The 243,793-nt window shown below is 33.1% G+C and overlaps 11 protein-coding genes and 1 long non-coding RNA gene across 21 annotated transcripts; 4 read left to right on the top strand and 8 right to left on the bottom strand.

Moving 5' to 3' along the window:
• Positions 1-250: 250 nt before the first annotated feature.
• On the bottom strand, positions 251-35,910 carry LOC140434237 (alanine aminotransferase 1). Its single transcript, XM_072522339.1, has 6 exons — positions 35,277-35,910; positions 6,126-6,435; positions 5,305-5,495; positions 5,034-5,240; positions 2,068-2,352; positions 251-1,678 (listed from the first exon to the last, which is right to left on the bottom strand). Exons 1-6 carry the CDS (start codon positions 35,529-35,531, stop codon positions 1,349-1,351), a joined length of 1,578 nt encoding a protein of 525 aa, XP_072378440.1. The 5' UTR covers positions 35,532-35,910; the 3' UTR covers positions 251-1,348.
• LOC140433209 (uncharacterized) lies at positions 23,572-24,618 on the top strand. The gene is made up of 3 exons (XM_072521248.1): positions 23,572-23,929; positions 24,030-24,276; positions 24,336-24,618. The coding sequence occupies exons 2-3, from the start codon at positions 24,045-24,047 to the stop codon at positions 24,551-24,553; spliced, it is 450 nt and encodes a 149-aa protein (XP_072377349.1). The 5' UTR covers positions 23,572-23,929; positions 24,030-24,044; the 3' UTR covers positions 24,554-24,618.
• Positions 35,911-36,816: 906 nt separating the features above from the next.
• On the top strand, positions 36,817-40,954 carry Apt1 (Acyl-protein thioesterase 1). Its single transcript, XM_072522340.1, has 5 exons — positions 36,817-37,006; positions 37,061-37,092; positions 37,329-37,489; positions 37,802-38,028; positions 38,143-40,954. The coding sequence occupies exons 1-5, from the start codon at positions 36,959-36,961 to the stop codon at positions 38,329-38,331; spliced, it is 657 nt and encodes a 218-aa protein (XP_072378441.1). The 5' UTR covers positions 36,817-36,958; the 3' UTR covers positions 38,332-40,954.
• Positions 40,955-49,344: 8,390 nt separating this feature from the next.
• Positions 49,345-56,660, bottom strand: Pop1 (POP1 ribonuclease P/MRP subunit). Its single transcript, XM_072522338.1, has 5 exons — positions 55,522-56,660; positions 54,797-55,106; positions 53,974-54,344; positions 52,860-53,123; positions 49,345-49,644 (listed from the first exon to the last, which is right to left on the bottom strand). Exons 1-5 carry the CDS (start codon positions 56,536-56,538, stop codon positions 49,360-49,362), a joined length of 2,247 nt encoding a protein of 748 aa, XP_072378439.1. The 5' UTR covers positions 56,539-56,660; the 3' UTR covers positions 49,345-49,359.
• Positions 56,661-61,285: 4,625 nt separating this feature from the next.
• Sting (transmembrane protein sting) lies at positions 61,286-116,279 on the bottom strand. Its single transcript, XM_072522337.1, has 8 exons — positions 116,137-116,279; positions 93,862-93,973; positions 88,414-88,458; positions 88,010-88,299; positions 68,089-68,364; positions 64,519-64,687; positions 64,239-64,349; positions 61,286-61,544 (listed from the first exon to the last, which is right to left on the bottom strand). The coding sequence occupies exons 1-8, from the start codon at positions 116,161-116,163 to the stop codon at positions 61,456-61,458; spliced, it is 1,119 nt and encodes a 372-aa protein (XP_072378438.1). The 5' UTR covers positions 116,164-116,279; the 3' UTR covers positions 61,286-61,455.
• Positions 71,103-118,226, top strand: LOC140434235 (uncharacterized). 10 transcript variants are annotated; one of them, XR_011950030.1, is made up of 6 exons: positions 76,337-76,351; positions 78,181-78,359; positions 105,394-105,576; positions 105,785-105,938; positions 116,160-117,059; positions 117,606-118,226. It is a non-coding gene; the product is annotated as an uncharacterized lncRNA (long non-coding RNA). The 10 variants fall into 10 exon arrangements; XR_011950032.1 differs by lacking the exons at positions 76,337-76,351; positions 78,181-78,359 and adding an exon at positions 71,103-71,139; XR_011950029.1 differs by lacking the exon at positions 78,181-78,359 and having other exon boundaries at positions 76,259-76,351; positions 105,394-105,603.
• Positions 83,165-85,859, bottom strand: LOC140433055 (uncharacterized). Its single transcript, XM_072521120.1, has 3 exons — positions 85,288-85,859; positions 84,870-85,233; positions 83,165-83,192 (listed from the first exon to the last, which is right to left on the bottom strand). Exons 1-3 carry the CDS (start codon positions 85,670-85,672, stop codon positions 83,165-83,167), a joined length of 777 nt encoding a protein of 258 aa, XP_072377221.1. The 5' UTR covers positions 85,673-85,859.
• Positions 118,227-119,164: 938 nt separating the features above from the next.
• On the top strand, positions 119,165-167,013 carry LOC140434233 (uncharacterized). Its single transcript, XM_072522335.1, has 10 exons — positions 119,165-119,415; positions 129,695-130,090; positions 131,331-131,914; positions 133,347-133,555; positions 139,773-140,003; positions 153,106-153,256; positions 158,600-158,848; positions 158,990-159,315; positions 159,371-159,652; positions 162,032-167,013. The coding sequence occupies exons 2-10, from the start codon at positions 129,784-129,786 to the stop codon at positions 162,090-162,092; spliced, it is 2,400 nt and encodes a 799-aa protein (XP_072378436.1). The 5' UTR covers positions 119,165-119,415; positions 129,695-129,783; the 3' UTR covers positions 162,093-167,013.
• A 17,778-nt stretch (positions 167,014-184,791) lies between these two features.
• LOC140434232 (transcription factor A, mitochondrial-like) lies at positions 184,792-189,395 on the bottom strand. The gene is made up of 4 exons (XM_072522334.1): positions 189,201-189,395; positions 188,686-189,067; positions 186,307-186,594; positions 184,792-185,606 (listed from the first exon to the last, which is right to left on the bottom strand). Exons 1-4 carry the CDS (start codon positions 189,266-189,268, stop codon positions 185,568-185,570), a joined length of 777 nt encoding a protein of 258 aa, XP_072378435.1. The 5' UTR covers positions 189,269-189,395; the 3' UTR covers positions 184,792-185,567.
• Positions 189,396-200,919: 11,524 nt separating this feature from the next.
• Positions 200,920-202,037, bottom strand: LOC140433208 (enhancer of split mgamma protein-like). Its single transcript, XM_072521247.1, has one exon. It carries the CDS (start codon positions 201,729-201,731, stop codon positions 201,162-201,164), a length of 570 nt encoding a protein of 189 aa, XP_072377348.1. The 5' UTR covers positions 201,732-202,037; the 3' UTR covers positions 200,920-201,161.
• A 14,108-nt stretch (positions 202,038-216,145) lies between these two features.
• Positions 216,146-238,305, bottom strand: LOC140433621 (uncharacterized). Its single transcript, XM_072521603.1, has 3 exons — positions 238,282-238,305; positions 235,562-236,056; positions 216,146-217,432 (listed from the first exon to the last, which is right to left on the bottom strand). The coding sequence occupies exons 1-3, from the start codon at positions 238,303-238,305 to the stop codon at positions 217,361-217,363; spliced, it is 591 nt and encodes a 196-aa protein (XP_072377704.1). The 3' UTR covers positions 216,146-217,360.
• LOC140433207 (enhancer of split mbeta protein-like) lies at positions 221,639-222,813 on the bottom strand. The gene has a single exon (XM_072521246.1). It carries the CDS (start codon positions 222,629-222,631, stop codon positions 222,002-222,004), a length of 630 nt encoding a protein of 209 aa, XP_072377347.1. The 5' UTR covers positions 222,632-222,813; the 3' UTR covers positions 221,639-222,001.
• Positions 238,306-243,793: the final 5,488 nt, after the last annotated feature.

The raw sequence follows: 243,793 nt of genomic DNA, 5'->3' as shown, positions 1-243,793 counted from the left end.
CACTGAGCACCAGGTAGCTCGATCACGATCGTCGTTATCATATTTGTATTCAGCGACCTCGAAAACCTACCGAGTAACAAAATTAAACTTATTTCTGTCGATATTTTGCACATTTTTCATTTTCTATGCACTTTGGAAATGCATTTTTCTTATGTACAAAGATAGACTTACAGCAAAGGTAGTCCACCAGTCCGGTGAACAATCGAGGCAATCAAAGTAAAAAATGATAATCTAAAAATGAACTTATTGGCACTTGGCCCTATATTGGTGCCCAGTCTTCAGTTGTAGCTTATTATATATTATAAAACACCATATCCCGTATAGATATAGTCGAGTATTTCCAGAGTAGATTTCCAATGACTTCACAATGGAAAATTCTTGCCTTAGCAATTGTGTTAAGAAATATTATAGAAAAAAATGGACTGGAACCTCCGAAAAAAGGATAACTTGTAGTAAATTATGTTATGTCTATATGGGATTGAGCGAAAATTTATTGTAATGACAATTACATTTTTAACTAAACAAAATTTGACGTTTCAATTTCCACTCCGGAAACCGTTTTCAAAAAAGATTATTTTAAAAATTCTAGGAAATGAATAACCAAAAAGTTATTATTTATAGGTTATGTTTTTAAAAATTGATAGTTGACTTTTTGGCCTTGATTTATAGGCAACAGCAGGCTTATGGTTGAAAAATCTAAGGGTGGTGTTTATTTTACCCTCGGAATATCAAATGCTGACTGCTAGGTGTGTTCTTTTGTGTTATATGTTTGTATAATGTGTGTTAACGTAGATTATATGTTTGTGTATTGTATGTTGCATACCTATTGGTGAATTGTAGACTATTAGTCCGCTATTTTGTCGGTATATTTTAGTTTTTGACTTCTTTTCGTATTGGCAACCAAAGCTTGCTACATTCTGCTGATGGGTTTGCTAGACACTTTTCTTTATTGAATAGGATGAGTGCTGCTTCTTTGACTTTACTCTTTTTCATTATGTTTCTTTCATAAATTGTGGCTCAATCCCAAATAAACATAACATTTAACTTAGAGATGCCACAAGAAAGCAGTTTCAGAACTTTTTTGTGTCGTTTATAGTAGAACAGAAGAAAATAGTGATGCTTTAAATCAACTAGAATCTATTTCGGTCATGGGGAATCTATGTAGCAAGCGTCATTTGTAGCGAAATAGTTAAAAAAAAAAATAAAATATTTGCCAATTACATTTTCCACATAACAATAAAATATATTCTCTAAAATCTGATGGATCTGAATCTAACCAGCGCCAAATGCTACAATTACGGTAGTATAATTGATCACAGTCAATACCACGTAAAAAAACGCCTCCATCTTAACTATACTTTTTCAAGAATTGAGTGTGGAATTCGGCGAATTTGTCCAACATGGCCTTTAGCTTTTCGGGTTGGGGTAAAATGGTAGTTCTGAAGTGGTGGGTGCCAGGCTGCTGGCCGAATCCGGATCCTGGAACGATGCAAATACCTGTGGATTCCAATAAATCGAAGGCGTAGAAAGCATCGGGGGCTTGACCTTTCTTCTTAGCTGCTTCGATGGCTTTGGGTGGGAGTTTAAATTGGGGGAAAGCGTACATGGCCCCTTGGACTGGGTTGCAGCTGAAGCCTTCCATGGAATTGAATGTATCAGCTACCATTTTGGCTCTTAACTACAAGATAAATACCATATTTAACAAGTCACTAATAATAAAGGAAAAATAAGTAATATAGTGTATATTCTAAATAATACAAGTTGGTTCGTTCCTTGGACCAAAAGATAGAAAAACACCACAAACTGAGTTACTTCTTCTATAAGTACGAAGTAGTTGCCAGTGACATCACTTACAATTAAAAAAATGAGAGGGATCTATAACTATTGTTGAAATGAATAAGGTATTTGTTGCTTAATAGGATGTAATGTAATTGTCTGCAAAGATCTAAAAATAACATTCAGTGTTGTCATCTGTGTACGAATTTGATGTTGTGATACATTACAAGAAACTGTACAATTTTTTTTTATTTATTTCTTGCTTTAGCTTTAAGACTAAAAAATTCTTACCTTAAGAGATTCCAAAACTGAAGCCTTATCCTTTTCGAATTGTTCGTAACTGGGTTCTCCTGGTTTGGGAGGGTTCATAATAACATCTAAGGTCGATTGACCGAAAGTAGTTGAACACAACATAGCGCTAATTGCTTTAAAATATTGGGCTTTAACTGCTGGATCCATATTGACGACTTCCGCATAACCTCCCCTAAGACCACATTCGCCCATGTAACCCTTGGAACAAGACATGAAGCTGGCAAGCTCCATGCTTCTGTAAGGTTCTCCCATTTCATACATAACCTAGAAATATTTTCCTAGATTAGAAGATTTCCTAGCTATCTTTGCTTAATGTTTTTGTGTCTATAGTTATATATATTAGCAGTAGTTTATTATTTACGTATTAGGAAAAAAAGTCAAGACAAAAATTTTCAAAAAACTACTGTTATCTATATAAGAGGTAAATGCAACAACACTATATCCGTATCTCCGCTTTCAGCACTTCAATATAGCGCTTCAGTAGCTGTTTTACTAAGATATATAGCCAACATACTAGAGAAAATCATTCACTAAATATAGCAACTAATGCCAAGTCCAATATAGTGGCAAGAAACTCGGAAATGTTTTATTTGTTTATGGAACTAAGTAAGTCCCTTTTTGTCCTGGGGTTGAGAAATCGGTCTCGAAGGTAGATGAACCAATACCTTGGTCAACGGCATAAAGATGTAGAAGGCAAGGGGAAACCACCACTACATTAAAGATCCCCATGGATACCCTAGTACAATCATCATGGTTTTAGAAACTAATAACGGCGTTACTGATCATGGCCCTCGGAAGCCAAGATCCGACAGGGGAGAAGAAGACAAGGACTCTCAGGTCGTTAATCAGCGAATTATTTGTCAAAAGAACGTAGATGATAAAATAAGACTGTCCAACACTAGAATAGGAACCTGGAATGTTCAGAGCATGTTTCAGTCTGGTAAAATGCACAATGTTATTCAAGAAATGAACAGGTTGAATATCGATGTACTGGGTATCAGTGAAGCCACGTAGCCCAACTCAGGTTGTTTTTCAACAGATGAAGCCACAAAATATTATTCCGGTAGCGAGAATAGCCAACACAGACACGGCGTGGCAGTAATAGTTAATAAAAAATCTAATAGAGCGGTGAATTGCTATTTCCCTATCTCAGAAATGGTAATGGTACTGAAGTTGGTGACATCTCATGCCAAACTGAATTTGATACAAGTTTATGCTCCTACGGCGAATGCCGACGGAGAAGAAGTGGAATTATTTTACCGAGATATCGAAGAGGCACTGAGAATAACGAAAACAAGAGAAATCACGATAGTCCTAGGTCAGGGGTCACCAAATTTCGGACCGTGGTCCGCATCCGGACCGTGAGCTTGTTTTTTGCGGAGCGCCGTTAAATTCAAAATATAGTAATAAAATTATAGTGTAAAATTATAATCAAATTATCATCAAAGTGTGTTGTGTTGTAGTTTAAATCCAAATCATCACAGTAAAATACAAAGCGTCATGAAGATAGTGAACTTTATACGTGTAAAATCAGCTTTGAGGCATCGTCAATTCAAAACATCCCTAGAAGACGCCCCTACGGATCCTGGATATCCTGGATCAGACGTGGCCTCAGATCACAATCCACTTGTCGCCAAGATTACACTCATCCTTAAGAATATTAAAAGACATTAAAGAATCCCTACACTAGACACAAGAAAACTTAAAGAACCTAAAGTAAAAGAATGCCTCCAACATGAACTGTTTGTAAACTGCAGCAAATTGAACACAAACACCAATGATATTGATAAGTACTGGGATCGACTAAAACATTGTCTATTGGAACCCTGTAAAGAAATAATAAAGACTTCCGCAAGGAGAAAAGAAGAATAGATGAATGACTCAACTCGACTCAACTCGACTGATACTCAATATGATAAGTGAACAACGAAGACAATTTAAAAACTAGAACAACAATAAATACAGAGAGATAAACCACGAGATCAGGAAGATGACAAAGCAGGAAAAAGAAAAATATTTTGAAGAGAAATGCAAAGAGATCGAAGACTTTCAAAATAAATATGATCTGTTTAACCTACACAAGAAAGTTAAAGAACATTAGATATTCGGACGACACTGTGATCTTAGCCGAAAACATTGAAGATCTTCAGACACTGGTGACCAGAATAGCGGAGTATGGAAGATTACGGTCTAAAAATGAACGTCAAGAAGACGAAATTTATGAGAATATCGAAAACTCAAAGAAATAACGAGAATCTTCTAATAAACGGAGTCGAACAAGTGGACAAATATGCATATCTGGGACCAATGATTAACTCCGCAAATGATTACATTCAGGAGATCAAAATCAGAATAGAAAAGGCTAAAGAAAATTTCAACAAAATGAAAAGAATGCTATGTACAAGCGATTTAAAATTGGAACTAAGAGTTAGGTTGGCGAGGTGTTATGTTTTTTCGACTTTGTTTTATGGAATGGAATCTTGGACCTTAATTGCGACATCAATGAAAAAACCCTTATCATTCGAGCTGTGGGTGTATAGAAGAATTCCGAAAATATCGTGGACAGAACACGTCAGAAACAAAGAGGTTCTAAGAAGGATGAATTAAGAAATAGAAATTTTAAATACAATTAAAAAAAGAAAATTGGAATATCTCGGACATATTACACGTGGAGAGAAATACACCTTGCTTCAACTGATTATGCAGGGAAAGAGAAGCATAGGGAGCCGTACATCAAATGAACTTTTCAGAGCAGCCGTCTCAAAAGTCCGAATAGCTATGATGATTACCGATCTCCGCCGCGGAGATGGCACTTGAAGAAGAGGGAAAAAATTATGTTACCTTCATTAATTGTGTTTAGTTATTTAATCTGTGTTTAATCTTGTGTTTAGTTATTAAATTCTTTCCATTCAAATAAAATTGTGGCCAATAATAACTATTCTTACCTTTTTGAAAGAATGAAATTTTGAGTTGGGGTCGTATATATTATGCTGATATACTTCATCGGCCAAAATGAACAGCTTTTCTTTCTGTGCGAACTTTACAATTTCTTCGATATTTTCTTTGGTCAAAACTTGTCCGGTGGGATTTCCTGGATTGATAACCACAATAGCTCTTGGAGTGCATTGCTTTTTAGCTTCGTTTATCGACCTCTAAAATGAAAAATAGAAAAAGCTGTGTAAGAAGCTTTTTAATTTACTTTGTTAGTTGACTCACCTCTAGTTCTTGTAAAGAAAGTCCCCAGTTCTTAGATTCGTCTAGATAATACCCGACTTGATCAATATCAAATTCAGATAAAGTTGCGGAATATAATGGGTACTGCGGAATGGGAATCATTACACCGGGTTTCTTTCCATTTGTACGGCATATGAAGAGTTTGAGAACGTTTTTGATAGCGTCACTGGCACCTAAACAAAACATTTTTTTACAAGAATGTTGCAAGTCAAAATATCATAAAGACAATCGTATTGAGAAATAAATGTTAAAAAAATATTCACAAAGAAGCCTAAGAGTTGCTGTCCCATTTCAAAAAGATTTAAAAATTAATTTTGGAAAAATCCAGTAGTTGATATATTTGGTCCGCAATAAGCCTCTAAACGACGTAGCAATCGAGTACATCTTGTCCAATAGTTAGACCATGAACTTAAAATATACGATATTTAATTCTTTTCTAATATGTCGATATATCTAAACACAAAAAACGGGCTCCCAATGTTGACTTACGGTGTAGAAACTTACTTAACAATCTTTGGAACAACGCAGTGATTTTAGCGAGCGAATGCAGCTCCTACACGTGTTAAGAATACGTGGAACATTCTTTAATTATATCCCCATATACGCACACGCCCCTACCGAGAATGTTCATCATGTTCTTCTTGTCCTCCGTTCTAAGAATTAGATATTTGTTGCATGTTCCGACATATTTGTCCGTTTTTTTGAATACTGAGTTATTCACTTGTTGATCAAATATCAAACTCAAATATCAATTATTTATAACGTCAATCGTACACGTTAATCTTATAATAAAAGAAACTTACCCCCACTAATCACAATATTCTGCCAATCGCTTGGAATACCATCCCTGTTCTCGATATACTGAGCTACGTGTCTTCTGATAATTTCAATACCAGGCGAATCAGTATAAGATCCTAGTGAGCTACCCCGGCAACCCTTTAATATAGTTCTTGCGCGTTCTTTAGCATCTTCTGGAAATTGAGGGTCGTCTAGAAGTTTCGGATAAGCTACCAAAGCCAGCACTTGACGGATGAAGGTGATTGGAACTTGGCCCATAGCATGGCAATCACCAATGTTGGCTTTTATAACTTCCTTGAATGGTTTGCTTGCACCCTGGAAGAAGAGTATGTGTGAATTAAAATGTCAGAAGAAAAACGAATGTATAGTAAAACAGACTAGAAGGTACAATACGAAAACGAAGATGCAAAGTACGAAAAAAGGTGTCATATATTAAATCTTGTTTAAGTTTCGCATATACTTGATACGTAAAAGGTTTTATCATATAGCAATATTCCCTACTTTTCTCGAAAGAAACTACATAGTATTCGTTTTTCTATTTTCTATATTTACTATTCGTATTTTTTAATTTTAAGCTTTTTTAGCTATATACTTTTAATATATTCGTATTTGTACTAACCATAATTATCTAAATATGTTGCAGATTAATTTTTTGCCTAACGTTAATAATTAAATACTCCGCGATGTGTGCTGCGTGTGTGTAATTAAGTGTGCTCCGCGGAACCCGAAAGTGTGCTCCGCGGAGTCCCAATGCTCCGCAAACCATCCGGTAGGGCTCCGCCGGTAGCCATAATAAAATACATATATATATATATATATATATATATATATATATATATATATATATATATATATATATGTTAGTTTTGATATTTCCGCGGGAGCTGTATGTTACATCAATGGTATTCCGGGTTTGACTCCGCGTTAAATGTTGTTGGTTTTGATAAAAACCATTTTGACGACGTTTCGGCAAGATCTCACTTGCCATTTTCAAGTCTCTCTGGATGGTCTGCTTCTTGTCGATGTTCGAGTGGAAGTGACGCTACGGGTGTTAGGCAGCTGGCTTTTGTAGTTACTGCGTGTTGCGCGCGCTCTTGTAATTGGTCCGGTGCGCAGGTCAGTGGGCGGGGTCTTGGTCGATTCCGTTCTTGCGTTATTCTTCGGGATAATTGTTTTCCATGTTTTTGGCAATCTTTGGGCATCGTCTCGAGAATTTAAATTATTTTCTTGTTTTTCTATTTCTATTGCTTCTCTGATAATTCGTTTTCTCTTGTTTTCGACATTCGCTAACATTACCGTATGTTTGAGGTCAATTTTGTGTCCTGTAGCTAAAGAATGCTGGGCTAGGGATGACGTCGTTTCTTTTCGTTCGATGGCATTGCGATGTTCTTCTTGTCTTACTTGGATCCTTCTATTTGTCTGTCCAATATAGGCTCTATCGCATTCTCCACAGGGAATTTTGTATACTCCTTGGTTTTCTAGGGGAATCTTTGTCTTGGCAGATGGTAATATATTTGCGATTTTTCTGTCGGTGTTGAAGACAGAAAAACAACATTTATTTGGTGTCTTTTGCAATATTTACAATTTCCTCTCTTACCTGGCTGGGGCTCTGGTGCAACGTCGACCTCAATGCCTGAGAGTCTCAAGGCCGAAGCACGCACAGCTTTTGTCAAATGCGTGTCAACTGCTCTCTGTCGTATACTCTCCTGTACGAATTCCATACCTAGGTTTTTTTGGAATAATCTTCGCGTTTTGGAAAATTCTCCATCTGGGTTGCTGCCTTTGTAAATTACAAATGCATTAATTGATGCGAGATTAAGGAGATTATAAACTACTACCATTGGCCAACGTTTCGTATGTCTGGAAACATTATATTATGATGTGATCATTCTGTCAACAACATCTACTCCACTCTTTGTGGAATTATAAACAGTAATTATATCTGGTTTTTTCTGATCACCAGTATCTTCATCAATCCGATCATCTCTGTGCACAGTGGAAACAGCAATCACATTTTTTCCTTTCTTCGGTATATATGATACGGCAGTGTTTTTATCGGTGAACTGACGTATTTTCTCGGAACAACCGAATAATCCAGTTCACAAAAATGCACAGGGTTACCAAGTGAAACAAGATTGCAAGAAAAATACAACTAAGAAGCAGTGCAAATATTGTTACACATTTGATCGGGTGGGGTCGGTCAGGACAAACGGCCATGCAGCAGCTATTTAGAAATTTCAAAAACAGTTTTGTATAAAAAAAAAACGAATGGTATTTAGTTTCTAGGAAGGTACTGAAAAGGTAGAAATTTAAAAAAATAAAATGAGAGAATTATCCAAAATTTTTATTTTGTCCTAGACTCACAGACCACACCCGATGAACGGAGGGTTAATAAGTTTCGCTGTAAGGACATTTTAACTGTAAATTATTCATTCCTCCACGTTCAATTTCTTCTCGTCGCCGATCTTCTTTTCCGATGTACGAAACTTATTTTACTTATTAATATTCAAAGAAAAGCAATAAACACGATAGAAAAAATGTAAAACCTAACAGAGTAACGAACCAGTCATTTTTAATTTAAGTTATTATGTAAATAACATTACGTTGAGTAGAATTAAAATAATTTTGACAATATGTAATTATATGGGTGTTGTTACATAACAGCACTAATTACCAAAGCAATCACGTATATTTAAAACACTTATCGAAATAATACAAATAGGGTGTGATAAGATAAACTGGTCCGTGTGTAGTTATTATCGGTTGTTTACTAGAATTCAAGTACAAAGGTATATTATTTATATATATATATATATATATATATATATATATATATATATATATATATATATATATATATATATATATATATATATTAATACGTGGAATAGCCGAGCATATAATATGATGTTATACTAATAATAATTGGTCTCAGTGTTTTTAGGGTTTATTTTATAATGAAAATTACGATGATGTGATAAAGCTGTATAATCGTGTTTCTTTTACAAAAGCTAAAAGTTAACTCACTAAATATAATTCGAATACTGTCTTTTTGTGTTCTATTCACATCTGTAAAACTAAAATGTATACAAAACAGTCAGCAGACCACTCAGGTCACTGGTCCATCTTGCAGACTCTCGAAATGCCACATGTTGGGGTTCGCTCGCCCTCGCGCTCCAGGGGCCAGCCTCAGGGGTTGGTTTGTTACAATATATATATATATATATATATATATATATATATATATATATATATATATATATATATATATATATATATATATATACATATATATATATATATATATATATATATATATATATATATATATATATATATATAAACGTTAAAATAATACGAAGTAAAAAAAATCATCAAAGCAGCTTAAAAATACTCATATTTTAAACTCATAAGATGGCTACACACGTAATTGTATATTTATTAAGTTTTGCGCATAGACATCGAAGAATTTTGACGGCAATAGGCTCGCTTTGGCTGCTTTTTGTCTTGTCCTCCAAACTAAATGTGATATATTTACATTATACATATATACATATATATATATATATATATATATATATATATATATATATATATATATATATATATATATATATATATATAGATATATATATATTTGAAGGTATAATACTCTGTTAACAACTGCATTCTTATCGGTGTTCTTATCAATTAATATATATTTACTTACCAAGATAACACACAGTGCACCTTGCTTCGCTCAATCATGATACTTTGATTAAGTAATTCATCAAAGACATGAACGATTTTTAAATCTTTCTGTCTTTTTTCAAAACTTTTTCACATTGAAAATTTAACGAAAAATCTGAACATGATGTCATTTATACAAATGTCTATGATAGCCAAGAAATATATTTTTGTGAACAAAAGCATTGTTTTATTGATTATATACCCACACATTTTGTCTTATTTAATACTGTATTATAAGCTGATAACATTGTATTATAACTCAACTGATCCAAAACCACAACCAGTCGCTTTTTGGGCGAACACCGTTTTTTATTTAGGTTGTAAACTGGTTGTAAACCGATTGCAGATGAAACTAGTTTTTAACTGTTGTTTTAAATCAGCTGCGTCGTGGGCGTTGGATCTTAGTGCAACAACAAAAATACGTGAACTACTATCTTTAGAGAAAATCGACAATTTGTTCTTAATTTATTGTATTTTAAGAAGGAAAAAGAAAACGATTGATCTTTTTTACCGTTATCAAAAGTTGTTATTTTACCTTATTTCACTCTCTTATTCTTTAGTTTGTTTAAGGTATTTTTTGTTTATAACTTTTAATTTTAATTTTTCCTTTGTTTAGATACACTCGGAAAGCGGATGATCATTCATTTTCTATTTTAATAACGGAAAAGATAAGTGTTTAATCTACAACATATTATTACATTATCAAGTGGATGTTTCCATAGCGACAACAACACTATAGGCTGTAGTATTCCACCAAAAAATAATCATTAAGTAATACAAACATGCCAACAAAACGGTGCCAAAATTTATTGGACAGGTGTCACTGAATAACTTAAATTTCTTTTACGGATCTGGACAAGTACTCTTACTTACTAATATTATAAATATCCTCCTCCTAGAAAAGACATAAGGAATGGGTAGTAACCTGAGACAAAAATAACAGAAAAAGAATAATGCCAGTGAACTTCGCAAATGAATGATAAACTGTTAAAGTTGGTTTGCTGTTGAATGCTCCTCAAATAGGTCTGGGTGTGAAAGAAAAGTTTTCTATAAACGATTAGGATACATCTTCTTCAGGTGCCCTGTCCGCTGTGAACGTTGGCGATTAACATGGCAATTGTGATCTTGTTTACGGCACTTCTAAATAGTTCAACCGATGTGACCCGTTAGAAGACATTTATTAGTTTATGAGAAATCCGTCAAGAAGTAAATTGATTTTGCTTGGTTTTTTTTTAAATCATAAAGGGAAAAATTCATTGTTTATTATTAAATCTTGCAAGGAGACATATCCAAATATAAGAAATCTGTTTTCGAAGAGAATATAATTGTTCTGCTCTTCCCTCTTTATCATTGTGAGCTGAATCCTATCGAGGTTATATGGGCTCAAATAAAACATCAAGTAGCGAGGAAAAACTTAACTTTTGTAATACCACAAGAAATGCTCTGATGTATATGTGATGTATGATTATAAAAATTACAATAAAGTCGTGATTTTTAATATTCTGTATTACCACGTCTATTTTGAATTACATTCTTCCATGAGCTGCTCACGATTTATTGGAGCAGGTATTCTGTTTTTGAGTCTTCGTTTCAGTTGGTCCTAAACATGCTAAATCGAGTTCAAATCTTTCTCAAGTCTTTGCGCCGGCCAATTCATTTTTGGCACACCGACGGTTTCCAGGTATTGCGTTACTATCCTGGCTACGTGTGGCTGCGCGTTGTCTTGCATGAAAATAAAGTTTTCGCCCACAAACCCAACAAAAGGCATTGCATGCTCGTCTAGAATTTCGGTAATGTATCGGTAAACATTCAACGCTCCTCTATTAATAAACACGAGATCAGTACGGCCTTAGAATGAAATGCCTGCCAAAACATTACAGAGTCTCCTCCAAAAGCAACACTTGCTCGTCAAGCACAAGCAGCCTATCGTTCCCTACGTCTTCTGTACGTTTTGATACAACCCTCTGAGCTATAAAGAACCATCCTGGACTCATCACTAAACAAAACATTTTTCCAATCTTCTATAGCCCTGTTGCTGGTCAGCGAGCCCTTAGACCAAATTCCCTCAACATTCTTCTCATTGTAGAAGTGCTTAACGCCCACCCGTGAACATTTTGGAAACGGTTTTGGATTGCTCTAGCCGTTAAAAACCGTTTTAGCAAAGAAGTGCGTTGTCTTCTATGGTCTTCTCAGGCCGTCGTGATTCTTCTTGCGCCTGATACTGGTCGTCGTTCGTAAGATCTAGTCTCTAAGAATCGTTGGTATGTTTTTTGGACCATACAACGACTGAATCAAAGTTGTCTGGCCATTTCTCTTTGACTCATTCTATTATTAATCAAAGTAACAATTTGAACAGATCTAGCAAATATCTCAGTCATAGTTTTAAATTTAAAAATTCCATAAGTTCACTCTTTGAACAACTGTAGACCAATGAAAGATTTTTGAAAAGCAAAGCTCTTGCTGAAATTTGTAAATCTTTTACACATTTCGTAAAACTCAAAAAGACAAAAAAAGATAGTCGTTTTCATTTAAGGCTACCAAAATAGGTGGTACTTTCTGCAGCATTACACATTCGCTGGCTTTCCGTGTTTGAGTTTGTATCTTTCCGACTGTCTGAAGACGTAGGGCATACAGAAATAACGTTATAATACTATATTGATAACAATTTATACACGGAATGATGAACCATAGACATATGAAAGGCCGAAAATGAGATAGTTTAAAATCATTTGACATTATTTCAAAGATTAATAAATTGTGGATAAAGGATAAAAATCCAGATATCGAAAAAAATCAAAAATTATTAAAAGGCAATATTCCAGAAAAGGAAATTAAGCCGCATGTTTTTAAAACACTGTAGCCTTGCGAATTTTGATGAATATCTAAAATATGAATAATATTTAATGAATGTTACGTGCCACGTATAACATTCATCAAATTTTCGTAAATTTTAAGCTATTTATATCAAACGAGTATAATAACAATGAAACCTTGACCAAAATATTGTTAAATTAGTTAATAAAGCGCAAATTCTCATTTAAATATTTGCGCACTATCAATAATATTATAACTTGATAACAAGGACGGGTTCTCCTTTTTAGTTGGATTATACTGTACAATAAAATCAAACCACAGAAGAATCATGCTCCTAAATGCAGCGTATAAAACAGTCTCCACTATGCTATACCACCGTATGCAAAACAAATAATAAAAACATACCAAGCTGGTTTTACTTTAAATAACACTATCTCAATTACAATACACTGAATATAAAGACAACATTGCAAGTAACATAAATTCAGTGTTTTTCGCACCTGTGACAGAAACTGAAATTATGGATATAACTAAAAATTTAAAAAACAAAATGAGTTGTGGAATTGATGAAATACCCACTAAAATCCTTAAACTTTGTATAAAGGAGATAGTGAATCCTCTCACTACAATCATAAATAATTCACTAAAATCTGGTGTATTTCCTGAATGCCTGAAAACTGCAATAGTAACACCTATTTACAAAAAGGGTGATCCTAAATTAATTAATAACTATAGACCGATTAGCCTTCTATGTTCCTTTTCAAAAATCTTAGAAATGACTATGTATAGGCAGATAACATAATTTTTAACAAAATGTCATATTATTAGTGCAAATCAGCATGGTTATCAACAGGGAAAATCAACTCAGACTGCGATTTTTCAATTTGTCTGGGATATTTTGAAATGTACTGAGATTGGTCATATGGCTTTGGGTCTCTTTTTGGACCTATCAAAGGCATATGACTGTTTAGTGCATGACCTATTATTTGATAAATTGGAGAAATATGGTATACGTGGACCAGCATTGAACTGGTTTAAGTTATACTTGGCAAATAGGAGACATTTAGTAAAAATACATAAAAACACTGAAATAGGCATCTCATCTGAAAGCACTATCAATATTGGAGTACCACAAGGAAGTGTGATTGGTCCTTTACTGTTTGTGATCTATATCAATGATCTTCATGGTCTAGTGGCTAATACTACTTCCAGCATAACAAATTATGCAGATGATACAAACATTTTAGTCAGTGGTAAAGACATGTCTGTTCTAAGCGTTAATGCTAGTTTAGAGTTCCAGAAAGCTAAAGACTGGTTTTCTATGAATAGGTTGGTTTTAAATCAAAATAAAACAGATCTTCTTTTGTTTAAGACAAATTATGCACATTCAGATATGCCAAACAGTATTATTGTAAATAATGACACTTTAAATATTAGCAGCAGTACCAAATTTTTAGGATTATATATTGACAGTTTTTTATGTTGGGATAAACATGTTGACCAGTTATGTATGTCTTTGAGTAAAGTGATTTACAGCTTTAGAGTTCTAAAAAAATACATGAATAGTAACTCATTAAAAACAGTGTATCATGCTAATTTTGAAGCAAAATTTAGATATGGTCTAATAAATTTTGGCCACAGTAGGGACATAAATAATGTATTTCTGGTTCAGAAAAAAATAATCAGAGTTATGTTTGACTTAAAAAGTAGGGAATCATGTAGAGGGCATTTTAGGAGTAATAATATTTTAACAGTTTACGCTGTATTTATTCAAGAATGCTTACTGTTTCTATATAAGAATAAAATACTCTTTAGGAACTTTGAGCCCAATAGTATAGTACATACCAGGTTATATAATTATAAAATTCCAATACACAGGTTAAGTATAACAGAAAAAAACGCTCTTTATTGCTGCATCAAATTGTTTAATAAACTGCCTGAACCTATTAAAAGGGAGGAAAGATTAAGTTTGTATAAACATCAAATATTTAAATTACTGGTAGCTCTTGAGCCATATTCTGTGGAGTTCTATTTGTATATGTAACGGTTAGGAATAAGTAAATAATATTTTCGTTTATGACACTGTTTTTTTTAAATAATTTTATGTTCACGGAATGTATATTATTTTCTAAAAATAAAGATATTGTTATTATTGGTTTCAGATTTGGTAAACCGACAATTCATGAGATTGTAACCATGAGATAAATTTTAGAAAAAATAATAGAATATGGCATGGATACTCAACACAAATTTATTACAACAACAACACATATTATATTACGTAGTAGGATTTTTGTTATCTCTACAGATCTATATAGATCTATACATATATCTCTATAGAACTCTATACAGATATATCTCTGTATATAGAAGAGAAATAAACAGAGCAATGAAAGACATAGGAGTACCAAATCAGTTGGTAAGTTTAAGAAAACTAACCCTTGAAAAACAACTTTAATGTAGAGTACAACTACCGAGGAAACTATCTGAATCTTTTTAAAAAATAACAGGCTGCGCCATGGAGACCCTCTCCTGCATTCTGTTCAATTTGGCTCTGGAAAAAGCAGTTCACCAAATCGTTCACAGTCCGGGGCTCAAATAAAAAATAATGCAGACAACGCATGTCCCTAAAGTTTTCGAACTATTGTAAATTAAGTTTTTTTTATTTAAGTAATAAAAAAACAACTCAATTTTTACCAGTTTCTCTCCTACAAAGTGATGTAGTGCCAATAAGTGCCCCTTTTAAATTTAATGTCTGTTTTGTCCTTTTAATTGTGTTGTGTTTGTCCCTAAGTGTCCTTAATTGTTTTAGTTTTAATAATTTTAACATATCTGACATCACAATTTTCTGCCAAAACAGAAATCAAATTCACTATCAAAAAAAAAAAATTGATAATTTCAAGTTAAAGAAATTGCACACCCACAAAATTGTACATCTAATTTCATTCATTGTCATACAACTGTCCTTTTATTGTAAAAAAATTTCAATAAATTAAAACACATTTCTAAAATATATCTCTTGAATAAATATAATTAACTTTTAATAATTTAAATAATATAAAACATCACCTTCATTTAACAAACAAACACATAATACCTTATTCCTATTTCATTTGTTAACTTCTCTCCCCTCAAGAAACTTCCCCGCTAATTATCAAACAGTTACAATAAAAACCGAAATCACTCACCCATCATCCATCAATACAGGATATTTTGAACTATGTTTCCCGAATCATTCACTAATAATTCTTGTACCGGCATCATTTAATTTACTTTGTACCGTTTGACCTGAAGATGCTTTGCAAAGTGTAGAAAGCGAAACCGGTCGTTTTGGTAGTAAAATTAAATTGATTGTAAGTCTTATTTTATTTCTTTTACCTATTTGAAATGGACTCACAAAAGCAACACATTCATGATTTAAGTTTATTTTATTAACTTAATAGAGGAAATTAAGTCTAGATATTTAAGGTTTATAATGTGTTTTTATAGAACAGAAAGAGGTCCGTGATCTTCGATGACACGTAAATTTGGTCTAGCATGTGCAATAAGCCTTTGGACTGTTTTCACCCCTCTACGAGGGGGGTTTTAGGGTACAGTCCGGGAGTAAAAGTGATAAACTTTTTTGCATCTTTTTTGACGTCCTAAAATTGACATTCTCGGCAAAATTTAGCTTGTTCGTATAATTTTTAGAGGTTCAGTGGCATTTTCATCTCTGACGACTGGAGCATTATCGATGAAAGGGATTCCTTCTTTACTTTCAAACTGTGCCCACGTTGTCTGGTGTGAAATTTCCATATTCTTACTTTAAAATTCGGAAGGTGATAATTAAGTAACCACGGAGTCGACGAGCTTCAAAAGTTGGTAAGTTGGAAAGTCGTTGTTCGGACTCGGGTCCCATATATCTGACTATATATTCTCTATTTATCTGATTATTTATCTCGTTGTTAAATAATCGTCTAAACTCTCCGTCTTGGATTTTTTTGGTCCAAGAATTCTTCTGAGGATCTTCCTTTCTATTAATCTTAGCTTCTTTTCATCTGTAATAGTCAGGCATATTGTTTCTGCTGCGTAGGTTAGAATTGTACTATATGTGGTTCATTTTGGGCCAAGATATTTGAATACTTGAGCGACTTTGGGGTTCTTTACCTAACGGGACAAAGCAGACACTTGCAGGTTAGAAAGAAAGAGACAAAGAGATAGAGGGTGGAGGCGTGGAGGGAAAGAAAGGTCTCCAATTTTATCTATGATTGTAATCTGTCGAAACGGTTCTATATTTCACTTTATTTATTTTCTCTTATTTTTATAATTTCGAGACACATCTTATGTCAATAATGCTTATGTATGGGGTTATTGCGCCATAATTTGCGATTGCAGGACATTTGAATTCACTGAACCGAAATGTCCATATAGTTTTTGCAATTTCCGGTATAATCGCGTCAGTGTATTTACCACAAGATATACAAATTGCAAAACATTCGTTACTTTAGCTTTTAACACATCTTTCAACCGCGAATATCTGCTTCTTTTTCATTTCAACGAACACTCACATATTTTCCTACTTCTCGCCATTTTCTCATAAATTACTCTAACAAGACCCTCAGACGCCAGGGGAGGCGTTCTTTCCACACTTGCACTTCGTGTTCATCATCCCTTACATTTCCATAAACTACTTCTACGGCCCCAGCTCCACATACCTAGTCATCCAACTATCCGCTATCTTTGATATGTAAATTCCATAAGTCATTTACTCACGTATATTCAATTATTTATCTGCGGTCCTTTCTAACGATATCTTTATGACCCCTCTAGAAATATGACATATACATGATTTATATACATAGAACTAGACCTAGAAATATTCTATGGATATTTCCATTTAGTCTTTCTTTTGGTATTATGAGCATCCTATTCCTTTTTTTTGTAGAATTCAAATATTTCAGAAATATTTCAAAAATAGTGGCGCCCATTTTTTGTGTGAACAATTGTTCGGTTCCTTTTCTTTTTTGTTTTTTGATTGTATTTATATTTCGCGTGTTCTTTACCTCTTTAAACAACCCAGCCCTTATCTACAACGCCTGAGCAATGGCGCCTCCGAGATGTACCAGTATTCTGAGCCTACTTCCTGATAGTTCGGTTCTCTGTTAGGTTACATGATCTGATTAAACTTCGCACGTAATTAACGAACGACTGAGATTTCTCAAAATTCATAAAAAATACATATATTTGACATATTATCATCTGGAATATTCTGATGGTCAATTTAACAGAATGTTACAAGGAACAAAACAATTTTCACATAACAACTGTAGCAAATTGTTAACACTCAACATTAATATGTAAGTATGAATCGATTAGTATCAATAAAATAACGTTTCACGGAACAATCGATAATAATTAAAGGACTGATAAAGTTATTAAGTGGGTCATTTGGAGGTTAACGTGAAAACGTCTGTTTATTCAGTACACAGCATTCAAAATGCATTTAGCAAATCAAATTTTAATGCAGACATAAAATGGCTCTATACTACAATGTACTTGAATTATTGTTATCATGTTTAAATAGAGATTGTCGCATAAATTTTTTGTTTATTAAACCATTTTAGCAATTTAGGTCTGATGGGGACTTTTTTATATACAGAAAAGACAACGAAATACACTATGGCAGATTATGTATCAAAAATTGTTAAAGTAATATGCTATTTCGTTCTAGAAGTTATGTTACTGTTTATGCCAAAAAACCACCACGTTTAAATTTATTTACTTTCTTTTTATTTTCATAATTTTGTGAGATACTCCTTAGTCACTATTTCTCTAGATTAGATCCAGAAACACTTCGGATGCACTTCTCTAGATTATAGATATACTAAATTATTATACAAAATATACCTGCAGGCAACAACCACTGTCAGATTACATACTAACAGTAATCGCATAAAAATAGAACGGGGGGTTAGACAAGGAGACCCAATGTCACCTAAACTTTTTAATACGGTGCTAGAACATGCTTTTAAGAATTTGGATTGGATGACAAAGGGAATAAAAATAGATGGAGAATATCTAAACAACTCACGTTTCGCCGATGATATACTTATAATAGCTGAAGATCTAGGTATGGCAAGAGAGATGGTACAGGAACTCGTTGTGGCTACAGAAAATGTAGGTTTAAACGTAAATATCTCGAAAACAAAAATTATGACCAATTTGGTACCCAACCAGAACATCAGTATTAGTGGGAAAGAAATAGAACTCGTAGATAGATATAAATACCTGGGACATGAAATTATGATTGGCAGGGATAACCAGACTCATGAACTGAAGAGAAGAATCGGCCTTGGGTGGGCAGCATTTGGAAAACTGAGAGAAACTTTTAAAAGTGAGCTGCCCACATGCCTAAAGAGAAAGGTATTTGATCAGTGCGTCCTCCCAGTCTTGACGTACGGAGCAGAAACACTTACCTTAACAAAAGCAGCAGCTACCAAACCGAGAGTCACGCAGAGAAGAATGGAGCGGTCCATGTTAGGAATAACTCTGCGAGACAGAATAACCAACGAAGACATCAGGAGAAGAACCGGAGTGACTGACATCACCGAGAAGATAGCCAGACTAAAATGGAGATGGGCAGGACACATAGCCAGAATGACAGATGGGCGATGGACAAAAAGGTTATCGGAATGGAGGCCAAGGGAAGACAAGAGAAGCGTCGGTCGACCACCTACAAGATGGACTGACGATTTAAGAAGACTCAATAAAAACTGGATAAGAGCGGCGCAAGATGGACGGGGTTGGAAACATGAGGCAGAGGCCTATGTTCAGCAGTGGACTCTTGAGGCTGGATGATGATGACTATTTCTCTATAGTATTTACGTACTATTAAGTACCCATATATTATTTTTATAAGCATTTAGTATGACTAAAGTGCTTTAGTACATGACATAACTTTAGTAGTAAAAAAACTTCGCTAGCTCTAGATATTTCTTTCTAAATTTAATTAATTTCTTAAACATGCTTTAATTCTCGTAAAAGATTACGGCTACCTCTCGACTATCCAGTTCAAAATCCAGTCTTTTCTGGAATCATCATCATCATCGTCATTATCATCAACCTGTATGCGTCCACTGCTGGACATAGGTCTCCCTCAGCTCTTTCCATCTGTGTGATAATTAATTCCAAAATACGTTTTGTCCATCGGTTGTCTGATAATCTGGTGACGTGTCCTGCCCAATTCCATTTTAACGACGCGTCTGTTGTTTTCGTTCTACGACGTATTTCTTCGTTTGGGATTCGGTCTCTCGGAGAGACACCCAACATCTGGCACTCCATAGCCCTCTGGTTACGCGAATCTTATTCACTACCTTTTTTGTGAGTATTAATGTTTCCGCTCCGTAAGTGGGTAAAGGTAACACACATTGGTCAAAGGTTTTCCTTTTGAGGCATATGGGTAGGTCCGATTTAAGTACATAGTTTAATTTACCAAACGCTGTGCAGGCTAATCCTTTGCGACGTGGGGGCTCACATGTCTGGTAATCTCAGCCCAACCGAATTCCATGTCCTAGGTACTTATACGATGTAGTCAGCACAATATCCCTTCCATCAACAGCAATATTTGGATTTGCACCAGATTAGTCATTATTTGCGTCTTGTTCGTATTAATCTTCAGTCCGACCTCCAAGGAAGCATGATATAATTTTTCATACATTCTTATTGCATCATCCATACGATCGGCTATAAGGACAATGTCGTCTGCAAATCTCAAATGACTGAGCTTCTCTCAGACTTCTCTCATTTCTTTGATTTTGGGCAGGGGCTGATCTTGCCTTTCGTCGGTGCTCTCATACATTTGGCGAGAAAAGGATTCGACAACCTCAAGGATTTTGGTTCTATCAGTAGTAATGTTTCCATCTTTGTTTTTTATTTTGTACATATTTTTTTTGTATGTTTTCTTGAATTATGTTAGTTATTTCTCTTGTATTTTTTTTCTTACGTCTTTGAGGATTGACCGGTGGATATCTTTATTTAATTTATTGTTGTGTAGTTAGATCCGTTTTTTTCGTCAGCTGTCTTCTTTTACCTATTAGCTCTTTGGTATTTTGGCTTGGTTTTTCTTTATTGATCAGAACGGTCGGGCAGCACTATCTTTCCGTTTCTTTGAGAGCCTTCGTTATGCCATAATTTGCTTGATCTACATCTTCTATTTCATCTTGCAAGTCTTGTATATGTCTGGTTAGTGTATCTTTATACAGGTCGTTGTTTTCTTGGGGAATCCATTTCTTTTTTCTTCTTTTTAGGATCAATATTCATTTCTGGAATACAATCTCCAAAACCGATAGTTCAAACTAGTTAGTTTTTTGCCAAAATAAATATACCCAAATTTTCAAATGTAGTCAGTTTCCTGCAGCAGCTGAAGAAGATGTAACATCAATTCTGTTCGTCGAGAGACCCTCTTTAATAGGGTAAAATATATAATACAATTATTTTGCATTTCTCATTTCTTTAGGGTCCTAATTTCGACCGACGCGCTACAAAGTTTGGCCATCAATATTATTCCCAATTTCAACCAGTGCTGTGCAATTAATTCTTCAAGGAAAAGTAGAAGGAAAACGATGACCAGGAAGGTGAAGAATTTCCTGGATGAAAAATCTACGTACGTAGTTTAACACAACAACCACAAATCTTTTCAGAGCAGCAGTTTGTAAAATACAGATTGACATGATGGTCGCCAACATCCGAAACGGATAGGCACTACAAGAAGAAGAAACTGGGCAAACCTTCGCAACAACTTTTTAAATTCCGGCCGGTGTTCCACGAATTTTAATCTGCCGAAATCGCCATATTTATGTGGCCTTTGAGCATTAAACTTTTTAACGCTAATTCTTGATGTCATAAGGAGAATCAGACACCCCTGCGCTAAATTTCTAGCTACGAATATGTCTTTATTAAATAAAAGACTTTACATTATTAGCGGATTTCGTTAAGGCATTTAATAATACAATAAATCAAATTAATACAGACTAATATATCATCGCCATTTACCATTTTTTTAAGGATTCTTTATAATTCATTATACAAGTAAATAATTTTTTAGGGTTTCTTTATTTGAAAGATGTCTCTGGCTATAACCAGGTTACCTTGAGCTCTAAATATTTATATTGTTATCGCTAACCCAAAGTTAAAACATTTTTTATTTTCTCGGAATCAATAATTCTAATGTTTACGTAGAAACATTATACTGTTTGATTATTAAACCAAATATTATCTGTTACATAACAATTTATATGATTACTAAAAATATAATATCTAGAGATGGACTAATCGGTAATTCATCCGTAACTGTAGCATAAAATTTCCGAGTTGTCGCTGTTACGTACGAGGATCACAAAGATATTCCGAGTCTTCTTTCATTGCTTAACTTGTAATTCTGCCTTAGTAGTTATGTGGAGAAAATTCAATAAAAGTGTCTTGATATGTTCCTGACCAGATAAATAAAATTAATTCTGATCACACAGAGATGTATAATAAAATTTAAAAAGTATCTGCTGGACCTTACAGAAATTTAAAAGTTCTATAAAATTTAGATGTCCGGTAATTCTAAATTTAAAAGGATCATTTTTCAAATATACTGCTGGAGGATACCATTGATTATGTAACACTCGGTGTTTAAGTTCACTTAACGAGAAGCAGTTGCTAATAAGCCTACAGTAATCCCTCTTCAACCGCGGGGGTTGCGTTTCGAACAGAAAGGCGCGGTTGGTGAAACCGTGGTTGGCGAGGAATCCACGATCCAAAGAAAAATATGAAATATAACCTCAATTAGGATACGTATGTTAGTACATATATATGTAGATATACGATAAAACAATAAAATAAGCAGGTAGATAGTCACATATAATAAATGTATACCTGTGTTCATATTAAAAGTATAAAATGCTTTAAAAACTACATTTTTTAAAATATGATAAGATGGTTGGCTGCTCCATTTTCTTCCTAATTTCCTTTTGCGCTTATTTGTACACGGTGCCAATAAGCCTTTTAAACCATTCTTGAATTTCGACTACTTACCATAGAAGGATCCACGTCAAAAACGATATCTTGAAGTTTTTGAGCAGACGATAATATCATGTTTATGTTACTTAAAGTGAGAGACGTGATTGCCGTCTCGACTGTTACTTCTTGGTAGTTATCGTCTTCATCGCTTTCTTTATTATTTTCCAGTATTTCGAGGAGCTTCTGTTCTGTAAGTTCACGGTCATTGGTGGCTAGAACTTCTTTATGAATTACCTGACAGCAGATTTCTAAAACCTTCCCCATGTATTTTGTGCATCACTTGTATAATATCATTGACTTCCTCTGTTTTATGGGGCACTGCTGAGGTTACCATAACAACTTTTGGCCATAGCTTTTCCAACACACGTTTATAGTTGATGGACGTATTTCATCAGTGGCTTCTTTGATCAAAATCTACAAGGAATCTAAGTTCCTGTAGTTTGGCTGTATACCATATATAACAAAAATTTTTATTAAAAATCCTTTATAAAAGGTATATAATGTAAAAGACCCAATCGGGCTATATCACAAAACGTTTTCGGAATCCATGTTCCATCATCAGTGCACTAGGTGGGTATACATGTATTGAGCCACTAAATATGTGGGTAAAAACCTGTTAAAATTTGTTTTATAAATTTGGTTTACATTATGTTGTGATAAATTCTAAGATGTTAAAGTTACCAGTGGATTTGGTAACATGGTGACGTATGACTCCACGTGAAGTTGCTGGTCCTGAGACGATGTCATCATTGTACTTATGTTAAGAGCATGCGCTGACAAATTTTCAACTTTTGTCTGGAGTTCACGGGCTGTGTCAAGTTAACCTTATTTTGTGGAAATTCAAAACAATGTTGTGGTTATTATCACAGTATAGACAACAACCAGTATTCCCACTCCGCTTTGGCGCGAAAGTTCGCGCAATTTTACTCGCGCAGACAGCGACGCCATTTTCTCTGGACTCCGAAAAATTTGACGGCTCTCATTGGTCATTGGCCATTGTCATTTGTCATAAATAAATAATATAGAGGCCATTGTATTTGTTTACTTTTTGTGTATTTATAGATACAAATAAACTTTATACATTTTTTATTTCGCAATTACGTTGTATAAGTACGTCGATATGTACAAAAATAAAAACAAAAAGCCTTGCCACACTTGTGCAGCTACAAAGTGTTGTAATAATTCTAGAAAAAGTAATGTTTTCGTTTCCAAAAGATGTTAATAGGTGAGTGTTAAATTAGGATTAAAATTGTGTATTACAGATGCTAAGATGTTATATTATTTATTAACGTTTCATCGTGTATTAAAAAAATGTTTGTATTTAGGCAAAAATTTGGTTAATGGCATGTGGACGAGAAGATTTATTGAATAAGGCAGAAAGTTTACATAGAAGTCATCGTCTTTATGGTACTCATTTCGACAATAAGATGTTTCTGAATGATATGAGAAATCGATTACAACCTTCTGCAGTTCTCACAAACTTTCCTTTAACAGAGGGCTCATCAACTTTTGATCATACTTATTCTGCAGTAGTCCAAAACATATGTCTTCCAAGATGTCCTATTAATGAAGGTAAATAAAATAAATAATTAAGATGTAACACATATGTAAGCTTTCTCTTTTTCTTTTAGAAGTAGTGAAAAGTTCAGCTATGGATATAGAGAAAAATGTTAGTATTAAACATAAACCATCCACTATAACTGTACTTCAGGATATTACTATTACTCCTGGTAAAAACAACATATTCCATGGAGAACCTGAACATGTAACTACACGTCCAGTAACACCAAGTTCAACTCAAGTGTCACAACAATTATCAATAAATACTCCCCGAAAAAATGTATTATGAAGTACAGTTATACAATTAAGGAAGAAAAACCATTATTTAAAAAATAAACTGCAGAAGTTACAGTCTACAGAAAAGAAGTATAATGACAATTGAAAAATTGAAATTTTATAACCTATTTGTGTGGATATTTAATAAAAAAATGTTTAAGAATTCCATAGTTGTGAAATATGTGGCATATACTCAAAAAGTGTAACCAATTTGTGAGATACTATTGTATATTAATATTTAACGGATATGAAAATAGAACTGGTGAGACATATGGTAATCTAAAAATGCCTACTGGTGATTTTATTAACTTTATTAGTATACTTGACTGTCTCTTTTACAAGAATTTTGACATATTAGCTGTACAGCCGAATATTATTAAAACATATGTTTCTCTATTTAGTACAATAAATTTTAGCCACCCTTGTGAACAATTTCCACTAAAATATTGTAGAACTTTATTTAGCTGTGTACGTTTGTACTATTCATTAAAATTCATGAAGAGAAATTTGAAACTGAAAAACATGAAAATATAACCAAAAGAAAAAATAATAAATTGATTATTTGGAAACATCAATCAAGCATTATTTACTTACTTGTTTATAACAATATAAAAAGTCAAAATACTCTTTTTTTATTACAGTGATCAGATAATATCGATTAATAATTAATATACCTATTTAGGGGTTTTCTTCACATTATCTTATGTTTTTAGTGAGATGTAACTAAAATATCTGATCATATTCCATAAAAATGTATTGAGTATTACTTCTAATTAATTATATTGACATTAATCAAGATCAAGTAAACAACAATGTAAAATATCATTCAAAATCACATTTGAACAAAAGCAATTGTTTATAGAATAATCCATACTCCTAAATTCCTTTAGCTAATTTCTTTTCATATTCCTTTGGCATATTAATTGCAAAGCCGAATATTATTAAAATAAAATATTGTATAACTTTATTTAGCTGTGTATGTTTATAATATTCATTACAATTCATGAAGAGAAATTTCAAGACTGAAAAACATGAAAATATAACCAAAAGAAAAAATAATAAATTGATTATTTGGAAACATCAATAAAACATTATTTACTTGTTTATAACAATATAATAAGTCAAAATACTCTTTTTTATTACAATGAACAGATAATATCAATCAATAATTAATATACCCATTTAGCGGTTTTCTTCACATTATCTTATGTTTTTAGTGAGATATAACTAAAATATCTGATCATATTCCATAAAAATGTATTAGAGCGTCTCTTCTAATTAATTAATAATTAATTATATTGACATTAATCAAGATCAAGTAAACAAAAATGTAAAATATCATTCAAAATCACATTTGAACAAAAGCAATTAATTATAGAATAATCCATACTCCTAAATTGCTTTAGCTAATTTCTTTTCATATTCCTTCCCGTTCACTTCTTCAGAATTTACATTTCCATATATCTCATCGCAGAACTAATTATGGTTCAAATATAGGTATGATCTGACTTCTCATACATGCAAACCAGTGCTCATAAGATATAATTTGTTTAACTTCTGAAATTTTAAACTACAAAATGATACTTTGTAAACTTAATGTGTACTTGTTTTATACATTTATATTTGATTTTTATCTGTAATTGTATTTATCTACAATGTATTTTTGTCTAATTTTGACAGTGGGTCTGTCACCTTTGTTATTATTAAATAAACAAATAAATGTAATATCTAATGCAACATGTAATAATAAATGAAGTTCATTTAAAAATTTATTTTTTATTTCCACAAATACATTCTTACCATTAACAGGATGACGCTACTTTTAGCACTTTGTACGATTCCGTTAGACGTCTAATGTACATCAACAAGGATTGTAAGAAAAAACTCAAAGAAAAATTGTGCTATGAAGTACAGTTATAAAATTATGGAAGGAAAACCATTATTTAAATAAAAAATTCAGAAAACATTCTGTACATTCTACAGAAAAGAAATGTGTCGATAATGTGACAATTGAAGACTACATGGCACTTACATCTAAATTTTGTCCTTCGTTAAATTTAGCTAATTTCATAAATGTTCAAATTTTACAGTCTAGAAAAAAGGCAAGAGGTAGAAGATTCAGTAATCAGTTTAAACAGGATGTCTCTTAATGTACTTCAAGGGGCCAAAAGTTTTACAAAAATGTTTTGTGTAGCAAATTTTGTTTACCCAGCCCTAATATATTATTTAAAAATAATATACCAGACAGCTACTCAAAAAGTGTAACTAATTTGTCGGCTAAAACTGTATATCAATATGTTAATGTATATAAAAATAGAACCGGTGACACATTTGGTAATCTAAAAATCCCTACTGGTGATTCTGCTGACTTTATAAGTAGGTATACTTGACATTCTCTTTCAAAAGAATTTTGACATATTAGCTGTAAAGCCGAATATTATTAAAACATGTTTCTCGACTTAGTACCATAACTTTTAGTCACCTTTTAAACAAAGTCCACTCAAATATTGTACAACTTTATTTAGCCGTGTACGTTTGTACTATTTATTAAAATTCAATAACAGAAATTTCCCTACTCAAAAATATGAAAACAAAACTAAAAGAAAAAATAATAAAATGATTATTTGGAAACATCAATAACACATTATTTAATCGTTTATATCGAAATAACAAGTCAAAATAGTCTATTACAATGAACAGGTAAGATCAATCACTAATCAATATACATATTTAGGAGTTTTGTTCACATCCTCTTGTGTTTTTCTTTTTAGTGAGATATAATTAAAATATATTAACTGATTTCAAACTCTGTATTTGAATTTTGAAATGAAACTTTGCATTTTATTCTACTTTATAACTATACAGCTTTAAAACTAGCATATTTATTAAAAACTGTTGCATAACTCTCCATTTGACTTTTTTTTTTGATAGTGTATAAGACAGTTCTGTAACAAATAGTTGTGAAACTTTAGAAAACAAAATCATGAATACAACGCAGAGAAAGAAACAATTTTAGGTTTTTTTTTTTTAATTTCTCGAAGAATGAAAGAGTAGCAAGAAGAGTTTTGAAATTGGTTGAAATTAAAATCAATTTTGTTAAATAAATCAAAGTCGGCTCTGTCGCGTCCATATGTGCAGGGCCAGTCCACGGTTTTCGTCCAGAAAATATGGCGTCAAGGTCACCGAATTTTGTCTAAAAAGATCAAAGGTACCGCGGTAGAGTGAGAATACTGGTTGTTGTCTATACTGTGTTATTATTTTACTACTGAACATTAATTTCCACCAGGTAACCCTTTTGATATTCCATGTACCTTGAAATTCAATTCAGAATATTTCAAACAGTCGCGTTTTAAAATTCTATACGTGTACTATATATAGCTTAATATAAACGTAGATGATTTAATAAATCGATACAGAACTAAGGAGTGTTCAGTGTTTGTTAGTAAACTTGTGGATTTTACAAATATTGATCATCCATTTTCTCGTTTACTTCTTATATGTGTTTTGAAATCAAATACTTGTATATATCTAAATATCTTTTGTTCTTTCATTTTTCGGTGCAGATTTGTAGATTAAATTAACTCATAAATTAATAGTTCTGGTCACCGTTTTCATATTTAATTTTAAAATATTGATTTTTAAACAAAATATCTCCTTTTCATATTAATTATAAATAAAATTAGAAATTATATTCATAAATCGCCGCAATCCTACAGTTACGATGCCGTTATTCAAGTATCTCAAACTATTTAGAAATTTCCTGTTTGGTTTTTTACCGTAGCTGTTATTATATAGGGTACCACCGAAAATAGTGCTTTACTTAAACGTTAAAAAAAGTCTTATAACATTTTTTTCTAAATTCAACGGTTTGACCAAAAAACGAAAATACAATTTGGTATGCAAAAAGAAAATCTAAAGGTAGACAGTCAGAACTTTAGTAAACAGATAGGTTGGAACAATCGTATTTAGTATTACCGTGGAAATGTTTTCGATTCGTGAGTATCACGATATTTTGATAATTCAGCTGTCCAAATTTATGTGCATCTGTATCCCGAAAGGCGAACTCCTAATGCTCGAACTTTTGTGAATGTTTCTCAAAGATTATTAGAAACGCGTTGTGTAGTGCCGAAAAAAAGTAGCGGAAGAACAAGAAGTATCCGTCGATTAAATGTAAAAGACGACATTTTAGATGCTGTGAAGAAAAATCCAAATGTAAGCACATGAGAGGTAGCTTAAATGGTTGGCATGTCGAAAAACGTTGGTCATAGAACATTTCGGGAACAACTTCTACATCCATACCACTATCAGAGAGTACAAGATTTACACCAAGGTGATCTTCCTCGAAGATTAAGATTTTGTAGGTGGTTTCAAAATAAACTCGTCAGAGAACCTGAATTTTCATCTTAAGTGTTATGTGCGGATATAATTTTCATAATTGCCACATATGGGGTGACAGAACCCTTATTTAATACATAAGACAAATTTTAACGAAAATTTAGCTTTAATTTATGGGATGGAATAGTTAACAGTCGTTTTTAACAATTTCCAGCAAAATGTTTTGCCGGTACTTCTTGAAGAAGTGCCTTTGCAAACACGCCGTGAAATGTGGTTTCTTCACGACGGAGCCCCAGCACATTTGACCAGAGCTGTTAAAAATCTTCTTGATACCACTTATCCTCGTCGTTGGATTGGTAAGAATGGACCCATTCTGTGGCCACCACGAAGTCCTGAATGTAATGTACTGGATTTTTATTTTTGGGGACATCTGAAATCCTTAGTTTTTGATAACCGAGATGAAATCGAAACAGAAGCTGAATTAGGGGAACGAATTTTTGAATGCTGCAAAAACTATCCGACATAATTTAGTTAACTATGACATTACTAACAATTGGATTCGTCGTATCAATGCATGTGTTCGCGCAGCTGGAGGTCACTTTGAACATTTATTATAATAATTGTCAAGTAAGTACAACTACCTAATTTCTCGGTACTCAACACCTTTAAAGATTAATAAACACGTAATACTAGTTCAGTTAAAAGATAAAGTGTTTTTTATTGTAAATAATTGACATTTTAACAATTCGTTTAAAATTATACCATATTTCAATACATTTCAGAAAAACATTAGAAATAATCTTTCTTAATTTCATTAGTTACTTTTTAAAAGTACTTGCTTATCTAAGTAAAAATAATAATTTATTTAAAGCTTCGAACTTTAATCCAAAACCTTAATTCAGATAATAGCAAATGCCACATTATTAACAAAAGAAATAATTATTTTGCATGTATAAATAATATTAAATAAACAAAGGGTGGATTATGTTAAATGCCCAAGTCACAAACGAGTTCTTATTCAGAAAAGTGATTTTTCTGCATACGACGTTGCCAGATCATTTAATTTTCTGAAAATAGAAATTCGGGTATATGGAAAACAATGTAATTTTTTTGAAACGGTTAACTTTAAAATGTTATAGGACTTCAAGAATTGTTCTAAATTGTGTATTATATCCATACTTTCAATGAACGCATTATTTTCGGGGACACCCTGTATAGAGCAGTTCGCACTATATGAAGTTTAAAGAAGAGCAGAGACATAATAGAGCCCTGCGAGGTACCAAATATTGCACTAATGTAGTACTTAACCAAACTAAAATGATGTTTCCAATATAGATTATGGATATATTTTTGTTTTCTAGAAATGTCGTCTTTAACAACAAGTCGATCAACATATAATTTTTACAAAGTTGTCATTACTATAAAACTAGTGTTACAATAGATGATGACGCATCGTATGGCTCAGAACTGTAAACATATTTATTACTAATATCGTTTCTGTTCTAGTTATTTCGGCGCTCAGTTGAAAAACCAGTTTCAGCCGTCGACCGGTCTTCCCCAATGTTCGAGTCAATTCATGTCTGCTCTAGGGGATTCCGAAACTAACGGAGTTTTATATTTAAAGAAGGAATTCTGTTGTAAAGGAACAGTTAGTTTTTGAAGATCGCGCCGCGTTTTGAATTGTAACGCACGTATTATAAATGTAGATAAATTATATAATTAAGTGTAAAATAAATTAGTAGTAATAAAGACTTTAATAAATTTGTGAGTGTTATAAGTATAGAACCTTTAATAAATAAATAAAAACAATAAATTAGAATTATTAAAAACATAACACTAGATAAGTTATTTAACTGAAACCCAACCAAACCCCAAGAAATAGATGACACTATTAAGAGAAAATGTCACTGGGCAATTTCCTTTACATCACTAATACATAGCGACAATTTTGGAGAACACCCACAGGTAAAGAGCTTAACGGGGTCACTTCACATCATCTCCACGTAAGATAACGGAAAAGAAGGTAGTAATCATCGGCCTCTAGCGAACGCTGAAGATGATTTTTCGATGAAAATTAGGGTCAGTTTACAACTGCACCAAAACCCATTCAGCGAACATACTATGTAGTTGTCCGTGGTCGTTTATCCACAACTTCTGTATAAAATAAATTTTGTAGGGGTGCAGCGTGGGTGCAGCCATAAGTCACGACGCAAAATTTGCTAAGTTGTGGTGTTATCGACAGTGTTTTCAGCAGATCTTACATTTTGTCGGCGTACTGTTGTTGATCAACATTATCCATCACACTGCAAAAAGTCTTCTCAATAGGAGAGGTAGAGCGCAAAATGGGCGAAGCGAACGGAACGTTGCTCGAACACAACGTCAATTTTGATAAAAGAATTTTATCATTTTCACATGTGGTTGGAAGCTATAGTGATCTATAGTGATTTGGCAAAACATACTGAATAAATGACCATGAGCCAAAACAATATGATCGCTACCAAAAAATTCTACTTTTTGTGTGTAAAACTTGTAATTTTGTTTATATTAAGAAGAGTATTGGTTTTATGAATATTCTTTCTGTTACCTGTATCGCTACTCATCAACTAGTTTGTCACATACAACAACTATGGCTAGCCTATTGTCCAATACACTCGAATTGCAGCAATTCTTTCGCATTCTTCTATTCCGAAATATGTCGACTGCGATGGAAATTCCACGTGAGATTCAGTTTTGCGCAGCCACGAATATTGTTTTCGTTCAGGTCCTCTCATTTTCATCATCATTCTGGCTTTACAACCCTGTGTGGGTCCTAGCCTCCTCAAGAATTTCTCCCCAGTCGTCCCTATCCATCGCCTTCCCCCGCCAAGTACGTCTTCCCATATTTCCCACGTTTTCATCGATGTTATCAAGGAACCTTGTTCTGGGTGTTCCTCTTCTTCTCTGACCAATGGGTCTATCAAGGAGCGTTTTTCTAGCTGCGCATTTTGTTCCATCCGCATTAATAAATTTTTTGTTTCAAACTATTTACTCATTTTCGCGGTTTTTTTATACATAAAGTTAATTTTTTGCACAATTTTTACACTTTTTAATAACCCTCTCTACTTTTTAGTTTTTCTCTAACGTTTCCTTATCATTTTACACTTGTATTAAACTTTTTACTTATTTTCGCATGTTTTTTACATATTTTCCTGGGTTTGTGTAAAATTTCTCTACTTTGTAATCATTCTCACCACTTTTTACCCTTTTTGCTCAAAGATTCTTTACTTTTTTTATACTTGTTTACACATATCTAAACTTATTGGAAACTATAACTATCTACTATAAAATAGCAATGACTGTGACAGAGATGTAACAGTGACACTATAGTAGTCATCTTACTCGAATGGCGACGCACCTCTAATAACTGGTTTGATTCAGTATTATGACTATTGTCAAAATAAATCTATTGATATGTATACGTGCTAATATATTTCTTTTAAATGTAATTGAGGTTATTTAAAATTTGTTTATTAATAATATTTAGATGTCAGTTTAAAGTCCAAAGAACAACTAACTTATTAGTTAAAAGGAATTAATGTTTGTAATTATTTTTATATACTGAGCTGATATTAAGTAACATTTATTTGAGATAACAGCACCAAATAATCTAGGAATCGAGTTAGAACAGAAAAAACGAAATAAAAAAAATAATAACAATGGGTACCAAAGCCTATTTCTCTATGACTGATATACCTATTCTGCTTCAAAATCGTACAATGGAAATCAAAGTTTAAGATGTAAGATCTACAAATCATTATTAGAGCAATAATATGTTGTGAAAGCAAGACAGCGATAGACGAAAACGCAAAAATTTAGTAGTTTTCCAAAGAAAGTAGACTAAATGATGGCAGATTACCAAGCTAGATAGTAAATAAATGCAATGTAGAAAAAAGATATATAGATACCAAAAAACAGAAAGCAGAAATTACAAAGTGCCAATTTTGGCTATGAGCTATGTTGACCTTTGAGCATGGTATCACACATTCTCATTAACCTGGCTCTCAGGGCACAGTCACCTTCTCTCTTACCCATGTAGATAATTCTAATCTGGCACGTCCAAGTCACGGAGATGAACATCTATCACTTCAGAAGGCTGGAGTGACAGAAGTCATGGAGATAGTTCAGATTGGGACTCAGTTTAGAGGGTTATAACACAGAACTCTGCACAGGGATATGACTAAAGACCACAACGGCAGGGACAGCATAGAAGATGCAAGGTTTGACGTCAATGGCTACAGTGGCAGCCCGGCATTTAGGCTTAATAAACAATCACATCAGCAGTGGCTGCAAACAGCAGCAGTGCTTCATGTCGGGGGTACAACTGAATAATTCCGTAATGGAAATGAAACTCTATATAGCTACAGGCTTCATACTTGTGGGCAAACTAGTAAGATTAACTCAAGAAACTGGATCTGTGGTAAACAAAAACAGGGTAATTGAAAATTCAGTGAGGAATGAAATACTTGAGGTGGCTGTTTTGGGCCACATTTCAATGGACCCTACCTTCAGTACAAGAAAATTGTCAGATGTTTCAGATGTCTAATGACTGACAGCTTGAAGAATATTAAAACATGACAAATTTCACACTCATAAAAGTAGTTTAAATTTCACTCTCACAAACTACATCACTGAATAATTATTGACAATCCTAATTATGTTTTTAATATTTGTTTTTCTGACAAGTGCTTCTTTTACCTAAATGGTAAAGTTAATGTCAAAACTGCTGTTATTGGTTGACCAACAATCTGAAAATATTTCATAAGATAAATATACAGACTCAAAGTTTGGGCAGGAATTTTAAGGGCCATTCTTTTTACCTGAAACTTTGAATGGCGAAATGTTGCTGCATTTGTTGAAAAATGCCATTAATCTAGATTTAAAAGTCATAATTGAGCAAAACAACTATCATCCTATAGAAAAATTAATTTTGTAACAAGATGGGGCTCTGTGAGACAATTTTTAAATGAGACAGTTCAAGAATCGATCAAAAGGAGGGAAACTATTGAATCGCCTGCACTTTCAACAGATTTGTCCCTATTGGACTTTCACTGTGGGCCATTTAAAGACAAAAATGTATGCAACACATTTATTTCGGATCTTTACAAGACTTGCTGCAATGCATTGTATACGAGTATAACAATATTACTCCCGAAATGCTCCACAATGTTAGAGAACATTTGTATTGCTGCATGCAGATTGGTGGGGATCATTTCGATCATCAAAAAAATGAATGGGCTACAGACACAGGGCGATAAAAAAACATACATCCACATAATAAATAAAATAAACTGAATGAAGTATGTAGGTACATTTTATAATCTAAATATTTACTTAACTAAATTTTTCAAAAACTGGTGTCATTTAAAATGTTATATCAAAATACTCCATTCTATTTATGAGACAGGAGGACCACCTCCACTTTGGGAGTAGAAATTTGAGAATGATTTATTTGAAAAATATATCCCCTTTAAAATAAAAAATGTTTTTTGCATCAATAAGAACAAAACCTGGATGAAAAGTGTTCTGTGGCCCTCCCTGTATATAAATATTTACTTGTGTGAGTGTACAGACTTGTTCCCATTAAATAAGTAAAAAAAGGTTTGTTATTTACAAAAAAGCAGTTGTTATATTTAAACATTTTAATTATACAATACAAACTACAAATTAGCTATTATCCTTGATTGAATAACCCAAATCAATCAACGCTATTATGCTTAGTCTTATCTCATTATGCTTATCATTAATGTGTGCCTCGTAATAGGCACTTATTACTATCTCTTACTACTTATATATTGTGGTCAATTTGTAGATAGAAAGTCACAAGATTTGTTTTTTTTTTAGATTAACATACATCGCTCTGAATGCTAAAAAAATTGATGATTACATTTTTCAGTGTTATCCTACAATAATTACTTATTATTAAGTAATTGTTCTTTTGATATAATATATGTGCAAAGGTTAAAACCCTTAAAAAATTTTCATATTAGCTAATATGGTATCAATCAAATCCAATCAAATCGGTGTAAAATTCTGGCAAACTTTCAAGAATAAAAAGTCACGTACATTCTCTGTATCGTAACAGGTATTAAAATATACAATCGAATTAGATTATAGATTTTAAACATCAATCTCCATCTATTATTTTAGTAATTACTTAGAAATGATACAAAGTTATGGAATGTAAACAACTGTTCTAAAAAAAAACTGAACTCTCGAACTATGACATTTATGAATGCACAAGGTGTCAGTTAAAAAAGGCACTTGTTACTAGAGGATACAACTTTTTTTGACGTATGTTACAATCACATTGGGGAAATTTATGCCTACTATTCTAAAAACGTGTATACTATACATACACTCACCTTTTCTAATTCTTTTTCGATTTCGCCGGCTCTAGTGACTAACGGCCCTCTGACCGCATATTCCATTACCTTGATACAAGGATTTAAATTTTCGATAGTTAACGTTGGTTTATGTGTCGCCATTCTTCTAATATTCTGTTTTATTAACACTGATCGCGACCCGACACAAACAGCTGACTTCTGGCTTCGGAGTGACGCAGTGGACTGAAATTTCCCATAATTATGAAGGGGAGATAATAGTCGTGAAGTCGACATTATTATCGTGATGTCACTATATCAATACAGATAATCAGTGTGGTTATAGTTAATTAGAAAGAAGTATATAAATTCTTTTGGCTTGCGTTATAGCGGAGCAATGTTTTAACAACACACGATCCTACCTCTACACGTCTTCAACCACAACTGACTCTACTTCTACAAATGCCAAGAAATCAACTAGAATTTCTAAGACAAAATTAAATAATAATTCCTGTTGATAACAAGTGGCGATTTTTTGAGTTTATCACGTCAAAAGTTATCGCGATCTTTTTTTCTTATCGTGGGATAGTTGTTTACTGCACGAGGCGCTCGGTCTATCGATTTTTTGGGACAAATATGTTATTTTGTTATGCACAGAATATTACTTTATAGATTTTGACGAGAAATGCATTATTTAATTTGTTGGAAAGCAGTCAAAATCCTATAAATAGGTCAAAAAAGTGGGCAACTCGGTAAAGCTTGGTAAAGGTTATCAGGTGGTCAACTCAAACGCAGACATCAATAATCTATCTTGCTTGGTTGCCTTCTTTTTATTTTTAGTTCCATAAACCACCAATTCCATACCGGTTTACTGCATCAACCAACTATGTATAAGTTATGCATTCATATAAAACTTAAATAATTTATAGCTGGACCACTGTAATTTAGTTCAGTTTATATTATTTGGAACTATATCCAAAGAATATAGACGCTTATTCGTCTATATTCTTTGCTATATCTGACTATATATATACTGAAATTTAGGTGTTGGATATGACTAATACTCCGATTTCGTACAGATACTATTTTTTGCACTTTCATTTTTACAATATTTTGTACACCAAAAATTTTAGTACCGTTAAAATTTATTTCAGTGATTATATCATAACAAACTGCTACGATAGTTCGCAACAAATATTTACCGTGTATTTACTTTGTCATTTATCATTTTACTGTATAGAAAAGTTAAAGTTATAAAAATTGTGCCAAATTAGGTATAATTAACTCTAGAAATGTCGAACTATATTTTTTTGTATCTTATAAGATTAAATTTATTTTAATTCTTTAAGGTCAAAGGTCAAATATAAGCTTTCACAGTTTAAAATTTTACCACAAATATAAAAAATAGTTGTTAAATAGAAATATATATGTGTGTAAAAATGTTAATTTTTATTATTTTTAATGAAAATATTATTGTTGAATTTATATGGATAGGCAAAATTTGATACAAGCATATTAAACTGGTGGTCTAAATTAGGAACAAGATTTTTGTTCATCTAGAATCAGTATTGACATAAATTCGGTCCATCAGTTGTCACTCTGACACCTCAACAGCTTTAAAAACCCAATTTTTCGCAAATTTTTTGATAAGAGATTTGCTCTTATTAATACTATTATTTTAAATGTACTGATAACTAGAGGTCAGTTGTATTAGAACATTAAACATGGCAGCCCCAGTAGTCATTGCTGCAACCGCGAAACACACTGGAACAGTAAGCATATATTTTCTTAATATTAAATTTATAATTAATTAATATTGTTTTTAGTTAATTTTCTTACATGGACTAGGAGATACTGGGTAAGTTAATTTAATTTAGATTTGTACATTTATTCCATACTAAAGTTAGTGTAATTTGTTAGCGACAAAAAGAATGTAATTTTATTAAATTACATATAATTTAATCCTGACCTTTGTTCATATTTATTGACGCAACAATAAAATACTATAATTCTTAAAACAAGAATATAATGCGTTATACTTATTACATTGACTAAAAAAATACAAAATATTTTTAATGTACATATATTTTTCAGCCAAGGATGGGCAAGTGCTATGGCTGCAGTGAGACCTCCTCATGTAAAAGTAATTTGTCCTACAGCCCCTGCAATACAAGTAACTTTGAATGCAGGTTTCCGCATGCCAAGTTGGTTTGATCTAAAATCACTAGATGAATCGGGACCTGAAGATGAACCAGGTATAAAAATTATCCCTAAACTAAGATTAGAAATTTCTGCATACTTTTTTTTAGATAGTTTATACAGTTGTTAATTTTTCTTTAATTAAAATGTTGTAAAGTTTTTATCACTTAAGTAATATAAAGTTTTTATTAAGCTATATAGATTTTTATATAATATATTCTATAAGCTTAACAGGTTATTAGAACAGTTAATAGTCATTTATTGTGTAGAAGTTTGTATATGGGAACATACATAACATACAACAATCAACATAACATAGCTCCTGTTGTTTCTGTTCAATATTTATCTACCAAAAATTTTGTTTACAGGTATTAAAGCTGCAGCAAAACAAATCCATTCTCTAATTGAAACTGAAGTGAATGCAGGAATCAGTGTAGACAGGATTGTTTTGGGGGGATTTTCTCAAGGAGGAGCTCTTGCCTTGTACTCTGCTCTTACATATCCCAAAAAAATTGCTGGGGTTGCAGCTCTCTCATGTTGGTTGCCTTTAAATAAATCTTTCCCAGCAGCTAAGAAAACAGAAGATACTTTACCAGTAAGTATCGCTAGTTTTCTAAATTTTCATTTTTCTAAATGAGATTAATTTATGTATCATAAATATTATATTTTATGTAATATACTATACAATTCAAATAATTATTTTTTGCAGATTCTGCAGTGCCACGGGGACTGCGACCCAGTAGTCCCTTACAAGTGGGGCCAAATGACCGCATCTGTATTAAAGAACATGCTTAAAGACGTCGAATTCAAATCATACAGGGGCTTGTCACATTCTTCATCTGATGAAGAACTAAACGACATTAAGCAATTTATAACCAAAAACCTACCTAGTCAATAGACGATCCCTTGTAAAACTGTTTGTGTTCCTTACATACTTCTTATTCAATTCCCAATAAGGAAGGTTCGAAAATATATTGGTAAATAGGGTGAATTCAATTTAAAAAATCGGGTCAATGTATGTTATACACGTAGTGATAAAAAGTATCTGTTAAATATGATAAGATATGATTAAACCCAACTGTACAAAATTATTTATTACCTGTTTAATTCATACAAAAACATGTCTATTGATAAGAAAACCATAAATTATTGGGTTAATTTTAGACAAAGTCACATAATCACTTGGTGTGAAGTCCAGATTATCTCGTGTACATTTCAATAATTTTAAACATCATTGGCACATGTATATTTGTTGGAATAGAGTGTTAAACACTTTTTCCTGTGGATTTTCAGGTACTATGCCTTAATTTAACAAAACCATGGTGAATGTTTGTTGCAGAAAATACCATAGTTAATTAAAAGCTTTCAGATAGTAGTTCTGGTCTTAATTCCTTTTCTCTTTAGTGAGTTTGTAACTTCTAATGCAAATTCTCTACTTATTCAGGGAGTACAGTTGATTAATCTCTGGCATGCACTGACATTACCAACACAAACTTTGAGCCTCTTGGCATAAAATATTTCTTCTATATAGAAGACCTTCAAGCTGACTAAAATGATATTGTGTGATGAATATTTTAGAATGCCTTGTAATGGTAAATATTTTTAAATTGAATTCACCAGTTTGACGATATGTAATGCTAAAGAGACCATTACAATTGTGCACATTATTTTTGACTAAAATTAGATAGTACAATGCTTTTAGAAATTGATGATCCATACATAATAATGAAAAAATATCCCAATTTGCTTATTACTGTAAGCATTGAACTGAAACACTTAAATGATTTTAAAATGTCAGTTGTGTATATGGTAAAGTTCGCCTTCAGTTGCCATCCTTTAATGCTATTCCAGTTGCAAGTCTTAAAATCAACATCTTTCACTTAAATTTTAAAATTGAGCACACAAAATCGAATAATTAATCATTAGCTTTCAAAAATATATTTTCGAATTCTGAAACATGTTCTAAAATTAACTTAAATATAGCTCAAATCCCTCCAAGTAGTTAAGCTATCCTCGTGATAATCAATATATTGTAGGTGTAAGATTTCCTTTTAGTGGCAATTTAGTACAATTTTTATAGAAAAATTGACATCTCAAAATAACTTATATCTTAGTTATGTTTGTCTACTATGTTACATGATCATCTCGAAGTATTAGTGATATTATTAATATTATAACCTCACTTAACCTCTGTTCGTAAATTACATTATGCTGTAAGTATTATTACATACATATTCATGTATGCTTGTAACTGCAACCTATGAGATCTTATAGTTTCAAATTTCTTTTATGACCAATTCTTAATTATCTATTATGTTAGCCCTTCTAGTTCTACTTACTTCAGGTTTAATGTTATTTGATTTGTAATTGGGTAGATCTTATATTTCTTTGTTTTATCCTAAACCGGGAAGCATTTAAACATTCTCATCTCTCTCTTTAAGGTGTTCAATTGGTTATTTATTAGTGATTGAGCACTAAAATTAGAATTATGAAGTATTTCTCTATCTATAGTCCGGTTTTTAACACTTCGCTTTCGCTCATTCGTTAGTTACTCAGTTTTGGTACCACTTATATTCAGTTACTTTAGTCTTAAGCCAATACGAAAAGAAACTATTTAATTCCACAGTGAATGCCAAAAGGCGACAGTGGCACCTGACTCAAGTAGGACAAAACGACTTTTGGCGACAGTAGCACCTGACTCAAGCAAGCAGAAGGCCTTGTTGGCGACAAATTTGGAGACTTTTTGTTTTCTGGCCAGGTTTTGAACCATCGACCACTTAGATCATTCACAGTAAAGTGAAAGCGATTCATCCGATTGGCTATCTGACCGACTAGAGCATTTCTTTGATCTTATTTATTCTTTTACCTTTTTGATTTGAGGCAACTATTAAATACGCATGCGTAAGTAATTGAATACATTCCATTTTTGCGCAGTAAGTGTAGATTTTTCGTCATTTAGTATATAATATGATGCTGTCTCGACCAATCGTTGTTATTTTGCTTGACTAAGGATTTCAGTTGCTCTCTCTGAGAAATCTACGTCTTTATTTCACAATATATGTATCGTCCTTCTGTATCTGTGTATATTGACTGAAAATAAATGCCAAGAAGCAATTAAGGATGATCTGACAGTTCTTTAAAACAAAGTAATACCCCTACCAATTAAAAATGGTAAAACTATTTGGTATGGACAGAGGATAAAAAGCAATATTGAATATTGTTTTAATTTAAGTCCATCAAGGTAATGGCGTCTTAGCAAACTGATATGTCAAAAGTCATTTCAAAGTTATGTACTAAAGAAAATATAATAAATATATTATAAATAGTGTTAACAGTAGAAAAACTATCCATTTAGTGTCAATTTTTTTGGTAAAATTGTGTTTTAAGTTAATTTAAGAACATTTACAAGAAGTTGTATGTTTGTCGAGGAAACATTCCGGAAAAACCCAGAAACCTCATGATACAACCTGCTTTTTAATTTATTCATTTAACAGTATGAATAAAACTGTGAAATAGAAAAATTGTTGTTTTGATTTTTTCCACGTACATTTGTCTGACAATACTTGTGTGAAGATTTGTAGTTCTAGTTCTAGTCACCAGATTTACACATGTGGTAGCAGGTATAGATGTCTGAACATAATAAGTCTGACAAGAAGATAATATGGGTAATGGGCAAAAACAGCACTGGAATGGTATCGGAATCACAATAAGCGAAGCTATAGAAAAAGCGTCGAGAAGCAGAAACTTAAGCCAAAAAACAAAAATAACCATATACAAAACCCTTATACAACCAGTGCAGTGTTAACATATGGGTCGGAGACATGGACCATTTCCAAGGCAGATGAAAATCTCCTGCTTGTATTTGAACGAAGGATCCTGAGAAGAATATTCGGTGGCATCTGTGAAAATGGTGTTTGGAGAAGGAGGTACAACTACGAGATATATCACAGATATAAACATATATTTGGTGGTAAAGACGTAGTATGCTTTATAAAAATAGGAAGACTAAGATGGGCAGGACATCTGGCAAGATCACAGCAGAACAAACCTCTTAGAAAAATCCTAATGTCGCAACCTGTTGGAAGTAGAAGTAGGGGTAGGCCAAAACTCAGATGGAGGGATGGTGTAGATGAGGATGGTAGACAAATAGGCGCAGCAAACTGGCAACAGTTGGCAATGGATAGAACTGACTGGCGTAATAGACTTGGGAAGGTCGAGGCTCTTTTATAGGGCTGTAGCACCAATGATGATGATGATAGAAAAAGCGTCAGTATATGGTTCAAATTACCAGCTCGCAGATTGTACACGTGAAAATTGCATCAGATAGACTACATAATGATTAATCAAAGATTCCGAAATAACATTATTAGTACAAAAACCTTTCTGGGTGCAGATGTTCCCACTGACCACACCTTGCTTGTAGCTAAGCAAGGAGTGGTCGAAATGTGGTTCAAGAATATGAAAATACGGGAACATTATCGACAAAAATACCAATTAAGCATCGTAAAAGTATTATTAACTAAGTTGATGAGTTTGAAAGAGAAGCTATAAGAAGAATAATCCACCAATTCTTTTTTCGAAATGAGATACCCACAATAGATAAAGTTCTGAGGAATGTTAATGAAGATCCGGTTTTGTCCAATTTCAAAAGAACTACGTTTTTTAAATTATTGAAAAAAATAAAAGCGAAACAGCATTTTGATGGACAGGACGAAATTGTCTTGTGGAGATGTGAATTTTTGATCAAAATAAAGTCCTGCAGAAATGAAAAAAATTCAATTAAGTACTGCTTCTAGAAAGGCTGATATCCAAGCGTGGCTGAAATAAAAAATATAGGTTTTGAAGAGTCAATGCTACAAGTGCAACTGTTAGCTATTGTTAAGAAACATAAGGGAAAATATAACAAATACTTACATTATTGATGAGATGGCAAAAAGCCAAAACAAAATAGTTTAAAGGCTACCTCCATATAATTGTGAGCTCAATCCGATTGAACTCATCTGAGCAGAAATGAAAAATTGTGTAGCAGCCAAAAACAATACTTTAAAATTTGTAGACATGAAAAATATTTTTTATGATGCAATTAATTAATATTACGTGTCCAACACGTTGAACAAAAAGTTGAGTCCAAAATGTGGAAGTTGGACAACATAATAGAGACCCATATTAAACCAATAATATTAAATTCAGACGAAGAAAGTAGCACGTAGCTCCTGAGACTCTGAATGATTTAAATGGTATGTATATCTTAGTAATACGTATATCTTAGTTAATGAATATTTTATTTTAGCACATTTTTCTTCAATGTAACATTAGATTTTATGCACAGTTAAACTTTAGCCTCTTGCCTATAGTAATGTTTTTTTCTAAATTTAATATTTTTAGCTTCCAGACTTGCTTAAGGAAGTTTTTAAAAAAATCCTAATCCTAAAATATTCTGTCCTACATAAAGGACAGATGTAGGTTGTTGATCTTTTAAATCAAAAATAATGTCCTTCTTATAGGAGGTTGCCTATATTACGAGATTAGTAAAGGTAAAAAAATGGAAAAAAAATTAAAGAAGTTAATATGTCTATGTAAGTATATGTAAGAAGTATATAATTTTATTTTTGAGACTACAAAAACAAGATTTATTCTTATAGCCAAAAAATGTACATTCTATAAATGTTTGAAATAATAAAAATATAAAATTTATGTAGGTATATTCGTGAAAATCACTAAAACAAAGTCTTGCAGTTGTAAAACATAATGAACATTTTTTGCAAAATATTGTTTTCATGGCGCAGCCATCTTTTCTACATCTGTTTTGTTTAGGGGAATAATCTGGCATGTGTATTACTTTTTGTTGCCTTCGTATAACTGATGGTAAAGGAGTAATAGGCGTTCTTTTGTGTTTATGTTTAGGCATTAATTGAACTATATATTCTTCGTCGCTATCGCAATCGTTGTACATACCATTTTGTTCAATTAGTTTCCCTCATAATTTTATTTTATTGTCTCAATCGCCAAATATTTTTACTGCCTTTAATTCTTTCACGCTGTCTATATTGAAGCTAGAAAAAATGAAGAAGGAACCAGAGATTGTGTTTACGATCAAACGCATAAAATTGCAATATCTGGGACACGTTATGAGAAATCAGCACCGTTACTCCCTGCTGCAGTCTATATTGCAAGGTAAAGTCAAAGGTAAGCGGGGATCCGGTAGAAGGAGAATATCATGGCTGCGGAATTTAAGAACATGGTTTAAGAAAACCTCAACGGAGCTGTTTCGAGCCGCAGCGAGCAAGGTCATGATTGCCAACATCCGAAACGGATAGGAACCAGAAGAAGAATATTGAAGCCAAACGTTGACCACTGCTAAATCTATGAGGTGGCAAATAACCCGTATTGTCCATTTTTTGGTACGACTACGCGACGGACAAACGGCAAGCATACGATCTACTAAATCCACCCCACCCATATTTTTATTATACTCCTTAATTACTTCTGCCCGGCAAACTTGTTCATAGGATTTATTATTTTTTTTTTTTGACCACCGCTTACAATAATCTATATTCCCCGAGAAAAAAATAGTAGACAACATTATTACTGGTTTGTTGTCCATCCACTGTATGATGGCCATTTTGCCATCATCTCTGTTTTTGATTTCATAAGTACCCTTTAAAGATTTTAAAAAAAGTTTTTCTGGTTGCATGAAACAATCTTTAGGGATCCGGTTCTTCATAATGGTTCCAGTTCCATAAAGTCCACGAGACAATAATTCGGTACAAAGCTTTGTGGTAGTAAAATATCGGCCAAAATATATTTTATGCCCTGGTACCAGTGATCTTACTAGATAAAATACAGCTGACTCTCTCAATCCAAAACCGTCACTAGATAATTGTGGAAATGTTGAATACCTTGATATATAATTATATCACATACAATTCCTTGTGGAGTGGCCAGAACAAAAGCTTTTAACCCTACAGGATTTGGTTTATTGGGACAATACTGACGAATTGGACATCTACCGGAGAATGGAATAATCATTTCGTTGATACTTTGATTCAGTGGGTTCACTTGAGCGTGACAACCTTCACATATCCTATCAAATAAAGGCCTTATTTTCCAAATCTTATCGCGTCTTTGTTCCACATTTATATCGGAATCAAAAACTACTTTTAATGAAGTTCTGATGGCATAAAAGCGTTGACGGCTCATTGCTCCTGCAACAATAGGGATTCTCCATTTTTCCGCCCAATACATGTCTATTTGTGGATACTGCAAAGTTGACATTACCATCATAATGCCGATAAAAACTTTGATTTCGCGTAAAGATAACCCCAAAGTTTTTCTTTTATTTAAAATAGCGGTTCTATTAATGGAATTCACAATTTCCAAAAGAATAGTATCATCAATATATTGATAAAAAAATGCATCCCACTCCCAGGAGCCTATATCATTTAGTAAATATGCAGGCTGTAACAATGATGATACCTCCGGAGTAAATGTGCCACAACATTTATCAGTTAAAGCGTCATTTTTATTAAATCTAGATTGCATGCTTGTCGTTTGTCTACCTCTTCCCACGTTCCTTTTTCTTGCAATACGGCCACGGCCTCGCTCATGTCCCCGTCTTAAGGAATGTCTTCCTCGTCCAGAAGAATGAGGCTGAGTTACAAAAGACGTATCCGAAATAGCTGGCAAAGATACACATCTAGAAACATCGCTGGAATCACTTTCTTCTACAATAGGCGAAATAGTTCTAGATATATCTTCAGAATTTGTTCCTGCTTCATCAGAACTGGATGTGTCGTTTTTATTTTCGAAATCTGGATCATTGTCATAGTCATCACTAGTCATCATCCTATGCATCTGGATTATTGAGCAACTCTAATAATTCCTCTTCTGATAATGCTGAAAATAAAAACTGTAACCAACAAATGTCCTATGCGAAGTACATAAAAAAATGTTAACGTAGTAATTTTATCTGTTATTACCGTAATTTGGGGTAACTTGAGACACTTTTTAACTTAAACCTGAAGTTTATTACATACGGAGAAAAAATTAATGTTCAAAAGCTATTTGAAAACAGTCGCGCAGGTAACTATGATATGTTTATAGAATATTTCTGTTTATTTTGTCACAAGTAGTTTTTTCAATTTTTTTTATGTCTGTCTTAAGTTACACACTAGAATGGGGTAACTTGAGACAGTCGTATCAATTCAAAAAGTGACTCAAATTACGCATTGATAGGGTAACTTGGCACACCGAAAATATAATTATAAAGTGTTATGTTAAATTGAGACATTCAGAATATTTTTTTGGGTTAATAAAAAAGACAGAGAGCCCAAAACTTTTATTTAAAAACAATTAATTACAGCAATTTTAGTTCGGGTACTGAAAAAATACCTCGGTTGTTTAGGGCTTTAGGCGGTTTAATACCACCTACAATGTCCTGCCAGCAATAATACAGTTCATCCTTAGGTTTGGGCCATTTCCAGTTTTCCCGTGAAGTCTTTGTCATTGCACTTATTATTGCGCCTTTACCGTCAATATTTTCAATTACCCCAGGATAAAAATTTGAGTCATAACTAACTATGACAAAGCATCCAACTTATTTAGTTATTGGCTGCAGAGGATGTTTATCTTGATGAGAGTAAATATTATCCTGGTCATTAGTCTCTTCAGTAATATTGTCAATCTGTTTTGCTTGAAATGAATCCCAGTCATCATCTGAACTGTCGTCAAATACAACCTCATTGCAACTGTCTTCGTCACTTTCACTAGACATAATTACTTTACTTGTTTTTTGCCTTTTCTTACTAGATGATGGTTTTTCTTTATTTTTTTTTCATTAATTGGCTTCTTTTCTTTTTTTCTAGCTTTTCTTTGTCTTCCAAAATGATTATATCCTCTTCACAGATTCCTCTACCAGTAGGAACATTCAATTTCTTTTTTTTTTGTTTTCTTAAACCATCTGTCTCTTTCCTTCTAAATATTCTTGAAATGTAGTTACCCAGGCAACGGTATTCTCACTTTCTTTGCCATCCTCTACTGCCTGTTTACTGGGAAGCCTCTTCAAGACTTCTCCTCGATTTAGTGGAATTAACCCTGCTCCTTTAAATCCACTTATTACGTTTTGTGAAAGATTTTTCTCTCCCATTGCCTCCAGACATTTTTTTAATAAACGAGGAAATGTATCTTTTGGCACAGTTCCACGATTTTTTGTTTTCCAAGAATCTAAAGTTTTACGCCACTTAATTTTAAGTGGGCGGAAAAATGCGACATCTAACGGCTGAGTAAGTCCAGTGCTATTTGGGGGAAGTAGAATGAAGATTATGTTGTTTTTTTTTACATTCCTCTATTATATATGGGGATATATGGCTCGCCAAATTATCCCGAATCATTACTTTTTTCTCTTCTTTATCTTGTTTCGAGAAATAAGGCAAGGCAATTTTTCGAAACCAATCTTCGAATATCTCCAAAGTGAACCAGCCACTCTTACTTCTATTATAAACCCCCTTAGGGCCATGTTCGGTCCAGGTATTATAAAGATTCTCACCTTTGTATGTTACATATGGAGGGAGAAGTGTCCCGTCTCCGGCAGCGGCAAACATTACAGACGTACTTGACTTAGAAAAATCAATAATCCTTTCAGGATGTCGACACCCTCTTCTAACAACAACTTTTTTACGACCAGGATCGTCTGTCATATTTGTTTCATCATAATTAATGACAGAATGAGAAAGAACTCCCTCCATTGACTGATTTAACTCATCAAAGTAAATATTAACGCGTTATGGTCGACTTTGGCTCGAGATCTCTTTAGGTTTTGGCACATTTTATTACTCAAAGTGTTCTGGTGACGCTTCAAGACATGACAAAATCTCTACCTGGCATGTTGTTTTTAAATCTATGTTCATTTCTTCCAGAACGATTGAGGAATGCTTTGACAATGAGTCTAATATCGTATAGTGTGAGAGGGAAGCCCCAATCCCCAGCTGAACATAGACACATTACTGAAGGATTTTGGTCAACTTCATTTAAATCAAATGGTCTACCAACCTTTCCTGTGTTCTTTCCATTTATTGCTCTATTTATAGAACATCGTGGTATTCCAAACTTTTCTTCGGCTTTCCTCAAAGAAATCCCGGACCTAACAGCTTCCACTGCTTTATGAAGTTGCTCCTCCGAGAAATTTTCTATTCCTATTTCTATTTTCTAGATCCCAAAATTCTTTTTTGCGTTCGAACCATACCTGAGCCTGAAACAATAATGAAAAAAAGGTAAGTAGATAGGTAGGTAGGTTAGAAACTAGTTTTTATAGTATCTAATTTGTGGTTTGGTAACTTGAGACAATTGTCTCAAGTTGACCAACCAAGGTCAGGCTGAGAATTCATATTTTATAGCAGCCATAAACTTGGCAACGCCGCAATGAAATTTACGGCACACCAATATTAATATTAGAGGTTACGTTTTCTACAACAATTGCTTGTTTTCGGATATTAGTCATAGAATTATTATATAAGTTATGTACTACATGAAATTTGGCAATTTTAAAGTTGATGTTTATTAAAAAAATTATCAACTTATCTTAGATAAGACAAAAGAATTTAATTACTAACGGTCAACAACCACACGTTAGCTACCTTTTGCTATCAAAACAACACTAACACTAACAGTATTAACCGGGATGCCAAATCGACGAAAAATAATAGTGTCTACAAATTGTCTCAAGTAATCCCATCGTCTCAAGTTACCCCAAATTACGGTACTCATTATTTATTTTGACGTGACGTCTTAAATTAGGTTGTGGCTCGGAGTCATTCATGAAAAAGTGTAACGCCCGCTCACGTCTGTTACGATGAGTCACCGAACGAGAGAGAGGCCCGCCGGACCGGCGAATGCCTTGCGTCTCTCTCCCACTCAAACATGATCGGTCCGCTGCCCGCGCAGCACTAGAGAATTAGGCGCGTTGAATCGGTGCGTGCTTGTGTCTCTGTCTTTCTCGAGCGTTCTTGGCGTTCAAGACACATTACAGCAGAAACACTTCCTTTCATTTCATATTTCTCCTATCATCGTCCTATCCTCAACAAAATCACTCAAATAGAAATTAGTTAAGTTTAAATGTACAATGTTTTAGTAAACAAAATATATTTCTATAGTTAAAATTTGTGCAATTCTTATTTTCATTCAATTCCTTGTTCCTATTGTGCAATTTAATAATATTCATATCAATAAATATTCTACCGAGAAAAAGACGTTGTCACGTAAAATCTTCGCCCGTAAAACCGACTTTACAGGCAACCGATTGTTTTTTTTTGAAACATTATACTGTTTACATTAATTTGCAATCTTTTAAGAACACAATTTAATTATTTATGATTAAATAAATATTTGAAGATAGTACATACCTTTTTTTGTTTTTACCAAACACGCTCACTACAACTGCTTTGTGCCATTGTCGCAAAACAAATGAAATTATGCACGTGCTGTCGGTTTCAAAATATTCCAGTAGAGTGCCACACCGGGATATAAACTTAATACATTATTTTTAGGAAGCGCTACGAGAATTCAAATGTTATGTTCTACCAATAGTACATTTGCGGTCAGAAGGTTAAAGAAATTCTTAGTTTCAAGTAAATATTTTTAAAAACTATATGATACACCTCAGTACGACCCTGTTTGGCTTTCACGTGCAAGTGTTTACGGTTGGGAATATGTAAAATGAATGAACTTTAGCAAATTCGACTTGCTGGTGATTTGTACAGCGATAAAATTTGTTTAACACAATAGTTCATAAGAGACCGTGAATTGTAGATTTTGAAAAAAAACTCGAAAGAGCTCTACTGTCCAAAATTTCAATTGATTCTTTAAGTACAGGGCATCAAATGAAAAGGAAAAAGGACGGGGAATATAAAAATGTAAACAACATAATATAACTTTATTCACAAATAACATTTAACCGCCCAAGACGGTACTGTCTGGAATGTGTGTTCCTTACTAAAACTCTATCTAGATTTTTGGTCGACAATAACGAGGATAGAGCACCTGCTGCTATGTATCCTATTGCCTTACTTTTACTTGCCAAGAAACTATAACCGCCATGTTTAACAAAGCCCATTACTTCACGTGTACATAATTTTCTAATAATAGTTGGTTCAGGTAGCCACAACTTTCTCATCTTGTTGGTATAGTTTTTAAGCAAGTCTTGATCTATTGGTATGATCTGTAAAAAAGTAGTAGTTGAATAAATTAAATAAAAAATGATACGACAAAAAACTGTATAGCCTGTAACGTTATAATCGTCACATGTTTGTTTTTTTTTTTTTCAAATAATTATTTTATTCCAATTTCTATTGATTTTATTCGTTTGTTAATTTTGTTTTGTTTTACTATTTCTCTTCTAAAAATAGTTGGTGCTCAACTTTCCTATTAACTACATACTCTGTTTATTCATTTTCATCCTTTTAAATTTTCAATTATTTCAGTTCTATTCAGATTTATTCCTTGTATACCTCTCGTATACTCTTTGTATACCCCCGTATACTGACTTTCATCTTGCTCCCGAATGTTTTATGACTTGTCTGTTGCAAAAAAAATGGCACCACCAAGAAGGGGCCGGGTTAAAATGGTTTTAAAGGTTTTGCGACCGACATAAAGAACTCTCATTAAGGACGCCAGAAGCCACAAAAAGTTGTTATTTTATTTATTTAATACACGGGATAACTCCATTAACAGTTTAAATTACAATACAATATTACAGTTAGGATTCAAAACTTGAAATTAGTTATCAATATAAAGTTAATATTAAAAATTAAAAAAAAAATCTTACATACTAAAAAAACAAACAAAATATAACAAGAACAATATTCAACAATCCCAATATAAATATCACAAAGCAAGAGATCTTTTTAACTGAGTTAAAGTTATATTGAAAATATCAAAATCGCGAACATTTAATAGCCTCATGTATCTATCCAATGGGTTGTGAATACCATAGGTTGTTCTGTGGAAAAGAATACTAAAAACATTTTGGTAACGTAGAGCTTGATGGGGAACATTAAAGTTAATCTGGCTGAGAGGTTTGGACTATCAATAAATCCATGTATGATCTTATATATAAATATAGCTCCTGACATATCACGACGGTTCTAGAGTGAGGGTAAAGATAATTGTTGTTCGATACAGGAATACTTTTTAATTATGATTTTCAATAGTAGTGTGGATGTGATAAGCACAATATCTCAAAAATGTATGCTGGACTCTCTATGGTATCAATATTGTTCTGAAAATAAGGTGACCAAATAACTGAACAGTATTCCAAAATAGTTCTAACTAGGCAGCAATACATTAATCTTGTTGAATTAATGGAGAAATACTTGCAATTCCTAGTAACGAAACCAAAAAGTTTAGATGCCTTTATTGAAATAGAGTTTATGTGGTCACAGAAAGTAAGCTTTTCATCACAAATAACACCCAAATCCCGAATAGAAGAAACTTAATTCAGTGGCTGATTATTAATAGTATAGCTTGTTATAATTCTATTGACTTTGCGAGAAAAACTTATAAATAAAAAAACATTTTTTTACATTTAAGTGGTGTTTGCTCTGATTGCACCAATTTTGTAGTCAGTCCAAGTCATCTTGTAGCAAGGTTTGATCTTTTAAGCTATCTATAACTTTCCAAAATTTCAAGTCATTTGCCAACATTAGACATTTGCTATTTAGGAAACAGGAAGCGACGTCGTTAACGAAGATATTAAAAAGAAGTGGAAAAGTATGGCCTCCTTGAGGAACTCCAGATGTTACTGTGATACTGTCAGACAGATGACAACCTATCTTGACTCTATGAATTCTTCCAGATGTACAGTTTTTAATCCATTCAACAAACCAGTCATGAAAGCCTACATTAATTAATTTGCCCAAAAGTATTTGATGATCTACATGATCAAATGCTTTGGAAAAATCTGTGTATTTTGCATCTACCTGTTTACCGTCTTCCATATGAGATAATATATCAGATTGATAGGAAACCAAGTTTGTTGCAGTGGATTTTTTGCTAAGGAAACCATGTTGTGATTGAGATATTAAGCGTTTACATAACCAAGAAAGTTGCTTTGCTATAAGATTGTCAAAGAGCTTAGGGATTGCAGATTGTATACAAATGCTACGATAATTTTCAATATTGTCTTTCTGGCCATTTTTAAATATAGGAACAACATAACTTTCTTTCCATGAAGAAGGAAACACAGAGGTTTCCAGATATCTATTAAACAATATAACAAATGGTATTACAAGGGTACAGACACACTTTTTTAATAAAAAATTAGGCACTCCATCTGGACCAACAGTAAGCTTATTGGGCAGCTCATTTGTGCCATTAAAAATATTAAATTGAATTAAATATTAATTGTTGCTGTTAAGAGGGTTAAGCAGGTAAATAGAGTCAAAAGTGGTGAGAGAAAATTAATTTTAACTAATCTACCACATTCTTCGACTAAATTACAACCCCTTGATATTGAGGTTTATAAGGCATTTTTGACAGCATATAATGCTTCGGTAGATAGCTGGATGCTGCGACACCCAGGTAAATCGTTATCCATATATGAAGTGGCAGAATGCGTTGACATATCTCATGAAAAGGCCCTTAGAAAAAGTAATATAATAAGCGCATTCAAGACATGTGGAATTTATCCATAGGATGCAAGTGTATTTAGCAATATAGATCTCTTGCTTAGTGCTGTTACTGATCGCCAATTTCCAGAAGAAAATAAAAATAATGAGTTAAATTCTTCTAACTCAACACAGCCAAGAAGATAACAACCTGGAACTTCTTTAGCAATTTGTGAACTAAAATACAAATGAACAGATTCAATATATTTTAAAACACTTTAGCTCAGTCATACAACACGCTGCTTAGGACTCAACACCACCAAGCAGCAATAAAACAAAAAATGAATCCTGAAAACTAAAATCAATAAGGATTAATGATTGACCTTAAAGAAAAATGGCATAAATATACGAGACAACTTGCCGAACACAACATCGCCAAATGAAGTTTGTTATGCACAGAAAAGTATCATCCTTACGACATTCAGTTGAAGCAATAGTTTTATGAGGATGCTCTAGATCTAAGGCCACAATCATATGAACAGATGCCACACTGATATATAATTTTTATAGAAAACTTTTTTCAGACAAAGCTACGTTTTATTTAAACGGTGCTATACACTAATACAACTATCGTTTTATGGGGACTAAGAAAAGCTCATGTGTTGGATTTTGTTATTGAAAATAAAATCATTGGATCTTATTTAACGAAACACAAGCTTATTAATTAATTTTATTGTTTGTTAATTAATTGGAGTTTCAACAAAGTGTTAAAACATCAAAGAAACTATGACATAATGATATTTGTAAAAAATGTATGTATTATTATTACCTTTCCCTTTCTCTTCTCTCGTATCCTACGTTTTCTCAATCTCTTTAACAACTGTTTATGGTCTCGTCTGAGACTCTTTCTTTCTTCTGCATAAATATCTTTACATTTTGGTTCTTCTGGTTCTTTGGCTAAGTCTTCTTCGTGTGGTAAACAAATTACGGAAAATGGTCGACAATTGCCTCTTTTCATTGATGTTATTTCCACAGGGACTAAACAATTTTCTTCTAGTTGAATTTTTTCCTTTGATTTTTTTGTTAGTACATCCTGGAAGAAAATAATAAAAATATTAAGTCTAGATAGGACTTTCAAAATGTTATGATATGGTTTAATTAGAAGGATGCAGGAACTCATGGAAAAAATTCAGAAATGATGAATATACAGCAGAAAAGGAAAGAGATCAATAAACAATTATGGAAAGATCAATAAACAAAGAGGAGTGGTCTATTGTCTCAGGACTGGGCGTATTTTATTCAGTATCAATCGAGAAGCCTCGTGTAACTTTTCTTTCTGCATTAAAAAGGCATTTCGTTCTAATAAATGAGAAACAAAAAACAGATTTTATTTATTTCACACTCTTACACATTTTGTTAACTCTAATGGATATAGACGCTCTTTATATAAAGAAATGTCTATATTATAATCAGCCTTGTACAAAGCTGACCACAATGTATTGATAAGATTATTTTACTCTACAATTCCAAATTTTGTCTTTACAATAATATAAACATTTTTATAATTACAGTCAATACTTTTATACCAGTATTCCAGAATTGATCAATTTTATTGAAGCAGCTTCAAATTATTGCTTGACATCTCCATGGAAATTTTATTATTAATCTGTAAAATTTTATTTCTTTTATTTTGATCTGGGTCAAAAACGAGTTTGAATAAGAAAATGGGAGACAGTAAAAAACAACTTGAAAGCGATGTATTAAAATTAGGAACATGGAATATGAAAGGAACTTTAGCCAACTAACCAATACTGGCTTTAAATGAAACGAAAAAAACAGAAAATTTAATAGTACAATTTGGGATAGTACTTTTTTAAAAGTCATGATCAAAGAATAAGTAAAATTATGAGATCTTTAAAGTATATATACACATAATATTGTACCTGAATACTTTTTAAAACTTTTTTGTCCCTAAGTACAAAAAAATCTGTCACAACTTTGCCATTCTGTGACCATTCAGTCAACAATAACTTCCAATTCCAATCGAGCGGACTGGAGATTCCAAATTTGGCAAAATTGGTCCTTTTATTAAGAGGCATTTTAAAGAATTTCTCTTTATATTTGGCAGATATTTCATTTTCTTCCTTCTCGCCTGCTAATGTATCAGGATGTAGATGATGCTGGTAGCCAGACTCGAATAATATTGAATCAGTTTCTCTTAAACCTCCAGCTCTACCTCCCCACATTACGAGTGAAATCCACATTGGTTGAGCCCAGGCTGAAGGTAGAATTATATCCCAACCACTGCCATAGCCTAGAAAAGTTATAATGATAAATTTGTGCAACTAGTTTTAAATTTGCACTTCAACATCAAGCCGATTTAAAAAAATAAAAGTAAAATGGTTTTTTTTATTTCTTTGGGTTTTATTTGCATCAGCGTGAGGATGCAGTGTAAATTGTTGACTATAAAACTAGAAGTACAATCAATATCATTTAAATGCATTGTGCATTTGATCATTACTCTATAACATAGAAATATAATTATTATTTCACAATTTTCAAATTTATACAAAAAAATAAATGCACACCTCTGGTGTGAATTCCAGATAAGATAATTATATTATATACAATACAGAAACACATAATATGTAAGATGTAATATAAATAACTCTCTTGCATTATTAGTATGAAAATCACTACTTGAGGCATAAATATCCATTTCAAGTTTTACATATAATATAAATTATTTGTTTAATTTGTTCTTACCTCTATTTTCTGGACTCTTTTTTCCAGGCCTTTGGATCAATATAATAGGAAAAAGTGCTGGTGGTTCTGGTAATTCGGTGCCAGGCACCAGAAGATTTTGCCTGAGTTCATTTATTATAGCATTGGAAATTTTCATTTTCTCAGCCTCATCTCTTATGTTAGTATCCCAAAGCTGACTTTCTGAAAAATTCCCACACAATGTGACATCTTTTGGACCAGGGCCTGGAACAGGTTCAGACTTGGTTCTCTTTTTAGGAAATGTGTACCTTGGATCAGCTACTATCAGTGGTAGAATAAGATGAGGTGAGACCTAAAGAATTCTTTAATGTATTTTTGTATTTAAATTGTATATTATTTTACTCTAATAGATCTTTTATCACATATCTGTTATTGTCTCACTAATGACATAATAACAGTACACCTATAGATTTTTTTCTAAAATAACTTCATTCAAATCATACATTAGTGCAAAATGCATTTTGTGAATTTTTTTGGAAGAAAAACAAAGTATTTTGTGGCTGATATCAAATTTAATAATCAGTCAGCATACTGCTCACTCAGTCAAGCTATGTTGCTTCACATTAAACACTTATTTGTTTTTCCAAGACCATTAAAACAGTTTTCAAAATAAAGCTAATGTAGACTTCTGTTTATTATACTTATAGTTTTCCATCTGAAAAATGACTTTGAGTTACTGGATTAAAAAACAAATTTAATTTATTTACCTCTGATGGGGACGATGCTGTTTTTAATTGCTCCCAGTATTCAAGAGAGTTACAAAAAGTTTCTGATTTTGTTGTTTGAAAGTAGTCTTTTACCCATTCAGGATTTGAATCATTTTCTTTTGCAATTTTGAAAGCATTATGGAGCACTGCATTAGAAAGTGGTCCAGTCAATCTAAATCTGTTCAGATTCTTATTAGATTTTAATGTTATTCTTTCACTACCATATATTTCACTTCCTGTTGTAGTGATTGCAGTAAGTTGAAAATGTTGAATAAACATATCTTTTAACTCTTGATCAAAGGCTGCATGACACCACAACCAAATTGTCCTTTTATTGTCCTCAATTTTGGGTCTCCAGTTAAAATAAATTAATCCTATTGGCTTGTGATTGTCAGGTCTGAATATAATAGAACTGCCTTCCCTTGAACCACTTAAATATGCTTTGGCTGTTACACTCAATCCACATTTTTCATCAGTAATTGTTTTAAAGATACTTACTAGATCTTCAAATTTACCTGAAATTTCTACACAATTATAATAAGAAATATCTTGAATTAAAAAATGACCTATAGTAGCTCTATAGCAGGCTCGAAAAGCTTTATCGCAAGGACAATTTGGTAATTTATATCCCCATTTTTCTATAATGTGAAATCTTTTAGCGTGCCAAATGTGCGTATTTAGCCAAGCTACTTTTCTTGTTCTTCGCGTGTACTCACTAATGAGTTGGCATGGCCTTCTTCTATATTTTCTAGTAGGGCGTTTAGCCTTAGGTGGCAAACCAGACTTTATCATTTGATTTAAATGAATTTCGCGCAAACGTCTTGGCAGCCTCTTAACATTGTGTGACATTGCTCTTCTCCTCATATGTTGAGGGAGCTTTTGAAATGCTAGCTTTACAGCTGAGGAAGTATTAATATTTTTATTCATAACTTGAATTTCCCTACTTCTGGCTGCTGCGAATTTAGCTGTATTTAATTGATTGGGTAATTGTACATTTTCTGCTTGTGTGTCACCCATTTTTGTTGAATAGATTGTTCAACTTTCACACACAAACTTATTAAGAAATTTGTTGATATTTTTTATGTACTATGGATAACCTAAATTACTATTTGGGGTTATGTTATGGTTAATATTTGGTTATGTTCCTCTCCTCTGCAGAATTCCCAAGGTCTGTCCTTTTTAAAACGATTTTAAGAAGTGGCTGCCTGCAGGCAGATAATTAAATTTACCTTATTTGTATTTAAATAAATATGAAAATATATTATTTGTTTAAATGGGTTGCGCAGGTTAGGTTTGTTTGTTAATAAACATTTCATAAGTTAAACAATATCTATTTTTAACAAAATTTAAAGGTAAACCTTTCGCATTTTTTTTTATTGATTTAAATTATGAGTATTTGCTCATTTAACTGATTTAAGATGAACTGGTGATGTCTATGGATTCATATACGAAACACCTGATTACCTGAATATTTTGTTTCATGGGAGTATGCAACCCAAACGTTAGTCTGTTATGGTGGTTGTCTGAACTTAATTTCAGTGCACATGTTGATTACCTGTAGCGCAAGGCGTTTGTGGCGTATATCAAAAATACACTATTAACAATGCACTCTTGAAGTTTTTGTTTTAGACTACTGTGAAAACAGCAAGGTACAGCTTAGTTTGTGTGACTGAAGTTAAACATACACTCTTGCGATAGGATTGCAGGTAATTTTATATATGTTGCCTTAGTTTATGTCTAGCTGTCAGTATTTTAAAATATTTCCGTAACTAATTCAAGAAATTACATGATTTCTTACTTTTCTTATCCGGGGTCACATTGATACTTTATTTCTTTTTATAGTTTTCTTGATGGACCTTCAAACCGTAAATTAATTTCAGGTTTTCATCATTATCTACATGAAAACCAAAAATGCCGCGAGAGTATAAACGAAAGCTGGGATCAAGAAGCTATAAGAACTTCTCTGACGAGTCTTCAACATGCTCTACTGCAAACAGTAAACAGAAACTTTTCTGTTAAAGCCGCTTCAGAAAGATTTGAAAATCCGTATGGTACTTAATATAATAAATACAAAGGGAAGCATGGGAGTAAACCACGGGGCCAAACTGCGTTGTCGGCGCTGGATGAAAAATTAATAGTGTCCTGCATTGTCAAATGGCAGATTGCGGATTTCCATTATCAACGTTAGATGTATAACTTTTCTCTAAGAGTTATTTGGAAAGAACTGGAAGAATTATTTCTAAATTTAAAAACGGCGTAAGTCCTGGTAACGACTGGGTAACCCTTTTTTTAGAGAAGCATAGTCAGAAATCCTCTGAACAATTTGCAGCTAACATTACTAGAGCTCGGGCAGGTGCCACAAAAGAAACGATATAATGATATTTCAATAATTTAAGAACAACTCTCTCAAATTGCCCTCCATTGCAAGTTTTCAATTACGATGAAACCAACGTTAGTGATGATTCAGGGAAAAGAAGATTGCTATATAGAAGAGGGACCAAATACCCAGAGCAGATCACTAATCATAGTAAAGCCGCCATATCAATAATGATTTGGGGTGCTGCTGATGGCACTACTCCCTCCTTATATAATATATCGCAGCGAACATAGGTCCGATGCGTGGACAATTAAGGGGTCCACAGGGCTCTCCTTGCTGTAGTAGTGGATGTTGCGCAAGAGTAGCTAGATATAACAAAACAAAAAAAATGGGTGGATGGAGGTAACCTGTTTTACAGACTAGTTTAAGACAATATTCCACGCAAGACGGCTGGACGGAATTTGCGTGCCTTCCCAATAATTCAACACACATATGCCAGCCTTTGGATGTATACAGTCTCCTGGTGAAAGGTTTTAATGGAATTTATATTGCGCCACCCAAAGATTATTGACGTATTTAAAGATCAATTTCCGGCGTTATTAAAATGATGCTAGGAACTGATGGATTAGACAATTTCAAAAACTGAGTACAAGCGTGGAGATTGTGAGAGACTGATTTTCTCTGCTTCTCCTGAGACTTTAAGGTGTAAACTTAAAGAGATTAATTTTCTCTGGCTTTTTATTATCACTAATATTTGTAATATTTGTAATTTGATTTTGCAACAAACAAAAAAATATACAAGCAGTAAAAAAGCTTCACAAAAATATGACGCAAGCATTCAAACTAGCAACAAATTCCACCAGAGAAATTCCTATTAGCAAGGATCTAAAGCAAGGCTTCTAAATAGCTCCTACACTCTTCAAAATATATCTGAACAGGGCGCTGTCAGTTTGGAGAAGGAAGTACTGCAATATGGGCATCCCAATCGAAGGCGGAAGATTGTACACGGTACATTTCGCTGATGAACAAGCCATTCTAGTGGAAGATGAGAGTAATATAAGACTATATACTTAGAAAATTCGAAGAGGAGTACGCCAAGTGGGATCTTACAATTAATATACAAAAAACTTAGTTGCAGAGGAAAAATCAGAAAGCCTATCAGAAAGCATGAAGTAAAGAAGAATTACATTCTACGATTGGCCAATCAAGATTAGCCACTAGATAGTCACAGGAACTATTGTGGAGCAATACAATAACAAAATAAAATAAGATTTTATAAAACAATAATAGAAAGTATTGGGATGTACGGCCGAACTCTGGGAAATACGTATGGAAATGAACTCTTTGGAGACGATTTTTCCGGCTCATTAGAGTTAATAGGGCAAGAAACGATATTCGGAGAGAAATGGAAATTGATCTAGATATAATAGATAAAATTGAAGCGAAAAAATTTAAACTATGCCCTCCTGCAGAGAATGACTGAAAATATAAGGCCAAAAAAGATAGAAAAATGGACTTCGCTCACTAGAAGAAAAAGGGGTAGACCCAGCAGTCGTGAAGAGAATATATACAAGATGCAATGACTGCCAGAGATTTATAAACTGAAGATTTCTTCGATAAAAACGTTGTAAAGTAAGATAAGAGAAATGTCTGTAGACATATTCTCTACTGTATATTAAATGTACTTATAATGTGAAACAAATAAAAAATACAATCTTTAAATATTACGTATTAGAAAGAAATTAAGAGATCCTCAAGTTTTGGAACAATTTTGACTTTCGAAGGCTAAACAAATCAGATCAGAGTCCAAAGAATATACAGATCAAAACACTTCCGAGCCATTTGAACTCTTCCATTGATCTTTCTGAGAATCTCAACAACTTAGTAGTTGCTCCCACCAGATGAATACGCAAATAAACAATTCGGGATCGAATTGGAAGTTTTTTCCAACTTGTTAGTAAAAAACACTACATGACTCTCAGAATACACGATTTTTGTACCGCTTGAAAAGACGCTTTTGGTACCTAACCGAACCAATAGCTAAGGCTATTGTCTCAGGATTTTAGGAAAAATATCAGCATCACGATTATTTTTTACTTTACTTAATCTGTAGACCCATTTGTACCTTTCGGTGTTGGGCCGTTGAAAATACAATTCATTAAATTACAATATTTGACAGTCTTCTGAGATGTCCTAGCTCTTAACGAACTTTCTCCATTCCATCCTATTGGATGCCATCTGTGTTGCTTCCTGCCAAGTCTTACCCTTACTCTGCAGTATCTGCGAGATGTCACTGTTCCATTCTTTAATGGGTCTTCCTCTTCTGTTCTTCCCTATTGGTTTGGCGTCCCACACTCTTTTTACTTGTCTATTATTGTTCATCCGGGTTAGATGTCCGAACCGTGCCAATTTTTTCTCCTTGATTGACTCGAGTATCGGTTTGATTTTGAGTCTTTCTCTTATTTCTTCATTTCTGATTTTATCAGTTCTTTTTACTCCTATCGTTCTTCTGAGGTATTTCATCTCTGCTGCCTGAATTCTGCTCTGATGTCTTTTGTTTAATATTCAATTTTCTGCTCCATATGTCACTGTAGGTCTAAATATTGTTTTGTATATTGTCATCTTGGTCTTTGTTGATATTTCTTTGTTATTAAGGAATCCTCTATTTAGTGCTTGGAATAGTTTTCCTGTGTTTTCCATTCTGTTGTTAAGATCGTCCTCGATGTCTCCTTTGTTGTTGATTACTGTTCCTAAGTATTTGTATGAATTTGTCTGTATTATTTTTTGTTGATATATCATTACTTCTATTTGATCTTCCGTCCCTTGTTTCCTTGATATTTTCATTATCTGAGTCTTCTCTTTGTTTACGTTTAGGTTGTATTTGCTTGCTTCTAGGTTCCATTTCTCTAAGTTGTATTTCAGTTTTTCTGCAGTTTCCGCAATTAATACTATGTCGTCTGCAAATATACACATCTCAGCATTTTTCATTTGCATTCTATCATCACGATTATATTATGGCCAAATTAATAGGAAAAGATTTGACTTTCTAAAAGAAAATCTAAATGTAAAGCAGTGTTATGCGATAACAAACTCAATATAACAAAGAGATATATATCATTTTCCAGATAGAAAGACGAAGAAATTTCCAGAAGAATAAGAAATTCAACGGTCTAATGTAAACCTTACGGGCGAAGCTGTTTCCTCAAATCGCATAAAATACTTTGCAAAACTCTCACAACTATATATAGTTAGAGACATATGGAAAAAATATTCTGAGTGATAAAAAATGACCTACATAATAGTTATCCAGATGTTTTGAGTAATCTGCTCTGAATACATTTATGTTAATACAAACATTATTGGTGGTTCTTGGTTTTTATAACAATTATTTAATTGTTTTTATTATAAGAATAAAATAGTATAAGGTTTACAATAATTCTGCAAGCGTAACACAAAATAATGAATTTATTTGTCTTAAAAAATGTACATGTTACATTCCAGATCGATCTTTCAGTTCACAATCTTTAAAACTATGTTAAAATATATAAAATATAAAAAAAAACAACATAGAAAATAAAAAAGACATGCAAGGAGTCTACTCCTGATAACTATTTTAATTAAAGTTCCTTTTTCAATGCCTTGATTCTCTCGTAAATGATTTTTCCCACATCGTAATAGCATGGAACACCATCTTTTTGATAAGAATCTAAAAAAAAAACTGTATATTTCAAAATGCGCAAATTACTTCAAAAACACCCAAATGTCATTTAAAAAATTGAAAAAATTATGTACCTATTTTTTTGACTACAACACCTTACGGTAAAATTGGATCAATATCTTATCAAAATTATAAAAAAAAAACGTTTTTGGAAAACGATTTCCGGACAGGAAAATTAATTTCAATATAAAAAGCATGTAATATTAACTATAACCATTGTAGGTTACTTAAAAAGGCTAAATATTTAGTGTGGAACATGACACCAGAAAATAGTTTCAGAACAATCTCAAACTCACTCTCTATTTATGTATTTACTAGGGATGATGAGGATTATATCAAGGTATCATAGTGAAATGTACTTTCGTCCAGTTTCTTATAGTTTTTTTTAATATTATACTGTTCTTGTCTTTTGTAAACAAATAACACAAAAAAGTCGTTTTATATTATGCTAATTGAATAATTTCATCACAGAATGCATACAAATCCCATTTAACTTCAACAAGAATTCAAATTCAACTCTCCAATTACGTCATGCGCGAACACGACGCATCTGAGCCATGTGAATGTTAACTACAACATCGCTTTTGGAACTCCGTTGACTGACTGTTGTTTCACTTCCTTGAGAACAAAGGACCAGTTGAAAGTAGCAACTTCTTTAGCTGTTCGGCAAAAGTTAGCCACTGAGCATCGTGTTCATATCGTAAAAGCAATGTCTTTTTTTAAACTCCTTAAAAATCCAAAACCCAATACAACTTATTTTTCGTTGGACTGTCAAACTTAGCACTGCCTAGACTGCTTAATCAATCAGCATATTTCAGCCATCAACTATAATAATTTTACAGTTGTTGCTGGACTGGAACTTCTATCGATAAACTAAGATCAACAAATGTGTTTTCTTACGTGTGGACAGAAATTGACTCTCGAAAAGATTCTAATACAATAGCGTCAGCTTTGCAACATGCTCTGAAGAATTTTGATTTTGATGTCAACATAGAAACAGTACGTTTGTTCGTTGATGGTTGCGGCGGACAAAACAAAAATTCGAATATGATGGCAATGTTGGCCTATTGGCTTCTAGAAGAATAGCCGAATCATATTAAACAAATTGAATTAATTTTATACCGATCGTCGGTCATTCCTTTATTCCGCCTAGTCGTATTTTCGGCCTTATAGAAGAAGACATTAAAAAAAATGCCTGTTTACGTGGAAATTAGTGGCTACGATGATTTAATCAGAAAGCATTCCTCTGTTCGGAAAATCGGTATGGATTGGGATGTGTTTGATTGGAGGACACAAACAAAACGAGTTATAAAGCTGCCTAGTTCATGGCACTTTGAATTTAATAAGGTAAAGCGGTTTATTTTTTACAAAACGGGCAACAATGTTCTAGTCCAAGGTGAACCCAATTACCGAGATGACGTTGGAAAAGCTAAAAGCGTTTGTAAGAAAATTTTTTCTCTTTCTTCAATGGCTCCTAAGAAATTACCACTGGGAAAAGAATTAAAGGGGAATAAAGGGACTATTAACAGTCTCCTTTCCAAACATTATGGAAAAAATTGGAGAAACCTTCCTGAACTAAATTTTTACAAAGAACATTTGAAGACAGATTCTACCTCAACAGAAACAACCGTTGATGGTTTGGAAAATTGCCAAAATGCAGAAATTGACTGTTTTTTCGTTTGAGCATGACTGATTGAGACTGATTTTGATTTTTTTTCGTTTAAACATTTTCTTTATATAATTAAAAATTTTGTTTTATTTTCATGAATAAATCCCTCATGTTTTTTATTGAACTAAATACGGTTTGTTATTATTTTATATATTTATTTGCAAAACTGGTTGTTTGTAATAAACATTATTTTTTTTCTAAAAATTTGTAAATATTTTAGACTAGAAACTTCTAATTTCTATTGCTCAAAACTCTAAGCAACATTAATAAAATTCTTTACGTTTTGACCTAAACACTACTCGGCCGTTAGTCGTTTTTTTTTTCGATTTCCCAAAAAATGACTTTCGAGCAAATAGCAAGTTTTGAAAATAATGGCCTCATTTGTGCTACGGGAAGTTCCTATCTTACCATTTATAGTATAATGCTACTGTGTACTGTTTTTAATCAATGGTGATGGTCAATAAAATGTATTTTTATTCAGTTAGGATGTAGATATGACACATTGAAGATTAATGCAAATAAAGCATTATAGAGTTTAGTGAGTTTTGTTGTGTTTACGAAATGCATTTACAATAAGTTTGCAATTCAAGTCAGAAACAGCAGCTTATTGTATTAAACAGCTAAAAAAAGTTAATTACAGTGCAATAAAATATCGAAAACAAAGGCATCTATTAAAATCAAAAAAAGAAAAACTTTTAAACAACAATTTATTTTCAATATAGAATTTGTTATTAGAGTCTACTTTTGTAAACAATTACATAATATCTTTATGTTAAGTTATATAATCTCTAGTGATTAAAGGAACATATTAGATGAGCTTATACAAAAATATATTGTGAATTCTAATGCATGTTTTATGCCTGAAGATATTGGTGTAATTTGGACTTTTTTATTTAGAACATTATACTATATTGAAGTTTAAGCGTATGCTTAACTTTTTAATTGTTAATAACAGCTATGTTACCGGTATAAAAACAAACAAAAAGTGTAAAAGCAAGCACGTGTAAACTTACCTTCATAATATATCAGTTCACAAAATTGGTTAAGTCCTTTTTGTTCTAATACTTGTTTAAGCGTCAAATAGAACTGTAAAATAATGTCCTTCTTATGTTTGTTGTAATATTCTGAAACATCAAGATATATAATGTAAGATATATAATAAAAAACAATAAGAATGACATTTATAAGTTAAGAAGTTGTCCCAAAAAATATATAACGACTATACCACTCTCTAGAGCCAGAGTGATTTTAGTCTCCTATTTTAGAAATCAGTAATATACATAACATATATACCTGAATGTGTTCCTCTGTCGTCAAAAACATCTTTAAAAGTCTTCAAAGGAGTTGCGTATTCTGCTGAGACATAAATGTAATCATTTTTCTTGAGACTAATCTTATAAACGGCGTTTTTATATACTCTGTCTTGAACTCCAGCAACTGTCATCACTTTTTGTTCTAACGACTAAAAATCATGTATATATTGTTATAATTCAAAAATATGCACAATGTTTAAATGACAGAAAAGAAAAAATAAAAAATTTGTTATTTCTACATGTAAAAAAAATTAAAAAAGATCGAGATTGGTTTTTGGGAGCAGATCCAAGGAGGGAGTTTAGCTAGCAAGTTGACAAGAGAGTATTCGGATAAATTTTAGAATTGAAAGAAGTAGGAAGTTAATCGGTCTATTAAAATTTGGGAAGAATATTACAGCGATAATAAAGTTTTGAAACGGAACAGTAAATAATTAAATTTATAAAGTTGTTTGTTTTTATAAGTTCTGTAAAGTAGTATAGGTCATTTAGTAAAGCGTGAAATCAAATCTTAACTGTCTTTTTCCTTTATTCCGATATACTCTATACGAGTACTAGAAACCCATTCGCTCGCTAAGGATTTTTGCTTAGTTGAGGAGATATGTTGCGGAATGCAATTTTTAGATTCCTCATGTCTCTAATAACATCTTTATCAACGTCTGTTTTGCCTTGCAATTCTTAGAAGGCACAGATTAAAGCAATAATCTGAATTTGGTTTCGAAAATTAGTTTACGGATTTTAATATCAGATGTCGCTATTTGCGTCCATACTAAGCCATGTTAGAGTTGCTTCCTAAGACAGAAAAGATTTATTTTCACGATCAGAGCGACTGTGAATAGCCCTTTTGGGGCGAAATACGTATAAGCGGATACAAAAACGCAGTATAGGTGAAATCAAATCTTAACTGTCTTTTTCCTTTTATTCTGATATACTCTGTACGAGTACTAGAAACCAATTCGCTAAGGATTTTTGCTTAGTTGAGGAGATATGTTGTGGAATGCAATTTTTAGATTCCTCGTGTCTCTTAATAACATCTTTATCAACGTCTGTTTTGCCTCGCAATTCTTAGAAGGCACAGATTAAGACAATAATCTGAATTTGGTTTCTAAAATTAGTTTACGGATTTTAATATCAGAGTTGCTTCCTAAGACAGAAAAGATTTATTTTCACGTTCAGAGCGACTGTGAATAGCCGTTCTGAAGAGCCCTTTTAGGGCGAAATACGTATAAGCGGATACACAGACGCACTATACGTGAAATCAAATCGTAACTGTCTTTTTCCTTTTAAAGCGAATAAGTTTGGGCTGCACAGTTTTTAATTGTCAGGATAGAGACGGAGCGATAAAACCTTGATAGAGCAACAACTAATACATCTACAAAGGAAGCTACAGCTACCTAAAAAAGGAACGTCAAAACGTTCAAAACGAAGAAAAAAGGTTAATATACTATTTTTCAAAGTAAAAGCGTTGCACGTCACGATTTATACAAAGTGACTTCACTTATAACTAAAGTTTCCAGAACATCAAGCTTAGAATTCAAATTTCCCTAACACAGCTAATAATACGACACCCATACGGAACTACTCGACCTTTCATAGGCATCAACATGGTATAGTAATCAGAAAAATGTAACCATGATTATATTGAGAATTTTAGAATTATATTGATTAAATAACTAAAAACGTTTGTTATTATTAATATAAATATTATGAAATAACTGTGTAAGTTTAATACTCCAAAAAATAATAATTTTAATTAAATATATTAAACAATCGTACGCCATTGATACGAGAATACTTCAAATTTCAATGACAGTTCAGCGTTTGGCAAAATTGTTTACAGTGTTGCCGCTTTTTTAGAGTAAGAATTTCGTTTATAATTTGATTTCTTACACAATTTAATTCACAATATTATATATTCATAAATTGTTTTTATAAATACATATTAAATTTAGCTTAATATCTTTAAAAACTAATTATTGTTGTGTATTGTGATTGTGCTATGCCAAAAACAACTGAATAGTCTGTAGAAAGCTGATAATAGATTATTTTGAACAAGAAATAATGGCAGGACGTTTTTACTATTAAATGCTCTGAAAGAGGTAAGTTAAAGAATTTAGAATATATAATTTTGTATTAAAATTTTTTCTTATGTATTTTAGTGTGTTGTAGTAGTCTTAAATCTAAATGTATCTACTGTTAATAATATTTCTTAAGTGTTAAAAATAATGAACTTTTAAAATCGCCCCCTAAAAAACGGCATTAAAAAAAAGACAAACTAATACAGAAGAGTTGAATGTCAGTGGTATTCGTGATGTTATTTACGACATGTACAAAACAAATAAGAACTTGACAAATTAGCAAATGTAGACAGAATGATTGTTCATAAGAAATGTTTATTAAATCATAGTGTTTTCGTTGTAGACAAACATGTAACTTTAAAATTATTAAGAGACAACTTAGTTAAGAAGATGTTCAATGGTTCCATTACATCATTATGTTTCAGATGAAAAAAATATTCTCCAAGGTGTAGAATGACGTGCACTCATTTTTAAATGAAAAATTCTATACGAGTAAATAGTATCAAACTAAGGTAAAGGAGTATCGGCATATCTCGCAACATAGATAAAAATCCTTGTTTTGACAGAAGAAGCACAACAGCCACAATCCACACTCCACCTCCCCGAACTAAAAAATAGCCAAGAAGATCGCTAACAATCGTTTTCGAATTCTCCGCGAACTTACCACGCCAGTCGACAAACCTAAATATCACGACAGCTTAAAGGAGTTACTGAAGCCTAAAATAAGGATCTTTCCAGGGAAAATCGCACCAAATACCATCCAAAAAAAGTCAACAGTTCCATTCAGTCTTTACTGCATTAAGAGAAGCATTCTTTGTGCAATCAACGTTCATACGCCTACTGAGGTGGAAAGCGGTTAAGTGAAATGCCAATCCTATAAAGACCTTGAAAGGGCATATGCCAGCTGCACAAAAAATGATATCAACATAATTATTTGGGATATAAACGGCCAGATATGAAAAGAGTCATGCTACCAAGGCTATATTGATAAATTCAGCCTTCACGATTTAACTAATGACAATGGGCTAAGTTTAATAGGGCACCCGAAGAAGGAATAGTAGTGGGAAAATCATGTTTTAATCATAAGAACCCATAAACCAAACTCGATACTTAATATCACCAGTTGGGAGCACCAGAAACCAAATCGATCATATCCTAATTGAAATATTTTACAATTTAATGGTCCACCTCATAGTAGAATGGAAGGTTCCTACTAAAGAATTTCCATAAAATGTATTAAAAAAATACACCGATATATAAAAAAGTAAAAAATAATCCTCGACCTGACTTTTGGTCCCAGGTTCATAAGAATAATAGCCGAGTGCTTTACCATTCAACCAAATATTGTTTTTTTCGAAAATTGCTAGAAGTTTGTATAAATTGTGCAACAATTTGATTATCGGCACCTCTATCCCGGTATAAGGTTACTTAGCTATGTTCTTATCTTGGTGTATTTTTATATTAGCTTTACTTACCCTACTTTCATCCATAGAAGGCGAATATTCGTTTTTCAAACTAACAAAACATTTCATCGATTTCGGTATCAGTACAAATAGTTTATGTACTGCAAACTTTATGCCGTTAATATCTTCGTAGTCTTCCATTATTTCTTTTAAATGTTTGTCTTGTGTACCCGTCTTTGGAAGAACTAAATTTAAATATCCATGGAAAAATGAATAGGCCATTCCTGAGCCGTAATCCAAACCATTATTTTCAGCAATCCATAGAGAGTCATTAAGTGGACATGAATCCTAAAAATAGAACAAAATATTGATTTATTTGGGACACCAACAGCTGCATTATAGACAACACACCTAAAATAAAGCAGAACAATTCTATATTATGTTTCAAAATATGGCATTTAGGGACCCCGAGCTCTAGGCAGCCTGGCTGCCGCAGCTAGCATTGCCAGGTGTCCCGATTTGCGCGGGACTTCCCGATTTTCAGTACAAAAAATAGTGTTAGGTTTCACTCAAGCACTTAGTAAATATTTTACAAATAAGTTAAAAAAAATAACTTGTTCGAAGTAGTAGTGCGTTCACTAAAAGAGTGAGCGGGAGAGAGAACTCAGAGACGTGCGTGATCACTTCGCGATGTGCTTCTTGCTTCTTTCTTCATTTCATTCGTTATTCATCAATCATCCGTTCACATTGTGAGTTTCGTTTGTGTCTTATAAATTTAGGCAAAGATTTGAAGTGTATTTAAGAGCGTAGGCGCAAAATTTCGGGCCAATGCTTTTTAAATGCATTCATTTTTCTCGAATCCTGAGAAAACTAATAAATATTTTTGAAAAATTTGAACGCAGAATGAAAGAATACATTATTACCGAGGGCCGAAAGTCCCTGAAAACTTCTGTAATGTTTATTTTAATAAGTTACAGGGGTGAAAAAAAAAGAGAAAATTTAGTGTGATTTTTAATTTCAAATATTTCATTCAAAAAAACTTTTTGTTTATTTTAAGGGACTTTCGGCCCTCGGTAATAATGTAATCTTTCATTCTGCGTTTAAATTTTTCAAAAATATTTGTTAGTTTTCTCAGGATTCGAAAAAAATGAATGCATTTAAAAAGCATTGGCCCGAAATTTTGCGCCTACGCTCGTAAAGAGGTTCTTTGCAGGTAAGCAATAGTAAACATACAATTATTTAAAACATACAAATGTTTTTTAACTGCTTGTAACGATTTTCGTTTATGAATTTTAGGTTATGTTGTTTTTGTTGTTGGTTTATTGACATAACTGTGGGTGCATGCATGAATTAAATAATGCAATTTTTGTTTTGTAAAGTTTTTAACGATATAAGAGTGTATATAAAATATATAATGAGTGATCTGGAAACTGATACCGAAGTAAAAACCGATGCTTCAACTTAACTCCGAAAAAAAAAAGAAACAAAGAAGAATGTATTCTTTCCTTGATGTTTGGACGAAAAATTACTCATCAAATCCGATTCAAATAGAGTACTTTGTACATTGTGCCAAAAAGAGTTTAGCATATCTCATGGTGGCAAGAATGATATTGAAAACACAAAAAATGTAATGGAACCCCAAAAAAGCATCAAATGAGCACTCAAGAAGAAAAAGTGATAGCCGCTGAAGTCACGAAGACGCACCACTCGGTCAAGCATTGTTTATCATTCAATTCACTAGATTGCGATACACAACTCGACCATACTTTGTATGATGATTCTAAAATAGCTGATAAATTGACGAACATTGGACGAACTAGGGCAAGTACCATTGCACACAACGTTTTAGGTCCAGCATCGACTCAAGAGGCAGTGGAAACTTTACAAAATGATATATTTTATAGTGTAGCTACTGATGCCTCCAATCATGGTGCCACTAAAATGTTTCCACTAATGGTGAGATTTTATAGCCCAACTACAAATTTAAAAATGTGTGTACTTGACTTTTATGAGATGCAAATGAAACTGCATCAGCCATCCATATGAATTTAGTGACACGATTGAAAGAGCGCAATATTGATACCAAACGCCCTACCAGTTACTGTGCAGATAATGCAAATGTAAACTTTGGCTACCACAATTCAGTTTTTCAATTATGGCACCATGATATTGACAACATTTTATCAGTGGGATGTTCTGCACACATATTACACAATAGTGTAAAGCATAGGCTGGTTAACAGTAATTTTGATTTAGAGAATTTCATTCTGAAGTTACATAAACATTTTTCATATTACGCAAAACGAATTGACGCTCTGAAATATTTTGATGTGATCCACGATGCTGACTTTGCTTCTGTCCTGCGGCATGGACGAGATGGTTTTCACTTCTCCCTACCGTGGAACGAGCTAAAAAATTAATTTAAAAAGATTATTTTATATCATTGGGAGAAGACGAATGTCCCACTGCGCTGTGGCAATTTTTTAACACATGACGAAATGGAACCTTGTTTGGCATTTTACCAAAATGCACTGAAAGTCTCAGGATTCAGTAGTATTTTTTAAAAACGAAACATTGCTGTGTTTTGAAGGTCACAAAATAATGATTGAACTAAGTAAACATTTGAAGCAGAGAATTGAAGATGAATTTTCAGCAACTTATTTAAAAAGTCATCAGTTATGACTGTGAGGATTGATGGAAATGACCCTGTCAAAGTAACTTTAGCAACAAAGTGTGCTTTACTAGGAAGAATGGGAGGATGCTTTGAGTCAAATCAAGATTAAAAAAAAAACTGTAGCGCTATCTGATGATGTTTTCACAGCGGCCACAGGGACAATCAAAAGTATGGAATTTATCACAATTTTTAAGTAGTATCTTATTTATATATTGCATGATATTTTTAAGATGTTTCGGATTTTAAAGAAGTGTATTCAGACTATCGAGAGTCACATCTTAATCGATACGAATCGGTATTTTTGTATACATGTAAGTGTACCGATTAATTTAAAACATTCTTAACCAAAAACCAGCAAAACTTTTCATGAAATATTTCAGAGTGGCCGGTTTTTTATTTCACCAATAGTAAATACTTAAATAGGTGTTTTCGGACTATATAATGATCAAGTAAGTAACAAATTAAGAATCATAATGCTTATAAACTTTTTGTTTATTTCTAATTTATAGAGTGGAAATATATAGATGCAATTATACAGGGTGTTTGATATAAAACCTATATAAACAAAAATCTAAAACATACAGCCGACTCTCGTTAATTCGAAACTCGAGGGTCTCTTAAAATATTACGAATTATTGAGTGTTTGAAATTTAAAATGGTTCGAAATTTGTGAGAGAAAATAAATAAAACTTAGAATTAATAAGTGTTGATCAATTATCATTTATTCTGCTATTATGCTATTCTATAACGATGACAAAAGTTTAGAGGTACATTCGTGTACATACATGTATTTATGTCTTCATAATGTGATTTAATCAATCTTTCGAAAGAACTGTATGATACTGATTTGCTTCAAAGCACATTTCTGCTGCTCAAACTGCTCAATAATTTTTTTAAGAGAAAAAGTGCCTGAAATGCATTTTCATCACTTTCGTTTTGTAGACAGAAGGTTTGTAAGGTATCGAATGAGGATCTAGCTTCCTTAACTGACACTTCTGCCAAAGGTTCTAATGTATCGTACTCATCTTCATCGACACTTTTTTCATTCGTATGTGTCGCGAATAAAATTTCGCCATCGGTTAGTGAACCTGAGACAGCAACATCTTCATCCACTTGAACAAAGTCAGAAAAACTCACATCCAATAATTAACATTTACAGTTACTCAATAAGGATAAGTTTTATTCTAAACTAAATTTTGTTAAATTGGCAACATGAATTTTGACGATAAATTGCATCAAAATAGCATGAACAATAGAACACGTTCTAATTTTTCGTCTAGCTCAGATATTGCATGAAAATATCGCGTGTCGTCTTTACATTGCATGAGACTTGCATGGTCTAGATGTAAAGCTGCTGTTAAAGAAATCTTTTATTTTGACAAATGACATTAAAGATTTTTGAATAATATAAATAACCTATAGATGCCTATAAGATCATATTTGTTACTTAAAATAAGATCATTGAAAAGAGTAATATGATCAATTTAATTAGATTGTTATTTAAAGAATTCTATAATTCATAATACTCATCTTACAATGTTGAAGAACCATTAGATATAGCTAGTTCAGCTGGCGCAAATGATGAAGAAATAGGAGTTGTTACTTATAAATATTATCGGTATAACTTAAAACAATAATTAAGATTTACTAATTGAGAATAATAATAATACTAAAAACCATATTCATTAAATAAAACCAAACATACAACAAATTTGATCAAATATCTATATAAATATAAGTGAAGTTACCTCTTTCTCCCGTCTCCGTATAAACACTACTACTCTAATTTGACAGGTTACGTAAGTTCTCCGAAGAACAGAAAAGCAGCAGGTAAAGACGGGATACCAAACGAATTACTGAAATATTGTGGAGCAGCAATCACAGAACAATTAATAACATTAATTAATAAAATTATACAACACAATAAAATACCGGAAGAATGGAGAACGAGGAACTAATATTCAAAAAAGGAGATAAAAAACAGCCAGAAAACTACAGAGGTATAAACCTGTTAAATACTACGCTAAAACTTACAACTAAAATTTTACAAGTGCTAATAAATCAGAGGATAAGTTTAGCAGATGAACATCAGGGTTTTCGTAGTGGAAGATCGTGTACAAATCCAATATTCGTTATAAAGCAAATTACTGAAAAATCACTAGTGTATTTATAATAGACCAGCATTTCTGTGTCTGATTGACCTAAAGAAAGCGTTTGACAGAGTAAGACTCAAAGATGTATGTTCATCTTCTGTATATTAGAGAAGTTCCCCTAAATATTATAAAAACTATCGAAAACATCTACCAAAACAACAAAATGTAAGTCAGAATAGATGGACAACTTACAGAACCTATAGAAATAGGCAGCGGAATAAGACAAAGGGATTCATTGAGCCCCATGTTCTTCAATTTGATCATGGATGAAATCATCAAAAGCGTTAACAAAGGAAGAGAATACAGAATGGGAAACAAAGAAATAAAAATACTCTGTTACGCAGACGACGTAATATTAATAGTCCAAGATGAGGATAGTCAGCAAAGACTGGTCCACAGATTTAACATAAGAGCAAAAGAATTTAATGTGATAATCTCATCTCAGAAAACTAACACAATAGTAGTCAGCAAAGAACCAACCAAATGTAAAATAGAAATTGATGGCATCAGTATTGAACAAGTAATGGAAATAAAATATCTAGGAATTACACTGTCTAGCTATGGAGATCTGGACAAAGAAGTGATAGATCAAGTACAAAAAGCAAATAGGATGCCTTAATAACACTATATGGCGAAACAGGCACATTAACACTGAGATTAAGTCAAGCATTTATCAAGCCAGTGTAAAACCAATAGTGACATATGCCTCAGAAACAAGACTCGACACAGCTACAACGCAAAGGCTACTGGGAAACGGTAGAGATGGGAGTACTGAGAAGAATTACAGGAAATACGCTGAGAGATCGAAAGAGAAGTAAAGACATTAGAAGGAAATTAACGTACAGTGATGGACACAAAATAGAAAAAAAGAATGGAATAACCACATACGCAGAATGGAGGAGACCCGTGTCGTCAAAATAGCAAGAGAAAAGTCACCAATCGGCAGAAGTATCGGACAACCGCGCAAAATATCGAGTGACAACCTTCCATAGAGGTATCAATTCGCCAATGAACAACATTGCATATAAAGAAGAAGAAGAAGGCTGCCTTTATTTTATTAAAGGACGCAAAACTGCGCAAGCGTATATGTCAAAATAAAGGTGCTTTTATTACCGGACGACATAAAACACCTCTTCAATAACTCTATAATATTATGTATCTCTTCTGTTCTGATATTTGGTACTAAAAAGAAATATTTGGACGATAAACGAAAAAAATATTCTGGATGGTAAAAATGATAACTGAATCATATTTGAAAGATACCCGTCAAATATCGTTCTTCTTTGCCCAATAACCGTTCTAAATCATCATTTGATCGCCGACAAAAAAGTGGCTCATCAATATAAAAAACTTTACTCCGTTGCTCCATATAACCGTGTAAATCATAGACGAGCTATTCGATGTGAAGGTAGCATTTTTGGTCTTGTAGCTAGGTAGCATCCGATTCTATTCAAAGCACTCGAAATAGATTTTTTGACAATTGACGTTAGGCCACTTTTATTTCATAAGATTGGTCAGTCAGGTTATACGTCTTCCTCCAGGGTCCCTCTTGCCCTAAATGTTGCCTTATAGAATCAAGTCGGTATTTATTATTACGAATAGTAAGGCCGAAGTAAGCCCGTTTTATGTTTTTTTGTGGTGTTAATAATTTCTTTAAAAAAGAGGTTTAAATCTTTGTATGTAGGTATATTTAAAAACCCTTAAAAGGGCTACATAAAAAAAACAAACGTTTTCGGAATAATAATTTCATCATCAGGTTAAAAGCAGGTTAACATGCCCGAGTCACCAAAATATTGTACATTTTTTGGTAACTTCAATTTTTGTAAAGGGTTTTACTCTAATATTTTGGTGGCTCAGGCATGTTAACCTGCTTTTAACCTGATGATGGAATTATTATTCCGAAAACGTTTGTTTTTTTTAAGGGTTTTTAAATATAGCTACATACAAAGATTTAAACCTCTTTTTGTGATACATGGTATACAGCCAGCTGTAGGAATTTATTTTCCTTGTGGATTTTAATAATTTCTTCGTCTTTTCTTAGTCTCTGAAGAATTGTTATGTTAGTTGTGAGGTGTATATATAAGACCCTTAACATATAAAATGTTTTTATCCATTTTATGGCACTTTCTATAAGATTCCAGCTTTCTACTCCGGAGAGGAGTACACTAAAGACGTAACGTCTAAGAATTTTTATGCGTATATTGCAGAGAATCTTCTTAAGACCGTTAAAATAGGTTATTACTTTTTCAATATGAGTTTTATTTCGTAGCCAGTATTTCCGTGATTCCAGGTATCCTAAATATTGCAGCCCAGGTAGCATAATTTTCTTTTTCTTTCTACAACTTCTCCTTTGGGTATAACGAGTATCTTTGCAGCTGAACATGACTTAATCGGGCTAAACACATTTTACAAACTACCACCTAGACGCCTGTATAAGTGGAAATCACCTAGATACAACAGAGAAGACGTTATTATAAAAAACCAAATAGACTATATACTTGTTAATAAAAGATATCGAAATAGTTTCAACAGTGTTAAAACCTACCCAGGCGCTGATATTCAATCTGACCACAATCCTTTAGTGCTCTTGTATAGAACCAAGATAAAGAAAACACGCGGAAAAACTGTAAAAAAACATGACATCAGCAAAACAATAAATAGAAAATTCAAAGAAATCGATAATGCAAAGAAGAAAAGATAGAATCCCTTGATAAAACGAAAGACGACATTAAAGACAATTTTATGAAGAACGAAGAAGGTAAGAATAAGACATGGATGATGACAGAGATTCTGCAGCTGATGGACGAAAGAAGGGAAACCAAGAACAATAACTCTATGTATAAAACACTACAACGAGATATACAGAGAAAGATCAGAGATCAGAGAAGCCAAACAGAAAGAACTGGAGAAAAAATGTCAAGAAACAATAATCCCCTTAATATCCCCTTTAGTTCCCCTTTAATTTCCATCTAACTGTCCTTAAATTTATTTCAACTCCTAGCGCCAGTAGGAGACCATGTTGCAGTTGAACGGTGAATTCTAAATATTAATCGCAATATAACGATCAATCTTCTCACTCTCCCCTTTCAAATTCAGCAGCCTATGTATATCGATTCCACGTTATTTCCAACATACAAGATACATAAAGGTGACCGCACTATCTCCAATGAAAGCAACACTTTGAGAAACATTGCCAACAATTAATTGCATCTACTTTCAGAATAGTCGGCTTTTTTATTTCACAAAAAATAAATAAAAAAATAAAATAATTTAAATTTCCAAAAAGATAATTTTTTCTATTCGATCAAAATAAAATTAGAATATCGCCCGACAAAAAAAAGATACAAGGTTATGACCCTATAGTAACAGGGGAATCACACAAAGAATATTATTCTCTTGACAAAGTCCTCTAAATTTGTTATTACGTGTGTACTTGTGTATCTGAGTGTTTGTTAGGTGAAGTTATTTATATAGTTGTACGTGATGTTTTCGGACTAATAACGATCATGTAAGTAACACACTCATAATAAAGCACAACAAAGAATCATATATTTACTTATTTATCTAAAAATATATAGAGTGGAAATATATATAGATGTAATTATACGGAGTATTTGTTTTGCAACTAGTTTATTACTATTGTGAGAAAAAAGTTTACGACATTTATAATAATTATATCTTTCCTTGCTTTTTATTATAATAAGTAGTTATTACTCTGATGATTTATTTACTAAAAGCATGAGCTAAAATGTGAAATTTTTCATGGATTTAGTCGAATAAGTACAAAAATGCTCAAATTTTAATGTTTTCTTTAGTGCAAACTATTAAAAATGTCAAAAAAATAATAAGTAATTACTTAAATCATTCACTTTACAATCTATACATTTTTTCCCGCTGAGCTATAGTTTTTCCGTATTTCTCATTCAAAAAACTCATATTTTGACATAAATTTCAAACTGCATCCACCATTACATCTGGTGTCAATGATGTGCGTGTACGTAGTGCATACTTTTTAAACCAATGTTGCCACACTTTTTAAATATATAGTTTATTGCGAAAATACTAATTCTCGAGTTCCTTTATAAAGGAATAATGATAATGAGTATTATTTCAGTTGCCTGTTTCTAAGGGATTCATATAACTGTATTTTATTTTGTTATTAACTCATGTTATTATATATTGATTAGATTTAATTTCTTTAATTTAGGTTTTAATTTGATTATGATACTTAAATGAGTTTTTGTAAAATACTAAAGAGTCCAATTTCCGTATCGACTTTGCGCCATTGCTATAAAACTGGTGAATATTTCGGTTTATGTTGTATTTCATTGGATGCATTGGTTATTCACTTCTTTTTGTAAGCATAGCTTTCTTAACGCGGGCAATGAAACAATTTCCTTAATAAAATAAAATAAAATAATGTGTATAACCCAACTTCGAATTCTATTCCAAATCCGAATCCCATTCCAAATCCGAATCCTATTCCATATCCGAATCCAAATTTGAATCCTATTCCAAATCCGATCGAATCGAAAGGAATTGAATTGAACTGAATTGAATTAAAAACCATCCCTTCGTACGTAGAAGATAAAAAAGCTATGTCTTCCTCGGTCACTCCCAGAGTGCCACATCCCGTTTTTTTAATTTAAATTTTTAGATGTGATTCGATTAGGTTAGATTTTACATATTTTGTTATAAAAAAAATTAGATTCAATATATTTACTCCGTAAAAAACAATAGTAACTCATATAGTATACTCGTATCAAAAGTTTGGTTAATTTAATTTAAAGTAACATTGGCTATTATTCTAACTTCTTTTTTAATTTAAATTTTTAAATGAGATTCGATTAGGTTAGGTTCTATTTTGTTATTAAAAATTTAAATTCAATATATTTACGCAAAAAACTATAGTAACTCGTATGAAGTATACTCTTATTAAAATTTAAATTCAATATATATTTACTCTGCAAAAAAAAACAAATGTATATGTGGCAACATTGAACCTATGCAGAATATTTTGTATTGTGCGCAAACGCGCCTGACTTCCTTTTCCAAATGAGTGAATTTTGGTCATTTTAGAATATTTTATATTTTTGTATAATTTAACAGGGAAAAAATAATTGGTATTTACAATTGGTTTATGAATTTTATATAACTAAAGCTATTTCGTGTTTTGATAACATTTTTATTCTTAATAATAACATTTTTACACTCTTTGTAAGTTTCCGTAATAAAAAACACGAAAATTTTGCCTTTAATTGTATAAAAAAATAAAAAAAAGTAACAGAATGTTCAAAATTTTTAACTGAAAAGCCATACAAAATATATTTTTTGTAGGTTCAGTACAAATTTCAGGTTACCTTGGTATAAACTAGTTGACAGGATGAATATTTATTTTTAATATTGTAGAAGTATTGGAGAAAAAGAGATGAAGGGGTATTGTCCTTAGTATAAGTTGACAGATCTGTGTTACAATATGGAATTTGTATAGTCCAAGGGGAGCATAATCAATATTGGTAGGTATGCATAATACCCGGAAATGTGAAGTTGCTAATTCTTTTGCTAAATGATGGTCAAAGATTAGGATTTTGATTGTAATTAGAATGGTAATGTGTGGAGAAAGCATAGGGGTAGGCCGGGGTATAATTTTACTATGCTCGATATCTGCCTTTAATTGTTAGTTTGTTTAAAAAAATTGAACAACTTTTCACCTGGGCGATCTCTTAAACCTTATTTTGGAGTACCTCATGAAATTGATTATGCAAAAAAAATCTCATGGGAATATTTTTCTGAGCGAACCAGAGCTTTTCGCCTTGTCTAAAAGGTAGTAACGATAGATGGTGAATGTCCATATAACTTACGTTTCTTCGATGATATATTTCCAATTTGACGGAAGATAAATTATGTAAGCACAGTGTTGTAAATTGTATCCTTTCTACAACATAAGAAGCGGGCCAGACGTTGGAACTGGCTAAGTAGTAGGACTTGAATTAAATAATCCTTCGTCGTAACAATTTCTACGTCGAACTGGTAATAATAATGCTTTTTTGTATTTATTGGCACTTTATTTTATGTTGCACTCTAGTTTACACAGATTGTAGTCTACAAAAGTATTTAACTAACACTAACTATTTATTTTTCTGCCATGTATACGAAGATAAGGTTTACGTAGAGCGCGTGTAAAAACTATCCTCCTCGTGGCAATAAAAGTCACTGAATGCCGTGTTGAATCAACCTTTTATAGGAAAAAACAACCGTCAAAATCGGAACAAAACCGGAAAAACAGTCTTCCAACCGACGTAACGAATTTTTAACGAACTTTTCATGTCCCAAACAGTGGGATCTAAAAACCTTTTATACATTACGAAGAAACTGCATATAGTTATAAAAATCAAACTAAAAGATTTATGCTCCTTTACTAGTTTCGATAACGAACAAATATACCTAGTTGACCCAGTTCTAGGTAGACAAAAAACTTGTTTTTTTTTTGTAACGAAATTGAAGCGGACTGGGAATGCGAGAGGCCCTAGAAAGTCTACGCATGCTTTATAGACTTTGAAAAAGCATTTGACAAGGTCAAACATCAAAAATTAATTCAGATATTGAAATATTCTAGTATTGATCACAAATGTTTACGCCTAATTAAAAATTTATACTTACAGCAAAGGGCAACTGTACTAGTAGACAACTAAACCTCACAAGAATACATGATAAAACGGGGAGTACGTCAGGGCTGCATTTTATCACTGACGTTCAATACTTACTCTCGGAAATGATGTTCAGGAAAGCTATTGATGCTCTAAGAGAAGGTATAAGAATCAATGGTGAAATCATAAACAATTTAAGATATGCGGACGATACGGTTTTGATTGCTGATAATGCGGAGGATCTGCAAACATTAATATACCGTGTAGTGGAAGCCTGTGACAGATACGGCGTGAAATTAAACTGTAAGAAGACCAAAATTCTTGTAGTAAGTAAAAACGACGTAATACAGCACCAATTCACAGGTAATAATGAACTCTTGAAAATAATCGACAAAATTACATACCTTGGATGCAGCCTAAATAAGGAATGAGACCACTCACAGAAAATAAGATGTCGTATAGAAAAGGCGAGAGCTGTCTTCAATCGCCTCAGGAAGATTTTATGTAATATTCACCTGAACATTGATATAAGAACACGAGTCTTGAGATGCTATGTATTTTCTACCCTTTTATATGGAGTCGAAGCCTGGACCTTGACGGAGGCAACATCCAAACGATTAGAAGCCTTCGAAATGTGGTGCTACCGCCGCATGCTCAGAATTTCCTATATCCATCATGTTACAAACAACACCGTGATCCAAAGTATGAATAAAGATCAGGAAATTATGCGTCTTATGAAAATCAGAAAGATAACATACTTAGGGCAAGTGATGCGCAATGAGAAGTATCAACTAATTCAACTAATTTTACAAGGGAAAAGATCTCAAGGGCGTAGAAGGACATCGTGGCTGAAGAACATCAGACAGTGGGCAGGAATGACTACCATACATCTCTTTAGAGCAGCTCTCAACAAAGTTGTATGGACCAACGTGATTGCCAACATCCACAGAGGATAGGCACCAAAAGAAGAAGAAGCGAGACGGTTGGTCGTTGTAGTCGTAAAAATAATAGTTTTGTATATTGAAAGGGGAGAATTGGCGCTAAAATGTATCAAAAGTGTGTAAAAAATCAACCTGTTTTCCAGCGGATTCAATCCAACGGAAGGTGGACGAGACTAAAAACTCGTTATATTTGAGTTGAAATATATCGACAAGAGATTATATTTTCGTGTTTTCTTAACAATTGTAACAGATTAATTAGGGATTATTGGGAATATGTTAAGACTAACACACAGATTAGAATTTGCAGAGCTTTCGGATACACTGTATATGAAAAGGAAAGAGATAATCAAGTAAAATGACTAATATTTACACTAGCATTTTACATTTAACTATCGCGTGTGAAGATATTGTGATTAAAAAATTGTGGTTTCTAAGATTATCGTATTGTTTACACATAATTTAGATAAATGAATGACTAATATAACATCTATTTAAAAAAATGTTTAATTAAACAAAGATTATAAATTGAAATAATTTATTTATCTGTAATAATTCAAATTTGCGTTTAATAAATAAATCTTTTTAGTATGAAACAATTTTTGTTTCTATCAATACACAATTATTTATTTATTTACAGTACACAACATTGTACGCCTACGATATTTCTCCATAGTCTACTGTCTCTGCTTCTTTTCTCCAGTCCTAGTCACTTAGTTTCTTTAAGTCATCTTCAACCTTTTCTATCTCTTATCTTGTCTCTTCTTGTCCTCGGTCTTGCTCTCATTCTACTTCCTCTACGCCTCCGACGAAGACCATCTTTGGCATTTAAGGAACAGAATGGAAACAACATATATTTTCGCCTTATTAGGTTTTCTCATCATGTTATTTTGTTCTATTTCTTCAAATATTAAGCGAAGCACAACGTGGTTGTTTAACTAACTTTATTTAACTCAAAAACTCACTCAATTACAAATATCATATCACAATTACTAATTACATTAATCATTTTCGCTTACAAAACAATTCGCACTAATACGTTGTGTCACGATAGCCTTGCTACACCTCTGATATATCTATGACGTTTTGACCTCACGACAGGTCTACACTTCAGAAAAGAAATAATATAATGAGTCATACACCTGATCTCTTAAGTTATCGTATAATTTAGCTGTTTCTATGAGTTTTACCAAGAAGCGTGTCAGTAGCGAATAATTTATTATTTATTTCTGCTTGTCGAATTCTGCGCCCCTGTTGCATCAGTAAATATTCTTTCTTTTTTCCTTTTTGTTATAATCTGACATTCTTCGTCACAACAATTCGTTCTTGTTGTTCTTTGTTTACCTTCCATGCCCAGTAATTGTTCAGCGGCTTCTTTCATGATTTTTTTGCACCCTTCCCACTTTTTATTTATGTTTTTAGTTTGATGTTTGTAATTTCTCTATATTTTATATTTTTGTTTGTATTTTTGAGTGCTTCTACATTGTATGGTTCATGTTTTGAACGTATTTCATTTTTTAAATGTTTAAAATTCTGGCCGTTGCCCTACTTTCGACCCAGTAGTGATCAGAATCCGCATTTGCTCCTCTTTTGGTGCAGACCTTTATTATATTCGATTGATGTCTTGACTCTACAATAGCATGATTTATCCTATTTACTGTAAGTTCGTCTGGTGATTTCCAGGTGCCTTTGTGTATATTTTTTCGAGCGAAGTTAAAATTATATAATTGATTGCAAAAAAAACTGCTATAAAAAAAGTCATTTTTGAAATCAGAGCATTAAAAATATTTAAAATTCGTTATTTCTCAACCACTAAATTTTTTCATTTTGTTGGAATCTTCCTATTCCATACCATGCAAGTTAAACGTTTACTTTGTATTCCATTTCTTCCTTTGACGGAATTTTTAGTTTTTTTATTGACGCTTATAAAATGTTGCAGCAATCTGCTGATTCAGCTGTTGATTAATCTGTTGTCTTTATTTGGCTGCGTAAACACTTTGCGATATAATATCAGGGCATTGATTAATTCCGTTATTAAATAGAATTCTCGGTTATTTGACACTCGAGAGAATTAAATTTTTCTCAGAATTAAACTTTGAATCTTGAAATTAAATTTCGTTTTGTTTACTGCTGTAAATGCAATACGTAGAATCAATTGCGGGGAATATTGTATTTGTAACAATATGTTTCACGTATTGCTTGACTCGATGTAAAATTTCTTCCAAATAAACACATTTTGGCATGTTTGTAAAAGACATTATGTACATACAGACCAAACAAGCTGTTGCTTATACTCATTCTAAAATAATATATGGTTAAATGCTCGAATTTATGAACTTTATTCAAATAAAAGGCAGATATCTAGCAGTTTTCTATTAAATCTTGCCCAACTACTTTCGCACTCAGAGCATCTTCAGGGACATTTCGTCAAAAAGTTGGCTATTCAGCATGACATTTACACAAAAACTAACACTAGACAAAGGACAAACCGTTTAAAATTAGAACAGCAGGAGATACAATGATCCTTCTAGTTTATGTTTTATTTTATGATTATGTGCGTAGTGATTGGTCTCAATAAAACCAGCCAGTTTATACATTATGACTTTCGTTTTTCTAGACTTAATTTTAATATTATCTATACTTTTAGATAACCTGCACATCTGTTCCTCTCCCTATTCAAAAAATACAAGCAAAGGTCAACAAAACTAACTACTTCTACGAATGACACCGATAAACTTATTCCTCGTGAACGTTGTTTTTTTCACTAAAATTTAAAAAATTATGACACAACGTGACAAAAAGATTATTTTATTGCATTAACTGTATAGTTTTTATTGGTGGTATTATAAAACTCTAATCTGACGATTATTTTAAGCGTTTTATCTAAACAATAATTAATCAATAAACACTTCACAAAATAGGGCGATAATGATAAAAAAAAACCAAAATCAAATAAGCGATTTAAGTAATTTGCCATATATTGGCTAAAAAATTTAGTCAGTGTTTACTTAAATATTTTATTTTTTTATAATTCTTGATATTTTTAACACATGACCTATGTACTATTTATTTGACTGATTTCGTTGTATCTCCTGTAAGTTTCTCACGTTAATATTATGTGGCTATACTCAATTTTTTTATCAAATCAGGGACCCGCTTGCCTTCAATTACCAACACATCTGTGAGAACACGTCTTTTAACACTAGAAAGTCGGGTTTAGCATACCTACCTAGAAAGCCCGAAGGGATCATTTTGGCCCCAAGTTCCTAAATCAATAAAAACCAAGTTTAGAATTAACTATTTATTTGGGAATAAACAAAATATAAAAATATACAGTTTTAAGAAATTATATAAACTCTTGACGATAGAATTTGATTTAATTGTTTAGTTTCATTTTAAACATTTGGAACACCATACAGTTTGCAGTTTTTGGCATTTGCCACACATTGCCTTGTTACAGCCGTGGCACTCATTGGAAGTATGATTTCCTTTACAAAACATTTTTAGCTGACATTTTTTTCTTTTTTGGCTAGTAACAGTGCTGGTGGTTGGTAAATCCGGTGGTGCTGGGTATAGTACCAGATTTCGGGAGGTAAGGTATGGAGCCCGTAATTCTTCACATAGCTGAAGAATAAACTTACGACGACTGATTTTACTTCCAGTAACTTCTTTATAAATAATCCATGCATTTATTGCTCCTAAGTCAAGAATGTTATAAAACACGTGCATTGGCCATCGTCTTGAAGCAACTTTTGTAGTATAAAGACGCGCCATTTGGTCCACTAGAATTTCCCCGCATTTTGTTTTATTATAATAACTTACTGTTTGAGGAAGTTTTTTTCCATCGACAGCAACATCCACTGATTGATGTAATGAGCTCAACTAAAGCACATTTTTGTGACTCTTTCCTTGGTATGCAGTAAGTGTTATCTTTTCGTCGCTCTGGAATATATGGGTAACATATAATTCTCCATTTTTACTCTTTACGCTTAGAGGAACTTCCTTTCTGTTGCGATTCAAAGTACCCACAAGACTTGTTGATTTTTTTTGCAATGCCTTGGCCAATTTTAACGATGTAAAGTAGTTATCTGTCGTAACATTTTTGCCCTTTCCCAGTTGATTTTCCATTAACCGCAAAACAACATGTTCACCAACACTTGTATCTTTCTTGCGTAGATGATCAGTGCCAGTATAAGGGTAACCATTTACAATATATTTTGATTCCACGCATGTCAAAAGCCAAAATTTTATGCCAAACTTATCCGGCTTATTTGATATGTACTGTGTGAACGGGCACCTGACTTTAGAAGGCAGTAGTTTTTCGTCCACAGTAAGGTTTATTCCCGGTTTGACCCATGCACCACTATTTTCTATAAATCCATTCCAAACCGCAGAGGCTAGAGCAAATTTGTCGGTTTTCAATCGTTCAGATCTCGTTTGCTTTATGTTAAATCTGAGATATTTTATATTATCCTTGAATCTGTCTCGTGGCATAGTTTGCCTAAAAAACTGAGGACCCCATACTGTTGACCACAAGCTGTTGGTTGGGAAATTTTTGGCGCCGTAGACTCCTCTTGCGTACATAATAGCAAGGACAGCCTCCAGTTTTTCCAAAGTTATAGTCCATGTGTCATTTTTCAAACATTGATGTGCTTCTGCAATAGTGCATTCTTTTATATGACGTAACATGCTGTCGTTGATTATTAGATGCCAAGCACTTACCACACAATTGTTCCTCACGTTCCTTTTTGCATACGACGTAGGACCTGATTCCTCTCGATAAATGTTGTGCTGAGCGCGGCGTCCTGTAATGAGCAAACATTCAATGAATATGAAAATACTAAAAATCATAATCTTACCAGGTACTGATCTAGAATCAATAACTTTCCACGTTGTTCCGTCTTTCGATTGTTCGGTGTCTCTGATTGAAATAGTTTTTCCTTGTTGACCTCTTTTTCTATTGTGACTTGGCTTAGATGCACTTGGATTCACGATAAAATTAGCTGACTCGTGCTGTTGAGTTGTAGAAGCAGTGTTTACATAAATTGGTGAGTCTTGTACAATAAAACTTTCTAACTGCTCTGAAGCATCAGAGTCACTTGAATCATTATTTTGTGGTGGTGCGTATTGTTCATCGTCTGACTCATTATTTTCTGCAAATTCAGATTCACCTCCCGAAACATCTTCTTGTATTTTTCGTATTTCTTCAAGAAGTTCAAGCTCTGATAGTCCACGACGAGACATCTTTACAGTCGTCTTGAATTTTCACAATTGAACGAATGTTTCAATATTCTAGAAACGAGAGTCAGCAGAACCTAATAAACCGCTCAATAAACAAAATACTTTCAAGGAACAAACAGTATGTAACAAAATACCTTCTAGGAATAAACGTACATAAACATAATTTTATCTATCCGACAGAAAGTTAAAAGAAATCATCAATTTCCGAGAAAACGATAATAATTAATACAGGGCCAGTTTGGCCCCTTCAGACTTCTACGGTAGATTTGTTAGAAAATCCATTTAATAAATTTAGTAAACAATATTTTTTTGCGTTAAATAAGACTTTGTATCAAAATATTTAAAGTCATAAAATATGAAATTATTATTGTGTCAAATAAAAGAACTACAATAACTTCAAATCGCAACAGGGGCCAAATCCGACTTTCTAGTGTTAAAAGATTGATTTATTTTCATTGGGGTCTTTTTCGTCAATTTAATTTCTACGTTTTTCTGTAGGAGTGGTTTCCATGCAGTTGGGAATCTTTGAGCACCATCTCTTGTATTTAAGGTTTTTTTTATTTGATTATCTTATTTGATCTGTTATTTGATAGAGTTTTTGGTTAGATAGCATCGTTCTTTCATTTAGGGTCATTTTATATCCTGCATAGAGATGACGTCTTCTCTTTTCTTTCGATGGTATTTCGATGTTATCCTCGTCTACTATGTATTCTCCGACTGGTCTGTCCGATGTACGATTTGTCTCAGTCTTTACAAGGGATTTTCCTTATGTATTATATGATATAGTCCTTGATTTTCCAATGCAATTTTTGTTTTTGCGGATGGTAATATGGTTGAGACTTTCCTGTTGTTTCCTGTTGTTCAGATTCAGTAATTATTGTGTTATCTTGAGCCAGCTGAGCGACAAGGGGGCTTAAAATGACGTATTTTTCGTTGGATAAAGAGTCGTCAACAGCCACTAAGTTTGGGCTCAAGTTTTTCCAAGAAAGTTGAATCAAACGTTGTGAAATGGATGACCAACAATTTGTCAAATTGAAAACGACGTCCTTGAGATTAACTTTCTTCAAAGCTACTACCAGATCCGTTCAAATTTGCTCGTCATCAAGAATGTTGGAAAGTAAAGCTTTTCGATAGCGCAATTTTGTGTTCTGGATGACATTCTGGTCCATTGGTTGAATCGTAGTCCTCGTGTCGGGTGGTAAGAACATGTCAAAAATTTTACCATCTTCACTAAGAAGTTCATCAGCGGGTGGATAACCTGGGAAATTGTCCCGCAGCAACACTACTTCCTGAGGGAGGTTCACACATGCGAGATGACGACGAACATCAGGGACGAATTCAGTTTTGAACCAATCCAAGAAAAATCTCTTGTCACCCATGCACTTTTTTGCCCTCGATACCATACGGGAAGATCAACAGATTTGAACGCACGAGGCTTGTTAACTGTTCCCACAACAAGCAAACGAAGTTTGTGAGTCCCTGAAGCATCTGTACAAGGCATAAAGGTTATTCTTTCAAAAATTTTCCACCAGGAGCGTTCTTTTCTTGAGATGACACCAATGTGTGGTCTGGTAACATGCGCCAGAATAACTCACTTTATCTGCATTGTAAATTTGCTCAGGTATCAAATTGTTTTTAATCACAGGTTCTTCAAATGCTGTTCGGAAGATTTCGATGCCGTCAGCATTACTCGAAAGTTTCTCACCAGTAATTTTGAGATGTCTAACTCCATGACGTCGTTTGAAGTTGTCCAACCAACCCTTACATGCGCTAAAAGTTTGGTAATGTGGTGACATTTCACGATGGAAATGACGGGCTTTTTTACACAACATTCCACCACTCACCGGAACATGCTTACTCCGCTGTTGTAGGAACCACATAAACAACGCACTTTCTACCTTCGGATATTCGGGGGGCTTGATGGTTTTCCTTTTTCCTGGACCGCTTTCCGTTTCGCTGACGAACTTTTCGATCTTATCTTTGTTCTTCTTAATGTCTGTAATGGTACATTTGCCAATACCGAACTGTTTTGAAATGAAACTGTAGCTAGTTCCTTGCTGTATCAACTTGAGAATTTTGGTCTTTTGTTAGATAGTCAGTCACGTGTTTACGTGGAGCCCGTTCGGACAACCGCGTCGTTCGGACGACGTTGGGTTCAGATTAACGCGACCGTAATGTATAATCTATATTCAGAGAAAATGTTTGGTGAAGCCTTCAAAAATTGCAAACATCACTTCTAAATAGAGAACGCCTAAATAACATCCGAAATGCGGATGATACCGATTAGAAGTGAACGGTTAGTATTAAAATCAATCGAAGTAATATTAATGCTGGACTTACCAATTTCAAAATCTTTCCCAGCAGGAACATGTTTATATACATGGACACAAGTCTAAGCAGTGTGATACTTCCAACGCACCATTGTTGTGTTGATATGTAATATACAAGATATATAATACTGAAAACGAATGCCACCCAAACAGGAACTGGAAAATGCAAAACATCTTTAAACAAAGTCCATACGTTGCCATCGTAACGGGATATTAAATGGCGGCTTTCTTCAAACATCAAAATCACTCGGTACATCAGTTGTAAAAATATAGTTAGCAAAACTCCTGTTATATATTGTACTGGAAAAGAGAGTTAAGTTTTATACAAAAAAAAAAAATTTAATGTCGAAAAGTCTTGGAAATTTAAGTCATCTATTCACACGAAGAACAAATAAAAAGTAAACCAAAACTTACATCCAAAAATGAGAAAGTCATTTTCATTTTGCATCATCAAATCAACTGGAACAAAAAAAAATTTTAAAATAAAAAAAAAATTAAGTAGGTAGAAATAATTCACTGCAGTATATTTATGTTCAATTTCAAAAAGCCACACTTAATCAGTATGCACAGGTTTCAACAGACTTTAACCCAACATCAGGTATCTTCATCTGGTTTAAACGATTCAAGGAATATTATCTGCACCAGGCTCCTTTCCAATCTTTTAATGCCACCCTTATTTCTTTCATATAAGGGACTTTCAAAGATATCTATCAGCTTGCTCGCTCTAGCCTGGCTATAAATCCACTCTCTTATTCTGCCGAATACCTCTTTTCATCCTTTTATTTACCACTGTACATTCCTTTTGTGCACACGCTCGTTGTGCCCGTGTTTTACAATAATTTATTTCTTTTCTTATGTAAATTTGTTACCATGTAACTTCTGATACCCACTCCTTTATCTTGCGAGTTTTCAAACCCAAAACACTTTCCCCAATTTGTGATATGCCCGTTTTTTCACCTTAAGTGCCATAAAAAAAATTATAACCAACAATTTGGAGTTACATGAAGGTTACTCCAGACATTGCCCTTCATAACGCTGTGATAGTTTCAAAAATTTACTAATTAATGCTCACAATCATTCATTTTTGTTTCTACAGCTTGGAATAGTGCAACGGACCGATTGGAGAACCAGCCAAAAAAGAGCCGATTCGACTACTCGAAAAATCAGTCTACTTTACTCATGTTTTTGACAATAAATAGCGGTTTTTTTAAATAAATTACTAATAAGTTGATCAATTTAAAAATTATTCTACCTTGATTACATTTAATAAAATTTAGTGAACATCATATCATACACATTTAGTGTTTTTAATACTAAACACTATTGGTATTTTAATACAGGTAAGCAAAACAAATATATACACATAAACTAATCAGCAATAATTTGACCGTACTTATAATAGGAATAGTCCTTTGTCACAAAGAAAAATAAAATATTGCAATATTGTAAATCACTTACAAGAGGATTTAGTGTCTCTGCTTGTAAAATTCGGCTTTTGGATCGAATATAACAAACGAATATAGCAACAAACTGTACTTACAGGTTCACATTGGCACTTGTCTGAGAGGTATACTCTCAGGTAGGGATGCAGTAGTTATTGTGGACTGGCACCAATAAACAATTTGGTTGTTTTGTCAACAGAAACACGCACAGTGACATAAGTAATACAGCGGCATATAACTAGCGGCAGGATGCAAGGTACAAGATACAATATATGAGATACAGGATACGAGATACGATGGCAAACAGAAGTGACATCCAAATCGACAACTTGATCTACTTAACTCGAAGGCTGGTACACAAATAAAGTAATAGTTTTGCGATATTCGCATGAGAGCTTAAATTTTCTTTAAAAAGGGAATTTTTTGGCTCATGCGGGATTAACCCTAATTATACTTTGGAATCGAGGACCGATTCGGGTGAAAGGGACTTCCTCGTTATTTTTTTTATTAAACTTGATTTAGAAGGTTTTAGAAAGCGAGAAATTATATCCGTTCTTAGAAATGAAGGGTTAGTGGATACACAAAACGCACAAGCTATTGACTTTTTTTGAGAAAAGGGAAAGGATTAGGAGAACCATGATTTGCCCTCGATATGCCAATTAGAAAGCGTAGTATAACTCTTCTAAGGCTTTGTTAGCCATGGGCGTGTAGCTAAAACAAATTTCTGAGTGCAAAAATTTGGAATAATTTGCGGGATGATTGAATGCTTCAATATGAAGAGGTATCTAGAGAAGATGCAAGAAGAGGTCAACCAGATAGCTAAAGAAACTGATAAGAAATTAAGAAACACATAAGAAGGAGATACAGAAAGATTTTCAAAAAAAGATTGAAAATGTGGAATGCAAATTCAAGAACGCGGTCAAATTAGATATAGGAAAAGTGAAAGAAAAATTTGAGGAGATAGAAAAATTTCAAAAAGGAGGAGACGATCGAGAAGAAATTGTATACACAGTATGTGAGAACAGGATCCAATTTGGAGGGGACATCAGAAAAAAACACCTCAAGCCATCTCAAAGATTTAGCGGTTTTGTGCAGCAATACGAAATAACCAATAAAACGAGTACGGAAATCCAAAAGGAAGAGAGGAAGAAAAACAAGAGCAATAGAAAAAGCAAATCAAGAAAAATAGATACATGGGATTCATCACAAAATGTGATCCTGGATATTTTCGTGAAACGAAAATTCTTTAAGAAGAAAGAGGTACAACTTGAAACAATAGTAATTAGGAAAATTTGGATTTTCATGAAGAATTGTACTGTGAGATTAACATAATATGTAAGTAATCGGAAAGACAGGAAAGAAAAATAATCTGCGGAGAAGAAATGGAGAAAGAAATATTACCATAGGCGGGGATTTTTTTTATTTTTATAGGTTTTTAATTTTGTTTTGCAAATAAAGTCATATACAACTCTAGGGTAATGAGTAAATTAAATATGTATTTCCAAAATTTGTGCATGGGATAAAATTTTGTTCATCAAATGTCGGGGAGTCATGATTCTCATATGCTGTGGTGTTAGAATGCATTAGAGATAAAAATTTGCAGCACAAACCCAAATGTTCACTGTATAATTAGATAGGTAGTTTACAGTGTAATAATTAGTGAATAGGAGAAAAAAAGGACACTGTACAGTATACCGGATAATAAAACTTTGTCTTTGCGATTTAAAAGTTTTTCTAGGAAGGTTTCGATTTAGTAATCGTATCTTTTGTCTATGCTTGAGTAGGTAGGTAAGACAATTTTAGGTAGGATACAAAAAGTCTGGCAGAACTATTTTGGGAGGAGAAAAGAGAAATGGAGAACAGCTCCCAAATTAATGGACGGAGGCATATATGACATCTATATTCAAGAAAGAAAAAAGAAAACGATGCGAAAACTACAGAGAAATAAGCGTAATATCATCAATGGGAAGATTATATGGGAAGATACTGCGAGAAAAGATAGAGCAAGCGATAAAAGGCAAAATCGAGGAGGATCAGGCTTCACGGTAGGAAGATCATGCATAGACCACATATACACACTGGAACAACTGTTGGAAAAAAAGCAAGGTCAGAACTATGGGAGGCAATATACAAATTAGAAATACGGAAAGAGACGGAACTCATAGAAGCTACAAAAGCTCTGTGTAAAGAAAATAAAGTGTCCATTAAAATGGGAACAAGAAACATAGGAGACTTCACCACAACAAAAGGGCTCCTGCAGGGTTGTTCCACATCTCCAACCCTATTCAAAATATACTTAGAGAAAGCCTTGACTACATGGAAAAGAAAATGCGAAGGCATGGGAGTACCGGTACGGAACGAATACCTATATACGTTAAGCTTTGCAGACGATCAAATAGTGATTGCAAAAGACCAAGAGGACCTCAGCTACATGATGAAGAAACTACAAGAAGAATATACCAAGGCTGGCCTAGATATTAATCTCGCGAAAACAGAGTACCTATCTACAAGTGAAGAAGACATAGAAGATCTACAGATTGATGACAACGTAACAATCAAAGGAAAGGATAAATTCAAATACTTGGGGTTTATAATCACGAAAAAGGCAACAGCAGAGGAAGAAATTACACAAAGATTAGGACAAACAAGAACAGCAATCCGACAACTTAACTCAGTATGGTGGGATAGACACCTAAATATGAAGACAAAAACAGATTTATAAAACATTAGTGCGAAGTATTATGACATATGGGGCTGAAAATTGGATCATAAACAAGAAAAACAGCAGTAAGATAGTAGCAACAGAGATGGAATGCCTGCGAAGATGCTGCAGAGTAACAAGAATGGATAGGAGAAGTAATGACGAAATAAAGCAAAGAACATCAATAGAAATAGACATACTAACATATATAGAACAAAAAAGACTAAAGTGGTATGGACATTTAAGAAGAACTAGCGATATCAGATGGATAAAGAGAATAACCGAATGGAGCCCCATAGGAAGGAGGAAAAGAGGACGACCCCGAAAATCCTGGAGGAACGAAGTAGACGACGCCATGAGTAAGAGAGGCCTAAACGATGGAGAATGGGACAACACAGAGATGGAAACGGTTGAGCGAGGGAAGGCAGTGAATACTGTAGAATCCCTGAATATATATAAAGAGAAAAGACAAAAATAAGGGAACCAGGAAAGGAAGATAATCTTGAATGAATGTTTGAAGAACTCGGTTGCCAAAGTTTAGAATCAGTGAATTATTGTAAGAAGTAAATTTAATTTATTAAAAAAAAGGAGTGAGTGCAAGTGATTGTTCTATGAGAGTTCTGGATAGATTGGTGCTAGCTGAGCCCCGATTTATATTGTGGCTCGAGAATTTTATGATCTTGAAATTGGTCTGAAGGAGACAAACGATTATGAGTGTCGTTCCGATATACTTCGAACAAATTGTGGAAGAGTTTTTTTTTCAGAGGCCAGGAAATGACTGTCTTCATCGGTGACTGTTTTTTTATTTTATATAGGAAGGAACTACTCATATTAAATAACTTTGAGTAGTGGATTTGGTTAAAAAGTCATTTTTCCGTATAGAAGTAGTATATTTTTTAAACAAGGAAGCCATTGCTCCTAGTTTATATAGACAATTAAATTTTATTTTTTTCTTATTATTTAAAGGATAAACAATAATATTGTCAGTAAGTAGTTTTTGATCTGATCAGATAATTAGTAGGAATACATTTTCTTTGTATTTCGCAAAGCATAGAGACAAATGAACTGGTATGGGCATCTGATGAGGACACAATCCAACAGAATTACAAGAAAATTCCACGAAGCAAAGACTATCGTAAATAGAAAAGGAGACAGACCAAGAAAAGAGTGGAAGATTATATGGGTAAATGGAAATTAAAGTAGCTAGCCCAAATCTAATACTCTGATAGGGTAAAAGTAAGGGGAGAAAGAAAGAAGTATTTTTTATTTGCAATTGGTTTTTATCTAAGAATTCTTAAGAAGCCTGAGAGATAAATTTATCAAATTAATTGTTTTTAATTTTTATGTGATAGTAAAATAGATAAAAATCAATTTCAGTTACAGTAATTATATATATATATATATATATATATATATATATATATATATATATATATATATATATATATATATATATATATATATATATATATATATAAATGTGTTTTGTAAACTTCACTATTGAGAAGTTTCATTAATTTTTTAATATACGGCATTCATTACGTGTTTTGTAGTAGACAATAATATAGATACTTTAAAGATAAGACAATATAAATTACTTGACTAAAAAAGTATAACGATTATCTAGGTAAAGTTTGATAATACTCCATGACATCATTGATTGAAATTTTAATATAAATAATAAACAAAAATATTAGCTGTGAGAAAAATATCACTCACCCAAAAACAGTACAAGACAAACTGCAATCGAAATTAGTGTCGTCAGCTCTTCTCGTTCTTTCGGTATTGTCTTTGGGTAAACAAATCCATTTTTGTCGGATCTGACACAAAGCTGAAAAAGATCAAAAGTTGAATAAAATAATAATCTTAGGTTTGGTAGAACGCTTGAGTTATTTCAGAAACGGCTAATACTCAAATTACCGTTTTGAAGTGTAATTTTCCTCGTTACGACAGATTTGCTTGAAAATTTGGATTCATGTTGTTCTTATCCTCTTCTTCACATTTGGACTTGAGAACAAGGTTGCTTTTACTGGGAGGGTGAAAGCTCTTTTGCACTTTAATACTTTTTGAATTATTTGTGATTGAAAATGTCTATTTTTCGAAACAAAAACCAAGTTTTCAGATGTTTTTCACAAATTACTCAAAAAGTTTATCGAAAATCCTTAGCAAAAATAAAGCTTATAAAAAAAACAAAAAAAAAATGGTGTACTTATATAGACCCAAAAGAAGCAGAGTTGTAGCTCATGAAATCTTGTCAACATGTTTTCTTTTAAGAGCCATCGTACTTCTGTATGAAATAGCAGTGTTTTGTGATCACTCTCTAAATCTTTTTTATGTCTGTCTTTTTTATGTAATATTTTAACACACAACTTTAAAACAGCATTCAGTTCATTTGAAAGAGTTTTTGCTGCCAAGGCTTGTCGATGTACAACAAAATGTATTCCAGTCACATCAGCATTTTTCTCTCTTACTAATTGTACAAATCCTAAGCGAGAACCAAGCACTGAAGGCACGCCAACCGTACATACACCGATGAGTTTTTGCCAAGAGAGTTAATGTTTGTCAAAAAAGTCTGACACTGCTTTCATGACATCAACAGCTTTTGTCGTGGTCTCCAGCTCTGTAGAAAAGAGTAGCTTGTCTTTCATTTTCAATATACCGAACATAAACAATTAACTGAGAACATTGTGCTATCTCTGTACTCGTGTCTAGCTGAATAGCAAAAAATTGCTATTGTTTTATTGCATCAACTATCTGGTTTTGTATGTCTTCGGCCATACCATTAATGCGACCTTTCACAGTATTGTCTTCTTCTGCTTATAATGCCGTGCACCTATAGTGCGTTGGCGAATTATCTTAAGGCCAGACGTCTGTCTTTTGAGGTATGCAAAAGATCGCCAGTGTTATTTATGCCTGTCCAGTTCTTTATGTTCCTTAACCACGACATTTGTTTGCGACCTACTCCTCGCTTGCCTTCAATATTTCCCTGGATGATTAGTTGAGGGATTGCGTATTTTTTTTCCTCTCAGAATATGGCCGAGGTATCCAATTTTTCGTACCTTGATCAAATTAGTTCTCTCTCAGTATTTGCCTTTCTTAAGACTTCCTCGTTTCTCTCTTAACTAGGTACTCTTAACGTCCATGTTTCCATGCCGTATAACAATATGGAAATTACATAGCATTTAACCATCCTGTAGCGGCGATAAAAGCTTGTCTTGCCTGTTCGGTACGGCATTTTATTTCTTGTCGAGGATCCCATTGGTCATTCATCATCATTCCCAAGTATTTAAATGTTTTCACTTGATCGATTGGAGCATTATCTAGTTTTTTCTTATTGCCATGCCTTTAGTTTTTCCAGCATTTATCTTCAAGCCATATATTTTCCTACGGTGTTTATTTTATTTAAAATCAACTTCATATCATGTTCGTTGTCTGTTATTATCGCGGTGTCGTCGGCGTAACGAATGTTATTTATCGGGAACCAGTTTACCTTTATTCCACACTCAGAGCCTTCCAGTGCACCTGCAAAAATGTGCTCCACATAGAGATTGAAGAGCATAGGAGACAAAATACATACCTGTTGTACCCCTCTTAAAATTTCAAAATCTTCTGTGTTCGTTGATTTGTTCAGTCTCACTCGTGCTTTTTGATTCCAATAGAGATTCTGGATAACTCTTATATCTTTCTCGTCAATGTTAGCGTTGTGTAGCATTTTTATCATAATCGAGGAATGTTATGACTATCTCCTTTCGTTGATCCATGCAGTTTTGTACAAGCGTATTCAAGCAGAAAGCTGCTTCATGTGTACCCAGTCCGCTCTTGAAACCAAATTGTGTCTCACCGCTTAGATCTTCCAGCTTTCCGAACATTCTTATGTGAAGGATTCGAAGAAGCACCTTAAGCAAATGGTTCATTAAACTTATCAGTCTGTGGTCTTTGCATTTTGTCGCTCTATTTGATTTAGGGGATTTAGGTTGAATAAAGCCAATCCGTTGGAATGTGGCCGGTGTTATATATGGCATTAAAAATTGTTTCCAACATGTCGATGTTATCATCTCCCAACATTTTTATGGCTTCCGTAGTAATTCCATCGGCACCTCGGCGCGAATAATGGGAGGGCCGGATAAATTTTCCGTGGGTAAGTTAGTAGTTGGCAGATTCGGTCTATTATCCGCAAAGAGAGACGAGGCATAGTTTGCCCAGATTTTAGCTAGTTCTTAGGTATGAACGTAGTTTCCTTGATCATTCTTCAGTCGAGTCTCATGGCGTTTCTTGTATATACTCGAAATTTCTTTGACCTTTTTATTTAGTCCAAAGCTGTCTCCCTTTTATTGTAGTAATTCCAATTCTTCACAACGTTCTTTCATCCAGCTTTCTTTTGCCCTTTAATTCTTGCCCTTATCGTACGTTGGATTTCCTTGTATTCCTGTTGATTCTGATGTATTTTGTACTGTCTGCGTTGCTCCATTAGATCAAGTATCTCTTCTGCCATCCACTCGTTTTTGTGATTTCTTTTTATTTTACTTGCGACTACTTCGCCAGCCTCGACTATAGCTATTTCTATTTTCTCACAGGTTTCGTTTATGCAATTTCCTTGTATGTTTCTCAAGTTCTCGTTGATGTGCTTACTGTATGTAGATCTAAGCTCTTCATCTCTCATTAATTCTCTAGTGTTTACGTATTTTTTATTAGATGGCTTTTTAACCTTCGCCAATCGAAGCCTTACATTCGCGATTAGCGGGTTGTGGTCAGACGAAATGTCTACCCGAAAGGGTAAGCGGCCACTCTTTTATATAGTTGTGGAATCTTATGTTTATCGAGATGTATTCAATTTGATTTCGTGTCATATGACCTGGACGATCTCCTGGTGCTCGCCATGTATACAATCTTCTTGGTGGGAATTGATACCACGTATTGGATATGACGAAATTGTGGTCATTACAAAATTCAATTAATAACTCTCCTCGCTCATTTTTGTTACCCAGACCGAAATCACCGACCGCATTACCACATCTACCCCTACCGACTTTGGTATTAAAATCGCCCATTACGATGTTAATATCGTTTTTCTTTGTGACCTTTAATGCTTCCTTTATGTCTTTATAGAAGTAGTATTGTCAGAAAGAGGTATTTGAGATAACTTTTGCTTACTCTGCGTTCCAAGAATAATATCAGCTGTCTTTAAAAAACACAGTTTAACAAGCGTCTCCAATAATATGGCTCTTCTTTTCTTTATCAATCAGAAGTGATATATCAAGCTCATATCAAGCTTCAAGTACTTTTTCAGATGACTAAGCCGTAGAATCAGTACTATCCAACTTCATGCATTTTAAATTTTCAGATTTTGTAGCCAAAAATTCCTTTGGTTTGTCCTTAAAAGAGTTATGTTTGGATGACAAATGTCTTTCAAGACGATTAGGTCTCATTGCATCATTGCTTAATACTTCACAGCAAATTACACACCGAGGATGTTTGACATTATCTTTACGCATACAAATAAACCCATATTTGATATAATCATCATTATACTTGCGTTTCTTTGCTGAGCTCATCTTAACTACAATAACTTCTCTCACTCAAATCAACGAAATCAATGATAGTCAACTACGATAATTAAAATTTCACAACAGGTACGATTTTCTAATGCAAAAAATACGTGCAGGCTAGGCAGAGGTATCTCAAACACTGAGTCACGTCTCACGTCACAATTCACAATTGATCAGCTGCGGTTAGCTGGCCTGCGTCTGATGGGGGGAGGGAAGGAGGGAGGCAGTTCTTGGAAACGCTCGGTTGTCAAATGCGCACTATTGCCACATTGAGCGGCTCACATTCCATTCCAAGTTTTTCTTAAAACTACTTCGAAAGTCTGATGATACGATCAAGCAACTATCAGTCGGCGTACTAGTCTAAAATATTGAAATAACACAGTGGCGCCTGATCTTGGAACTACTGAGTGGATCGCTCGTCATAGTCTTAGGATGATGTAACATAATTTAAGTTTCTTGTGGATGTTGAAACTGTCGTATTTTTTGGAGGTCTTCTATCTCTGTACATAAATTTTTGAGCCAAGATTCTGTGGCTTGTTTAATTTTTCTGTTTACGAGTTTGTTGATTTCACGGTATCTGTTAATATTTCTATTTTTATGTTCCGTCGAACTTCCATCAGATCTAGGATTTCTTGTGTCATCCACTCATTTTTTGCCAGTATTGTAGGTGTTTTCAAAAACTCTTTTTTCCCTCTAAAATCGAGTTTTGTATGTCGTACCAACATACGGGCCGAGATATATCTTACTAGGCTTAATTGGCTTTGTTATTTTCTTTAATTTAATTTGTATTTTGAAGCAGAGTAAATTATGATTAGAGTTTATATCAGCACCGGAGTAAGTTTTTACATCTTTAATATTGTTTACCACAACTGCAGAGAACTAACAGGCAGGTCTTTCACGTAGATATTTCGCATTCAACAATTATTTAGTTTAAAGCCCAACTGCTCTTTGATACATGAAGGAGCCATTTTAATAACTGTAACTAGGAGATCTAAACTTTAACTAAAAATGAAATTTTACAAAATTCTAAAAAGTAGATATATGGCATTGACAGCCATTATGTCGCAAAAAATCTGTCAATGTCATGTAAAATATCTAATCATGTATAATTTTTTAAAATTTTATTTTTAGTTAACAAATCCCAAGTTATCAAAATGGCTCCTCCATTAAAATGTATTAAAAAGGAATTGGACGAACAAAAACCAATACCCGTTTCAACTATAGCAATGATACTGGGAGTTACAGTTGGATTGGCCTGTCTGATGGTTCTCTACTGTTCCGGTAGAAGATAACTTAACATTTCTGAGTTACTGGTATAAATTATTAAATTAATGTTAAATAAAAAACTTCTTCGATGAAAAAGAAAGTCGAGTCGAGTACATTCATTTGTTCCTGATGGCTTACCAATCGGCTAAGCTTGTTTGATGTTGGATCTCTTCGCTCCTTGCGTGACCATGGTAGGGATACCTTGAAACGACGCCAGCGTGCGTAGCGGCGAAATATGACAAAATTGGAGTCTTTTTACGCATAAATTTTATCAAAAATGTGTGCAAATACATATTGCGTATTTAATTGTGCTAATAATAGCAAAAATAGTAAGTGTAGTTTTTATAGGTTCCCAAAGATTACATCTAAATTAGAGAAAAGAAAAAGATGGATCCGTGCTATTAATATGAAAAAGTAAATATCACATAACATCATTTTTATGCAATTAAAATAGGAAATATTTAAATAATTTACCTTAAATGATATTTTATAAGGCTTGAAGCTAACTGCAGAGTGCCTGATGACTTTAGCTTTTATATCATAACTTTTACTATTGCTGTTTTTAATTATATGCTCTTTCACGTGAAAAACTTGATTTGTCAGTAATAGATTTTTCCCTTTCTTTTCCGTTTGGGGTTAAAAAGATATATTATGATGAATTTTAAAAAACCCAGTTTTTAATACTACATTTATTTTGTACATAAACTGAAAAAATATAATTAATTAAAAAGTTAATTATTAATAATTGTCATTTTCGCCTGTATTTAACAATGTCAAACATATGTCATATGTTTAACCTGAAAATTGGTAGGTTCAAAACTGTCAGATGAAGGCGGTAAGTGTCGCGTCAGTCACGCACGGAGCGAATAAGGTCCGTCTGTGGTGTGATCTTGTGTGATAGAGAGATACAATGGATAGTGGTACGATGAAAAATCAATATCTTTTAAATCGATTCCATCAATAGAGATGATTCATTATTTTTTTTTAGAATGTTATATTTTTTTTATTTATTTTTATTTGTTTTATTTAATGACATTTTTTTATTAACTAAAATGTTAATTTTGTAACTGAGAATAAAATATTGTCATAATTTAAGGAAAAAGACCAGTATTCACAAAAATTTAACCTATGGGCTACAATAATAGCCAATGATATTTACACATCACACATACAGCAGTCAGGCGTTCTTTGCAGTATTTACATCCTAATCTAATAACACACACTATCGGCAGTCACACCGCGGCCGGTCAGCGAGAACTTTTACAGTATAGCGTGCTATTCAGAAAAAGACAAAATTAATTGATTTAGTTCAAGAAATACGTTTATTATTTGATTTAAGTGTCAACGATTATAATGGTCAGGTCAGAAATATAAAAATAATAAGAGTTTTTGACGATTTTAACTTCAGGAGGACAACTAAATCAAACACCAGTAGTAATTAGGCTGAAGAAACTAATGAGAATGAAGTCAATGAGAAAAGTAGTCAACTCAACATGTAGGAAAATCTGTTGGGACCAACCAGAAAATCATGCTTCTTGCGAAAAGAAAAAAATCCTAAGAATGAGGAAAAATCGTATGACAGTGAGAACAAACCGAATTACCTAAAAACCAAAAACGAGTAAAATAAACAAAGAACAGTGGGTGAGATAGATAATTTCTTTCTAAGCTATGCTTTAATTTTTTAAAAAAGTTTTTACCCAGAAAGCAGGGCTATGCTAAAACTAGATTCATAACAACTTTATTTGTTTGATGGAGATTATATTGCCGGGATCTATATAAATATTATCAACTTCAGGAACTTCTCACCAAACTCATGAAGAAATCACAGAACCTAACATACTCGAGAATGAAATAAGACTGGCGATCAGTAATCTCAAGTATAACAAAGCACCAGGTCCAGATATGATAGCAGAAATGCTCAAAGCTACAGAAGAAACCGGAATAAAATTGCTTCACTTGCTCCATAACAAAATATGACATTCCAAGCAATGAAATGACGATTGGACAAAATCTACAATAATGACATTACATAAAAAAGGCAACTTCCATATATGCTACAACTATAGAAAGAACTATCGGATAATCAATGAGAGACTGAAAACTTTCCTACAAAGAGAGATACCCTAAGAGCCAACTGGAATTAACAAAGGGTACTCGAGAATATCTTCTGAACATAAGACAAATAATAGAAAAATCTAAGGAATGTAATATTCCACTATACCTACACTGGTTTTATAGATTATCGCAAAGCGTTCGACGGGGTCAACTAGCAACGCTTATGGCAGACATTAAAAGAAGTAGGCTTACCGCAGCACTTAATTTCGCTTATAACTGAACTATACGAACACACTACTGGAACAGTTAACATTCCGATATTCGCGCACGGTGTGTCAGACCGGCCCTGTAAATAGTTTCCAGTAAGTCAGATTTTAGTGGGGATTTGGAATTGCTGCTACATAATACCTCTTCAGACTTTCAGAGTCTTCAGTCGTCGCTCAACTGTGGGTGAAGTATACAAGTATATGTGCAGTGTAAAAAAGAGCATTGTAATTTTATTATTAGTCAATACGGTCCGGTACACCGGGTGCGAGTGCTTTGGATCAGACGTCGAAAGTTTTTCAATGTTTATATATTTGTACATTTATAGAGATATGGATTACGAGAAGGAGAAACAAAGATTATTAAAATTATTTGATGAAGTATCGACCAACGAGGAAATGTATTAAGATGGTGATGAACAAAATAAAACTAATCATGTAGAAGAACTGGATCTGAATATAGTGATACTGAACAAGAATTTGAAGACGATCAAACAGAGGAACAAAATGATAGTTTCAGAAGGAAACCGTACTTTATAGGTAAAGATAAATTAACAAAGTAGAAAAAAGATTGTCCGCTGAAGAATGTAAGAACACGCAGTACCAATATATTTGTACGATTGCCAGCTATAAAAGAATTTGTTAAAACTCAATCAACACCTATTGACATCTGAAATTGCATTTTTGACAAAAGAATGCTAAATATAGTTGTTGACTGTACAAATATAAAAATTGAGAGTGTTAAAAATGATTACAACAGACAAAAAGAAGCGAAACCCACCGACATTGCCGAAATCAAATACCTAATTGGTCTTCTTTATCTTGCTGGTACTGGAAAAGCAAACCACATGAATTTAGGAATCTCTGAAGAACAGATGGCACTGGCATTGAAACTTTTCCACCTGTAATGAGTAAACCTAGATTTCTAGAATTTCTTTTGCAGTGTCTGCGATTTGATAACATTCACACAAGAAATGAAAGAATGCAAATAGATAAGCTGGCTCCAGTATGAACAATTGCTAGAAAAATTTAACAGCAACATTAAAAAGTGCTATTCTCATTCTGCAATGTTACCATTGACGAGAAACTAGAAGCTTTTCGAGGAAAATACAGTTTCAGACAGTACATTCCTAGCAAGCCGAATAAATATGGCATACATACTTTTGCTATTTCCGATGCCAAACAGTTCTATACCAGCCAATTAGAAGTGTACGTCGGAAAATAACCAAATGTAGATTTGTGCGCAATATAATTGCGCCCGTGCCACAAGACGATGGCCTATGGTTCCTTTTTTTAGTTTGTTGAATGTAGCAGGAATAAACTCTTTTGTAGTTTAAAATGAAGAATATAAAACACCACGTAAAGAATTTTTACTGCAACTCTTAATGTTACTAACCAGGGACTATCAAAAAGTACGGGCTGTGTCTACCAAGTTACCCAGAACCATCAGAATAAGGCTTAGGGAGATATGTGACTTGCCAGCGGAACAAGTACCAGTCATAACACCCGGAAGTCAAGGTCGCTGCGCTGTTTGCGATTGGCGGAAGAAATAGGAAAACAAAATATTATTGCCAAATATGCACAAAATATCTGTGTTTGGAACATGTTACACCATTGTGTAATTTATATTATGAAAATGTTAATTAATATTTCTTCTTTTTTTTGTTACAATTACTCTTTATTTTTGTTTTGTTGTGTATTGAATTAATGTCATGTACCGGATTTAGCCATACGGCTCACACTCCCTCTAAGGGGAAAATTCACTCATCCCAGATACCTACGGTATCAAAAGGATTGAGCTCTGGTGGGACTCTTTCCATGTTATCGAGTCCTAGGTGACTTGGTATGTCGGTGTATCTCCCAAAAATTTTCGTACGCATCTGGACGTCGAAAGTAACACAGCTTATATATAGATGTTCATTTAGACCCAGCTTTTTTATGTTTTCTAAGAGGCTCTTCGGGATGACTCCAGTGGTAGAAAGAATAATAGGTATCGTCTGGGTACTTTCCATTCTCCATTGTCTCCTGATTTGTATTTCTAGATCTCTGTACTTGGCAACCTTTTCGTTGTATTTAACACGTAAATTATTGGTGTTGGGTATCGCCACATCAATAAGTGTTGTTTGCCTAGTAATTTTATTAACTAGTATGAGATCGGGTCTATTATGGGCCACTGGTTGGTCTGTAAGCACAGTGCGGTCCCAGTATAGCTTATAGTTGTCATTTTCAAGCATTCTATCAGGGACGTATTGATAATAAGGAAGATGGTCGGTTTGCAGAAGTCCCAGTTTGTCAGCTAGTTCTTGGTGGATAATCTTTCCTACTGAGTCATGACGTTCTTTATAATCAGTACCGACAAATGCCTGGCAGCCACCGGTAAGATGTTGGATGGTTTCTTGGGCTTGGCATCCATATCGGCATTTGTCATTTTGGACTTGAGGATCTCTAACAATATATTTCAGGTAATTTTTAGTTGGAATAACCTGATCCTGAATGACAAGTAGGAAACCCTCAGTCTCGGGAAACATCTTTCCTGATGTCAACCAATAGTTCGACGCTGTATTGTCGACATATTCTTGGCTGATCTCATGTCATGTACTATTATTATTATTATTATTAGTGCACCGTGTGCGAATCTTTGATCACAGAAAATTGGCGCGAGTAACGAAAGGATCAAGTAGTTCACATTCTTAAACGAATTCCATCCAGAACAAGTTGTCAGACAAGGATGTATACTGTCTCCACAATTATTTAATGGGGAGCATATTATGAGAAGAGCGCTTGAAGGAAAGGAAAAGGGCATTTCGGATGTGAATCTTGGACCCTACAACAAGCGGAAAGAAGAAAGATAGACGTCACTGAAATGTTTTGTTACAGAAGAATGTTACGAATTCCGTGGACTGACCATAGGCCAAATATTTCAATTTTAAATGAGATAAAAGTCAGCAAACGGCTATTCAGCAAAGTCCGTTTCCAAAAATTTAAATACTTTGGACATGTTATGAGAGCAGACACAGAAAACATGGAAAGACTTATTATCCAAGGAAAGGTAGAAGTCCGAAGATCACGAGGAAGATCTAAAACAAGATGGATCGATCAAATTACAGGCATATGCAAAAGACCTATGCATGAGTAAAAAGAAATAACCAGAGACAAAGATCTTTGGAGACGGACAATACACGATATCACGATGACCACTACACTCCCTCCGGGGGATCAGGATTGAAGAGAGAAAGAATTGTTCGATATGAATTGCAAGCAGCAGAGGTTAACTGCCAGCCTCTCTTTTGCAGGCCTGGACTTCCTCCAGTTGGTATCTTGTTTTTCTTTATCACGTCTTATTAAGGTTGATCTGCACCCCCAAACGACAAACTACACATTCAAAAAATTTGAAAAAATTTGAGAAGGTAACTGTGATTACTAGAAGTATTTTGACAAATTTTCAGCAAACCTCATGTTTTCGTTTTCGAAAAAACTCAAAAAAAGCCGGAAAACCAAACATACAAGTCTATTAATTTTCTGTATAATTCATTGAAGCTATTTAATATACGAAAATAAATAAAAAATCGTTTTTTATCCTCAAGTAATTCAACAAAAACAGTATTAAATGCTCCTTGATCTTCTGGCTTACTGTTATATGGGTAACAAATGGTACAGATGCAAGACATGTACTATTCCTACCCCCGGGTTCCCACTAAAACCACCACCCCTCGTAGGGGAAAAACGGCAAAAATTAATTTATCAAGAACCTGTGCGACGTAGAAAAAAATATTTCAAATAAAAAATTTAGCCCAAAAAATTTTAAATAAAAATGTTTATATAAAATATCGCTTGAAGTGACGCGAGTACGCTCGCGAAATCGATTTTAAATAAACAAACTTTGCGCGATTTTTACAATTTTTTACGATTCTCATGAGTATTGTTGGTATCGATAAGTATCGATTCGATATATTGGAGAACATTCTCCAGGGTGTTAAAACATAGTAACTCTGTCATAGTTTTGGATAATACATCTTATCACAGCAGCCTTATTAAACGCATTCCAACGATCATTGACCTAAAATTCGTCCAGCGAAGCCCAATACGAGAAAAATGTATTTTTTTTTTTTTTTCATTTACAGACGATATGGTCAAAGCAGAATTAATGACAATAATCAAGGAACATTGTGGTAGATATCGTTAATATATTTTTGATTCAATATTGGATACAATTGAAGTAAATTGGGCTCGAATGAAAAAATGACCTGGAAAAATTGGGAGAACGCTGCTTGTGTAATAAAAATAGATGAAATAAATAGATAACAGTAATAATTTAATAGAATAATAATTAAGTAATAATTAATAAATAATAGATTAAAATAATTTAAATCAGAATTTCATTTTTGGAATATTTATTCAACTATTTATTAAACTTTCTAAAATACAGAAGTCGACTATATAAGTAGAGTAAAGATATTTTCATTGTTTTAAATATATTTCTCAAGCAAATTTAATTTTTGACGTACTTTTAAGTTGCTGTGTTGCTGTTAAGCGAGACCCGTTCTTTGGGACAAAACAATAAAAATATATAAGGATAGAAACTTGACGAGAAATGCTTGGAATGATGTGTGTAGTGCACTTTACAGTGAATTTGAGGAACTAGGTGATAATGAAAAAAACGCATTTGGTAAGTACAGCAAAATTATTTATATTTCTGATAACAACAATTAAAATTCTATATTATAATAAATTTTATTTTACATAGTTGCAATTAACGTTGAATATACATCAACTTATTTTAAAACATCTAACATTTACCTTAAAGTAACAGCCAACATTTCCACTGGTTGAATACAGTTTCTCATTTTTGTATTTTGACGCTGAATGACTTCTTTCAGTCGACCATGTAGTTCGTCAAATGATATTGACATACGGAAATAATTGAAAAATTTTAATTCATCTTTCTTTAAATCTTCAAATAATGTGACAAACATCTTAACATCGATCTTTTTGCGTTAATAGGATGGATCCAATGAATTTGGTCCCTCTTATTTCTCTTTTTTCGACGATAGAGTAACCACAATGCTATAATTTGATTTCGCTCCATATCTACACTACACCTTTTATTTTACGAAATTATATTTAGTGTTATAAGTTAAACGACTCGGTTAAAACTGAAGTACGGCAGCAGTGACGTCTTGTGTGAAAGCACAATCAATTCTGAACGTGCGTCAAAACTACCGAACGTCAAAACTACCGAACGTCAAAACCACCGAACGTTCAAATTCTTAGTGTGTGAAAGGAGCGTAAAGGATCACATTTTACCTATTTAAATGTACGCAGAGCCAAAATATTAAAATGTGAACCAATGATGCCAAACGTACTATAATTATAGTATTTGTACGATAATTACAATTTCATGTACTATAAAATTTCAAAGTAAATATAGTACGTATTTTGTACTATAATTTCTACTTCTGGGTCTATTCGGAAATCTACTGTTTAAATTTCTTATTATCACAAAAAATTTAGTATTTTTAATACGTTTGTATTAAAATTTATTTGATACTTCCCTGTATTGTTTAAAAATTAAATGCAAAGAATGAGAAATCCCGGAAATTCGTAATTGTAATTTGATACCTAAACCATAACAATTAACATCATTCGGTATCGGCACGTATTGGTAAACATAAATCATTCACCCACTCTTAAAATTTTATGTAAATATAGTAAATATTATGACCTAAATTAAATTCTGATGTGAGCCGCCTTTGGTCCCATAAAATTTGAATTATGGATGTTTGGAATAATAACACCTATGGCGATTCAGCGATTGCCATACCAGTAATCACTGTAAACGTCCTCACTGTGTATGTTGAATATTGTATTGTATGTTAAATTTGACGTGTAATATTTCATAATAATTTTGTATAATTTAATAATAACTTAGGTAATAATTGTGTGTAATAATAAATAATTGAATAATCAATTTCTTAAATATTGTACTATATTTTTTCCAATGTACTATAATAATCTCCCAACTCGTACTATAATAGCTTCCAGTGGAGTTGGCAAGAGAACATTCTCCAGGGTGTTAATAGTAACTTTGTCATAGTTTTGGATAATACATCTTATCACAGCAGCCCTATTAAACGCATTCCAACGATCATTGATCTAAAATTCGTCCAGCGAAGCTAAATACGAAAAAAATACATTTCATTTACAGACAATAAAATATGGTCAAGGAACATCGTGGTAGATATCGTCATTATACTTGATTATACTGTTGATTCAATATTGGATACAATTATTGAAGTACATTGGGCTCGAATGAAAAAAAGTGACCTGGAAGAATTGAGAGAACGCTGCTGCTTGTGTATTAAAAATAGATTAAATAATAGATAAAAGTAATAATTTAATAGATTAATAATTATGTATTAATTAATAAATAATATATTAAAATAATTTAAATCAGAATTTCATTTTTGGAATATTTATTAAACTATTTATTAAACTTTCTAAAATACAGAAGTCGACTATATGAGTAGAGTAAAGATATTTTCATTGTTTTAAATATATTTCTCAAGCAAATTCAAGTTTTGACGTACTTTTAAGTTGCTGTCATAATGAATCGCCACTGATAAATCTAAAGAATTAAGAATTCTGAGTTTTTGTGCTGACAAAATTTTAATTTGCAAAATGCGTCGCGAATACGTCTGTGTAAGTATGAAATTATTGTGATTTTCTTATTAGTAAACGACCTATTTGATTACACCTCCTACGACTATTGGATCAAGTTTCATTTATGAGTTACCGCTGTTAAGTTAAATATTCAGTATTCTTACTCAGCATTTTGTGGAGATATAAGTGTTTACAGTGTGGGAATATATTTATTGATAGAAGATTAAATTGAAATCAAAAAGATTGAGCAGTATTGGATATACACACATAAATCGCCATTTTGTTATTTTCATTTTGAAAATTCAATTAATTTTAAGTAATTTAAAGAACGTAAAGTCCGATATTAAGTTTTTAATAAGATTTATCAAATATTATAAGAATAGAAATCAGTGGCGTAACTAGGGGGAGCGGTCCGCCCCGAGCCTCTGGTATGTGGGGCCTCCAAATTGGCATAAAAATTAAAAAACAACAAATAAAAATTTAAACATAAAAACTACACTAAACATTTAGATAAATTAGTTCAAGTTACAGAAAAATTGTGTGACGCCAAGGAAAACATTTACAACACGGGGCTCATCTGAAATTTTACTCTCGAATATTTGTGATTTCAAATTTCTTGGTTTCCTTGATTTATGGAGTCACATTTTGCAAGAAATAAACAGTCCAAAGAGGTGTTTAAGTCTTAAAAACGTCGTAATAAAACTCCGAAGTTTGAAAGCTTTTTGGAAGACAGTCGGTATGAGTTGGTCACGAAGGCTCTCCAGTTTGCTTAGGAAAAATGTGATGAAACTCGCTTGAAAAAAAAAAGTACAGACGTTTAAAGAAGATAATGCCTGGAAAAACAGTCGAAGATACCGGACTCTCTCTCGAAGATATAACTAAAAGATATATTATGCTAGTTTGTTTAGACAATCTACACCAAGAGCTTCAAACTAGAATGTAAATAATGGAGACTATTCGAAAAATTCAAAATCGTTCAGGAGTATTTACTCAATGATTGTGACACAGAATTCCATAAGCAAGAAATTGTTAATTAAATCAAAAGACTTCGCCACCATATAAAAGCTGGATAATAAATGGAAACGCCAGAAATTTTACTACATTGAAGATGGCACAGATGGACCTGATAGAATCGGTTCCAAACGTCTTTGGAACAGTATGTGTTTCTATTGCTTCTAATGAAAGGAGTTTTTCAATATTGAAACTCATAAAAAGCTATTTACGATCCACGATGAGCCAGACTCGGCTCATCATCAAACGTAGCAAACATAACCTTCGATAACGTAATCAGACAATTTTCAGAAATAAAAAGTTTGTAAGTAAAAACTGAAATAAATTAAAGTATGAATACATATTAACAAAATAATCTTGTGTTATCAATGTTAACCATTACTTTAATGTTTGGATAATGAATAAAACCAAGCCAGATTAATTCAATTAAAAATAATTTTTAGCATAGCATAAGTATACATTTTATTATATTTTATCTTTAAATTTTAAACATGTTGTATTTAGATAGTTTCTATAAGGAGGTAAGTCTTAGCTTTTTCTTATATTGGGGAGACAGGCCTCTTCGGTTACTTCCACCCCGGGCCACCTGAATGGAAGTTACGCCACTGGCAGAAATTAACGTTAGTTCAGTTCCCAAATAGCTGATAAAATAATACTGATATTTATTGAAATAGAAATGTTTGTAGCACTTTTAAATAAAAAAACTTTTTTGTTATTGTATAATATATATTTTCTGGCATTTATTCTGTGTTCCCGTTTTAGTCCAATCGTCAGAGATATTTGACCTCTAAAAATCATACGAACAAACTGAATTTTTCAGAGAATGTCAATTTTGGGACACCAAAAAAAAGATCATTTTTACCACACAAGGCTTTCCCCTAAAAACCCTCCCTCGCAGGGAAGGGGGGGGGGACGGAAAAATCGATTTACCAAGAATCTGTACGCCGTGGAAAAAATTTTTCAAATAAAAAATGTAGCTGAGCTAATTTTGTACAAAAATGTTTATTACCACTTTTTCTGTAAAATGAACCGTTCTCTTAGAAACAAGGCTTGAAGTGACCGGTGATTTTCAATGTCAGGTATACAAACGTGCGAAATTAATGTTAAATAATTTTTATCAACGCGAACGGTAAAAATTCGATATCTTTTGATCAGTGTACTCTCGACAAAAATCAAAATGGGTTTTTGAAGGTGAACAGTGCAGATTTTTTATAAAGTTTTTGTATTTTGCTGCAAACTAAGTGAGTTTCTATAAATTTGTTAAATAAATAATCGTTGCGACATTTCTGCCATTTTGAAGCGAAGCTTCTAGATCGGCGTTGTATTGCTTTTTTTTCTCTATAGTAAAATTCTGCAATTCGTTTCTATAATCATTATAGTCATCATATATTTACTCTAAGCAGTCGAGTTTACATCGAGTACAATAAACCAGCATATCTATGTTTTATAGACCTGACAAAGGCTTTCTATCGCATCCAAGTCGAAGACGTCTTACAGCTACTGTATAAAAGAAAAATACCAATCAATATTATACAAACCATCGAAAACATTTACTTCCATAATCGAATACAGGCAAAGATAAATGGAAAACTAACACAGTGTATACCAGTACAAAGCGGAGTTTAATATAAATATAATAATGGACGAAATAATACAAACAGTACGTAAAGGCAGTCATGGCTACAGAATGGGGAACAAAGAAATCCAAATATTATGTTATGCAGACGACGCCGCATTAATCGCCGAGATAGAAGACGAGCTCCAAATATTAACACACATCTTCAATACAACAGCCAAGAAATACAATATGATAATAACAGCAGAAAAAACCAAATGCATGAGAACATCTAAATACCCACTACGATGTAAAATCAAACTTGATGGGAAAATAATAAAGCAGGGAGCAAGGTTTAGATATCTGGGAATAGATATAACATAATAACTAGTTATGGAGATGTTGAAGAAGAAGTACGACAACAAAGTTTAAAAGCAAGTAAAGCGGCGAGATCTCTTAATGACACAATCTGGAAGAACAAACACCTAAGACAAGACACAAAAACAAGAATCTATAAAGCAGCAATTAGACCTATATTAACAAACACGGCAGAGACAAGACCTGACACATCTAAAACGAAACGACTAGTAGAAACAACAGAGATGAAAATACTCATACGAATATCAGGGAAAAGTCTGTTGGATATGGAGAGAAGCGAAAAGATAAGAAGAGCATGCAATGTAGAAGACATAAATGGATGGGTGACAAAACGGAAACAGGAGTGGAACGAACACATTAGTAGAATGGCAGAGGATAGGATAGTACGAATAACAAGAGATAAGTCGCCAAATGGACAAAATAGTATTGGCAGACCAAGAAAAAGATGGTGCGACAATTTAAACAGTTCAGGAGGCTAATATTGAAGAAGAAACAGGCTTTAAAGCCTACATACATGAAGGAAGAAGAAGAAGAACTATCAAATGGTATTTATATTTTATTATTACTATTTGGTCTGGATTTGACAGGTTTTTCATAAGTAAACAATGTATGATTTGGTTATACGTTAACGGTGGCGTTAGAAGCAAACATTAATTTACAAATTTATAAACAATAATTTATTGAATTTGTTAAAAATATAAAAAATAAATAAATAATAAAATTAAAACTTTTATTTAATTCTAACTATATTATTTAAATTTTAAAAATACAGAAAAAAGTATGAATCTCCGCCCTGGTCTACAGTACTGCTTACTGTTCAACTTTTTTAATATAACTTGTTATTTTTAAACGTTTTATTTAGTTTATATAATTAAATTTACTATCAAATGATATTTATTTAACTATTCGCTGCCGTTAATTATATAAAAATTAAAAAGCATAATCACGCCACTGTCCACCTCTTCGGATAGAGTCTGCACACGCCACATGTGCAAAGTTGGATCTTCCTATGTGGCATTTACAGTGTTACAAGTGCGATAAAAAGAGTAAAAAGAGTAGTAAAACATTTTCATATTACCAAAGAATATGGACGCATATCTATATTTTATATTCTTTGTTTATACAGTCACAGCGGAAGTGTCCATTTTTGTGGCCACGAGGAATGGCCGTTAGGTATACAAAATGTCAAAACTGACCATAATTTGTTATTTTGAGTTTTGAAATTCCATTTTTGTGGCCACGAGGAATGGCCGTTAGGTATATAAAATGTCAAAACTGACCATAATTTGTTATTTTGAGTTTTAAAATGTTTCATAATTTTTTGATATAACAAATATTACATAAACGATGTGGAAGTAATCTAATATTTGCAAAATGTTATATTAACTAAAGAACAAATTAAACTATGATTTTTGGTGCACTAAATGAAGAATGAGCATGTAAAAGATGTATCCCATATAAATCGATACATTGTTTAAAGGACTTCAAGTACCCGTCAACACTGTTTTTTATATATTGTGGTTTTGGGCAAATCGACCAGTTAAAAGTGTCGCAGAATTAATTAAAAAAATAATAATAAATAACTAATAAAACTACTTTATTCAATTTTAAAAATCTTAAATTTTAAGAATACAGAAACCATAGTACGAAACTTCGCGCAAGTCTACAGTACATTTGTCATTTGAAATATGCCCAAAAAACGCTGAATTTAAACATTCACATCACAAACGATCGCACGTCTCGGAAAATGCTTCCACGAAGACGATTTTAGGTGAAATTTGTAGCTGAAGTTATGTCGTTTCGAAAAACGTACTTGTGTAATCAAAAAGAAGCAGTTTTAAACGTTTTAGATCGTTGTAATGTGAAAGTTTAATATTACATTTGTTGTCAAAACTCAAAACCGAAATTTCAAAAAAGCTGCTCTCTTCAACTTTAAAACGCATTTTGTTTTTTGTCAATTTTGTCAAATTTTATTTAAAATTGATTTCGCGCGCGTACAGTTTATCTAATTTAAATACCGTTGCACGTCATTTTCATTGACATTATCATTGACAGAGATCGAAGTTGACATGATTGTCAAAGTATAAAAAAATCCTGAATCCATTTTAAATCAAATAGGTCACAATTATTGCAAAAGTGGATTATGCAACAAAACAAATTAATATTTAATGTAAATAAATAGAAACAAAGCAGAAGTTAAAAAATAATCTTGTTAAAAACAATTTGAGCAGCTTGTATGCGTCGTATAAAGATGTAAAATGGAATACTTAAACAAAAACAACACTTTTTTCATTACTTATTAATTTCTAGTCAACACCGCAACTGTCAAATAAGTGTTACCAATTTATGCCAAAATATCACCTTCGTTCGATTACAGTTACAGTGTGTTCCGAACAAATGTTCTTCATAAAAACTCTTTATAATGCATTTATACAAATTACATGAAACATATTATTGTGTATTTCTTTAAGTTAACATTAATAGAAATCTTTAAATATTATTTCTACGCGTATATAATAAAATATGTATAGTGGCTGTAATGCCAGTGTACTCGGCAAAGTGATTCTAAAAAAGAACACACCTACCGCCTAAATATTTCGTGTTGGTATCATGTAACCTCACGGACTATGACGCGGATGACGTGCAACGGTTTGTAAATTAGATGAAGTGTACATGACATTGAAAATAACCGGTCGCTTCAAGCGTTGTTTCTAAGAAAATTCTTTTATATAATATATATATATATATATATATATATATATATATATATATATATATATATATATATATATAATTATAATTAAAATTATCCTCGCTATATTTTTTATTCAAAAACATTTTTTTCTACGGCGTACAAGTTCTTTGTATATCGATTTTTTCCGTTTTTTTTTTCTCCCTACGGAGTGAGGTTTTAGGGTGAAGCCGGGGGTAGAAGTTATAAACTTTTTTGCATCTTTTTGAAGTACCAAAATTGACATTATCAGCAAAATTCAGCTTGTTCTTATAAAAAATTAGGAGGAGACCTAGTAAAAAGTTATTTGGAATCAAAGGCTACAACGTCAGGATTACATTCTAACATTTGACAAGCTGTTATGAAATACTCTGGAATGCCGATACAAAACCGACCTAATCCACCACCAGGTAAAAGAACGCATTGCAAATACTGCAAGAAAAGGAAAACCAGATATTTTTCACATTTTGCCATCGACGTCAATATGGATCATATCGTAGCCTGCTGTGAGGAGTGTATTCAGCAAAAAAAACTAAGAAACTGTCCGCGTGATTAATTTTTCTCTATTTTCTGTGCCATAGAATTTTGCTGAACTCTTTGTGTTTTTTAATATAGTTTCATTAATTATTTTATCAATTTTTGTAAAGTAGAAGAACAATTTGACTTTTTGTAAGTGTGATAAGATGTCAAAATTATTATGTCAAATAGATATATCACTTTTTTTTTTTAATTTAATACAAAGTAGGCATACACAAACAAAATATTTCCATCAGATGGAAGAAAATACCCTATACATATGTAAATAAATATACAAATAAAATATTGTGTTTCAAAAATAATAATTAAAAGAAAATAAAAATATAGCCTTATTTGTGGTTCCAATAGACCACCGTCGTGCGGTCTTAAAAGATGGCTGGAATTATAAATGTTGCGAGTGCGAGAATATTGTCTGATATTGTCATTTTGCTATAAGGTATATAGGGTATAGTGTAGTAGCGATTTAGAGAAACTGGTACCTGAAACGAAAGTCTGGAAATGGTCGAAGATATAAAACCGGATTGCTGATGAAAAGTTTATTGTATGGACTGCCTTAAGCAATCAAAATTTAAAAAAAGTGTAGTCTAAAAATCATTTTTGCGAAGTTTAGGGTACATAAATAAGTAGACTAAACTACTACTGCCCACGGCCTTGGGTGAGCAGCATTTGGAAAACTGAGAGAAACTTTTAAAAGTGAGCTGCCCACATGCCTAAAAAGAAAGGTATTTGATCAGTGCGTCCTCCCAGTCTTGACGTACGGAGCAGAAACACTTACCTTAACAAAAGCAGCAGCTACCAAACTGAGAGTCACGCAGAGAAGAATGGAGCGGTCCATGTTAGGAATAACTCTGCGAGACAGAATAACCAACGAAGCCATCAGGAGAAGAACCGGAGTGACTGACATCATCGAGAAGATAGCCAGACTAAAATGGAGATGGGCAGGACACATAGCCAGAATGACAGATGGGCGATGGACAAAGAGGTTATTGGAATGGAGGCCAAGGGAAGACAAGAGAAGCGTCGGTCGACCACCTACAAGATGGACTGACGATTTAAGAAGACTCGATAAAAACTGGATGAGAGCGGCGCAAGATAGACGGGGTTGGAAACATGAGGAAGAGGCCTATGTTCAGCAGTGGACTCTTGAGGCTGGATGATGAAACTACTAAAAACAAGATTTTTTTCTCGTTCTCGTCTTAATTAGAATTATTAAACTTAAATTTAAACTTAATTTATGGAGTGTACTTTTAGCGCCCATCGTAGTCTTGGAGGAGGATCGCATTGATACGGACCTAACGATTTACACAATGTCGTATGTTTAAAGCTTGTTTTGAAAAGATTGAGTACTTTCAATACGACGATAAACTACTGATATTTTAGCTGACATTCAATTAAGTGTGTTTCTTCAACAGAATACCTAAAACTCAAGCTGCAATCGATAAATTAAAGTTGCTAGAATCTTCCGCGGATACAAATCTAATTGAGCATGTCTGGGACTATTCTTGAAATGCCTTACAGAATGAAAGTCATGATCCATTGGAAGAGACGAGACTCGATATTACTTTTGTTTTTTTTTATTAAACCGTTCTCAGTATGCTTTAGATCACAAAAATGTATGGTATAAAAAGTATAAACACAAGAATCATTTGTGATTATGTATCATTTAAAATAAGTAAACCTGGACTTTTTGATTTTTTTCATACAAGGGTAGTTTTTACTCACAAATAATCCTTTTAAAGCAACCTTAGGGTAATTATATTCTTTGGTAATATTATACTTCATTTTGGAGACATATTTTCTATAACGGGAAAAAATGTTAAAAGTGGTCTAAAAAGTATCAATTGAAACTTTGTTATAAACAAATTTATAATGAATGAATTTGTAATTAGTTTAAATTCTCTATATACTATCTATATTTATATTCTCTATATAAGTACTGTTTTTTATAATTTCTATAGAAATGAATATATTTAAAATACGTGGTTTACTTACTTTTTTGTAATTTATTTTTTCAGACATCACAGCTTGCTCCTTCCACCTTGTTGTACTATCCCGATAAAACTGAATTCAAAGATTCAAAATAATTCAAACTTCAGCAAAAAGCAGATCAACTCAACCACTTTTAGGGATATAACCTTGAAGCAGAGAGACCTATTCCATAACAAACTTCAGCACTTGAACTTTTATGTTTATCTTAAAATAATTTATGGTTATAAACTTAACAGCCGATATCACGCACTTTACTATCAAATTTCTCTGTATAAGTATGAAAGAAAAGAATAGTTTGCTTATTATAATACTTTATCATATTATATTAAAAATTAAACCTAAATGCATTCTGTAATCTGTACTCTGTAGTAGAAAATTACAGTAGCAATAGCTCTAAAGAGTGTATGTATAATATATATGCACACATTATACCAATATTCATTGGATATACTTCGCCAATCAAATAATAATCCCATATCAGTTTGCAATTATTTCCCAGAATTGAGATTCAAATACAAAGTTGCAAAGTAAAAAATGTCAAAATTATCCCCACTCTATTTTTATATTAGGTTATAAATCTTAAAATATTTTCGCACAGAAGTGATACAAAAGAGTAATTTTCTTATTAATTAGAATCAGAAGAATGCCACTCAAACCATTACCACAGTCACTTTTAAAAAATAATAATATTATACAGCTTCTAAAGCGGAAGTAAATATAACCCTACTTTTTGCGAATATTTCCAATGCTACATACCAAAAGTGACACAACAGAAATGTACAATTTTACTTAATTTTGTAATAATATCAATATGGGAGATATTGAAGCTAGAAGGGAAGCCCGAAGGAGAAAAATTCTTCAAAATTCGGAGAGTAGATTACAAAGAATAACAGGTGTTGAAAATAAATCAAAGATAGAAATAGAAGGTAATTTTGTTAAAGTAATTGTTGAGTTTGATTTAGAAAATCTTATTTGATTTGGTTCATTGTAATCATAATTATGTAGTACCCAGTAGAGCAAATACAATTTTAGTCATAGGGTATTCATGGCAATGATAAAATTTTATTTTTACTAGGCAAATTTGATAAGTAATGAAAGTACTTCAAATAGAACCTTCCCTATTACATTCATGTAATATGTTCTTAATGATCTATTCGTTTAAAGGGTAGTCTGTCAGTTTTTAGGACTACATGAAGCCAATCTCATTGAAGCTCAACCAGCTATTACCTATTAAGGACCAATAAGTCCTTATTGAAATATGTTACCATCTGTCTGTACAGTAACTATTTAATGAAAGGTCCTTAAATTCGGTACATAGAAAGAATCATATTGGGTTTAGGGTCAAATGTAGTCAAAGTTGCAGATACTGTACTTATAATTAACAAATAATTCTTATAATGAAATTAAAATATAATTATCATTGTATATTTCTATGGCCTATTGGAAATAAGAGTTATTAATGTTTATTTTAGGTATCAGTAGCAGTCCTGAGCAATTTCAGCAAGATGAAACCACAGAAGCCATACCACATACCATCCATACTACAGATAATCACACACTTTTTAATGAAGTAGATAGATCTACTAACTTTAATATTCAAACTAATAGTTTAAACAATGATGTGCAAACAATATTTTATAACACTAGAATAAATGAAGATACATCAGTGGCACAGATAATTCCCCCTCCTCAGACCAACTATAGACATTTATATATTCTGCTAATTCCGATTTTTTGGAGCCTTTTAATAGCAGTGTGTGATATTATAAATGTGGACATTAGTGTCCTTTACATAAACAAGGTTTTTCTGCCTTTGATAGCCTTTGAAATACATGATTTTTATTTTTCACCAGATATTCCAGTCTCTTCAAGTGTACTCTCTTCGATTTTACTTCTTTCGGGGCGTCCATATTCCAGAAAGTTAAACATATTTATTCAGTATTTTGTGAGAATAGTTCAGGATGTTATGATATATTTTTTTGTGTTTTTGGTTAGTCGTTTGTGCATGATCATATTATTTTTTAAGTTTTAAATATAATTTCTAATAAAATAATATTGTGGACTTTTGTATTATAATAAAGAATAGTTTTGAACTATTTTTTTTTAACTTTAACCTTATTATATTGGAAACAAATAACACTCTAAACTTTAATTATTATTAATTAAATTCTACTGTTCATATTAAATCACAACTCTTTGGAGGTGCATGCTTTATTAATTTTTATGGCTAATATGCACTTTGAGGATTACTATATTTACGAAAAACAATTTAGTACAAGTATAGGTAGTGTATACCTAATAATTTATTTTAAAGTGTTAAGAAAGTTTCATGTCAAAAGATCAAAGAGGATAAGAGATAAACAGGTTTATCTGATCTGATCTAATCAACAGGGTTCATGATAACCATCAATAATTGGTTTTAAAATTTAAACTTCGTTTTGTAGGAAATAAACATTTGGTGACTTAGCTCTTTATGAACCTGTACCCTTCATCTATAATTGTCCTTCGTCATTTGGTTGAAGAAGTACTGTAATATAATAGATAAGTTTAGTAGTTCCAAGTTTTTAGAAAATATTTGAAATAAAATTCTATACCCTATCCTTAAAAAAAAACATCGAAATATATAAATATCTCAAAGGGCCTTTAATATTAGCAATGTAAATAAACATATTTTAAATAAAAGCAATGGCATAATCATATAAATATAATGGCAGCAAAAATATTGGTAAAATTGCTTGGAACAAATCATTTGTAGATAATAGAAGATATTGTAAAAAGTGTTGCCTATTTATTAGATTGATTTTGTGAATTTTTGGTTTTGTAAATATTAATTGCAAAAATGTTATTGAAATATCTAAATAAGACAATACTTTGTACTGCGCTATTTTAATATAAACATTATTTCAATCACAGTAAATATTTGTAAGATGTCAAATGTCAATCATTCGTTAAAGTGAGACACATTTATGCTAGAACCCAAACTACAAAACGAAACAGCAACATTCACTGTCGACAACTCGCAGAATAAAGTAACGACAAGCCTGTTAAATGTTTTATCTTTATTAAATGGAAGTTTTAATAAACCGCAGGTCTGAGATTGCTCAGTAATTCCCGGGGTTGTACAAAATTACGTTTATTGATTGTAATGTTTTGAAATAGAAATTTTAAGGTACCTGTGTGGAAATTAAGTGGTTTGAGTAATTTACCTTGTTTATAACGTTGCCAAGCACTGGAGATCAAGGGGCCCTTCTATCAGCAAAATATTTTTTTCACGATTTTCAGGTACGTATTTGTGACTTAAACAAATCAGATTTTTTTGTGAAAAATTGCAAGATCTAGGTAAAGATCTGTTGATATTTTTTATTTATTTTGTTACTGTGTACCAAGACATATAATTTATTCAATAAACCTTTCAATACGCTTCTTGATATTAATTTTATTTAATAATCTTTGTATACATGTATATCATTCGCTAACCTTTTATTTAATGCGATGGGGTGGACATTTACTTATTGAAAATATATTTTAAATGTATTGACAAACATATTTATATTCATCCTAATATTGTAAATAAAATATGTAAGGGTTTTTAATATAAAATGTTGAATATATGTGTGTTTACAACCTTTTTGTTGAAAGAGTTTGTTAAAAAATCAGGTGTACAATTGATGATAACACAAAATAAATCAGACATAAAAGGGATCGTCTTCTTATATTTTTTAATTTCCCCTATTTGCTTACATTATGAAAAAGTCCTATTAATATTTTAAATTGTGTATGTATATATTTTACTATTTATATTAATTTTTAACAATTTCTATTTATTTACTATTAGTTTTTATGAATTTAGTGGTTAGATGCTCTACTCTTATAGATTTTGACTACATTTTAATACTTATAGCAGGTAGATATATTAATTATATATTTTTTTATATGCCATATTATACAATCTCCAAATATTGTACCAATTGTTAAATGTATTAAAGTGTTCTTCCACTTGTTGATCCAATCTTGTAGTACTTTTGGGAGAGGAATTACTAGCTGTATTTCTAATCTACGATAATATTGACAAATCATGTTTCATTATTATTCATTACTATTTATGGTAGCCTGTTTCCATCCATTCTTCTTTTTTCTTTTGCTATTTTTCCATTTACCACCTCACAACATTTTGCACTCAGTAATTTTCAATAAATGTGTTTTTAAGTTAATCTTTAGTTGTTTTGCCAGTGTATCAGTGTTCTATCAGCAATAAATCCAGCTTATACTCCTGCATTTATTATTATAAAATTACTAGTGTTACTCATATTTTTCTTTTCATTCCATTATGTTGGGAACATCTTTAATAATATTAGTCTGAGCTGAATTAGGGAAACCTGGTTCTCTAATTGTAATTGATTAAATAGATAATTTAATTGTTAGAGCTATTATGAGTTTTAAGCATCAGGTTGAGCCTTTTACCATGTTTAACTTACCTTAATTCTTAGTTGGTTTAGTGCTGTGTAATGCAATTGATACACATTGCAACTGACAGGTGACATCTCTACCATCTGACTTAACTAGCTACATATTGGTAATATGTACTGAGACTGAGGAAATAGGAAATTACAAATACTCACAACCATGAAACCATAAGGTAGGGCAGATCCAAATTGGGTTGAACCAGGCTGATTAAGGATAAACTAACTAGAATAACAAATAAATTAAAAATATCTTGGAATTATAAAGAATTGGGCTCAAAAGAACAAAAAATAAACAGCAAACTAAAAAAGCTAAATATAACCATCATAAATGAAACAAAAAAGTACCTTCAGGGAACTAAACTTTTTGCAATTACACAATGGTATACACTGGCATAGATTAAAACGAAAGAGCTTGCTGCAGTGTGATTATATTATTTTTGGTGTCTTAACAGTGGTTGATTGTCTTGCAAGGGTGCTTTCTTTAAATATCTCTGTTGGAATTTTTTGTTTAACACCAATCCTGAGCCATCATACACTTGTTTTTTTGAGATGTTAACTTATGCGCCCTCTAGAAAACGGGCTATTCATGTGAACCAAAAACGAAATTTTTTTTTGTTTAACTCAAAGATAAAATATGATTGTATTATACAATCATATTTTATCTAATGTATTTCCCAATTAGGAAATAGTTATGCAGTTGTCCTTTTAGTTTGATATAACAAGAGCCTTTCTTTAACGGGTTTGAAGTTTATGACTGACCCCACAAGATTTTTCTTAACCATGAAGTCAGTGCTGAAATGGTGCCCCTAAAAGCAGCGACTCACTGACAATAACAATTCGAAGTCTTTTTCTAGAGCAATTTGATTTAGATCTCTCTCTTTGCCACAATCATTCCTTTGCAGCTGATGGTCAGATGGATGGGTATAAATCAGTTACTATTGTCACAGTGGTGAACAGCATTTTTTTTACCAATAATGGTCTGTAATTATGGTTCTTTCTTTCTTAAGGTAATCGATAACTATAATACTTTGCACATACCAAAATCATCATCCTCATCAACCTGTATGCATCCACTGCTTAATATAGGTCTCCCTCAGCTCTTTCCACCTGTCTCTGTCTTGTGCGGCTTGCATCCAGTTATTTGTAACACGCTTCAGGTCACCAGTCCATCTAGTTGGTGGGCGTCCTCTGCTCCGTATTGCTTCTTGCCTTGGTCTCCACTCTAAAATTCGTTTTGTTCATCGGTTGTCTGTTAATCTGGCGACATGTCCTGCCCAATATCACTTAACGACTCGATTTTTTCGATAGCGTCTGTTGTTTTTGTTCTATAACGTATTTCTTTGTTTGGGATTCGGTCTCTCAGAGAGACACCCAACATCTGGCGCTCCACAGCCATCTGAGTCACGCGAATCTTATTAACTACCTTTTTTGTGAGTGTTAATGTTTTCGCTCCATAAGTGGGTACAGGTAACATACATTGGTCAAAGATTTTCCTTTTGAGGCATGTGGGTAGATCCGATTTAAATATATAGTTTAATTTACCAAACGTTGTCCAAGCTAATCCTATGCGACGTGGGAGCTCACATGTCTGGTTATCTATGCCCTACCCAATTTAATGTCGTAGGTACTTATACGATGTAGTCTGCACAATATCCCTTCCATCTACAGCAATATTTCGATTTATCACCAGATTAGTCATTATTTGCGTCTTGTTCATATTAGTCTTTAGACCGACCTCCAAGGAAGCGTGATATAATGTTTCAAACATTATTATTCCATCATCCATACGATCGGCTATAAGGACGATGTCATCTGCAAATCTCAAATGACCGAGCTCCTCTCCATTTATGTTGATACCATGCCCGTTCAGATCTGCCTTCTTACAAGTATGTTCTAAAAGCGTCGTGAATAGCTTTGGAGAGACGGTGTCTCCTTGCTGTACTCCTCGCTGTATACAGAATTTATTGGTTTGTTGTATTCTACAGACTTCTCTATTAGGTTCTTTATCACTATGAGTGGTCGTTAGTGCTGTATCCCGATCTAAATCCAGCTTGTTCTCTAGGCTGATAGAAATCTAATTTAGCGTCCAGTCTTTTTTTGATAATATTTGTACAAAGTTTATACTGTGTGAAATCAAACGGATAGGACGCTAGTTTTTTAAATCGGTTATATCTCCTTGCTTTTAAAGTAATGACTGCATTATTTCATTAAGGAGTTTTTCAAGCATATCACCTCCAGCATTATTTCTAGTTACAAAACATAGTCCTCTGTCTATCGCGTTACCTCCTCCCTCTTTTGCTTGGTATTGCTTTATATTATCATTCTTTTATCTCTTGAAAGTTCTTTAAGTATACCTTCTAATTGCCAACAGCCCAGACTGTGGTAAATACATTGAAAGTTGAATTGAATATTTTTTTGACCTACAGTATATGATTGCGTTGTATATGCATGATACATTATCTACGTCATTTGCTACTATATTAATGTTATTTTCAAAATAAATTGAATCTATTTTTAGCTTACTTTGGGTGTCTAAAATGCAATTAAGCCAAATTGGTAGCGAATGTGTGATCTAGTTAAAACTATTCTTTGTCATCACCAACGGAAATACTAATTTACCTAAAAAATCGAAATCTATAATAAAGGTTCACATTGCAATTGTTCATAATTGTAGTTTGGCTGCTCCTTCCAATAAAAACAGTTTTTTAAAGAAAAAGTTGCTGTTTGTAAAATAATATCTAAACATTACCAAAAATTATTTACAAAACATCAGATAATTCAGCATCTTCATCATCATCAGCCCATAGTCGTCCACTGCTGAACATAGGCCTCCTCGAAAAACCTCCATTCAGATCTATCTTGCGCTGCTGCAATCCAGTTGGTACAAATCCTCTTCAAAAAAAAAATCAACTGGATTCAGCATCTTACATTACAATATCTTACAGCCTAATTACATTTAAATTTTAAGAAATCAGCATTCTACAAGTTTATAGGATAATATCCAAGTGTAATAAAATTTTAATACACGTAAAGCATATAAATTCTATTATATAGGTTTCAAATTGGCACCTTTTCTAAATCAAAGTTTAGGTGAAAAAAATTATTTTTTCATGAAAGAAACTTTCTAAATAAAATTTTATAAATAATTTTGTTTATATTATTGAAAAACTACCGTTGAAATTAGACAAGCAAAAATGGATAAATAATTTTAAAAACTTGTCTCATAATTTGGCTTTCGATACCCTTAATATACCCACCAATTATTTGGTGAAAAAAAAGTAATTACTATTTAAAACATTAATTAATAGGAACATTCTATTTGTTTATTAAAAAAATGATTTTTGCAATAATTTAAAAAAGAAATAAAATTATTACGTTTTTGACGTGACAACGTCTTAAATTAGGTTGTGGCTCGGAGTCATTCATGAAAAAGTGTAACGCCCGCTCACGTCTGTTACAGTGAGTCACCGAACGAGAGAGAGGCCCGCCGGACCGGCGAATGCCTTGCGTCTCTCTCCCACTCAAACATGATCGGTCCGCTGCGCGCGCAGCACTAGAGAATTAGGCGCGTTGAATCGGTGCGTGCTTCCGTGCTTGTGTCTCTGTCTTTCTCGAGCGTTCTTGGCGTTCAAGACACATTACAGCAGAAACACTTCCTTTCATTTCATATTTCTCCTATCATCGTCCTATCCTCAACAAAATCACTCAAATAGAAATTAGTTAAGTTTAAGTTTACATGTACAATGTTTTAGTAAACAAAATATATTTCTATAGTTAAAATTTGTGCAATTCTTATTTTCATTCAATTCCTTGTTCCTATTTTGCAATTTAGTAATATTCATATCAATAAATATTCTACCGAGAAAAAGACGTTGTCACGTAAAATCTTCGCCCGTAAAACCGACTTTACAGGCAACCGATTTTTTTTTTCAAACTTGATTTCGAGGGGAATGAAAATCAATATTTCCCACGACATCGTACAAGTAGTTGTTTTTGAAAACCTATTATTTTAACTTCAAAGCATTTTCAATTTAATATTTAATAAGGGATTCACAATATCGTCGTCGTAAGTTAACGTTATATAAATAAATGGAGTTGATATTGACTTGGGATTATATTTTATAAAAAATATGTTTATCAGATTTGGATATTTTTACAAATTTAATGATTTGAATATTCATTAACCCGTAACCGGTGAGGTGCAATTTCAGTTACATTGAGCGTGGAGTCACACGGATTCCTTTTTAAAAAATAATAAAAAAAAAAGATTTAGGTATTTGAAAAAAATTCACTGAAATAAGCTACAATTGGATGAACTTTATTCGCTCATAGGTATATAAGTATTATGTAAAAAAGTTATTAAAATACCTTTATTTTACAATAGTACTGAAATTTCTCCTTATAACAAGCCTCCACAATTTCATCAATTAAAAAAAAAGTGTTTTTTTTGCAAAGTTTAGAAAATATATAGGGTTTAAGAGAATACTAATCATTAATTTTTATGCAAAAAATAAATAAATTTATTAAGTAAAAAAATTCTGACAACAGGAGAACTAAACTAATTTTAAACAACATTTATTTTCGTTACGATTATTTTGAAGCACATGTTTTGCATATTTTCTTACTATACAGGGATGAGTGCCTTAAGAACCGGCAAAATAACGCAAAAGATAGAAAACATAATACGTTGTGAAATAAAAAGAGATGCAAGTAGTAGAGGTGAGAAATTATCGATATAAACCTATAATTTACTTTACATTACATTACATCTATCGAAAGTTTCCCACCTTTAGACGTTAGCTTATGAGCTAGTTGACTTCAGTCATAGTAATACGTATCACGTAATGTGAGTAAAAACAGTTTAAGTATGAGTATGTTTTATCCAAAATTAAAGTATTGATCAATAACAATATATTCGCCAACACAGAATTAATTATCAAATTACTACTAATTAAACGGTTTACTTAAGCTTTGCTTTATTGCCTTCAATCAGTTTTTACTTTATGCAAAATTTAAAAAATGTTAATGTTCGACGTCATACTTGTAATATTATGACTAAAGTCAACTAGCTCATAAGCTAACGTCTAAAGGTGGGAAACTATCGATAGTCCTAATGTAATGTAATGTAATGTAAATTAGAGGTTTCTATCGATAATTTCCCACCTCTACTACTTTCATCTCTTTTTATTATTAACGTATTATGTTTTCTATCTTTTGCGTTATTTTGCCGGTTCTTAATGCACTCATCACTGTATACATGATAAACATATAGGCTTTTTACAATCATTGCATAAGTAAAATGGCTTTCTATGAAGTTTAGATGGACATTAATAACAATATTTCCGAATCTCTAATTTTTCTTAGGGTGGAAATTTTACTGGTTCTTGGAGTGAAAATATTCTTCTTATCGTGTTTCTTATATCTAAGCTAATTCTAGGATTTTCAAATCGTTTCCTCATAAAAGTTTCTGTCAGGATTTTCGCTAGTGCCTTCATGAATTTGACTCGGGATGTATTTTCATTATTTTTGAAATAGTTACACATGACAAATGCATTGACACAACTCATGTCTAATATTTGATAAAAAATAGCCATTGGTCAACGTCGAGTTCTTCTTGATGAGCTGTAAATGGTGCATTTCTCATCTAGTGCATCAACGCCTCCTTTTGTTGAATTATATAATGATATTTCCGGTTTATTTCTCTCAACATCCGTAGCACGACAGTGATGCATAGAGGAAATGAGGATTACAGCCTTGTTTCTCTTAGTAATAGATGAAACTAACGTTTCATTGTTTCGAAAATCCATATAATGCAGAACCAACTTGTTTTTGGTTTTTTGCCCTAAATTCTGGAGGTATTTCCCTTTTTGATTTCCCCATGGTTTCGACATAGGTAAGGCCTCCGGACTGTAACTTTTTCAATAGCTGAAGAGAAGAAAACCAACTATCTGCAGTAATTTTGGTTTGGTTAATTTTTTTTCTGAATTTGAAAGACCAATTCCATCCGAACCTTTTATGGTATATATATATATATATATATATATATATATATATATATATATATATATATATATGAAAATTACTGTCTCTCGGCTTTCTTGCAATATAGAACACGATACTGGTGCGTCTCGAGTGAGGGGAGTAGGCAGATTGAGACCCCGAAGTCGAACCGAACCGTATCACTCTTGATAATGGCTCCAAAATGGGTGCCGAAACGTCGAGTTTTAAATTCTCAACACGGTTCTTCCCGAGAACTCAGTAATTTTCATTTATCTGACCGCGGAAACTTATCCGAACATATATATATATATATATATATATATATATATATATATATATATATATATATATAGCTATTATAGGCAAATGGAGTCTTAGCATCAGTTATCAATATCAGTTTTATGCCATATTTTCGTGGCTTATTTGGTATGTACATCTGGAATTGCACCGGCCCTTAAACCCGATTAACATATCATCAATGCATGTATTTTTCCCAATGGTAAATACATTTTGACAATTTTCAAAAAACATTTAAAAAATGTCATTAATATGAGCCGCTGATGTTTCTCTCAGTCTTTCTTTCCTAGATGTGCAATTTATTAAACCACTAAATCGTTTTCCGCTCATAACATTCTCTAAAATCTCTCTTCCGGTTCCATCTGCAATCTGCATTAGATTTACATATCGCGGTATATATTAGTAAGCACATCAAACCTCGTATTTCAGTAATATCAGTATCTTTCAAATCTGTTCGTGTCTCTACAGCAAACCTTGTTCGATTGTCTGCAATTTTTATATTTTTCTACTGTATTTAATATATTTATCATAATGTTGCGAACATGCATTCGGCGTGGCCCGTGTAACGGTTGCATCTCGAAAACGACTAGAACTTTCCGGCGATATCGAGTGCGAGAGAGAACAACCCGTCACGTAGGCGAATTAGAGGTGGGACTACTTTACATTCGTCTAGAATAATACTTTTGGTATATATATGTAACGATGTTATGAGTTAGTTTAGTTGTTAAGATACTATCGAACTGTAAACTTATAAATAAATATATTTATATAAATTCGAACCGCCCGTTTTATTTAATCTCGCTACAATAACTTCAGAGATGAGAAGGTTCCATATATCTTCTGCAGTGGTTTTATCTCCTAGAGTACGAGCAGGACCTTTTAATCCTGGTAGGGTTATCACTATATTATGTTGTGGAGTTTTGTCCCACTTTAGACGATCTTTCCCGTAATAGTACTGTTTTCCAATTTCATCCTCAATCTCTTGGTCTAATTCTCCATCAATATTTTCATCATTTGAAAAAGATCTATCTTCTATATCAGATAAGTCAGATTCTTCCTTATTATACCATCTTAAAACAGTACTTTAAAAATGATTGTCTAATGGATTGACTTTTTTTGATTTACTGTATAAGAACCAAATCCATCTAAAAATAACAGGTTTTACACAAAAAATTTTAATTTTATAACAATTACAAAACTTACCTGAACGGTGAAGTGGAGTCAACTCTGATTTCTAATTTGAACGTTTTCACAGAACTCTAGCTTAATATCTACTGAATACCAATAACTACAAGGTCACCGGAAAAAAGTTACAACAACTTCTAAAGTACTAGGAGTCCGCGTGACTTTAGCTCGTCGGTTACGGGTTAATTTATTTCATAATTTATTTTAAAGAATCAAAATCAGTTGAGTCAAAAGTACAGTTCTGTAGGATCAAAGAGTGATAAATTTGGCTCAACTAATGTTAGTTCTCTTATTGAGTGATGTAAGATGTTTAACTATACAGCACATTTCTAAAATCTGTCTTTAGTGTTATTCCTTTGATTACAAATAATTTAGCCTCTTCGAAATTGATTTTATGTTTAGATTAAATAGTATGTTGTGATAAGGTGCATGAATGTTTAGATAAAATAATATCGCTAGGGTGTGAGGTTAATCTACCCCTGAATGATCGCCCAGTTTGTCCTATGTAACATGAGTTACATAAAGCTCAAGGAATATGGTAAACAACATTGATTTGTTCGACACGTTTGGTACTTTCAATGTTAGTTAGCATCATTGTTTCATTTAAGTTTATTTTATATCCTGTGTTTATCCGATCTCCATCAATTTACAATCTATGTAATATATTTTTGAATTGTATGATATTCTTTATCTTTTTATTTTGTTTTCTTAATGGGTTTGTCCTTTTTCGATTCGTGTTTCTTTTCTTTTGCCTTTTATGTTTTTAAAATCGTTCTTTAACTTTTTCCTTCGTTTTTTACGCCACTACTTGTATGTTCAGTCAGCGTACATTCTCTTTTATGCCATTTTATCAGCTCGCCGTTTATTTCTAGCTTCTGCTATCTTAGCTTTATTTTAGCACATTTTTTTCCTCTTATGCCATATCTTTTATTTATTTGTGTATCTTTATTCCGTTTATTGTTAGAGCTGACTCTATAAATATTTTTTTGCCTCTCTGTGAGTTCTTAACTAATGAACACTCGAAGAGTGGTGGGTTTTTCGGTCAAAGTGGAGAAATAAAAGACAAAGAAGGTGGCTACTTCATCTATTTATTGAAGACGTTTCGCTTTCTGCTCAGAAAGCATCATCAGTTCATCTAAAAAGAACAATATGAAACCAAACATCCATAGAGAAGTTAAAACATGTGTGTTACCTTACAAAGACATGTAGCAGTCAATGATATTAAAAATGTGAAAAAGCTTACGATACTGGACATTTAGAGATAAAGTTGTATAAACAATTAATTGAAACTAGTTCAACAATTTCTGTTCTGTCTCTTCCGGTATCTATTGTTGCTTGGGAATCTCGCATTGTCATTTCTATCATTCTTGTAATTTTATTTGGTACATTACTCTCTTGTAAGTTTTGGATCATTTTTCTTCTGTTTAGTTTGTCGAAAGCCCGCTTAAATTCTAGGAAACGTATATGTGTTTCTCCGTCGTACTCTTATGTTTTCTCTATCACTTGTTTTAGCGTATGTATAGCTTCTATCGTGTTCTTAAGCTTTCCTTTTTGGCTTCAATATTTTGAGTTTGTCTTCTCAATTTTTAATTTCAATCATGATTATATTGTTACAGACCCCAATCGCAAAAAATGACTAAAAACACGAAACTGAAGACTTAGTACTATCAAGTGCTATTATCAGCATGGATATGAGAACTTTAAAATGGATTATGGAGGGGAGAGTCGAAGGGAGCCAGGTCTAGAAGCTGTGAGGGCGTTGCATCAAACTGTTGTTGCACTTAGAGCTGCCCTTGAGGAGAGCAAGTCAGAGATTTTACAGTTGAAGAATAAGGCTTGGCCGATCGAAACAGTGCAGGAAGCTTTTCAGATTTTGTCTTTGGAAAATCATATACTTAGGCAAAAGCTGCTGAAAGCTGATAATCAACAATCAGGAGTACAAGAAACTGATGAAAGTCGTGAGGATGTTAGTGAGAAGCCCAAGAGTATTGAGGAGGTAAAAGTTTTGGAAGGTAAGTGAATTTAGTTTTAAAATTCAAATTCTCTTTCGTTCGAGTTTTATTTCCATTTTTATTTTTTATTTTATTTTTTTGATCTCCTTCATATTTCCATTCTGTACCATATTGTGTATTTCTCTTTATTATTGTAGTGTAGGGTTAATAATGACGTCTCTAGATGTCTGAGAATATCTATTTGCTAGATCTTTTAGCTATTAAGAATTTTAAACTACAACAAAATCAACAGTTTAAATAAAACTAAACTAGGAAGGACACATTATTGTTATAAAATATACTAGATTGATGAAAAGAGTACTGACAGCCGAAAAGGCTGTTTTTATTTACACTTATTTTAATATATTTAGTTTTCTATCACTAACACTAAAAATACAATTAATATATTTATTACTTATGCTGCAAATTTATTTCTTAACTCCTACAAATTTAATTTGTCTCTATATATTGACGCTTAAGTCGTTCTGGAACTTTATTTCAGGCCATTGGCGTTGCAATCTCGCGTCGTCGATGAACATTTGCTTTGACGAGTATCTTCTAGACAGTCGTCGGTCATTGAACGCTGTCCTGATATTCCCAATGTTCCAGAATAGTCCCCAAAGCTTAAGCTTAGCTACAAGTACTTAGCTACAAGTGCTGTAGTACAAGTACTACAAGTACAAGACTAACGGAGTAAATAATAATAGAGTATGATATCTTTCACCGATCGAAGCATAGAAGACCAAAACAAATAGCACTTAAGCTTTATAAAATCTCAGAAGACTTAGCTCTTTACCTAAATTCACTTAAGATGATAGTACCTAGTCCCACTCGAAAAAAAAAAACAAAGACGACAAAAAAATACTAACAAAAACAAAAAAAAAAAGCGTAGCATTTGGTGAGTGCCGACAGAAGTGAATACTTTTTATAGCGTGTTATTACCATATCTAGATTAATGAAATTTTACGTCTGCTTATTACTGAATTGTTAATATTTTTTATAATAACACTACACATTTAAATTCTTTAAAATTTAAATGGATAAAAGCAGGAAACACATAGGTTTTTGTTACAGAGGTCCATACTACTCAAAAGAACTGTCGTTTGCCTGGCCGGTTCAGTGTCAAAACAGGGTATTTTGTTTGCGTATTTCTCTGGCCTAATAATAAACTATCATTGTTCAGATCTTATTACTTTTAGTAGTATTATTTTTAATATCACTTTTACTTCACCATTAATATCAAAACCTTTTAATATTACAGTGGAAGAGTCTTCAAAACCATCAAACGAAACAGTTACACCACGAAAGGAAATAATTGCAGTAGAGTCTTCGACTAAAACTGAATCACCCAAAAGTATAAGTGAAAAATCAACGCCAAAAGAGCAACATTATCTAGCCAAACCTAGTTACCAACTAGAAGATAATTACCAATCAGAACCAAGAGTAAAAAAAGTTACTATAGTATCACCCAAACTAAGTCCCAAGCGCATACGTAACTTAGAGGCACGCATTTCGATCAAATCTGAAACAATCAGCCCAGGAAATGTTTCTAGGTCCCTAGAAAGTCTTACTGTACTGAAATCTCCGATAGAATCTAAAAATAAATTATCTTTTTCGAAAACATTCAGCTTCTCGAACTTATCTAGTCATATTAGTCGAGAATTCCATTTAGATATTGATGAAGACATGAGCCATAAAGATACAGAACCGGCTGAGAACAATGTAGGTGACGAAGAAGAATCTAACGAAGTTCATAGTCCTCAAAATGATACGGATCAAGCCGAGGAAGTCGATGATATCGAACTTATTTTTACAACGGATGATACGAAGGATTCAGATTTTAAGGTATGTACTTTTTACATTAAATATGCATAAAACAAACATTTATTCTGGTTTTATAGGTGTTTTCATCTCTACTGTTCCTAACATCCTTTTGTCCTCTCTGTGTAGGTCGTGTTTCCGAAGCGTATGTCATTATTTATTTGTACAAGGATGTAAAAGACTGTAAAATATCCTTCTAACAGGTGTTTTGGGGTTTTTTCACGACAAAGGAAGCTTGTTAGTTAGGAAGTTCCCATTAAAGGCATGAAGCCTTCTGCCAAATACATTGAAATATTACGCCGAAGGATTGTTCCATTCATGGAAACATTTGACTTGGCTCCTTGTCACAATTTAAAAGTGCTGCAGACTTTTATGCGGGAAAATAAAGTAAACGTGCTTGATGGGACTAGTAATTCACCAGACCTAAAGCCCATTGAAAACTTATGGAATATTCTCAAGAAACGTTTAGCTAATTAGAATTGCACTACAAAAGAAAAAACGATAAAAAGTGCTGTACAAGGTGGTTCCAAGATGATGTGCGCTAAACTATTGGAGTCAATGCGAAAATGTGTTGGAGAGGTCATTTCTACTAAAGGACATACTTCGTATGAATATATAGTATATATAGTAAAGGATATCCTTATGGTATGCAATGATTAAAAGCTAAGGTTTAGAAATTTTTTTCATTTGTCCCAATTAATTCAAACAGTATAGTAACTGTATATGCAGCACTTTACTTTTCTAAAATAATTTAATGCTCCTAATACATCTTGGTGAAACTTTGTCTGATCTCCACCAATTGTTGGGGGAAAGCTTATTAAATTCCTTTCCCCAGCGGGTAGAGTACGAAATATTTTAGGACCATGGACTGTTAAAGATATTCCTTCGATATACGTAAGCAGACTTCACGGCTATGATTCCATATGTGTTTGGTTTTATCTGGTCGTTTTTAGAGAAAAATAAAACGTGATCGATCGATACTACACATTTAATAACAAGAGAATATTTACAAAACAACTATTACTAATTAGAGAGTTTGCTTTACCACATTGTTCATTATTATACCGGTGTTTTTGGGGCGCGCCAATATAACGAAAACTAATGCAGTTTTCACTGCATTTTTTTAGACGAAGAGGTAGCGTAGGTACCGAGTACCGCACACAGCCACAGGTTCGGCTAGCAACTTGAGAACACAAATCACGTCTGCGATTCTTTTTGCTGGAACCAATTTTTACCTAAAAGGGTCATCAGCGGTTATAACCCAACGCCCTTATTTGTTGTTTTTACAACACATCTGTGGTGAAACCTAGAATCTGTTTAACCTATATTTTAACACATATTATAACACAATCAATCCAATCCCGTCTATTTGTTCACGACCATGCAATTCCGTTTTACACAGACTACACTGCATAATATTGTTACTTAAGCATTTTTAATTCTATATTTTTTCCAGGAACAACTGGTCTCAATTGATGGAGGAGACAGTAGAGCTCAGTCATCTAATATTTTGCGGTTACCGCTCAGCGATATGGATCCCAACTTATCCGATCGCGAATTGGAAGATGATGTTTTCAACGATAATTTCGAAAACGAAAATCAAGAAAACATTAATTTTCAGTCGTTTGACATGAAAAGGGACAATTCCCAGCTCTGTGATTCCAGGTAATTACGTACTAGCAAATTTAAGTCTATTTTATTAACTTTATTTATTATAAAACGTTCTAATACTTAGTTTATTAAAGTCTTTATTTAATTTATATATACAATATTACACTAATTGATTTTACATTGACACTATTTACACGATTCTAATTTATATACTACATTTCCGCGTTACAATTCAAACTCGATACAACTATTCAGACTAACTGTTTTCAATAAAAAGATCCTCTATATATATTCTTCTTAGAGTGCCATATCCCTACGGAACGTCGGCGACTACCATGCTTATAATATTTTTATACTGATCTCGGTCTTGCGCTACGTGTAGCAATTGTTCCGCTGTCAAACCTGTCCACTGCCGCAAATTCCTCAACCAAGAGAGTTTCTTCCGTCCTATCCATTTCTTTCCTTCGATTTTACGAATTAGCCGAAGGAACTCATATCTTGGTCCTCTGATTATATGTCCAAGATATTCTAGTTTACGCCTCTTAATAATATTTAATAGAGTTCGTTGATGTCCCATTCTTCGAAGAACTTCTTCGTTTCTGGTTCTGCTAGTCCATGGAATTTTTAGTATCCTTCGATACAACCACATCTCAAACGCCTCGATTTTATTCATGATATCGGCGTTTAAAGTCCAAGTTTCACATCCATACAAAAGTACAGACCACACGTAACATCTTGTAAACTTTTCACGGATTTCCAAATTTAATGAGTTATTGGATAATAGAGGCTTGAATTTTTGAAATGAGTTTCTTGCCTGTTCAATTCTACATCGAATTTCGAAGGATGGATCTAGATTTTGGGTAATCCAACATCCAAGGTATTTGAATCTCTGAACTCTCTGCAGCGGTTGTTGGTTTAATATCAGTTGGGTTGCGCCGATATCCACTTTACTGGTCACCATGTATTTAGTTTTATCGATATTTATCGACAGTCCCCAATTTGTGCATTCCATGTCAACTCTGTTGATTAGCTCCTGCATATCGTCGATGTTTTCAGCTAGAATCACAGTATCGTCGGCGTACCGTATATTGTTAATTATTTCTCCTCCTATGATATTCCTTTTTGATCTTTTAAAGCTTCCCTAAATAGATTCTCAGAATACACGTTAAAGAGGGTGGGAGATAGTATACAGCCTTGTCTTACGCCTCGTTCAATACTGATTGGCTTTGATTCTCTGTTGTTGGTATTAATAATGGCTGTTTGGTTCCAGTAAAGTTTGGCAATAAGTTTGATGTCTTTCTCATCTAGTTGGATGCTTTGCAAGGCGGTAATTAGTCTGGTATGCTGAACGCGATCAAATGCCTTTTCAAAATCAATGAAGCACATATATACGGGTTTTCTTACCTCCCAACATCGTTGAAGGAGTGTTTGCATAGAAAATAGTGCTTCTCTAGTTCCAAGGCATCTCCGGAACCCGAACTGCTCTTGACTAATTATTTCTTCGCACTTGTTGTTAATTCGATTTAGGAGAATATGCAACAGTATTTTAACGGCATGGCTCATTAAACTAATGAGTCTACAGTCGCTACATTTCTTAACGTTTGGTTTCTTAGGTAGAGGAATAAAGATCGATTTTAACCAGTCCGATGGAATTTCACTGGTATCATATATTTGATTGAAAAGTACAGTGAGTTCTTTTATATTGTCATTTGAGAGTAATTTTAGCCATTCGCTGTATATTTGATCTGGTCCACTGGCTTTGTTGATTTTGGCTTGGTGTATGGCTTTTTCCACTTCAGCTTTTAAGATTGATGGTCCTGTATTTGCACTTAAGTTAGGTAGTGATCCTCGATCATCCTTAAATAATGCTTTAATGTAGTTTTCCCATTCCTCCATTACTTCGTTTTCTAGGGATAGTGCATGACCTTTATTATTCGTTAATGTTATGGGTGTATTTCTTTTGTGTACTGTAACTTCTTTTATTTTCTTATGTGTGTTAAATTCGTCATGTTTTCGTTGCAATTCTTCTAGTTCCTCACATTTTGCTTGCATCCATAACTCTTTGGCTTCCCTGATTTTTCTTCGAATCAGATTATGCTTTCGTTTATACTCTCGAGTTATTTCTATTTTTAAACTGTCTTCTTTCGTCCATCATTTCGATTATTTCATCTGTCATCCATGCTTGCTTTTTATAATGGATGACAGTTCCACTTTGCGTTGCTGTATCGATGATACCATTCTTTATGTTATCCCATCTTTCTTCGACTGTTGGTACATTGTATACTTGTGTTATACTATATATATTACATAGCCGTTATTCCAGAGTTCCCTCGAATTCGGATGTTGACCTGTGCTGACCCCTCTCGAACAGAATGGAACGCTAGACAGGTTTCTAGAGGGTCGGAGAATATACTAGAAAACACTCGTTAGAATAACAAAATGTTTACAGGCCAAACATGAGTCATATTTATCGTAACACTACCTTGAAATATATTTTTTCTACTCTCATAATTTAATATATCAATTATAATTTCAATACCTACCTGTGTCATGTAGTAACGTAACTTGTCTGGATGGGAAGTGGGGATTAAAAGAGAAAAGAAGAATTCAACAAGTATGTTCACCTTGCAAACCGGCGCTCAGATATTTTGAAGGCCAGAACGGTGAGCTTTGGGACGTGGGTGTCTAGGTCTATAGGGAAAAATGTGGAATACCTTTATAACTGGGATAAGTAGAAGTATGAATTTCGTTTTAAATTAAATGATATTCAAATTAAATGGTGAAAATAAACAAAATGACAAGACATTACCTCAGTTATGACCATATCATGATATGTAGGTATGATAACTTAATATCTAATAAAATATTTCTACGAATAATGTTCAGTGAAAGTCCATATCTTTGACTCACTTCTGTGATTTTATTCATTAACTCCTGGAGGGTTTCACAACTATCAGCGAATACCGCCGTGTCATCCGCGTATCTGACGTTATGGATACATTCTTCGTTAATTCGAATTACGGCTTCTGCTAACAGCTACTGTTTCTTAAAAGATTTCCTCAGAGTATATGTTAAATAGCCTGTCGGACCCCACGTTTGATTTTGATATCATCGGATTTTCCTGCCTCTGTGCGGATAGACGATGTTTGATTCCAGTTAAGATTGCTAATAATTCTTAGATCACAAGAGTTTATTCCAATATTTGTTAATATCTCCATCAGCTTGTCGTGTTTTACTGTATCAAATGCTTTATGATAATCCATCATCTACATCGTTGAAATAACACTTGTATGCTAAAGAGAGCCTTTCTCGTATCCACTGCGTTCCGAAAACCAAACTGTGTACGGCTGATTTTTTCTTCGCATAGTCTACCAATATAGCTAAACAAAAAATACAGTAATTATCAATTGATTACTAGGGTACTAACATACAAAATTTAAACATTTAATCAAATTGTACAAAATAATTTTTAACACTTCCACTGAAAGCTGACAAATTTTTTATTTTTATTGTATAACGGCAACGGCTAACTATTGTATAACGGTTTGGGGGTTAACCCCCCCCCAGGACCCTATTCCGACACTGTTACTCACACATTTTAAGGACTTAAAATGGAGGTAACATCATAAAAAAAATTTCGGTGACCAACCAAAACCCCCCCCCAGAGGCAAATTCTGGGTGCGCTACTGCCGTGAGTAACTTGCTTCATCAGAAAAATGAAATAATAAAAGAGACGGTTTGAAGTTCTTGTCGTTTTCTCTGCTTACCACAAACGTATGCTACATAGACTGCTTTTCTTTCCTTACCACTACTTATGCAAAATAGACTGCGGATGATTTTTACCAACAAAATATTCTATACCGGAATTATGTTTTATCCAATCTATAAAGGCCAGTAAAAAAGATAATATTAAGAACACAGAACTAAATGTTATTGTTTTTTATTTTATGGAACACTCATAATTCACCGGTATAATCTCTTGCTTTAGGTTCCGCTCAGTTAGCGGCTTTTCCTTCCGCTCTTCTGCTTGAGGTCCACTCCTGAGGACCACTGCGACCCGCCGCTAACCACCTTGCTGTTTCTATAAAAGTCGTCTATTTGCCAATTCCCTAAACCGATAAACAATCTCAGGATCATCAAGTGTTCGTCTAATGCGTAGTATGAAGCAAAACCCTACATTTGTCAAATTTTCTTCAAAAACTCTTCTTCTTCTTCAAGTGCCCTGTCCGTTGCGAACGTTGGCTATTAACATGGCAATTCTGATCTTGTTTGCGGCGCATCTGAATAGTTCGACCGATGTGAGCCCGAACCACTTCCTCAGATTTTGGAGCCACGAGTGTCTTCTCCTGCCTGGCCCTCGCTTACTGTCTATTTTTCCCTGGACAATCAATTGCAGTAGACGGTACTTATCGTGTCTCAATATGTGGCCTAGATATTCAAGCTTTCATTGTTTAATTGTATTCACGATTTCTTTCTCCTTTCCGATTCTTTGGATTACCTCTATGTTGGTGACATGTTCGGTCCAGGATATACGAAGAATGCGTCGGTACACCCACATTTCGAATGCTTCTAGTTTTCTCGTGAGCGTCTCCGTCAGCGTCCAGGCCTCCACACCATACAGTTAGATCGGAAAAATGTAGCATTTAACTAGACGTAGTTTCAGGGGAAGAGACAAATCCCTGCTTATGAGGAGCTTTTTCATATTGCTAAATGCTGCTCTAGCTCGTTCTATTCTTGCCTTAATTTCTGTGGCCTGTTCCCATTTTGCATTTACGTTGGTGCCAAGGTACACATAAGATTCTACATGGTCAATTAGTATGTTACTTATCCGTAACTGTCGAGCAGGCTGTTGCTTCCTGCTTATCAGCATCCACTTTGTCTTCTGGAAGTTGAGGCTCAGGCCGTATTCCTCACTAACTGAATAAACTCTTTCCAATACCTGCTGTAATTCGTCTATGGTACTGGCAAGGATCACCGTGTCGTCGGCATATCTTATATTGTTCGTTAACCCGCCGTTTATTTTTATGCCCTCATTTGCATTTTCCATACATTTGTTAAATATTTCTTCGGAATAAATATTGAATAGGAGTGGGGATAATATACACCCCTGACGGACACCTCTTTTGATCTGCACACTTTCAGTGAGTTCGTTGCCAATTTTTGCTCTTGCTGTTTGACCCCAGTATAGGTTTGCCACAATTCGAATGTCCTTGTCGTCAATACCTGTCTTTCGCAGAATATCTATCAATTGTTCATTTTTGACATTGTCAAATGCTTTTCTAAAATCCACAAAGCACAAATACACGTCATTATCAACGTCTCTACACCGCTGTATAAGCACCTGGAGAGCGAAAATTGCTTCTCTAGTTCCAAGTGCTTTCCGAAAGCCAAACTGCGATCTATCAATATTTGACTCACATTTATCATATATTCTTCTATGAATGATCTTAGTGAACGCTTTAGTGACATGATTGATCAAGCTTATAAGCCGGTAGTCATCACAGATCTGGGCATTTGGTTTCTTCGGGATTGTAATAAATGTTGACTGCAGCCAGTTCTCCGGGATTTTACCCCTATTATATATGTTGTTAAAAAGTTCAACTAGATTATCAAGGAACTGTTTGTCTGATTTACATAGGATCTTTAATATTTCGCAGGGTACATTATCCGGACCTGCTGACTTATTGTTTTTTAGTGCTGCAATGGCATCTTCTATCTCCGATTTAAGGATTGAAGGTCCTGTTTCTCCTTCTCCATATAGGTGATCATCAGTCCTGTCAGATGCAAAATAATTTTTCTATGTATGATTTCCATGTTTCTAAGATCGTTGATGGCTCCGAGATAAGATTTCTCTCAAGAGAATTTAAAAAAACTCATATTTTTAAATTCTCTTTAGCAGAACAGAGAAAAACAGGATTAAAAATAGAGTAAATAGTTCTCCCCTTCGAAAACAACTTTCGGCTAAAGTAAACAATATTTTGAGCCTGTCTTAGTCCACGATTTTAAAACGCAACAATGTATTAACCATATCGATTTTTGTGGCTTACTTTGGGAAAAAGAAAATGCTACAATATGATACATACATATACCAAATGAACAATCATTTTTACCTGTATACCTTTATATCTATATTTAGATTCACTGTTACCATATTTATTAATTTTTCTGGTATCTCTGGTGCCTTTTTATGGCTGTGTTCCCTACCTTTTTGAATTAAGTACTTGTATTAATATAGTACTGACATATCCATTTAAAGCATTTATTGTTACAGGTCAGATACTTCTATAAATCAGGAAAAGAGTTTGAAGAGTTACTACTCGTTACAAGATTCTAGTTTCGAAAATAGATCGATGGAAAAAGATGAAAGTTTTGATAGGTTCGAGGAAAGAATTAGGATTGTAGAAACTGATATATCTAAATGCGGTATACACGACGTTGAATACGTCGTTGGAAGAAGAAATACTTGCCCCAATCCTCTTCAGTACAAACCACTGTTACACAGGTAAAAAAATATTAGTATTGTAATAATCGTTAAAACTATGATTTATATATTTGTATAGCACATTAGGGGACGCTATAAGATTATTAATTTGTTCTCAATAATACTATATTTATAACAGATCCCAGAAAAAAATATTACTAAAATATTTTATCTCAGATAAAATAAAATATCTTAATCTACATACTTAAATCACTGACTGTACAAATATTCTGAGTGTATGACGATCTGATTCAAATTTTGCTACCTAAAGGTATGTTTTTACTGGGGCGTCTGTTACGATCATCGTTGAGCGATCATCGCTGAGCAATAATCGCTAAGCGATGATTGCAAGCGGAGTGTTTTTACTGAAGCGATGATTTGATTAGTGAGTTGTCCGTTGTCTAGTGAACAAGCAGTTTTGTTGCAGCGATGAGCGTATGTAAAAGAAAACCATTATTGTTAAAATAACTGCTAGCAGAAGAAGTAGAGGACGAGGAAATGTTAAGTGTTCCAAGACGAGAAAAACATACAATATTTAAGAGAAGACAAGAAGAAGGATGCTTCAAAATTTTGATAAACAACCATTTATTAGGAGATGATGTTAAGTTTCCACAATTCTTCCGTTTGAATGAACTTCCGTTTGATTTTGTGTTAGGTTTAGTAAAACAGGATATGAAAAAGTTGTCTACAAACTGTATTCCATATCCAGTGTCTCCAGAAGAGAATCTCTCAAATAAAAAACTCTCAAAATCACATGCACAAGCCACTATGGTCGCTCATCGTTTGCGGCTGTCCCTGGTCTAGGACCAGTTGCTACGATCAATGCTAGCGGCTCCAGCGACAGATGCTTCAGTCAAAACGGTGCCGTAACAAACCACACAAGCGGTACACCGCGATCGTCGCTTAGCGAGGGATCGTCATTTAGCGAGGATCTCATAGCGATGATCATGACAGACGCTTCAGTAAAAACGTACTTTCAAAGTGCAAAATGATTCTTTTTAAAATAAACTCTTGACAAGCTTTAAACGTAAAGGGTTATTGAGCAAGACTCTGTGACAATAGTGGAGGAAGTATATGAATCTAAAGCAAGGAAAAGAGAAATTACAACTTCAAATTTAAGTAGAGTATAATATCTCGAAAACTATTCAACATATATGATGTTTTTTTTTTCAATTTATATTAGCTTTTTGTGGATTATCAAAGTATGCAATAAACTTTTTATTTAAATTGCAAATTAACTAATGAATTCGTTTAAAAATTTTATCATAAATTTTTTTGCAAAATAATATTTTGTTTTTACATTTTTTATATGTTAAACAAAGGTAAGTATTATTTACATAATTTATAATTACATACACTGTATAACCAATTATTCTCTTTTAAATAAACATTAAACAAACGCACCTTAAATATGAAACATTTAGTATGTATATTCATCATTAAACTCAAAAAATGGTCCTTTTTAACTTATATTTTACATAAATAGCATACATTTTATTAACTTTTTATTAAAATTGCAAATTATCTGATTAATTTGTTTTAAACATTTTAATATAAACTTTTTTTTAAAACATCAATATTTACATTTTTTATATGAACAAAGGTTATTATTATTATTATAATATCACTGAGAGACATGATTAGGAAACTCTCGAGATCATACGTAGAACGAAGATCAGGAATATCGTGGAAGAAATTACAAAAATGAAATGGTGTTGAGCCGGTCACATTAGAATGGAGACCAACGAGGAAGACAAGAAGCATGGCAAGATCTCAAAAGAGATGGGTAGACAACATAAGTAGCAGATAAAGAGTGGATTAAATTGGCGCAATTAAAGATGTCATATTAGATTTTAAAGCAGTGAATGAGAGAATATGTAAACTAAGAATAAAAAACCAAATTCTTTAACCTCTCGATCATTAATATACATTGCCCAACAGAAGAATATAGCATGGAAATAAAAGAAGATTTTTAGGAACAGCTAGAGGAAGTACAGGACAGCTCACCGAGAAATGACATTAAGATCGTAATAGGAGGTATGAATGCTAAAATAGGCAAAGAAGAACTTTTCTTAGGAACCATTGGTAAACATTCACTCCATCAAAATACCAATGAAACTCCTGACCATCTCCTAGCACATATAAAATATAGATGTACTAATTCAAACAAACAGGAGGGACAGACAGGAACAAACAACTGAACAACTAGATACATAAAAATTGAGACAAGATATCAAACAGAACTATGAGACAGAAATAACACCAACATTGACATACACAGCAACCAACAAATACAGGCAGTCTAGGCACCGAAGAACATTGGGAAGAAATCAAAACAAAAGTAATTGACGCAGCAAGAAAGATCATAGGCAAAAAAGAGAAACAAACAAAAAGAGAATGGTTCAATGACGAGTGTAAAAAGGCCATATAGAAAAGAAATGAAAAACACAAGAAATATATGGAAAGAAGAACCAGAGAGAGAAGAGCAAGCTACGAATATGCAAGACGGAGGGTCCATATATGCTGAACAGAGAAAAGAAAATACGAGAACGTTACAAGAAGGGCAAATAACCAGTGATCCAAAAGAAATAAAATCAGTCTGGAAAAGGGTCCAAAGTCCAAACTCTCCTAGGGACGCAAGAAAATGAAGAGCATATTCACATGCATCATATTGAGGAAGACACAGAAAATATAGAAAACCCGACGCGACGGTGGAAGAGGTAAAACAAGCAATAAGAGCACAGAAAAATAACAAGTCTCCAGGTATTGACAACGTTCCCTCTGAGCTATATAAAATAGGTGGCGAACATAAATGCATATGCTTATGAACATGATTTGGAATGAGGAAAAGATCCCTAGCGACTGGAAAACCGGGATTATATGCCCAATCTATAAAAAAGAGGATAAACTGAAAATATTGTAGGGGAATATCCAAATGGTTTTCGATAAGGAAGATCTACAACTGTCCATCTATTCATTGTGAAAGAAATTCTAGACAAATCGTGGGAATACGACATTGACGTCCACAACATATTCATATATTTTAAATAGGCCTACAACTCAATTAATAGACAAACATTATATCAAAAATTTTGCATAGCTTTAATATCTCCCAGAAATACATCCGACTAGTAAAAGCAAAAATGGACTCGTCAACAGCAACTGTCAGAGTACAAAATGAGCTCACTGAGAACTTTTCAATAGTCACAGGATTAAAACAAGGAGACTGGCTGGCACCGACACTATTCAACCTGACTCTCGAATATGTGATAAGAAAGCTGAATATAGGAAGAAGTAATCTCCTAACAAATAAATCAATACAGATTTCCGCCTATGCCGATGAGATTATCATCATGTCTCGCAGAACAGAAGAGACGGCACAAATATATTCACAAGTCAAAACAGGGGCGTAAGAGACCGGACTAAAAATAAATATTCTAAAGACAAAAAAACTAACACAGGCAAGAGCTAGGGGAAACACACGCACAGTTGAGCTAGAGAACGATATTGGAACTGTAGAAAGTTTCACATATCTGGGAGTTACATTAAACACGGATGGAACAGAAGAACCAGAAATTCAAAGAAGAATAGTAAAGAGAAACAGTCTTTGAAATCCTAAGAAAGATATTTGGACCTATTAATGAAAACGGAGTATGGAGATCCAGGTACATCCATGAACTATACCAACTGTTCAAAGAGACACCGATCTCAGAATTCGTAAAACTTCAGAGACTTCGATGGGCTGGTCATGTAGTGAGAATGGAGACTGGAAGATTGCCAAAAAGAGTCCTAGATAGTAAAATGCAGGGCTGAAGACCAAAAGCAAGGCCACGGAAAAGGTGGGAGAATGTAGTGGCAGCGGACGTGCAAAATTTGCTAGACGTGAGAACCTGGAGACGATCGGCGCGGGACCGGCAAAGTTGGCGCCATTGGAGAGAGAGAGGGAGAGATTGGCGCAAGAGAGAGAAAGATGGAAATAATTGGGAAAGACCTACATTCAAGTGGATGGAAAATGGTTGACGAAGAAGACAAGAAGAAGTATTATTCTAATATATAGCATATAATAAATTTTTAAACAATTATTGGGTCAATAAATTTTCGTTTCACTGGTCTATAATTTAAACCTCGTTAGTAATCGAGTTTTTCTTGGGTTCCGGTATTACAATACAAATTTCCAGTATAATCATGTTCACATTTAACATTATTTGGTAAATAATTATAAATATAATTTAATATTCTAGTTTTTTAATAGTCAAGTTTTTGTTGGTTCCAGTAGTAAAAATTTCTATTAGTAAAATCAGGTTCTCATTTTATCACCATTTCATTATTTGGTAAATATTAAGATCTGTATCTATTACAGGTGTTTATTTAAACTTGATCTGGTTCTCATTTTATCATTTCGTAAATAATAATGTGTCTAAATATTCGAGTTTTTAATAGTCGAGTTATTTCTGGCTCCGGTATTAAAAATTTCTATTAATAAAATCAGGTTTTTATTTTATTATTTGGTAAATATTAAGACCTGTATCTATTACAGTATACAGATCTGGTTCTATTAAATATTCTAGTTTTTAAAAGTCGAGTTATTTTTGGTATTAAAAATTTCTTTTAGTAAAATCAGGTTCTCATTTTATTGTTTTGGTAAATATTAATACCTGTATCTATTACAGGTGTTTATTTATGTTTAAACTGGATCTGGTTCTCATTTTATCATTTGGTAAATAATAATGTGTCTAGTATTCTAGTTTTTAAGTGTCCAGTTATTTTTGGTTCCGGTATTAAAAATTTCTATTATTGTAATCAGATTCTCGTTGTATTATTTGGTAAATGTTAATACCTGTATATATTACAGGTGTTTATTTATGTTTAGATTAGACGACTTGATGGCAAAATACCTCTTCTCTTTTATTTTAAGCAATAATAATTTTTTCTATTATTGGTGATTGTTTAAAATTTTGATATGTATATATACAGCGTGTCCTCAGTCGGAATCATTTGGGGAACTATTTTATTATTAATTTTACGAAAAAAGTTATTCTTTATAAAAAGTTGTGTATGGTCTAAAACCTTATATGCCCACACTACACTATCTGCGATGATGGCTGATCGTGTGATCGTCTATAATCGGCACAATCATCCTACAATGCTGCAAGCGTCCACATAATCATCCATAATAGTATGTCGAACCACAAGCATCAAGCGATTCCCTTTGATGCGTCTCCTAAAAACCGACAATTCACGGTTTGTTGGCGATCATAGACAATGATTGTCAAGTATAGCCGAGTATACCTCCGACACAGTCCTGCTCGCACTTATTTGTCTGTAATCGCCGATTATCAAGAGGGTCCATAAGATCAGATATCAAATTTGATCATTCTTATACGACGTAGGTAAAAAAATATGAATTGGGCTTTAAGAGTAAAGTACCTTCATATTTCACAATATCAAAAATTGTTATTCTGAAAAGTTGTTTGCAATTAAAAATTTTGTCAGTGACGCCTTTGAAGAGGAAGAAAATCTTTCGTATGATGAGGGTCTGAGTTTTTGAGTTGAGGTTGAGTGGGAGATTGATGTCTGTGGATGCTCCTTTTATTTGATTTTCGCGGTAACCTTTTTGGATGAGGGCTTGTTTTAAACTAGAGAGCTCAGCGGGTCTACTTACATCATCGCAAAGGCGTATTGATCTGGAGACAAGGAAATTAATTTGTGAAGGTGGATGAGCTGGCATGCAAGTAACGATTGGTATGTGTGGGTTTTCGATAAATCGAGTGATGAAAACCTTGTGCTTGGTTTGTCTTTATGATAACGTCGAGAAACGGTAGGGATGAATCAGTTTCCACCTCCATCGTGAACTGGATACTAGACTATAATTCACATTCAGATGGCAGCGTTCCAGAGATAGGCCTGTACTTTCTATATGCCAGAAATAACTACATTGTTGTCAGTTTTTAATCGTACCTACAATCGTACGTTATGGGCCGGCTCCTATAAAAGAATTATAATTTCGGAAATATTTATGAATGTGAAACGGAAAAATACTACATTTTTTTAATTATATAATTTTTCTGTTGGTATTTTAAAAATAGAAAGTTATATTTCGGAAATCTGGTCTTTTCGGAATTATATCTTCTGTTCAAAATTGTTTACAATTCGTGGAAATGAAATAATTATTTGTATAATCCGTTTTTGATCTTAATGTCCTTTTAATGACACACTTTCTCTACCTGCATTTACAGTTACAGACATTAAAAACTAATTTAGAATTAAAAAAATATACCTATTTATAAATTCAAAATTATTGTCTAATGCCAGCAATTATAAATTCAGGTAAATACTTGAGAGTCATTAAAAGAATTTTCAGTTGATATCAGACGTTTGTGTCGTGTCAGTGTCAAAATGGCCGCGAGTGTAATAAAATTCAAAAACGGTAATTTGTTAAATAGTGAATGCAAAAAAATAGTGTTAAATGTTTTTAACTATTTATCAAACAGTAATAATGATAAAAGTGTATCAACAATAGTGCGGGAAGTTTCTGCTATGACTGGAGTCTCTGAGCGAACGATATTCCGATATAGAAGTGAAAGTAAAAATGGTCCACTCGTAACTCCTATAAGAAAAAAAAGAACCGGTTATTTGAATAGTCGTGAGAATAGATATGATGAAGCAACTCGGTCTAGAATAAGACAAGTAGTGCACGGTTTTTTTATGGACAATATTCCTCCAACCCTTGACGTAGTACTAGAAAAAATTAAGCAAATGGAGCATCTTCCGAATTTTTCCAAGAGTACGTTGAGAAGACTATTGCACGACATGGGTTTTATATATGGCAAACAAGGTAGAAATTCAATATTAATAGAAAAACAAGAAATAGTCGCTTGGAGGCGTCACTATCTCCGGGAAATAAAGAAACTGAGGAACGAAGGAGCCAATATCATTTATATGGACGAATCATGGGTTAATACTGGAATAACCAATGGGCAAGTATGGCAAGATACAACAATAAAAAATAGCCGACAGGCTTTCGTAAATGGACTTACCACAGGAGGTTTAAAAACTCCGACCGGAAAAGGACCAAGATTTGTTTTAGTCCATGCAGGAAACAAAGACGGATTTGTTGAAGGTGCTGACATCACTTTTCTTGCCAAAAAAGGTGCTGAAGATTACCATGAAGAGATGGACGGAGATCTATTTGAAAAATGGTTTGAAGAGATGTTAATACCGAATCTCCCAAAAAATAAAAAGAATGTCATTATCTTGGACAATGCATCTTATCACTCTAGGAAATTAAATTTTCCCAAACAATATTGGGTGAAACGTCAAATTAAGGAGTGGCTCTATGAAAAGGACATTTATTTTGAAGAAGATTACTTAAAAAATGAACTTCTGGAAACTGCTAATGTATTTAAAAATATTTATGACAAATACAAAATTGATTGTATTGGTGAAAAATACAGGAATCACAGTGACGAACAATGCCGCGTAGATGTACATATCTTAAGACTTCCGCCTTATCACTGTGAACTGAACCCAATAGAAATGGTGTGGAGTGAAGTGAAACGGTACGTGTCCTCTAAGAATTCAAGTTTCAAACAAAACGACGTTAAAACATTGATTTATGAAGGTTATGATAAAGTACAGAACAATGGACATTGGAAAAATTACGTCAACCATGTTATAAAATTGGAGAATAATTTTTGGACAGTAGACAACATTCAAGATGACATTGAACCTATTAGAATTTCATTAAACGATGACTCTGAAGATGAACTAGATTATGAAAATGAAGATAATTGAAAATTGTTTTTCGGGGGTATTCTTTTCTCAGTAAAGGTAATAAAATATTTACTTGATCTGGTTGAAATGTAGCACACTTAAATAACTCATTAATCGACATAATTTCAAGTAGTTATATTAGACGTCATTATGCAAAAAATAAAGTTATGAACATTTAATAAATTAGTGCACAATTGAGGCCCCTAGAACACAAGGGGTGTAAGTGCCAAAAACAAAGTTTTGAAAAATCTTTGTTCAAAGTTCGATATAAATTTAAAAACCTAGGTAGCACTTTTTCAGTTTTCAGCATGTTTTCAATGACATGTAATTTTTGATGGTGTTATTGTTGTTAATGTAGAAAGTTTGAAGCCAAAAGTACGTGCCTGTTGTTAGATATCAGTTGCTAAGTGATAAGCAACTGCACTTACACCCTTGTGTTCTAGGGGCCTCAATTAGGGGTTTTTTGCAATTATCTCAGTCATTTGTTTATGTATTTTAATTTACAAACTAAAAAATTAAAAAACTGTTTAAGATCTGCAACATTTATTTGAAACATTTTTCCCTAAAATGCACGAGGAACAAAATAGGCAAAAAAATGATTTTTTCCAAACTTCATCTTTCTTTAAAAAATAAACAAAGCAAAATTGGCTGTAATTCTTCAAGGAATTATCATCAGTTATCCCTTATCTACCGTTTAGAACATTAAAAAACCTGTAGAATATTTTTCATATTTTTTTCACTATTAACTGCGGTATTATGTATAAAAGCATTTTAGGAATTATTACCATTTATTTTATTCACGAATTTTCTATTAACAACTTTAGCTTACCTAAACATATCTTAGTTTACCGTGAGTTTGGCCCTGCTTATTTTACAAAAGTAGCAAAACTTACAATGGCAGTAGAATTGGCAACGCTGTTATCCTATATCCGTACACTGCCATCTCAACGTGACTTTATCTATAGGATGTATACCATTCAGATGGGTTTGAAAAGACACCAAAGGATCCCTGCCATGGGGCCAAATGACGATTTTATCGTCAACATATCGTAGCCAACATGTGGGTTTGAACATTGTGCTAGTGCTCGGGTTTCGAAGTCTTCTATAAAGATATTAGCAGTTACTGGAGATAGTGGGAAGCCCATTGGGAATATTGTTGGGCTTAATATTAATTCCTATAATAGTAGTATTGCTATAAAAATTAATATTAAACTCAATAGGCTTCCGGGTTGAACGGCGATTATCAAACTGCACCGAGCTTTTGACATCCTCTGACGTTTTCTTCAGAGCTTCCGCGGTCTCATGAGTCTCCTGAGCCCCCAAACACTACTACACTGTTCACTAGTGACACTGTACTACTGCTACTGGGGACAGCGGACGGATCGTTTATACAGTCGACGATGACGTGGTTTGGGTGGGGGTTGGCGCGAAGATTTTTGTCGGTTTGATTTTGATTGGAAGGTGGAGCGGACGATACTTTCTTTATGAAAGGTCTCCATGTTTTATTGAGATAACTTGACTTTTTTTTCGATCTCTATGGCTTCTCGGATAATTCTTGGTTTATAGAAGCGGATGGGAGCTGTGGTTTTGGAGTTTTCAAAATCAATTTTGTGACCTTTGATATGGGACTAAACTCTCGTTTAATTCTATTTCTTCTATTCTAGGCCTCTATATTGGGGAGAGCTATCTACTTGATATCGTACAATGTAACTATTAATGTCAAAGTAACGAATGTGTTATCGAGTACCTAAAGCCCCGTCAATAGATTTCAAAGTTACCTAGTCTGCTAAACTACTTGGACGAAAATTTTCAATTTTGCACATTCGTGGTTTTGGCGTTGTATCGACGACATATGATTTGGATGGCCTCATCTGCTGCAGACTTCTTGAAGAATGGCGATGACCTTTTGACTGATGTGTTGCATCTGCACTCGATCCAGTTAGAGAGACAGTATGTCGCAAAGAGGATATCTTCTTCTTCAAGTGCTATCTTCGTTCCGAAGATTGGCGATCATCAGGGCTATACGTATTTTCGAAACTGCTGACCGAAACAATTCGTTGCTGCTACAGCTATACCATTCCCGTAGATTCTTTAGCCAGGAGTTTCGTCTTTTTCCTATGGACCTTTTTCCTGCTATTTTCCCTTGCATAATTATTCGAAGAGGATATACCTGTTCTTAATCCCTCTGGTAGTAAGATAGGGATCTAGGACTCTCTCTTTCTCCTCTCTCCTTCCCTCTCTCTCACTCTCTCTTTCGATCTCCCTATCCAATAAGAACCACATTAAGAAAACATGAAAGAATTGGTTTGAGTTAGAGAGAAGAGCGAGAAATAAAGATGACGAGAGAATTTCTAGAGGAAATTTCAATGGAATGACACAAAGAGGCAGAGTTCATCTAGGCAATCAGCCATCTTTCAGTATTGGTTAAGAACCACCTAAGTGCACTCTATTGTAACGTATAACGCATAGAGATTTAAGTTAAATTCAATTTTACATGTGTTCAATTTGAATTAAGTTCAATGCCAAAACGTGATATTAGGAAAAGATATTATTGAACATGAAAGTGGAACTATTATAATAATATAGTGTATATTTACGCATATGTGACCTTATGTAAACAACACAATTTGTGTATTTAAAGCGAAATGTAAAAGACAAGAGATCAATTAGTTAGTATTGCTGATACCGTTCGTAATGTAGTACGCAACCCGACCTGGGTTACATTTGTAATTGTCTAGTTATCCAATAAATTCAAAAAGTACAATCTGCGTTTCTTTTGGAAAGTGAATATGTAAAACCAGCTAACGCAGTGCGAGCCGGACACCAATCTATTGTCATGGACGGCACCAGAGAGATTGTCGCCAGAGTGAACGAATCACAGCGAAGATTGTCACTCTGGCCGGCCAATAACAGAGGGTGTTATTAACTGCGTTCGTATTTTCCTTTCGACGGAAGATCGCTGCGGAGATGCAATCAGAAAACGCATATTTGAAACGTGTTTGAATGAATAAGAAGCCTCACGGCTACGAAATTAAAGTGTAGGAACCGGCCATAAAAAGTGTACGAACCGGCGTTTGTTGACTGTTCGATTATTTTTGTCGAGGTAAAGAAAAATCTGTCTACCTCGCAAAAGCCATCAAGTATAGTGTGAACTTGGTTACTCGCTGAGGATTGAGGAGTCGGTATCTCTGAAATTCGAGGCTTCTACCGTGCATAGAATACCAACCAATATTTCATGTAAGAGTCACGTAAGAAATTCGAACTGTTAAAGTATTCTACACTGCCGGTAGCACCTTGCTGACAGCAGAGCCTCAGGTGAGCTTCTCGTTTAGTGTAAGTCAAGGACACATTACTCCACGAGCAAGAGGATGGAATCGAAAAACCTTCGTTCCTCCTCCAGAGCGGCGGGCGGAACCATCCTAAAACTAAAAATACCTTTGAAGGATGAACCGGCCTTACGACAAAATATGTAGATAAGTTTTTACCATTTTTTACACAATTTACACTCTCAAAAACAGACTAATCGAGAGATCATCCTGTAGTATTATACTTAACTTATTAAAGAATAATTATATAAATAATTGAATAATAATAAAGAATATTGAAGTAATTGTCGAACATTCCTTGTATTTTTTAAAGCTTCTTTTTGTGCTGACCTTCATTCGAAGACACAAAACGTATCGTACAGTATTTTTAAACAATAGAATCATTATTTTACCGAATCGTATTCTGTTCATTGTGACTATCTATTTTAATCAAAATGGCATTAATTTTTCTTTGAATAGTGCAAAAAACTTCCTTCGAATTTGTCGCTACAAACCGTACCACGTAACAATAAAAACTAATACTTTCCACATTTTGTCAAAAACAGCACTCTTTACTCCAAATCGCATTCGCGGGGGAGTATTCGTTTTTCCATTTCGTGCGCGTACTCTACCCACCTATTTTTGGGGTTAAAAAAGGTTAGCGATGAATTATTAAAGCACCCACGTTTCTATTTGGAAGTCTTTAATAAATAACTACTTAAAATGATAAGGGTGCTGCTGTCTGGAAGGATTAAAATAGGATCGTTTGTATAATTCTCGGAGGGTTTGAAGAAAAATACTATGCCGACTGTAATTTATAGATTTTCTTATTTATGGGATGGAGTGTTTATGGAGCGGATGCAATCTATTTGAGAGAGTGATCTTTAGCGGGATATTTTGCGGAAAAATATGAGAGTCTGTGGTATAAAATCGGAAAGAAAACAACGTGCTAAGACTTTCTATGGATATAGAAATGTGAATCATCACTCAGTTAACCCGGCATTACACGCGCCAAAAAACTTACGTAGTAACACGCGCAAGGTCAAATCGACCGGTCGACCGTATACATAGTTTTGGTTTTAATTAATAAAAAAACAAGTAGAACTTAAATATAAACCAAAAATATTTTATTTTAAACTTACCTTACAATTTAAATTAGAAGCATTTTACAAAGATCTTACTGATGCTCTAGATCTTGTCAAAGCAGCAGAAAATACCATAGTCCTCGGAGATTTTAACGCTAAAGTCGGCAAAGGACGCTGTTTGAACATTGTGGGGGATTATGGCTTGGGAAACAGAAACGAACTTGGAGATCGACTTGTCCAGTTCTGTCACTTCTGAAAATCTACCAAAATTTGGTTTACATCTCGGTTGAATTCCCAGTTTTTTTTTTCCATTATACCCATTTGTCGGATCGTAAATATTTGATGAGAATGAAAGCCGCATTGGTAGGCGCCTCGAATATCTTCCAAATACGGAGTGATCCTCTTTAGCAAGATAATTGATAGAACTCTCTATGCCTCTATAGTTTCGAAATAGTTCTTTATCTCCCTTCTTATGTATAGGCATTTTCTGTTGATGCCATACTCTCAGAGTAATGTCATACAATTTTTGATGTAAAACGATTCCTTCCTCCATCTCACTTTCAATATTTAGTAAATTCCGAAAATATTACAATTTTTAAAGTCCTCTTTTTTCCAATGGTTTCCTTCGCTGCTTGTTCTATAACTGATGCCACTCGCTGACATTCTTGTACTAAGTCTACATTATGCTCTTCCTCTCCCAGCAATTGGAATCTGAGCTTATGGCTACTTGATAATCCAGTTCTTTATTTGGCGTTTGAAGAGCTTATATGTCCCATCTTTCTTTTTGTTCTTGTTGCTCCAAGTTATGTACTGATATTCGTGTTCTCAACTTAGATTTTGCCAGAAAGTAATCACTATAGCTGTCCGCTCCTCTCATACTTCGCGAATGAATAGTGATATTTTAATAATCCTGAAAATAAATATAAATAGTTATTATTATTATAATAATTTCTATTCCAGAGAAGCACTTTCTAAAGGATTGGTTCCTGGTAGGAAAACTAGACCAATTTTAACACAATCAAACGCAGTGAGAAAAGATTCAGGTGCCCAAACGGATATATCAGCTCTTCCCGGTTCGAGTTGGAGATCGGAAAGTAGCTTAGCTAATAAAGTAAGTATTCAAATAAATATTTAAATAGACCAATGTTTTAATTAAAATACTGTAATCTTTCAACTAATTAAATAGGATATAAAACCGCATTAAACAAAAAAAAAAAACACTAAAAAAATCCATCGAAAAAAGCGTCCATGTAGTGAAATTAAATTTTCAAATCAAGTCTTAATACTTTCGTACAATTTTAAAAAGTTCGCTCCATTTATCTGTGTTAATAATGGTTTACCAGAAACATAATATTTGCCGTTACACATTTTTTTTTTCAATTTTCAAATATCTAATTTCCGACGGATTTTATATAAATTCAATATTGCGTGTCTGCTCGTATGTATACAAAATGGTAGAAAATGGAGAGAATGACTTGTCAAAAAATATAATAATATGCGAAATATGTTGTGTACAAGGATGTAACACGCTCATGTCGAATAAAGGAATGCCACATATTCGATTTTTATATCAATATCAACGAGACTAGAAAGTCTCTGCCGGAATTCCAAGTGGGTGTATTATTTAAATGAGTCCCGATTTCAACTTTGGGTTCGAAAACTTGCCTGCGTGGTAACGATAATACCAGCAATTACGAGAGTTGTAAAATCCTTATTTAGGAGTATGGTTTATTTGAATTTATGAAAATGTGTAAAACATGCATCTAAGAATGTGCATTTCCAAAATGTTTTGTAATAAACGTTGTGTGTGCTTTAATAAGCAAACTAAAATTGGTTATATAATCTGAAAGAGTAAACGAATGCAATGTGAAAAGGTTTCGACGTAATAATCAACAAAGCTAGTAAGAGAAAATAGGCGAGCGGTTTATCCCTCAAAAGACGCTTAGAAACAGAATATACCGACTAAAATTCTTTTTGCATTTCTAATGCACCAAACCTTTTTTATTCGATTCTATATATTTTTCCAAGATGAAATGTATTTTTTTTTAATTTTTACAAGTGGGATGGCAATTGTTATTAACAAATAACTTATAAAAAAAAGCAATTTCACCGAATGGCTTCGGAATCAATTTTTTTAGGTGTATCTCATCAAAATAAACACTTTTTCTCTCTTGATAATTTTTCGAAAAATGCTTCCTTTTCGAGTTATTTGCATTTTTTGTTGAAAAAATGCCGTAATTAGTGATTTTTGGGATTTTTTTTCTAAAAAACTACTAAATGAATTGCAATTCTACAAATAGCTTTATAATCTTTAAACCGTCGAGTACAAGTTAGAATATTTTGACAAGGATAATTTTTTTCTATCGTTCACGGTCCACGTTTGCTAAAAACGTGGACCCAAATATTTCGAATATGCCTTTCGAGCAGTCTACCGCTAAGTGTGTACAGCGGTTGTGGAGATACAGGCGTGCGGCGCGTAGAAATATTTGTTTGAATTTAAAAAATTAATTCAATACAAATATTACGTACAATTTATTAAAAAAAAAGATATTTCTAATTATTTTTATATAGACATATTATAATTAAAACAATTAAAATTAATTTTTTACAATGCTATAATAATGTAATTTTTCTTTTAATATACGTGGTGACTATATTATTGAATGTTTTATTACAGTGAAATACATTAAGTAATATATAATTAATTTTCATTGAAAAATATAATAAAATTAAAATATAATATTAATTATACATCGTTTTCATTGTCAATAATTTGAAAATTTTCGTCAATAGCAACAGGATTTCCATCTAATAAGCTGATTTCATTGTCTTCGATAGAGTCGTCTTTAACATTTTTACAATTCTCTGGTGTACATGCACATACTGCGCAGCATTCTAAATTATAGGAAATACAATTAAATGTTCGTAGAACATTTTCCGGTACATGAGCAGAAATACTTTTGTAACATATCTAAACTAGTTTCGCCTTCAAAATAATTAAAATCGAAACAATTATTTTCCATTGTCCAACCATGGGTTAATGGATCAAGAGATGAAATAATATTGTTTTTTGCTTGAATCCATTCATTTATTTGCCACTTTGCTCTTAAGTAATGTTGTAATAATGCTGGTTTCGAAGGTGGTAATTTTTCATTAGATGCATTTTTTTTTAATGCAATATATCTTAGTTCATTAATGGATTCGTGATATTTTTTAAACTTATTTTTCATATATATATATATTACATTATTAAAAAAGTCGAAAAGATTCGAGCGCCTACAGCACCTCAACCGCTGTACACGCTTAGCGGGATCCTCTCGAAAGGCATATTCGAAATATTTGGGTCCACGTTTTTAGCCAGATAGAAACCATTTATCCTTGTCAAAATATTCTAACTTGTAATCGACGGTTTAAAGATTATAAAGCTATTTGTAGAATTGCAATTCATTTAGTAGTTTTTTAGAAAAAAAATCCCAAAAATCATTAATTAAGGCATTTTTTCAACAAAAAAATGGAAATAACTCGAAAAGGAAGCATTTTTCGAAAAATTATCAAGAGAGAAAAAGTGTTTATTTTGGTGAGATACACCTAAAAAAATTGATTCCGAAATAATTCGGTAAAATTGCTTTTTTGTATAAGTTATTTGTTAATAACAATTGCCGGCCCACTTGTAAAAATTAAAAAAAAAATACATTTCATCTTGCAAAAATATATAGAATCGAATAAAAAAGGTTTGGTGCATTAAACGCTCGCATAAACCGCTCGCCTAAAATCGTTAAGAGATGGATGGAATATTTTAAAGATTTGCTGGTAAACCACGCTCTAGATATGCAATTAAACCTTGACCTAAATAGGAATAAAGTTTATCCACCGACATTACAACATATTAACGAGGTAATCCAGAAACTAAAGAACAACAAAGAGCCAGGAAATAATAAAATCCCCGCAAAAATCTAAAAACATAAAAGAGAACACTTCTTATGAAAATAAGACCAAATGATTGAAGAATGGAATATCTGCTGACTGTTTCCATTACACAAAAAGGCGTTCAGCTTTAATGTAACAATTACTGAGCGATAACCCTCTTGAATACAATATATAAAATATTCCTCACATGTCGGAGCCCATCATCATCATCAACATCATCCACTGCTGGACATAGGTCTCCCTCAGCTCTTTCCATCTCTCTCTGTCTTGCATCCAGTTATTGCTAACACGCTTCAGCTCGTCAGTCCATCTAGTTGGTGGGCGTCCCCTGCTCCGTATTGTTTCTTGTCTTGGTCTCCACTCGACAATACGTGTACAAAAAAGGGTGTAAATATCTGAAATTATGAATATAATTTTAGTGTATGAGGACTGTATTACATAGGGCTGGTTCAAAGGGTTATACAGATAATAGCAAATCAAGTTTATAAAAAGTCTTGCCAATACTTCTGCTGCACACACACTCGCGGTATTTACAGGCCTTCACTCGTGGTTGTTCTTCGTTTGGGGAAGTGGTACTAACACTAAGATCACGAGATAGAGCACATTTGCGTCTGTATACGATTTAAAAGAGTATGCTCGGTATTTTGCGCGTAACTATAAGCGGGAAAGAGAGAGAATGTCTGTTGTTAGCGGCAGTCAACAGTAGGGCGAATACGTCTGTTGCCAACGATAGTCAACAGGGAAGAGAGCGTACGTCTGCTGCTAGCGAAACTCAACAGGCGAGCATGGCGAGAGAGAGTCTTTTTCGTTTGCTATCTTTCAACTCTCTGTATTTCTAAAGGAGTGGAGTTTAAGTGGGAGTAAAAAGGGGTTGGAGTAGGGTAATGATTGTAAAATTGTGGTAGAATGATAGTAATTAATACAGCGAAAAATTGACATGATTTTTCGCATATTATGAAATATAACAATACGTTTTGTTCATCGGTGGTCTGATCATCTGGCGACGTGTCCTGCCCAATTCCATTTTAGCGATGCGATTTTTTCAATGGTGTCTGTTGTTTTTGTTCTACGATATATTTCTTCATTTGAGAATCGGTCTTTCAGAGAAACACCCAACATCTGGCGCTCCGTAGCCCTCTGAGTCACGCTAATCTTATTCACTACCTTTTTTGTGAGTGTTAATGTTTTCGTCCCAAGTGAGTACAGGTAACACACATTGGTCAAAGATTTTCCTTTTGAGGCATGTGGGTAGATCCGATTTAAATACATAGTTTAATTTACCAAACGCTGACAAGGCTAATCCTGTGCGACGTGGGAGCTCACATGTCTGTTTATCTCTGCCCAACCAAATTTCATGTTATATGTACTTATACGATGTAGTCTGCACAATATCCCTTCCATCAACAGCAATATTTCGATTTAACATCAGATTAGTCATTATTTGCGTCTTGTTTATATTAATGTTTAGTCCGACCTCCAAAGAAACGTGATATAATTTTTCAAACATTATTATTTCATCATCCATACGATCGGCTATAAGGACGATGTCATCTGCAAATCTCAAATGACTGAGTTTCTCTCCATTTATGTTGATACCATTCTCGTTCAGATGTGCCTTCTGAACGAGCTAACTCTAAAAGTATGTTCTATGTAATAACGATATATTAACCTTCATAGACCTTTATAGACTTACCGAAATCACCAGGGAAATCAAATTTATGAAACAAAAAAAGACGAATGGCTTTGATGTTATAACAGCATTCGGAGAGGTATATACAAAGAGTCACAATTTCTAAGCCCTAACTAATTCGTATTGTCCGTATAGACTTTTCATCGTTTATTTAATCAGTTAGGAGAAACGTAACAGAGTCGTTCTTTATCTAAAAGCAGGGAGTGATAAGACATTCATGACTTTTGGTAAATTTTGCGATGTCCTCTATAAAACAAATTGCAGATATTTATTTTAGAAAGTTTTTTTCATATTTTAGCGATTGCTACATAGTCAAGATAGATAGAGCTTTGTCTATTTTGTGTCAACCGTTGTAGAGGGCGCTACGCTTGGCTAATAATCGTACCTTTCTCTCTCACGGGCTAGCGTCGACTCTACATTGCCCGATGAGGTCCAACTAGACGGATACATGTATTGTAAACGAAGGCAGACTTTTTGAAAGACAAGACAGGTTTTTTATGTCTTTTGATGCATTTTATGGTGCTCTCTATAAAACAAATTACAGAAATTTTTATTTTTCTAATATTTTAGCCGTCGCTACATAGTCTAGACACTCATATTGGTGTATATTTTGTGTCATCCGAAGTAGATGGCGCCACCATAAGATTCGTGCCTTTCTCTCTCACTATGTTGTCTTCGAGTCTACTATTGCTCGATAAGTTCCATCTTGACGCAATATGTCGCAGTGAAACAAAAACAAAATACATAAACTTGTTTCTGTAAGTTTCTTTGAAGTGTCTTTTAAAAATTATTACTGTTGTCTTTTTTATTTAATCGAGTAAAATTATTCCCTTTTAGGCAAGACTAGGAGAAAATTTCACCACCCTACCTTCAAAACTTCCACTGCCAGGATCTCGGTTACGGTTATCGGAAAAAACAGTAGAGGCTCGACGAGTTTTGCTCTCGGATATCGGGTTTACGAGCATGGTTCCTGAATTGTCACGATCTGCAGATCATCTATTTCCACCGAATATTAAACCTACTGGAGTGACACCTATATATGGTCAGTTTCTGAAAACTACTGATCTCTATTCTCCTGGATATGCAGTAAGTCAAACTAAAACATTTCATTTTCAAGCTTTTAATTAATTTGCGTCATAGTTTTCGTCATAAACTATGATATAGTCTCTTACCTCATTCAATAATTTATGCTTTATATACTGAAAAAACACGTAATCTACGTTTTAGAGTCAAAAATTTACATGGAGTGCCAACACAGCGACACCTAGCGAGGGAAGCCAAACTCATTCTCACTACGGCAGTATGTATCCTCTAACATCATTACCAGTTCCATCTAGACGATGTTCTGCTCCAGTTTCTCCATCTAGAAGAGGAGTCTTGAAGCACACTCCTTCCAGAGTCAGGTTCGCAAATGGATCGTTACCGGAGCTTCGAGGAGATTGGGGAACCGTCGATAGTGGGGATTCTACTGACAGTTTGGTCGAAGAGGCTGAGAATTATTTGAGAAGATCCATCGATTGTATTATTGGAAGAGATACGATGACTAGTTACAGGTATACATTTAATTAACAATAATAACAGCATTTTCTATTCATGTTTTATTTATAGTGATACTCGGACCAAGACTGGCGTACGTCGAGCTTCGGCGCCAGAGCCATCTGGCGATAACGTTCCACCTCCCGGATGGTTGCCGTTTTTGCCGAGAGTTTCCAGAGATCTCAAATTGGACAATTGGGTTAAAGTAATTACGTCAGAAGGAAGGGTGAAGGGTGGAAGGGTGAGGTATATCGGACCGGTTGTTTCGCAAACTGAGCATTTCGTTGGGGTACAACTTAGTTGTCCCGACGGGTACTGCGATGGAACTTATAATAATAGAATGTATTTCCAATGGTAAGTTCTTTTATATAGAATTGAACAAAACGGTCTGTGTTCAATCACAAATTGGACCATTAATTTGTAATCTCACATTAATCTTAATTTCCTGAATTTGTACAGTTTCACCGTATATAATTGTGAAACATATCGATTAGGAGCTTAATTACAGTTTGTTCAACTTCCTGCAAACTATTGCTTAATATTATTGAGGAAATGCCTGCAATCATTTCCTCGGTTCAAATTATATTTGCCAGCTTTCAAAAGTCAAAGGTTTTTGTTCTATGCAGATGGCAATACACTTATTTGATGAATCGTAGCATTTTAGTGAGATTATAAATATAGCTTCTGGACTAGTTTGGGACGCAGTCTATTATAAATTTTTACCTCAACAACAACTATAGTGTAATAATTCAGTAGCTGTCCATAAAACAATATTTTACTTCACGACTTCAACATTTTATTTTATCATCGTCGATCGAGAAGAATCGAAATTTTTTAGTAAAAGTATAATCTTTTAATTGAAAAATTTAAAATAATATTTTTCATGAAATTAACAAGCGAAACGAAAACATTTTGTTACAAAACAAATAAAATATAAAGTTTTTACCTTGATTTCTTATGATTCCTCATGTTTTGTGTTTAAAAATTTTTGACATACTTATTTCTTCTTTTATAGTCTTTATATCGTTTTCATTTGACAGTTAATGACATAACAAAAATATAAAAAAACCATAAACAAATTTAATATTATATACAGGAGAACCACTATTATGGAGAAAATAATCATAGAAACACTATTGAATATAATCGTAATTATTTCAAAAAGGATTTGTTCCCGCTTTGACTGTACTAGTTTCTTTAATATATCTTCATACATACACAATATTTTTCACTCCATTTTTCTCAATCTTCCGTCAATCTTTCACATTCTGATAGATATACGCCAATGGTTGGAACGATGTGGTCAGTGTACCTGTCTCTGACTGTTTTACTTTTTCTGAAGTATGCACGTGCCTATATAGCCCAGGGAAATAAGCATTTTTTCATGACACTCGTCCGGCCAGCAAACGACAGTTGTTTTGAGTAGTATGGACCTCTGTAACAAAAACCTATATGTTTCCTGCAGTCGATTTTTTGGACTTAATTAGTTATTAACAAATTAAGGTCAAAAAAAGGAAAATTTTTGCTTTTTTCGTCAATCAGCAAAATGTGAAGCATTTTAAATAAATTTTAGAAGAGAAGAAACTTATAAGTCATATAAAAATCTTTAAAATGGCGTTTTCTAAATGTTTCTATCCTTATTTGTTGCTTGTAAAGTTGCAAAATAAGTCAAAAATTTCGGTTTTTTATAAATGTTAATAACTTTTTTGAAAATAAACAGAAAACATTTATATTTCATGGAATGCTGTGCATTGTAGTGCTTAAAATATGGTCAAAATTTTAAATTGATCGGTCAAATAGTTTAAAAGTTATTTTATTTGTTTATCCCAAATTAATTTTTTTTGCAACAATATAAGTCAGAAAATTATATAGTTTTAGTAATTATAAGGGTAGTTTCTGAAAGAAGAAGACTTGTTCTATTATTAACATTAAAAAAAATTAAAAAAATTAATTTTAAATATTGCAAAATAATTTTGCAAAAACATGACGCTTTTTTGCTTATAAACAATTAGAATAACTTTTTAACCATTGCCTGCAAGAATATTATTTTTTTATATTTAAAAGCCTGAATTTTTTCACAAATTTTAAAGAAAACAAATTGGTGCTAAAATAATTTGGGACAAAGTTAGCCTCTTTTTTTATTTAATTCATAGCAGCTTTGTTGATAACAATTAAGAAATCTAATTAGCGTTATTTAAAAGCACATACTTTATAGTTTTAACGTACCAAATTTTAAAAAGATTGCCCTTTAATGAAATCGTCCACAAAGCTTCAAAATGTGGTCCTTAAAATCGGCTGGCTTCGAAACTCACGAGTGCCGAAGGGAGGGGGAAAGAGCTGGTAGCTGTATCTTTGGTTCTTATTTATGGATTTCAACGTTCCTTTTTTTAATTTGTATGATTGTATGTACTGTTTGCGTACATTACGAATATGCCTTATTTCAATAAATAAATTGTTAAATAAACTATCTAATTTGCTTAAAATTTTTTTTTTCAATTGTTATTGTAATATTTGAGATAATTTTTATTTAAAAACATAAATATTTATAATTAATTTATTCTTCTTTAATAAAATTGTAAATAATTTATTTTACCATCACCATCTTTTAAAACACACAGAATCACCCCCTGAAGTTTGTCGTACCTATTTACTAACACTCTGTATATGTAAAACCTCTTTTAAAAACACTTACTTGAATGAATGAAAATATCTTACTTAAAGTCTGTTTTTTAGTGAACCATACCATGGAATCTTCGTTCCTTTCAAGAAAGTGATTATGGGATGGAGACCATAGTAAAGAATTTAGAAGATATTGTTTCTCTTGTTCTACAAATGTTTATTGTTGGTGTTAAGTGTGCCATATTTAGGTACAAAACATGCAAAAAATTTAGAAAAAAAAAATCGGTGATAGATACTTTCTAGTCAATACTGAATGGGTTATGGACTATACTTTGTTTCAATGAACGCTGCTGGTTTGGTAATCAATACTAGATAGCATTAAAACTTTTAAAATAGTTCCATGCTTAAAGTTAACCACTTTACAACTAGATATAGGTAATATCAATTATTATCGGCAGATAAAATTATTTATAATCACAGTAGTCTAATTTACGAAAAAATTATATGGATTACACTAAAGAAATATTATATAACCTATAAAAAATAACTTCAATGATCATCTCTATCTTTACTTCTCAAAATATGGCGGTACAGCGAGAAAATTTCCTTAATAACAAAAATTTTTACGGAATTTAATAGGTAAAACCGTAGTTTTAGGCTGTGTAAGTTTCATTTATCTTTACCGCCAACATCGAGGTAAATGTAAATCCGCTAGAGGCGCTAGTAGTAGGATCGACACTTACCTCTCTGAACTTGTTTTTTTTTTCGACTATTAGACTATCATACATGAAATATCGATCCTTCTGTCCATTGAAATAAAGTATAGATGAATTTTACTTGTTTTCCTCAAACAGTCTAGTCTAATGAAACAAAATAAATGTATAGATGGTTGATATTCGCACTGAAAGTACGTTAGGTATAGGATGATATTCACCTTGTGATTTTTGTTGTTTCCCATAAAAATGTTTATTTTTTTGTAATATTTTTGGATAACTATAGAAGATCTCTAAGATGGCTGTTCTATGTATGGTTGGTGTTAGACGCTTTTGTGATAAACAATAGGTACTAAAAATGATTGCGAAGATTATTTTCTGAGAAAATTTTCGAAAAATGTTTTTTAAGAAAAATTCTATAAGATTGGAGTTTCGGTTTGATATTTAATCAACAGTTATACTGGTTTCATATCACTACAAAAATGATTTCAGTTTGATAATTCGGAATCAATTGCTGATTAATTGAAAAAATAATATGAAATGATAGATTTTTCTACTAGAAGTGATACCAGGCAAGCTATCACAACGTTTTGTACAATGGAAACAAAATTGAAATACTATGAATAAGCAATTGTTTATTTTATTGCACAAACAAAATAAAAAAGAGTGTAAAAATGGAGGGCCAGTAATATTCCTACTTAGCACCATTTCTCAAGCTAGCAAGAAGAACGAAGTCATCAAAAAAAGGTTCACGTCGAAAGAAACTTACTGATACCAAAAAATTGGACCTAATTTGATCTGTACATAAAAAATCTTGCCTTTAAAATTGAATGGGTAATTTTGAAAGCACTGTTATATCAATAGGTTTTTATCGCTCGATCGTCGTGGAGACTAAACGCAAACGTGTTAGAATAAATTATTTTCGTCTTCTTCCTCAACTTCTTCATTTTCAGGGATCGCTGTTCCTATTCTGCCCATCTTGTCTTCTTCATTCAAACCTTTATCTCTTAAGTCCCCCGCCACACAGTCCTTCTATCTTCTCCTTGGTTTTCCTCTACCTTTCTTTCCGTCGACTTCTAACAGCTCTATCCTGCGTTCCACATACTTCTCATTTATATATCTGACCTGATCAAACCATTGCACCTTTTTTGAGACTGTAATCACACAGGCTCTTCCTCTAATCACAGCGTTCCTGATCTTACCCAACATCCACCGTTCGAATATTAAACATTTTCATTTCAGCTACCTCCATCTTCTTTTCCTGAACCTTCTTTACAGGCCACGCTACACCGTCGCACACACTCAGACCTCACCACACTCTTGTATATATTTCCTTTCAATCCTTTCCCGATTTTTCGATCACAGAGTGCCCCGTTCATTCGCTTCCAGTTAAACCAACCACCTTGTATCCTGTGGGCAATTTCTGGATCTAGTGTCCAAACTTCCGATATGTCGGAGCCAAGGTAATTAAATTTTTCTACTCATCCTGATTTTCCCCAGACAATTCATTGACCCCAACCATTCTTGTTCCTTCCGACCAAATATACTCCGTTTTCGGCTTGTTAACCTTAGGTCCCCTCTCTTCAATAGCACTTCTCCCACTCTCCAGCATTGACCAAGACGTGTCCTTCTCTGTCAGTACATCCATAACAAAATTAAACAGGTAGGGACTGAGTGCCTTGATGCAAACCAACCGTCACTGGAAAACTTTCGGTCAATTTTTCCTTCGTGTGCTCTCCCTTTTACATATCCTTCACAAGCCTTACGTACATCTCAGGAAACCATTTCTCTTTCATACATCTCCATAGCCATTGTCTAGGAACTTTGTCGTACGCCTTTTCAAGATCTATAAATACCAGATGTAGCTCTTTGTTATCCTTCCAGTCATAAACACAAACTGTTCTTCTCCTATCGATCTCCCCCTGTCTCTGCTTAACCTTAGGTCGACTGTTCTCACCCAAATTTTCATTGTGTGCGACATTAACTGTATCCCTCTAGAGTTCTTATAATGCTGAATGTCCCCTTTATCTTTATACAGAGGCACCATGACGCTCTCCCTCCATGCATTGGGCATCCTTTCTTCCTCATTATATTCTACTCATCTTTTGCCACAAAACTGTCATGAGACTGAATAGCTCATGAATGTAAAGTCCTGACAGGACTATGACATGGAAATGGAACAGGCGGCACGAGGTATAATGGCAGAAATAGAGGTTAGGCACTTTAGAATCGGTTATCATCATACTGTATTACTGAAAGTAATAATAATAAAGATGTACAACAGTCAACACTTTTCTCCCCTAGAGACTTCTAAACAGGTATTCCATCAGGTCCTACTACCTTACCACTCTTTATTTAATCTTATTTAAAGCCTCGACAACTTCATCTCTGGTAATCCCCGGTATTACATTAAATTATTTTCGTCAGTAACATTAAACACAAACCCGTAAACGTCTTGGCTGTCAAATCACTCAAAGGCTCAAAAATGAATTCGCGTGGAAGAATCTTAACTTAGGCGAACAACTTTATAATAGTGTATTGTACTGTTTAGGAAAAAATCGAAAAAACCAACCAAATTGACCACTTCTTTGTCTCAAAAAGATAAGCAACTAATGAGAAATCGATAAAGAAAAACAGAATGGCATGGTCAGGCAGAATAGAAGTAGAGATAGAAAAAACACAATACACTATAGAGAACTGCATAAAACTAAAATAATACGAAGGCTTATAACGAAAAGAGAATACAGGAAAGTTTAATATGCCGAGAGAAGAACTAAGAGAGCTTATAAAACCAAATTTTACAATAAGTACATAATTTTATAGTTCTGCGGACACAACTTCCAGAAAAAAACTTAAATAAGGAAGATAAAGAATGCTACGAAATGATGAAACCAACCAAATTGACTACGTACTCCTTTCAAAAAGATGAACAACATATACTGCTTGTACCAAAAGAAGCCGGACGGACGAATATTTCACAAGAGAGTTGGTGTTAACAAATAATAGATATTTTGAAACATAAAATCAGACTAGAAAACACAAAATCCTACAAAATAATAAAAACACCGCAAAAACGTTTGGAATTGAATTCTAAAGTCCAAGGCAACTTTTGAAACACTGTGTTTCGTTAACCTAATCACATCGAAGTGAGTTTGCCAATCCGCCGAGCTATTCATTGTACTTAACAATAAAAAAATCGTTTTTGTAAGATATGTAATTAGTCTTACGTTGATCAATCAGTTACTATATTTACAGTTGAAATTAAAGATTGGCGTTGATCAGGCCTAAAAATTGTGTGTTTTGTATCAGCTAATCTCTAAAAGTTAGGAATAAGTCTTTACCTTTTTACTCGAATAAGATATTTTATAAACTTGACCATACAAAACAAGTTATTTCTGTTCCTTTTCAAGTTTTCAAGTAAATAATCGTAGATCATTGTATGTTAGCTTTAATTTAAACGATTTTTATGTATCAATAATTTGATTATTCTGTTTCTATGAGCTGTATGGTTTTAAAGTCTATCAATAGGGTGCTAACCTGGCTGTAGACCTCCTCCTCCTTTATCCGGGCTCGGGCCGGCAACAGGTTTGTTGAGCTACTCGACAGCAGGCGGAGTTATTAATACCTTGTAATTACACTGTCCAAATATGGAGACCTGGCCAAAGAAGTGAGAGATCAAGTACAAAAAGCAAATAGACTGGCAGGATGCCTTAATGACACAATATGGCAAAACAGACACATTAACACTAAGATGAAGTCAAGAATTTATAAAGCCAGTGTAAGACCAATAATGACATATGTCTTAGAAACAAGACTTGACACAGCCACAACACAAGGGCTACTGGAAATGGCAGAGATGAGAGTACTGAGAAGAATTACAGAAAATACACTGAGAGATCGAAAGAAAAGTGAAGACATTAGAAGAAAATGTAACGTACAGTGTATAAATGAATGGACACAAAAAAAGAATGGAATAACCACATAAGCAGAATGGAGGAGACCCGTGTTGTCAAAATAGCAAGAGATAAGTCACTAATCGGCAGAAAAAGTATCGGACGACCGCGTAAAAGATGGAGTTACAACCTTCCATAGAGGTATTAATCTGCCAATGAACAAACAGAATTGTTATAAAGATGAAGAAGAAGATAATTTGATTAAATTTATGATTAAAAAGTTGTTAATATTTATAAACATTTTAGGAGTTGGGGGATATTCAATGTTTACTGTATTTGTGTATCCCAATTTGTATTGTGTGAAAGAAAATCACTGTCAAAATAATATTCAATGGATTTTACAAAAATTTACATAGGACAAACACGGAGAAACGTAAAAAAGCAATGCCGAAGACTTCAAACTTCATTTTTTTTTTCAATCACTTCGTTCAATCAGTTAACAATACTACAGGGTGTTTCAAAAAAAGGTAACCCCGTCTCTAGGGTAGGTAAAAAACTGAAAAATAATTGGGGTTTGCTTAGTAAAAAATTTTTGTAACGCTATCCGTTTTCAAGATACAGGGCGTTGAAGAAAAAAAATTTTACGCATTTTTTACGATTTTGCCGAAACTACTGGCAACATTGTAATGAAATTTTATACGAATATGTTTTGGAAGCTGATACATCCCATGAATTTGTTTTTATATCTGATTCTCATAGAGGGCGCTAGTTACACGGATCGTACTAAGTATTAGTCAATATAACTTTTTTAAGAGTATAATTATTAATCAAAATTTCAAGTAAACTTAAACATCATTCAATTTTATACGAAAAAGGTACTCTTGGTAAAACTCGATACTGTGTACCGTTTTCGGAATATTTTGATTTGAAAATTATGAAGTAATAATTGATGCTGGTATAAAATAGTTAGTAATTAAACAAAACTCACAAGAAGAAAATTTAATTAATGACTAAGAACATAAAATAAAATTCAATTACAGTAAGTGTTCAAAATGCCCTCCGTTTTCGCGAATACACAAGTCTATTCTTTTTTCTAAAGATTCCATTAACCTTCTAAACGGTAGGGGATCAGCTATGATGTCATTAAATTGACGTTGAATTCTTTCTTCCAATTCTTGGCGTGAATTTACCTCTGTAGCGTAGACTTTTTCCTTAATATACGACCAAACTGCGTAGTCCAAAGGGTTAAAATCGCATGACCGAGGAGGCCAATGAATCGGAGCTTCTGCACCTCTACCAATCCATCGATTCGGAAAATGATTACTCAACCAATTACGACACCTATCAAAGTGTGGTGGAGCTCCATCGTGCATAAAAAATAAAGATCTTCGCTCGTTTAGCGTTGAATCTTCTATCTCGAATAAGGAATTGTTTAAAAAATCAAGATACATATCACCATTTAAATTTCCAGGTAAAATATGATAACCTATTAATTTGTTACCTAAAGTTGCTGCCAAAACATTAACTTTAAATGAGTGTTGGTAATGTGATAGTGATAACCTTTTGACTCGTGGATTCCCATCACACCAGTAGTGTGCATTATGGGAGTTAAACATACCTTGTCGCGAAAGGTGGCCTCGTCCGTAAAAAGAATGCATTTTAAAAAATTTGGATTGTGGGATGTCCTTTGTTGCAATGTTTCATAAAAATCCACTCTAACCGGTAGATCATTTGGCAAGAGCTCTTGGACTTGTCTGTAATGATAAGGATGTAATTGCTGTTCTTTCAGTATCCGCCAAGTACTTGAAGAAGAAGTATTTGTTTGTTTTGCTGTATTCCTTACGCTAACTGTTGGATCTTGATCAAGTAAATTTAAAATATTATTTTCAGCATTTCATAATAGCATCAATTATTCATAATTTTCAAATCAAAATATTCCGAAAACGGTACACAGTATCGAGTTTTACCAAGAGTACTTTTTTCGTGTAAAATTAAATGATGTTTAAGTTTACTTGAAATTTTGATTAATAATTTTACTCTTAAAAAGGTTATATTGACTAATACTTAGTACGAACCGTGTAACTAGCGCCCTCTATGAGAATCAGATATAAAAACAAATTCATGGGATGTATCAGCTTCCGAAACAAATTCGTATAAAATTTCATTACAATGTTACCAGTAGTTTCGGCAAAATCGTAAAAAATGCGTAAATTTTTTTTTCCTCAACGCCCTGTATCTTGAAAACGGATGGCGTTACAAAAATTGTTTACTAAGCAAACCCCAATTATATTTCAGTTTTTTACCTACCCTGGAGACGGGGTTACCTTTTTTTGAAACACCCTGTATAAAGATAAAGTGTGCAAAGTTTGAACGAAATCGGTCGGTTCTTTCTTGAGAAATCTTGCCTACCGCATGGGAAAACAATGTTTCGAGAAAAACGCGAAGTTTTTAACTTAAGAGTGCACGTACCTACCGCGTTTTATTCAGATTTCTATAACTCCGGTAATGTTGCTCGCCTTTACTTCAAATTTGGTGTGAATACTTTGAATAAATAGATTTTTTGAAAATACAAGACCTATGTTACCCCTTAATTCAGGCTTATGTAAAAGAGGTTATCGGGATGGTCATTTCATGTTTCATGACACGTTCATTGGAGATATTGCGCAAAAAAAAACAAATTGACTCATTAAAAAATAACGGAAAATTGGCTATAAGGATCTTAGAATAGAGGAACTTGAAAGACATGCTGAGTCATCTGGGTCCACTGCTCGGTCGTTTTTTGTTAGAATTTTAAACTGAAATTGACATTGCAACAGTCTGTCTACAAAATTGCTTCAAAGTAAGTCATGGCATAGTAAATGAGTCGTAACTCATTCAATCAATCAACCGTAGCTCTAAAATTGATAAAATGAATACGAACAAAATTTTTATTATAAAACTTTGTACAATTGTTTTAGTTTTCGATTTTATATTAGAAAAATCGTTTGAATTTTGGTTAACCTCCTTAATGTGAATAATATGTACTATAGAAATGCTTGCACTTATGTATAAATGGCTGAAGACATATTTTGACTATTCAGCCTTAACTAATTGATACTTAATTGATAAAATAAAACTGGGGTGTAAAATATTAATTATAATGTAGGGAAGTTGCATACGAGAAAGCTAATTTAATTAATGTAATTTTTTACTCCCCAAATTCATATATCTATCGTTACTGATGCTTTTCTACAACTATAAAAGTATTGTAGGGTTTTTATTGTATTTCAATAAATTATCAAAATATTACTAAAAAGAATTAGTTTAAAATATATTTGATATATTATTTTATTTGCATTAACTTATTATAATAATATTCGTTTTGACATTATGCAATTTATCTACCTCACGTTTCAAATTCTTGAAATAATCAGTCAAACATTAATTATAACCCATTATTTGATATTCACAAATGCATCTTATACAGTTATTAGTAACACTCGCAGATCCGCCACCATCCTTATGTTTTCTACTGTATATTTCACTGTACACTGACGATGAGATGTTGCTTCCCCAACCCTTCTCCTTTCTGGCTTTTGCAGCGAAAGAGACTGAGATAAAAATTTTTGATTGGCCATTGTAACTCGGTTCTCTAAACGTTTTGAATAGTTTTGCGTGATTGCCCACTATTATCTCCGCAGAACAACCCGTAGCAGACTGCTTACATTTACAAATACACACCTAAGATAAATATTGTTTTAAAACATGAAACTAGTTTAGATTACTTTAAGTTACTTCATCATAATATTCCCACAGTCAGCAGTACATTATTTTCCACATATAGAACGTTGTTTCATGGAAAACCCGCATATGAAAGTATTGGCGATTACAACGTTGTTCAAGCATAGCATTCATTTATTAAAAAATGGAAATAATCTCAATTACTTTATTCAAAAAATAACTTTTGAATTAACAAAGCTCTCAACGATACAAACAATGACGTATAACTTATAGTGTTTGATCTAATGGAAAAAATTTGACACATTAGCCAAACATAGGCGTCGCGTATAACACTTTTCACAAAAAAAAGGGGTTAATATAGAAAAAAATTATAAATAGTTAAATACTCAATCGAATTTCCTCTTCAGTGATGTACCTTACATCTTAATTCCCCATTTAAAGTTAATTGGTTGTTTAACTGAAAGAGAATTGTGTTAAATTTCGAATAACAATCCATATGTTTCATTTAGCATTTTTACAAAATTTAATCAATGGCTGTATAATGTCAAAATGGTACACTCTTATTCAGATTGTTAAGTAGGTATTTAAAGAATCCTGTTAATGCAGATTTTCAGTTAAGTGTAATGTTCATTTTTTTACACAGTTGTAGAAAAGCACAAATTTATTAATTAGAAAAGCTGTACTTTTCAAGGAAATAATTCCGGTCAGACCAAATTATAACTACTTATTATACTTATTATGAAAGAAAGTTAACACTGAACATAGTAAACTATGACAATCTATAGTTTAAAACATTTTATACGACCATGTATTATTTTCAAGAATAATTTGAGAACATGACTTAGTAATGATATTGTTCTGTATTCACTGCAGTATTTAGCGTTTATTATTTTTATTTTGAGCCTAATTCTGGGTCGTGATCTGATCCTATGTCGGCACTCCTATATGTTTTTGTTGATATAATTGCGTTTTGTACCTTTGTCTAACTAATACCTACTCTATTTAGTTTCTTACAATACATATATTTAAAAGATATATAAATAAAAGTTTTAGTAAAATATATATCAGTAATAAAGACAACAATGTCTGCTTTATTAGATTGCTAACCAATTTAAAGTTTTACACCACTTAAAAGTCAACAAACATCAACTTAAGATTCCTCCAGCTAGGGGTCCAATTAATTCATAATATACAATAAAGAAACATATTACGTTTAGACCTGTATAAAGATTAAGAGATCATTAAAGACACGAAGAACAGTCCCAAATGTTTCACTCAACCGTAACTTTATTCCCATCCATCTACAGTTGTTTTCGTAATCTATACACATTCTTAATTCTACTCAATGTCCTTTTGCTTACCTACCTACCAACAATTCTTCATCATACTCCTATTTCCAGCATACTCCTTCACTACAATCAAGGTACTTAGATCATATTAAACTCAACCATATTAACTCTTCCCATCTTTTTCTCCGCATACTACACCTTCTCTCTCCTTCAAATTCAAATAATCTTTATTTTACAACTCTACTTTCCCTTATACATAGACAACCAACCCTACTTTTGACCATCAAATTTCCAAGACAATTCAATTTCACTTCATTCACCACAAACATTACTTTATTCAGACACTATTAGTTATAACTACATACAGGACATTACAACTCCTACCAGTGGTCTATAAGATAAATTTATTTTGTTTCACATGTAATTATTCAACCATTAACAATTTTTTTATTTACTTACTTTCTCTTATTATCACCTTTTAATTTCTGTCCTTTTGTATAGTCAATTCATAAAATAAATTATAAACAAATAAGTATAAATATTAATTAATAATAACTATTGTCTAAATTTGAATAAATTAATCTAAATTTAGATATCAGAACATATGGGTCCTTGACCTTGTTTACTTTTAAAAGTTTTACTATCATTCTTGTTCCGAATGTCATTGTCACCATAAACCGCCGTTAATTATCACTTCCGGCATCTTCTTAGGTTAGTTGGCATTCAACTTTGCTACTGTTAGGATGTAGAACAACTCGTTCGAGTAGGAACTTATGTCCCCGGTTGGCAATCTAACAGCATCGGCGTACTGTAATACAATTTAATACCTTCAAATATGATTTTATCCATTTAAACTCAACCACTGTCTGGTTCTGATTATTTTGCAAATATTCATGTTTGCATAATCCTTTTGGATTTTTAATTAAATATACCAATGACAACATAAGTGTTTTACTTTAATGTTTTTTAACTAGATGGTATACAGCGAACTCCCGGGAATTATCCCTTTTTAAATTTGAAGATTTGTTTGATTGTCTAGTTTACTATATCAGTGTTAACAACGCTTTTTAGACTAACTCGTATACTAACATTTCAATAATGATAATCTAAGAATATTTTTTTACTTCTTGGGTCGATCTCATAAATGTTTCAACTATTTATTGAGAGTGTAGTTGATCGCATTTTGAATTATTAAAATACATTATGTAGAGCAGATTTTTCTTATGCCAAAGTTAAGGAAGTAAATGACGCTAGTCAGTGTGTTCCTAGGATAATACCATTTATATTTTTTCAAATGTGCTGTTATTTTTTGTCTTTAGGAGTTGAAAACGTCAATAATTTTCTGTTATTAAACAAAGCTGCTAGCCAATTTGTTCCAGTGCCTCTCGCTGTCCTCTCCACGGATAGTGTCTGTCCTACTGCTTTACTGTTCTTTATGTTTTTTAGAGCTTGAGCATTTTACTCGTTTGTTATTTTGTTACTTTCTCCGATAATTCAACTTGTTTTCTGTCAAATTCTTCTTTTAATAAATTGTCATTTTTTGACATCTGATTAAAATATTTTGCTTTCTTTGCTCTATATTTGGCTATTTTATCGTATAGATTTTTGTAGGCTTCCACAATAGCTTTTCCTATAGATACTTTCGCTTTCTTTCTGGCAACTTTATAATTGCGAAGAACTCTGTCACGCCTTACTACTTTCTTATTACTATTACTTCGTGGCTCCACATTTCATGCCACTTTTTATACAGTTTTCTCTTCTCAATAGGTTAATAGAAAGAGAAGACTTATTCACAATCAGTTTAATAGTATCTTGAACGACTGGTTTCGAGCACTATAAGTTCCCGATAAGGTTACTTAACCGCTAAAAGAAAAATTAGTTGTTATATCTTAAAAATTATGCTAATATTAAGTGTATTTGATTTTGATGAATATAATACAACTATATAACGGTACAAGAAATGTATTCCGCGGTAAACATACTGCACACTTATTAGGTCTTGTTCCTTAATCCTAGAACACTAACCATTTGTAAAATTTACGAACGCTGATTATTTTAAGATTTGGCGACCTTGCATGAATTGTAGAAGCGTAGGTATTGGAGTAGCTTTTCGGTAATCAGTTTGTCGAGTATATTCACAGTGTAGTTGCCTTTCTTTGTGCAGTCGTTAACCGCAAAATCACAGTTGCTTCGTATTTTTTACGAAAGGTTAGTGTAAACACGTAATTTTTTTTTATCTTGGTATTATTATTTTCTTTTCTCATTCACAGAGAATTTAATAAGAATGGCTAGAAAATTTGACGATAAAAGACCCTTAATCCAATTAGAATTTGAGGCCGAAAAAATATTGATGGGTGAATTAGATGATGGTGGCCTACAATCAAATGACGAAACTTCTAGTAATTCAGAAAGTGAAGACGGAGTGCAAAATTGTTTCAGTCCGTCTGAATCGGAGTGCGAGCCAGAATTTTCTAGTGATGAAAGCAGCGATTTTGAGTGTAGCAGTCCTAAAACGAAATAACCACTTTACTTCTGTATTTATGTCTAGCACTACATGTAGAGTTCAATATGAGATTTCTTCTGTGGAAACCGATATTCAACAAGACCATTCATTTCAGCAAATAATAACTCAGCCTCATCAACACGAAAAAGGTAATGAGGAAGTGTGTTTTCAACAAGTTGAAGAGTGAAAAACCGAAAACATTGTGGACGAATCTGAACCGCATACTTCCAATTGGACTACGAGTCTCAAAGGCAAAAATGGTCATGGTCGGTGTACTACGGTGTACTGTATCTAATCTTCGGAAACGTATTACAAAAAGGAATATTTTGCATATTTTGCAGTGTTTAATGAACGATTCTATGTTCGAAAAAATTATGTTGCACACCAATACTCAAATCAGCCCAAAGTCTAAAAATTTTAAAGTTTTTAAACATACTAACACTCTCGTAACAATTGATGAATTAAATGCTCTTGTTGGATTACTTATATTTTCTGAAGCACAAAAAGATAACTATCTTCATAGTAGAGAGATGTTTGATTTCAAAATGTCTGGCTCCGTTTATAGAGCAACATTGAACTGCGAAAGATTTGATTTTCTTCTACATAATCTTAGGTTCGATGATAAAACCACAAGAACTGAAAGAAAAAATATAGCCCCTATTCGGGAAATATGAGAGGAATTTATTTTTAATTGTAAAGAGTCCTATCGACCAGGTAGGTATGTAACTATTGACAAGCAGTTATTAGCTTTTAGGGGCCGGTGTCCTTTTAGGACGTATATCCCGAATAAGCCAGCCAAGTACGGAATTAAAATTGTGATGACTTGCGACGTGGGTACCAAGTACATGCTGAACTCAGACCCTTACCTCTGCAAACATACGCACACAAAGCAAAAATACGCATACGGAGAGTCTCTAGGAGAATACTATGTTAAAAAGTTGACTGAAACTATTTACAGAAGTTACCGAAACGTCACAATTTACAATTGGTTTACTTCAGTCAACCTTACGGATACTCTTTTGAAGCCTCCTTACAATCTTACAATTGTTGGTACTTTGCGGCAAAATAAACGAGAGATACCCCCTGAAATAATTAATCTTAAAACAGAAGAATCGGAAATTCATGATTTTGCTTTGACCGAGAGAAGACGTTAGTGTCGTATAAATCCAAAAAGAACAAAACCGTTTAGTTTTATCGACAATGCACGAAGGTTCAGTTATTTGTCCAACCACAAATAATATTGCACTATAACCAAAGGGTGGTGTGGACACTTTCGACCAAATGTGGGGCCACCGGAGTTGCTCCCGAAAAACTCGAAGATGACCGCTTTGTATATTCTATGGTATGATCAACATAGCGTGTATAAACTCTTGGATTATATATAATCATAATTTATCAAGAAATAATCAGGAACCAATCACGAGAAAGGCTTTTATGTTAAATCTACATCAATAACTCACAAGATTATGGCTTGAAAAGCGTTTTGCGATGCCAACTTTGCAAAGATCGGTGAAGCATCTGATTAGGTATATAATTCAATTTCCTTTGTAAATTGCTGACCTCAATCAACCTTCTAACAAACGTACTACATGCTACATCTGTCCCTCCAAAAAAAGAAGAATGACGTCACTTCATTGTAATCACTGCAAACGAGCATTTTGCGCAGAACACTGTGACGTAGATAAATAAATTTTGAATTTTTTTGCATATTTTAGGCATATAAATGTTCCTTTGTTCATTTAAAAAATTAATTAAAATGTCTTAATTTTTTTGTTTTACTTTTTTGGAATTGAAAAAAAATCGTACATATTACGAATGGTTAGTGTTTATGGGAGTGTAAACTAAGGTTAGTGTTCTAGGGATAATATTGGCATAATTTTTAAGGTATAACAACTGTAATTTCTCTTTTAGCGGTTAAGTAACCTTATCAGAGACCTGACGATTACCAGAAAATTGCAGTGTTCGAAACCAGTCGTTATAAGGTAGTATTAAATGGATTTTCAGTAAGCGTTTTCTTTTCTTTCTATTAACCTATTTAGAAAGAGGTTTTTCCAAGTATTTCAATTACTTACAGTATCTCTAATAATTCTAATTATAGTTTTCCAAATCCTGCTCTACTAGGATAGGACTCTATCTCATGTTTCCTCACTTTTTTCTTCTATCTCTATCCTGAATACACCCTTTTCCCACTTTTAACATCTACCATTTATTTTACGTATTTTTATCAGGCATGACTACTTATCATGCTTCAATGACGAGCACAAACAATTATTAGTGTACGTACTCACTATATATTACTAATTATTCACTATTACCCGTGCTAATTATTAATTAATTTTTCTCTCTAGAAAAAGTGTCAACACTAATTTAGTGAATTCATTATAAAATGTTCAGAATATCACATGATGGTCTTATGAAAATTATTGATGGTACATTTTTTTAAATCTAAAGACTTTTCTAGCAATATTGTAAATTTTGTGTTACATATGAACAAGTCAGTTTGTACAAATATACTGTTAGCAATATAAACGCTTAAATTAATAAATATTTTTAACAAACTGGACATGTCATATTTTTGTTAAAACAGTGTAGTTGCCGCTATATAATTTTATAGAGTCTTTGATTCAGATAGTTTCCCTTTTCAATTTTTACAAAGAAATTCATGGAGAATTTCTGCATATCTTTCTTCTTATTTTGAATTAATTTACAATAGTTACTACAATTTTTTTACGTTTTTGTCTTCTGAAAAAATGACCACACGATTATTTTTGTATTTTTTAATATAAAACATTTCCTCAAATATTCTTCTATTTATTGAACCATTTCTATTTCTAAAGTAGAAAAACTCAAAAAACAACTTTTCTATCTTCAATAGAATCAAACTCATAGTTCACAATTCAAAAGATTACACATTTCCTTCTAAATCATACACATCCATGTGTCTAGCAAACCATACATCAGGATTATTTTCCGACCACTCAGAAAAATATCTGTCTACTCCCAAAGATATACCACTGCCTCTCTCTTCCTATGCCTACGTATAAAACATCAGCGGAAGTGTTCACTCGGCAGTATTCCAAAATATTCTGCATTTGCAAAATCGTACATATACTTACTTTTATTTTAGAAAAATTCGTGAAGCGCTAGAAATCATGAGGGCCTTCCGAAAATATAAACAGATACTTCTTTGCACCCTATCTGGAACACAACTTTGACCCACAGTAACAACAATCCAAATACATACAAAAGAAGCTAAGGAGAGAATGTTACATGAGCAGTGCCAAAAACTAGAAGAAATTGAGAAAAAATATGACTTTTTTAACGTGCATAAAAGAATTAGAGAATTAACAGGAATGAGAAAAACACTTCAAACTAGTCAACTAAGAGATGAAAGTGGTGTAGAGACATTAGAATCATATGTAACCTCTATTGGAACCAAACAGCAAAAGTGAAAGTTGAAAATGAACTAACCCAGGATATTCAGATTCGCTGTGAGGTCCGCCAAGGGTGTATTTTATCACCCTTGTTATTCAATTTATACAGTGAAGCCATCTCAGAATTAGCGCTTGCCGAAGTCAGTGAGGGCCTTATAATAAACGGTGAGCCACTTAATAACATAAGATATGCTAACGACACCGTCCTTCTGGCAGGAACACTAGAAGAACTGCAACACCTCGCTGAACAACTAAATATATATTGCAACGATTATGGACTAAAAATAAATTTGAAGAAAACCAAGTTCATGATATTTACAAAAGCACAAAACATCAAAGTTAAGCTAGTACTAGATAATACAGAAATTGAACAAATATCTTCGTACAAATACCTTGGAGCATGGATCACAGAAGATACTGATCAGACAAAGGAAATATGATGCCGCATTGAAATTGCATGGTCAACTTTTAATAGAATGAGAAAACTTTTTTGTAATCGCGATATCAATATATCGCTCCGAATAAGAATGCTTCGATGTTATATTTTCTCTACCCTTTTATATGGGGTTGAAGCTTGGACACTTAAAAAATCCAACATTAAAAACCTAGAAGCATTCGAAATGTGGTGTTACCGACGTATTTTGAAAATATCATGGATGGATCGCAAAACAAACGAACAAGTTCTCGAACAACTAGGAAAACAATGCGAAGTTTTAAATTCCATAAAAATAAGGAAATTGGAATACTTGGGGCACATCATGAGAGGTGAAAAATACGAACTACTAAGGAATATAATGCAGGGTAAAATCAAAGGCAGAAGAAGCGTAGGAAGACGTAAAATCTCGTTGCTACGCAATCTCCGTGAATGGTTTGGATGCAGTTCAATTGAACTATTCAGGTGCGTAACCAACAAAATTATAATTGCCAGAATGATTTCCAATCTCCGATAGGAGCGGAACTTGAAGAAGAAGAAGAACAACAATCCCCACAAGTCGAAGGAATACAACAACGGTTGACGACTCTACCCTCTAGTTGTATAAAGGCAAAGGCGCAATCGGAGATCAGGCAGAATTTTCGTGATTAGCCTCTTCAAGGAATGGGATCCGAATTTAGATTGTATTGAGGAAGTAATTTTGTAATAAGTCGAATGGAATACGAGGGAAAGGCCCAGAAAAAGGCGATGGTGTTGCATGGCTGTTAAGCTTTCTTTAGTTAAACGCGCGGAGGGTGACTGTTTCTAGATTCTCACCTAGGACATGTATCGTTGTGCAATGAGATTGAGAAAACAGCTAATCTCCCCCTGTCCTTTGACTAAACGCAACTCTTAATGAGTATGGCGAGACACTCAGTTTTCAATGTGTAAGGTGAAAGGTACTGGATTAACAGGATACGGACCTGATGATTCGTGGTTCGACGAGAGCCTTTGTAGCCTGATGTAGAAATTGCGTAACCATATCTGGTTTTGAAATCTTATTACAGAGTTGAGCGACGTCGTTCCTGTTTTCAGGCAAGGCATTGAAAATGATCATAGATATAATGTAAATAGTAAATAATCGACTTCATGTATGGGAGTTTCTCTAGAGGTTCTAAAGATTGTGTTTGTTGGAATGTGGTAGGTGATGCTTTTCTAGTGGGACATCTAGGAAAGCAGGACGATTGCTTTGGCAATTTGGGAGCATTTCCATGGGACAAGGGAATGATTTGTATTGTTGCCTGCAATTGAAACAGATAGTGATTTTTCCTATGCATTCTTTGTTGAAATGTCCATCCTGACAGCATCTCAAGCAGTAAGGACAGGGACTCTTTTGTCTCTCTTCTTCCAATATATACCGCTAGAGGGAGCTTAAACGAATTTGGATTCAAAGTCTACGACAACTGTTACGAAATTGGTCGGAATGTTGCTAACACAGGCTATTATTTGGACGACTGTAATGAACGGGGATTCTGATTAGGTTAGGCTGTCTTGATATCTTTTTGAGAGTATCTGTTTACACTTGTAATTACTAAGTGATGATTTTTTGAAAGAGTCTTGGTTGTAGTAACCGGGTATCTAGTCCTCCATTACTTGTGTTCCGGATTTTTGTCTGAAATTTGTGGACATTAACTGTACGATAAGTGTTGAAGTTGGCAGATAGATCACGTGAAGACGTTTAGTGATTTCAAGTTGGTTGAGAGTAGCTAGAGTTGGCTTTAATTATTTATAGGAGTTTGTGCTATTGACAAATGCTCGAGGATATGTGCTCAATTCTATACTTGTATCACCAATGTCGAGGTGTTAGGATAAACAAAAACATAAAATGAAGTTGTACTGACTATTAAAAAGAGGAAACTGCTCTATCTCGGTCAGGATTCTTCGTTCAAATATGAGCAAGAGGTTTTATATGTCTTGGAGATGGTCTATGTTTCCGATCCATATGTCAAATTTATAGTATACTAGTGTATGGTATAATATATAGTATATAAACATTGCAGATAATCTGAAAAGAGGCAACCGTTTTTTTTTTATTACAGATGTTCTTCCATATGTTTTTTGTCCACATTACTTTCTGGGAATTTAACATACTTGGGTTGTAACAGTTCTATATTATAACAAGTTATTTTACGTTTCTACAATTTTTAAGTGCTTAACATTAAGGAAAGGAGAAGCTATCTGTTATCTTGATATTAAATGGAAGTAGGTTCTCAATAAATTTTTTATAGGCCTATAGTTATTTTCCCGATGGGAAAATTATAATATTATGCTGTCTTCGAAAAAGCTACAAATCAGTATTTAAATAATAAACTTAGTATAAAATGCATATTGAGCAAAAGACTTCCCATTAGTTGTAATTAAATGTTATAAAAATACAGGGCGTATAAGGAAGGATGTAATATACATATCTGTTTAAAAACGAGTTTTATTTAGGTATACTGATTCTTGATGTTAGTTTTTACCCTCTACTGTAGTACTAGTACCAGAAAGACTGAATTTAAGAAAAAAATTTAATTAAATTTCTTCAAACCAGTTAATACGATAACCGACGCAGTAGTTTTTGCAGATAGTCTGGACGGTTTGCAAAGAATAATGTCGCGTATATCAGATATAAGTAGAGAACAAGGACTTGATCTTAATACGAAGAAAACAAAGTACATGGTACAGAGTGGACAGCTACACATACCTTGGTACCAACATTAACAGCCAATGGGATCACTCCAGTGAAATAAAACAACGCATAAGAAAAGCGAGATCGGCGTTCATAATGATGAAGTCTCTTTTCAGAAGTCACGATTTACCACTTGCTACCAAAATCTCTCTCATTAGATGCTATGTATTTTCTACGTTATTATACGGAGTAGAGGCCTGGACACTTTCCGAAGCTTCTTTAAGAAAACTCGAGGCATTCGAGATGTGGTGTTACAGACGTATTTTAAGAATTTCATGGGTGGATTGTGTGACTAATGTTGAGGTCATACGTAGAATAGGCAAGGAATGCGAGATTATTAACACCATCAAGTTGCTTGTTGCAACTCATTCTTCAGGGCAAGGTATTTGGAAAGAGAGGACCAGGGAGAAGAAGAATATCTTGGCTTCAAAACCTGAGAAAGTGGTTTAATACATCGACAACCGGACTATTCAGAATAGCAGCAGGCAAAGTTAGGATAGCCATGTTGATCGCCAACATCCGGAACGGATAGTCATCGTAAGAAGAAGAAACCAGTTAATACTCCTAAGAAGAGAATATATTATATTTTGTTTTGTTTTTTTTTTTTACTCTGCGTCGAGGATTTTTCAGGAAAATACTCGTCAGTGGTCAAAAAATATAAATGCATGCTGCAGGATAATTTGTGGCATTTTACGAACGTAGCAAACATGGAAAAAATTTGTTACATATAGTGTTGTGGTTACAGAGACAGAAGAAATTAAAGGTAAGTACATACATTAATTTGATTCTATTTCACTTTTGAGCGATTAAATAAAATTTATATAATATTTTCTAACTTTCGACATTGTGGTAGCGAATTTAGAATGTAAATAAAAATAGTAATAATAAAACATCTTTATATATTTTTTTTATTGAGTGAGACATAATTTAAAATTAGGTGGCGATCACCTAGTAGGACAAATGATGCATGTGCTCATGAACAAGATTTGGAATGATGAAAAGATCCCTAATGATTGGAAAACTGGGATTATATGCCCAATCTATAAAAAAGGGGATAAACTGAAATGCGAAAATTATTGCGGCATAACCCTCTTGTGCACGACGTAGAAACATTTTTACTTACATACTAAACAAACGACTCCAACGACTAACTGAAAATATTGTCGGGGAATATCAAACTGATTTCCGACAAGGAAGATCTACAACTGACCAACTATTCACAGTGAAACAAATCGTGGGAATACGACATTGACGTCCACAACATATTCATAGATTTCAAACAAGCCTACGACTCAATTAATAGGAACAAGTTATATCAAATATTGCAGAGCTTTAATATCCCCCAAAAATACATCCGACTGGTAAAAACAACAATGGATTCGTCAATAGCAACTGTCAGAGTCCAAAATGAGCTCACTGAAAACTTTACGATAGCCCAAGGATTAAAGCAAGGAGACGGGCTGGCACCGACACTATTCAATCTGACCTTGGAATATGTGATAAAACAGCTGAATATAGGAAGAGGTAATCTCCTAACAAATAAATCAATACAGATTGCCGCCTATGCCGATGATATCAGCATCATGTCTCGCAGAACAGAAGAGGCGGCAGAAATATATTCACAATTAAAATCAAAGGCAAAAGAGACCGGACTAGAAATAAATATTCAAAAGACAAAAAAGTTAACACAGGCAAGAGCTAGGGGAAACAGACGCACAGTTGAATTAGAGGACGATATTGAAACGGTAGAAAGTTTCACATATTTAGGAGTTACATTAAACACGGATGGAACAGAAGAACCAGAAATCCAAAGAAGAATAGTAAAGGGTAACAAAGCTTATTTTTCACTCAATCATGTGTTTCGCTCCAAAAACACACACTGGAGATCGAAAATCCTCCTCCTTCTACGGCACTACAGCCCAAAATGAGCCTTGGCCTCCTTTATTTTTTGCCTCCACCCTTGTCTGTCTGTGGCTGCTCTTCTCCATACACGGACTCCTAACTCCGCCTGTGGTGACTAATGGGTGGATTGAGTAGCTCAGGAGTCACCATTGCCGGTCCTAAGCCCGGGTAAAGGAGGAAGGTTGGGCAGTGGGCTAACAACCCACTCCCGGAAAAACACACTAATTTAAGGAACAAGGGGAACTTTCGGAAACGACTAAAGCTACGAAACATGGACTATGCATTTGGAAGTTGGAATGTGAGGACGCTAAATAGACCAGGAGCTCAAACTGCACTTCTACAAGATCGAAAATCAGGGTCTACAAAACTATTATCAGACCAATAGTATGTTATGGATGCGAGACATGGGTGATGACAGAAGATACAAAAAGAAAACTGGAAGTCTTCGAAAGAAAAGTCCTAAGAAAGATATTTGGACCTATTAACGAAAACGGAATATGGAGATCCAGGTATAACTCTAACCAGATGAACTCTGCCAACTGTTCAAAAAGACACCGATCTCAGAATTCGTTAAACTTTAGAGACTTCGCTGGACTGGTCATGTAGTAAGAATGGAGACAGAAAGATTTCGGAAAAGAGCCCTAGATAGTAAAATGCAGGGCGCAAGACCAAAGGAAAGCCACGGAAAACATGAGAGGATGAAGTGGCAGCGGACGCGCAAAATTTGCTAGACGTGAGAACCTGAAGAAGATCGGCGCGGGACCGACAAGGTTGGAGGCATAGTTTGGAGGAGGCCAAGTCCCGATTTGGGCTGTAGCGCCATTGGAGAGAGACAGACATAATTTAATTGAAGTATAGCATTTTAATATCTTTCATTTTCAAAAGTTTTTATTAAAAGTTGTTAAATATTTAGACACATTAATAGTACAATACGTTTCTCAAAACTTCTTGGTCTTTTAAAAAAAAAGCCTGCTTTATATTGTCAAAAACATTTCTTAGAGGCATCATAAATTACGATTTTTTTATAGATGTCTGATAACCGAAAAAGCTTTTTGGAGCCAAGCATAGAAAAAGTGGACCGCTAAAAGAACAACTAGTTTAAAAGGCTAGTGGTTCACCACAAACGTTTTTAATCCCAACAAGATCACATGAAGCAACTTCCAGAGGCATGATGCAAATGTGGCAGAGACGGAATTGACAGTGGCAAATTCGTACGTTTACCCGTACCACGGGTAAAATGACATACTAAGCCATTTTGCCCTCTACACCCCTATGTCATTTTACCCCACATGAACTTCATTTAAAGAAAGACAATTTTTGACAAAACAATAATCCTCATAATTTATCATAAATATTTAAACTTACCGGTTTATCGCACTAAAAACTTACAGCAGATTTTAATATTTAACGCCAAAAATAAAATAATCGAACATGCTCCCACTCTGACTGATACAGACACGCCACAACTAGATATTCGTTTCTGAGCACTCCTGAACAACGAATTTTAGATATATACAAGCACTATGTCATTTTGTACACCCTTCCCCTATAACTTATTAGTAGATTATGTTAACATCCTGTGCTGTATTTATATTTATTACTTTAATATAGAACATTACAAATAAGTTGCAAAATTATATTATATGGTGACTCAATAAAACAGTAAAAAGCCCAAAACCTACCCAATTTTTGCAATTGGATGAATCTCAATGAAACTTGTTGCATTTGATTCGTAAGAGTGTGGAAATTTTGTGAATAAAAATGATGTAGAAATGAAAACTGTCTTCTTGAACAAGGAAATGCATTTTGAAGTGATAAAAAATTTATAATTCAGAAATGATCAAAGGAAATGAGTTTAATATTACTTCTCGGCATTTTTTGTTTGGGTCCACTGAACAAAAATATCATGACGGCGATGGTCCCCGAGGCACCTGGACCTCGTCTTCTGGAGTTTTGTGGAAATTCAATACAAAATCAGTTCAAACTTGTTACTCAGGGGGTTTTGGAGTCATTGAACACTAATATTATAACCTGGTACCCAAGAAGTCCCTTTTCTCCTAGAGTTTTGTAAAAACTCGATACAAACTCAAAGAGACGAGGCCCATCCTGCGCAACAGGTGCCTTGGAAGACCATCGCCGATATATTAGTGTTCAGCGACTCCAAAAACCACCGAGAAACCAGTTTGTACTGATTTTCTATAGAATTTTTCCGTTCCTAGTAACAGTCCTGACCATAGTTAATAATTGTAGCCTAAAAGACATTTATCAAAAAGAATGTAATAACAACACACATTTATTTTTTATTTATCAAACTTATCTCATAAATCTTAAACTTAAAATTATTAAACAAAGAAATTAAATGAATATTCGCTGCTGGGAAGACTTGATGTATATAGAATAAGGATTTTTGGCCATCAATTCTCTTCCACTATAGTAAGGGTGACTTTTAGTAGAACATTAAAAATACGTTATCTTTTTTAAAAATTTAAAAAAACCTTAACACGTTTACATCATAAAACAGATATATCTTTAATCTAAGGATAAAATAAACAAAAATCTTCACGTCATTTCTCACCAATACTTAAAACTAAAAACAAAAACTAAATTTTTCGCAATCTAAATTAGGATTTTTTGAAGAACTTCCAAAATGTTTTGACCAGCCCAACCTTTTTATCTTCTTTCACTTGATTATCTTCCTTAACTTCTGGTAACTCTGAAGCTATTGGTTTTTCTTCCTCTTTAATGGAATATTTAGCCTTTGAACTGGTTTTCTCCGCCACTTCATTTATCCGATCAAAAGAAACAGAACTAGAACTTAAATTTTCAGGATCTTTATTGTCTCTTATAGATTCGCTTCTTTTAAAATGATTATATTCAGAATTAGATCCTTGGGAATTGGCCCCTGTGATGAGATTATTTTCTGAATTTATCGAGTTTTGTTGATTTTTATTCATATTTTCGAGACATTCGGTTTGTTTCTTTGTTTCAATGTGAAACAACGTGTCTTCACCCGCAGCGGCGGCAGATGAATCTGAGTGAAGACACTCGAATTCCTATTGTTTACTAGGCTTCTTCCCCTTCAGGTCTAGAATCTGAAATTAAGATTTTTGTTAACAAATTATTCATTAAATATTCCGTCACATGATTTAAAACATTCAATACTTTGAAATACTTATCAGATGAATTAGGACCTTAGTGTTTCTGATACATTTATTGGATGATGTTTTTTCTCCTTATTACATTAATAATGGACTTATAGATGATTTAGTTTTTTTTTCATTTACATAAAGCTGTATCAATCATAACGGATATTAGCAGCATTGAAAAATTGTTCTGAAGCTATTATTTTTTTTGAATGATCGATATCAATAATTAGAATAAAAAAATATAGATATTATTTGTTTGGCGGCTGCATATGTGCTTGTTATATGAAAAAGGCCTATTGGGAGATTAAGTAATAAATTGTACCATGACATTAGAGTAATGCCAAAATTAACAATTTGACTGTTGCAGATTGAACCATACAAGCTAATTGACTTCATGAATTTGAATATTTAACAGGATTTCTGATATTTGCTGTTGTCTTTGTTTTGACATATATATTGCTCTGTGTATTTTCAAAATAAATATTACCAAGACTATAAGAATATTTAAATAAGATCAATTAAACATATTTCCAATGATTTTTCAAAAAAATAAAAAAACTAAGATCACAAGAAATATTATAGAAGTTGTGACATTTACTTCAATAATTACATACATAGCCTGAAAGTTGGTAATAAACTACCTTACCCTAGATGGCCTCTCTTCTGGAACTTTACTCTTGGCTCTAACTAATTCTGGATGGCCTTCACTGATCATTCTCTTCTCCCACTTTTCTAATTCTAATTCATATTTTTCATTTTCCTTAGCATATTGAGCTTTAAATTTCTCCTTCTGGCTTTCTGGTACCTCTGCCCAATCATTCTTTATAGTTTTCATCAGGATATTAAGAGGAACATTTCTGATTTTACTCTGTTCTTGGAGGTATAACAAATAAGGACCTTGTGGTCTTTTGGGTTTGTGAGTTTCTTTTAATAACTGAAAAATAAATACATGCAGTAAAAATATTTCTTGGATAACAAAAATTTCAAAGTCAAGAATGGCTATGTAATTTTATAGTAAATTTGCATTGGTACTCCAGGCGGGACATGTGAAAATAAAAGATTTGGACATTCTTAGATACCAGATTTTTGCTAGAAATTATCCAGAAGGATGTAGGGAAATGTTCAGCAAAAATTAATAAAACCATTTATAAACAATAATTTTTTTCTCTCGTTTCTATTAGTTTTCTGAAATAACAAAACTAAATAAAAAAATGCATATAAATTACATTTAAAAAGTTGAACTATTCTAAAATAAACAAAACAAAAAAAGTAGATATCAAAAAATTTAAAAAGTTGAAAAAAATCCTTATATTATCTACTACAAATTATCCAATATTGGTTTAAAAAGCTTAAGTGCTCCATATCCTGAGTGATTACCATATGATGGCAGACTATTGTTTGATTGTTCTGAACACCCATATGATAGAAAGTCAAATAAAAAGAAATTATTTGGTGATGAGTAATTTTCTAAAGCTCCACTATTAGCCTGTCTCCAAAGATACCTTAAAAATTAAACCAGCTACGAAAAAAAAGATTGTTTATGTTTTAAATCAAAGGCATCAAAAATATTTAAATTGACTATATAATTATTTTAAAATGCCACATCAGCTGCTAATGCTAGGTGATATTCAGGGGAACTTGTATATCAGAACAGGCAGCAACCTGAATATTAAGTTTTTAAATGGCTGAAAAGGGTATATTTTGCTCTTTTTGCAAAATTTTGATACCAAGTGACCTTTATTGATTTGAGTATTTGTAGAGAATACAATTTTAACCTGTCACTATCGATCCTGAGCAGGTATGCTGTATAATATCTGCAACCACTGGAGTAAGTGTCCTTCACTTACTCCAGAGGTAATGACCTCAAAAAACAAAGACAGATATATACTATTGAGCAGAATAGAATAAATAAAATATATTGTTAGATATATATTTAACAGAATGATGGTATTAGATTTTTGTTTTGATACAGTGCAGCAACAACCGCTGATATGTATTTCGACCTTCTTAGGTCTCTTCAGAACGGTATAGTCACTGCTCTGAACCAAAACAAAAATCTCTCCCGTCCTAGACAATAGTTATTAAAATAACTATATACGGACGTAACTACGCCATCTAAAAACAAAAAGAGAAATTAAACGATTTCTACTTAGCGAAACCGAATTCAAATCTTAACCACTGTGTTTCCTAAAATTTGCGAAACAAACAGCTGGATAAATTACTCGGCAAGGGAATCTAAAATTGCATTCCACAAACCGTTCATCCTGGTCAAAATTCGTAGTGAATTCAGTTTCTGGAACTTCAAACGAAGTAAATAACAAAACAGAATGACGGTATTAGATTTTTGTTTTGATACAGTGCAGCAACAACCGCTGATACGTACTTCGACCTTCTTAGGTCTCTTCAGAACGGTATAGTCACTGCTCTCAACCAAAACAAAAATCTCTCCCGTCCTAGACAATAGTTATTAAAATAACTATATACGGACGTAACTACGCCATCTAAAAACAAAAAGAGAAATCAAACGATTTCTACTTAGTGAAACCGAATTCAAATCTTAACCACTGTGTTTCCTAAAATTTGCGAAACAAACAGCTGGATAAATTACTCGGCAAGGGAATCTAAAATTGCATTCCACAAGCCGTTCATCCTGGTCAAAATTCGTAGTGAATTCAGTTTCTGGTACTTCAAACTTCAATCCATATATTTAACCTTTTTTTATTCTTATGCCCATTCAGGAACTTGAGGTCTACAAAACATAAACAATAAATAAAAGATTTCAAAGGAGTTGATTAGCCCCATAGATGTTTCCATTCTGTGACCTATAAGATCTTGCATGTATATAACACAAACACTACTTAAAAGATTTTAAAAACATTGCGGAAAAAAATTCCTGAAAGAATAGTTGGTAAATATTGAAGCTATTACCAGCAGTTTCTTCCATACTAAGTACTGCAAATAAAATATAATAATAAATTTACAAATCACAAGATATATAAGAATAAAATTTAATAGTATAATATACCTTCGTAGTCTTTCTTTTTTTTCTTTGTTCTTTCTTTTCATTATTAGCTAGTTGTAAGACTTCTCTCTGTTCTTCAGTTAAATCAGTATTAAATTTTAATATTTTTTTATCATACATCTCTGATTCTTCGTGAAACTTTTCCTTCATTTTAGCCTTTTGTTCTTCAGACACCTGTTTCCATTCTTCTGAGAGTTTTCTTAATACATCTTTGGGACCTATATTGGGATTTTCCTTAACTATAATATTTCGCCGTTGATTCAGAAATTGTAGATAAGGTGTTAAAGGTTTCTTCGGCTTTTCAGGAATATTTAAAGATTTGATTCTTTCCTTAATGTCTGTTTTTAAAGTCCTGGTGGGGTTTCCGAAATTTGTCACATTTAACCTGAAAGTCGTACAAAGTTTAATAGTACATAGAGGAAAATAATTGTTAACAAATTAGTATTAATATATAAATGCTTCCGTAAGGTTTTATAACGAATTCCATGCCTATAAATCCGTTATAATTGTTTCTTTACCTATTTACAGATATAATTCTACTACTTAAAACATTGAATGTTTTTAACAAAAATCCTTGACCAGCCATATTCCTGTTGAACTTTTTAAGAAATTAATCCATATATAGATAATTCGTCCACAAAAATAGACAAACACAATGAAAAAATTGAACGCACACTGTATAGGTTAAGTTTGGATATCAAAAATAGAACATAGAACGATAGAACCAAAGAATACAGACGCATGCGTCTATATTCTTTGATAGAACCAAGAACTTGTAAGAACGCTCACAGTCACAATGTCAACTGCCATAATATCAGTTTATAACCGTGAATGCACCTTACTGTATGTATGGTCACATATAATGAAGGTTTGCAAATTTTAAATTTATTGTAATTAATTCAAATAAACAATCCAATATCCTATCCTTAAAAAGTAAAACACGGATTTTTAATTAAATATCATTTAATAAGGTCAATAGATTACAATATAATCTTTTAAGTTAATTAACAATTTATTTATACTGTACTGCATAAAAATATACAATGAAGTATTTTGCATTTGTTTTTTCAATTCGTTTTTTTGATTTTGTTGTGTACTAAAGGCTCTATTAGTGTAAGCATCAAAATATTAATTGTATTTTAGTCGTTATTATGGTGTTTGTAAGTATTATAGTGTATATTATGTATAATTATGTATAATGTATTGGATTGGAATATTGTGAGTAATAGGTACCGTTATTCTAACTGATGTGCTTGATAATGGGACTAATTCTTACATATGATCTGGATTGTAAGTCATTTTTTGTAATAGGTACTTTGTATTATTGTTACAAATTTATTAAACTAGTAACATTACTTAAGAACATATAAATTAGAATCATCTAGTAATATAGTAAGTGTTTATTGTTCTGCAGCTATGGATATTCGATGTTCTTTTTGACTTGTTACCCTGTTCCTTATTCGTTTAGTGAAAACAAAGTATCACTTTCATTCCATTCAGCACTTACGAGTCTTCAAGGTAAATATATCGGTTCCAAGAGATATCGCATAACTTTTTTAATAAATAAAACTATAGCTTGACAGTTCAAATGTATAAACATAACAAGGTGAAGTTCTTGTATAGATCAAATAAATAATAAGATTAGCTTGTATATTCTAACATTTTAGACAAACAAAATATGAGTTTTTTCCTTATAAGAAATAAATCTTGCCACAAAAGTGCAAATTTTGGAATTGATTTTAGGTGAATTGATCAGAGGACAAAGAAAAGAGACGAACGGACTACTTTCGATACCTATTTGCTAAAGGTGACGATAATAAACCAATAACAGCAGAAGTGATGACAAAAGAAGAAATAAACATTGAGGAGGGAGGGGTAGAGGAAGTCATAAACTGAATGACAAAAAAGTGGAGTAGTAAAGACGGCGAGAGACGTTTCCTTAATAGGAAGACAATCAGTGGGAAGACCACAGAACGATGGAACGACTTACTGGAGGCACATTGAAATACAGACAGAATCGTGTATACACAAAAAGAAGAAGACAAGAACTTACTTATGAAGCCAATAAGTCATGCTTGAATTCAAAAAGTTGATTGAGACGCTGGTTCATAACATGGAACCTATGAATAAATACTTGCGTCCAAAATAGCTAGTAACAATGGCCGATCTTATTTCCGGAATGTCAGTGGTGTACGAAAAAATTATTTTGGTACATATATATGTTTTTTTTTGTTACATTGCATGTTGATAATCTACTCTATACATAGAGTAATAAGTAAATAGTCTGTAAGTAAATTAACGTGAGTTAGGTACCATCCAGTGACGGTTCTCTAAGTATTTCATATAAATGTAGAATAATGATTTATTTTACCATTATGTACAATAATTATTTATTTTCGTTGTTATTTACATTTGAATAAAAGATATAATGACGTGTAACATTGTAAAATTAAAAAAATATTATTTAACATAAAAGTATATAAAAATAATATATATTTTACAGATACGTAGTTACCCATCGCACGCCACTGATGTGACTGAATGCAAAATATTAAAAATTTAACGATTTTATTAATTTACCACAAAGGAAAAAGGAAATAATTAATCAATTGTCAAAATCACGTCGGACAGTGTAGCTAGTAATGTGATATCAGTACCGTAGTCTATCAGTTAACATGTATAAATATCAATAGGCTCAGGCTCCATCCTTAGTATATTATATCGATGTGCCGATGTGTGTAAAAAATCAAATCATGAGCATACTATGTTGTTGGGTTTATTCTATAAATAAAATATATCTTGCATTATATTGGTTATTTTAAATTTTGTCGCAATATTGTAGTACAATACTAGTAACAAAGTCGTATTGCTTCATTTTTATTTCTATAAAAATTTTTATAAATGACAAAAGATGATCATTTTTTACTATATAAAATATTTTTCCTCTAAACAAGTAAATGTAGCTTTAGCATATGATTTAATGATCCCTTTTTAATATTTATGTTGTGACTCGAATTGTAATTTAAATATCTGTAGGTGTGTGTTGGTTTTTAACGTCATATAAATTTTCCTGTACATGATTTACAAAATGTCCTTTTATAAATAATGCACCATACACAGTTTGTATTAAAAGATATTTCAATGAAGATTTTTCTTCTAAAAAAATCAATTAGAAGTGATTTTGGCATTAGAAGCTCAGTAGTTATTCGTGAACAAGTAATAATATTAGTGGCTTGATTATTTGCCTTTTAATAATTATGATGTGATTTGTTAACACTGATCTATAGTCTAGGAATCTGTCGAAAAGCAGACCATAATGGACATCTTCTATATTTTGCTGGAATCACTTCAGGATGTACCTTTTATCAATAATCGCGATATCAGCTAGTCGCAAACCCTGTGCTTTATTTTATATTTAACAAAATCTGAAAAAAATCGAAAATTTTTGTTTTTGCGCCCATATTTTCGCCTTTTTAATTTTACATAATATTTATATTTAACTAGCTACAAATTGAAAATTTAATGTTTAAAAAATAGTAATAATTGGGAAAGAGTGCAAGAAATGAAGTCTTTCCTTTAAATTGTTTCGAACCCTTAACATAACTTACGGCCTTCATATTCCGCCTAGAAAAATTTTATAATACTACTGAAACTTGTATTAAATTTCGTTAGGATTGGTTTAATAGTTTTTCCAAAATACTTTTATGGTTCTCCAAAAAAATTGCAAATTTTCAAAATTATGCTGGGCCCAAAATAAGCACTTTAAGTAGCAATAATTATTATAAAACTGCTGACAATCCACAATGGAGTTTATAGAAAGAGAGATGCAAAAGCCGAATTTTGAAAATGTCAATTTCAGGACTCCAAAAAATATGCAAAAAAATTTTACTACTTTTATCTTCCGGATTCCCTCTAAAACCCTATTCGTAGGGGGGAAAACGGAAAAAATTGATTTACCAAGAATCTGTTCCCTATAGAAAAAAAATGTTTCAAATAAAAAATCTAGTTGAGATAATTTTAAACCAAAATGTTTATAAGCACTTTTTATGTAGAATGAACCGTTCTCTTATAAACAACGCTAGAAGCGACCGGCGGTTTTGAATGTCTGTTACGGAAGCGAAATCAATTTTAAGGGGACTTTTACTTTCTAAATTGGAAAAAAGACAATTTTTAAGTATTAAACAAAATCAAATATTTTTTCTACTCGTTGGTAAGGTCTTGAGGTATACAAAAAAATTGAGGTATACAAATTGTTTTGACACTTTTAGTTGTTTTTCAACACTGCAGAGTGCGTCTTCCAAAACATGCATTTTATTTTGGGAGAGACTTTTCTGCCTTAAGACTTAAAATTAATAAATAAACATTATAAACGTTATTTTTTTCTATATTTGTAAGGCCTTTATACCCGATTTTATAGAAAGTTCCAAAAACGCCTGTTTTGGGAGTAAATTGACCCCTGTACTAAAAAGGCGGGGTGGTTATATATATTGAAGCGTTTTTATCACCTCTAAAATATTTACTATTTTCCATATATGTAGTTAAAAACAGTACATACTCAAATGTATCAGATTTTTTATGTAAACCGGCATCTTCGGACCTTGTTAATGGTTTTTCATCTTTGTTTGAGGAAAAATGACGCAAACAATGTTTAATTTCTTCATAATTTTTCTCTAAGGATTTCACAGTATCGGAGAGAGCAAACCCCATGGTGTCACAAATAGGTTGAATACTCAAGTATTTGCTCTTACAAATTTTTTTTTAGTGCAGTCCACCTATGTGTAGTACTTAAAACAATACGTACAACTTGTAAATGATATTGAAAAAGTGATATTAAACATATTATCACAACTCAGTCCTTGGCATTTAGTAATGTCTAAATCTAAATTATTTAAAAATTCTAAAATAACTTTCTCCAAGTTTTCACCTGTATGAGAAAATATACATAAGTAGAAATTCCAAAAATCTTTCTTTTATACCACTTTGAAGAACATAGCGAATAATGCCAGTTATACTCGGTTCGCTATTCCCAGTCCGAACTGTTTAGTGAATTTAGTATTTATTTTTTTGCGAAGTTAGTTACTTTTTGACAGACTAAAAGTGGCTGGAAATTACTATACAACCAAGCACACGTACTCTACTACTAAGGATTTCCACAGTTTTCACTGTCTTCCTTCACTCAACCGTTTTCTCCAATTTTCCCTGTCATTCCAGTCTCCATCTCGCAGGGTTCTTTTCTCCATAGCCTCGTCGATTTCATCTCTGAATGACCTTCGGGGTCTTCCTCTCTTTCTTCTTCCAATCGGGCTCCATTCTGTGATTTTGTTTATCCAGCGTCCTCTGTCCGCTTTTCTGACGTGGCCGTACCAGGATAGTCTCTTCTCCTCTATATAGTCGATTATGTCTGATTGCACTCCCATTCTCCGCTTAATCTCTGCGTTTTCAATTCTGTCTCTTTTTGTAAGTCTACAGCTTCTCCTCAGGAACTCCATTTCTACTGCTCTTATTCTACCTCTATTTCTCTTGTTTATTGTCCAGTTTTCGACGAGCACCTCGTTCGATGGTTTGAGAGTAACTGGACGAGTAGGAAATAAAACTTACTCGCCTCTTAGATATTTGGGACCTACGTTACTCTAAAACTAAAGCTTCCAGGAAACTGGAAGGGTGTGTAGCCTTATAGGAGTTCGAAAAATCCGACTGGCTAGTAACTACACAGGTGCGCGGACTCAAGGGTCTGAAAACGACCGAAAGCTCGAATATGGCGCACACTACCAATCGGACACACCCTGTACAATCAGCAATCACTATTCGCAAATCGGAGTACGTGCGCTAAAAAGTGCCCGTATTTCCGATTCAACGAATATGGATTCCCAGCTCTACCAACGAGGAGGTTTGTACTAGGACGATTTTTGTGGTAAACATGAACACGACGTTCACCCAAACGCAAATATAACTGAAGAGCCGCTTGAGGAGATTTGGAAGACTCTTCCGCACACTACTTCAGCCAATTACGTCTGGTGAACGACGGGCCAAGCAAAAACCACAATTGCAGAGTACACGTACTCATAGCCAATATTAATAGTAAACAAACTAAATAGTAAATAAAATAGAACTTTGCGAATTACCAATCAATATTTATTTATCTGCACCATATAATAAATAGTTATGTTAAATTATAACAACTAAAATATATTTTTTAAATATATCTATACTTCCCAAAATTTGATGGGTTTAGTATACACTTCCACTATTTAGAATAATTCTTCTTTTTTAAAGAAAGAAGTCTGCAATAGTAGGATACTTGAGCTATTAATACCGAAAAGTAGGAATTGTTGTGTTGTAGGTTTCCGACAATGAATCTGTCAAAATATCAGCGGCGGCTCGCCAGGTGAAGTAGGTGAAGGTGAGGTTCACCAAAAAAATATAATTAAATTGAGACAAATAAATAAAAAATAAAAGCAACATTAATATATCTAAATTCTGAAATCAATTATTTATTTTCTTTTAATTAATCTAAAAATTAAAAAAGGCAGCTAACTTTATTATCGGTGCGGTAGGTACTTGACAGTCAAGTCCTGACCTGTGTCACTTGCTGTGTAGTGCGTATGATTCAGGAATAGGACGGTGAAGATTATTTTTGAAATGCGAAATTCATCTGCATTAGCGTTCACGGTTGCCATGGCAACGTGACGTCAGCTTGTCCCTAGTGATAGTTGAGAAAAATAGCAAGTGCAGTGCCGTTGAAAAATATCTTATTCGTCTTCACGCACTGGCCACTAGTTGCATGGATACCTATTTAGTATTTGCAGCGACAATATTTTGAAATTTAGTCTATTATATAGATATTTTTTATATAGTATAGTGTATAGTATAGTATTTATAAGTTTAGTTTAGTCACAGTATTAAGTTTATTTGTTTAGTGCACTTTATTCATACATTTCTCTGTGGTTTGTTTCGGATTTCGGATATAAAGTGTTCTCGTGGATTTCGTTTGGACAAAAATAATTTTAGACAGACATGAATCCCATTGATGACTTGGTGTGTAATATATTAGAGACTTCGTTTAGCAGGCGAGTGTTTTAATTACCAAAAAACCCCCAATGAAATGTCAAGGTTCAGAACTAAAATACCCCAAGCAAGTAGAACATATCGTATCTAGTATAAGTGCCCTAAAAAACTGTTTTCAAGTTATTAGGGCCCTAAACTCTATTTTTTTAACGAATTTTTAATGAGATTTGGACGCGACTTAGGTACCAAAACTCCTTTTGGCTCCGGCAAGCTTTCCTCATCTTCACCACTTTTTTAGGCCACGAGCCGCCGCTGCAAAATATGCCCCAGCTAAGCGAATGGAGTATAGCTGATCTACATAAGATTTATCAGGTAAATCAATATTTATTAAAGAGTAAAATTTGGCTTTCTTTATTTCGTTCACTATTGTAAGTTGTAAATCTTTCGATATAATAGAAATAAAATCGTCACATATTGTAAACGACAAATAGTTTATAGTACTGGTACTTATAATACCTATATAATTACCATTATTTTCACTAAAAAACACTTAATTTTTACCACGAAACGCTAAAGAGAATAAAGAAATAAATTTGATTCTCGCTATCAAACGTTTAAGTACTTCCCTCCAATATATATTTTTTTCATTTGTCATTTGTTTTTCCAGTTCAGTGTCAATGCGTCCGGTAATTTTAGATCTTCTAATAATAATTACAATGTAGTTAATGTGCTCACTGGAGTTTTCATGCGCTGACAATTTTTTATGTAAATTTTTCCAATCATCCGTCCCTTTTGTAATTAGCGTTGTTTGCTTTTTTTATTAACTCCATTGAGTACAACAATCTGCCCATTGGGCATTAAGCATTTGGTATGGTAAAAAATACAGACATGTAGAGTGTTACTCCAGCGAGTAACTTCTTTACAATTCTAAAATTAAAATTTTATTAGTCTGAATACACTTATTATGTTCATTTGGACAAGTCGGACGGCAATTGCCGTTTTAGTCTACGCACTTCAAAGACGTTCCGTACATTTAGTTGCACAGTATTTAGCACTAAAACGTTGTATGGCTTCTTTCACGGATTCTAGGGGGATGTCTTGTTCAATCACCTCGTTGGATACATAGTATGGCGCGCATTGACTATGGCACGCAGCACCTTGTTTTGGAATCTCTGTAAGATGTTTGTATTCTAGACGCTAGCAGTGCCCCATAGCTGAATACCATAGGTCCATATGGGCTTGAGTAGAGTAAAATTTCGTTATTCAAAAATAGTTTTGAATTGCGTCCAATGACTCAATACATATTTCTCAATTTAAGTCCAAGCTGTTTTCGTTTATTAAAAATATGTTTTTTCCAAGTTAGACGGCGATCCAAGTGAATGCCAAGATATTTAACGTCCTCGGATTGAGGAATTAGACAATTATCAATATATACAGGGGGGCATGTTTCTCTACGTAGCGGGAATGTAACATGTATTGACTTAGTTCCATTAGATTTGATGCGCCATACTTTCTTCCATTGCTGTATTCTATTTTTTTTGTATTGAAGATTTCTTGATGCTGTTGATGGATCTGTGTGGGATGCTAGGATAGCAGTGTCATCTACATACGTTGCAACAGTAGTTGTACTAGATGTTGGAATGTACGCTGTGTATAAAAGATATAGAATTGGGCCGAGAACGCTGCCTTGTGGGATGCCTGAGTGAATAAGTTATATCTTAGTATGCTCGGTGCCGTGCTTCACCAGGAAGTGTCTATTTTCTATGTAGGATTTTAAGAGCTGGAAGTGAGGATAGGGTGGGAGCTTCTTTAATTTTATTTGTAGTCCTATGTGCCATACCTTGTCAAAAGCCTGAGATATGTCAAGGAAAGCTGCAGAACAGTATCTTTTGGCGTTAAAATCCTTGTTTATTTGGTTGACTAGCCTATGCACTTGTTCTATGGTTCCGTGTTTGTCTCGGAAACCGAATTGATGTTCTGGAATTATTTTATGTTCGTCTATTATCGTTTTTAACCTTTTTACGTATATTTTTTCAGACTTTGCTAATCATAGGCAAAAGGCTTATAGGCCGGTATGAAGATGCATATTCCGGTCTTTTTCCGGTTTTAAGGATCATTATGATTTGTGTCACTTTCCATAAACTAGGGCAGTAATAGGCGCAGGATTGCATTAAATATAAAGGTTATTAGTTTTATGCACTTATCCGAGACTTCTTTTAGAATCTTACCAGAGATTAGGTCAAATCCAGGGGCTTTTTTGATGTTGACTTCATTTATTGTTTGTTTTACTTGGTTGTCTGTAAATTTCGCGTGGGGCAGATCCATGTAAAACGGTGCTGTTAGGAATCTGGTTAGTTCTGTTTCTTCCTCTGTAGATACTGTAGAAGGGTATGGCGTGAATACTTTTTGAAGGTGCTTGCCAAAAAGATCAGCTTTTTCGTTGTCGTTCCTAGCCCAGGTGTTTGCTCATCTTTGATTGGTGGGTTATGCTGTTGTGGCTGTTTGAGTTTTTTCGTGGCTTTCCAGAGTGACTTATCTGTAGGTACTTCTAAATATTCTTGAATTCCATGGTTTTCTTCTTCATGGATTAATTCCTTTGTTGCTTTGTTAAGTTTTTTCTTATTTTCTGCCGTTCTTGACTGTTGCCAATTTTTACGTAATTGTCGTTTTTCTGAAATTTTCTGTTTGATTGTGGGAGACACATTAGTTCTGTTTGGAGATGGTTCGTAGCTGGGAGTCGCATACCATGCAGCAATTTGTATCCTTTTTGTTAGGTTATCTACGAATGATTCTAGTTGGAGTTCATTTTTCAAGGACAGATTTAGTGAGATCGGGCTGTCTAGTTTTTCTCTAAATTGGGACCAGTTAGTCTTGGTGTGATGCAAAGTTGGTTGATGTGCCTACTTTGTTTATGATTTTTTCGAAGAGCGTTGTTTGCTTGGAAAATAATTTACAGACGTAACAGTACAATTGGTTGTTAGTTTCAGTATAAGCCAACCAACCTATTGAACTCGCTAGTAATTATTGTTCTGAAGAAGGAGGTAATAGTTAATTATTGTCTTGTGATTTCTTTTGATCCTTCATTGAATCGAATAGAAGATGATTCCAAAGATCTATTTATTGATTTTAATGGATTTTTATATAATCAATATCACGTTATTCTGTTAAATAAAAATACAAATTAATTATAAAAATTATATACCTAAATTTCGGGCCCTAGGCACGTGCCTAGGCCTTAGTCCGCCCCTGTGTGTCCCCTTTGCTGTGATCCTACCAGATCTAGGCAGTTTTTCCGATTTCCAAAACAATATTATCGATAAATTTCAATAATATAAAATACGTGCTCGCTTTATAAGTTTTAGTAAGCAACTGTCAATTTCCCGTTTTGCAATTAAAATAAGTGTTTGAAAATATCCGTCCGAGAACATCAAAATCAGATGATATGAGCCGAGGAAATAGAATTTTTTGAGCGCGTTGTATTTTTGAACTCGCCGATTCTCTTATTGCTCGGCCGCCTCCTACCTCTCATGCACTTCGAGCGGCTTTTTACGCCTAAACGATTTTTTTATTGTCTTTTTATGCATGTTCTCACGAGGCATATCGCAAAAAATTTTATATAAAAAGTTCTTGTCAAGACAAGGTCATTTGTTTAAAAACGAACCCTCTATTACTTATGGTTAGGCGGCAAATACATCGGCTTCAATATCTCAGGAACCAATAAACCGAATTTATTCATTTTTTTAAAGAACCGTCTTTCAAAGTTCTATAAGTGTACAAATTTTGAGATGGATATATGTGAAACTTGCGAAGTTATTTTATTTATTTATAAGCTAAAAATATTTTTGTATCTTTAAAATATTCCCTAGGCTCTCGTAGTTGACCGATTTCAATTTTTCAAAGTGCATTTAAAAGCTTGAGCCTTTATAATTTTGCAAATTTGCAATTATTTTTGCGGGTCTTAGATTGCAAAACTATTATGCAACAACTATTAAACTGATCCTAAAGAGATTTAGTATACGTTTCAGTCGTATTATAGAGTTTTTCTAAGCGAAATATGAAGGCTTTAAGTTATGTTTAAGAGATCGAAAAAATTTAAAGAAAAACCTCCATTTTATGGCTATTTTTATACAATAAACATTAAATGATAAAATTCTAGCTAGTCAAATATTATATATAATTGAAAAATAAAACTTTTACCTTCTACAATTTCTTTTGTAGGGCAACATCCCTCGAGTTATTTATTATAGTAGAAAATATGGGTGCAAAAAGCAAAAATGTTCGATTTCTTAGATTTTGTTAAATCAAAAATTAATCACCAGTTCATGTCCAGATGTCCAGTGCAAAACAGATTCCCCCTGTACTACTAGTGATCAGTAATTTGAACTATATGAAGATGGTTTACTATTAATTCAGAATTTTACTATTGATTGATTGTGATACTAATCTGTCTGAACAAGTTAGTTGCTTCCATATAATTAAAGAACTAATTCAAATAATGTTCTAAATAAAATTGTCAGACAAAATAAGAGGAGAAAGATGAAATAATGAGTTAGAATGAGTTTGTTTCATTGCCATTGTATAGAAACTTATTTTAAAAACGGTTTAGATCAAATACAAATTTCAAATAATAAAGGAATGTCTTACATAAATATAATAGTTTTCGGTATGTCTCAACTTTGTATCTATATGTTATATAACATATTAATTAAAAAAAGTTATTTGTAAACCTTTTTCAGTACCTATATGCTATAAAACCATATTTCACAGAAAGTTAATGTTTGATATTTATATCATTGTCATCAACATCAGGTTCTCCAGTTTTTTTGGACATCTTTCTATAATAATGAATTACTTTCACACTTGTTTAAATGTAATATTACAAAATGTTTTTACATACCTGGTTATTAATGATTTTTCACATAATTATAATTATCTTTTATGATATTTTGCTATTTCTTCTTATGTTATAACAATACATAATTTTGTAATATATGATAAACACTTCTTTAATAATTTTAAATAAATTATATGATTTAAAAAACAAGAAAAAAATAACAAAGAATAATAAGGATTGAAAACTTTTTTATCTGTAATTTTAAATGATTTCTGAACATGATATGAACTTATGAACGTAATTATAAGAGGTTTAAAAGGATTTTTGTCTTTTACTTTCATTGTAAATAAATTGCTACCCTTAGAACTAAATAAATTTCCAATAAAAACACAGAAATGTATAATTCAAATATTTTTATTTTTAATAATTAAAAAATGTTATCAACATTAGAAAATATCTGTTTTCAATAAAATACATAATTATTGCAGTGCATTTGGAAGACATGAGCCCTATCATTAAAGTAGAAATATATCACAGTCAAATATCAATTAATAATAAGTACTTACATAAACATTAAAAATAATTAAAGCTTCAGATTTGAGCAAAGAATTTGAAATAAACTTTGAGAAACAGTCCGAAATCACCACGGTCTCCAAACTGATTGATTGTCTGTGAAACTGGGACAGTTGATAGGGCTGGATGTACTTCTCGATGAAGAGGGTGACACAGGCGCTGGGTAGTGGACACCTTCGTCGTAGACGGGAGATGCTGGTGGAGTGTATGTAGCGGGTACGGCATCTAAATGGTCAACACTCTTAAGACTTTGACCCAAGTGTGTCATTAACTTGGTACCAAGGTGGATGTCGACTCCAGGGATGGACGCTAGGCACCTCGACACTTCTCTAGCACAAGTTGTAAATCCGGAGCGGAATCTGTCAGCTTCGACCAAAGGATTGGCGGATAATCTCTGTTGACGTTTCAGTTTTTGTAGATGGGAAACTGTCAGCTCTAAAATATCGGCTTTTTCTAACTTTGATACGTTTTCTCCATCGGTAGCAAGAGCTGATACCATCAAATCTTTGAGTTCGTCTAAACAACGGTTGATTCTGGCTCTTCTTTTTCTTTCTAACATCGGCTTCATCACTTTACGGTATTGTAAAGTGCGTGAAATCGGCTGAGCTTCTTGAGAAAAAACGGCGGGACTTGCCATCTCGACTACGTAAACTTTTTAAAGGCACTAAGAGACACACGAGACGTGAACACGTTCGAGTTCGAACTGAAAATGATGATTCCGCTGGGCGTAGCGCTTGTTTTATAAGAAGGGGAACCCAGGTGCATTATAGGGGCGGTTCTTGCGATCGTGGGAAACAGGGTGACTGAGGCTCGACTCGAATCTATTTTGAATAGTGAAAAGGCCGGTAGACCGATTGTAAGTCCATGTGTTTAGAATATGTGGAAGTATGATGGATATAATTGGGCGATTGTGTATGGGAACGTGTAGATTTGAAGGCATGGGAACGTGACGGGCGCACGTTTGACGCGCGATAACAACAGATGACCGACAAAAATTACAAAACAATAGATTGAATATTAATTCCTTTGAAATATTTTTGTTTTTTGTATATTCATTAATAATTTCATTATAAAACTATAAATATTTATGTATTGTTTTAACGTACGTGCTTGATTGTTTACTCCGCTATTTTTATTAGACGAATTAGCGTGTATTTATTTTATTCATTGCTGTATTATTTATTATAATTTCATCTTCTTTAAATATTTATACATTTATTCACATATTCACAACACCTTACATGGTCTTCTGAAGAAAACTTATTAAACTTTATAAATGTAAGAATATAACATACAAAAGTAGTTAACGAGATGTTGATTATTCTTAAAATTTATGGTATGGACGGTATCTACTTTAATATTATCTACAATAATATTTGATGGTATTAAATTGTTTAAAACTGTCTTTTTACGTACATACTTACGTTTGCATCACTACATTGTGACATTCTAAGCTTATGTTCGCAAACCGTAAATCACTGTACCAGTAGCCGTTGAGTAATTTATTTGCGTGGAAAATTGTTATCTGTCATATGCGTTATCTGGCATGTATTGTCACCATATTTACGATTTTGTATAGCGTGCATTCAATGCAACTGAACAAAAGTAAAAAATTCTTATCCTGGTGTTTATTTTTCAGTCTAGATTACTTTTTTATATAAAACCTTGCACGGTGGTGTGTTGGGGGGTATTTATTTAACAGGTCAAAATATCTTTATTCTAGATTTTATAGATCCTATAGGTCTTTTTCTGTTCCATACATTCTAAGACGCCTATGTCATTTTATTTTTCCAAAAGACGTTCAAAAAGAGGGATTATTAATAAAGCAGTAAAGATAAATTACAGATTAAATTAACAAGCGACTTATATAGGCCAAATTAACGCCAAGTTGGTCAGGAATCATTACACACAAAGTTAGTTTCCGTATAGAATGGCTTTCTTACAGGTAACAAAAGTTTGGTTTTCATAATATGACTTTAAATCTTGACATTTTCATGGAAGAGAATACAAAACATTACCAGGCGTCTTGTTATGCTTGACACGTATTCAAAATAGAAGGGTTTTTAAGATTTTCCAAGGTATTTTACATAGAAAAATATATCATATCCTATGTCATATAGAAAATACATCTTGAATTGAAAACATTTTCAGAATGTGTCAGTTTTCTATACAGATTTTGATTTACTTTTACTTTTACATTGTGTGATTAATATTTAACTAATGCTGCTGTTCTGCTTAAGCTTTTGAACAGGGAAATAATTATCTATTTAATAACTTTCTGTAATAAAATTTACAACGAAGGAACAATACAAGCTAAGGGGTTGGAGTCGCTGTTCATAACACTGCCAAAGAAAAGCAGGCCCACCAAATGCAGCGACCTTAGCCTGATCGGTTTTCTGCAGAACGAAATATTTCTTTTATGCGAAAGCAGAAAGGATGATGGAAAAGAGACAAGCTGTGGAAAAGAAAATGTAATGGCATGGGAATCCCTCTCAATGACGAGACTACACTGTACACCTTATGTTTCGCTGATGACCAAATACTGATTGCTCAGGATCATGACGACTTGAGTTACATGACTCGGAAGCTAATAGAAAAATATAACAAATGGGGTCTCGACGTCAACATTAAGAAAACTGAAACCATGTGTATTGGAGGGACAAAGCAGTCCATTATATTAGATGATGGGGTAGAAACAAAGGGTTCTAACAAAAAATGACTACACATTGACATTTATAAACAAGGAATTACAGAAGATAGAAAAAGAAAACAACAAAACACAACATGCAGTTCAGAAACACCAACAAGAAGCAAAAAGGGACTTAAGGATGACACCAATACCGTATGTAAAGGGCTTGAAAAAGGATAGGAAACAAACCAGTACAACATCACAACCGCATGAAAAACAACAAACCCGCATCTATAAAATACCCTGTGAGTGCAACATTTTCTATGTGGGAGCAACTGCAAGACCACTACATGTGAGGATAAACGAACATAAAACACACATCAAAAACAGAGACTTTGATCGATCACATATATGCAAATATTTTTGGGACAATGAACATAGAGTAGATACATTGGAAAGACGTAACAATAGTCATGAAAGAAACAAACATTGAAAAAAAGAAAATCAAAGAAGCGGCAGTCATCCTACTCAATGAAGAAAAATGTGTAGCGAACACATCAGCAGAATGTAGCAGGCTTTGGTTACCAATACTAAAAGAAGAAGTCACCAACAAGAATATACCAACAGTAGCGGAATAAAAAACCCTGTATACACATCTATCATACACAATACATATACAACGCACAACACACGTTCATTAAACAGGAACAGTTTACACACATACAAACGTTGACAGTACACATTAACAATACCTAACACTTAGAATAATCAAGGTTTGAAATTTCCATGCGGCAAAAACATCCACCCTACCATCTTTTCTGTAGGCTGAAATCAACTTCCAATTTTGTGACATGACATAACCTTGTCAACAATCTTTGCGCTTATACACCGTTTTTTCAACAAAATGACTTATTAATCTCTTTTGAGAACGATTTATGGAGTGGAAATCAAAACGTCAAATGAAAATATATTACGCAAGGCCTTTATGACATGGAAACTGGTTGTATATAGCAGAAACATGTGAACGCATATACGTGAGAGGACCCTGATATGCTACTCTGGGATATTAATTTCTCTTGCTTTCATATTTAACAGACAGTGGTGTCAAAAAGAACTGCATAACCACGACGTTTACATGGCTATGTAATCTCATTTCTCTATGCAGTTTTCCTACCAGGTCCCCAGAAAGATTACTGTATATTTATTTTTATACTAAAGAGCATCAACGATATTCCTTAAAACTTTATTCCAAAATGTCTGTATGATTTCTATATTTGCAAGCTTTGGCACAGCCGCAGAGATGACTAGCATATTATTGTGGTGTTAGGTTAGTTTCCCTAACCACAAGCAATTTAGAGTTTCCATTAACCACCCAGTACATTTTTTATATCGTATCTAAATCGCTGTCTGTTTTTACTTAAGTAAAAGTCTTTAGCGATACTCAAAACTTTGCTGATATTGTATAATGGAACATATTTTCAACAGATATATTTTTAATTCTTTTGTTTAAGAAGTTAATAATGTAGATCTGGTTTAGTTTATTTTAATTTGCCATTTTTGGGTCCATGAATAAATTTTATTGAATGAAGTCTCTAATTTGTCAGCCATTAAATGTATAATTTTTAATCAATGGTCATAGTTAATAAAGTATCCGAAAAAATGGAAAAAAGTACTTATTTATATTTGCTACAAATACTTGAAAGTGAAATTAACTAAACGAAAATTTTACACAAAATAATTACAATCGGGTAACAAAAAGACATTAGTACGATTTTTTTATTTGCTGAAATTCCATTTCGCTTGAAAATTCGATTCTGGAAAACGATAAAAACTCGATAATACAGTTATGACCTGTTGACATGCAACGCCGCGCCGCACCCCTCGTGCCGGCTACAAAACAAAAGACTAAAGGGGAGATTCTCGGTACGTTCATGGGAACGTGGATATGAACGTGGCGTATAACTGGCCGGGTCACAATTGGAATTAAGAATGTGAATGTGAAAAAAGCATGGGAACGTGACGGGCGCGCGCTCGACTCGAAACATTTGCACATATGTTCACTCGAAAAATAATGGGAAACAGGAGCCACCACCTAGGAGTGGGTTTTTTACATGGGAAAACAGCCTTTTTATGCGGCCGTTAAGATGTAACGGTTTTTTAAATCAAAATAAAATTTAAATCGTATAGAAATAGTAACTTATGGAAATAACATTTAGAGTTAACATTTAACATTTTTAATTAACGAAATGTTGACAGCATTGGAATATGACAAATCTACATATATGTGTTTTGTAAATATAACTAGAGTCTAGAAGAAACTACAAACGCAGGACAAGTATATGAGCTGGCAGAAAATAAATAAAAATCCTTAGATATATAGACGATGCAATTCTGATCTCAGATAACAAAGACAACTTACAGAGAATGGTACAAATGTTTAAAACAGCAGCGTAGGCCTACAATATAAAAATATTAACAAATAAACGGTAAAACCAAATCTCTAGGTACGACAAGGTCTCGATACAAAATATAGTACATTTCACAAATTTGCGATTATTTTGGATTAGGTACGTAAGGACGTAGGACGTAAACGGTCCGCTGGCGCTGTGCTGACAAAGTTAATAGCAAATTCTCCCAATATTTAAAGCACCATCGAGCAGTATTCATTACTTCTTGCCATAATTCCAAAATGGCTACATTACTGTGTCTGTTTCCACGTATTCCCGAAATATGTTCAACGGGATTGAAATCACAATGTTAAGGAGTCAGTCTTTACACATTGACAAGGCAGAAGAGAGACGCTCTGAGAACCTGGAATACCTTGGGCGCCTTAAGGTGCCCCATCTTTTTCTCACGAACAGCTTATATAGCTTTAACCATCTCTGCCTGACTCCAAAGCTTTCGCTTCTTTCTCTCACCTTCCTTCTTTCTCGGAATATCTAAAAATAAAACAAAGTTTCTCTAAATCTCTTGATACAAACGGACGGGGTAATTTATATAGATAAAATACATCCAGAAACAAATGATTAGTACGTCTACACTATAGACTTATTACAAATAACAGAGAAATTTTGCTTTTCTTTTCGTTTCAATCAATTTAGCTTTTAAAATAATTATTAATTGTTGTTTAGTTTGGCTATTGTACTAAAAAACTCGTTTTTTAACTTTTATTCATTATAGTTCTTCCAGTTATATGGAATACTATACTTTTAGGTCAGGTATTATGAAATACCTACTATTCCATAATAACCGACAGGCCATCTTGTAAAATAACCTTTAAATTGATGGACAAAACACTATTAGCTAACAAACGACCACGCTATGCAAACCTCAATTTTTAAATCAAATGTAGTAGTAGATTAAATGTTTAAAAACTTACAAGCAAACATTTTGAAGATCACAAAACAACTTTTTTCCGTAGTGCGCTGGACAGCAACAACAAGCGGTCAACTCTAACTACATAACAGTAATGGGACTATTATTCGGTAATTCATGTTATTTCCACATGATATCAGCACCTAAGAGAGCTGTAAACTTGGTATTCCACATTTCCCAACTATTCCATAATACCCTCCTTTCCTCTACTGTCTAGAAATTTATTGGATGCTTATTTAAAACTTCCGAATGGTATGGGTCATGATCCAAAACTATAACACATGGTTAATGTAAACTTGGAAGCAGTTTTTCTTTTACCCAGTTCACAAACATCTCCATATTCATGTTATTGTGATAATCAGCCGATTTTGATTTTGACGAAAACGTGCGATCCGCTAGTCTCAGAGAACGACATAAAATCGCTGACATATGCACACCGTATTATTTTAAGTTGCAATTAGTAATTAGATATTTATTTGCTTTTAAATCTTTAATAGCCGGCAAAGAGCATGATTTAACTAAGCAATATTTTCTACTGATTTCTATGATTCATGGTATATGATATTTTTACCGAAAAACAAATAAACTGTCATTACTATAATTAAAATAAAATTATCTTTTGTAAATACTATTTATTTAATTAAAATCATTTTTCCTACTTTTCATCTCTTGTTTCGAATGGGCACTTTTGTTCAATTACGTTAAAAAACATTAATTTAATTCATGTCTGTGAAAACGAAAATACAAATTATACAACCCTGAATCGTGCTTGTGTTCATCGTGGCATCGCTGCGCTTCTATCGTCCATAAGAAATACATAGCCCTATATCCGCAATGTTCTTAACGTGAAACGCTCTATAGCGATAATCCAAAGCAGTCGCAAATTCTTGAAATATACTCTAAGCTGGATCAGGAGAATAACGAATGAAGAAATTCTGAGATTGATGAACAATGGATCGCAGTTTATAACTACAGTAAAAACACGAAAAACGTTAATTGTGGGACATCTAATTAAGCAAGACGAATATGAGCTGTTAAAATTATTCTTACAATGGAAGGGCATATTTACAAAAAAAAAAAATCGTGGCTCAGAAACGTTAAAAATTGGACCCACAAATACAAAAATCCTCTTATCCATTAAATCTATGATAGAGATGAACTTGCTGTGATAACTGAGGAGAAGTGAACATTTACTGCAAAATGTACGAATAGTACTCTACTATTAGCCTAATGTATTTTTCTTTTTTGAAGATAGTTTATTGTCTCTAAAAGACTAAAAAACTCAAGTAATTTTCTGCAGTTGCTATTGAGTCCTATCATCTTTACCAATCATTGTCTTGATATCTTTACCAATCATTGTCTTGATATCAACAAAAAGTTTTGCGCTGATTTCTTCAATTACAAAAACCATTTTTTCAAATAAACTTTTTTTTTTTTCAAATAAAAAACTCTTCCAATGCAAGAAATTATTCAAACAACTAAAAAAGTTCGTATCAAAAGATTAGCTGGTGTAATAGAGCGGCAATATTCCATACTTTTGTGTTAAAACATTGAAGACTTTATTGGGGTATTGCACTGAAGTTGCAATCATAATAAATAAATAGGGCAAATAGATAGGTGTAAAATATACCCAAATAGAGGAACAGAATCACGCATACGTAATTTAAACTGATTATAAAACAAAAAATGAGACCAAATAATAAGTAACTACGTAGGAACTTAATTCGAGGGAAAAGGCAGCATAAGAAAAAGAGTCGATATTTTAACCTCCTCTATGGGTCGATGTCCTCGTAGATCTCATGAATAATATAATGCATACTTATGTTTAATATGATTACACTTTTATCTAAAAATACCCAGACGAAACGACTTTTTGTCATTTATCTAACTATTAGGAAACAATTTCTATTTCTGTCCCAACAAAAACTCTATTCTTCCCATACTCCCCGGTTTTTAATCCCAGCGTTTACGTCACATACCATATGTTGCATTTACTCTTTACTGAATGGTTTTAATTTATTCAACAAGTCATAGGGGAAAGGGGAACTCCTGACAAAAGTAGTCATCCGTTTCGAGACAGTTGTATGTAATGTACCTGTTGCAAGTAGAGTGTGGCACACCCCAAAATAAACGATATAGGGGAGATTCCCCGAGCATTAAGTTCATGGGAATCGAGTACGTTTGTGCGACTGTGGTTAATTGTTCGAGTTTGAGAGCCGGTCGACAAATGTGGCATATGTTTGATGACAAAAAAAGATGTGAGATTTAAAAAGATTTTAATTTATATATATATATATATATATATATATATATATATATATATATATATATATATATATATATATATATATATATATATATATATTGGAAAAAAAAAACAAAATGATATTGCTACTTAACTTTATTGAAGACGTTTCTTATATGAATATATACACATCATCAGTTTATTTAAAATCAATTAAATGAACTTACCTCCATAGAGAAAATTGTAAAGAATAACTTACAAATAGGTATATGCAGCTCTAAAAAGATGGAACTGAGGCAAGTTTAACTCAGGAACCATGAAATTAAACGTTCAGTTTTTTTTTAAGAAAAATCAGAACTAAGTCAGTTTTTATATAAAATTTGTAGAGAACAGAAGTATACAAAACGAACAGAATACTTTCTAACATGGAGGACAAACAGGATCCCCAAAACACTGATGGTGTGATTTAGAAACGAAACACATGCACTCGTAAGGTAAATAAATTAAATGATTAACAACATTTATTGACAACATTAATTAATAAATAATAAATAAAATTATAAAACACAATAAAATACCGGAAGAATGGAGAACAAGCGAACCAATTCTACTATTCAAAAAAGGAGATAAAAAACAGCCAGAAAACTACGAGGTATAAGCTTGTTAAATACTACGCTAAAACTTTATAAGTGCTAATAAATCAGAGGATAAGTTTAGCAGATGAACAACAGTGTTTTCGTAGGGCAAGATCGTGTACAGATGCAATATTCGTTATAAAGCAAATTATTGAGAAATCACTAGAGTATAATAGACCAGCCTTTCTGTGTCTGATTGACCTAAAGAAAGCGTTTGACAGAGTAAGACTCAAAGATGTAATCCATCTTCTGTATAATAAAGAAGTTCCCCTAAATATTCTAAAAACTATCGAAAACATCTACCAAAACAACAAAATGGAAGTCAGAATAGATGGACAAGTTTCAGAACCTATAGTAATGGCAGCGAAATAAGACAAGGGGATTCATTGCGCCCCATGCTCTTCAATTTGATCATGGATGAAATCATCAAAAGCGTTAACAAAGGAAGAGGATACAGAATGGGAAACAAAGAAATAAAAATACTCTGTTACGCAGACGACGCAATATTGATAGCCCAAGATAGTCTGCAAAGACTGGTCCACCGATTTAACATAACGGCAGTAGAATTTAATATGACAATCTCATCTCAGAAAACTAAAACAATAGTAATCAGCAAAGAACCAACTAGATGTAAAATGGCATCAGTATTGAACAAGTAATGGAAATAAATTACCTGGGAATTACACTGTCTAGCTATGAAGACCTGAACAAAGAAGTGAGAGATCAAGTACAAAAAACAAATAGACTGGCAGGATGCCTTAATAACACTATATGGCGAAACACACTTTAGCACTGAGATAAAGCCATTTATAAAGCCAGTGTAAGATCAATAATGACATATGCCTCAGAAACAAGACTCGACACAGCCACAACGCAAAGGCTACTGGGAACGGCAGAGATGAGAGTACTGAGAAGAATTACAGGAAATATGCTGAGAGATCGAAAGAGAAGTGAAGACATTAGAAGAAAATGTAAAGTACAGTGTATAAATGAATGGACATAAAATAGAAAAAAGAATGGAATAACCACATAAGCAGAATGAAGGAGACCAGTGTCGTCAAAATAGAAAGAGATAAGTCACTAATCGGCAGAAGAAGTATCGGACGACGGCGCAAAAGATGGAGTGACAGCCTTCCATAGAGGTATTAATCCGCCAATGAACAAACAGAATTTCTTATAAAGAGGAAGAAGAAGAAGAATGCTGAAAAGATGCTCTTATCAGATACACCTGTTTTTTAACTTTTTTTAAATTATAAAAAAAATTATTAAAAAAAAATATTTAATTATACCTATTTAACTCCTTTCAATTTCAAGCCAAGCTTTCTAGACTTTTTTTTCTTTAGCGACATTCGTAGTCTCGTTCATATTCATGTATTTGCCTTCTGTATTTATAATTATGTTATATTGTGTTTCTTTTTGTTATTATTACATATATTATTACATAAAACTTGCTACTAGAGCTAGAGATACACGTAAAATTGTTCAGTTTCTCTTCGCTTCGCATTATTATTCAACGGTAAATTTGCTCTTATTTTATTTCCTTTACAAAGAATACGCCAACACGAATTTTGAAATGAACAAACAAATACAATTTTAAAATCCACTTACCTTCAATATCCTTTTTATTTTTCAGAGTTTCAATAAAAATTAGCAACATTAAACTTATTGTAATCATTTGTAATACATACTTTTTAAATTCTTGAATTAGCGCTATCTGTCGAGCCTTCAACGAAATGTACTTTTACTTAATTCTGTCTATAGATGGCGCTCGCAGTTAAACTACATGAGGTTCAATTAATTTTCCAAGAATAATTAAATCTTCCATCAATTTTTATGTAAATAATATGGCTTAATTGTATGCAATTTGTATAAATTCTTAACTATATATGCTTTTTAAGTACCGACAAATATTTAAAATACTGACGTTGGTCTGATATAATGACATAATAATCATGACAATATTAAAAATGACGTGTATTGATGTCGTAGTTACTTCAAAATGAGAGTAATTAATATTATAATCAATTATATGCTTATTTCTGATTACATACCGCGTATATATAATGTAATATATTAATAATTCCCATAGAAAATGAGCCTGTAATGAATTGAATTATCTCAGGAAGGTATTCAATGTGAAATCATTATGAAAAAAATATCAATTACGAACAAGTTAATTTTATTTTCATATTGTACTATTAAAAAAGATGAAACAGATTACCAAAACAACTTCATCATTACACAAGTTACAAATTTCCGTGGAAGTTGCATTTTTTGTTTTCCTTTAAAAATTCTTATGTGGGGATCAGACAATTTTTTTTACAATTTCCTGCATTTTTTAATGATTTTCTCTTGAATATTGTCTTCTCCAATAAAATATTTCTTTTTTTACTATGAGAACAAATTTTCTATTGTGCTTCTACGCACAACTACCTCAAAGAACCAATAGGAAACAGTCGATTCAAATCAAGAAAGTCGATTCCACTGCACTAGGAATCGATGCATGCACTAGGAATTTATGAACTAGGCCTGGACTGGAGAAGATTACGGATGCTTTACTACTTTAATGTGATGTGAAAGTTTAAATTCGGCGATGTTTAGGCATATTTCAAATGCCTCATATTTGTTGGCAAAACTCAAAATCGATATTTCTTGTTATAATATTTAAAGATTAGGTTCTAACAATGGAAATTCCATAGTGACCGGTCAATGGAAGTGATGAATTTTATTGCTGTCATAAGAATCGTAAAAAATGGTACTATTAAAAAAGATGAAACAGATTATCAAAACAACTTTATCATTACACAAATTACAAATTTCCGTGGAAGTTGTATTTGTTTTCCTTTAAAAATTCTTATGTGGGGATCAGACAAATTTTTTTACAATTTCTTGCATTTTTTAATGATTTTCTCTTGAATATTGTCTTCTCCAATAAACTATTTCGTCTTTTTCTACGAGAACAAATTTTCTATTGTGCTTCTACCCACAACTACCTCAAAGAACCAATAGGAAACAGTCGATTCAAATCAAGAAAGTCGATTCCACTGCACTAGGAATCGATGCATGCACTAGGAATTTATGAACTAGGCCTGGACTGGAGAAGATTACGGATGCTTTACTACTTTAATGTGATGTGAAAGTTTAAATTCGGCGATGTTTAGGCATATTTCAAATGCCTCATATTTGTTGTCAAAACTCAAAATCGATATTTCTTGTTATAATATTTAAAGATTAGGTTCTAACAATGGAAATTCCATAGTGACCGGTCAATGGAAGTGATGAATTTTATTGCTGTCATAAGAATCGTAAAAAATGGTAAAAATCGCGCAACATTTATTATCTTATAGCTAATTCGTATGATATTTAGAGGTTGAGTGGCATTTAGAAGATATGTTTTTAGGAGGTTTTTGCATTCCACATCTTCTTCATCCTCCCATCTCTTTTTTGGTCTTTCAACAGGTCTTTTTCCTTTCATTTTTGAAACTATGAGGTAATGATAATGAGAACTGTGGATAAATGAGATTAACCGGATTACCAAGAGAAAAAATGACGTATTCTAAGAATGTGAAGTACAGTAGAATCCCGATTATCCTTGCGCGGGTTATTCGGGCTGCGGATCATCTAAGCTGCGGATTATCCGTGTTATAATCCTGGCAACTGCTGATTTGACGATTGCCAAATCTATCCCCCTAATCTATCAAAGGGCAATTGCCAAAAAAATTCTAATAATTAACTGCAATGAATCCCCAAAGAATATTTACTCATTCTTGTTTATATAAAGCAAAAATTGCAGAATTCATAACATAATCTAATCAAAATGTACTTTTCTAAAGCTTTATCTTTTTATGTTTGAAGCATACAGCATCTACATTATGAAAACGTGCCAACGCTGCTAAACCCAAATTTTTGGTTCCATGTTTGACATTTGCGGCTATAATCAGTTTGTACTTTTGGTAAATTCACCCCGCGATCTGAATAAAAATCAATGCATCCAGTCAGTCATCCAGTCACGGGATTCGTGAACTTACCATATAAGGCGAAAAGCTCAGTACTGATGGAGAAGCAATGGCGGTAGAGAAAATAATCTACAACCTTCTCAAATTTATAACGCTAACGAAAGAGGGTTAAACTGACGAGCAATACCTACAAAAACTTTAGCTGCAGGTAATGAGATGAATGCACCGGGGGTGGGGAATAAATAAGTAAAGATCGGATCACAGTGTTGTGTTGTGCTAATGCGTCTGGCAGCCATATACTGAAGTTGTGAGTAATCAGCAAGCTGCCTGAATAAATTGTACTTCAATCAAATAAAAGGCAGATATCGAGCACAGTTTTTTGTTATTAAATTTTGCCCAAGTACTTTCGCTCTCAGAGCGTCTTCAGGGGCATTTTGTCAAAATTGTAGGCTATCCAGCACTTACATGAATGTTATAAACATTAAATAATACATTTACACAACACTAGACAAAATACAAACAGTTTAAATTTTTTTTCAAAATTTAAGAAGCTGCATTGTGAGTGACAACAGGAGAGAGAATGCATTCTAGAGTACCTAGAGTAGGTTAAGGATAACCAACCTAGATCTATTTTTTACAAATTCCTATTCGCTCCGTGCGTGACTGACGCGACACCATCTGACAGTTTTGGATCTACCAATTTTCAGGTTAAACATATGACATATGTTTGACATTGTTAAATACATGCGAAATTGACAATTATTAATAATTAACTTTTTAATTATATTTTTTTAGTTTATGTACAAAATAAATGTAGTATTATAAACTGGGTTTCTCAAAATTCATCAAAATATATCTTTTTAACCACAAACGGAAAAGAAAGTGAAAAATCTATAGAGCGTTTCACGTTAAGAAAATAACATTGCGGAGATAGGGCCATGTATTTCTTATGGACGATAGAAGCGCAGCGATGCCACGATGAACACAAGCACGATTCAGGGTGGTTGTATAATTTGTATTTTCGTTTTCACAGACATGAATTAAATTAATGTTTTTTAACGTAATTGACCAAAAGTGCCCATTCAAAACAAGAGATGAAAAGTAGGGAAAATGATTTTAATTAAATAAATAGTATTTACAAAAGATAATTTTATTTATCTTATTTTAATTATAGTAACGACAGTTTATTTGTTTTTCGGTAAGAATATCATATACCATGAATCATAGAAATCAGTAGAAAATATTGCTTAGTTAAATCATGCACTTTGTCGGCTATTAAACATTTAAAAGCAAATAAACGGACCGCTTGGAATGCATATATCTAATTACTAATTGCAACTTAAAATAATACGGTGTACGTATGTCAGCGATTTTATGTCGCTCTCTGAGACTACATAATGATAATAAGGCTTTGTGGTTCTTCAGTTGTTATTCTGACTTTACAGTTAAATGTTAATTGAAAAATGGAAATTCGAAAAATATATCGACAATCTAGTAAACCGCATGCCTGAGAGTTTTGGCAACACTGATCTCCATAAGCTTAATGTTATTTTCTTAACGTGGAACGCTGTATAGTACTGGCAAATCAAGTTTTTCACGTGAAAGAGCATATATTTAAAAACAGTAATAGTAAAAGTTATAATATAAAAGCTAAAGTCATCAGGCACTCTGCAGTTAGCTTGAAGCCTTATAAAATATCATTTAAGGTAAATTATTTAAATTTTTCCCATTATAATTGCATAAAAATGAAGTTATGTGATATTTACTTTTTCATATTAATAGCACGGATCCATCTTTTTGTTTTCTCTAATTTATATGTAATCTTTGGGAACCTATAAAAACTACACTTACTATTTTTGCTATTATTAGCACAATTAAATACGCAATATGTATTTGCACACATTTTTGATAAAATTTATGCGTAAAAAGGTAGGGCCAATTTTGTCATATTTCGCCGCTACGCACGCTGGCATCGTTTCAAAGTACCCCTACCGTGGTCACGCACGGAGCGAATAGAAACATGTCACCAGTAAATAACACGTGAAAAATTTGTAATGGAGTATTGAATAGACTGACTCGTGTAGATATATTGTAATGTAAAATGTAAATATCAGTGAACTTAATACATTGCTTGCTCATCAGTGCTAGGTTAAAGAGGTTTAATAAAACACATTTTTCTCTTGAATTTATTTTGTTAGTTGTACGTTTATATTCTTATTTAGTCCTTTACATGTAATTACTATTAGTTTTTAGTGTTTGTAGAGTTTCAAAATAAATCAATACAATAAAATAAGCAATTGCACTCTGGATCAAGATTAAATTCGTTGTCTCTCCCCATATCTTGCTAATCACTGTCGGGTTCTTCTTCACTGACACTTTGTTGCATTGAAGTTGAAGGCTGATTAAAGTCACGTTTAGTGATTCCTTTTCCTGGTGCAACATTAATTTTGTTCCTCGCTGAATAGTTTGTTGGTTTTCCAGTGTCCTTGATTTTTTTTATAAAATTTAAAAATGTCGTGGGCCAGCGTCGATCAACTGCCATACACATTTCTTGGTCTACTAGCTGATCGTCGGTAAGCTTTGGAAGTTTATTTAAAACACTGATTCTGTCACATGGAATTATTCCGCAGGTTCTGAACCCGGAAACAAATTTGTTGGTAGTATTTACTCCCACATCTTCTAAAAGCCTTTTTAGCGTTTTGGAAATTCTGACCTCATAAGCACGTCTCTATTTCGTTGTTTCCTTTTTGAAAGGACCAAAGAACGCTACATCTAGTGGTTGTAATTGATGCGTTGCGTTTGGTAGTAGAAGAATAAACTCGATTTTGTTTCTTTGCGTAGTTATATTACACATATTGAAAGTTAACTGAACAAATTTTGTCTCCTATTAAAATTTTTTACCTTCGCATCTTCGAAGATATGGTAAAGCAACTTTTTCGAACCAGTCTTCATATACAGGACCTTTAAACCAACCACTTTTGGTACGATTATAAACAGCATTAGTGGGATGCTGTTTATAATCGTACTAAAGGGATCTATCCATGTTGGCAGTTGGATACAGATATTGTGCTCTATAAACAATGTACGGTGGTAACATTTTTCCTGATTCAGTAACCGCAATCTGACATATACGTTCGGTTAAAGTTGGGTGTCTTTTTAAAAATGTATAGAACCACTCAACGCCAGGCACGTTATTTTTAAAGCATTTAATAGTTTTACCCTCAGTATCCAGGACCTGCTTAACCAACATACAGATATCAAATCTGGTAAGGGAAAACCCGCACCCAGCAGCCTTTTTGAATTCCCACAGAAAGAATAACTTCAACCTTAGTTAATGCTGTAAAACTTCCAGCAGGCAAGGGATGTTTTTGTTTTACTTTATTGCAGAGTGTTGCTATGGAAATATTGTATACCTCTGAAGCTCACCTATACGTCATTCCTTAGTCTGTAGTCGCTTTTAGCGCCTTTGTACGTCCTTACCATGCTCGAATTCACCCACTGAAATGAAATATATTCTATAAAAATCTCCTTAAATTACAGGTCTTATTATTTTACATTAGAACTTATAAAATGTCTTCAAGAGACATAAAAGAATTTATGTTGTACAAATCTTCAAGATCAAGACGCGATTCGCGTCTTGATTTTATGTTTTATAATTCTAAAATCAAAAAAATCTCTAAAAACTTGAACCTTACTGCATCCCATTCTGAATTAGATTTATTTATTTATCGCTCGTATCAGATAAAACTAACACTTTAATTTAATTGTCATTTTAAAACAGTACTTTGTTGTCCTCTTTAAGTTATCTAAAGTATGTATTTCCTAAATGTTTATTTATATTAAGAATATGCTGTCTATGTCAACTGGTATTGCAAATTGTTTATGTATACCATACCACATTTGAATAATAAATGTAGGAGAAACGAAAGTTTATAAGTCAATAGTTGTTTAATTGTCAAAATAATTTATTTGTTTTTCTATTGTAGAATGTTAACAACATAATTTTATATACGACTCGAGGCTGAAGAACTTTGTTTCAAAAGATAGATTCATAAATTTTTACAAATCAAAAATAACTTAAACCATTGAAGTGCAGTTTTTATTCCCATTGACCTACTCTGGTCCATCTTTAGATTTTTATTGTATAAAACGTTCTTTATATTTACAAATTTGGCTCTAGCGATCTCAATAGAGGTTTTAATCTCTTAAATTTGCTCTGCATTCCAAGTTAACCATGTTCTCAAGTACTTGTACGTGTTGAATCTTTCTATTTGAGTATTGTTGATATTTCGTTGTCTTTTGGACGTTTTGTGATAACGATAACCATGAATTTTGTCTTCTGTAAGTCCATTCTAATGCCATATTTCTGACAGTTTTCGTTCAGTCGTTGTAATATATACGCCAAGGTCTAAAAAGTTAAAGTAAATATTACCGTGTCATTCGCATAGCTCAGGTTGTTAGTTAATTCCAGCAAAGTTCAAGACACTATAAATACTTGTAAAATACATTTCATTTAGTATTTTGTTGCGGGAGTTGCGGTTGGTGTGGGAGTAGAGGACTAACCTTAAAGCTTTGTATTCGATCCAATTTAATCAAACGAGATTTCGTCGCTGATCCATAGAAAAAGCTTCCATCATAGTCCAAAGTTGATCTGGTATATGCTCTTTAAAATAATAAGTTTATTTTCGGGTCTGCTCCCCAATCGTATCGATTAACGACCTTAAGGATATTAAGGCTTTTTTCACATTTAGTAATGCAATTATTAATATGCTCGTTCCAGGTTAATTTTGAATCCAAGGTAATACCTAGGTATTAAAACTGTTATATACAGGAATTACCAGCTGGGAGAATTTTAATGTACTAATTTTTGGTAAATTGTGTCCCGAAAAAAATACTACATCTGACTTCTTAGGTGAGATGTCAAGCCCATGACTATCAAAATACTTTTTGCAATAAGACATACTCAAGGCCGTTAATACATTGTTGGAAAAGTTTTTTTCAATAAAACAGAAGTCATCAGCATATTGTAAAGTGTTACACTGCATTCCTATAGTATGTAAGTTTAATGAATACAAGTTAAATAGTAAGGGACTAAGAACCGAGCCCTGAGGTAACCGTTTGTTAACTATCCTTGGGGCAATCAGTGAATTATTTAAACGAATATGGACTTGTTTATTTGTAAATAGATTGACTAGGACATAAGCACATTTACTAGGCACTCCTAATTTAACAAGTTGATCAAGCAGAAGGTCGAGAATAACGTTATCATATGCACCAGAAATGTTCATAAATAAAGCAGCTGTATATTGGTTTTTAGAATAAGTTTACTGGATATCGGTTGCTAAGTGTGAAATGCAATCCATAGTACCTTTCCCTCTACGAAACCCAAGCTGACCGTCTGGGTAAAGGTTGTTACTTTCCATCCACCATTCTAATCGATTTTTCATGATTCGTTCAAATGTTTTCAATATACAATGACATAAGAGATATCGGTCTTAGGACATTGGGATAGGTATTACAAGACACTGCTTCAAAGAATCACAGTTATCACCTTTAATTTAAATATTGTTAAAGCATCACGGAGAAATTGAAGCTCTATTGTAGGCAAGTTATATATCATAAGATAATTCAATCCCAGGAGAGGATCTCTTAGAATACTTGATATTAGCAGTTTGTTCATAGGAGAGGACAAACAATGTGATTTAAATTTATCTTTAGTGGGATATATTGAAGAAGGACATAGCAAAGAGCTATTTTATGAAACAAATTTTCAACGATATTTTTGTCGTGCACATACAGATTTTTATTTTTTTTAATTTTCCTAATTCTATCCCATATTTTAGTTGGATGAACTTGTCTGTTTAGATTGAGACAGAAGTTGGCTTAACTGTTTCTGCATTTCTGTTTAAAGGTTCGTTTACATTTAGCATTTATTTTTTGATATTCAACAAAATTTGCCACATATTTTGTTTGTACCTTTTGTATGCTAAGTCCAGTTAATCCAGTTTAAAATGTTTTTTTATGACAATGTTTCATTTGATATTTTTTGCATTAAAAATATATTTGTACTATTTCTGCTTAATTTTTTACAAATGTCTAATGATTTTGTATGGAAATAACGTGATAAGTCCTTCTTTAGATAAGAAAAACTTGTTAAGTCCATATAGACGAATAAAAACAATTAATACCATTAATATATAAATGTATAATTGCATATATGCGATACAAATTAAAAAAAAACTAAAACGTAAACCATTAATTGTAAGATATCTTTTAACACAGAGTTTTAAAATTAAAAATATTCTTCTGAACAAAACCAAAAATGTAACTTATCAAGTTATTTTCCAGTGATTTTCATTTGCAATTCAGATACAAATTTCAAAGAAAAGATTACTGGCACCAAGAAAACAATTGCCACTTTCCTTTAACATTGAGTAGTTATAAAGAATAAAGACGCATATGCCTCTATATTCTTTGGTATTTATAGCAGGTAAACAGATTAGGACGAAGAAGGCAATAAATTACCATTGTGAAAAACTTTGCTGGGTAACAAACACTACAGTGATCAATTAACTGACGGTCTCTAGTAAGGCGTAACAATAATATATTATACATTCTACATACAAATGTAAAAAGATAATCGTATGCTATTTTAAGAACATAAATAGCAGCAAGTCAAGTAAACTCACGAAATTTCAGTAAGAAATTCCTAATAACAGAGCAATTATTGGAAATTTTATTTGAAACAGTGGTTAACATACCACCCGCTGCAGTCTTTCAATGCAAACTAAGTAAAAATATATTGTTTTTCTTATCTGGTGTCGAATAATTTTTAAAATTGGCAAAGTTACTTTCCTTGTACTGAACAATTGGTTGTAAAAATAAGGTAGAAGCAAAAGCAAATTAAAAAACCTTATAAAATAAAATAAACAGGTTTCTAGCTCATAGCCCACTCATTTCTGGAGCTCCTTGTACAATATACTATACAATAATAGGTTTTGCAATGAAATCTTTCTATAAAAAAATATACTTGGTTAATTTCTGGTGTATTTTGTTTGTGTATATTGTTTTATCACGAATATTTAAATATCAGACACGTGCTGTTATTGCCGCAAATTGCAGAAAGGGAAGTTTACTTTTAAATCCAAAACAACTTTTTCAAAAATGTTTTTATTTGGTAAACCATGAAGTGAATATCAAATAAAAATATTTATTACTAAAGTTTGTGATGTTGTTTTGACTAAAATTTCAATATTTGACAACAGTTATGATTTTATAATCATCTCGTATCATTAATTCTTTTTAAAATGATTATTTACTTAATATAAGCATAAAAAAATCTAAAAGGCTATTATTAATAACACTAAGTTTATAATAAGAAAATTATAGCCAAATGTCTTTATTTTGACTATTTTAGTTCTCAGATGTTATAACAAGCTGAAAAAAATGATTTCATGTAAAAATATCCTAAGAGTTGATTGACAACAGGTCTTTTAAGTTGACTCTAGGTTTTTGTCTGAAGAAAACATTTAAAATAGGTATATGCAATTTTTTTTCTTTTTGTAATAAAATTATTTGCCTATTATTTTATATAAACAATATTTGTATTTACTTCAGCCAATATTTTAGAAAATTACATTATAAAACAAAGAAAGTTTTTTGGCTGTTAATTTACCTGAAAAAGGGAAAAGTAAAACAACAGGATAATTGTAACAAATAATATTTATTTTCAAGTATTTTTCTATTAAAAATACAAACTGTATCACAGTAACGCTTGCAATACAAAAATTACACAAAAAACTCTTTCATCATCAAACATATCAATAAACATTTTTTGATTATGATTGCTTACTTTAACATTGCTTTCAAAATCACAGGTACCAACTTTATATATCACATAAATTAAATTCTATCTCTACTTTACCTAACATTAAATTTAAAGCTTTTCAAAAATGGAAGAGATCTGTCTCTATCTTAAATCTAAGATTAAAGCAATTGAGCAATTATTAAAAATCGAAAGACACAAGTGAGATTTTTGAATATTTACAAAAATATAAAGTCTATGTTTCACCACGGCCTCCATACCTCTTCTTTTTTAGCAACTTTTAGCAAACCTGCAGTGGAGCAATCAATCGGTTGATTGGGTGATGGACTGCACCTCGAAGAACTCGATGATGCGGGTGTCAAAGGCATTGTGTAATGGTGAGTCACTTCACTTTCTAGATTTGGTGAACCAGGAGGTGTGTATGGTGAACTTACTTGAATAACTAAAGGAGATACTTTGTCCATTTCGTTGAGGCGATGTCCAAGGTGGGTCATCAGTTTGGTTCCAAGTTGAATATCTACCCCTGGAGTTGAGGCAAGGCACCGGGAAACCTCATTGGCACAGTGTGTGTAACCAGCTCTGAATCGGTCTGCATCGATCACTGGATTCGTAGACAATCTTTGTTGTTTTCTCAATTTGTGGAGATGACGCACTGTTAATTCTAAGATATCAGCTTTTTCTAATTTTGAAACATTTTCACCTTCACTCTGGAGGGCAGTAACCATAAGTTCTTTCAATTCGTCAAGGCACCTGTTGATTCTAGCTCTTCTTTTTCTTTCTAACATCGGTTTCATCACTTTCCTGTACTGATATGTACGGGATATCGGCTGCGATTCTTCAACAGAAGTCGGAGTAATCATTTCGTACGACATTTTTTAAACACACGTGAATACAAACGCACTGAGCGGAGCGACAATAGCACAAGTGAACAGTTCGACAGTAGAACTCTGAATGAATGCGAAAATGGTAGGGAGTGGGCTTTTATAACGCGCCCAGGTGTGTAGAGTGAGTTAAACGGGCCTGTGCTGTGCTTCGATCGTGGGAATCTCGGAGGCTATGGTGTTCCCACACTTTAGCCACCTGTGACTATTCGAGCGCGTGCAGCTGCTTTACTTCTGTCTCGCTCGCGGGTGCTCTCTTTTCTGTGTTAGTCAATTTAAGCACTGGCGGGTACGAGAGGAATTTTACATAATTTATGCGAGGGATTTTTTTACAAAAAAAAATTAAAAATGATAAATTAATTTATGTAGTTCCAATACTTTTTTTAAATATGTATAATCTGGTTATAAAAAGGAAATATTTTATGATTAAATGTGTACTATATCTTTGTTTGTCGTAGAATAAAAACCAAAGCAAAGGAAAAAATAATTTATTAATACCAAAAAGTCTTAGAGAACGCATACAATAGGATAGATATTGTAAACTTTCTTCAACTTGCTTTAAAGTACTAAACTTCTATTACCTTGAAACAGGTAAAGAGCTATCCAGTGTTTCTAGACCTAGCGTAAAGTAATTGAATGTATATGACCGTAGCCATATTACTGTATCTGCAATAATCATTATTCAACGCATTATATCCTGGGTACCATTACTTCTAAAAGTACTATTTGTTTTGTTATTAGAATAGAAATATGCTTTATTGTCACTGAAAATTGTACAATTTTATGGAAAAAGCTTACAAAAAGTCAGAAAATAACAATATCAATTAAAATTTACTGAAATTACATAAATCGTCAATATCACAAAATAAGAGATAATAAAATAAACAATCCATTTAAATAAAATGCAAATTGCATAATAAAACCTTTACGAACTAATCATTTTATGGGGAAAATCTTGGGGAAAGTTGTTGCAGATTTAAGTTGTTAAGGAGATGATTGTATAGTTTTTTGCCGAATATAATATAGATTTCTTTACTAATTCAGTGGACGGGATCGGTAGTTAAACATCAAAGGTTGAATTTCTGGAGGAGTAATCATGATTAGGTCTTGCTGGAAAAACATGTAGGTGTTTTGTAGGTGCATGTAGGTACGAATTAAGCAAACAGTTTCTAAAATATATGAAGAGAATAAAGAAAAATATGTTATTTTGGACGATGCTAAATTTATTTCCTTCCAAACAGATCTTGCAGAGCAGGCTGAGGCTAGTTTCTTTCTTAAAAAATGGATCTGAAGGGATCACTTAAGGTTGCTGTCTATAAAAATATCAAGAAATTTTACAGAATCAACGATACTGATTCTGGCTGTTATTAATTAGCAAAGTTTGAAGAGCACATTTACAGAATAATGCTACTGTCTTAGTACACAAAACATAGTATCACTGGTACAATGTTGTACACTGGTACACTGATAAAATGTTGTTTTCAACGCGAGAAAAAACATAAGGCGGACTTTTATAAGTGTCTCTATAATTTTGGATAGTACAGGTAGTCAGGCAATAGGTCTATAGTTGCAGACATTCGATTTTTCACCACCCTTATGAAGAGGAATAATAATGGCTGTCTTTAGGCACTCTGGAAATATACTTTTTTCACAGGAATCATTAATTAGCGATACCAGGACTTACAACATATTGCTTGGGTGATTTGAGAACATTTTTATGGATAGTTCATCAGTACTACAGCAAGATTTGCTTTTGATACTATTGATTGCTTGGATCAGTTTAGATTTATCGACTGGTCTTATAAAAAATGATTTCGAGACCTTTTGAATTGGGGAGATAGGAAATGGGATTTTGTTGTAGCAAAATAGTTGATATTATATTTTTACTCACATTAACGAAGTATACATTTAGATTTTCAGGGTTTGGAAGGGAAAATGTTTGAGCTGTGTTAGTTTCATTTCGAAGATCGTTTATTGTTTGAGTTATGTTCATAATTTCAATTTGTTGACACACTCTGACAGACAAAATGTTCTTCTTATTTAAGCTATGTAGATTGTAGTAAGATTTGTATGTGTATCTTTTGAGAGTTAGTTAAAAAATGACTTATACTTGTGATATTGAGTTAATAATGTTTTATGACTGATATATCTCTTTCTTCATATTTTGCACTTACTAAATGAAGAATATGACTTAATATACTTACCCATCTAGTACCTTTCTCTTTGTTATTCCTTTTTATTTCGTTACTGCATGTACATGATAAATTACTCCTGGCGCATGCACAGCCTAAATATTAGCTCTGTACATATAAACGTAGCATGGAAACCTTCTACTATAATAACAGTCGTTCAGTCCAATTGATTGGAAATTTCCTTTCTATCTGCCACTCTCCTTTTTGTAGTACTGGATTATTATTATTATGGGACAAATATATTCCATAAAAGATTGTACAAGCTTACAGCAACTTTAAATTAGTGCATACCCATCTTTTTGGTCGATTTTAGATTTGTATTTCTACAAATTTTTGTTTGCCTCATAGAATCTTACTACACTTCCGATTATTAAAGTTTCTTCTTCAAAATACTTCACGAATTGGATTTTGTAATTAAAAATAAGAATTTGTCATGATTAACATTTATTTAACATTGAATATTTTTGATAAACAGTAGTTTTAAAATTTTTATTAATGGAAACGAAGCCATTTAACCTATTTTTTTAGTACCTAGATGCATTTGTAATTAGACATAATTTACAATAATTACCCCCGAGAAGGTCAATGATAACGTGCTAATATTAACATAGTTAGTTCCTGCCTAGGTTTATTTAATTGTAGTATTTTTTACGTACGTAATCACGATAAGATTAATGGGTTGCCAAATTTTTTGTCAAATAGTCGGAACGTGATCAGACTGACTGATAGTAGTGTGTTTAATAGATGTTTTTTTATAAACAACGTATTTTAACTGATAAATACACGTTTATTGCTATTGCTTGCCTTTTTCAGTCTCGTATATATTGTCGAAATCAAAGGTTAACTAAAATCAAATTAAGTATTTTTAGACTGGTGGTATTTTAAATAGAGATAACAAAGTGTAAATTTAATTATCTATTTAGTCCTTAACATATCCTTAACGTATAATAAAAAAATGCATATCATAGCTTCTGTTTATCCAGTCGTAGGAAGATGTTGAGAAGAAATTCTTGCTTAGAAAATGATAAAGTTTACAAATTTAATATTTTTTATATATAAAAATATCTGTTCAGCACATTGTTTCGACAAACATATTACTAGTAAATGGACATAATGAAGTTGGTCAATGTTTGGTATTTATTATTCACTAGTCCTATAAAATTCAGTCCTGTAAACCGTTACTTAAATATAATTTTCCTCTCAGGACCTTTTTCTACGCCCATGGATGTATCTATGAAGACCTGTTAAAGGCAATTGTTCTTTCCTTTGCATTACAGCACAACTACGTCTATCTCTCTTCGTCGAGCTCGTGCTGGTAACGTGCTCGGTTATTTTTGTGATTTCTTTGGTACGGGAGTGCCCTGATTTTTTGCCCCTTTATCGGTATTTGGGGTAAAACAGGGCGCCCCTTTTTGACTTTGTATACTGACCCCAGAGGTGAAAGGGTGTTTGGGGAGGGAGATTATAAATATGGAAAGGTCGCGGATTAGGGAAATGAGTATCATTTGGAGCTTGTACAAAAATCGGTACGATTAATTTTGTTTATGTTAATTTGTGACAGATTATCTTTTTATTTATTTTTTTTGTTCTCATAAATAATGCTTTTATTTTAAGTTTTTTAATAATGTATCGTTGAAACTATTTTGATAAAAATACTGTTAAAATTTTATTCGGGAGTGAATCCTTATGTCTCTCATTATCAGGTTCTTTATTTTAATGTTTGTTGCTCATCCATTTTTTCTAGTTTTCTGATCTGCACTAATTGCTCTCATTTCTTCAATAGTATTTTCTCTTTGTCCAATTTCCTTTATTGTATCTGTTCATTTTTTACTTGGTCCGTCTGTTTTTCATTGACTTGCTTTTTTTGCTTCTATCTTTTTAGTTAAATTGGTTTTGACTTTGCTGATAGATGTTCAGTCTGTTTCCTCCAATTTTTTTCTAGTAAAAGTTGTTGATTTATTTGTTACCTATTTTTTTTTCATTCCTGTATATCCCACATAAAATGTAATAATATACTTAAGAAATATAAAACGGAGCGTACGAAATATAGGAAACAACAGAAATGCTGCTAAGCAAACGGCTTTATGATGACAAGACAGTTTTGGCACGGAAATTTTTTTCTGCACTTTGATGTAGGAAATTTGTAACTATCTGGATTTTGTAGAAGATATTCCTTAAGGAGAAGATATTCAGAATGACAGAGTATTAATTTATTGATTTTTTTACAGTATGTTTATAATCATGCAATCTCTTCTGTCCACTGCTGGACATAGGCCTCTCCCCTTTTTCCCCACTCTTCACGGTTCTGTGCGTCTTGTTGCCATTTCTTGGATATTCGTTTAATGTCGTCCATCCAGCGTGTTGGTGGTCGTCCTCTGCCGCGTTTGTCTTTTCTTGGGCGTCAGTCAATTAGTTTTCTGGTCCATCTTGAGTCTTTTAGTCTCGCTATGTAACCTGCCCAATTCCACTTCAGCTTGGCTATACGTTCGACGACATCAGTGATACCTATTCTTTTCCTTAGGTCTTGGTTCCTTATTTTGTCTTTTTTTGTCACGCTGAGAATCGATCTTTCCATGCGCCTTTGTGCCACGCGCATTTTTAGTGCTGTTGTTTTTGTGAGAGTGATAGTTTCTGCTCCGTATGTCATAGTAGAAAGAACACATTGGTCAAATGTCTTCCGTTTCATAGCTATCGGGATGTTGCTCTTAAAGATGTCTCTTAGTGAATCATACGCCGCCCAAGCAAGTGTTATTCGTCGTTGAAATTCACAGGTCTGATTATCCTTGCTTATTCTGATTTCATGACCGAGATATATGTACTTTTCTGTCAATTCTACTACTTGATTTTGGATGGTTAGGTGTTCGCTGGGAACCAAATATGTCATAAATTTGGTCTTACTAATGTTCATTTTTAGACCTATTGTTGAAGATACGTTTTCTAATTCTTGTAACATTTGTTGTACTTCACGCAGATCTTCGGTAATAAGTAATATATCGTCGGCAAAACGCAGATGATTGAGCATTTCCCCGTCTATTTTTATTTATCTATTTTCCCACTTTAGCATTTTAAACGCGTATTCTAGGTGAGAGAGGGTCGCCCTGTCTCACACCTCGCTTTATATGAATTTCTCTGATGGTATAATGTAGTTTTACACGCATTGTGGCGTTTATGTGGTACAATATTTGTACTAACTTTGTAAGCCGGTAGTCTATTCGACTATTGTTCAGTGCAGTTATAAGGCTGTCCAATTCCACGGTATCGAAGGCTTTGTGAAAGACTACGAATATAAGTACCAGTGATCTGTTATATTCAGTATGTTATCTTCTTGATATCTCTCGTAAAGTTCTTTTCCGCTCTTTAGGCTATTTTTAGCAATTCAAATAAACAAGTTATTAACGATACACATTAACGAAACTGTTCTATTATTAATTATTTAACATATCAGCGAATAATACTGAATTACCACATGAAATTTGACCATCAACCGTTATCGGCAATAGAGTTTCTTAAGTTCTTGGGGATGGACATTGACTCAAACCTTAACTTGGGTCATAATATTAACTAATTAACATTTAGATTGGCTTCTTGGGTTAAAGTTGATTTCTTTATGTCAACCCATTTTTTAATTATGGGTATTTTATAGTCACCTATTTCCTACAAATAAAAATTAATATGCAGCTACTATGAGTGTGATTACTCGCAACAGAGAGACTCTTAGAATTCATTATCGCACAACAGCCTTAAAAAACACTCACTATAGAGCCATAAAAACCTATAACAAACTACCACATAGTATAAACAATAAAAAGGTTTAGTTTTGTATACAATATTTTTGGCATATGCCCATAAGAAGAAGTTTAATGGCGTCAGATCAGGAGATGGTGCTGGTCATTCCATCGATCCTCACCTCGCAACTTGTGGGTTTGCTGGGTCAGGACATAAGTACAAAAATACGTTCTCCTATTAAAATCGTCTTTCATGAGTTTCTGTGTTGGTAGAATTTTATAGGGATACATTTTATTTTGTTTTAATTATAAGTAATATCCTATTTGGCATGATCACTTATTACATTGGCAGCTGTTTTTACTAATTGTCCCTAGGGATATATTCGGAAAATTTGGAAATGTTTCATAATATAATCGAGCAACGTCCATTTATGTTCGTGTATTGTTTCCATAACCTATCATCTATCGAATTGTTATTTTGTGCATTTCTGTTAAATGAACCATTGTTCTGATCTGTAGTCAACGAAATTCAAACGACTATAAAACTAACAACTAGTATTTGCTAAGGCCAGGCATTTTAGACTAAAGTAAACAAAACTATGATAAACAATATTTTTTTTATTTCATATCAGTAAAAAGAAACGCTGAAATAGTTTTTACTTACTTTTTCATTATCAATAATAGTTACATTATCAATAGTTTTGAGCTACAGAAGTGGATCTTAAATGAACCTCAAGCTCTTATATATATTTCAGATTCCAATGCACAACTTAATACATTGAACTTAGGTTTCTAGGAAAACGCAAAAAAGTTAAGTATATTTAGGTTATTTACATCACATGTCCTAACGTACAATTTAGAGGTTTTATTAGAAGTTACAAAACGCCTAATTCTATCCAGTGTCTCACAGATTTTTGATCCCTTATGCTTATTAAGTCCTTGCGTTATCACACCAAAAATTCTTCGAAAAATCTAAGGTGAGTCCAATCAAGGCTCTTACAATTCCTCGATTGGAGTTATGCGGTGCTCTTATAGCCGCCAAATTGTCACATCGCATTCAAAGGGCTCTTACAATATCGTTTAGTACCCTATTCTACTGTACAGATTCCACAATACTCTTGGGTTGGATAAACATGTCATTATCTTCACTAAAAACATTTGTTGCTAAAAGGATATCTGAAATTCAGAACAAGACTTTATGTGCAAATTGGTACCATGTGAATTAATCTTCAAACCCTGCAGATCTATTGTCGCGTGGAACCACTGCAACTTTATTAATGGCATCTACTTTATGGTGGAGTGGTCCAGACTGGCTCTCACTTTCATCAGTAAAATGGCCCGTTGCTTCCGTTTTCGAAGAAACAGAACTTCCTGAAATCAAAACTTCCCAAGTGTTACAAACGACAAAAACAGGTTCTCCAATAAAAAATATTGAATGATTTTCAAATATTTCAAAACTTCATCGCTCTTTGGCATTTTGCTTACATTTTATCATATCGTCAAACCCGGTAATGATAAGTTCCATGGTACATTGAGCAGTGAAGAACTTTCAAATATGTTGAACATTCTTTCAAAGATAATTCAAGCTGAGCACTTCAGCTCAGAAATAAAGTTTTGGAAAAACGCCATCCAAAAACGTCATTTTTTGATGACATTTTTGATGACAAGTCTTGCGAGTTGGAGGTAGACTCAAACATTCCTCATGGACATTTGAAAATCTCTATCCTATTCTACTTCCCAAGGATTATACTTTCCATTTTACTAAATTACTTTTTATAGATGAACATAGGGGACTTCTTCATTCATGTCCTATCATCTCGTCATCTTCTTTCATCTATCGGAGACAAGTTTTGGTCAAGTTCAGGCCGCAATATTGTTCGAAAAACAGTACATAATTGCATAACATGTTTCACGACAGAACGCTCTTTTCATATCCATACAATGGTGATCTGCCCAAAGAACGGATTACTCAAACATTTCCTTTTCATTCAACTGGTGTAGACTAGTATGGGCCTTTTTTACTAAAAGATAGGAATGGTCGCGGATGCAAAACCTTTAAGGCTTCGGTTTTTTCTCTTTCCGAAATCCGGAAGTCTCACTTCCGAAGTATTATAAGCATTGCCTAAAACGGCAAGAAGGGGGCGCCCTTTACAATTATTTTCAAATAATGGCACTAATTTTACAGAAGCCAAGAGTGAGTTAGATGAAATTTTAAGTTTTTTATTCATTGAAATTCATTCCACCAAATACTACACATTGAGGTGGAATTTGGGAGGCAGGAGTAGAATCAATGAAGGTTCATTTACGACGAACGATGAAAAATAATTTACTCATTTTCGAAGTACCCTCTCACCTCTTAGCTCCAATCCTAATGATTTAAATCCTATTACACCAAGCTCATTTTCTCATCGGGAGACCATTCACTTCATTACCAGAACCCGATCTGACGGAAGTATTTACTAATCGATTGCATCGATATCAACATCTTCAGATTATGCACCAGCACATACGGCATCGCTGATCCAAAGAATACATGGTTTCATAGAAAAATGGTTTTCTGACTCTCCACCCAACATACAAATGGGACAATTAAATAGTTCTAATCAAGGACGTGTGTTTCCACGTCTGTGTTGGTTATTAGGCCGTGTGACAGACATTCATCCAGAACAAGTTGGTGTAATACGTGTAGTCCCAGTAAAACAGCCCACTGAGAAAACAAACGTGCTGTTAAGACCATTTCACCATTACCGAACATTAAAATGATTTATTTAAATTAAAGATTTTACAAATACATACAATAACTTTATTTTTATAAACCTTTGATTTCAACGTATTTTCAAACGTATTTCAAGGCGGCGGTCATGTACGCGCCAATCTAGCCCAAATTGAGTCTAATTTCAGTGCACATAAAACTACTCATTTGAACCTAACACTAAGAGTTCACATTCAGAACAAAAGATACACAAAATTGTCGCGTTAATTTAACGCAATAAATACATAGGACGTTATAGTGCCGTTTCTCATTTTATTTAGTAGGTAAATACAAAAAAAACACGTCAGCCACAAGGGATAATACGTGACAGTATAAGCCTTAATTTGAAGGGGTTGTTCAACGGCGACGATGTTGATGATGATTGTTTCCGAAAAACAAAAGAAATAGTAAATTCATAACGTCTATAAAAATCTCGAAATGATATACACAAATAAAATTATAATATGTACAAGAGCGTAGAAGTAAATTTATTATGCCTTAATAAATCTCACGTTTTAAAACTGATGGGACTAATATGACTTTGATTTTTTATCATTGTAATGGTTTGTGTCTGTTTGTGCGGAATAACTATTCATATACATTTAGATATAGATATTTTTTAAGATATTTCGCCCTGAAATTTTCATATCTTACGTTAGATACTTCAATCTTGTATTTAATAATAGTCATCGTTGACATTATTATCATAATAGAAACAAAGTTATGTTAATCATGTTTATCTACTTTATTTAATTGGATGAATTTGCACATTTTTTACAAATAATAATTTGCAGGTGAAAGATACGCCTGTATCTATTTATTTTATATTAATTTTTTTAATACTTAATTAATACTGATATACTTATTTATAATAAAATTACATCAACTGTAAGAATAATAAAAAAAAGTGGAACAGTAGGCGGTATTGAAGACTAGCGCGGAGCTTCATTTGTATGTAACCCTGCGTTAAAAAATAAATTTTCAGAATAGTAGCATCAGTATCTTCTTTCCCATTATGTGCTATGTAAACCCTGGATTGCAATATTATTATGCAAAATGTATTAAACCGATCCTAACGAAATTTAGCACCCATTTCAGTCGGATTATAAAGTTTTTCTAGGTGGAATATGAAGGCAAGTTGTGTCATAAGTTGTCGAAAAAATTTAGAGTGATTCCAGAAAGAGCAGAAAAATAGACTCCTATGGAAAATGTTCATTATCATCTGCTTTTCGACAGATCTCGCCTGGACTATAGGTAATTTGATCAGTTTAAAACCAATTAAAGCCCATAATAAACTTTTTCTGTTTAATAATGTTCTGTGACAAAATTTTTTTTCTGATGATATTTCCCACACCCTCAGATTCCAACGTAGCACTCATTTACACTCAACTTTGTATTGGGCCAAATGTTAATTACCTCCAGCAAAATTTAAATTATCAAAATGTCAAAAGAAACGCCTGGCTGCCTTTAAACTTTATCTTAATGACGTTTTACATTTAATGGATTCCCAATGATACGTTCGTTTTATAGATGGCATAAATAATAATTTAAACCCGGCTTTAATGTTAATATCTTTATACAATGAGTCTGAGTTATAGAAATGACATTTTGCAAAAAAACATTATTACATTATTTCTATGGCTATTTTATGAAAATTCGTCGATAATAAGAGGTTTTAGCTGTCTCTAATCCTATATACATATTTGTATAATTAATTCACAAGGTTTTATCTAATTCTCTATTGTTGAAATTTTGTTTCTACGATGAATAAATTGATTTATTTTAGTCGATGCCTGGTCTGCTATTTTTTCATCTATTCGTTTTCATTTTTCTAACGGTTTAAAAGTAAATAAAACAATTTACCATTTTCATTCTTCTAGAGCTCTCAAAACTGCAGAAAATTGGCTCCTTTGCTTTGTTAGGAACAGGGCCGCCGCTAAGGTATTGGCCGCCCGTGTGCAACTTAATATTTGCCGCCCCCTTCCAACACTTTAGACATACATACTATTATTTAAAGAAATGTGCAGAAGATACATAATATAACAATAATAATTTGTAAATAGATAAATACTTACTTGAACATTTAGACTAATCTCCATGATCTAACGTCCATATATTATCCTAATGTATATCCTAATGTATATCCTAATATCCCATCCTAATATCCTAATTTAAACGTCCTTTATCCTAATTTAATAACCATGATCCAACGTCCAGAATATGTATATCCTAATATCCTAATTTAAACGTCCATTTAATTAAAATAAACCGTGAAAGGAAACATAAACAAAAAAAAACCAAAAACGCACTTTTCGGGCTTTCGTCTCGGAAAACTTTTTGACAATATCTTTAATATCCAATGTCGCACACACTTCATGTTCTATAGATAACATAGCTAAAGCAGAAAGTCTATCTTGCTTCATTAAGGATCGCAAATAGTTTTTAATAATCTTAAGTTTTTATTGTCATCAAATCCTCCGCCTCTATCCGCAGGAATATTCAATTGTTTGGTACTTTTTTCTATGGTTTGGACTTCGCTTGAAGTTGAAGGTCCTAAATTTATATCCGAATCTTATATTTTCATGTATATTTTTCATCAAAAATGATTCCAGTGCACCGCTAATTTTTTTTTCTCCTCAGTTTTTGCCTCTTTTATTTTTCTATATTGAAAGCCTAAAAGTCGTTTTCTTTTTCTTTCGGACATTTTGAAATTATCACTTAAGAACAAAGCCGGGCGAATTTAACAAAATGAATCCAAAAACACTTCAAATAAGTTGTCCAAATAATGTTTCTCCAAATAATATGTAGCCGTAACGCGTATACGAATAAAATTGCTCTGATCTCGACGTTACTTCGAAATAAAGTACCTACTATGCAAAAGAAACGGGTACACTACTATATTTTACAAACAAAATCGTTTATTAAAAGCGTGTCTAAATTCATCGAATTCTCAACTAAGACTCAACATAAGACATAATAACCCATCTATAAACATAACCATAGGAACAATATGATAACAGAAACTTTACAACCACTTGCCTAAATTCTTGTAAAGTATCTACGTGTGAAAGCCCAGATAACTGAAGTCCGAAAGCCGCCAGCCGCTTTGAATTAAAAAGTATTCCCGAAACTGCTTTATGACTGTACCTGCAAAAGGGCGGCAGGTCATACAATAAATAATATTTTCTGATATTTTTTTAGATTAGGATGAAAAAAAGAAGTATACATGATAAATGAAACGCATTTGACTATTATAACGCACTGAATAATTATTATTGTTTGGAATATTAGAGTTCACAGAATTATCTGAATCATTACTATTTAATTATTTGAATTTATTTTCGTTTTAAAAAAGTATTATCATCAGTGGACTGCTTTTGGCCGCCCCTATTGTTGGCTTCCCGTGTGCGATGCACACTTGGCACACATGGTAGCGGAGGCCCTGGTTAAGAATAAAGACTACTACAGTCTTCTTAGTTATAGTATAGAGCCTTAGGCTTTGATCAAATATAAATACCCTCAGAGTAATTCAAAGGTAGATGAATTTTAAGCAACGAATGTGAAGGTTGCTTAATGTTACGATGATAGTTCTAAAGACTTGTTTACACGGGTAGAGTTGTGAGGAGAGTAGAGTAGCGATAGCGAGTAGAGTCGACTCTACTCGCTACTCTCTCAAAAATGGCTTGATATCGTTCACACAAGGAGAGTAACAAGTATAGTATACTGATGCTAGTATAGTGTGGAGTGGTTGTTTGTTTAGTGAAAATGAATTCAAGAAAAAGAAAATTGTTTCAAAATTGTTTAGCTACAGTTGCAAATGCATTTGTAACTGAAGTCGCTAAAGCTATCGATGATGAGAAAAACAAACAAAGAAAGGAGTGGATGAGAGAGCGGCTTAAAAGAAGGAGTACACACGGGGCCTCAGCTCTTCTGCTAAGAGAACTAGCCTTAGAAGATGAGTTGGAATATAAGATGTGTCTAAGGATGACCCCAGGAAAATTCGAAGAACTTCTGAATATGGTGCATAACAAAATCGAACGACAAGACCCCTTTATGAGGGATGTAATAAAACCAAGAGTGAAGCTTGAGATTACATTGAATTTATTAGCTACAGGGAACAGCTATCGAAGCCTTTCTAATTTTTTTAGGGCTTCAAGACCTGTAGTTTCAAAGTTGGTCCCCGAGGTGTGTGCACGCATTACAAAAAATAGTTTTTATTGAAAATTCGTAAAATAATAAAACAGTACTTTACCTGATACTGTTGTTGTTGAGTAACTCTCCATGACGAAGACGCCATTTGCTGAGCACTGCTACTCGTAGGACTGCCAAGTGGAGAATTGGTGTAAAATGAATGGTGAGAGTTGCATCCTGATGAAACAGAATACGCGGGGGTGCTGTGGGACATGTGCACTGGTAAACTTGGTAGTGTGTTTTGTTGGAGTACTGAGCAGTTTGCTGAGGATAAAACGCTTAGTTTGTGCTTCATCAGAATTCCCTGAATTTCATGTTGGGCCACCACAGCTTGTTCCGGTGGTAGATTGTCAAGTCTCTTCTTTTTGCCTGCAGGCTGTCGTTTAAATGTTTCCGATGCCGATTGCTTACGAGATGGTGTTTGTTGGCAGCTCGATGTTTGTGGTAGAGTTATATTTTCCACTGATTGATCTGGCTTATCGATAGTCCCTTCCTCTTCCTGTGATTCTGTGTTGAGTGGATCCTGCGACTCTGTATTGTGTGAAATGGTTGTTTCCTAAAATAAACAAAAAATAAAACAAAAACTAAATTAGTAAATGTTAAAAGGGAATTTTAAATTTTGGTTTCAGGTTCCTTCCAGAGACGAATGGAACACTGTGGCTGAGGGTTTTAAGGAGCATTGGAACTTTCCAAATTGCTGTGGGGCTATACACGGGAAACAATTCTGGCAGTGTTTATTTATGCAGTGTACACAATCTAAATTCCATAAACACTGGTATTCGCCATACATCTCTACAAGTTTTAAAGTTTCATCATAGGTGAACTTCATTTTCACTATTTACATAAAACACAACTCCAGCCGGAATGACAGCTTCCGTATGCACTCTCCTACTTACTCTACTCTACCAGAATTAACCACGTTCCATGGGTAGAGTGCGCAGGCGAGTGAACATTTTGGCGGTGGTGGTGGTAGTAGAGTAGAGTTACTTTGCCACATGTTGCTTGTTACTCTACTCTACCACCCACTATGCACTCTACTTGCTACTCTACTGCGCTGAGCGTTTTTACGGGTAGAGTTACTCTACTCTACCAAGTACTTGCATCATTACTCTACCCGTGTAAACGGGTCTTAAGATGTTCTATGGCTTGTATTCAGATATACGGGACGTACAATTAGTAGAGATATTATTACAAAGTGCGAGTACAGTTCGAACGCACGAGGGACGCGCCGCGTGCGAATTAAGCGCATCAACTTGGTCAACTTCAAATTACTGTAGTTTAGCGAAAACTGCATCAAAAAGAGTATATGAAAGCTCAAAATTTTTGTTTTCCATTGTACTATAATCCTCATTAACATGATAGTAAATTTTTTGATCTCATACCACCGAAAAATCGTTATAAACAAATTCGATTGATTTTTACAATTTTCGATAAAATTACAATTGTTAAAATTCATTCTAAAGCTTATAATTATTGCTTTAAAATGAAGTGCCTTAAATCTTTTTACGTTGAGAAAAAGCAAAGTTATAAGCAAAAATGTATGATATACTCGATAATTTGTCATTTTTAACAATAAATTGATAAACATTGATAAACAGATGGAATTTTTACACTACAAGAGTAGTGAGAATACCTGAAAGAGCAGAGTATAGGGGACACTGTAAACCTTTATTTCTGGATTTAGGTATTATGCCACTACCTTCACTCTATATATATTGTAACCTCGGAAACCTTTTTTGGATGGTGCTAGAAAGGTCACCAATGGAGACACTGCGAACGGCAGCCAGATGGTTGGTGGAGAGCGAGTCGTGGGTTCGAAACTAGCTTTTGGAACCGGGAATGGGTCCAACGGACGAAATAAGTAAAGATAGGATAAGAGATATTGGAAAATATACAGAAATAAACAAAAAGATAGATGGGTAAAATTACCAAAGATAAGATAAGATAGGGAACAGGGCGCCACTTAATTTTTTTTTGGGGTTTAAGGAGAAAATAAAAGAGATAAGGAAAGCTATTTAGGTTCAGAGATCAAACCCAAGAAAAGATATCAACAGTTAGTTATTGAATAAATTTGGTCAACACTCTACATAAACAAAAAATAAATATATAAGGTATTACACTTACTTACCTACGAAACTTAATCAGCCTGATCTTTCTACTGGTCAAAGGTATAGTTATATTTAAAGGTAAAAAGCAAATATTCAGAGTTATGGTTATATCAGGGAACTTTGTTAGGAGTCGACAAATAAAATACATACATAAAACAATAACAATATATTCAACAACAAAAGTATGACGCTGCTGAATGCAACACAAGTAATAAAAATACACAAACAACTATGAAATGGTGGTAGGTATACATATAAAAATAAGCAGAAATATAATTAGAAAATACCTTTACAAAGATATAAGTATAACACAATCATGCACAAATAAAATTTTGGCGTATCTCGAGATATTACAGCAAAAAAATGAATAAAAAATTATAACAAACACCAAAGATAACAAAAATTAATAAAATCTAAATTTACAAAAATACAGAAAGGTTACAGAAATGAAAACATAAAAATTTAACCAAACCGCATTTGGTTAAGTCGATTATTTGGTTCGTAACAAAATACTGACTGTTCTTTAAATTGAAGGTAAAATTCAGTAGTTACTCTCAACTACATTTGAAGACATGTATGAACTTTAGATACGTCCAGATAATGGAAGATGATATGATGCCATACCATGTTACTCGCCAAGATAAGTGGAGATACTTAGATTATAGTAACTTACGGTAATTCCTGACGACTGCTGCATTAAGTCACTGAAGTTAATACTATACTGGTATTAAACACTGAATTTATTTACCCTTAAAGGTGCTTTACAACTATACTTAATCTAATATAGTGTAAGATAAAAAAAACTCTAATAACCAAGTGTATACACACTTATAAAGAAAATGCACAGAGACGGTAAGGTAGCAGATACGGTAATGTGAGTTAAGCGTCTTAACTCGACGAATGCCCACCGGTAAGTGAGTTGGTTCCTCTAAAATTTTACCAAACTATCAAAGAAAAGGTGAGGGTATCTTCCCTCACCTTTTCAAAAGGTGAGGATTTTGACCTAGATATTTGTGGCTTCAAACATGTAAACCTAGTATTAAACCACATTTTGTTATAACCCTAGTCAAAACTTAACTTTCACGTTTGCTTTAATTGAAGTCGTAATACTTATTTTAGGACAGCACTGATGATGGAATATTCATTCCGAAAGCGTACTGTGATGTAGCCCGATGGAGTTTTTATAATATTTTACCTTTTATAAAGGAGTTTTTAAATAAAACTTTTGTGATTGATGGTATACAGCCAACTACAGAAAATGAATTTTCTTTGTGGATAATACTTTTATATTTTGTTTTTGTTTATAACTTTTACTGATAAGAACAGACTTAGTAACGTATACAGTACATCACTATATATGTGCATACATTTTATATTATATTGGCCCTATTATTCCCATAAATGTAACTTTATTGTACTTTGGTTTTGAAGTAATTAATTCGATGTTAAATTCCGTTACATTGAAATGAATTATTCTATAAATTTTTATTTAAACATGTTTGTATAAACGTTCTGACACGTCATACACCATTAACGATGTTTATCTCGTATTTTTTTTATCACGTGTAATTTCAAAACGTGACCAATTATTAAAACTCAAAACAGACAGCTTTTTAATGAAGGTAAATATTTCAAAATGACTGAGTGCGTTTCATGTCCAACTATTCACGATTTACAGGGCAGATGCAATAAATAAAGTTCCTTTTTTTAAAATTCTACTCAATTACTATATAGGTAAAGAGCCTACCATATATATGTAGGGACTGAAACGAGGTGACTTGCGAGCATAATTGCCACTTTAGAAGAATGCATGATACTTCAGGAGTATCTGAGAATGTTTTACTAAGACCAAACTATGCACCTTTATTATATACCGAAAGTAGTTGAATTAAATTACTGCAGATGTTTTTAGAACAGCTCAGATCAACGTCAATGTTCCTCACAATTCACAAATATTTTCCATTAAACTAACGAGGTTTTTGCACTTTTGTAAGACAACCCACCACTTATTAAATGTTACACTTAAAATTTCAGTAGTACGTATATCGTTTTCCAATTAGATATTCCTAACAGATTTCAGAAAAAGCACTTTTCCGGCTAATACGTCTCACTTTCCTTATCTGAAAGTGCCAAGGTAATTTTATTTTTAAAAGATGGTTTTAAAGGTAAATTGGAATAAACTCTGTATTTATTTAAATCAGAAACAACAACAAAACCATTTGGAATTATAAATATTAATAGTTACATTGGAATAATGATTATTATTTTCGATAAGTCGACAAACACACCGCAATTCTTGGATTTTCTACTTGAGATAACATATATTAGCAATTTTTAGTTGTCCATGTAATGAGTTCTTCGCATACCCTTCAGATATGGTGCCTAAAAATAAAAATAAATGTAAAAACAAAACTAAAAGTCTGTGCTTTCTCTGAATAATAGCTGCGTCATGTTGTTGACGAGGATATCTCTGGTTTTTAGGGACTGGATTTAACATCACAGTTTGATAATAGGGTTGGTATAAAAATTTTTGGCCTTTGATAGAGGGCTGGGGCTTGAATATATGGTTAAATCATCATTGACCGCTGATTACTTCTTTATTTCTTGAATTTTTCTTGTCAAGTTTAGTCTTTGGCAGATGTGGACTCCCAGGTATTTGGCAACGTCTTCTCCTTTGATTTAGTTCAATGGTAATCTGATTTCTTTTCTTGGAAGCCTGGTCTGTTGGTTGTAGATAACGAATTCTTCGTCTTGATCTTCCATTAATTCGTGAATTCTCTAAGTGATTTATCAAATATCTCAATGATTCTTCTGTTATGATTTGTCGCTGTGTATTTCATATGAGTAAAATTAGACGTTTGCTCAATTTTTATTACATGAATTTTTTGTCGTCATTAGTACCTACAAAACTAAAAATATTATAAGCTCTTCTTCTTCTTCCTCTTTATACGAAGGTTGTCACTCCATCTTTTGCGAGGTCGTCCGATACTTCTTCTGCCGATTGGTGACTTATCTCTTGCTATTTTGACCACACGGGTCTTCTCCATTCTGCTTATGTTGATATTCCGTTTTATCCATCTTTTTCCTTTTATTCCGGTATACTCTTTATGAGTACTAGAAACTAATTCGCTAAGGATTCTTGCTTAGTTGAGGAGATACGTTGTGGAATGCAATTTTAGATTCCCCATGTCTCTAATAACATCTTTATCAACGTCTGTTTTACCTTGCAATTCTTAGAAGGCAGAGATTAAAGCATAAATCTGAATTTGGTTTATTAGTTTACGGATATCATTATCAGATGTCGCTATTTGCGTCCATACGAAGCCATGTTAGAGTTGCTTCCCAAGACAGGAAAGATTTATTTTCACGTTCAGAGCGTCTGCGAATAGCCGTCTCTGATGATCCCTATTAAGGTCGTGGCATATTATCGTGCACGTTGCGTTTCCAGCACATAGCGTTTCCGAAAAATATAATTTAAATGGTTTTAAATATGAACAACGCACACTGTCCGGAACATTGCGTTTCAGACACTTAACGTTTCCATTCAGTATATTCGAAAACAATATTTTACTGATGCCGACGGCTGCGTAACGAGTCGTAACCGGTTTGTAAGGATAATGTTAATTAGATACCCGTCGTTTTCCCCTTGTTGTTTATTTAGGTCTTTATTTGATTTTGATACATAGTATTTAAAAAAAATAATTTTCGAGACTATTTTGTCATTTATGCATGTGTTTTTATTGCCTTGTGACAATTAATCACGGAAGTGATAAACAATTAGGAATTTAATAATAATTAATAGGTTTAACAATTATTTTAGAATGAATAGGATTCAGTTTAAATATGTTTTAAATTTAATTTCACCTTCAGTTAAAAACAAAATACTACATTGAACGAAGCCATACATATCAAACCAAAAAGTATTTTTAAAAAGAAGAGGTATCACTTCCGTACAAAAGTCCTAATTGTTTATCACTTCCGTGATTAATTGTCACAAAGCAATAAAAACACATGCATAAATGACAAAATAGCCTCGAAAATTATTTTTTTAAATACTCTGTATCAAAATCAAACAAGTTCCTAAATAAACAACAAGGGGATAATAAAAAATAAAAATAAAAATAAAACTAAAAATAAAAACGATTATTGCCTAATAAAAATTAACATTGCATTGAGTATTTCATTCATATTAGTCTTCTTTTTTCAGCGTCCCGCACTTGCACCGCCAGCTTCTTGGTTATTCGTCCTCTCGGCATCCTGGACCTCTTTGTGTGGTTTTATCCTCGTCTTCTTCTGTAGGTACTAATTTACGGCACCGTACCTACTTCCCTGAATAAGGGGAGAACGACGGACATCTAATGCACATTATCCTTACCAATCGGTTACGACCTATGTTCCGGACAGTGTGCGTTGTTCATATTTAAAACCATTTAAATTATATTTTTCGGAAACTAAACGCTATGTGCTGGAAACGCAACGTGCACGATAATATGCCACGACCTTTAGGGTGAAATACGTATAAGCGGATATACAGACGCACTATACGTGAAATCAAATCTTAACTCTCTTTTTTCTTTTATTCTGGTATACTCTTTATGAGTACTAGAAACCTATTCGCTAAGGATTTTTGATTAGTTGAGAAAATATGTTGTGGAATGCAATTTTAGATTCCCCATGTCTCTAATAACATCTTTATCAACGTCTGTTTTGCCTTGCAATTCTTAGATGGTACAGATTAAAGCATAAATCTGAATTTGGTTTCGAAAAATTAGTTTACGGTTTTAGCGTAGTATTTAACAAGTTTATACCTCTGTAGTTTTATGGCTCTTTTTTATCTCCTTTTTTGAATAGTAGAATTAGATCGGTCGTTCTCCAATATTCGGTATTTTATTGTGTTTTATAATTTTATTAATTAATGTTGTTATTTGTTCTGTCATTCCTGCTCTACAATATTTCAGTAATTCGTTTGGTATCCCGTATTTACCTGCTGCTTTTCTGTTCTTCATTTGTGCTAATTTCTGGTTTTTCCAGTTCTAGCGTCGTTTGTTTGTTCCTCTGCATAGAAATTTTTTTAGGTAGTCAATCCACGTATCCTTTTCTATGTGTTTTGGTTCTATTAGTTCCTTTACCTCCGTTCTTTGACCTCTTATGAAGCGCCATATTTGTTTTTGCAGACCGTAAAAATCATGTTGCATTTCTTTCGAAAAGCGTTTTAAGTGATCATTTTTATTTTTCTAACAAGTGCATGTGTTTCGTTTACAAGTGCATGTTATAAGTTAATATAATGTATAATATAATATGTATATAATGAACTGAAATAAAATACCACGATAAATTTTGTGTTGATTGGAAATTTTAATCCTTTCTAAGAAGCTTAGGCGCTTCTTAATGATACTGTTATATACCTGAACAGGTTATGTAGGTATGTATCCTTTCAAATAGTTTTGAAAATGGAATAAAAAATGGTAGATTAGAATTTCAGATAGATTCCTGAAAGAAATGGGAAATAAAGGTCAAACCTTTCGAATAGAATAAGACCTTTTCGTGACAGACGAGCTCTCTATGCTCGGTATGGTCGCTACTTCTGTGACGTAAAAACGACTCAAGCTACCAACAACCCGCACCAATCACAGACATAACATGGACTGGATTTGGCTCTTGTCCAAATTGATGCCTGTGCAGTGAGCCAGTGACAGTGTTTGCTTACCGATCGATTATCCGAAGGGTCTGGACAGTGGACACCCAGCCCGTGTCTAGCGGTGCACAATCTCAATGCCTTGGAAATCGCGGTTGCTTTATGTTGGAAGAAACTGCTGTCCTCTTTTGAATAACCCAAAAGTTGATTAAATGGTGTGAAGTAGTAGTCAACCTAGGGTGTGTGTGCCTAAGGTGTACCAAGGTGTATAGTGCCCTAACCTAACATGCCTCGTGTATGTGTTTTTGGATTTTATTTTTTTTTTCCTAAACCTTCCTTACCTCTTTTATTCTAATCTAACTACAAATTATACTAATTCTACTACTACTAATTATACTAATTCTAACAACATCAATTGCCAGGTTCAGTACTATGCCAATCTGTTAAGACTCGTTTCCTACTACGTGACTACCTTTTCATGTTCTTTCTTCTCTTCAGGTTGATACTCTACTTACTGATGTCTGGGTTTTCTTTGCCTTGCACCTTTCAG

Source organism: Diabrotica undecimpunctata, chromosome 2, assembly GCF_040954645.1.
Source record: "Diabrotica undecimpunctata isolate CICGRU chromosome 2, icDiaUnde3, whole genome shotgun sequence".
Taxonomy (NCBI): Eukaryota; Metazoa; Arthropoda; class Insecta; order Coleoptera; family Chrysomelidae; genus Diabrotica; species Diabrotica undecimpunctata.
The sequence above is the reverse complement of the archived record's forward strand: the minus strand, read 5'-3'. Positions and strand labels throughout refer to the sequence as shown.

Excerpts from the sequence above, each read along its gene's own strand:
- LOC140433209 (XM_072521248.1), top strand. The coding sequence starts at position 24,045 with ATGGCATGTGGACGAGAAGATTTATTGAATAAGGCAGAAAGTTTACAT. Across the intron at positions 24,277-24,335 it reads AAGATGTCCTATTAATGAAG|AAGTAGTGAAAAGTTCAGCT; the intron begins GTAAATAAAATA and ends TTTTTCTTTTAG.
- LOC140434237 (XM_072522339.1), bottom strand. The coding sequence starts at position 35,531 with ATGTCGACTTCACGACTATTATCTCCCCTTCATAATTATGGGAAATTT. Across the intron at positions 5,496-6,125 it reads GAATATTGTGATTAGTGGGG|GTGCCAGTGACGCTATCAAA; the intron begins GTAAGTTTCTTT and ends TGTTTTGTTTAG. Across the intron at positions 1,679-2,067 it reads CAGTTTTGGAATCTCTTAAG|TTAAGAGCCAAAATGGTAGC; the intron begins GTAAGAATTTTT and ends TTTATCTTGTAG.
- Apt1 (XM_072522340.1), top strand. The coding sequence starts at position 36,959 with ATGGCAGCCCCAGTAGTCATTGCTGCAACCGCGAAACACACTGGAACA. Across the intron at positions 37,007-37,060 it reads CCGCGAAACACACTGGAACA|TTAATTTTCTTACATGGACT; the intron begins GTAAGCATATAT and ends TATTGTTTTTAG. Across the intron at positions 37,093-37,328 it reads CATGGACTAGGAGATACTGG|CCAAGGATGGGCAAGTGCTA; the intron begins GTAAGTTAATTT and ends TATATTTTTCAG.
- Pop1 (XM_072522338.1), bottom strand. The coding sequence starts at position 56,538 with ATGGGTGACACACAAGCAGAAAATGTACAATTACCCAATCAATTAAAT. Across the intron at positions 55,107-55,521 it reads CAGCATCGTCCCCATCAGAG|GTCTCACCTCATCTTATTCT; the intron begins GTAAATAAATTA and ends AGAATTCTTTAG. Across the intron at positions 53,124-53,973 it reads AAGTTTTAAAAAGTATTCAG|GATGTACTAACAAAAAAATC; the intron begins GTACAATATTAT and ends ATTTTCTTCCAG.
- LOC140433055 (XM_072521120.1), bottom strand. The coding sequence starts at position 85,672 with ATGTCTCGTCGTGGACTATCAGAGCTTGAACTTCTTGAAGAAATACGA. Across the intron at positions 85,234-85,287 it reads TGATTCTAGATCAGTACCTG|GACGCCGCGCTCAGCACAAC; the intron begins GTAAGATTATGA and ends TGCTCATTACAG. Across the intron at positions 83,193-84,869 it reads TATCTCAGATTTAACATAAA|TGAAAAAAACAACGTTCACG; the intron begins GCAAACGAGATC and ends TTTAAATTTTAG.
- Sting (XM_072522337.1), bottom strand. The coding sequence starts at position 116,163 with ATGTCTGAAAAAATAAATTACAAAAAA. Across the intron at positions 93,974-116,136 it reads AAAAAATAAATTACAAAAAA|CTTTGTGTCAGATCCGACAA; the intron begins GTAAGTAAACCA and ends GATCTTTTTCAG. Across the intron at positions 68,365-88,009 it reads TGGGAAAGATTTTGAAATTG|GATTCATGTCCACTTAATGA; the intron begins GTAAGTCCAGCA and ends TTCTATTTTTAG.
- LOC140434233 (XM_072522335.1), top strand. The coding sequence starts at position 129,784 with ATGGATTATGGAGGGGAGAGTCGAAGGGAGCCAGGTCTAGAAGCTGTG. Across the intron at positions 140,004-153,105 it reads TACAAACCACTGTTACACAG|AGAAGCACTTTCTAAAGGAT; the intron begins GTAAAAAAATAT and ends TTTCTATTCCAG. Across the intron at positions 159,316-159,370 it reads GATACGATGACTAGTTACAG|TGATACTCGGACCAAGACTG; the intron begins GTATACATTTAA and ends TTTTATTTATAG.
- LOC140434232 (XM_072522334.1), bottom strand. The coding sequence starts at position 189,268 with ATGGCTGGTCAAGGATTTTTGTTAAAAACATTCAATGTTTTAAGTAGT. Across the intron at positions 189,068-189,200 it reads AGAATTATATCTGTAAATAG|GTTAAATGTGACAAATTTCG; the intron begins GTAAAGAAACAA and ends TACGACTTTCAG. Across the intron at positions 185,607-186,306 it reads CAGAAGAGAGGCCATCTAGG|ATTCTAGACCTGAAGGGGAA; the intron begins GTAAGGTAGTTT and ends TCTTAATTTCAG.
- LOC140433208 (XM_072521247.1), bottom strand. The coding sequence starts at position 201,731 with ATGGCAAGTCCCGCCGTTTTTTCTCAAGAAGCTCAGCCGATTTCACGC.
- LOC140433207 (XM_072521246.1), bottom strand. The coding sequence starts at position 222,631 with ATGTCGTACGAAATGATTACTCCGACTTCTGTTGAAGAATCGCAGCCG.
- LOC140433621 (XM_072521603.1), bottom strand. The coding sequence starts at position 238,305 with ATGCAGCAGTCGTCAGGAATTACC. Across the intron at positions 236,057-238,281 it reads AGCAGTCGTCAGGAATTACC|GAAACAACCATTTCACACAA; the intron begins GTAAGTTACTAT and ends TGTTTATTTTAG. Across the intron at positions 217,433-235,561 it reads CTCAACAACAACAGTATCAG|TGGGTGAATTCGAGCATGGT; the intron begins GTAAAGTACTGT and ends ATTTCATTTCAG.